Source organism: Salmo trutta, chromosome 31 (genome assembly GCF_901001165.1).
Source record: "Salmo trutta chromosome 31, fSalTru1.1, whole genome shotgun sequence".
NCBI classification, from domain to species: Eukaryota; Metazoa; Chordata; class Actinopteri; order Salmoniformes; family Salmonidae; genus Salmo; species Salmo trutta.
The window spans coordinates 31,280,432-31,568,789 of NC_042987.1; the positions used below are offsets into that span (position 1 = coordinate 31,280,432).

Here is a 288,358-nt window from a genome sequence, read left to right on the forward strand (position 1 = left end):
AAATAAAAAACACAACCAGAATCTCAAACTGAGAATACACGTTCATGTCAAAATCAAAATAATTGCCACCATGATCTGAAATAAAGGAAAATAAAAAGGTGCTTTCCCCATCCTATGGACAAAGCAGATCTGTATAGGAAACTATTTTCTGCTCAAAAAAACTATCTTATGATCTTAAAAATATACAGGCTGTAGTCTAGATAGCAGCTAGTCCCAGTGTTGATCAGCTCTGTTGTCACTGCCCTTGGTAGGATAGCAACAATGGAGCTTTGCTGAAAGACACTGGTGTCAAGGCTACTGATAATCTCGACTCAGACTTGATACAAACACATATGTGTGAGTTGGTTAAATGGGGCCAAGGTTGACCAATCAGTATGATATCATCATGGACAACTAGATTGAGAGCTGCATTTTAAACATAGATGAGCCTCCCTCCTCTTCATTATAATTATTATGGGTCAATTAAAATCAATAGAACCACAATCAAAAAAGAAGGAAAGCTTGCTGTTGATTATGATAAAGCTCAGTTTCTGGAAACTAGAAATCACTTGGCCCACTGATGAAATGCTGCTGTGGCACGTCAATAGACATGTTACCATATAAGCTCTGATTAAGTTAGCTTCTGTTTCTGATCCGTTTACAGCATAATTAAATCAGAATTATATAACCCAAAACAATATGTCAAGATATATTTCAATATATTTCTTCCAAATATGCTTCAAACCTAAATATTCATCAAACGTAATAAATGTTAATTACTTGTATTCAGTAAATGATATGGTAGAAGTATGATACCTTATTACAGGTATTTTGGACCAGAGATAAGCAATAATGGGTAATTCATCTGATCATTTTGGAGGGTGCTCGGACACATGCTGTTTCACGATAACAGGGTAAAGGACAATTCAAAGCAACTTCTGCTCCAAGAAAAAGCACAACAATGGTCAACTCACCCTGATCCCTCTTCCGCAAACCAATCTCATTGGGCACAACCACTGAAACACGATCACTGCACAAATGTTAACATTAATGTTAATGCAAGTGACGTTAATGTGACTCCATGACATTCATATAGCATTAGAGAGCTGAGGACCGACCAATTATACCGATTGCATATTAGCTAGCTTCCCTTTCATTTGGTTTGAAACGGGTCACCCATTTTCAAATGGGAAATGGGTAGGCCTGACACAATCAAAACCAGACACGGAACACAGTTTTATAGTATATACAGTTAAACAATTGAATCATGAAAAACAGCAATAATGGACATTAGTCCCTCTTGCCTCAATGTCAATTTCAAAACAGGTTCAGAATACAGGCTACTATTTCAACGTTTGTCATGCCTCCACCCTATGTATTGTGTAAGGGGACACCAAAGTTTTTTTCACTTTGATTCACAAAGAAAGTCAGATAAAACATCCCTGACATGGGACGCTTAATAAAAAAACACTATCATGGCTTACTGAGCTTCACTGACATGGTTTAGGATTAATTCATACTTTTTTAGACCTAGACACACTCAATTAAGGAGTGTGGAACAGGAAAAAGCACATTCACAAAATGATGGTCCGACGGACTGTAGATAAATACGTCAGTAGCTGGGTAAACTGGATCTGAATTCACAGGGTATTGATGTGAAAACACAGAAATACTGCATGCATTCAATTGAGTGCTTATGGAATGAGATTCGGCTTATTAAACAAAACGCGGTGTTGGGCTACGACTGTGTATTCACATTTCTATCCACTCTAGGTTTGATTCAATAAACTATACAACAAACCCCAAAGGAAACTGCCTCGCTCACTGAAGAGCACCAAGCAATAGCCACAAAAAAAGAACAAAAGAGAAGCATAACTAAACAAACAACCTCCATAACTCGCACCACACACACACACACACACACACACACACACACACACACACACACACACACACACACACACACACACGCATACACACACACACACACTAAAGGAAAGACGATAACTATGCTCATTTGCCAGTTCTCTTCGAGGGTTGACATTAGTTGCCTGGCTACTCAGACTCCTTTCTCCAGCCAAACGCTATGCCACACCCCCGGACGTTAGTTTCTTACGCAATACCCCCCCGACCCGTCACCGAATGCAAATATATTCGGGGCCACCTGATTGGTCCAGAAACCGATGGGTTGGGCCAGAGCCAGAACACAAGTGGGTAAAGCGGCGGTTTGAAAATTCGTCATTGGCTTTGACACTAATTGGTTAGAGATGATCCAATCGCTGATTACTTTATTTTGCACAACGCCCCTCCTCACCACAAATGACTTCAATGATGGTAGTCTCGGACTAAAGTATGTAGCGAACGACAGAGAAGCGGAAGAATTTAGTGCGGGTCGTCAGGCTATGACATTGGCAAATGCTTTTTAAACAAAGACTACAGTACACTGTGGCTCTGTCTACAGGAGAGAAGCTCTTCTGACAAAAAGACAAGAGCTAAGTAACACAGACAGAGAAGGCACTTCTTAACTTTGTGATTCATACTCTTTTATATCCCTCTCAAGGCACCCAACTAATGTCACTCTGAGTTTAATTCTTGTCTAGTCTTTTGGCCAAGAACTGTGCAAAGCACCATTAAACCGTACCAATGTATTTATCCTTAACATCATTTTTTGTCTCCAACCAACATTTGTACCATCTAATTTCCCATAACTAATTAACCAATCCACTTGCATGACTGTTCAATTGCAGTATTTACGCATCATACTTAATCTGTATTACCAAAAGAGCGAAAATAAATCACACTTTGAGCAAATTATCATGTTTAGAACTGCCCAAAAAGGAGTGGCCATCATTCTACAAATGTTCCCTCTTTCTCAACGAATCTAAATGCAGCACTTAAATCAAGTCACCAAATTTAAATCCTCGATATCCTCAGTTTCATTACATGATGTTTCTTTAAAGGGAAAATCCATTCAATAAAATTGTTTCGATTTTTTTCTGTTGATACAGTCCTAAAAAATACCAAAGATAGTTTGAGTGGATTTTCCCTTTAAGTCAAGAATCAACCTTCAAATTTTGGCTGAAGTGTATTCATACAAACAAAGTCTATGCTATGGAAAAGGAATAGAAGCATTGGCAAAGTAAGTCCCTGAAGCCACATAACAAAAGTACTGCTCAGTACCCGTGGAGGGATTCACTAAACAGTGAGTGTGTCTGTAAATCTCCATGTATTCTTATTCACTTACTATTGTTTGTGCAATATACTGGTCTACGACATGAGACGTACACACTTAAAACAGCACGAGTACTAGGGCTAGTGTCTAGGTACTATCCAAAAGAAGGATTTACATGCATTCCGTACTTATAGAAAATCTCTCGAACCTCCGTGGTCATGCTCAAAACGGATCAGATATTTTTTTGCTACATGAAAGACATCCTTCATTTGGCTCAAGTTTAGCTGGATACTGTGCATCCTCCAGCAGTTTCCCCTGCGGGGGGACACAGTTGGAAAGGAAAGCATTCAATACTTTCTGTTTGCATGTTTACGTACAGCAAATACAGCTTTTAGACTGACAGTCACACTGCCTGTTACTGTCTGTAGATATATGGGTCATATAACAGCTTTCTACAATAATCTGTTTGTTTCTTATGTACAACAATGTTCTACAGCTCTGTGAATCAAGCTTGTGTCAAATAAAAACAACAGTCAAGCTCAAAGAGGAAGTACTGTGAGTAGTAGTAACGCTGTGACAAAAGCAAATGCTTGTGAGAATAACATTGTACTAGACAGGCTTCCTAGAGACTAAGCCATACAGTACCGAGAGTTAAGATCCAATAGATTGATGCTCTGTGAGTATATTCATGTAGAAAACACCAAGAATACTAACAGTAATACCATAGTCAATTATGGCTACAGGCTATAGTATAAAAGAAAGCACTAGAAGCAGAGTTGGGGTCAATTCCATTTGAATTCCACTCAATTCAGAAAGTATATTAAATTCCAATGTAAAATGTTCCTCATTGAAAAGCATTAAAGATCATTGGAATTGGAATTTCAGTGTACTTCCTGAAATGACTGGAATATAAATGGAATTGACCCCAACCCTGACGAGAACAGAAATGTAGAAACGAGCATGGAGAGATTTCTCCACTAGCCATGATTAAACGAAAAAGGGAAACTTGAATCCCTTTAGAAACTGTATTCATCAATACACTATATATTTGATCTATTGTGAATATCATCTATATATTCACAATACACCAAATATATCACATCTCTTTTCATAAAGAATTTATATCTTACAACAAACTGGAGGAGAGCCCACGGCAGTTTCATGGAAATTGGACTTAAAAAACAATATCTATATATATATATATTTCTAAAGCTGTAGTTTGCTCTCCCTCCCACCACCCACCCACCCACCCACCCCACAGTCCCCTTCTTTCCCAACACAGGCTTGTGGTCAATCAAGGCTCTCTATGGCACTTAAGCAAGCTTTTTATAGAATCTAATAGTTTGACCCTCCACCCCAGCCCTCCTTTTCAGCACCATGCATCTGAAAGCTGGCATCAACTTCCCTTTCCCCCAAAATCTATTCTACATCCAGTATCTTTACCCTCCAGCTTCCCGACTCTCTCCTTTCCTCTCTCACTCCCTCTTGCTCTTCTAACTATGGTCTGAAAGCTTATATCATAACTGTGTGCTTATGTTGTTTTTCGTCTACGAACACGTCTATGTTTTTTGTCTCATGTTTACTGTGGCTGGTACTGTAGTACGTAGTGTGCTTGATTTGCCATGCTTTAGAAGCTCTGGTCTCCATTGGGGGTTGTCATGCCACGCTGCCCCTCATCTGGGGTGCTGCTGCTAGGTCTGGGTGAGGACCGGGTAGGCCAGGGTTACATTCAGCTGGTCGTTGTGTTGGACCAGGGACTCGTGCTTGTAGTGGAGCACCAGGTCCTTCAGGGAGCCGTAAAGGTTGTAGGGCTCGGCGAAGCCATAGCCTTTGTCCGTCTTGTAGATGACGCAGTGCTTGGCATCGCCATCCACACTGGGGGAGACACAGTGATTACAATTTTATGCAAACAAACAAACATAAAGATTTCCTTAGTAATTAAAAACCAAAACAACATTTTAGTTATACATTAGGGTTGGTCTGAAGCCAAAAAATAAAGGAAATTCACAATCATCACAAGCCCCAACTTTACCCATGCGCTACCAAGGTTTTTCAGGGCACAGCTTTGACCTACTCCACACTGTAAAAAACATCCTGTTGTTTTTACGGTAACTTACTGGTAGCCAGTTACCTGTAAGTTACTGTAAAAAAGGTACAATATATTATGTAAAATTCCAAAGCAACTGTAAAGTTTACAATGTACTGTTAAACCAAAGTTTCAATGGAATTTAAGGTTGAATACTGTACTTTATTTTTACAATAACTTACAGGTAACTGGCTGACAATAAGTTACAGTACAAACGACAGGATTGTTTTTACAGTGCAGTAGCTATATGGGTCTCCCCTTTGTTGTCTACTGGTGTCCGCTTCAAATCAATGGCACAGTGTACAAATGTCATTTGAGGGGATGCCAACAACATCTATTTAAAATTGGCAAGTAAGAATAGGGATATATAGTATGTGGTTTTAGTTACAACCACATACTATATTCCTACTTGCCAATTTTAAATAGATCAACCCATCAATGAATAATCTTAGCTCTTTCAACTGACACAAAAGGACATGTAACACATTGAAATAAACACTCACACTACAGAGCAGGCATAGGAGCCCTTCTGCGTCTGGCTCTCTCGGATGAGGAAGGTGCCGTCACACTTGTCCCTCAGCAGCTCCTCTGCCTGGGTGCGCTTGATGTCACCCATGTACCAGGTGCCGTCGTCGTGGTGGGGCGAGCCTTCGTCCTCCTCCACCAGCCAGTAGGAGCTGTAGGAGGGAGATAAAAAAAGAAAACATATTTAACCTTTATTTAATTAGGCAAGTTAGTTAAGAACAAATTCTTATTTACAACGACGGCCTGCCCGGGCCAAACCCGGACGGCGCTGGGCCAATTGTGCACCGCCCTTTTATTTTTTTACATTTTATTTCACCTTTATTTAACCAGGTCGGCTAGTTGAGAACAAGTTCTCATTTACAACTGCGACCTGGCTAAGATAAAGCAAAGCAGTGCGACACAAACAACAACACAGAGTTACACATGGAAAAAACAAGTGTACAGTCAATAACACAATAGAAAAAAAGAAAGTCTATATACAGTGTGTGCAAATGGCATAAGGAGGTAGGCAATAAATAGGCCATAGTAGCGAAGTTATTCACAATTTAGCAGATTAACACTGGAGTGATAAATGAGCAGATGATGATGTGCAAGTAGAGATACTGGTGTGCAAAAGAGCAGAAAAGTAAATAAAAACAATATGGGGATGAGGTAGGTAGATTGGGTGGGCTATTTACAGATGGGCTATGTACAGCTGCAGCGATCGGTTAGCTGCTCAGATAGCTGATGTTTAAAGTTAGTGAGGGAAATATAAGTCTCCAGCTTCAGCAATTTTTGCAATTCATTCCAGTCACTGGCAGCAGAGAACTGAAAGGAAAGGCGGCCAACGGAGGCGTTGGCCCTATGGGACTCCCAATCATGGCCGGATGTGATGCAGCCTGGATTCGAACCAGGGAATGCAGTGACGCCTCTTTCACTGAGATGCAGTGCCTTAGACCGCTGCGCCACTCGGGAGCCCAAAGATGGGGCGGTTAATGACTTATCGTCTTACCGGATGTCTTTCTAAATCCTTTATAACAGTTTTAGGTTTATTATTAGATGTATTTTGGTGCTGCAGACGTTTGGGGAGATGGTGCAGAGTTTAAAAGCCTTGGGGCCTTTTAGGGAAAGACAACATGATCATTGTCAGTGGGCAGAATTGGTTGCAATGATGTAACTATGTCATCTTATAAAATGTATTTTTACAACCAGAATATGACATACATTTGACGTCAATACAGAATAAGGCAATAGTTTCAAATTCAACATTTACAGATGGCCAGATGTGTAAATGCCAGATGGGCTGGTTAATATTTTGCCTATTTCGGCCTGTCCAACAACTTTTTTTAAGCAAAATTATAATGGGGGTAAAATGGGCAGGTGTATTAGAAATGCCAGAGCCGATTTCTGGTTCCAGTCCGCTCCTGCCCATGTACGTAGCTCTTAACAAGCGATCTAATCACTTGTCAAACATTCCTTCTTCATCACTTACTCTTCTGCCTCGTTCTTTATGCCCAGCCATTCATTAATCTTCTTCTGCCTCGTCCCCTTCTGTGTCAACCACCTGCAAGACCAAAGAAAGAGAATTTGACTCCATTCCTCTTCAATTAAGTTCACAAATACTCATAGAAAAGAATAAGAAGCATAACATAGCATCATATAGCCTAGCATTGTATAGCCTAGCATTGTATAGCCTAGCATTGTATAGCCACCCAACCAACATGTCCAGGTGGGGAGCAAAGGCTCTACATGGTTATCTTAGCTGGTACACATTTGGGTTGACCTTTTGGGCAAGACATGGAAAAACCGAGTGAATATGGTCAGGGTCTGTCTATGGGACCCAGTTGGGCCTACTACCAGGGTCGCACATGGGAAAACCCATGTGGACTATAACATGGGTCCTAAATGGGCGCTGAATCATTTTTCACATTGGCAATCTGGGTGTTCGTTTTTCAGGAATTATGATTGGGACCCAATCGGGTTAACCATTTAAGTCACACACAGGCAAACCCCATAGGTCCCAAATGGGCCCTTTACCATTTATAAAGGGGCTATCTGGTGTGAATATGGCCAGGGATTGTCTCTGGGACCCCGTTGGGCATAGCACCTGGGTCATGCATTAGAAAACCTGTCCATGGAGAAAACCCCTGTGGGTTATAGTGTGGGTCCAAAATGGGCCCGGAATACTTTTTTAATGCGCTGTAAAAACGCCATCTAATGAAATGTAGAGAAGTTAAATTAACAAAGTTGTGTCAACATTTTCATGTTCGTGCGGGTTTAATTGTGACGTATTATATCATGCTGGTGAAATTCCTGTCAACATAATGTTTGCCTGAAAAGCCATTAGCTAGTGCGTGCTGTCACATTTTCTTTAAAGACTCGTGCACATTCAATATTTTGAGGAGCAAGGGCATATGACTGAATTTCAAATTCAGGCGCTAAACCAAAGACTGTACAGTAAACATTGGGGTTCTAACTCCATGTCAAGGCAAGACAACGGGAGCTGGGAATCTACCAAGTGATTTGATCGGTAAGTGTTATGGACTATATGTGATGTTTTTTGTGTGGTTAGCTAGCTAATCAGTTTCGGTATTTTCTGATGTTGCCTGGCTGCAGACTTGTTATAACGATGGCTAGCTAGCTAGCTAGCTAGCTAATGTTTGGCATTGTTTCTAGTAAGCTAGCTAACGCTATGTTTCTAACTCAAGACGAGCTGAAACAATGTGGCTAGCTAGCTCAAAAATCCTCCTTATTGTCGAGGTAGCTATCTAGGCGCGTCACGAACATACTAGGCTTTGGTTTATTGTTGAGCTAGTTCCTGTCAGTGTTGCCAACTCCTCAGTAAGGAAAGTAGCCATTGGCTGTCCTAAAAGTCGCTAAATGACGGCATCACCTAATTTGCATAACTGGCCATGTGCATGTAATTGTTATGGACGCTGTAGGAGAGGAATAACGTCGTGGGAGAGACAAAACGTGAGTAAATAACACCCTAAATATGTTTAGAAGTACAAATGAGCAAGCTGCAGAGAGTGGCACACACAGTGAATAAGAACCAGATATTTGAGGCCATACTCCTCCTTCAGCACTTTATGGACCCCATTGTTAATCCCCGTCATAACAGAGGCATTGTGAGTCCCTATCCCCAGGAGTTTCTCTTTTTTAAGACAACACTTCTCGAGGAAAGCCTCAACAGCACGGGCTATAGATTTGGCATCTCCTCCCTCCAACTCAACAAGCCCCAGAAAAGTTGATACAATTGTCTGCTTGGTGTCACTTAAGTACCTTATCACAACCCCCAGGTACTTAGAAACACTTACATCCGTGGGCTCATCGAGGAGGAGGCTGAAACGCTGGTCACCCACATCTGCGATCAACTTTTTCTGACAGTATGGTGCTAGAACACCATTCATCATTTCTGTGCACTTTGAAGTAAGTGGGTAGCAGCAGTGGAGTCCGAGAAAGCAGCTCTACATGCTTCTCCAATGTGATCACATGCCAGCATGGAACAGTGTTCAGTAGACTGAGACATGATGAGCTAGCCAGCTAGATGTTTAGCTTATGACACAGAGAGGCACACACACTGTGGATAAGGTGAGTAAGTGACTGAGGCTGTGTGAGTCAAATGCAGTGATTTATTTTTGTGCAGGGATTTATTTTAGACAAAGAACATTTTACATTTACATCCCGCCCTGAATGTAAGCCAGGGCGGGATCAGCCAGTGGCGGCTTCCCGCATGCGCGATTAATTTGCAGTCTGGACGTGGAGGTGTGAACATCTCCTGCTCTGACTGCAGCTGGGAGGGACTGCTGCGCGAGGACTGGGCCGCCTGTGACTTCTATGGGACGGGGATGGGGCCCACGAACGATACGTGCTTTCCCGTCAGAGTCTCCAATAACACCAGAAAAAGTCACTAGATTTGTCGCTAGTCGATTTATTTTGAAAATGTGTCGCTAGAGGGGTCTGAATAGTTGCTAAATATAGTGACAAAGTCGCTAAGTTGGCAACACTGGTTACTGTTAGCTAGCTCGTTTTGCATGGGAGCCAACAAAAATGGCTTGCTTGCTGAACAAGCTTGCGTTAGTAGTAAAGGAAACACTCATGACATGTTTGAACCACTTAGTTAACTATGTCGTTCTTTGTGAGTGTACATTTCTCAGTAGCTAATTATACGGCCCTCGCTGTATTTATCGGCTGTTGACTTACTCGGGCCAAGTTTCAAGCCATGTTAATTGCTACCCAGGCAAGTACAATCTGAATCAGAATGACGGCTGCCATTTTTCAGAATGCTGATGAATTGTTCAGGAATCGCTTGGCAAATGATTTGCGATTCACATGCTGTAATGTATTTTTTTTAAGTATTTTTTTGAGCGGAATCAATTTAAGGACTCAGTGTTGTTTGTGGAATTTGTAGTAAAATGAAACTGAAATTAGAAAGTTGGCCTCCTACACTAACTGAACTATGAACTAAAATTAATACCATGTTCAATTATTGAGCTAGCTAAAATTGGCTTGTTAGAACAGACTGTCCAGAAAACTGATTCTGAATGGTCCAAAATATTAAAGTATTTCAAATGAAAAACAAATAAGGTTACTGTAGCCCTATAAAAATGGTAAGGGGTCCACATGGCTGCGTTTACACAAGCAGTCCAATTCTGATCTTGCCCAATTATTGGCAAAAGAGCTGATCTGATTGGTCAAAAGACAAATTAGTGGAAAAAAGAAACAGAATTGGACTGCCTGTGTAAATGCAGCCATAAGGACCCATGTTGTAGCCCACGTGGGTTTTTTCCATGTCTATCCCAAAAGGTTAACCCAACTAGGTTCTAGCTAAGAGTCCTTGGATAAAGACCGAATATAAATGTAAGGGCTGGGATAGTATAGCATCGTACAGCATAGCGTTTTCTTACACCAGGTACTGGTCCCTGATCTTCCTTAGCTGCATGAGGTCTGGTTTCAGGCTGTTCATCCTCTTGTCGATCTCTCTGTTGTCGGTTGCCTGCTGTTTCAGGTCCTGCTCCAGCTTCCTCTTGCTGTCGTGGATCTCTGTCACCCGAGACTTCAGACGCTCCGAGTTGCTCTGGATCCTGAAGTGAGTGGGAAGAAAGCTCCATAACAGTTTTTGCTCTGAGGTTCATTTGTAGTGGTCTGGTTTGGTTTGACTGTTCTTTACAATACATTGACTGAATGTTGTTTTAAAATTGGCTTAAAATACATGCTACATAGGTACTAGTTTGATACAGGCTGTGGTATAAATACCCTTGTCACTATGAATAGGCAAAATGCTTACTTCTGGATCTCTTTGTCGTTGCCTTCACGTCGGAACTTCTCGATGGTCTCTTTGCTGTAGCGCTCCTGAGTCTCACACTGCTCTTCGAAGATCTTGATGGTCTCGTTGAAGGCCTCGATGGCCGTGCGCTTCATCTGGAGCTCCTGACAGAGACACAAAGGGGATCACCTCATGACAATTAGGAGGCATGTGATTTTCCATCATGCCGTTTTCACCAGTTCCTTCACATCATTGATTACAGAGGAAGGATACAAAAAAGACAAATACAAGACAAATCGTTTTGTGACAGAGCTTGAGAGTGGTGGTCCAGAAGTCAGTAGTGTGGACTAATAGTCTCTATACAGTATAGTATGCCTACAGTATAGTAAAGCAATAAGGCCCGAGGGGGTGTGGTATATGGCCAATATATCTCAGCTAAGGGCTGTTTTTAAGCACGATGCAATGCAGAGTGCCAGGATACAGCCCTTAGCTGTGGTATATTGCCAATATGCCACGAACCCCCGAGGTGCCTTATTGCTATTATAAACTGGTTACCAACGTAATTAGAGCAGTAAAATAAATGTTTTGTCATACCCGCCAATCAGCATTCAGGGCTCGAACCACCCAGTTTATAATAAGCAATATAGGACCTGTGAGGTACGTGTGTACTCCTCGTAGAGCATGTCGTACTCCCAGCTCTTCTCCTGGTACTGCTCGTGGTACACCTTCAGCTGCTCGCCCACCGCCTCAGTGCTGTCCTCCTTCACCAGCTGCTCCTGAGGAGAAATGTTAGCCAGGGCCATATATTTAGAGAGTTGGGGCAACTTTTAAAACAGGACGTCATGTTAGCGCCTTTGAGCATTCCATTTATCCATTCATGACGAGAATCTTGAGCATAGCATTGTTAAAAATTCTGAAAATTCAGTGAACTGCTATTGGTCAACATTGCCCATGGGGAGCAAACATGGCTGCCATGGAATGTAATGTCATGTAAATGGATCATAATGCAGAAACCTCAATGTCCTAACTCTCTAAATATATGGTTCTCACGTCAGCCAACAGTCAGTGAGAATACTCACCAAGCAGCCACTCAGGATGCAATACAAATTCCAATACAGCAATACAAATTCAGCAGGAACTGTTTTCTCCATTTTGGCATCAAAAGTTCAATGAAAAGGCCATTCCAACTTGCATTCTAACTTAAATGCATTATCCAGGAACTTCAGATGCCTAAATGGCAACCCCTCAGATATTTCACAAATATCACCATAGTATCAATTACAGGAGGGTTTTGTGTAGCCTCAAGAGAGGTGGGCCAGCAAAAATACTTTTTCATTTTCAATTGTATGTTGTTCAGTTGTTGTTCATGTAGTGTAGGTACCTGCTGGAATTTGGAGACAGGGTAGAGGAGCCGGGTGTCCAGCTTGGCGTTGTACTGGGCCAGGGACTCATGGCGGTAGTGGTTGATGAGCTCCACCACCGTGATAAAGGTGAGAGGCTCTGAGAAGCCATAGCGACCTTCCCGGTGGCAGACCTTGATCAGCTTATTGTTTCCGCCTTTCCTGTGGAACGGTTGAGAAATCAGTCTTAAGTCCTTTAGAAAGTAGTTGTAGTTCTTTCCTTAACTTTTTTTTTACTCTGCTCTTTTTCAAATGTGAACCCAAGACATTTGACATTTTTGGTAATTTAACAGACGCTCTTATCCAGAACGAATTACAGTAACGAGTGCATACATTTTACTACTGGTCCCCCCATGGGAATCAAACCCACAACCCTGGCGATGCAAGCGCCATGCTCTACCAACTGAGCTACAAGGGTCCCAAGTATCGCAATAGCAAACATTCCACATTCAAAAAGGAGATAGAAAATGATACACAGAATCAAGTATTCACAGAGGTTCAGGAATGGTAATGTTAATGGTCCTGTTGACATAACATGTATATATAATCTACTGGGGGCTGCCTCTCACCTGAGGGTCAGTGTGTACTCTCCCTCCAGTTTGCTGGAGGCGTCGCGGACCATGAACGTCCCGTCAGGGGTGTCTCTCATCTTCTCATTCACTTCCTCCCTGGGAACACAACGGCACAGTTAGAGGCAATTGGGAATTCATGAAAGCACCACATCCTTCACAATACAACTTAATCACTTGCACGCAATTATAATAGGCTGTTCAATGTGTGCAGAGTATCCTATACTACAATCCACAATAATGTTTACTATAATCCTGTTTTAATCCACCCAAAAATGCAGTACATTGGATAGATAAGTACTATAATCCTAAGTACTAAACTATAGGCCTACTATTTTGTTGATGTATTAAATTATTTCATTGATTTAGAAATGCTATTGTTACATGAATGGCTCTTTACCTGGAGATTTCACCCCAGTACCACTCCGAATCACTCAGTATGCTGCTCTCAGTCATGGCTGGAGTTGTAGCTTTGACCTTTACTGGCATGGCAGGTAAAGCTACACATAAACAGAGACGCCCATTAGTTAGGAAAGGTTTTGACAAGCATCACAGTTGATTAATAGAATAAATGTAATTCAAACAAACAGATCCTGACACACGAAACAAACAACTTTTTGCCGGGAACATTTCATCAGTCTGTACTAATCAGCACTAACTCATTCAAATACCAAACAATTGCAAACTACCATTGCAAAACAATTGCAAACAAGTTGAGCCAACAGTAAATAAATTCCATTCTAAAAACAGTATTTCCATCCATTCTAGCTTCTATATTAATTTCTATGGAGCCCTCCATTTTGAAGCACTGCATCTATCCATCTATACCTGGGTGCGGGACTTCCTGTCCCATGGCCATCTCCATCAGAAGCCTTTCCAGTGCCAGTGCAGGGAACTCCTCCCCCACCTCCCACCTGTCAATCAACAACGGCAGGGAGTCAGACACATGGTCATAAGATGTTCAGTCAACGGCAGGTCATTCAAACACATGGTGCTGTGCAGGGAGAGGAAAAGCACTCGACTGCAATCTGTAGTAACAGCACTTGGCCTTGTGGATTTCATCTGGAGTCGCACGAGGGAGCGAGACGGTCACATCCTTTCACTCACCCAGTGACGTTGGAGCTCTCTTGTCTGTCTCAAGAGGATATCGCTGTTATGTGGTAACTCAGCAATCTGACACAAAATGGCTGCTGTATATTACCAAGTTAGGTGCAAATACACAATGGTGGGGTTTGATGTTACAGTAGTTACCCAATACAATGTAAAGTGCTTTGAGACCTAGTGAAAAGCAACTAAAAATAAGCAATCTATTAAACTGCTTGCACACCGCACACACCACCAAACGCTGATTGAAAATGCGAAATTGGACAACAAACACCAACCAACACAGACGAGCGGCGTACACTGACCCAACTCTGTTTGTTGGTGTTTGTCTGGGTGATGTGAAAGTGGCTTTAGAACATTGTAAAAACAACCAACTTAAGAATGTTGAAGTGTGTTGGGCCTCGTTTACAGTGTGCAACCTCCTTCATTCTTATGTTAGATTAGGGATTCTCCTACTCACCCAGTGGCGGAGCTGGGCCGGATCAGCAGCGGCCCAAAGACCAGACCAAGGGTGTGAAGGTCCAGGCCATTAAGATGGGAGGTCTGAATCACCTTACCCAGGTGTGTGAGCAGGTAGTGCAGGGTGAGGTGGTGATGCAGGGGCATGCTGGTGGCCCTCTCCAGGACCAGGCTCAGCTCCCTGCCTCCACTGCTGCTCGCCGCCACAGCCTTGGACCAGTCTGTGGGAGGACGGACACCACATGTTACGGCAGCCCGTTACGCACACACAACCGCAAGTGCACACACAAACAGGAGCTCTCTCAACACACACACACACAACACCCCCTTCTCTTTCTCTCATATGCAGACAGGCATGCAGGCACGCACACCGTCCCTGACATCACCAGGGACCAGGGTAGCAATATAAGTTACAATATTTCTGGGATGCCTGTGAATGGCTCATCCCCAGCACTCCACACTGGGCCTATTCCCTCAGGCAGGAGGGGGGCACGTGATTGACTCGCCATACAATTTATCTGTTTGCTCGTTCGGCTTCATGTGATTCTGTTACTTTCTATTGCCTGGGTCTGTTTCGTCGGGGCTGGGGATGGGTTGGTGGGGGGCACTGGTTGCGCACAAGCAGGGGTGAGTGAAATGTGGCATGTACCCGCGGTGCCCTGCTGCAGCACAGCCTGCAGGTCTGGGTAAACACCGGGGGGGATGACAGGGGACGGCAGCTCCCGCAGGTAGCGGAGTAAACACTCCGACACGGCGCCCACGTCACTACCAGGCCCCGACTCCACCTCTGGGGAAAGAGGTGAGAGAGAGAAACAGTCAGCGGGTCTGACCAAACGGATTTAATTCAATCAGATTTGTCACATGGAAATTCCCTAGAAAGCATTGGGAGCATTTTGACACGCATTGCATGATATTCATACATTTATATAGGATACTAGCAAGTTGTATCCAGTCATACACTGGGTGTGAGAAAAGTATGAACATGCATTATTTATACAAGTAGTACAAAGAAAATGTTGTCACTGCAAATACCCTCACAAATGTAAGTCAGTCAAAGCTCTTCATTTCAAGGACTAATGACACATCACTACTAATTCTAACAGAACAAATACATCTGAAGAGTGATAATAATAACTTGCCTTCTCTCTGGCTCTGTGTTTGGCCATCTGAGGCAGATGCGAGACGTGTCCTGTACAGTGTCTTGCAGTCCAGACCTGCAGAAAAATCAAGATGATTTGAGACGTTAGCTCATCGTCCTTCTAAAAGAAATCCTCTACAGTGTGCATGGCAGACAGACAGGTCACATTAAATGTAAAGACCCTAGGGATGTGATTATGAATACACTCCGGGGAGCTAAGATGGAGGAAAGTGGAAGAGAGACATCTGTGTGGAAGAAACAGTCGAAAGACGTTTCAGTTTGAGGAACTGTTTTAGTCTACATCTCAAATGACACCCTATTCCCTTTATAGTGCTCTACTAGTAATGCACTATGTAGGGAATAGGGTGTCGTTTGGTACACAGCTAGGTGATTCTTGCTAACTTGGTATTACTCTTGGTCAATACAAAAATAATTTATTTTGTAATGGATAAAATCTCAAATGATTGACTGTTAAATTAATCATCAGATTAATTTTTACATATTTCCCAAAACCTCGCAAAAAATACATCTCATTACCGTAACGCTTGTAAAGTAAGAAGGAAAAAAACATTGGATGGTGAAAATGTTGCAAATTGGCTAGATAGAGAAGTTATTAGGGTGGCAGGTAGATAACATGTTGTGTCGCATGTTCATAACCTTGATTTTTTTATTTTCTGTTTTAAACTATTATAAATATTTAAAGTACATAAATATAGAGCAAATTACATTTTATGCACAGCTCAAATAATATGGATTCTGTAATATTATTCTAGGAATATTTTATCATTGATGCATTTTGGTAATGAGAGCCATGTTACGGTAGATGAGACCGCATTAAGGTAATGAGCAAATGGTACTACATTAAGAGCAAAAATATCATTTTTAACCATTTTAACCATCTGAAGAATTAACAACAAATGAATAATGAACCCCACATCCCACCCCCCTCCCAGTACTTCATGTTTTTTGTGTTCTTTAGGAGTTAACTCTGCCAGAGACTTAAGTCAATTTCTGTTTCGTTTTTTTGGTACATGTGAAATATGGAAATGATACCAAATTCAATTTCATGAGTCACTTACATACAGTCCCTACCTATTTATCTAATTACATAAACAGCTAATTTCCATTAGTATGCAATTACAATGCAATAGCATGATTACTGTGTTACTAGTGTAGGCTAACTAGTGTTACACCAGTGCCTACAATAATGCTAATCACTAATGCTAATCGCTAACTAAATGCCACTTAGATAAATAGCTACTAGCTAGGGCAAAGCAAACGTTAGCTCGAATACAGGTTGCTACCCATGTTGTTGATCAGCATGTTTGTGCAACGGCATGTTCTGAATCAGATAGTCAATTCTAAAAATGTTGTCTAAATGTTATTCAAATATGATTAGGGTCCCCTGGGAAACACCGACCAACACGTTGGTTCCCACCCTTTCATAACTCCTACCTGGCTTTTTCATTTGTTGTCATGCTAAACACCAACCATAGGATTAGAATAATCATTCTATCTCTATGATTCCAACAGTTCACTCAAATGTTTTGATATATAATCGCAAGTCAAATCGCGATCTTTGATTTAAAAATTGCCCATATCATGCAGCCCTACTAATAGCCTGGTAACTTTACCAGTTTATGCAAACATTTTGTGGCACAGAAAGGAAAATGTATATCTTCTTCAGGAGATGCACGTTAAAAGTAAGTAGGTAGGCTATATACCTTAAAAATGCATTTTTTTGCTGCTTTTAAAATGTTGGCGGTGCTTCTAACTTTTCTACCAATGAAAAACAGTGCTACCAATGACATTTTGTTATTTAGAGCCCAGGTTACAATACAGGTAAAAAAACAATGTCATGTGCTTTGTTACCAAACCTTTCTGTAAGGGCATAGGAGTCATCAATAACAATCACCCAACACACAGCTGGGTGATTCTTGCTAACTTGGTATTACTCTTGGTACATTTTGAAAAGACCCCACATTTTGGGGGGGAAATGGATAAACTACCATCTCAAAATCAGATAATGATTTTTTTTTTACACATTTTCTAAGACCACACAAAATAAAATCTAATTACCATAATGCTTGTAAAGTTAGAAGAAAAAAAAAGATTGCACGGTGAAAATGTTACAAATAGTTTTAATTGCCTAAAGATACAGGAGAGTTATTACAAAACATTTTAATAAAAAAATATGACATTTTGATTAAGTATATTTTCATTTTAGCCATTTCTCATTACCGTAACATAATGAGAACTGTACTCCTCAAGCAGCTCTGGATTTCTGTACAGTTGCTCTTTATGCTTCTCCACCGTATCTTTTGATGCAGTCCTTTTTCTTTCCTTACCTGCCAATCTTAATAACAAGATGTTTAGATTAAATCAGATTATGTTTATTAGACTACATTATTAAAACAACCCCTAAAAGGAGAATTACACAAAAAAAAATGGAGTTGGTCAGATGTTTCCATACCTCAAATGTAGTCGTAATTCACCCAAATTACATTGGCACATTGGTTTCCTTACCCTGTAAGCAGTTGATGGACAAGATAGCAATCCATGCTTTGATTTTGTTTAGCATTTATAGCACAAAACCAATGCAAGTGGATATCCCTGATAAGCAATTTCAAGTTCCATGTCCAAATTGTCCAAATCATCCCAAAGTGTAAAATGGATTGTATAGCTCAATAAAGTTATTTCAAGATGATTTGGAAATTAAATGCGAAAAATGCTAATTTCAAGGATATTCACTTACATTGGTTTTGTGCTATAAATGCAAGGAGACAGTGACCAGGTAAACAAAACCAAAGCATGGATTGCAGTCTTATCTCGTTCATAGACTGCTTACAGGGTAAGAAAACCAATGTCAGTTGTGTGAACTATCCCTTTAAGTCCACATGCCAGGCCATTCATTGTGTAGCTACATCTATATGCATGGTGTTGAGGCATACAGCTGGTTCTACACAAATCACTGGCATGGGGTGTGTATTTATCTTGTGAAAAGCATGAGCTGGCATACACCCAAAACAGTTAGTAGAGATGCTGACTAATGGTGAGTAAACTGTAGGTTATACAAATAAATAGAGTCTCACACTTTATATAAGCTCCCAGTAATGTATTGGGTAAACCACCAACATTTAGGCATCAATGTTCCCTCTAAGCTAGCCCGAGACCGCCGCACAGATCCCCCGGGAGAGAACTTCACTCAACTTTCTTGTACTGCATTCCTAGTCGATCGCCAAACATTTCTGTAAAAAAAAAACGATGATAAAGCCTTGTGTTCCAATTGAAAAAAGAAAATCATTTAATCTCGGGCTGTTGCCAGTAGGTGCACCCGATTCAGCTGCCTGAATCGGGTAATCAAACTGACATTTTGAACCATTTCATTTGTCTGAAGGCATAAACTCTGCCTTTCCGGCAGGCCCAGAGAGCAAATCATGTATAGTATAGGTTTACCACTGGCCAATCGGATGGCTCAGATGACCGTGTCTGCAGTAACGTAGCAGGCATAAAAGAAAGCTACAACAAAGCTGTAAGATTTCAAAACGTTTAAAACCATGGCTAGAGAGAGACTGTCAACAAAAACAGCAAAGAGAAGCTGTTTTTATGAGTGCGTTGATGTTTAAAGTTCTTACTCAGCACTGTCAACAAGCCATAAAATACGCATTCTTCCTATTTCCACTCAGCGCTAAAACAAGCACGGCAACAGTAACGAATGAGTAGGAAAGTATCTATAGGCTTGAGGTTGATGTCATTATTAGCGGCTTGGGCCTTTTTTAATATTGAGGAATATTTCACTTTCTCTGTTCATAGGAGTAACAACATGAATTTGTTCATGAGGCAGAAATAATACGGTGCGACTCGAGTTTTGCCATCAGCTGGAAGATGGTGTCACCTTTTGTCAGCGGAGTAAAGGGAGAGCAGAGGGATAGTAAGAAGCGAACCCTCAGTCTGCTGCTCTCTCCGTCCGCTGAGAGTGACCATCAGATGCAGGCACCGTCAGTAAAATAAAAAGCAAATGATTTAAATGCACAGTAACATTCAAAAGTTTGGACACACCTATTCATTCAAGGGTTTTTCTTTATTTGTACTATTTCCTACATTGTAGAATAATAGTGAAGACATAAAACTATGAAATTAGCACATATGGAATCAAGTAACCAAAAAGGGTGCAAAGCTGTCAAGGCAAAGCGTGGCTCCTTTGAAGAATCTCAAATATAAAATATATATTTTTTGGGTTACTGCATGATTCCATGTGTTATTTCATAGTTTTGATGTCTTTACTATTATTCTATAATGTAGAAAATAGTACAAATAAAGAAAAACCCTGGAATGAGTAGGTGTGTCCAAACTTTAGACTGGTACTGTATGTAAATAAGATATTTCGGTTTTTAAGTTTTAATACATTTGTAGAATGTGAAATGTCAGAATAATAGTACAGAGAATAATTTATTTCAGCTTTTATTTCTTTCATCACATTCCCAGTGGGTCAGAAGTTTACATACACTCAATTAGTATTTGGTAGCATTGCCTTTAAATTGTTTAACTTGGGTCAAACGTGTCGGGTAGCCTTCCACAAGCTTTCCACAATAAGTTGGGTGAATTTTGGCCCATTCCTCCTGACAGAGCTGGTGTAACTGAGTCAGGTTTGTAGGCCTCCTTGCTCGCACACTCTTTTTCAGTTCTGCCCACAAATTTTCAATAGGATTGAGATCAGGGCTTTGTGATGGCCACTCTAATACCTTGACTTTGTTGTCCTTAAGTTATTTGGCCACAATTTTGGAAGTATGCTTTTTGGGGTCATTGTCCATTTGGAAGACCCATTTGCGACCAAGCTTTAACTTCCTGACTGATGTCTTGAGATGTTGCTTCAATACATCCACATAATTTTCCTACCTCATGATGCCATCTATTTTGTGAAGTGCACCAGTCCCTCTTGCAGCAAAGCACCCCCACAACATGATGCTGCCAACCCCGTGCTTCACGGTTGGGATGGTGTTCTTCGGCTTGCAAGCCTCCCCCTTTTTCCTCCAAACATAATGATGGTCATTATGGCCAAACAGTTCTATTTTTGTTTCATCAGACCAGAGGCCATTTCTCCAAAAAGTATGATCTTTGTCCCCATGTGCAGTTGCAAACCGTAGTCTGGCTTTTTTATGCCGGTTTTGGAGCAGTGGTTTCTTCCTTGCTGAGCGGCCATTCGGGTTATGTCGATATAGGACTCCACTTACTGTGGATATAGATACTTTTGTACCCGTTTCCTCAAGCATCTTCACAAGGTCCTTTGCTGTTGTTCTGGGATTGATTTGCACTTTTCGCACCAAAGTATGTTCATCTCCAGGAGACAGAACGCGTCTCCTTCCTGAGCGGTATGACGGCTGCGTGGTCCCATGGTGTTTATACTTGTGTTTGTACAGATGAACATGGTACCTTCAGGCGTTTAGAAATTGCTCCCAAGGAGACTTGTGGAGGTCTACAATTTTTTTTCTGAGGTCTTGGCTAATTTCCTTTTTATTTTCCCATGATGTCAAGTAAAGAAGCACTGAGTTTGAAGGTAGGCCTTGAAATACATCCACAGGTACACCTCCAATTGACTCAAATGATATCAATTAGCCTATCAGAAGCTTCTAAAGCCATGACATAATTTTCTGGAATGTTCCAAGCTGTTTAAAGGCACAGTCAACTTAGTGTAAGATTTTTTAAAAGTTTAATGTGCCTTTAAATTATAAAATGGTAACTCAGTTTTTCCCTATCATTTGTTTTTTGCAGTGGTGGGACGTCAAAGGTTTATGGAAGCGGGAGGGGTGGTGGTTGTTAAAAAATTCTTCAGGTTTTCAAAAACATAAATAAATAATTAATAGAAAAACACAATTGGATGTGCGAACATTGCATACACCACATCAGGAGACAATTTTTTAGGCCCAAAAATCTTTTATAAAATAAATCATTTTTTGTGTAGTTATTCTTTAATTCAAGTGTGCATGCACCTAGCACTGTTGTTTGGTTAGCAGTGTATCTGTTGCTCACATTGTGTGATGGAGTTACATTTTACATGCATCAGAAACAGTTATCATTACCCAACTTCGAATTACCATAAGACAACCATATGGCATGGTAATGAGAATTGGTCATTATGGTCATGAGAAGCAAATTTAGCTAACAATGGCAGAAGCCACTATGACTCAGCAAAAACATTTACATCATCAATTCATGCTATATTATACTGTAAATAGTTTATTCAATGTTTTTGCTCAAACATCAAGTATTATACAGTTGGGCCTCCCGAGTGGCGCAGTGGTCTAAGGCACTGCATCGCAGTTGCTAGCTGTGTCACTAGAGATCCTGGTTCGAGTCCAGGCTCTGTCACAGCCGACCGGGAGACCCATAGGGCGGCGCACAATTGGCCCAGCGTCGTCCGGGTTAGGGGAGGGTTTGGCCGGCAGGGATGTCCTTGTCCCATCGCGCTCTAGTGACTCCTGTGGCGGGCCGGGCACATGCACGCTGACACGGTCGCCAGGTGTGCGGTGTTTCCTCCGACACATTGGTGTGGTTGGCTTCCGGGTTAAGCGGGCATTGTGTCAAAAAGCAGTGCGGCTTGGTTGGGTCGTGTTTCGGAGGACGCATGGCTCTCCGAAAGACAAGACTGTAACTAACAATTGGAAACTGTGGAGAAAAAGGGGTAAAAAAAATATTGTTAAGTATCACACAGTTACGGTAATGATAATATTAAAAAAATGGGTCAATGGGGTGTACGAGGACTATTATCAAATTTAAACATAATAATAGAGAAAAGACTAGCTTACCTTGTAGCCATCTTTGATCTTCTCTTCTTGGTAATGCGTGGGCCGAATATGGGCCGAATGTTATTAATGAAAAAAACTGTACTTTGTAAAGGAACTTGAAGAAATGCGAAACGCTTGATAATTTTTTGGTCTAAAATATAACTAATTTGTAATGTGAATACCCAGAAACGATAACGGTCTTTGAATATGTATCACTTTAAACAACATTTCATTGATTTTAATTAAATATGCTAGTTATTTAAAAAAATGAAATGCATGTAAAGTCCTACAAAATGTACATTACAGTACATTACAGTAATGAGATTGAGTAATTTCTTTAATAAAAAAAAAAACTAAAATAAGATTTTAGCCTAAAACAAGTTAAAGAGCCAGAAACCAAGCATAGTGAGCATTAATATGTGAAATTGACACATCTGTCCAACACGTATATATTGTACTTTATACAATTTTGTGGTATTGGGTAGAGTGGGACGAAAGGTGTGTGTGCCCCACCTTTGTGCCTGTGCACGGCTGTGTGTGCACGGCTGTGTGTGCACGGCTGTGTGTGCACGGCTGTGTGTGCACGGCTGTGTGTGCACGGTTATTTGTTTGTGTGCACGGTTATTTGTTTGTGTGCACGTCTCTGTGTGTGTCCGTGTATGTATGTAGGGGAAAACTGGGACAAAAGGAACACGTTTTTCCCCCTAATTACTCAGATCTATGCAGTTAGTGATACCATATCTTATGACAAACAACATATAGGTCCTCTACCATTAGCAACTGTAATTTTGAGGTAGTTTCGCGAGCCAATGCTAACTAGCATTAGCACAATGAAGAAGTCGAGTAGATACGCGAAACTCTAACTTCCTTCATACTGAGCATAGACAAATAAAAATGGTATCCACAAGTTCATCTGACTCTGGGGAAGTACTGTAGATAAAGGGCCTCATTGCAAAATCCCGAAGTATCCCTTTAAATGGGAATGTAGAGTATGTTTTTCACCATTTTCAATGATTATGCAGGTGCGCTCCAGCTGTCCTTGGCGCCCTCCTCGTGTCTTGATAGAATTGTAAAACATTATTCTCTTCACAAACGGCAAACTCATCATGCTTATCACATTTCCATGGCTTGACACATGTTATTCAACCCCAGAATCATAAACATATATATATTTTTTACCATTAACCTGTCGACAAAAGCTTATGCGAGAAGCTGATCGATCAAGGCAATTAATTAAGGCATCATTCTAATGATGTCATAATTTTCAAACATTCTGTCATTTGTTGAGATTGTGCTAACATTTTAAAAGCAATATGAACTAGAGGAGACAATGGCCTGTGATTAAACGTTTATTTTATTTCAGGTCCCTCAGTTAACATTGTGTTACTTTCGTCCCACCCGTCTCTCCTGTAATTTCTCCCAGGCTAAGACCCAAGACTAGCTGGCATGATACTTGAAACCTATGATGGGTTAAGAAAATTACATTGTTGCAACCTTAAACTAAACACCTCTACAACCAAAAAACCTTTCCAGGTCCGTTTTTTTTACTTACAGAAACATGTTTTGTAGATAACTGGGCAAAACATTGTCAGCATTGGGCTGTTTTTTTTTTTTGCAGGGAGCTCGTCCTCCGCATTAGGAACGGGCCGACTTCACTACATCATTCTAGCTTCAGTGTCATCTGAGAAAATGGGCGTGTTATTTCGCCCTTTGTTACTTTAGTCCCGGCTCTCCCCTACGCGCACTGAAACTGTGAATGAAGACCTCGTCCTGAGTGGTGTTAGTTGGTAATACAGTGTGAATGAAGACAGTCCACCCGAGTGGTGTTAGTTGGTAATACAGTGTGAATGAAGACATTCCTCCTGAGTGGTGTTAACCTCTCTAGCGTAGGGGGCAGTATTTTCACATCCGGATGAAAAGCGTGCCCAAAGTAAACTGCCTGCTACTCAGGCCCAGAAACTAGGATATGTATATTATTCGTAGATTTGGATAGAAAACACTCTGAAGTTTCTAAAACTGTTTGAATGATGTCTGTGAGTATAACAGAACCTATTTGGCAGGTGAAACCCCGAGGACAAACCATCCAGGGGCAAAAGAATTTGAGGTCACTCTTTTCAATGACTTTTCTATGGGGATCTAGATTTCTAAAGCTCTTGCTTGCAGTTCCTATCGCTTCCACTGGATTCCAACAGTCTTTAGAAATTGGTTGAATGTTTTTCCTTTGTGTAATGAAGAAGTAGGGCAGTTCAGAACGAGGGTCAAGTGAAGTGTACTGTTTGTTAGAGGTGCATGACCTGAAAGCACGCTCCACTTTGTTTTTGTCCGGTATTGAACGCAGTTTATCCGGTCTTAAATTTGATCAATTATTTACGTAAAAAAATACCTAAAGTTGTATTAGGAAAGTTGTTTGAAATCTTTGGACAAAGATTACAGGTAACTTATTAGATATTTTGTAGTCATGTTGCACGAGTTGGAACCGGTGTTTTTCTTGATCAAACACGCCAAATAAATGGATATTTTGGATATATAACGACAGAATTAATCAAACAAAAGGACCATTTGTGATGTTTATGGGACATATTGGAGTGCCAACAGAAGAGGCTCTTCAAAGGGAAGGCATGAATTATATTGTTATTTCTGAGTTTTGTGTCGCGCCTGGCGGGATGAAATATGATTGTCTGTGTTTGTTTGATGGGGTGCTGTCCACAGATAATCGCATGGTTTGCTTTCGCCGTGAAGCCTTTTTGAAAACTGACACCGTGGCTGGAGTAACAAGAAGTCAAGCTTAAATTTGACATATTGCATGTGTATTTTCAAGAATGTTAAATATTTACAATTCTGTAGTTTGAATTTGGCGCCCTGCACTTTTACTGGATGTTGGTCATGTGGGACGGTAGCATCCCATCTAGCCTAGAGAGGTTAATTGGTAATACAGTGTGAATGAAGACCACTGTCCTGCATGACACCATGAGCACACAGGTGAGAATAAATATCAGGGACAAATAAACACTACAGTATAGGCTGTATAGTGCAGTCTGAGGGATATGAGACAGGTTTTGGACTAACGGAATACTACCTGAATAATATCATGTATTCCCATTGTGCCTCTCCTCTGAAAGGTGACTACTACGATACCGCTGTATATTTCTATTTACTGTGTATGTATGTTAATGTTTGCGTTGTGTTGCATTGCCTTGTGTGTGAGTGCGTACCTTTCTTCTCAATGGCATCCACTAGGTTCACCAGGGTAGGGGGAGCAGTTTCTGGTGGTGTGAACTGCTCGGTCAAATCCAGAAGAGAAACAGCTGAAACAACAACACAAACCATGGTTATATTTTCTGGAAAAACCTTAAAAACTAGATTCCAGAAGGCCTCCATTGACAGAGAGCTGCACTACCGGACTATCGCTTGTCCTTTAAAATGTGAATGCATGTGCTTTTCATTTCATATTTGCTCAAGGAAGACCACATATCCCATAAACAGCAGTTGGAGGCAGCCAAAAACACTATTGTCTAGACTCCAGAGACTGAGTCCCTTATACATTACATTTACATTGTCCAAAAATAGAAATAATCCCAGACAAGCAATGTACCATTGAGAAAGGAAAGGGGCTTAGTGAACAGAAAGACGATACACAACCAGAGCCAGCCGGTCTGTTGAGGGACAAAAAACTTTTCACCTCACCACAACTACCCCATACAGTAAATCAAACATCTTTTCAGTCACAGAGGGAGAGCGAGGTAGAGAGCGAGGGAGGGGTAACAGAGAGAAAAAGAGATCCCATTTCCCTTCACTCTCCTCGCTCTCCTTTTCCACCCCTCCAGTCATTTCTCTGCGTTTGTTTCGCCTTGGCCCTTTGCCTGAGTGGAGCACAATAAAGGATTTAATCAAAAGCCCTGTGTCCGGCTGCCAGGGCCTCCTTTTCGGGCCCACCGCACCCGAGGCCAGTGCTTTGCAGCCTCCTTCTCCTGGCAGTGCATGGCTGAACCGCGGCTGATTATTGATTTGGGGAGTTCAGACGAAAGCGCAGCGTCAGCACATTCTGCACCTCTCTAGCTCTCTCCCTCTATCCGTTGCACGTTAAACATGGGAACTCCTTTTCCGGAGTGATGAGCGGTAATAGCCTGTGCTAGCATGCAGCAGCAGTGTCCATTTTTGGTGGGTTGATTTTCGCAGGGGCAGACTTAGCAATTTCAAAATGCCGTTGACGGGACCCTCCCCCGCACAATTGAAAATGTTTATTTCATCTATGTTTTTAATTTCAGTAACTATAAAAAAATATATAGGCCATGTAAACAACTTTACATGGGGGGAGGGCAGCTGGGGCTTAATTTCAATTGACTCCTTTCAAAAGTCCACCCATGCATGGTTGGTCTCTAGCAGCAGTTGCTCAGTTGTCATAATGTTCTTCCCACCAATAGGTATTCTCGTATCTGGTAAGGAAATAGTTAAATAAAAACCTGTCTGCTGTTTAATAAATTAAAATAAAGGAAATAAATACCTATGCAAGTCATACTAAAATCAAGTAGTTATTCTTTTAACAGCATAGTACAGTGAATATTCAATTCAACAGGACTGAAGGCAATCCACAGACATGCAGTCTAGCATGGATCTAATATGCACTTGGGGTTGGGGTGGGCCGCAGCCAATAAAATAGGGAAATCAAATCCAATAGGCAAAAATATAGACTATAAAAACCACAAAACAAATGTATTCCAATACTTTGGAGGTGGGTGGCAGGAGAATCAAATGCCATATACTCCTCCAGAAGAATAACTCTACCATCCCTCGCTCTGTCACACACACGCTCAGAGTAGCTTGGGTTTTTGTGCAAATGAGGGGGCGGGTGGGGTGGGGGGACAGCTGTGGCCCTGGAGTCATCTTTGGGTTTTTGGAGAGAGCACCAACTCATCATTACTCAATTAGAACCACCTCGGCGGTCTGTGTGCTGGCAGGCAGGCCTGCGACTCAACATGTCATGGAGAGAGAGGCAAATGGAGAGAGAGCAGAGAGAGAACACAGACAGACAGAGACAGAGAGAGAACAGATGGAGAGAGGGAGAGAGCAGTATAATCATGTGATAACCGTAACCAGCTTTATTCACGCTGGGATGGGCGTCTGTGTGGAAGTTTAATGGTCTGTTTTGGTTAGGGCTGTTGCGGTCATGACATTTTGTCAACCGGTGATTGTCACGCAAATAACTACCGGCCTCACAGTAATTGACCGTTAATTAACATAACATTTAGCATCTCCTGGCTTCAACGCATAGTTTACAAGCCACTAATGCAGACATTTGGAACATCCACATCTGAAAATGTCTAAGAAATCCATGTAATAGCCTACACCATCACAATGAATCCATGATTAATTTTAGACAGGTCTAAAGAAACATGCTATGAAGAACAGAACAGATAGCATACTGTGAGTTGTCCTCATGTTAGGCCCTGATCTGGCTACACTAGTTCATTTAGACAAGATTTTCTTAGAATTACGTGGCATTCTTTTATATTGTTTTATAGTATGAAGAACACAATTGAACATAGCTGAATAAAATAGAAATTATATTTTCTCCAAACGATTTGAGGGAGTGGGCACATCGGCTATTCTGTGTTCAGCAGTTACCAAAGAAACAGGTCCTCCTATATGCTTAATTTAGAGTTATTTATGTAACATTAGTTGTGATACAAATGTTGGGCTATATGGTGCTGCATGATGCCACTCTAATGATGATTTGAAAAAAAAAGTCAGATGAAAGGCATGAGCTTTGGTTTGCTTTTTGCGCAGGCTGTACACACTTCATCAGTCTCTCATTCACAATTTGAGAAGAACTTGATACTGTCTCAAATTTCCCGGCTGCATCCACTTTGTGTGGTCGTAATGCCCCCCCCCCTCCCAGAAATCCATGCCTTTTGCGACCAGTGGCCGTCGTGCTCTTGGGCTGAATACACAATCATCAAGTTTGCAGACGACAACAGTAGTAGGCCTGATTACCAACAATGATGAGAAAGCCTACAGGGAGGAGGTAAGGGTCCTGGCAGAGTCGTGCCAGGAAAATAATCTCTCCCTCAACAAAACAAAGGAGCTGATCATGGACTTCAGGAAACAGCAGAGGGAGCACCACCCACCCACATCGACGGGACCGCAGTGGAGAAGGTAGAAAGCTTCAAGTTCCTTGGCGTACACATCAATGACAATCTGAAATGGTCCACCCACACAGACAGTGTGGTGAAGAAGGCTCAACAGCGCCTCTTCAACCTCAGGAGGCTGAAGAAATTTGGCTTGGCGCCTAAGACCCTCACAAACTTTTACAGATGCACAATTGAGAGCATCCTGTCATGCTGTAGCACTGTCCGGTGCGGCAACTGCACTGCCCGCAAATGCAGGAATCTCCAGAGGGTGGTGCAGTCTGCCCAACACATCACCGGGGGCAGACTGCCTGCCCTCCAGGAAACCTGCAGCACCTGATGTCACAGGAAGGCCAAAAAGATCATCAAAGACATCAACCACCCGAGCCACAGCCTGTTCACCCCTCTATCATCCAGAAGGCAAGGTCAGTACAGGTGCATCAAAGCTGGGACGAGAGACTGAAAAACAGATTCTATCGCAAGACCATCAGACTGTTAAATAGCCATCACTAGCCGGCTTCCACCCAGTTACGCAACCCTGCACCTTAGAGGCTGCTGCCCTATATACATAGGCATGGAATCAGTAGTCACTTTAATAATGTATACATACTGCTTTACTCATCTCATATGTACAGTTGAAGTCGGAATTTTACATACACTTAGGTTGGAGTCATTAACTTGTTTTTCAACCACGCCACACATTTCTTGTTAACAAACTATAGTTTTGGCAAGTCGGTTAGGACATCTACTCTGTGCATGACAAGTAATTTTCCAACAATTGTTTACAGACAGATTATTTCACTGTATCACAATTCCAGTGGGTCAGAAGTTAACATACACTAAGTTGACTGTGCCTTTAAACAGCTTGGAAAATTCCAGAAAATTAGGTCATGGTTTAGAAGCTTCTGATAGGCTTATTGACATCATTTCAGTCAATTGGAGGTGTACCTGTGGATGCATTTCAAGGCCTACCTTCAAACTCAGTGCCTCTTTCCTTGACATCATGGGAATATCAAAAGAAGTCAGCAGAGACCTCCACAAGTCTGGTTCATCGTTGGGAGCAATTTCCAAACGCCTGAAGGTACCACATTCATCTGTACAAACAATAGTACGCAAGTATAAACACCATGGGATCACGCAGCCATCATACCGCTCAGGAAGGAGACACGTTCTGTCTCCTAGAGATGAACGCACTTTGGTGCAAAAAGTGCAAATCAATCCCAGAACAACAGCAAAAGTATCTATATCCACAGTAAGTGGAGTCCTATATCGACATAACCTGAAAGGCCACTCAGCAAGGAAGAAGCCACTGCTCCAAAACTACCATAAAAAAAGCCAGACTATGGTTTGCAACTGCACATATGGGGACAAAAATCATACTTTTTGGAGAAATGTCCTCTGGTCTGATGAAACAAAAATATAACTGTTTGGCCATAATGACCATCGTTATGTTTGGAGGAAAAAGGGGAGGCTTGCAAGCCGAAGAACATCATCCCAACCGTGAAGCACGGGGGTGGCAGCATCATGTTGTAGGGGTGCTTTGCTGCAGGAGGGACTGGTGCACTTCACACAATAGATGGCATCATGAGGTAAGACAATTATGTGGATATATTGAAGCAACATCAAGCCCTTATCACAGCTTCCCTGTGGCTCAGTTGATAGAGCATGGTGTTTGCAACGCCAGCATGGTGTGTGCAACGCCAGCATGGTGTGTGCAACGCTAGGGTTGTGGGTTCGATTCCCACGGGGGGCCAGTACAAAAATAAATAAATAAATAAAGTGCCTGAAATTAAATGAAATGTATGCATTCACTACTGTAAGTCGCTCTGGATAAGAGCGTCTGCTAAATTACTAAAATTAAAAAAAATGTAAGATGTCAGGAAGTTAAAGCTTGGTCGCAAATGGGTCTTCCAAATGGACAATGACCCCAAGCATACTTCCAAAGTTGTAGCAAAATGGCTTAAGGACAACAAAGTCAAGGTATTGGAGTGGACATCACAAAGCCCTGACCTCAATCCTATAGAACATTTGTGGGCAGAACTGAAAAAGCGTGTGCGATTAAGGAGGCCTACTAACCTGACTCAGTTACACCAGCTCTGTCAGGGGGAATGGGCCAAAATTCATCCAACTTATTGTGGAAGGCTACCCAAAATGTTTGATCCAAGTTAAACAATTTAAAGGCAATGCTACCAAATACTAATTGAGTGTATGTAAACTTCTGACCCACTGGGAATGTGATGAAAGAAATAAAAGCTGAAATAAATCATTCTCTCCACTACTATTCTGACATTTCACATTCTTAAAATAAAGTGGTGATCTAACTGGCCTAAGACAGGGAATTTTTACTAGGATTAAATGTCAGGAATTGTGGAAAACTGAGTTTAAATATATTTGGCTAAGGTGTATGTGTTACGTTCGTTGTTGGAAGGATTAGACCAAGGTGCAGCGTGGTAGGCGTACATCTTTCTTTATTAAATGAACACCGAAAACAAAACAAAAACAAATACAAACAAAACGTAACGTTCAGAAGGGCTACACAGCACAGTACCAAAAACAAGATCCCACAAACAACAGGTGGGAAAAGGCTGCCTAAATATGATCCCCAATCAGAGACAACGATAGACAGCTGCCTCTGATTGGGAACCATATCAGGCCAACATAAAAATACAAAAACTAGAGTACCCACCCTAGTCACACCCTGACCTAACCAAAATAGAGAATAAAAAGGATCTCTAAGGTCAGGGCGTGACAGTATGTAAACTTCGGACTTCAACTGTATATACCGTATTCTATTCTACTGTATTTTAGTCAATGCTACTCTGACATTGCTCGTCCTAATATTTATATATTTCTTAATTCCATTATTTTAGATGTGTATTGTTGTGAATTGTTAGATACTACTATGTGTGACCAATCAAATTTGATTTGAATTGAATATAATAATTATAAACAATCTACCGGCTGCGTGCCAAAGAACCTCTCACTCACATGGCTCTCTGTCATGTGATAAGGTCTTTCTCACAGGCTACAAGTGAAGACAGACACATCGGGGACGCAACTGTGCAAGTCCTTTTCCAATTCCGAGGCGCATATTGAAAATATTGGAAGAACTGTCCACATTTACTTTTCGTCAGCCAACAAGATGAATAGGACTAACAAACAACAAAAGCACTAGCCTGTAAATCTACTATCCCCCACAGCACAAATGTTAACCTATTCTATTCTGTGCGAGATATACATATTCCAAACATAGTCTGGGACAGTTGTGGGATGCAATAGATCCCAAATAAACACAACCAAAAACCTGTTTTAATCAATGAGCCTGACGCAACAGATGAGAACATTTAGCTTAAAATGTTGATAAACTATTAGGCTATTTCTTCACATTAAAAGTGCTGCAATGCAAACGGCAGTAGGCTATAAGTGCAAATGTTCCATTAGCAGGAAAACACCCTTCTCAAAAGTGTCCACAAATGTGATTATGCATGTAATGTTTTTATTATAAAAAGGTGCACTTATATGGTGAAAATGATCTTCCACAAACTTGAACCTCACCTGCGCTGTTTCTTGCTAAGTTAATATTGTCACCCATCACACTATCCTTGATTTAATTGTGTCTTTACATATACTAAATTATATATAATTTAGTATATAGAGATTATATAGAGATTTTCATGTCAACCAGGTGGGCTATACTCCTGTTGTAAAGATAAACAATGTGCTTAATGTTCGGAAAGTTGAGAAATAAATATAGTAGGCCTAGCCTATAGAAAGCTGATGGGACCTCCTCTTTTTAATAGAGGCCATCACTCTGTTTTCTCACACAATTGCATAGCCTATAGAAATGTTGGGCAACATGAGCTCATGGGAACTCATGAAGTGTTTGATTACATTTCTGATCACATTTGCATTGATGACAGCATGATTAGAGGGACAATAGAGTGCTGAGTACCAGGTAGTTAGCAAGTTGATAAGCTACTAATGACCATTACCGTGACTAAACGGTCACTTGGAATTTGGCTGCCATCATGACTCGTGACCGCCGGTGTGGCGGTAATATGGTCACCGAAACATTCCCAAGCTCTGGTTAATGCCTGTTTCCAGACTTCTACAGTGAGAGAAGCTCTGACATTTAGCCATGTTCACCTAATTGGGAAATTATTGAGCAACAACTAACATTTGCTTACAATCTTCTCACAGTGGTTTGTGAAAAGCGGATGGTAGCACAGGCGAAGCAGATTGGGGCCTTGCTATTTGAAGCTAAAATATTTACACTGCCTCGCCATCAGTCGGTGGAAGACAAGTCTAGTTCTCCCACATTCTGTTCTCCTCCCGACCACTCTTTTGGTCTCCCTCTCACAGTCTCAACTCATGAGGGCTTTCAAGCCAGTCAGCGGAGGATATTTCATGCAGTGAAATGGAGATTCATTCATAAGATAGCATTGATCGGATTTAACCTTTGAGAATTTCTTCACATCATGACTGATGGAGATGCAGTGCAAATATTTTAGCTTCAGATAGCAAGGCCTTATCCAATCTGCTTCGGCTGTGCTACCACACAAAAGGACTGATTATTTGGTTCAAACATTTCTTGCTAACCTATGGCTATGAATTCGCTAATGCCTTCAAAACATTGTGCAATGTAATATGTAAGACACAAATGTGAGAGTCTGGTAATCATGTCAATTATTTAGAAAAGTTTAGAGTTTGTATTTATTTTGTTCTGTCGCCAAACAAAATTTTGACTTCTGTTTGTTTGGGTCTTTGGTAGTAAACATTTTTGGGACACCATTTTTGTGTTGTTGATGCAATTCGAAGTTTGGTAGCCGAAGTCTACACCCCTTTGTTGGTGATTGGTCAACAATAATTGGGGGGGGGGGGGGCTAGGCCCTTCTGTCTGCAGTGCACTACTAGTTTTCATGCACATTGTTACACTTGAGAAGTACTGCACCAAACATCTTAGCTAGATGTTAAATTGCGTGACTAAACTGATGCAAAAACCTTTATATTCATGACAGATTTCTTGATTTATCTTCAATTAATTCTGACTTTATAGGCACAGGCTGTGCCCTTCTTTGTATTTGGTCTCCGTTAAGGGGTGTCTCATTGTTTATCGAAAACGTGCATTTCTATGCTAATTAAGTTATTAACAATTTTAGCATTGGCCATTGTAATGTGAATTGTGCAACCAAATCACCATTCAAGTTGTACATTTCTGACAGCTATTTTTCCTCACTTGTATATTTTGTACATACAACCTCTGGATTCAGTCTTCGCATCACCTGCACTGTAAAATAAGTTCCACCTATTTTTGCACCCGAAACCTCAGTCAACTCAAATTAACTTCACACCAATTCCTATAGAGAAATCTACATGTGTTTATCGAACATTATTTTCTCTGGATCCTCCTTATAAAACTTTTCATAGTTGATAAAATAATGTGCCACGTGTATAAAACATATGGATTGTCTTTTAAAAGTTACGTCAGAATTATGCACCTAAAAATGTATCCTATTCCTCATTCCAGCCATCAAAGAATGCATCTGTTATCTGCACAATACATTATGCAATGTAGAACAAGGCAGGAGATTCTGCTAATGATGCGTCAACAGCTCTGTGATGTTACGCAGTAGTGCTGCTCATATTGCATGGGCTACAGTACATCTGTAGTTCTGAACACTGCATCCCAGCAATGTAGACAGGCCGTGTATTAAGTACCATATCACTTCTTGAGTCAAAATGTGCTTCAGACCCAGATTACATTGATGCGGCCCAGTCTGAGGGGGCCAGGCCACTACGAAGTTATAAAGCTCAGTATTTACATTGCATTGGTTTGCTTAACCACTCTGTGTTTTGATTTGTTTTATTTTACCCCCAAAATCTGTGCTTTTTACTGGGGCATGTAAAAACGAGCCCGAGCAGAAACGAATCCACAAGTGGCTGCCCACAGTTCTCCAGTCACAAAGAAACGTATGGCCCCAACAAAACAAATATATTGTCCTAAAAGCAAGCGCAGTTCCAGCTGGTTCCTACATATCTGCTGCCTGAGACTGGGAAGGCCTCACTCCCCTTCCCTTCATTGGATTCTTTGAAAACTGGTTCCTGGTAAGGGGCAGGGAGCAGAGAGAAAAGGCCTCTCCTTTCTGAGAACTGGGGCGGGTGGATAGTTTATAGCTGCCTGGAGACAGTATCAGAAGAGTATGTGAAACAGGGGGATGAGGAGGAGGCGGAGGAGTTTGCAAAAATGCCAAGCCATGGTTCACTTCAGCAGGCAGTAAAAGTGAGGCCAGGGAGAGGAAGGAGAAAAAAAAGCCTCCCTCCTCACGAGCATTGCTTAGTTTTAATGTCAAAGGAGAACTGTTGGGACTTTAGCCTGATTTTGATTTAAAATCTGGTGTAATTCCCCCAAATTCCTGGGTTTCTCTGGCAAATAACACAGATTGATGGGAATGGAAGCATCTGTAAAAGCTATCTGAAAAGATTATACCTACTTGTCTCTTTTCAAACTGGCAGGACCAAAGTTTAGAGCGAATCTGAACGAAAACATGTACTCATGGGATTCTTCCAATAAGCCATTTTATTCTAAGATAAGTTTCCCTGTGAACATGTAAGAAAGAAACTAGTGTACTCATTACATTATGCCTCCACTGAGCATTCTAGAATACTTATACAAAATCAAGACAAAGCCATGTTCAATTGCATGAACAAATCAGCCCATTGGATAAAGTTAGGTTTGCCGTTTTAACATACAATGCATATCAATTCAACTAAATATTAAGGCCAAATGCTAAATCTGTAAAAAAAAATACAAATAGTAGGCTACACTCACACAACAACAACTAGGGCCTCAATTTCTTGAGGGAGATAGAAAGATGATATCTGTAAAAATCTGGGCCTACCCATTCCTAATCTACAATGCACTATTGGTGCTGGGCCAAATCAACTCCCTGCTCCCTCCCTCCCCTCTCCACTGTCTCTCTTGGCAAAGCATTTGGCACGTCTCCCCTGCTCTATCCAAATCAGAGAGACCTCTGCTGCCCAACTGGTTTCTCTAGCCAAACATCAACTCTGAGGAGCCCCCCTAGTCTGGCCTAGGCCTATACGTTCACTTCAGCTTACCATTAAACTCTACCACTGGTTCTTCCAGGTAAAATATTCATCATGTTCCTATCCAGGTAGCATAATCAAGACTTGCAGAATTCCAGTTAGCTGTAATGAGTTTGGAGCAGGCCTGTGCTTGGGCTTAATAGGCCTGCACTGGAGTGCTTACCAAATGAGTCAACATGAATTACAACGAGCCACTGTATAAGTGATGAACTAGAGGTAATTCAAAGTTTAGCTTACCTGTCACTAAAGGGCAGAATGGAGCGTTGGGGAACATTACCTTAGACAGAGGAGGAATGTGCATTTTCAACCCAATACAAATCACATAAGTAACTAGATAAATAATTTTTTATCCATTTTGGCCCAATGAACCACTGGCCTTCCAAAAGAAGAAAGCCATAAATGAGATCTTAGGGCTAAATGCGAGGGAGTGAGAGCGAGGAAGAGAGAGAGAGAGAACTAGGAGTACAGAAGAAGGCAAAAGCCAAGGGTATATTTGAGTTGGAGAGCGCCACAGTAAAAATACTTCATGAATTAATCATCCATATATTTATGCAGTTATATAGTAGTTCAGAGATTAAAAGATTGGACAGGTTATCGCTTGGTGAAACAATGTGATAGTGTTTCCTGACAATCTGACTTATTCATAATAAATAAACTGGAACATTTCTCTACTCTGGGGTAACCCGTTAGAAATGCAGTAAACCAAATCCACAATTTACCTCTCACAAGTTCAGTTGCTAAGTTCCTTAATAACCTCTCATATGTGTACAGGGAGTTTAGCAATACATGTGTAATAGGTATGTAAAAAGATTGCAGCACATCTAATGTGTAGCACTCACTAATGAACTCTTGGACACAACCTTGTACAACACGATTGAATGCAACTCACCCCGATACTTTGCAGGAGAGTTGAATGGAGGGTCAAGGCAATAATATAGGAGACATTGAAGAAAACCTGACCAAGAGTCAGGTCAGTAACTGGATTAGGTTCAAATGAGAAATTGCTTAGTTGCGTTTGGAATGAGAGAGGTTTATGACAGCTCTTTAGTCTTTACGGAAGATTACAAGGGTCAGTCTGCGGTCGGAGCAAACCGTGAAAGCCTTGGACAAAACAATAAGCCAAGAGCAGCTCAATTAAGACACATTATTAGTAGTCAATATACTAAAACTTTCTAGCAAATAAGGACTTCGCATTCAAGGATTTATGTTCTCTTCAAACACAACACCGCTGGAGTTGGTTTTTCCTAACATTTTTTACAATGTCATCACTATTTTGAGAGGAATGCACAACTCTCCTCAACGTTGAAGGGCAACTTCATTGGAGTATTAATAAACATCTCAAATTGTATTTTTTTTAAAAGGAAGTAGTAAAACAAACTATAATGCTGGTGACTTATCTCTGCAGAGACAATCAATCAACAGAATATACATATCTATAGTGAAATACACTGAGTATACTAAACATTAAGAACACCTGCTCTTTCCATGACAGACTGACCAGGTGAAAGCTACATTATGATCCCTTAATGATGTCACTTATTAAATCCACTTCAAAATCGGTGTAGATGAAGTGGAGACAGGTTAACCTCGACGGTCGCCTAGGATAGGGGGCGCTACAGCGATTTTTGAAAAACAATTGTGCCCATTTTAAAACGGCCTCCTACTCAAACTCAGAAGCTAGGATATGCATATAATTAATACTTGTGGATAGAAAACACCCTAAAGTTTCTAAAACTGTTTGAATGGTGTCTGTGAGTATAACAGAACTCATATGGCAGTCAAAACCCCGAGACCGATCGTAACAGGATGTGGAATTCTGAATTGCGGACTCAACTTCATCACTATTAATCACACCGTGAGCAATGGTTCATTGAGCACTTCCTATTGCTTCCACTAGATGTCCCCAGTCTTTACAAAGTGATTTGAGTCTCCTACTGTGAAAACTGACTGAATGAGACGCTGTGGAAAGTGGTCACATGAGGAGGGCCATCACCATTATGACGCCGGCGCCCCTGGCTACCCTCCCCTTTCGAAACGTTTTGAAAGACAATGCAATCGTCCCCCTTGAATCTTATTGGAGCTCTGGTTGAAAAAGGCCCTAAAGATTTATGTTATACAACGTTTGACATGTTTGAACGAACCTACATTTAAAAAAAAATGCATTTTATTGAAAGAGGAGTCCCGCAGCCGACGGAAGTTTTGGAGCAGCCTTCAGAACGCGCTAACAAGAACAAGCTATTGGGACGTAAAGGATTAACTTTTTCGAACGAAAATACATTTGTTGTGGACCTGGGATGCCTGGAAGTGCTTTCTGAGGAAGATAATCAAAGGTAAGGGATTATTGACAATAGTATACAAGAGTAGATTTGATATGCGATTGTTCCAAGATGGCGCTGACCTGTGACGGTAGCCTATTTTTCTGAGTATCGCATCCCCTTTTATCGCAAAGTGTGATTACCCAGTAAAGTTATTTTTAAATCTGGCATTACAGGTGCTTTCAAGAGATATTCATCTATAAATCTTAGAATGACAATATTACATTTTAAAAATGTTTTCGAATAGTAATTTAGTAAATTGTAGCGCTGTTTCACCGGATGCATTTGAGGGAAAATAGTTAGTCAACGTCACGCGCCGATGTAAAATGCTGTTTTTATATATAAATATGAACTTTATCGAACAAAAGAATGCATGTATTGTGTAACATGATGTCCTAGGAGTGTCATCTGATGAAGATTGTCAAAGGTTAGTGCTGCATTTAGCTGTTTTTTAGTTATTTGTGATGCATGTGGTTGGTCGGAAAATGGCTATGTGGCTACTTTTACGATATACTCCTCTAACATAATCTAATGTTTTGCTTTTGCTGTAAAGCCTTTTTGAAATCGGACAACGTGGTTCGATTCAGGAGAGGTGTATCTATAAAACGATATAACATAGTCCTATATTTGAAAAAAAACAATATTCAATTTTGTTCTGCTAATGGCGATAGGATTTTTCGCTGGATGTCGCCCGACCAGGGGTTAAAGAAGGATTGAGACATGGATTATGTATGTGTGCCATTCAGAGGGTAAACGGGCAAAACAAAATATGTAAGTGCCTTTGAACAGGGTATGGTAGTCGGTGCCAGGCGCACCGGTTTGTGTCAAGAACTGCAACGCTCTTGGGTTTTTCACGCTCAACTGTTTCCCTTTTGTATCAAGAATGGTCCACCACCCAAAGGACATCCAGCCAACCTGACACAACTGTGGGAAGCCTTGGAGTCAACATTGGCCAGCATCCCTGTGGAATGCTTTCGGGGGGGGGGGGGGGGGGGGGGGCAACTCAACATTAGGAAGGTGTTCCTAATGTTGGATATACTCAGGTCTTACCTTGCTGTGACAGCTCATGCCCTGGGGCTGCTGGGAGGATTCTTTGGGAGCGAGGCTGACTGGATGGCGGTGACATCCTCACGTGGCCCACAAACTGAACGTATGTCCCTGGGAAGTCCCCCCTCTGCTTGGTGCGCTCGTTGAAGCCCAGCAGCCAGCCTAGGACCTCGGGACGCTCCTCGTCCCCCTCCTTGAAATTCAGGGAGAGCAGGGAGGCCTTGCTGACGGTCAGAATGTCCCCGGGCTGCAGATCAACATCTTCCTCCAAGTCCTTGGTGTACACGTAGAGGGCACGGTACTTGAAACCCTCAACCGCCATTTTTGGAAACCGAGAAAAGCTGCCGAAGACGCTGAGAGGATGCGAATGTCGGCCCGATGCTACGGCAACCCAGAAATGTACAGGCAGTAGAGGGTGATGAGTAGTGGCCGTTTAGAACTTTCAACCGAAGCTAAGAAGCATTGCTAAAATGGCCGAGTCTATGGAGGAAGGTAGGTAGGGTGCTGCTGCCTCAGAGCAGGCCGGTGTTGGCACTGTGGAGCACTTTCCTCAGCTTGATACCACGGTTTAACCAAATAATGGAACAGAGGGACAGGGTTGGCAACATGCTCCTTCAAGTGAGAAAAACTAGCTGGACAGGCTCTAAACCTAACTAACCGAGACGTTGGTCTCTTCAGTCTACCTGTGTTGTCTGTGGGGGTGGATGGGGGGGGGGGCAGAATAGGACACTATAATAGTACTTGGTTCTTTCAGGCTCCTCACGATCTGGACGGTGACAACCTACAGAACACAGAGGAAAAACAAGTGGGTTTAAGGGAAAAATACATAGACAATGTAAAAATAATCATTTAGAATATACACTACCGTTCAAAAGTCTGGGGTCACTTAGAAATGTCCTTGTTTTTTAAAGAAAATCTATTTTTTTGTTAATATAACATCAAATTGATCAGAAATATAGTGTAGACATTGTTAATGTTGTAAATGACTATTGTAGCTGGAAATGGCAGATTTATGGAATATCTACATAGGCCCATTATCAGCAGCAACCATCACTCCTATGTTCCAATGGCACGTTGTGCGCTAATCCAAGTTTATCATTTGAAAAGGCTAATTGAGCATTAGAAAACCCTTTTGCAATTATGTTAGCACAGCTAAAAACTGTGCTGATTAAAAAAACAAAAATAAAAATAAAACTGTCCTTCTTTAGACTAGTTGAGTATCTGGAGCATCAGGATTTGTGGGTTCGATTACAGGCTCAAAATGACCAGAAACAAATAACTTTCTTCTGAAACTCGTCAGTCTATTCTTGTTCTGAGAAATGCAATTATGTTAGCACAGCTGAAAACTGTTGTGCTGATTAAAAGCGGCCAGCATCACAGAGTCGCCTCTTCACTGTTGACGTTGAGATTGGGGTTTTGCTGGAACTATTTAATGAAGCTGCCAGTTGAGGACTTGTGAAGCATCCATTTCTCAAACTAGACACATTAATGTACTTGTTCCTTTGCTCAGATGTGCACCAGGGCCTCCCACTCTTTCTATTCTGGTTAGAGACAGTTTGCGCTGTTCTGTGAAGGGAGTAGTACACAGCTTTGTACGAGATCTTCAGTTTCTTGGCAATTTCTCGCATGGAATAGCCTTCATTTCTCAGGACAAGAATAGACTGACGAGTTTCAGAAGAAAGTTATTTGTTTCTGGCCCTTTTGAGCCTGGAATCGAACCCACAAATGCTGATGCTCCAGATACTCAACTAGTATAAAGAAGGCCAGTTTTATTGATTCTTTAAATCAGCACAAAGGTTTTCAGCTGTGCTAACATAATTGCAAAAGGGTTTTCTAATGATCAATTAGCCTTTTAAAATTATAAACTTTGATTAGCTAACACAACGTGCCATTGGAACACAGGATGCCCATGTAGATATTACATAAAAAAATCTGCAGTTTCCAGCTACAAGAGTCATTTACAACATTAACAATGTCTACACTGTATTTCTGATCAATTTGATGTTATTTTAATGGATCAAAAAAAGTGTTTTTCTTTCAAAACAAGGACATTTCTAAGTGACCCCAAACTTTTGCACGGTAGTGTATATACAGTACCAGTCAAAAGTTTGGACACACCTACTCATTCAAGGGTTTTTTCTTTATTATTACTATTTTCTACATTGTAGAATAATAGTGAATACATCCGAATTATGAAATAACACATATGGAATCATGTAGTAACCAAAAAAAGTGTTTTATATATTTTATATTTGACATTCTTCAAAGTTGCCACCCTTTGCCTTGATAACAGCTTTGCACACTCTTGACATTCTCTCAGCTTCATGAGGTAGTCACCTGGAATGAATTTCAATTAACTGGTGTGCCTTGTTAAAAGTTCATTTGTGTTGTGACAAGGTAGGGGTGGTATACAGAGGATAGCCCTATTTGGTAAAAGACCAAGTCCATATTATGGCACGAACAGCTCAAATAAGCAAAGAGAAACAACAGTCCATCATTACTTTGACTGACCTTCATGTCTTAATCTGGAAAATGTCAAGAACTTTTAAAGTTTCTTCAAGAGCAGTCGCAAAAACCATCAAGCTCTATGAAGAAACTGGCTCTCACGAGGACCGCCACAGGAAAAGAAGACCCAGAGTTACCTCTGCTGTAGAGGATGAGTTCATTAGAGTTAACTGCACCTCAGATTGCAGCCCAAATAAATGCTTCAGAGTTCCAGTAACAGACACATCTCAACATCAACTGTTCAGAGGAGACTGCGTGAATCAGGCCTTCATGGTCGAATTGCTGCAAAGAAACCACTACTAAAAGGACACCAATAAAAATAAAAAAAAGACTTGCTTGGGCCAAGAATTACAAGCAATGGACATTAGACCAGCTGTCCTTTGGTCTTATGAATCTCCGCATGTGTGGTTCCCGTGAAGCATAGAGGAGGTGGTGTGATGGTGCTTTGCTGGTGACACTGTCAGTGATTTATTTTGAATTCAAGGCACACTTAACCAGCATGCTACCACAGCATTCTGCAGTGATTTGTACTTCCACCTGGTTTGTGCTTAGTGGGACTACCATTTGTTCTTCAACAGGACAATGACCGAAAGCACACCTCCAGGCTGTGAAAGGGCTATTTGATCAAGAAGGAGAGTGATGGAGTGCTGCATCAGATGACCTGGCCTCCACATTCACCCAACCTCAACACAGTTGAGATGTTTTGGGATGGGTTGGACTGCAGAGTGAAGGAAAAGCATCTAACAAGTGCTCAGAATATGTGGGAACTCCTTCAAGACTGTTGGAAAAGCATTTCTTATGAAGTTGTCATCAATGAAAAGGGTGGCTACTTTGAAGAATCTAAAATCTAAATATATTTTGATTTGTTTAACACTTTTGTGGTTACTACATGATTCCATATGTGTTATTTCAGTTTTGATGTCTTCACTATTATTCTACAATGTAGAAAATAGTAAAAATTAAGAAAAACCCTTGAATGAGTAGGTGTGTCCAAACTTTTGACTGGTACTGTGTGTGTATGAGATATATATATATATATATATATAAGTAGTCGCCTACAATAATCGAAGCATCCCTGTGTCACGGCCACAAAGCATGAAAATGGCGAACTGTGGCAGTGCTATGCGTTTGTGCAATCTTGGTTGGGATGATGCTACTGCGTCATAACGTACCACAGACTCCCCAAGTCATACTGCATCACATTTTCAAATCTCTATTTTGATTAAAAGTCACATATACTATACTACAGTTCTCAACCATTCCCTGATGCTCTGAATTGGATAATACAGATAAATACACGCAATAGCAATGTTTGAAACACAGAAAAATATGACCAGGCTTACAGTTCTAAAGCATCCAAATTAAAGAATGCGGATTCATTTAAGACCATTTCCTATGAAGGGAAATTGGGGTATTATGTCCGACGTAAGACTGTTCTGTTGCTCCAGAAATATTTCGGCAGGCTTCTCCAAAAGTAGCCTAATCATGCCAAAACCCTTCAATGCAACAACATTGAAAGAAAGTCCTTTCGATGCAAAACGCTCCTTGCTCTTATAATCGAACATGATTCATTGCAGAAAAACATCTCTCCCATGAAATCATTCACATTCATACAAGCTTGCTTTATAAATGTTAGTCAAAAAAGTCCTCAATGGCAATGTAGACCCATTACATCATTGTTTTTGAGATGTCATCTAGGCCTAATAAACTATTCAAGACCAGTTCAGTGACAAAATCATAATCTGACAGTTTTGAAAGGTTACTTTTCATTAATAGGACTGTCTCTTCTCAATCGATTTTGTCGATTAAGTCAGAGCCACAGTAGGAAAATTGGAAAACACGAAGACTACTGTATGCACGGTCAAAGACATTACCTTTGTTTTTACTGTAGCTTCAGCAAGAGGAGTGAAGCGACAAAATAAAAAAGCCAGTAAGTTAACCATCAAAATGGCAACTGCGCCTCAGAGAGAGATTAGGCTTTCAAACTAGTGTTTGGTCCCACAAAGTAAGGCGAGATGAAGTCTCCTTTTCCCCCTCTGTGGGTGAAGTGATGACCAAAAGAAAATCAGAGATAGAGATGTAATGGAGGGGTTGGGCTTGTGACTCGGGACATAAGAGCTTAGAAGCCCCAAGAGTTTTTTGGAGCATCTCTTGAAACATCCAAATCACTACTCTTTGTGATGTCGCTTACGACATGCTCGTCCATTAGGTTTGTTTTTGACTGGATATGATAAGTTGCTGCTAAAATCTAAATAAGCCAAAATTCGAACTGTACACTTCTCAGTGGCGCATCTTCAAATCTGGGTGTACGTGCACTCGAACCTCAGACAACCCCCCATTCAAAAAGCAAGCAAACATTCTCGTGATCATCTCTGTTCTAATATCACCGCTATAAAACCTTAAATAATTATCATGATTACAGGCCGAACCATTGGGCAACACTACTCACCCCACTTCTGAGGAGAGAGGAACTGCACAGACTCACCAAGGCTCTCTGTCCGACATCCTCCGTGTCGAGAAAAGAGGTGCCAGGGTAGACACGTGGCACTGGCATACCCAACCACAGCCCGCAATCCTCACACCACCAAACCCCCCCCACCCCTCTCTCCGCCCTCCCCCCCGCCCTCACCCACCAAAAAAGTCCATTCCACTTTGCCATTTTTTGTTTGTTTATATTCACAACCTTACAGAAGAAAGCTGCAATCGTCCCGCACTCTTTGGTTGTCCCAATTCAGCACCCCCCCCCCCCCCCCCCCCACACAGCAATATAAATGCTGCAACTAATACGAGTTGAAAGGAGAATCATCTCTGTTACAGTCCTGCACATTGAAAAAAAAAGCCTCCATTTCAAGGCAGCAGCTTGCAGGCTCGTCGTTACTGGAGCCATCCTTTTTTCCTCACTTTTATTCAGTCAAGAAACGGCACACTTATCAGGAGAGCCCAAGCGGCTGAGGGAGACCACAAAAAAATTATTAATGAATAAAAGGCAAGAAACTCACTGTTGCTAGAGAGAGGGAAACTAAGCCTGGCCTCCCATTGGCTGCTGTTTGGCCATGTGCTCCGGAGTCACCAGAGAAGCTTGGGCAAATCAAGGAAATGTTCTAATATTAGAAAATGTATCTAGGCAGTGATCAAGCTCCTGACCCAAACAACTCCACCTTTTTTACATTGCACTTTGCATCCTCAAAGACTGACTCGGTTTTTTGAGGAGGACACTGAAATGTATGCAGTATGATAATAAAACAAATATATTTATGAAAAAATGGATTATACAGATACAATTAATGTCTGGTGCTGCAATATTAGGTAAGATATATTTTACAATTACTAGGAATGGACCATTAAAATTAACAAATAACTGATTTATCAAAATCTGGATGAAAAATCTATTAAATTCAAAACAGAAGGTTCCTTTACAGCATCAGAGGCACCAGCCACTCAAACAGCGAGATCTTGATTTCTTGTCTTTTATTATTATTTTTTTTACATTTTTTGCCACACTGTTAGGAGCTAGTGACAAGCATTTTGCCACACTGTTAGGAGCTAGTGACAAGCATTTTGTCACACTGTTAGGAGCTAGTGACAAGCATTTTGCCACACTGTTAGGAGCTAGTGACAAGCATTTTGTCACACTGTTAGGAGCTAGTGACAAGCATTTTGCCACACTGTTAGGAGCTAGTGACAAGCATTTTGCCACACTGTTAGGAGCTAGTGACAAGCATTTTGCCACACTGTTAGGAGCTAGTGACAAGCATTTTGCCACACTGTTAGGAGCTAGTGACAAGCATTTTGCCGCACTGTTAGGAGCTAGTGACAAGCATTTTGCCGCACTGTTAGGAGCTAGTGACAAGCATTTTGCCGCACTGTTAGGAGCTAGTGACAAGCATTTTGCCGCACTGTTAGGAGCTAGTGACAAGCATTTTGCCGCACTGTTAGGAGCTAGTGACAAGCATTTTGCCGCACTGTTAGGAGCTAGTGACAAGCATTTTGCCGCACTGTTAGGAGCTAGTGACAAGCATTTTGCCGCACTGTTAGGAGCTAGTGACAAGCATTTTGCCGCACTGTTAGGAGCTAGTGACAAGCATTTTGCCGCACTGTTAGGAGCTAGTGACAAGCATTTTGCCGCACTGTTAGGAGCTAGTGGCAAGCATTTTGCCACACTGTTAGAACTAGTGGCAAGCATTTTGCCACACTGTTAGAACTAGTGGCAAGCATTTTGCCACACTGTTAGGAGCTAGTGACAAGCATTTTGCCACACTGTTAGGAGCTAGTGACAAGCATTTTGCCACACTGTTTAGAGCTAGTGACAAGCATTTTGCCACACTGTTTAGAGCTAGTGACAAGCATTTTGCCACACTGTTTAGAGCTAGTGACAAGCATTTTGCCACACTGTTTAGAGCTAGTGACAAGCATTTTGCCACACTGTTTAGAGCTAGTGACAAGCATTTTGCCACACTGTTTAGAGCTAGTGACAAGCATTTTGCCACACTGTTTAGAGCTAGTGACAAGCATTTTGCCACACTGTTTAGAGCTAGTGACAAGCATTTTGCCACACTGTTTAGAGCTAGTGACAAGCATTTTGCCACACTGTTTAGAGCTAGTGACAAGCATTTTGCCACACTGTTTAGAGCTAGTGACAAGCATTTTGCCACACTGTTTAAAGCTATTGACAAGCATTTAGCTGCACTGTTTAGAGCTAGTGACAAGCATTTAGCTGCACTGTTTAGAGCTAGTGACAAGCATTTAGCTGCACTGTTTAGAGCTAGTGACAAGCATTTAGCTGCACTGTTTAGAGCTAGTGACAAGCATTTTGCTGCACCCGCTATAACAACTGCTTAACTGTGTACGCAACCAATAAACTTAGATTTTCTTCATTTTAAATCAAGATTAATATAACTAGAAACTCAAATAGACCTTTGTATTCTTTGTGGGGTCACCAGTTATACACATACTGTTCATTTGTATGAGGTTGTATCAACAGGAATAAGCTGTAGGGTTGTTAAGAGTATCTGCAAGCCAAGATATTTTGGTATATAATCATTGCAACTTTCGAACAATTTTGCAATAGCTTTATGTCGTAAGTAAGTAAAGTAGTGAAACATAACTCCACCTTAAGTGGTCCTGAACTTCTCAAATATGGGTTGCTTTGTTTGGCTGAAGCTGGAGCTAGCTAGCTTAAGGTCGATACAGCAAAATCTCTGTAAAACACTTGCTACAGATATTGTAAATTTGGCACATTGTGTTAATGCGCTCAATGTGTTTTTACTGTAACCACGATATAGCCTAGAGGAAATTACACATAGGCCCACTTAACAGTTTTACAAATACCTCATATTTTATGAAATAAAGAAATATAAAATGAGCAATTCCACGGTAATGGAGTGACACTGAGACACAGATTTTTCACTTTAAAAAGTATGTCAAACAAAAAACCAATACATTTTCAGCGAAATTGTTAAAAGCTAATGACGAAAAGTTAAACTGAATAAATATTGGCATGCCCTACCACCTCAGCACAACTCAAGGTGTTCCTATGTTTTGCAAAAGAGATACAGACGTTCGAGGATGTCCTAAGTAGAAGTCTTTTCAACGTAAGTGTTCATATGTAGGCTAGTTGCTTCTATTTTATTTCTAAGTTGGAGAAAAAAAAGTTATACAGTGTAATAGTTAGTCATTGCTAATGTAATAAATATATTCTTTATGTCTCTTAATACTAATGCGATATTGCCTAAACACTGCCAGTAACCTTACACAATCATTATACCAAGCTAACATCTTGCAGAACAGTTAGTCCTAACTACCCACACACACACACACAATGCCTGGTTGTGGGGCCGCTCAAGGACAGGTGTTCGGGAGGGGCTGGTAGCAGAAACTGTCCTAACTGTAGCATAAAAACAGGCACTGTCCTTGGGTGTCTGACTCTCGGGTACACACATGAAGATAAGCTAGAAGTGGTGTAGGCTGAGTAGACTCGTGACACACACACACACACACACACACACATCCCTGAGGGCTGGGTTTCAAGAACAAAGAACACTGTCAAGAGCCAATGAGAAGTCGACATTAGTCGGGGACGGGACCGCCCTCAACACTCATCGACCAGTCAGGAGAGCGAATCTACCAGACTCAACCTACGTCATTACATTATTGTTACACTGTATAAAATGTAAACACAATATGTTCTCGGGGCTTTTTTCTGCTGTCTCCTTAAGAGGTGACAGAACGAGTCCGTGCACGCTATGCCAAATATCTTTGTATCTTAATAAAGATGCCTTACGATAATTGAATCCACCCTGTCCGGCGTCTTGACTTGGTCTCCTTCTCAAGTAACTGATCATCAACAAAACTTGGTAGCAGAGGATGGTTTCACACTTCTGAATTCGGTCCATGAAAGGTTGATGAGAGAGGGGACAAGTCAAGGGCAATCTCGAGGGAACGGGTGACCTGTCCGCAGGAGTCATCGGCGATTCTGCTTGCCCCGGGAAACTGATCAACGAGCTCGACTAAATAAGGTAAGCAGAGCCTGTTAAAACAAAAATCTGCATATTGTACTATAGTCTTATCCAAATTTTTGATCAGTAGTACTGGGCGTGAGTATGAATTGTTGTTAAATTTTATACTAAATTGTATTATGTTGACAAGGCTGATTACAAAGATATTTGACTGGATAGAGCGATCCTGTGTGGATCTGTGAGCCTGTGTGGCATAAGAGTGAAGATAGAGAGCCTGTGTGGCGATCCTGTGTGGGTCAAAGAGTCTGTGTGACTCTTCCCGGTTAAAACTGATAGCCTGTGTGGCACAACATTGATAGTGACGACTGCTAACTAGAGAAGGCCTCCTGAACTGGCTGACCAGGAGGGAACACTCAGCATAAGCGGGTCGGTTAAAGTAGATATAACTCAAACAATAATAATCCAGTTAAAATTATTTAGTTTCGTCCCGGATCTCCGGAATTTATTCTGGTTTCGGTTTAAGACTTCATTTAGGGAATGATTGGAGTAGCAAGTAGCTAGATAAGCCGATTTTGGTCGGAAGTCCCGAAACTTTATTGTGATAACGTGTTTAGTTTCGTCCCGGACATCTAGAAATAGTTCCGGTTTAAGACTTTGTTTAGGGAGGGATTCGTGCGCCTCCAGGGCGCCTGGAATCTGTTTCCGGCCCTGTTTTGAGAGCGTTTTGTTTGTACGTACCCCGAAGGCGCGAAGCGATACCAATAGTTTGGGTTTCAGCCCGGGTGTGCGATCTGTCTGTCTATAGAACTGAGTAAGGGTTTGATGTGTAAGTAGCGAGGAGGACCTAAATAACATTGAACACCAAATTGAGGTAATCACCGGGGAGTTGGTATTGACCGGGTTAATGTTTTAGCCTATTCAGAATATTAGTCCTAATATTTTAAAATAACTTTGTTTACGAGGGTGGGGCACCAGAGGTAAGACAAGACTGTGCCGGCACCGTGAATACATCGTTGGTCTTGACCAACGACGGGCTAAGTATACAAAGGATAGTGGGTAATTCATAAATAAATATGGCGTCTATTCCGCCGACTAAACTTAAATTCAGTGAATATTTGGAACAAAAAATAAGAGAGAGGGCAGGAGGAGAGGAACAGTATAAAGCAATTAGAAAAGTGTGGGAGGAAGTGAAACTGACATGGACACAGGCGGGCTATTTTAGCGGGGGAGCCCCCACTAAAAGCCAGCTGTTAGTGATGGAAGATGGGTTGAAGGAGGTAGTGCAGAAAGGAATAGCAGGGGAAGTGGAAGACAACAGAAGGCATATGTTTAAGAAACAAGGAACTAAAAACAGAGAAAAGGCTGAAGCAGAATTGAGAATAGGAGTTTGGGCCATAGAGGAGACTAGAAGGGCGCTTCCATATAAAAAACCAGATACCAGACGCCCATGGGATCTTACCCAGTACCCAATGCCTGTTTCCAAGACATTAGTATAGATTACACAGACATGGGAGAAGATAACGTGGTGGGAGGAAAAAGGTACCTGTTAGTAATGGTAGACAGGTTCTCTAGGTGGGTAGAGGCAATACCAACGGCACGGGAAGATGCCAAATCAGTCATCAAATGGCTGCAAAGAGACCTCATACCTAGGTATGGGGTTCCGAGACAAATCCGTTCCGGTAACGGATCCCATTTCAGCAATAAACACCTGAGACAGGTGGAGGAAAGGTTTGGAATTGTGCACAAATTCGGGTCAGTGTACAGGCCACAATCTCAGGGCCTAGCGGAACATGCAAATCAAACTCTTAAGGCTAAGATTGCTAAGGTATGTGCAGGTTCGAAGCTAACCTGGGTGGAAGCCCTACCACTGGCACTGATGGCCATGACTGGCGGGGACCCATCTCTCTCTCCCCATGAGATAATGACGGGGAGAGTCATGCCTGGCCCACCAAGGGAGGGAGGTCATATGCCCCCTCTTGATGTGCTGAGAATAGGAATGTCTGACTATGTGAGAAAACTGACGGAACTTTCTGTAGCTCTCTCTGCGCAGGTACGGAAGGCCCAAGAGGGGGAGCTGCCGGAGGACCAGTCACCTAAGGTAAAAGTTGGGGACTGGGTGAGGGTCCGGGTCCACAAGAGAAAGTGGTCCGAACCCAGGTGGACTGGACCGTACGAAGTGAAGGAAGTTACTTCACACTCTGTCCAGGTCAAAGGTAAATCAGGCGCACCTTGGCACCACCTGACACATTGCACACCAGCCCCAACTCCTTCACGTACTCTTGCAGAAGTACGGAACGATTTGCGTTCCTCCAATTAGGACTCCAAAATGCCGCCTTTGAGGTGGACCTTGATGAAGGAGGAGGCCCAGGTGGAAGGGCGTAGGAGGCTAATATATCCCTGGGAGAGGTTGGGAATATCCACCAGGGCGTTTATTATTTGTATGGTAATTATGGGGCTTACTATTGGGACTATGTTGTGGCACCACCTTACACACTGCACTCCGGCCCCAACCCCTTCCAGAACTTTGACTGAAACCAGGGCCGATTTGCGCGCCCTAAAATTCGATTCCAACCACTGAAACCTTAGTTGTGGAAAATGGGACCACAGCTCCCGTTTCCACGACCTAAGGCGCCACGCCCAGGGTCGGGTTATCTCCCTCCCTGGGAGAGGCTGGGGATATCAGCTCCCCTGTTTGTTATTTTCATAATCATTGCCGGAGTATCCTTAGGAACTCTCACTGGTGGGGATTTGAACATTGCATGGAAAAATATTAAGTTAGTAAAGTGAATTGCAGGTGGAGTTAATTTTATTTTTACAGGGACGGTGCACATTAAACACAGTTGTGTATAATGGCAGGGTATTCCTAGCAAACAGAATGGGCCGGTTTGCAGACAAACTGAAGGGGTTTAAGGTTTTAAGCAATCTTGGGTTAAATTAGTCAAGCAGTATGTTAAAGTAGGGGAGTTTAATAGGTTTGAAGTACAGTATTGTATCCAAGGGTAGCGCATGTTCAAATAAGTTTAAAACTAATGACCGGGGGGAGTATAATGGAATTATAAAGTATTTTTAGGTTTTGTTTGTAGTTAACTTTTGGGTTTTTGAATCGGTGTAGTATGAGGAAATGCTGACCAAGTGGTTATTTTATGGAAAATGGAGCGCTTAGCTGTCTTTGGAAAAATCCTAGGGACAGGATATCTTAAAGGGGTATACACACATGGCATTTTGGAAGTTTTGTTTTCTGAGTTTTAATAAACACACGAAATTCTTTTGATAAGGGATGTTCTGGGAACCTGGGATACAAATGTAGATAAAGTTCTTAGCTTTAATTTGTTTAATGTAGTAAGAAACACGGTTCTGAAAGGGTGGTATGACTTTTTAACCCCTCTGGTGACTTTTCCTGTGTGGTCTGATCAGCCACATTGAAAAGCCATTTGGATGGTGAATTTAAGGGCATTGGTGATATTGATTTTAAGGGAATTTGTAGAACTGATAATTATGATGGAGTTAAAGCTCTTAGACACAATTGATAATTTGAACCAATGATAGGACTAAAAGGGCAAAGCCTTAGACTAAGGGTAGGCTTCCTTAAGTCTATTTTCCTAGAACAATAAGGGTAAAATATTTTTCCTGGGTGGAGTAAATCAGATGAGTCATTTTGATCTGATTATGTGATTTTAAAATATTTTGGCCAGTAGCAGGGGTATTTTTTTTACATGATCTAGATACGTTTATTTTCCCTTAGGAAGTCAGCTGTTGTTGAATTCAGTGTAAGAGATTTAACACAACAAGGCTGTGGAATTGATATACTAGTATTATTATATTTTGTTGTGAATAAGTTTAATAATGGTGGACTTATGTCAACAGGACAGGGATACATGACATCTGTAGGTGATCCAGAATTATTGAGGGTATCGAGATAAATTTAAGTAGATATGCAATATCTAGACAGGTTGATTTTTCTAAAGTTCAGGAGTGCAACCAAGGAGACAATGAGACATTTAGTCAATATTTGGAAACAACCCAGATTTGATGCTTTCTGTTATGAGAAAAAGCTGGAGACAGATAGAAGGGCAGACAGAGAGATCCTCCCCTGCACTGCTGTAACCTTGAGGGTTGGGGAGTAGCGGGAAGAAAGAAGGGGGGCAAGCAGGAGTAGATAGGAAGAGAATTTGGTTCACTTAGCTTTAGGATATTAATTCATGGAGAGACTATCGGCTCCATTGGCAGGCATGTATTTTAGTTTTGATTTTAAGTTTTTGTTTGGTAAATTCGCTAGGAGGAGATATGAAAGCTTAGTTGGTTTCAGGTGTTAGACTCTGAACCATTGCTCAGACACTATTCTGCACAGTAGGCCGAAATAGTAGCATTGACTAGAACCGGTGAAATAAGAAAGGAGAGAAAAGTTACTATTTACATAGACAAGCACATAGACATTTAAAACCATACAAAACAGCACAGATACATCTTAAAGAAGATAAAACACTTGACAGAGAATTGTTACAGAATAGCCGAGGATGAAGGCCCCAGGGAGAATTGGACATGTGGGAAATAAAAGGGGGCAATCCTACAAGAGAAGGGCTGACATAAGGATAATTTGTTTAGATATGCAGCAATATTGATACATGGCTTGAGCCATGTATAAATAGGGGGAGTATGGTAGAGCAGGTGATAGAACAGGTTAGGATAATTATTTAAACAAAAAACATTTTTTGTAGAATATCCATTCCAAACATTTGGAAATTGACTTATTGAACTATTCCGGATTGAGGGGAAGAAGGGGTGTTTAACAATAACAGATAAGTATAGCAAATGGGTAGAAGCGTTCCCAACTTACTTGGTGGACATGATTATGGTAGCTAGAATATTAGGTCAAGACATTATCCCTAGAGTTGGTTTACTAGGATCTATCTCTTTAAATGATGGATGACAGTTTAGCTAATCAGGTAGAGCCTATAGAAGGCCAGAGTTAGAGATGCCAGAACAGGTAGACATAGAAATTAAAGATATACTAGCAGAGCACATGAGAAGACTGTTTGTTAACCAAACCCGTATGTCCAAGAATTTGTGTCCAACAGGTGAATTACAGGAGAAGGTGATTCACTCAATCCAACCAGGAGACTGGGTGTGGATCCAGTCCCTGAGGAGAAAAAACTGGAAGCAACACCATTGGGAAGGCCCATACCAGGTTCTGTTAAACCACTGCCTTTGCCATTAGAAAAGCTGAGAGAGTCACTTGGGTCCACGTTACCCACTGCAAGGAGGTGTGTACACATATGAACACTGTTGATCACACACAGAGTTAGGAGAAGAACCGATACCAACAGGGTCCGGGGGTTACCTCCTTAACGAAGATTTCCTATCCCGACCGTTCATCACTGTGTGTGCTCCTAGAGGTGTGAGTATGGGGTGATACCTAGCAGAGAGACTAAGGCCAGGAGAGGGTTGGCGGTTTTTGGGAAGAGTAGAGACTCTGAGCTGCATCATAGTCTAATCTGACTGATACATTCAGATCCACCACCTTCTGGCACTAATCATACGATACCGTTGTCATTGAGAAGAAGTAGAAGATAAACTATATAATACACTGATGAGTGACATGCAGAATAAGGAATCAAAGAAGATCAAGATGTAGAATTTAAGGTAAACATTAAACAATTTCCTGGGGAAGCAGACAACTGTACAGGAATTGGGGTTGGCCAGATTGAAGTACTCAGCCAACCCACCTCGGGTTCACCTAAATTCCTGATGAGCACCAGTGTTATAGATACAAGAATGGCACCGAGAACTTAGATGACTTTAATGGCTGAAAGTAATCGTGAATGTGACTGACTTAGGTTTGAAAGATGAATAGAAAATGTTTAACCTCACAGCACCTATAACTGATGAAGGGTGGGCTAGTACCAGAAAAGGACGCATGCGACAGAAATTACCACGAAGGGTGGTTAGCTTGCGCCCTGGGGTTATTGGTCCAGTTCGAGTTAGTCATCAGAGGCCAGTTATAGGAGGCTAAAGTAGGGACAGGAGGAGTTTTGACCAGGATGGGAGTAGCTTTGTCTAGATGGATGCTATTGGAATCCTCAGGAAAGTTCCAGATGAATACAAAGCTATGAATCAAATATGTGAAGTTTTTAACCCTACATTATTTTGGTGGTTGACAACAAATAAAAATGTGGATGGGATTAATGACATATTTTATAATCAACAGAGATTCATGAATGAAAACAGGGATGCAGTAAAGAGGTTCTCTGACCAATTATCCGCCACCCCCCTCATGACCTGGTAAAATAGACTGACTCTCGATATGTTATTGGCAAAGGAGGATGGTGTGGGTAGAATGATTAGGTTCATTGCTGTACGTACATTCCTGATAACACAGCCCATGTTTGGTAAATGGAAAAGTGTTGTAAGAACTGTATTATGGGCTGCTTTCACCGGTATGAGTGTTTGTGTTGTGTGGTTGTTGTTTGGTCCCGTGTGCGAGAGGTCTCATTTCCAGGATTCTGGAGAGATTGATAACGGAGCAGATGGGCAACCGGAATGATGCCTTTGATGGAAGTGACCCCAGAGGACACTGAATCCAGCTCTGGGCAATGATCATTGGTTTACTGTTGAGGAAGCAGAACCCACTTACATATTTCAAGACTAGATGTGTCACGTCTCTTGTGAGACGTGAAGAGGGGGACTTAAAATTTGTCTTTCGACAAATTTCATCTATAACTATGACTTTTGCTTATACATTGTCACGTCTCTTGTGAGACGTGAAGAGGGGGACTCACAAAATTTGTCTTCGACAAATTTGTGTTTTACTCCAGCCTTGTGTAATCAGTTCGTGTAATGGTATTCTTCCGGGTGTGAAGGTTTTAAGTTCCTGGGTGACTGGTAGTCAACCCAGCACATGTTAGGAGTAGACGGAAGTTGTCACGTCTCTTTGGAGACGTGAAGAGGGGGATTTGTAATAAATATATTCTTTATGTCTCTTAATACTAATGCGATATTGCCTAAACACTGCCAGTAACCTTACACAATCATTATACCAAGCTAACATCTTGCAGAACAGTTAGTCCTAACTACCCACACACACACACACAATGCCTGGTTGTGGGGCCGCTCAAGGACAGGTGTTCGGGAGGGGCTGGTAGCAGAAACTGTCCTAACTGTAGCATAAAAACAGGCACTGTCCTTGGGTGTCTGACTCTCGGGTACACACATGAAGATAAGCTAGAAGTGGTGTAGGCTGAGTAGACTCGTGACACACACACACACACACACACACACATCCCTGAGGGCTGGGTTTCAAGAACAAAGAACACTGTCAAGAGCCAATGAGAAGTCGACATTAGTCGGGGACGGGACCGCCCTCAACACTCATCGACCAGTCAGGAGAGCGAATCTACCAGACTCAACCTACGTCATTACATTATTGTTACACTGTATAAAATGTAAACACAATATGTTCTCGGGGCTTTTTTCTGCTGTCTCCTTAAGAGGTGACAGAACGAGTCCGTGCACGCTATGCCAAATATCTTTGTATCTTAATAAAGATGCCTTACGATAATTGAATCCACCCTGTCCGGCGTCTTGACTTGGTCTCCTTCTCAAGTAACTGATCATCAACACTAACCTTTACATAAGCAACCCTACATTACCCTAACCCTAAGTACAATGCACAAAGTAGCTAACGAGTTAATACAACAACAAGAAGAAACTTACACTGAATTGACATAAATTATTACACAGCAATAGCGACTGAACAGACATGTGAACAGGCATTGTTGCCACAGACATTGGTGATCCTGCATGTTTTGGAATCAATCCAAGAGAAATCTGGAAATATAACTTTGGCCGTGTCCTAAACCAATGCACATGTGCAGAATACGCGTAACGTTTAAACAACAAAGCGCACTAAATGTGTAATAACAATATTAGAATGGTCCAAAATATAGGGTTGCTGTCAACTACAGCTAAGTTGCCCATGTTGCAACAATGTAGCAAGTAAAACTCGCACATAAACTTGCAGATGACGTGTTCGAGAAATTCGCTACCTTTGCCATTATTTTGTCTGTGTTAAGCACAATGTTGCTACACTGAGTAAAAATGTAGCCCACAAAATAGTGCAACATTGACGTGCTGTATGGGAACTCTGGAAAATATGGTTACAGTAGCTAGCTAGCTCGACTTGGTCGATTTTTAGATGTCAATAGAGAGGCGCACGTTAGTACTGCAAGTGGCAGACATTATGCAACTAACTAGGTATTATGTTAACATTTAGCTTACTTTAAAGAAAACGACTTGTTGCAGTGTCCTCGACAAGTTTATAGACCTGTGAAAGTTCGTACTGCCTTGTGTGCGTAGGGCACCTAGTTGAAGATCTTCCACCATTTTTCCGTTCAGAGACTATAGCACTGGAAATGTGCACCAACTTAGGAAAAACTCACCCGCAGACGCAGATACTTCTTCCAAATATCTCGCTGCAGCGGCACTTTAACACGTCGAAATGCAGACAGCGAGTTTCATTATCTTTCATCTGTTCTTTCCCTCAATGCTTTAAAATCGTCCGCCTCCTTTGATTACTTCTAGTCCGGTTTCTTTCTTTCTCCCTTTCTTTCTTTTGCTGCACATGACTCTCAGCTCCCTACACAGCCATTTTCCAGCACAGCACGGCGCAGAAAAGGAGAGTGCGTGGGAACTAATATGAACAGCACGGGAAAAAACGAACCCAGTCGGAAAACCACGAATCATTGCAGGACGGGAAGCATATGGCCATTTCCATGTAAAATAACCCATGAGCGCCAACCTGTGAAGTTTATAGGATCATGTCAAATTGGGTGTCAAATGAAAGCCAAGAGTCTATATATTTTTTAATTAAGGCATATATCCATTTATCAACCATTTTTCATCCCAAAAAAGTAAGAATAAAAGAAGGCTTAGATTTTTGGTCAGTTGGAAAAGGGTTCTTAGAAAACATATTTTTCTAATTTCCATCCCTCATGAGGAGGGAGGATAATGAAAGTTCACATAAGTAACAAGTAGGTCGGGTTTTTACTGATATCAATTTGGTTTAATAATTATTAAGTGATTAAATCCAAATCATTAACAGAATTTCAGTAAAATCTGTAACAGAATGTCTGCAATTGAATTGGCTTCAATGGGAAATCATAGTAGGCACAGACCACAAGTTTGGACAGCACAGTACAGTAAAGCAAAGTAAAGTATAGTTTACTACAGTAGAGTACACTAGAGTTAAGTACGGTATAATGTATTGTACTGTATTGTATTGAAATATACTCTACTGTACTCTACTGTACTGTGCTGTACTGTACTCCACTGTACTCTACTGAGCTCTACTGTGCTGTACTTTGATGTCTAAACTTGTGAAATATAGATGTCTATGACTGGTTCAGATTTGGTCCTGACCAACTAAATGTTGTGTTGTTTGAGGGCAGAGCTCATTAAAATAATAGCCAGTGTTTAGAATAATACCCAAATATGCAAATTAGGATATTGCATATCTATGCCTTTGTGTACCTATTCAAGATACATCACCATGAAGAGAATGACATTCATATCCATGCATTTCTGTGCAATACAGATCAGGGACCCATGATGAAATTCCATTACCGTAATTCCGTTACTGGGTATAAATCCACTTCACTTACTGTTGTTCAATAACCAAAATAGATTTCTTCAAAGTCAATGTGTCCTGTCATAGCTGTCACCCCATTCTTTCTGTAATCGTTAAATCTTAATTTGGAGCATATATTTAACAGTTTTGGTAAAACGTGGACACAAAAAACAGTGGGAGATTTTACCTAAATTATGTTACCAAACTTTGCATCTGCACAGTTCTTCCAGTAAATGTTTTTGTAAAATGTTCAGTGTAAATATTTAAAAGTAGTCCTTGTGCATAGTTGTATGGTTTGTTAAATTTTTAAATCAATAGTTTTTTGTTTGGCATACATTTCAAAGTGAAAAATCAGAGTCTCGGCGCAATTCCGTTATCGTGCAATTGCCCATATAACCATGATAAATATTTCCTCTCCTGAATTGAAGCATTTCAATCATCCTAAAAAAAAGTACTTTGACAATACAACTATTTCATGCCTTTTCATAACAGCATTTTATAAAAATGTATTGATTATACCATAACCTTGTTCAGAATGCTGATGAAGGATAGTCTGTGCTGTATCAGGAAGAGCTAATAACTAGGCTACTCCATCTTTTTTGTTGTTGTTGTTGTTGTTGCCAATTAGCTACCAGGTTGAACAAAGAATATTCAAATTTAGGAAAAAAATTGGGCTCCCGAGTGGCACAGTAGTCTAAAGCACTGCATCTCAGTGCTAGAGGCGTCATTACAGACCCTGGTTCGATTCTGGGCTGTATCACACCTGGCCATGATCAGGAGTCCCATAGGGGCGGCGCACAATTGTCCCAGCGTCGTCCGGTTTAGGGGAGGGTTTGGCCAGGGTAGGCCATTATTGTAAATAAGAATTTGTTCTTAACTGACTTGCCTAGTTAAATAATGGATAAATAAAATAATGTACCTGGCCTTCAGATGTGAAGACTTATTGTTACAGACGATATATGTTTTGAATAGAGAAATACGCATTTGATCACAATAAGCCTCTATAGTTGTTAGTGTTGTGAATGTGCTTCTCCAAAATGTTGTAAGATGTAAGTCCCAAAAAGAACTGTACACTTCATATTATTCTTCTGCCATTCATTTATTTCAAACACTGTTAGACAATTGAGAGAAAATGAATTTCACACCAACTTTCACCAGAAACCAGTTTGGGAAATATACAATGAAGTTTGAGGGCCACCAAGGTAAGACAAAACAAACATTAATTATGTTTATGGATTACAATTGACCATTACAGATATCCCATTTATCAAACATCAGGAAAAATATGAGAAGGTAGTTGTAATCAGTTGGTTATAATCTGCGTGCACCTCAGGCTTTCACCCCGTTTTATTATTGAAGTTGAATCGAAGACCACTAAATGAATACATTTCAGTTATGTAAAACTACACACTAATTTGGGTGCATTCAGAACAAGTCTTTTTTCTTGTGTTACATTAAACAATGTAAAAGTGCAGAATGGGTAATATATTTGCAATCAAAGAATCAGATAAATTCTCTAGCAAGCAAGACCATGAAAACAACATCTGACTAATATAACAAATAGTTATTCAGTTCAGTGAAAAATGTCTAGCATGAGGACACAGTATTATTTCCAATAAATGGACCACACTTTGACAACATCAAGATCTGGGAAATCCATTTTGAATTGAATTACCTATTTTATTATACCCTCACAAAAATCACACTTACTTGTTTCAAGTACTAATAAAGTATATATAAAAAAAAAGTAGATATGTTTTAGATTTCTGACCTTCTGTTATCCTATCTCGTTCCAGTTGTTCAAGTATTAGTTGGTGACAAATTATTATTTGTATTTTAACTTGGTCAATATTCCCATATCCCCAGCCAACTGTGAAACACGTGTTCCTAACATCATCTGACATACAGTAAGACAGTTCATCCTAATATGACAGTTTATCTGAAATAACCACGAGTGGAAGAATTTTTGTTGTTCATTCTATAGTTGCAGAAGAAAACAATGACAGTATACAGTGTTGACAGCCAAACCATTGCCTACATCTTCAAATCTCTCACCATTCTATCAAGTCTGTTGTTCTTGATTGCCAACTTCCGTTTAGGTTAGTTATGGTGTTTGTAAACAGCATAGGCATATCAGCAATGCAACAAGACTGCTTCCATATCCAAATATACAAAACACAGTTACATTTCTTTGTCCTTCAGGGCTTCTGTTGGAATCCTGCTGATCCCTGTCATTCGTTGTTCCGAATAATTTAAAGGGGGCCTCCCGAGTGGCGCAGCGGTCTAAGGCACTGCATCACAGTGCTTGAGGCGTCACTACAGACCCAGGTTCGATCCCAGGCTGTGTCACAACCGGCTGTGAGACAAGATCGAAATTGGGGAGGGAAAAAGGGGGTACATTTTTTACAAATAATTTAAAGGGCCAATCAGCAGTTGAAACAATAACAAAGCGTACTCTTCTCCCCGCCACTGTTTCAGTAAAAAGCTGAGGAATGGGCTGGAGAAATGCAACCACTAAAATTCATGATATCAAAAAAATATATAGTTTTAACCATGTATTGAGGCTTTACAGGGTTTGTTTACATTTACTTTGTTTACAACCACTGGAGAAAAACAAGTTTATATTTTGGGTTCTGATGGGGAACGACAGTTGAACCAAGCTCATGAGGCTTTTATAAATTATAATATTCTAGAATCAATGGGTACATATCATTAATTTATAAGTCCAAAAATGGATGGAGCAACTGCAGATTTCCCCCTTCAACAGTGAAGATGGAAAAAGTTCACATACAGGACACATCTGACCCTAAAATGTAAACATTCATTCAGATAACATGGTTTTAAAAAAACAGCACAGGGAGCCAGTTTCTACATACACTGCACAATTCTTAAAATGCAAAAGGAAAACAAGAGTTCTGAAAAATAATGAGAACAGTGTTAGGGGATAACGCCTAACCTGTGCAAATACACTCTTCCGCTAGATTACATTGTAGGGTAGCTTGCTTCAACAAGCAGGTCAGTATGGCATTGCAGGATCACCAACAATCTAGTATCAAAAAGGTAGCAATGGCAGAACAAAGCGTCCTTTATTTTGTGTCCCGTCAATCATTTTGTGATTTAAACCAATGGAAGAATCGGTGGAGTTTATCCATTTGATGACATCACTGGAATGATTGACAGGGCTTGGCAGCAGGACTCAATCCTGAAGCTTCCTATGTACAGTACCTCTTATTTAGAAGGGTTCTTATGAGAAATCCATGCTTTGGCACGGGAGCACTATTTCACTATCCCTGTGACCATGAATCATTACTACCACATTATTGTTCTAGTGTGTTAAAGACGGCACTGAATTAAAGGGCTTGGACACACTAAGTACATAAACATTCATCGTATGTTTGAAAGGCCTATTTTGATCAGACAAAATCAGCAGCCATATTTCATGTCATGAAACACTTTTGGAACACTAATAGAATTTTAAACAATTTAACAGATATTGGAGAAAACATTTTATTCATCGTCTGTCTGCATCTATAAGCCACATCCAAATCTTTGTTCTTAATTTAGTTCATTAACTTGGAGTTTCCTCATGTCTCTATCCATTCACACAACATAATGGGCGCATCAAATTTGTGACATTGTCACAAATAAGGGCCAATAAATGAAGTCATATTCAGCCCGAAACAAATAAAACGAACATAAAAAGTAATAAATAGGTTATTTCATAAAAAAAAGGTATTTACAAAGTACAAAAATGTTACAGGTGCTACAGTGAACCTAAAACCAAAGGTGGGAGGGATTAACCAATTTTGTCTCAACAGTTTCGAGTGTGGTACGATGCATACTGTAACTCAACCGTGTGAAGTCTTTTTGTTGTTGTTGTACTCTCCCTCCAGTTGCCTCAATTGGCTCAGGCTTGAGTATATTCTCGCGGATAAACATGCAAGCCCTTCATATACGGTACAGTAGCCGGTCAGAGAGTATGTAACCTTAGTCTAGGGTGTGACTCTACCTAGACCTTTCACCTTATTGGAGCAACACTAGACTAATACCCCTCCTTCTCCTTTGGCTTGGATTTCTGCGCTGCTGTACCCTGTGCTCCTCGCCCTGCCACCTCCAGGCTCCAGTCGGACTGAGCTGAGTTGATCCACGACGCCTTGAAACGCGGCTGCCTGATGGGAAGCGCAGGGCTTTGGGCCTCCTTTTCCTCCGGGTCGTCAAAGCTCACCTCCTGCACCGCCTCCTGCTTCTTAAAGGAGTCCCTCCTCTCAGACAGGGCCAGTTTCCTCATCACCACCACCTCATTGGAGCGGTGGTCGCTGCTGGCCGACTCCCTGTGGCTTCTCTGACCGCCCAGATAAAGGCCCTGACGGCCATGTTGTTCTCCCACACAGACAAACCCTGTGGCGGTATCCTCCAGGTCCTCAAGCCCCTCCCCCTCCGACAGGGGCATCTCCATGGTGTGTCGGCGGGTGGCGTAGGCCTTCTTGTCGCCGTGGTACACCCCTGAGAGCTTCTCAGCCGACTGCACCCTCTTGAGGAGTGGAGAGCGGGGCGGCTCGGCGCTGCGCGGGCGGACAGAATGGCGGGCGATGGTGGGAGGGGACAGGGTCTTGCCGTGGAAGCCGTGGAGGCCCTTTGAAAGGCTGGGGAGGGAGGATGGAGAGCACTGGGGGGAGAGGGTCTGCGGAGGGGGGATACAGGCCAGCGGGGAGGGGGGGATGCTGCTTGTAGACTTGCAGCGACCTGCCTTGGTGTAGCGGCCCAGGACGTGAAGGGAGCTGGGACGGGCCTGGGGGACGGGGGAGTTGGGAGAGCTGGAGCAGGGAGAGGAGCTCTGGGGGGAGTTGGAGTCTGAGAGAGAACAGAAGAACATGATGTAGATAAGCCTTTGCTTTGTAATTGCAGAAATCAAACAAACATTCTCACTTTAGTGCTGATAACTGTTTGATAATAGCTAGAATAAACGTTATCCTAAACTTTTTCTGTATGACATACAGTGCCAGTCAAAAGTTTGGACACAAACTCATTCAAGGGTTTTTCTTTATTTTGACTATTTTCTACATTGTAGAATAATAGTGAAGACATAAAACTATGAAATAACATATATGGAATCATATAGTAACCAAAAAGTGTTACATCTAAATATATTTTATATTTGAGCAACCCTTTGCCAGCTTTGTACACTCTTGGCATTCCCTCAACCAGCGTCATCTGGAATGCTTTTCCAACAGTCTTGAAGGAGTTCCCACATATGCTGAGCACTTGTTGGTAGGGCTGGGTGATATGACCAAAATATATCATGGTATTTTTCACATTTTTGACAGTATTTTATGTTCTTGAATAATAAAACTTCCACATTTGCTTTATGAGTAGTGTGTGACCCTAAGGTGGCAACACATACACTACCGTTCAAAAGTTCGGGGTCACTTAGAAATGTCCTTGTTTTTGAAAGAAAAGCACATTTTTTGGTCCATTAAAATAACATCAAATTGATCAGAAATACAGTGTAGACATTGTTAATGTTGTAAATGACTGTTGTAGCTGGAAACGGCAGATTTTTTATGGAATGACTACATAGGCGTACAGAGGCCCATTATCAACCAATGGCACGGTGTTAGCTAATCCAAGTTCATCATTTTTTAAAGGCTAATTGATCATTAGAAAATGTTAGCACAGCTGAAAACTGTTCTTCTGATTAAAGAAGCAATACAACTGGCCTTCTTTAGGCTAGTTGAGTATCTGGAGCATCAGCATTTGTGGGTTCCATTCCAGGCTCAAAATGGCCAGAAACAAAGACCTTTCTTCTGAGAAATGAAGGCTATTCCATGCAAGAAATTGCCAAGAAACTGAAGATCTTGTACAATGCTGTGTACTGCTCCCTTCACAGAACAGTGCAAACTGGCTCTAACCAGAATAAAAAGAGGAGTGGGAGGCCCCGGTGCACAACTGAGCAAGAGGACAAGTACATTAATGTGTCTAGTTTGAGAAACAGACACCTCACAAGACCTCAACTGGCAGCTTCATTAAATAGTACCCGAAAAATACCAGTCTCAACGTCAACAGTGAAGAGGCAACTCCGGGATGCTGGCTTCTAGGCAGAGTTCCTCTGTCCAGTGTCTGTGTTCTTTTGCCCATCTTAAGCTTTTCTTTTTATTGGCCAGTCTGAGATATGGCTTTTTCTTTGCAACTCTGCCTTGCTTTTCTTTCAAAAACAAGGACATTTCTAAGTGACCCCAAACTTTTGAACGGTAGTGTATATTCTAAATTATTTCAATGGGTCTTTCTCCAGTCGGATTGTTTTATACTATTCAATTCAACTTCAACCAAAAATAATTTCCTGCACTTCCTGCACTCATTTGAGATTATTTCCACACTGCTACGATATGGGGAAAAATACTAGGCCTTATTTTAAACCAAATGTTGCAATTGTGATTTAGATCAAAACACTTGGGTGAATTTTCAGAATCATGGAAATAGATTGTTTATTATAATTCTATAGTTAGAATATAAATAATAGTGGGCACTTTGCATTGTGTTGTTTGACATGACAACGAATGAAAATGCCATGGACGAGTTATTGTAACAGGGTAGGAACCAAAGTGATATTCAGTGTTTCCTAGGGGACCCTATAATCTTTGGCTACATTACATCTTTATTCATATAGCCAACATATTCATGCTTCGCCTATTCCTCTTTGATTTAGAAGATACTATTTCCTCCACCAGTATTGGTATCAGGCTGTATTAGCTAGCTACGTTTGCTCTGACTCAGTACTTTTATTAGCTAGGCAGCTAAATAGCGATTAGCATTAGAGGCTAACACGATTTAGCTTAACTTGCTAAGAAAATACAAACTATCTGTTTGCAGATGTAAGAAACACGAACTAATATTGTAATTATAGAACGCTTGTGGGCTTATATTAAGATCAAAGTGAAAAACAACATCGTTGTCATCAACATTGACCATGCAGACTGAACGAAAGTGTCTCGTGGTCAAACAATAACAAATGCGCTCCTTGAGTGACAGGGGGTGGGACTAGGTCTGTGGAAAGCGAGAGAGAGCAGAGGGATGACTCAAGTAGCGCAGTAAACTATAAAAATTGACGTTATACACGGCGTATCACATTTAACAAACCAAACATTCAAATACCGTTATAGAAGGTCAAGTAAAAACCCAAACCGGTCCGTGCATAAATACCGGTATATAGTAAAATACAGTATTCCGCCCAGCCCTACTTGTTGGCTGCTTTTCAGTCACGCTGCAGTCCAACTCATCCCAAACCATCTCAATTGGGTTGAGGTCAGGTGTTTGTGGATGCCAGGTCATCTGATGCAGCACTCCATCACTCTCCTTGGTCAAATAGCCCTTACACAGCCTGGAGGTGTGTTCGGTCATTGTCCTGTTCAAAAACAAATGATAGTCCCACTAAGCGCAAACCAGACACCTCCTCCTCCATGCTTCACAGTGGGAACCACACATGCAGAGATCATCCATTCACCTACTCTGCGTCTCACAAAGACACGGCGGTTGGAACCAAAAATCTCAAATTTGGACTCATCAGACCAAAGGACAGATTTCCATCGGTCTAATGTCCATTGCTCGTGTTTCTTGGCCCAAGCAAGTCTCTTCTTCTTATTGGTGTCCTTTATTAGTGGTTTCTTTGCAGCAGTTCGACCATGAAGGCCTGATTCACGCAGTCTCCTTTGAACAGTTGATGTTGAGATGTGTCTGTTACTTGAACTCCGGGAAGCATTTATTTGGGCAAACATTTCTGATGATGGTAACTTTAATGAACTTATCCTCTGCAGCAGAGGTAACTCTGTGTCTTCCTTTCCTGTGGCGGTCCTCATGAGAGCCAGTTTCATCATAGCGCTTGATAGTTTTTACGACTGCACTTGAAGAAAGTTGCAAAGTTATTGAAATGTTCCAGATCGACTGATCTTCATGTCTTAAAGTAATGATGGACGGTCGTTTCTCTTTGCTTATTCGAGCTGTTCTTTCCATAAAATGGACTTGGTCTTTTACCAAATAAGTGCATCTTCTGTATACCACCCCGAACTGATTGGCTCAAACCCACAAATTAACTTTTAACAAGGCACATCTGTTAATTTAAATGCATTCCGGGTGCCTACCTCAGGAAGCTGGTTGAGAGAATGCCAAGAGTGTGCAAAGCTGTCATCCAGGCAAAGGGTGGCTGCCTTGAAGAATCGCAAATATAAAATATACTTTGATTTGTTATAGTTTTGATGTCTTCACTATTATTCTACAATGTAGAAAATAGTAAAAAAAAATAAAGAAAAACCCTTGAATGAGTAGTTGTGTCCAAACATTTGACTGGTACTGTATGCCATTAAATCCAAAGCTTTGGCATAACACACGTTTCCTCAAATACAAATTTACTTGGTCTACCACAAGGGTTGAAACATTGTCAAACGCCCACTTACCAACACAAAACTATGCACGGCACAAAATGGTGGCCCAGTTTCGATCCAATAAAGAGGCAAGCTAGCAACTCACCTCCAGACTGGTCGGGGGCGGGGGAGCGGCAGGGTGTGGATGGCCCAGGCGAGAGGCTCTGGGTGGGGGAGCCAGACAGGCTGTCACTGGAGGAGACCGAATGTTGGAAGCCAGAGGAGAAACTGCGACTGCTCTGCATGGGAGGAGGGGTGTGCTTGGACAGCTTCTTCCAGATGCTACGTCGTCTACTACAGGAGAGAAATGGGATTCAATGTAAAGCTGTGGGTATACAGGCTTTCAGAAATCAGTTATTAGGCCGATTGGGTATTAGATGATTTTTATAATACTCTGATATATGATTATGTGAACGCAAAACATGACAATGTTTGCATTCTGTGGCACAGAATTAATATTTCTTACAAATGGCACCCAATAGAGGAGGGCTTTTTGTCTTATCTACCATGACACCCAGATAGCAGGCACTACAGTAGTGGTGACTGGAGTAACTGTTCCTCATATAATGGAGAGCCCTGTAATGTTCTGTCTTTCCTGTGGCTCAGTTGGTAGAGCATGGTGTTTGCAATGCCAGCATGGTGTGTGCAATGCCAGGGTTGTGGGTTCGATTCCCACGGGGGGCCAGTACAAAAAAAAATAATGCATGAAATGTATGCATTCACTTCTGTAAGTCGCTCTGGATAAGAGTGTCTGCTAAATGACAAAAATGCAAATGTAAAATGTTCTGCTCTTACCCGTCCTGGCCGTCCTTCCTCTTGCTCTTCTTGCTGCGTCGAGCCATCTTGCTCTTGTAGCTGGTCTTCCTGGCTGGGCCCACCTTGATGGAGGTGTTCTCCAGGGCCGTGGTCTGCAGCGTCACCTTGCTGCCACTCTGGGAATAGAACGGCGATTGTTTTACTGGGCACCAAATGTTCTATGTGGGATAGAGATTGCATATGGAATATATATTTCCTGCTTATAGAACAGTGATCACTGATTTGTAACAGGATTGCACAGGTGAAAGTAACAGGGTCTAATATGGCCACCTGTCACAGTGGTTGGACGACAGGGACAGGGACAACTGCAGTGGGGTTAATATTGACATGGGCAATATAAGGACTGAGGAATTTCTTGGGGTTTCTTTTTAGGGAGAATGTTCTTGAGAAAGGCCTTGTGCTGAAACGTTAACCGGCTATATCCTCCGGTCTTGTTTCCTTTGTCATTTTTGGGGACAAAATGTAGTCATACTGTTTTTATCAGAAGGTAGCAAGGAATGAAGGAAGGTAGGAAAATAGGAAAGACAGAGAGAGACAGAGAGAGAGACAGAGACCAAACAAAGAGAGGAAGAAGGAGTATCAGGAAAGCGTGATGGTCCTCTTCCAGTGGGTCTCACCTTGAGAAGCAGCTCCACCACCTCAGTGTGCACCAGCCCCTGGACTGACTCCCCGTTCACGTGGGTGATGAGGTCACCAGCCCTCAGGCCCGCCTCGTGGGCCGGAGTGCCCTCCTCCACACACTACAGGAACACATGAAGAATAACCAACCAGAATGTAACCCTGACTGCTTTGGCATTTATCAATGCTTTCAGAAACAAAATGTAAAACAAGACGAAATAATATGTTGGCTAAAGAAGAAACCGTAACAGACTGGCACGCGAGCTAACAATAATACCAGTAGATTAAAACCAGCCAGACATTTGGTATTTGAAAGAACAAGTGTTGTTATAAACAAATATTACACATAATGAAATAACTAAACAACACAAACCAATACCAGACCACACAGATAGTTCAACCAGACAGTAAAACCAAGTCCCAATACTGCAGCAGTACTAGGAACCATAGAGATACATACTTGAGTGGCCTGTTCCATAAAAATGTCCCTGACCAAGATGGCCACCCTGTAGTCACGTTGTCTAGTGATCTATTTAATTCTGTGGCAGGAACACTTACCCAGACCATGTGGTGCACGGTGTAGACGTCCAAGTCCCCCATGTAGACGCGGATGGCGCGCAGGGCGAAGCCGAACCTCTTCCCAGAGCTGTGGATGACCACGGGGGGGCGCAGGCTGGTGATGCTGAGGGACAGGTCTCCCCGGCTTGGGGACGAGTCCCGGGACGAGGGGTTGGAGGATAGGGACAGTGACGACTTGGGGCTGCTGGGGAGACCGTCCGTGGTGTCTGGGGGTATGGAGAGAGAACACGTTAGGATTGAGGAATTTCTTGGGGAATTTAACAAAGTTTAAGTCAGTACAAGCATATCAATCATATAGGTTACAGGGCATTGTAGGCTACATACACAATACAGTGGTGTTGTTAGCATTATGCTAACCTCTGAATAGAGTCAGTGGCTGCATCTCAAATGCTTGGCCCGTATAAACGGCAATCTACAGAAATGTATGTTACCAGGAATACGGTACCGTTTGAGACTTGACCTTTCTTAACGTCTGAGTATACTGGTACAAGCTAGCTAGCCCTGGTGGTTTAATTTACCTGGGGTGATGATGAGGGACAGGCCTGAGATGGAAGCTGACTTGGGGACCTTGCAGGCCGCCGGGGGCCTGGGCTTCTCGGGGGTGTCCAGCTGGTGCCCGATGCGGCGGGACGCCCCACGCCTGTAGGAGGGCCGCGTGCCTGTGCTGTTACTACGGAGACGGATACGCCGCAAGTTGGACACTACCCCGTCTGAGAGAGGAGGGAGAGAGAAAGAGAGAGGGGTGGGGGGATAAGTGAATGTCTAACAGTGCACGCTAGAGTGTGGGCATTCTTCTCTTTTAGTAATGTAAGCCCAGTACAAATCACACAAAATCTGTATGGGTGTTTACTTTACGCATATGACTGTGTCTGTGTGTATAGGCCTAAACACATTTGTGTGTGTTAACCAGTGCAATCTAAACTCACCCTCTTCCTCAGCTGCGATGGCGAAGCGTGGCATGGTGTCCAGGCTCTGGGTGCTGTTCATCACCAGCGGACTGGCACTCCTCTCTGACTGGGACGAACTGGAGGAGGCCCTGGGACGCAGGCTAGAGGACAGGAGGGAAAGAGAACAGAATGAAGTTAACAAGGACAGGACAAGGCACACTTACAGAGAAAGGGTAGTTGTGATCTGGTAATGTTACAAGGGATTCAAGAACGACACTTTCTACCCACTAACTCATATTTAACTGAAATGTGTGCATGTATTCAATAGATGGACTTCAGTGTGATTTCTCCCTTATAACCACACACTATTAGAAAAAAAGGTGCTTATCTAGAACCTAAAAGGGTTCTTCGGCTGTCCTCATGGGAGAACCCTTTTTGGTTCCAGGTAGAACCCTTTTGGGTTCCATGAAGAACCCTTTACACAGAAGGTTCTATATGGAACCCAAAAGGGTTCTACCTGGAACTAAAAATGATTCTGCCTGGAACCAAAAAAAGATTATCCTATGGGGACAGCCAAAGAACCCTTTTGGAACCCTTTTTTCTAGGTGTATAAAAGGCAAATGTAGCAGAATTCTGTCGATGTTTTAGCTAGAGCTAAACCTGTCTCACAAGTACACACCAAACATAGTGTAGTCTGAGGCCCTTTCTGTCTCTCACCTTCCTCTGTGGCCCTCCGTCCTCCGGTCCCCGCTGGCCACATGTTTGTGTCCCTCTCCTGGGGAGAGGACACCCCTTCCATCCCACCTCTCCTCCTTCTCCTCACTGTGGCTGCGGTCCGACGACGACAGGCTCTGATTGGATGGCGTTGACGTGGACAGGTGCTCTGTGCTGCTGTACACCTGGGGGGCACAAAGAGGTCAGGGGTCAGAGAAAAGGTCACAAAAAAGCCCAGTGAAATGACAAGCATGCTTTTTAAGGATGCAATATGCAGAAATCACTCCGGCATATTCTGGTTGCTAAAACTATTATAGTTAGCCTAATTTCACTTATTTGACAAAACAACCAATGTATAGTGTAGAGCAGGGCTCTCCAACCCTGTTCTTGGAGAGCTACCCTCCTGTAGGTATTCACTCCAACCCTGTTCCTGGAGAGCTACCCTCCTGTAGGTTTTCACTCCAACCCTGTTCCTGGAGAGCTACCCTCCTGTAGGTTTTCACTCCAACCCTGTTCCCGGAGAGCTACCCTCCTGTAGGTTTTCACTCCAACCCTGTTCCTGGAGAGCTACCCTCCTGTAGGTTTTCACTCCAACCCTGTTCCTGGAGAGCTACCACCCTGTAGGTTTTCACTACAACCCTGTTCCTGGAGAGCTACCCTCCTGTAGGTTTTCACTCCAACCCTGTTCTTGGAGAGCTACCCTCCTGTAGGTTTTCACTCCAACCCTGTTCCTGGAGAGCTACCGTCCTGTAGGTTTTCACTCCAACCCTGTTCCTGGAGAGCTACCCTCCTGTAGGTTTTCACTCCAACCCTGTTCCTGGAGAGCTACTGTCCTGTAGGGTTTCACTCCAACCCTGTTCCTGGAGAGCTACTGTCCTGTAGGTTTTCACGCCAACCCTGTTCCTGGAGAGCTACCCTCCTGTAGGTTTTCACTCCAACCCTGTTCCTGGAGAGCTACTGTCCTGTAGGTTTTCACGCCAACCCTGTTCCTGGAGAGCTACCCTCCTGTAGGTTTTCACTCCAACCCTGTTCCTGGAGAGCTACCACCCTGTAGGTTTTCACTCCAACCCTGTTCCTGGAGAGCTACCCTCCTGTAGGTTTTCACTCCAACCCTGTTCCTGGAGAGCTACCCTCCTGTAGGTTTTCACTCCAACCCTGTTCCTGGAGAGCTACCCTCCTGTAGGTTTTCACTCCAACCCTGTTCCTGGAGAGCTACCACCCTGTAGGTTTTCACTCCAACCCTGTTCCTGGAGAGCTACCCTCCTGTAGGTTTTCACTCCAACCCTGTTCCTGGAGAGCTACCCTCCTGTAGGTTTTCACTCCAACCCTGTTCCTGGAGAGCTACCCTCCTGTAGGTTTTCACTCCAACCCTGTTCCTGGAGAGCTACCACCCTGTAGGTTTTCACTCCAACCCTGTTCCTGGAGAGCTACCCTCCTGTAGGTTTTCACTCCAACCCTGTTCCTGGAGAGCTACCCTCCTGTAGGTTTTCACTCCAACCCTGTTCCTGGAGAGCTACCACCCTGTAGGTTTTCACTCCAACCCTGTTCCTGGAGAGCTACCCTCCTGTAGGTTTTCACTCCAACCCTGTTCCTGGAGAGCTACCCTCCTGTAGGTTTTCACTCCAACCCTGTTCCTGGAGAGCTACCACCCTGTAGGTTTTCACTCCAACCCTAATCTATTGCAGCTGATTATAATAGTTAGCTTGTTGATAAGATTAACCATTTTAGTTACAACTGGGGTTGGAGTGAAAACCTAGCTCTCCAGGAACAGGGTTGGAGTGAAAACCTACATGAGAAAATATAGAAATAACGCACATAGAACAGGGCTTTTCACACACGAAGATAGTAACTTTGCAGAACGGCATCTCGGAACGCACAACTCGTTGATCCTTGTTGTGTCATGCTGATGGCAGTCAGGATTTGGGGTAAGCAGCATGAGTCCATCCTGCCTGGTGTCAACAGTACAGGCTGGTGGCGGTGGTGTTGTGGGGAATGTTATCCTGGCACACGTTAAGTCCCTTGATACCAATTGAGCAACGATTGAACACCACGCCCGAAAAATTCTGGCTGTTCTGGAGGCAACAGGTCCGACCCGGTACTAGATGGGTGTACCTAATAAACTGAAGAGAATACATCGGAACGATATAAATAGTTGTTAGGTCATTACCCACCTTGCTAAAACGATGTGCCACGGAGGAGAACTGCTTGAGCTCCAGGGACGTATCTTCGTCACAGGTCTCATCATCATCATCATCATCTTCCGAATCCAGGTGGCTGTACCGCTCAGACCGGGCTGAAGAGCAACAGAGACACATTAGTACAAGTAGGGTTGGAAAACTACCAGTAATTTACAAAAGTTACTAGAATTCTTTGTAACTTTGGTAATTAACTGGTACTCTATGGCAATCTATGGTAACTTCGGTAATTTATACTTTAAAAATGTATTCATATAAAATAAAAATCTTAATCTGTGTCCATATCGTCCATGAGTTTCAAGATCATATATCATGGTTCAAGAGAAAATAGCCTAAAATAAAAAATGACATTTTCAATTAACTCCGCAACTCTTCCAACAATTGACTATTTTCACGTCTGCCACCAGTTTGGCGCCAAAACATTTACAACAAAGACATATTGACATGGTAAAATAAATAAAAGCATGTAAAAAATATGAAGGATATTTAATGCTAAAACTCTCATATTAAACACAAACGATATTCACTAAGTTGATGGGTTATATTTAGGGTACTGTTTTACAGCTTAGTCATTCTATTTTAAAATCATCATATTTTATTGTTTCAAATCTTAATTTACATATTTTATTATGTTATGAAAATTCCATAACGTTTGTAAATATTCCAGTAGTTTAAACTATGAAAAGGTACCAGTAATATACCCTAAATACAAGTCAAGAAAGGAGCAGCAGCATACTACACAGATTAGGTTAAATTGGCCCTAACCCCTGACCCTGGGTCAGATATTTTATCACCCCATATGATTAAGATTAGGCTGGTGGGTAAGGAATTCTGACCCTAGATCTGAGGTTAAGACCAACTTATAACTTCAGTACACAACCACATTTAAAATACTCCCAATGAGAATGGTAAAGCTCGCCACCTACTGTCAAAGTAACTGGTGTCATCCTCAGTCTCCAGTTGGGGGATAAACTCAGCTTTCTGTCGTAGCAGTCCGTTCCAGTCCAGACCCACAAAGAACATGTGCATCTTGACCTCTAGTGTTCCCCCTGGGAGTAACATGGGGATGCATGATTGTATCATCGATTTGATCAAACTATTCATCAATATCATCAACTGAATACACTAAACATTTAGAACATCTTTCTCATATTGAGTTGCACCCCCCTCTTTTGCCCTCAGAACAGCCTCAATTTGTCAGGGCATGGACTCTACAAGGTGTCAAAAGTGTTCCACAGAGATGCTGGTCCATGTACCATACCCCATTTAAAGGCACTTCACTGAAGTGGATTTAACAAGTGACATCAGTAAGGGATCATAGCCTTTACCTGGATTCACCTGGTCAGTCTATGTTATGAATAGAGCAGGTGTTCATAATGTTTTGTACACTCAGTGTAGTCAAACCCACATCACTTTAGGTGGTGCATATTTGGTTAATCTCATCAAACCAACTTGGTGATTAAAACAACTATTATGACATTGAACCATTTCAGCAATCTGAAGGGGCTCCCGAGTGGCGCAGCGGTATAAGGCACTACATCTCAGTGCAAGAGGCGTCACTACAGTCCCTGGTTTGAATCCAGGTTGAATCACATCCGGCCGTGATTGGGAGTCCCATAGGGCGGCACACAATTGGCCCAGTGTCTTCCGGGTTTGTAGGTAGGCAGTCCATTGTAAATAAGAATTTGTTCTTAACTGACTTGCCTAGTTAAATAAATAAACATGTAAAATTGTATTGTGTGTATTTATTGATCTGTGGCAATGATATTGGTCATGTCCCTAAATAGAACTATCTTGTGATAACTTCTTCAAAAGTCTCAAAAAAGTATCCAAGAAGTGACTTGTTCAATCAGATACTTCTGAAGTGTCCTAACATAATACTGTACTGACATCATACCCAAAATAAATACATGTATTTTTATAAATGCAATAAAGTAGCCACCCACCAGTCCCGAGGCGGTCTAGGGGGCTTTGTCTCAGCAGCCTGGTGATCAGGTCCTGGGCATCAGCAGGCAGGGTGTCCTCCCCCTCAGGCCAGATAATGTCATCTGTGAAATACACGTTTTGGAATACAATTTCATCTGAATTACACACAATACAACATGAAACATTTGGCAATAGTTCAAACAGACTGGTAGTTGTGAATTGTGACATTGGTGACGAGACGTTCTTCTTGACATTGGTGACTAGACGTTCTTCTTGACATTGGTGACGAGACGTTCTTCTTGACATTGGTGACTAGAAGTTCTTCTTGACATTGGTGACGAGATGTTCTTCTTGACATTGGTGACTAGAAGTTCTTCTTGACATTGGTGACTAGAAGTTCTTCTTGACATTGGTGACGAGATGTTCTTCTTGACATTGGTGACAAGACGTTCTTCTTGACATTGGTGACAAGACGTTCTTCTTGACATTGGTGACAAGACGTTCTTCTTGACATTGGTGAATATAAGTTCTTCTTGACATTGGTGAATATAAGTTCTTCTTGACATTGGTGACAAGACGTTCTTCTTGACATTGGTGAATATAAGTTCTTCTTGACATTGGTGACTAGAAGTTCTTCTTGACATTGGTGACTAGACGTTTGAAAGACACCTGGGAATGTGTGCCTATCACAGAGTCAGACAAGGTAGAGGGGGTGCTTGAATCAAAAAGACAGAGAGCACCATGCAAAAGTGGCAATCAATGGCCAAATATAAGGGATGCACCCTCTAGCTTTTCTAACTCTGTAATGCATATTTACTGGATCTATTTGACCAGTCAGAGCCACGTTTACCCAAGCCTGGATAAACCAAAGTGAATGATTAAAACAATAATAAACATAGCATTTAGTCTAATTTAACCAGGCTAACGTATCCCATTAATGAGATGACTCTCACCATTGACCACTTGTCCGAAGAGCTGTTCGGGCGTGTCCCCGAAGAAAGGCACGCAGCCCACCAGGAACTCATAGAGGATGATGCCCATAGCCCACCAGTCCACCGGCTTCCCATAGCCCTGCCTCAGGATCACCTCTGGGGCGATGTACTCTGGAGTACCACACACCTGGGACAGAGAACCAGAAGAAGGGAGGATTTAAGAATGGACATTGGATGATAAAATGAGTATAGGGCAGGTAGGTAAACAGAATGAGAAGGTATAAGAGAGAGACAAATAGAGAGCGAGAGAGAGAGAAAGAGAGATGGAAAAAATCTGATCAAGGAGAGAGAATAAGAAACAACAGTGAGTGAAATTTAAAAACGGCAAAAATTGAGAGAAAGAGGACAGAGAGAGAGATGGAGAGAGAGAAGAGAGAGAGATGGAGAGAGATGAAGAGAAAGAGAAGAGAGATGGAGAGAAAGAGAACAGAGATAGAGAGATGGAGAGAAAGAGAACAGAGATAGAGCGATGGAGAGAAAGAGAACAGAGTGAGAGAGATGGAGAGAAAGAGAAGAGAGAGATGGAGAGAAAGAGAACAGATAGAGAGATGGAGAGAAAGAGAACAGAGAGAGAGATGGAGAGAGAGGACAGAGAGAGAGGACAGAGAGAGAGAGGACAGAGAGAGATGGAGAGAGATGGAGAGAAAGGAGATGGAGAGAAAGAGAACAGAGAGAGAGATGGAGAGAAAGAGAACAGAGATAGAGATGGAGAGAAAGAGAACAGAGAGAGATGGAGAGAAAGAGAAGAGAGATGGAGAGAAAGAGAACAGAGAGAGAGATGGAGAGAAAGAGAACAGAGAGAGAGATGGAGAGAAAGAGAACAGAGAGAGAGGACAGAGAGAGAGGACAGAGAGATGGAGAGAGATGGAGAGAAAGAGAAGAGAGATGGAGAGAAAGAGAACAGAGATAGAGAGATGGACAGAAAGAGAACAGAGAGAGATGGAGAGAAAGAGAACAGAGAGAGATGGAGAGAAAGAGAAGAGAGATGGAGAGAAAGAGAACAGAGAGATGGAGAGAAAGAGAACAGATAGAGAGATGGAGAGAAAGAGAACAGAGAGAGAGATGGAGAGAGGACAGAGAGAGAGGACGGAGAGAGAGAGGACAGAGAGAGAGGACAGAGAGAGAGGACAGAGAGAGAGGACAGAGAGAGATGGAGAGAGGACAGAGAGAGATAGAGATAAAACAGAGAGAGATAGAGAGCTCACCTGTTTGTCTATAAACTCCCTTGTGTCCTTCTCCATGTGTCCCTCATACAGGTTGGTGGTCATGTTCATCAGGCCGATCTTGGACAGGCCAAAGTCAGTCAGCTTGATGTGGCCCATGGACGTGATCAGCAAACTACGCAGGAAGAAAAATACATTAGAAATAATTGACCGTCGAACAAACAGAAAGCTGGATAGTGAACAATGCCGAAAAGCCTTTGTGCAAAGAACGTCCAGAATGTATGGAATACGCTATATATACACCTATAACCAGCCGCTCCTCTTCAAATGGCCACTTTGAAAAAATATATAAGCCTAGTACTGAAAAAGAATCCATCAACTCTATAGCGGTAGGCCAGTGGAGGCTGCTGCTGAGGGGAGGACGGCTCATAATAATGGCTGGAACGGAGTGAATGGAATGGCATCAAACACCTGGAAACCATGTTTGATGTATTTGATACCATTCCACTCATTCCTCTCCAGACATTACCACAAGCCCCTCCTCCACAATTAAGGTGCCACCAGCCTCCTGTGCGGTAGTTAGGTTTCACACTGACTTGTCAGGTTTGAGGTCTCTGTGTACGATGCCGTAGTTGTGGAGGTACTCCAGTGCCAAGACTGTCTCCGCAAAGTACATCCGGGTCATGTCCACTGGCAGCGGGCCAATGTTCTTCAACAGGTTGGCACAGTCCCCACCTGAGGAAGATAGCCAATAGAATGGAAAAGGCTGACATCAACAAGCATGAGAGCCTACTTTGATTTGTGTGCTACTGCGACTTGATGCACCTGAGCTCAATTTTGAGCCTCATAGCAAAGGGTCTGAATACTTATGTAAATTAGGTATTTCATTTTTATATACATTTGAAATCACTTCTAAAAACCTGTTTTTGCTTTGTCATTATGGGGTACTGTATGTAGATTGATGAGGGGAAAAAAATATTGTATACATTTTAGAATAAGGCTGTAACGTAACAAAACGTGGAAAAGGGGAAGGGGGCTGAATACTTTCCGAACTGTATATCTTAAGTAAGAACCTACCTTCTACATACTCCATGACCATGCAGAGGTGGCGTCTCGTCTCGAAGGAGCAGAACATGGAGACCACAAAGGGGTTCTCAGCGAAGGTCAGGATGTCCCGCTCCACAAACACCTGCTGGATCTGGTTCCTCAGCATCAGATTCTGCCGGTTGATCTTCTTCATGGCAAAACGCTGCCGGGTCTCCCTGTGCCTCACCAGGAACACAGCACTGGGACCATGGAAAATGAGAGAGAGAGCCAGAGAGAGAGACAGAGCCAGAGAGAGCCAGAGAGAGAGCGAGAGAGCGAGCCAAAGCGAGAGCAAGAGAGAGCCAGAGTGAGAGAGAGCCAGAGAGAGCCAGAGTGAGAGAGAGCCAGAGAGAAATCGAGAGAGAGCGAGCGAGAGAGCCAGAGAAAGAGCCAGAGAGAGCCAGAGAGAGAGCGAGAGAGCGAGCCAGAGCGAGAGCAAGAGAGAGCCAGAGAGAGAGCGAGAGAGAGCCAGAGAGAAATCGAGAGAGAGCGAGCCAGAGAGAAATCGAGAGAGAGCCAGAGAGAAATCGAGAGAGAGCGAGCCAGAGAGAGAGCGAGAGAGCCAGAGAAAGAGCCAGAGAGAGCCAGAGAGAGCCAGAGAGAGAGAGAGTGAGAGCCAGAGAGCGAGCGAGAGAGAGCCAGAGAGCAAGAGAGAGCGAGCGAGAGCCAGAGAGTGAGCGAGAGAGAGCCAGAGAGCGAGCGAGCGAGAGCCAGAGAGCGAGAGCCAGAGAGCGAGCGAGAGCCAGAGAGCGAGCGAGCGAGCGAGAGCCAGAGAGCGAGCGAGAGAGAGCCAGAGAGCGAGCGAGCCAGAGCCAGAGAGCGAGCGAGAGCCAGAGAGCGAGCGAGAGCCAGAGAGCGAGCGAGCGAGAGCCAGAGAGCGAGCGAGAGAGAGCCAGAGAGAGAGCGAGAGAGAGCCAGAGAGAGAGCGAGAGAGAGCCAGAGAGAAATCGAGAGAGAGCGAGCCAGAGAGAAATCGAGAGAGAGCCAGAGAGAAATCAAGAGAGAGCGAGCCAGAGAGAGAGCGAGAGAGCCAGAGAAAGAGCCAGAGAAAGAGCCAGAGAGAGCCAGAGCGAGAGCAAGAGAGAGCCAGAGAGAAATCGAGAGAGAGCGAGCGAGAGAGCCAGAGAAAGAGGCAGAGAGAGCCAGAGAGAGAGCGAGAGAGCGAGCCAGAGCGAGAGCAAGAGAGAGCCAGAGAGAGAGCGAGAGAGAGCCAGAGAGAAATCGAGAGAGAGCGAGCCAGAGAGAAATCGAGAGAGAGCCAGAGAGAAATCAAGAGAGAGCGAGCCAGAGAGAGAGCGAGAGAGCCAGAGCAAGAGCCAGAGAAAGAGCCAGAGAGAGCCAGAGCGAGAGCAAGAGAGAGCCAGAGAGAGCCAGAGAGCGAGCGAGAGAGAGCCAGAGAGCAAGAGAGAGCGAGCGAGAGCCAGAGAGCGAGCGAGAGAGAGCCAGAGAGCGAGAGACAGAGAGAGCGAGACAGAGAGCGAGACAGAGAGCGAGAGACAGAGAGAGCGAGAGACAGAGAGAGAGACAGGTTGCTTCTTAATTACAGTATTAAGTTAACTCTTCTGCACTGATGTGAGAGAGCATGATCAGTAAGCATGTATCATATTGCTTTTGCCATATTTTGTTTCCAGATCAGTGCAAATGAAAGAGAGGAATCAGTCTTCACGAAGACTAGTAAAACACAATCTCTGTCCAGAAACAACCTCTAGTCCCTACCCCCTAGGCACTGTGGAGATCTCAGACGATTGGACCGATGTACGTAATATGTCGCAATTTGTCCTCACAGCACTAACAATATTTGGACAGGCATTTGGGCAGTGTGTCATAAACATTGGCGTGACATTTGTTGAAGAAATGTTAAACTGCCATTTTAGCCAACTGTATGGCACCACACATTCACTTTCAGTTTCACTTCCCCGTTGAGCACTCTCACATTTCCTCAAAGACAGAGACCGCTCTAAAATAAGAGCTCTTCCTCACCCATAGGCCCCGTTGCTGATGAGCTTGATGGTCTCAAAGTCGCTCTCTAGTGGTTTCCTGCGAGAAGGAGTGCAGGCTGCCCGGTTCTGAGACACAAAATGAATGAACAAAGCTATTTGACCCGAACACAAACAAATTTGCCAGGCCGGAATGGCTAAACAAGCTGTGTAACTGTCGCAGTTATGTTTACGTTTAAAAGAGCTTTCATGAGCTTTGTTCTATGCATCTCATCCAAAGCCAAGCCAACTCAATTCTGGAACATGCTAGTAATAGGCCTACACAGTACTTGCTACACTATGCTAATACAATGCTTTCCATCACTATGATCTAACCATCCTGGCTGAACTTGTAACTGTTTCTGGTTGCCTTACCTCAGTGTCGTCGGTGTCTCTGCAGGCCGCTCCGTTCCCAGGACTGGTCTGCTCCAGATGGACCATGTCTACAGTACAACAGCGGTAGAGAGACCATGGTCAGGCACCAAACAGAAGGAAACACACAAACAAACTGCCTGGATAATACAAGACACTCATTTTCTGTAGTAAAAAAAACATTCAAATGTTTATGTTGCGTGCCTTGATGAACATGACCCTTGCACTGTCACCCTCTTCAACTCAGTGTGATCCCAAGTTGATCTACTGCATACTATAGTCAGAGACAATATGGGAGAATCACTAAGCACAGCATCTTTTCAACAAGTAGCCGCTTGGCCAGGTTTCCAACTAAACCTATAGTGCTTCAAATTAAGAGATAGTGGTTGGTTTGGAACTGAGCCTGGAAACTTAAGGGGAAGACAACCCTGGTATGTACCAGGAAGAGCAACAGAAATAGCCCGGCAGATGACGATATTGATCTGGTATTGACCGGTTTGTGCCTAAAGATTCTCCATTCAGGCTTCACATGCGTCGATTTCCCCCATAACTAGATTTAATGGCGAGAAGGGGGAAAAAACGGGGAAAATATGCATACTTTCTTAACTTCTTATGGCTGGAATCCCGGTAACAGGATCGATAGACAACAGCCAGTGAAAGTGCAGGGCGCCAAATTCAAACTACAGAAATCTCATAATTAAAATTCCTTAAACATACAAGTATTTTACACCATTTTAAAGATAAACTTGTTGTTAATCCCACCACAGTGTCCGATTTAAAAAAGGCTTTACAGCGAAAGCACACCAAACGATTATGTTAGGTCAGCAACTAATCACAGAAAAACAGCCATTTCTCCAGCCAAAGAGAGGAGTCACAAAAAGCAGAAATAGAACTAAAATGAATCACTAACCTTTGATGATCTTCATCAGATGACACTCATAGGACTTCATGTTACACAATACATGTATGTTTTGTAGAGGTCGACCGATTAATCGGAATGGCCGGTTAATTAGGGCCAATTTCAAGTTTTCATAACAATCGGTAATCGGTATTTTTGGACACCAATTTGCCGATTTAAACCTTTTTTTTTTACACATTTATTTAACTAGGCAAGTCAGTTAAGAACACATTCTTATTGTCAATGACGGCCTAGGAACGGTGGGTTAACTGCCTTGTTCAGGGGCAGAACGACAGATTTGTACCTTGTCAGCTCAGGGATTCAATCTTGCAACCTTACGGTTAACTAGTCCAACGCTCTAACCACTTGCTTTACATTGCACTCCATGAGGAGCCTGCCTGTTACGTGAATGCAGTAAGAAGACAAGGTAAGTTGCTAGCTAGCATTAAACTTATCTTATAAAAAACAACCAATCAATCAATCAATCATAATCACTAGTTAACTACACATGGTTGATGATATTACTAGTTATTCTAGCCTGCCCTGCGTTGCATATAATCGATGCGGTGCGCATTCGCGAAAAAGGACTGTCATTGCTCCAACGTGTGCCTAACCATAAACATCAATGTCTTTCTTAAAATCAATACACAAGTATATATTTTTAAACCTGCATATTTAGCTAAAAGAAATCCAGGTTAGCAGGCAATATTAACCAGATGAAATTGTGTCACTTCACTTGCGTTCATTGCACGCAGAGTCAGAGTATATGCAACAGTTTGGGCCGCCTGGCTTTTTGCGAACTAATTTGCCAGAATTTTATGTAATTATGACATAACATTGAAGGTTGTGCAATGCAACAGGAATATTTAGACTTAGGGATGCCACCCGTTACATAAAATACGGAACGGTTCTGTATTTCACTGAAAGAAAAAATGTTTTGTTTTCGAGATGATAGTTTCCGGATTCGACCATATTAATGACCTAAGGCTCGTATTTCTGTGTGTTTATTATATTATAATTAAGTCTATGATTTGATAGAGCAGTCTGACTGAGTGGTGGTAGGCACCAGCAGGCTCGTAAGCATTCATTCAAACAGCACATTGGTGCGTTTTGCCAGCAGCTCTTCGCATTGCTTCAAGCATTGCGCTGTTTATGACTTCAAGCCTATCAACTCCCAAGATTAGGCTGGTGTAACCGATGTGAAATGGCTAGCTAGTTAGCTGGATGCGCTAATAGCATTTCAAACGTCACTCGCTCTGAGACTTGGAGTAGTTGTTCTCCTTGCTCTGCATGGGTAACGCTGCTTCGAGGGTGGCTGTTGTCGATGTGTTCCTGGTTCGAGCCCAGGTAGGAGCGAGGAGACGGACGGAAGCTATACTGTTACACTGGCAATACTAAAGTGCCTATAAGAACATCCAATAGTCAAAGGTATATGAAATACAAATCGTATAGAGAGAAATAGTCCTATAATTCATATAATAACTACAACCTAAAACTTCTTACCTGGGAATATTGAAGACTCATGTTAAAAGGAACCACCAGCTTTCATATGTTCACATGTTCTGTGCAAGGCACTTAAACGTTAGCTTTCTTACATGGCACATATTGCACTTTTACTTTCTTCTCCCAACACTTTGTTTTTGCATTATTTAAACCAAATTGAACATGTTTCATTATTTATTTGAGGCTAAATAGATTTTATTGATGTATTATATTAAGTTAAAATAAGTGTTCATTCAGTATTGTTGTAATTGTCATTATTACAAATAAATAAAAAAAGAACCGGCCGATTAATCGGTATCGTTTTTTTTTTGGTCCTCCAATAATCAGTATCGATGTTGAAAAATCATAATCGGTCGACCTCTAATGTTTTGTTCGATAAAGTTCATATTTATAGCCAAAAATCTCAGTTTACATTGGCGCGTTATGTTCAGTAATGTTTTGCTTCCAAAACACCCGGTGATTTTGCAGAGAGCCACATCAATTTACAGAAACACTCATCATAAATGTTGATGAAAATACAAGTGTTATGCATGGAACTTTAGATAAACTTCTCCTTAATGCAACCGCTGTGTCAGATTTCAAAAAAGCTTTACCGAAAAAGCACACCATACAATAATCTAAGTACGGCGCTCAGACACAAAAACAAGCCATACATATATCCGCCATGTTGAAGTCAACAGAAGTCAGAAATAGCTTTATAAATATTCACTTACCTTTGATGATCTTCATCAGAATGCACTCCCAGGCATCCCAGTTCCACAATAAATGTTTGTTTTGTTCAATAAAGTCCATCCTTTATGTCCAAATACCTCCTTTTTGTTAGCGCCTTCAGTTCACAAATCCAAATTCACAACGCGCAGGCCAGACGAAAACAAAAAAAAAATCGTAGAAACATGTCAAACAATGTATAGAATCAATCTTTAGGATGTTTTTATCATAAATCTTCAGTAAGGTTTCAACTGGAGAATTCCTTTGTCTTTAGAAATGCAATGGAACTCAGCTACCTCTCACGGACACACGCATGACTGAAGCTCATGCCCTTCTCGCAGACCTCTCACTCAATCAGCTCTTATTCTCCCCCATTTCACAGTAGAAGCCTCAAACAAGGTTCTAAAGACTGTTGACATCTAGTGGAAGCCTTAGGAAGTGCAATATGACCCCACAGACACTCTATATTGGATAGGCCAAGACTTGAAAAACTACTAACCTCAGATTTCCCACTTCCTGGTTGGATTTTTTCTCAGGTTTTTGCCTGCCATATGAGTTCTGTTATACTCACAGACATCATTCAAACAGTTTTAGAAACTTCAGAGTGTTTTCCATCCAAATCTACCAATTATATGCATATCTTAGCTTCTGGGCCTGAGTAGCAGGCAGTTTACTCTGGGCACCTTATTCATCCAAGCTACTCAATACTGCCACCCAGCCATAAGAAGTTAATGAAACACCATTTTCCACCACCATGCTAGTGGTTAATGCTACTTCCTGTTGTTGTACCCTACGAAACATACAGGACTAGCATTCCTAAATGGAACATTGTGTTTTATAAAGAAAGTATGCATATTTTCGCCGTTTTTTCTCCCTTCTTGCCTTTAAATCTAGTTAAGGAGGAAATCGACGCCTTTGAAGCCTGAATGGAGAATGTTTTTGGTATGAACCGGTCCACGGGGTTGCGAGGGTAAGACGGAAACATCTCAGGAAACCCTACAGATACCTTCCAATGGCTGCTCATGCTTTAGCCAATGTATAGATTAGATAAATCTGTGAGGCCCATCCTTCTTTTTACCACTGTGGGATTCGAATAGGATGACAAGCCCTGTGGTACTGTACCTTCCAGAGGGTCTCTGGTGAGGCCCAGCTGGCTGATGATGTAGCGCGGGATGTCTGTCTTGATGACCTGGCCCACCTTGGCGTGGCCCTCGGCTGCCTCCAGACGATGAAGGAACTCCTCTGGGTCAAACTCCTATTGGGGTGAAAAGCCAAAAGGAATATGGGTTATTATTATCATCATTTACATTAAATAGATAAGTATATATAAACCAGGGTTATTACAGTTGTATAACCCTGTAACAAGCTATCAAGTACACTCAGTGGTGGAGTACTTTACACTACCTCAATGTACTTAACCTATGAAAAATAATTAACATCATAGAGACTGGGCAAAATGTATCATGGTCGTTCTGTATCATATTAGTTGTGTTGGTTGGCAATTGCTTTAGGGAGCAAAACTTCCTGAAAGAGTCTGTGAATCTTACCAGACATTCCAGTAACCTGGCTGGCCTGGAGATGATGATAAGAATCTTCTTCACCAGCTTAATGATGACGGTCACCTCCTCGCTCTCGGATCTCTCGTACGCCTGATGACCAAGATAAAACAATACAGATAGAGACAGGTTATATGCCTGACATATGCCATAGTTACTCATGACAGGGCAGTGATTTGTATGAAACACTGGCTTCAAAACATTACCTTGTGATACTTTGGCTCTTCCGTAACAAAATAATGAGTGACTGTTCTCACTTATGCAAAGATTAGGGTCAAAGAGAGTTCTTTGAACGGCTTCTCATTAGTAATATGTTAGTACTTGGTTTGTCTATAATAGTGCCTTCTACTGCTGCAATCGTGTAAGCGTAACTTACTCAATTTCACTTACAATTACATTGCAGCATTTTTAAGCCTGAGTATCCAGGCGTGAGAATTAACTTTTTGAAAAGTCCAATTTACAATGTTCTACTAACTCGATGCTTTGACAAAGTGATTGTGATAGGGGATCAGGGAGTACTGAGGATCCTGCAACACAGTCTAATGTGAGGGCACAACAAAGTGTACATTCAATGACAAGGTTGCATAACACTGTAATTCTGTCCAGGCTGTGGTGCTTTTTTAGGAAAGAGCACATCTTCGGCCTTGGGACAAAAACTGACCCATTATAAGATGACTCAATGTTCTTAAAAACTCTGAGATGCATCCTATATTTAAAAAAACGAATGACCATACTTTCCTAGTTTACATTAACTACGGGGAAAAACTCAGCCAAAAAGCTCTAACAAAGCAGAACATAAAGGTAAGCCATTGTATGTAGAGCAATGGTCAAGCATTGGAAAGTGACTTAATAAGCCCTAGTTACGCAATCACAAGCAAGACTGGAGAGATCCATCTAATCTAAAATGGAAATTGCACCGGCGCCGACTAATAGTCTAGATTAGAATCCTAGTGTCACGCCCTGACCATAGTGAGCCTTTTATTCTCTATGTTGGTTAGGTCGAGGTGTGACTAGGGTGGGTAATCTAGGTTGTCTATTTCTTTGTTGGCCTGGTATGGTTCCCAATCAGAGGCAGCTGTTTTTCGTTGTCTCTGATTGGGGATCATATTTAGGCAGCCATTTCCCCCCTGTGTTTTGGGGGTTTTGTTTTTTGTGTAGTTGCCTGTGAGCACTCCAGAACGTCACGTTTCGTTTGTTCTTTATTGTTTTGTTTGTGCTGAAGTTTCACTTTATAATAAAGATGTGGTACACTGTGCCTTGGTCCAGTTCTTACGACGACCGTGACACCTAGCACTTTGAGAACCTATCAAACGTCAAAGCCCAATACAATACAAAAATACAACACTGAGGACATTGGAGGCTTTCCAAAGTGCGATCAACGCAAAAACATTTATCTAAAAAAAGAAGACAAATACTGCAGGAAACAATGCAGAAAACATTTGGTTTGAAGGGCCATTTATTTTGTGTCTCACATGTCATGTGACGTGATCCAGTGAACCTTGGCTAATAACACATTCACAAATTGGGGGTGGGATACCAGTGACATCTCAGTAACCTGTCAGTGAAAATACACCAAAAGCAGCAGTGATTTAGCAAGATGCAGTATCTTGGGGGAAAAAACTTTAAACACAAAATTTGACTCAGTCGGGGTATCTCGACACGCAGCAATAATTTCCTCTACAAACCTATCATGGAGGAGGGAAAACACCCTCAATCTGACCGCAGGCCAAGTCCCTCCCTGTTGCAATTTTCATTGAACATTCATACACACTGAATCAGACTTTTAGCTGACTCATTCAGTAGAGAGCCAATAGAAATGGCAGAGCTCCTCAGACCACAGCAATTTGACAGTGCCTAAAAGTTCCATCTCTGAGTACACTCGAGTAAATCTATGAGAGCCTACCTTGTGCATACAGTTGAAGTGGGAAGTTTACATACACCTTAGCCAAATACACTTAAACTCAGTTTTTCACAATTCCTGACATTTAATCCTAGTAAAAATTCCCTGTCTTAGGTCAGTTAGGATCACCACTTTATTGAAGAATGTGAAATGTCAGAATAATAGAGAATGAGAGAATGATTTATTTAAGCTTTTATTTATTTCATCACATTCCCAGTGGGTCAGAAGTTTACATACACTCAATTAGTATTTGGTAGCATTGCCTTTAAATTGTTTAACTTGGGTCAAACGTTTTGGGTAGCCTTCCACAAGCTTCCCACAATAAGTTAGGTGAATTTTGGCCCATTCCTCCTGACAGAGCTGGTTTAACTGAGTCAGGTTTGTAGGCCTCCTAGCTCGCACCCAATTTTTCAGTTCTGCCCACAAACGTTCTTTAGGATTGAGGTCAGGGCTTTGTGATGGCCACTCCAATACCTTGACTTTGTTGTCCTTAAGCTATTTTGCCAGAACTTTGGAAGTATGCTTGGGGTCATTGTCCATTTGGAATACCCATTTGCGACTTAGTATTAACTTCCTGACTGATGTCTTGAGATGTTGCTTCAATATATCCACATATACACATTTTCTTACCTCATGATGCCATCTATTTTGTGAAGTGCACCAGTCCCTCCCTCAGCAAAGCACCCCCACAACATGATGCTGCCACCCCCGTGCTTCACGGTTGGGATGGTGTTCTTCGGCTTGCAAGCCTCCCTCTTTTCCTCTAAACATAACGATGGTCATTATGGTCAAACAGTTCTATTTTTGTTTCATCAGACCAAAGGACATTTCTCCAAAAAGTATGATCTTTGTCCCCATGTGCAGTTGCAAACCGTAGTCTGGCTTTTTTATGGCGGTTTTGGAGCAGTGACTTCTTCCTTGCTGAGCGGCCTTTCAGGTTATGTCGATATAGGACTCGTTTTTACTGTGGATATAGATACTTTTGTACTTGTTTCCTCCAGCATCTTCACAAGGTCCTTTGCTGTTGTTCTGGGATTGATTTGCACTTTTCGCACCAAAGTATGTTCATCTCTAGGAGACAGAACGCGTCTCCTTCCTGAGCGGTATGACGGCTGCGTGGTCCCATGGTGTTTATACTTGCGTACTATTGTTTGTACAGACGAACGTGGTACCTTCAGGTGTTTGGAAATTGCTCCCAAGGATGAACCAGACTTGTGGAGGTTTACCATGTTTTTCTGAGGTTCTTGGCTGATTTCTTTGGATTTTCCCATAATGTCAAGCAAAGACGCACCGAGTTTGAAGGTAGGCCTTGAAATACATCCACATGTACACCTCAAATTGACTCACATTATGTCAATTAGCCTATCAGAAGCCTCTAAAGCCATGAAATACATTTCTGGAATTTTCCAAGCTGTTTAAAGGCACATTCAACTTAGTGTATGTAAACTTCTGACCCACTGGAATTGTGATACAGTGAATTATAAGTGAAATAATCTGTCTGTAAACAATTGCTGGAAAAATGACTTGTGTCATGCACAAAGTAGATGTCCTAACCGACTTGCCAAAACTATAGTTTGTTAACAATAAATTTGTGGAGTGGTTGAAAAACGAGTTTTAATGACTCCAACCTAAGTGTATGTAAACTTCCAACTTCAACTGTATATTGCATTATACTTTAGCTTAGTCATCCCAAAAACATTCAGCCTACCTCATGCAGTAGCTTCTCCAGGTTCTCCTGTAGCTCTATGAAGTAGCGTGAGGTGACCAGGCCCATCTGGGACTTGTCTAGGCAGTCTCTGGCCAGCTCCACTAGCTGGTGCTGGATGAAGCCCAGCACGCCGTCGGCCAGGGGCAGGTTGCTGTCTGGGGAGCAGTCGGCGAGGATGTCCAGCAGACGGCCCTCCATCTGGGCTGTGGCCTGGAAAATCACATTACATTTTATGATAAAATTTATCTAAAGTGCATTTCACAAATACAGTGAATTCGGAAAGTATTCAGAACCCTTCCCCTTTTCCACATTTTGTTACGTTACAGCCTTGGGTGAAATTAGATTTGTATCTGTCCCGTCGATGTGGATAGGGGGGTGCTCCCTCTGCTGTTTCCTGAAGTCCGCGATCATCTCCTTTGTTTTGTTGACGTTGAGTGAGAGGTTGTTTTCCTGACACCACACTCTGAGGGCCCTCACCTCCTCCCTGTAGGATGTCTCGTCGTTGTTGGTAATCAAGCCTACCACTGCAGTGTCGTCTGAAAACTTGATGATTGAGTTGGAGGCGTGCATGGCCACTCAGTCGTGGGTGAACAGGGAGTACAGAAGAGGGCTGAGAACGCACCCTTGTGGGGCCCCTGTGTTGAGGATCAGCGGGTGGAGATGTTGTTTCCTACCCTCACCACCTGGGGCAGCCCGTCAGAAAGTCCAGGACCCAGTTGCACAGGGAGGGGTCGAGACCCAGGGTCTCAAGCTTAATGACGAGTTTGGAGTGTACTATGGTGTTAAATGCTGAGCAGTAAATCGATGAACAGCATTCTTACATAGGTATTCCTTTTGTCCAGATGGGTTAGGGCAGTGTGCAATGTGATTACGTTGTCTGTGGACCTATTTGGGCGGTAAGCAAATTGGAGTGGGTCTAAAGTGTCAGGCAGGGTGGAGGTGATATGATCCTTGACTAGTCTCTCAAAGCACTTCATGATGACGGAAGTGAGTGCTACAGGGCGATAGTCGTTTAGCTCAGTTACCTTAGCTTTTTTGGTGGTGGCAGCATCATGCTGTGGGGATGTTTATCAGCGGCAGGGACTGGGAGACTAGTCAGGATCAACGTAAACAATTAACGGAGCAAAGTACAGAGAGATCCTTGATGAAAACATGCTCCAGAGTGCTCAGGACAGAGTGTTCCAACTGGGGTGAAGGTTCACCTTCCAACAGGACAATGACCCTAAGCACAAAGCCAAGACAAAACAGGGGTGGTTACTGGACAAGTCCCTGAATGTCCTTGAGTGGCGCAGCCAGAGCACAGACTTGAACCCGATCAAACATCTCTGGAGAGACCTGCCAAGCTTGTAGCGTCATACCCAAAAAGAGTCGAGGCTGTAATCGCTGCCAAAGGTGCTTCAACAAAGTACTGAGTAAAGGGTCTGAATACTTATGTAAATAGTTTATTTCCTTTTATACATTTTTTTTTTTCAAAACATTTCTAAAAACCTGTTTTTGCTTTGTCATTATGGAGTAGCGTGTGTAGATTGATGAGGGAAAAAAACAATTGAATCCATTTCAGAATAAGGCTGTAACGTAAGAAAATGTGGAGAAGCAGATCAAAGTGAAATATAAAAGTAAACAAGACGAACGTATTTAGATCAGACGTGTACATGATGAATCTATTGATGTGCTAGGAAAAGCAGTGTGGCAAGTCAGGAAATAACACCTACCTTGGGAAAGCGCTCTTTGTAAACGTGATTCATCATTACAATCTCATTATCAAAGGTGCCACATGTCCGACCAGGGCTAGAAGAAGAGAAGACAATTACAGTCCAGTTCTTCATTAGAGTATGAATAATCTTAGCGTTAGAACTTTCAAACAGAGTAGAAATTCAAAAGTAAGCACAAAAAAACATATCAAATGCAACTTATGGCGAAGTTTAGTTCAACAGTTATGTAGTCATGACCACACTTGTTGTCTTCAGTTGGGTTTGATTACATGGGTGCCCAGGAGAGTAGGGCTCACCCTTAATAAATCAGGGCAGTCTCATCAGGATCCCCTTAATCGTTAAAAGGTGCAATATGCAGAAATCCCTCCGTCATTTCCTGGTTGCTAACATTCTAAAAGTTCATGTAACAAAACAAGCAGTCATTGTTTAGAGAATCATTGTACCATCTAAACCGCTGTGAAATATATTTTCCATGACCCAAAATATTGCATTTTCAGCAGTTTGAAGCTGGTGTACAAAACCAAAAGTGAAAGACACAAAAACTAAACTTAACGGGAAGCATAGAAATAGCACACATAGAACAGACCTACCGCTTCTTATACTTGCTTTCAATGACAATGACAGATCTATAACTCAAATCTCTATGTGCATTTGGACGGGTCGCCCAATAAGATATATACTGCAGCTTTAAAAAATATCAACATTTGTCCAGACAGTTATTTCTAGGTCACGCCAAAGAACACCTGTGTAATATAACCCTTTGCCTTGTTTGAAATGAATCTGAACGGCATTAAAAAAAATATTCATTTTGTTACATAATGTATTAAAATAATAAGGATAAAGATTTGACCATCATAATCTCCCTTTGGCCTTTCTCTCTGGGCATTTCGGACTTCAAAACAATTGTTGAAAGAGGAGCCGGAAAACTGCAGGATACACGTTTTGCTTTTTCCTATTTTAAACTAAGTTAGCAAACTTGCCCACCACAATTGCAACCTCAAACAGCTGGCCAAGTCCTGGTATTCAAACTCCAACAAACAGAGTTTAAGAATAACATTTGGTGTCAACAAAATATACAGTTGAAGTCGGAAGTTTACATACACTTAGGTTGGAGTCATTAAAACTCGTTTTTCAACCATGCCACAAATGTATTGTTAACAAACTATAGTTTTGGCAAGTCGGTTAGGACATCTACTTTGTGCATGTGTCACGTCCTGACCAGCAGATGGAGCTAGTGTTTTAGTTTTGGGGTCAGGATGTGGCAGGTTTGTGTTTGTTAAATGTTGGGTTGATGATTGGGACTTCCAATTGAAGGCAGGTGTGTATAGTTGCCTTTAATTGGAAGTCCTATATAGGTGTGTGTGTTTGTCTTTGGGGTTGTGGGGAATTGTTTTGCACTGTGTTTTTGAAGCCTGCAAACTGTTGCTGTCGTTGGTAGAAATGGACCAAGGCGCAGCGGAAGTGTGGATACTCATATTTATTTCCCCAACAAAAGGAGTAAAGCATCCACCGGAAAACAAAAAACCCACGACAGCAGCAGCAACAGTTTGCAGGCTTAAAAAACGCAGTGCAAAACAATTCCCCACAACCCCAAAGACAAACACACACACCTATATAGGACTTCCAATCAAAGGCAACTATACACACCTGCCTTCAATTGGAAGTCCCAATCATCAAGCCAACATTTAACAAACACAAACCTGCCACGTCCTGACCCCAAAATTAAAACACTAGCTCCATCTGCTGGTCAGGACGTGACAGCATGACACAAGTCATTTTTCCAACAATTGTTTACAGACAGATTATTTCACTGTATCACAATTCCAGTGGGTCAGAAGTTTATACACTAAGTTGACTGTGCCTTTAAACAGCTTGGCAAATTCCAGAATATTATGTCATGACTTTAGAAGCTTCTGATAGGCTAATTGACATCATTTGAGTCAATTGGAGGTGTACCTGTGAATGTATTTCAAGGCCTACCTTCAAACTCAGTGCCTCTTTGATTGACATCATGGGAAAATCCAAAGAAATCAGCCAAGAACCTCAGAAAAACATGGTAAACCTCCACAAGTCTGGTTCATCCTTGGGAGCAATTTCCAAACGCCTGAAGGTACCACATTCATCTGTACAAACAATAGTACGCAAGTATAAACACCATGGGACCACGCAGCCGTCATACCGCTCAAGAAGGAGACGCGTTCTGTCTCCTAGAGATGAACGTACTTTGGTGCGAAAAGTGCAAATCAATCCCAGAACAACAGCAACGGACCTTGTGAAGATGCTGGAGGAAACAGGTACAAAAGTATCTATATCCACAGTAAATCGAGTCATATATCAACATAACCTGAAAGGCCGCTCAGCAAGGAAGAAGCCACTGCTCCAAAACCTCCATAAAAAAGCCAGAATATGGTTTGCAACTGCACATGGGGACAAAGATCGTACTTTTTGGAGAAATGTCCTCTGATCTGATGAAACAAAAATAGAACTGTTTGGCCATAATGACCATCGTTATGTTTGGAGGAAAAAGGGGGAGGCTTGCAAGCCGAAGAACAACATCCCAACCGTGAAGCACGGCAGTGGCAGCATCATGTTGTGGGGGTGCTTTGCTGCAGGAGGGACTGGTGCACTTTACAAAATAGATGGCATCATGCGGGAGGAAAATTATGTGGATATATTGAAGCAACATCAAGACATCAGTCAGGAAGTTAAAGCTTGGTCGCAAATGGGTATTCCAAATGAACAATGACCCCAAGCATTCTTTCAAAGTTGTGGCAAAATGGCTTAAGGACAACAAAGTCAAGGTCTTGGAGTGGCTATCACAAGGCCCTGACCTCAATCCTATAGAAAATGTGTGGGCAGAACTGAAAAAGTGCGTGCGAGCTAGGAAGCCTACAAACCTGACTCAGTAACAACAGCTCTGTCAGGAGGAATGGGCCAAAATTCACCCAACTTATTGTGGGAAGTTTGTGGAAGGCTACCCAAAACATTTGATCCAAGTTAAACAATTTAAAGGCAATCCTACCAAATACTAATTGAGTGTATGTAAACTTCTGACCCACTGGGAATGTGATGAAATAAATAAAAGCTGAAATAAATCAATTCTCTCTACTATTATTCTGACATTTCACATTATTCAAATAAAGTGGTGATCCTAACTGACCTAAGACAGGGAATTTTTACTAGGATTAAATGTCAGGAATTGTGAAAAACTGAGTTTAAATCTATTTGGCTAAGGTGTATGTAAACTTCTGACTTCAACTGTATATTTACAAATGCAACAGCGGGCTCCGTTGTATGTACATTTGTTGTCATATTATCGTGTTTGTGAGAAACTGGTTGCTCTCAGCACTGTCTAGTTAAAATACTACATCTAATGGCCACAAAATGTTGGTGCCAACATGGAGGCCTGTTGACTAAAATCTGCCCTATATATATATCTGTGTCACTAGCAAGCACGGGCCAGTCTTAGCAGCTCGGTGCTGGCTGGTTCACGCAGTACACGTCACAGGAAATCTGACCACATCAAAGCACAGCAGAACTCACAGACAGTCCTAACGCCTGTACAACAGCCTCTTTCTAACCACCACGAGAACCAGATGGGTCAGAGACATGTCTGTGTTTTAATGAGGGGTGACTAACGGACTAGGAGACACCGTGATGTAAGAACATAAACACTATTATGCAAACAGAGCCTGGATGAAGTCAACAATCTTGGTATTGTAAAGTTGATGGAAAAGTCTTCAGCTCTATGCACAGATAAGAATCCACACAAATGTTTGTCAAAGGAAGTACTGTGATTGAGATAAAGCCACTAAGTAAGAAGTTACTGTACTTCATAAAAAAGTAGTCAAAGCAATTTCAGCAAAGTACATTTTCCCAATGAAAATACGTCTTGTCCGAACATTAGGAAAAATGTGTTGACCTCATTCCGAAATAGGACTGCTTGATATGTGATTACCTTCGAGGTGTGAAAACATCCTATAAATGTTTTATTTTGGGGTGAACTGTCCCTTTTAAGGGTGTTGGTGATCTGATTGGTGAGTGTGCCTACCTGAGACTGCGGGAGCGGAGCCTCACGGGGGGTGAGGGCTGCCCCTCCTCGTCCGCTACACTCTCTGTGCTCCGGAAGTGTTTAAACAGGAAATGAAGCTCATCTGCCGTGGGCTGGAAGGGCAGCTGGTGCAAGAGCTCCTGGGAGGAGGAGGAGGACTGGGGGAGGAAAAGAGAGAGAGAGAGAGAGAGAAGAGAGAGAGAGAAAGGAGGGGTAGGGAGAGAGAGAGAGGAGGGGCAGGGAGACAGAGTGAGGGGGGATAGCGAGAGAGAGAGAGAGAGAGATTGAGAGATCAGTATGTGTCCCAACATATTACATGGCCCCTGAGGCCTTGATACATCAACAAGCCAGAGCTCGGTAAATACACTACCATTCAAAAGTTCGGGGTCACTTAGAAATGTCCTTGTTTTGAAAGAAAAATAAATAAAATAATTGTCCATTATAATAACATAAAATTTATCAGAAATACAGTGTAGACATTGTTAATGTTGTAAATGACTATTGTAGCTGGAAATGGCAGATTATTTATGGAATGACTACATAGGTGTACAGAGGCCCATTATCAGCAACCATCACTCCTGTGTTCCAATGGCACGTTGTGTTAGCTAATCCAAGTTTATCCTTTTAAAAGGATAATTGATCATTAGAAAACCCTTTTGCAATTATGTTAGCACAGCTGAAAACTGTTGTGCTAATTAAAGAAGCAATAAAACTGACCTTCTTTAGACTTGTTGATTATCTGGAGCATCAGCATTTGTGGGTTTGATTACAGGCTCAAAATGGCCAGAAACAAAGACCTTTCCTCTGAAACTCGTCAGTCTATTCTTGTTCTGAGAAATGAAGGCTATTCCATGCGAGAAATTTCCAAGAAACTGAAGATCTCGTACAACGCTGTGTACTGCTCCCTTCACAGAACAGCGCAAACTGGCTCTAACCAGAATAGAAAGAGGAGGGGGAGGCGCCGGTGCACAACTGAGCAAGAGGACAAGTACATTAATGTGTCTAGTTTGAGAAACAGACGCCTCACAAGTCCTCAACTGGCAGCTTCATTAAATAGTACCTACAAAACACCAGTCTCAGCGTCAACAGTAAAGAGGCGACTCCGGGATGCTGACCTTCTAGGCAGAGTTGCAAAGAAAAAGCCATATCTCAGACTGACCAATAAAAATAAAAGATTAAGATGGGCAAAAGAACACAGACACTGGACAGAGGAAGATTGGAAAAAAGTGTTATGGACAGACTAATCTAAGTTTGAGGAGTTCGGATCACAAAGAAGAACATTTGTGAGATACAAAAAAAATGAAAAGATGCTGGAGGATTGCTTGACGCCATCTGTCAAGCATGGTGGAGGCAATGTGATGGTCTGGGGGTGCTTTGGTGGTGGCAAATTGGGAGATTTGTACAGGGTAAAAGGGATCTTGAAGAAGGAAGTCTATCACTCCATTTTGTAACGCAATGCCATAGCCTGTGGACGGCGCTTAATTGGAGCCAATTTCCTCCTACAACAGGACAATGACCCAAAGCACAGCTCCAAACTATTCAAGAACTATTTAGGGAAGAAGCAGTCAGCTGGTATTCTGTCTATAATAGAGTGGCCAGCACAGTCACCAGATCTCAACCCTATTGAGCTGTTGTGGGAGCAGCTTGACCGTCAAGTCAATCCAACTTGTGGGAGGTGCTTCAGGAAGCATGGGGTGAAATCTCTTCAGATTACCTCAAGAAATTGACAACTAGAATGCCAAAGGTCTGCAAGGCTATAATTGCTGCAAATGCAGGATTCTTTGACAAAAGCAAAGTTTGAAGGACACAATTATTATTTCAAATAAAAATCATTATTTATAACCTCGTCGACGTCTTGACTATATTTCTTATTCATTTTGCAACTAATTTCATGCATGTTTTTATGGAAAACAAGGACATTTCTAAGTGACCCCAAACTTTTGAACGGTAGTGTATGTGCATGATGCAATCAAAGACACACCCTTCGTAAACTCAATATCTGTTCATTTTAAAAGTGCTGACAAAACAAACTGTGTTGCATAGACTTCAGGTTAGCTCAGGTCTGAAAATAAAGGAGATTATGGCTGAAAAGATTTCCCTTAGGAAATGTAGACCATCACACTGCTTTACTATGTATTATACTGTGAGACAAATGCTAATGCTTAGTAGATAAACTGTCTTTGATGTTTCTACAGAGTGAACTATATTTCTCAGTTAAATTGGATTTTGTGGGAATGTGCAATAAGGGCACAACATCCTACATCCAGTTGGGTCTAAAAAAGGATTCTGTGAGCTTTCAGTGTGTCACCAGAACCTGTATTTCTATCCACGACAGACCAAGGCGCTGTTGGCTGTGTGTATTTTTCATTTCAAACCAAATGCACGACACGCAGACAGAGTGGAAATTATGAGCTCAAAATTATAAGCTCGTGTTTCACAGGAGGCGAGGATCCGAGGCTCATCTGACCGGAGGAACGCTCCCGAGGAGGAAACCGTAGAGGCACCCGTACCTAGTTCTACATAAAGAGGTTACTGACACTGGGCACTGAATGGGGTATTGTGTGGGAGGGACTGACCTCACTGCCGTGCATTTAGCCGTAGAAAATCACGGTCCAGACATAGGGCCCTGGTTAGAACGGGCCCTGGTTAGAACGGGCACTAGTTAGGACGGGCCCTGATTAGAATGGGCCCTGGTTAGGACGGGCCCTGATTAGAATGGGCCTTGTTTGGATGCCCTGGGTTTGACTTCCTGTATACTGTGCAGTATGAGGAAAGGTGCAACGTCATCGAGTACTTTTCTCTGGCTGGTGATGTACAGTTTTTCCACAAGTCTAGGGTTAATTATTAACCTGGGTTTCCCTACATTTCCTGGGCTTCCAACACCCAAACTTTCCATTCAAACCAATAGGTGACTAATTATCTTGGGCTGGGGAAAATAATTATAGCTAGGAAAAAGGGCCCGCAACACTGAAATGGTGCTGGGAGAAACACAAGCAGTGCAAAGGCACCAGCCAATGCCCTGACACTTTGTAAAAAGATCAGAGATAATTTCACTTCAAATTAGGTCATTAATGGCTTTTAATCATGAGGGTAAATGAATAAATCATTGTGCAAAACGTTTAAAAACAGTGTAGTCATCTTCCGAAGTTCCTGTCTTAAGTCAGCTCTACCATAACTCCCTCAAGCCAAAACACTGATGAAAAGCTTAAAATGGATGAGGAGGGCTTGCGAGGTGTTTCATCAGTATTACTGTTCTCCCATGAGGTGACTCATGTTCCCTGTTCTTTGACTCGGTCACACAGCTGGCTTACATAATTCACAGACATGCTGAAAGGAAACCACGGACACTCAACCTTTTCTAGGGGACACAGCCAGTGGACAATATAGAGATGAACATAAACCCATCCTTTGGTGAATCATAAATGGCCATGTGAAGGCCAGGAGACTTAAATCCAGGAACAAGGACAAGCAACACACACAGAATATCCCAAACGAGCGCCCAAAAAGACAGAATATCCCAAACGAGCACCCAAAAAGACAGAATAATCCAAACGAGCACCCAAACGAGCGCCCAGAATAACCCAAATGAGCGTCCTGTGTTCCAACGGCACGTTGTGTTAGCTAATCCAAGTTTATAATTTTAAAAGGCTAACACAAAGTGCCATTGGAACACAGGAGTGATGGTTGCTGATAATGGGCCTCTGTACGCCTATGTAGATATTTCATAAAAAAATCTGTTGTTTCCAGCTGCAAGAACAGCTCAAATACTCAAGAGAAACGACAGTCCATCATTACTTTAAGACAGGTATTCCAAAATTGGGGTACACACAATGTCGTCTGAGTAGCCTCATTTCACTGCCAAAAATACAATTAAACCATCCAGTGTTCAGCGAAATAACAACAACGTCAAATACAAGTATCCTAGTCAAATAATTAAACATCCAATCACATTAACGGTTACTCTCTCGCGGGAATTCCACTAACGGTCCGTATGTAGCCAAACGTAGCTGCTGCTCATGTTGGTATCTGTACTGATGGCACAAAAGCCATAACAGGGAGACATAGTGGAGTGGTAATGCGCGAGCAAGCAGTTGCTCCCGACGCCACTTGGGTACACTGCAGCATCCACCAAGAGGCTCTTGCTGCCAAGGGAATGCCTGACAGCTTGAAAGACATTTCGGACACTACAGTGAAAATGGTTAACTTTGTTAAAGCAAGGCCCCTGAACTCTCGTGTATTTTCTGCACTATGCAATGATATGGGTAGCACCCATGTAACGCTTTTACAACATACAGAAGTGCGCTGGTTATCAAGGGGCAAAGTATTGACACATTTTTTACATGTAAAGACGAGCTTAAAGTTCTTTGCTGACCATCATTTCCACTTGTCTGACCGCTTGACCGATGACGAGTTCCTCACACGACTGGCCTATCCGGGTGATGTTTTTTTCTCGCCTGAATGATCTGAATATTGGGATTACAGTGACTCTCCGCAACTATATTCAATGTGCGGGACAAAATTGAAGCTATGAATAAGAAGTTGGAGCTCTTCTCTGTCTGCATTAACAAGGACAACACACGGGTCTTTCCATCATTGTATGACTTTGTGTGCAAATGAACTCAAGCTTACGGACAATGTCAAATGTGATATAGCGGAGCACCTGAGTGAGTTGAGTGCACAATTACGCAGGTACTTTCCCAAACCGGATGACCCAAACAACTGGATTCGTTATCCCTTTCATGCCCTGCCTCCAGTCCACTTACAGATATCTGAACAAGAGAGCCTCATCGAAATTGCAACATGCGGTTCTGTGAAAATGTAATTTAAATCAGAAGCCACTGACAGATTTCTGGATTGGGCTGCACTCAGAGTATCCTGCCTTGGCAAATCATGCTGTTAAGACACTGATGGCCATTGCAACCACATACCTATGTGAGAGTGGATTCTCGGCCCTCACTAGCATGAAAACTAAATAGAGGCACCGACTGTGTGTGGAAAATGATTTAAGACTGAGACTCTCTCCAATACAACCCAACATTGCAGAGTTATGTGCATCCTTTCAAGCAGACCCTTCTCATTAACCTGTGGTGAGTTATTCACAATTTTCAATGAACAAATAAGGTTTTATATGTAAGATGGTTAGATAAATATCAAAATGATTGATTATTATTATTATTATTTGTGCCCTGGTCCTATAAGAGCTCTTTGTCACTTCCCACAAGCCAGGTTGTGACTAAAACTCACACTCATTCTTATGTTTAATAAAATGTATCGTATAGTGTGTGTGGCAGGCTTACAAAGATGGCAAAAAAACAACATTTGAGAGTGCGCTGACCCTGGTGCTAGAGGGGGTACGCAGCTGGATGTTGAATATTTGAAGGGGTACGGGACTATAAAAAGTTTGGGAACCACTGCTTTAAGACTCGAAGGTTTGTCAATACGGAACATTTCAAGAACTTTGAAAGTTTCTTCAAGTGCAGTCGCAAAAACCATCAAGCTCCATGATGAAAATGGCTCTCATCCGCCACAGGAAAGGAAGATCCAGAGCTACGTCTGCTGCAGAGGATAAGTTCATTAGAGATACCAGCCTCAAAAAAATAATAATAATAAATTCGGCATTTAACTGCACACCAAATAGATGCTTCACAGAGTTCAAGCAACAGACACATCCAAACATCAATTGTTCAGAGGAGACTGCGTAAATCATAAGGTAGGCCACTTGATTTGAACAGTGGACAGGCTAACATGCATACCGTTGGGGATGGACAAAAGGGTGTGTTCATAACAATTCAACTGTTCAACCTTGTTAACCAGCAAATAAATCCAAGTTTAGCTGGTTACTAGTACGTGAGAGATTGTTTATGAGACCTAGCTGTGTTAATTTTCTATAATGCCTGCTACAAGATGTTGGTCATGATTAGTGAACGTGCATTATGCATGGTTCATTATGCATGGATCTGTTAAAAAGCCATCACTAGCCGGCCTCCACCCAGTACCCTGCCCGGAACTTAGTCACGGTCACTAGCCGGCTACCACCCGGTTACTCAACCCTGCACCTTAGAGGCTGCTGCCCTATATACATAGGCATGGAACAGCGGAGGCTCCTCAGAGGAGGAAGGGGAGGACCATCCTCCTTATGGAATTTAATAAAAATAGTGAATCATGAAAAGTTATCCTTTTAGATAAAACTATACTAAATATATTCACGTCACCAAATAATTGATTAAAACACACTGTTTTGCAATGAAGGTCTAAAGTTACCTCAACAGCACTCTGTGGGGTAGCACCATGTAGCCAGAGGAGAGCTAAACTCAGCAAAAAAAGAAACGTCCTCTCACTGTCAACTGCGTTTATTTTCAGCAAACTTAACATGTGTAAATATTTGTATGAACAGAACAAGATTCAACAACTGAGGCATAAACTGAACAAGTTCCACAGACATGTGACTAACAGAAATGGAATAATGTGTCCCTGAACAAAAGGGGGGTCAAAATCAGAAGTAACAGTCAGTATGTGGTGTGGCCACCAGCTGCATTAAGTACTGTAGTGCATCTCCTCCTCATGGACTGCACCAGATTTGCCAGTTCTTGCTGTGAGATGTTATTCCACTCTTCCACCAAGGTACCTGCAAGTTCCCGGACATTTCTGGGGGGAATGGCCCTAGCCCTCACCCTCCGATCCAACAGGTCCCAGACGTGCTCAATGGGATTGAGATCCGGGCTCTTCGCTGGCCATGCCAGAACACTGACATTCCTGTCTTGCAGGAAATCACGCACAGACCGAGCAGTATGGCTGGTGGCATTGTCATGCTGGAGGGTCATGTCAGGATGAGCCTGCAGGAAGGGTACCACATGAGGGAGGAGGATGTCTTCCCTGTAACGCACAGCGTTGAGATTGCCTGCAATGACAATAAGCTCTGTTCGATGATGCTGTGACACACCGCCCCAGACCATGACGGACCCTCCACCTCCAAATAGATCCCGCTCCAGAGTACAGACCTCGGTATAATGCTCATTTCTTCGACGATAAACACAAGTCCGACCATCACCCCTGGTGAAACAAAACCGCGACTCGTCAGTGAAGAGCACTTTTTGCCAGTCCTGTCTGGTCCAGCAACGGTGGGTTTGTGCCCTTAGGCGACGTTGTTTCCGGTGATGTCTGGTGAGGACCTGCCTTTACAACAGGCCTACAAGCCCTCAGTCCAGCCTCTCTCAGCCTATTGCGGACAGTCTGAGCACTGATGGAGTGATTGTGCGTTACTGGTGTAACTCGGGCAGTTGTTGTTGCCATCCTGTACCTGTCCCGCAGGTGTGATGTTTGGATGTACTGATCCTGTGCAGGTGTTGTTACACGTGGTCCTGTCTCCCTGTAGCGCTGTCTTAGGCATCTCACAGTACAGACATTGGAATTTATTGCCCTGGCCACATCTGCAGTCCTCATGCCTCCTTGCAGCATGCCTAAGGCACGTTCACGCAGATGAGCAGGGACCCTGGGCATCTTTCTTTTGGTATTTTTCAGAGTCCGTAGAAAGGCCTCTTTAGTGTCCTAAGTTTTCATCACTGTGACCTTAATTGCCTACCATCTGTAAGCTGTTAGTGTCTTAACAACCGTTCCACAGGTGCATGTTCATTAATTGTTTATGGTTCATTGAACAAGCATGGGAAACAGTGTTTAACTTCATTGGGATAGGGGGCAGCATTGGGAAGTTTGGATGAAAAGCGTGCCCAGAGTAAATTGCCTGTTACTCAGAAGCTAGGATATGCGTATAACTGGTAGATTTGGATAGAAAACACTCTAAAGTTTCCAAAACTGTTAAAATAATGTATGTGGGTATAACAGAACTCATATGGCAGGCAAAAACCTGAGACAAATCCAACCAGGAAGTGGGAAATCTGAGGTTTGTAGTTTTTTTAAGTGATTGCCTATCCAATATCCTCTGTCTGTGTGGTCAGATTGCACTTTCTAAGGGTTCCAGTAGATGTCAACAGTCTTTAGAAGTTGTTTCAGGCTTGTATTGTGAAAGGGGATCGAATAAGAGCTGTTTCAACAAGTGGTCTCGCGCGTGGCCGTGAGCGACGCTCGTTCTCTTTCCTTTCTGATGACAACGGAATTGTCCGGTTGGAATATTATTGAAGATTTATGATAAAAAAACATCCTAAAGATTGATTACATACATCGTTTGACATGTTTCTACGAACTTTAATGGAACTTTTTTGACTTTTCGTCTGGACTTTGTACCCGCGCTTTGTGCATTTGGATTACTTGACTAAACACGCGAACAAAAAGCCTTTTTGAAATCGGACACAGCGGCTGGATTAACAAGAAGTTTATCTTTAATCCTATGTATAACACTTGTATCTTTCATCAATGTTTATGATGAGTATTTCTGTAATTTGATGTGGCTCTCTGCAATTTCACCGGATGTTTGTTTGAGACAATGCATTTCTGAACATAACGCGCCAATTTCAAATGAGGTTTTTGGACATAAAGATGAACTTTATCGAACAAAACACACATTTATTGTCTAACATGGAGTCCTAGGCGTGCCATCCGGTGAAGATCATCAAAGGTTAGTGATTAATTTTAACGCTATTTCTGACTTTTGTGACACCTCTCCTTCTTTGGAAAATGGCTGTATGGTTTTCTATGGCTAGGCGCTGACCTAACATAATTGCATGGTGTGCTTTCGCCATAAAGCCTTTTTGAAATCGGACACTGTGACTGGATTAACAAGAAGTTTATCTTTAAAATGGTGTATAATACTTGTATGTATGAGGAATTTTAATTATGAGATTTCTGTTGTTTGAATTTGGTGCCCTGCAATTTCACTGGATGTTGGCGAGGTGGGACGCTCATGTCCCGAACGATCCCAGAGAGGTGAAGATCTGTGAAGTTATTTGGATTTTTACGAATTATCTTTGAAAGACAGGGTCCTGAAAAAGAGACGTTTATTTTTTTGCTGAGTTTATTTTCCGTCCTCCTCTGGGTACATTGACTTCAATACAAAACCTCGGAGACTCATGGTAATTATGAGAACTTCCGGAGTGCATAAAATGTGGTGAGTAGTTCACTCGAAGACAGAGAAAGACAAGAGTTGAACAGTTAACAAATTCATTTGTTTCAAAATTAAGAAGAAGCAAGAGAGAGCTAGCGATAGTCTGTTGTATTTTTTTAAACTATCACTTTCACTTAGCTCGCAATTTTTAAAATTTTATTTCACCTTTATTTAACCAGGTAGGCCAGTTGAGAACAAGTTCTCATTTATAACTGCGACCTGGCCAAGATAAAGCAAAGCAGTTTGACACATACAACAACACAGAGTTACACATGGAATAAACAAACATACACTCAATAATACAGCAGAAAGAAAGTATATATACAGTGTGTTCAAATGAAGTAAGATAAGGGAGGTAAGGCAATAACATAGGCCATAGTGGCGAGGTAATTACGATATAGCAATTAAACACCGGAGTGATAGATGTGCAGAAGAAGAATGTGCAAGTAGAGATACTGGGGTGAAAAGGAGCAAAATAAATAAATAAATACAGTATGGGGATGAGGTAGTTGGATGGGCTATTTACAGATAGGCTATGTACAGGTGCAGTGATCTTTGAGCTGCTCTGACAGCTGGTGCTTGAAGTTAGTGAGGGAGATAAGAGTCTCCAGCTTCAGTGATTTTTACAGTTCGTTCCAGTCATTGGCAGCAGAGAACTGTAAGGAAAGGCGGCCAAAAGAGGAATTGGCTTTGGGGGTGACCAGTGCATACCTGCTGGAGCGCGTGCTGCGGGTGGGTGCTGCTATGGTGACCAGTAAACTGAGATAAGGCGGGGCTTTACTTGTAGATGACCTGGAGCCAGTGGGTCTGGCGACGAGTATGAAGCGAGGGCCAGCCAACGAGAGCGTACAGGTCGCAGTGGTGGGTAGTATATGGGGCTTTGGTGACAAAACGGATGGCACTGTGATAGACTGTATCCAATTTGTTGAGTAGAGTGTTGGAGGCTATTTTGTAAATGACATCGCCGAAGTCGAGGATCGGTAGGATAGTCAGATTTACGAGGGTATGTTTGGCAGCATGAGTGAAGGATGCTTTGTTGCGAAATAGGAAGCTGATTCTAGATTTAATTTTGGATTGGAGATGCTTAATGTGGGTCTGGAAGGAGAGTTTACAGTCTAGCCAGACACCTAGGTATTTGTAGTTGTCCACATATTCTAGGTCAGAACTGTCCAGAGTAGTGATGCTGGACGGGCGGGCAGGTGCGGGCAGCAATCGGTTGAAGAGCATGCATTTAGTTTTACTTGCATTTAAGAGCAGTTGGAGGCCACGGAAGGAGAGTTGTATGGCATTGAAGCTCGTCTGGAGGTTAGTTAACACAGTGTCCAAAGAAGGGCCAGAAGTATACAGAATGTTGTCGTCTGCGTTGAGGTGGATCAGAGAATCACCAGCAGCAAGAGCGACATCATTGATGTATACAGAGAAGAGAGTCGGCCCGAGAATTGAACCCTGTGGCACCCCCATAGAGACTGCCAGAGGTCTGGACAACAGGCCCTCCGATTTGACACACTGAACTCTATCTGAGAAGAGGTTGGTGAACCAGGCGAGTCATTTGAGAAACCAAGGCTGTTGAGTCTGCTGATAAGAATGTGGTGATTGACAGAGTCGAAAGCCTTGGCCAGGTCGATAAATATGGCTGCACAGTAATGTCTCATAGCGATGGCGGTTATGATATCGTTTAGGACCTTGAGCGTGGCTGAGGTGTACCCATGAGCAGCTCTGAAACCAGATTGCATAGTGGAGAAGGTACGGTGGGATTCGAAATGGTCGGTGATCTGTTTGTTAACTTGGCTTTCGAAGACCTTAGAAAGGCAGGGTAGGATAGATATAGGTCTGTAGCAGTGTGGGTCTAGAGTGTCTCCCCCTTTGAAGAGGGGGGTGACCGCGGCAGCGTTCCAATCTTTGGGGATCTCAGACAATATGAAAGCGAGGTTGAACAGGCTAGTAATGGGGGTTGCAACAATTTCGGCAGATCATTTTAGAAAGAGAGGGTCCAGATTGTCTAGCCCAGCTGATTTGAAGGGGTCCAGATTTTGCAGCTCTTTCAGAACATCAGCTATCTGGATTTGGGTAAAGGATAAATGGGGGAGGCTTGAGCAAATTGCTGTGGGGGGTGCAGGGCAGTTGACCGGGGTAGGGGTAGCCAGGTGTAAAGTATGGCCAGCCGTAGAAAAATGCTTATTAAAATTCTCCATTATCGTGGATTTATCGGTGGTGACAGTGTTTCCTAGTCTCAGTGCAGTGGGCAGCTGAGAGGAGGTGCTCTTATTCTCCATGGACTTTACAGTGTCCCAGAACTTTTTTGAGTTTGTGCTACAGGATGCAAATTTCTGTTTGAAAAAGCTAGCCTTAGCTTTCCTAAATGCTTGTGTATATTGGTTCCTAACTTCCCTGAAAAGTTGCATATCACGGGGGCTATTTGATGCTAATGCAGTACGCCACAGGATGTTGTTGTGCTGGTCAAGGGCAGTCAGGTCTGGAGTGAACCAAGGGCTACAGTGGGGCAAAAAAGTATTTAGTCAGCCACCAATTGTGCAAGTTCTCCCACTTAAAAAGATGAGAGAGGCCTGTAATTTTCATCATAGGTACACGTCAACTATGACAGACAAAATGAGAAAAAAAATCCAGAAAATCACATTGTAGGATTTTTAATGAATTTATTTGCAAATTATGGTGGAAAATAAGTATTTGGTCACCTACAAACAAGCAAGATTTCTGGCTATCACAGACCTGTAACTTCTTCTTTAAGGGGCTCCTCTGTCCTCCACTCGTTACCTGTATTAATGGCACCTGTTTGAACTTGTTATCAGTATAAAAGACACCTGTCCACAACCTCAAACAGTCACACTCCAAACTCCACTATGGCCAAGACCAAAGAGCTGTCAAAGGACACCAGAAACAAAATTGTAGACCTGCACCAGGCTGGGAAGACTGAATCTGCAATAGGTAAGCAGCTTGGTTTGAAGAAATAAACTGTGGGAGCAATTATTAGGAAATGGAAGACATACAAGACCACTGATAATCTCCCTGGATCTGGGGCTCCACGCAAGATCTCACCCCGTGGGGTCAAAATGATCACAAGAACGGTGAGCAAAAATCCCAGAACCACACGGGGGGACCTAGTGAATGACCTGCAGAGAGCTGGGACCAAAGTAACAAAGCCTACCATCAGTAACACACTACGCCGCCAGGGACTCAAATCCTGCAGTGCCAGACGTGTCCCCCTGCTTAAGCCAGTACATGTCCAGGCCCGTCTGAAGTTTGCTAGAGAGCATTTGGATGATCCAGAAGAGGATTGGGAGAATGTCATATGGTCAGATGAAACCAAAATATAACTTTTTGGTAAAAACTCAACTCGTCGTGTTTGGAGGACAAAGAATGCTGAGTTGCATCCAAAGAACACCATACCTACTGTGAAGCATGGGGGTGGAAACATCATGCTTTGGGGCTGTTTTTCTGCAAAGGGACCAGGACGACTGATCCGTGTAAAGGAAAGAATGAATGGGGCCATGTATCGTGAGATTTTGAGTGAAAACCTCCTTCCATCAGCAAGGGCATTGAAGATGAAACGTGGCTGGGTCTTTCAGCATGACAATGATCCCAAACACACCGCCCGGGCAACGAAGGACTGGCTTCGTAAGAAGCATTTCAAGGTCCTGGAGTGGCCTAGCCAGTCTCCAGATCTCAACCCCAAAGAAAATCTTTGGAGGGATTTGAAAGTCCTTGTTGCCCAGCGACAGCCCCAAAACATCACTGCTCTAGAGGAGATCTGCATGGAGGAATGGGCCAAAATACCAGCAACAGTGTGTGAAAACCTTGTGAAGACTTACAGAAAACGTTTGACCTGTGTCATTGCCAACAAAGGGTATGTAACAAAGTATTGAGATAAACTTTTGTTATTGACCAAATACTTATTTTCCACCATAATTTGCAAATAAATTCATTAAAAATCCTACAATGAGATTTTCTGGATTTTTTTTCTTCTCATTTTGTCTGTCATAGTTGAAGTGTACCTATGATGAAAATGACAGGCCTCTCATCTTTTTAAGTGGGAGAACTTGCACAATTGGTGGCTGACTAAATACTTTTTTGCCCCACTGTATATCTGTTCCTGGTTCTATTTTTTTGAATGGGGCATGCTTATTTAAGATGGTGAGGAAGGCACTTTTAAAGAATAACCAGGCATCCTCTACTGACGGGAAGGATATTTAGGAAGCATTTTAGGGAGAGCGTTTTACGGAGCGTTTGACAGTGATGAGGGGTGGTCATTTGACCGCAGACCCATTACTGATGCAGGCAATGAGGCAGTGATCGCTGAGATCTTGGTTGAAGACAGCAGAGGTGTATTTGAAGGGCAAGTTGGTTAGGATGATATCTATGAAGGTGCCCGTGTTTACAGATTTGGGGTTGTACCTGGTAGGTTCATTGATAATTTGTGTGAGATTGAGGGCATCAAGCTTAGATTGTAGGATGGCCGGGGTGTTAAGCATATCCCAGTTTAGGTCACCTAGCAGCACGAGCTCTGAAGATAGATGGGGGGCAATCAATTCACATATGGTGTCCAGGGCACAGCTGGGGGCAGAGGGTGGTCTATAGCAAGCGGCAACGGTGAGAGACTTGTTTCTGGAAAGGTGGATTTTTAGAAGTAGAGGCTTGAATTGTTTGGGCACAGACCTGGATAGTATGACACTCTGCAGGCTCTCTCTGCAGTAGATAGAACTGCCAAAGGGGGTGGAGTGGCTATCTTGTCGGAGAATGTTATAGTTAGAGATGGAAATTTCAGAGTTTTTGGTGGTCTTCCTAAGCCAGCATTCAGAAAAGGCTAGGACATCCGGGTTGGCAGAGTGTGCGAAGGCAGTGAATTAAAATATACTTGGGGAGGAGGCTTCTAATGTTAACATGCATGAAACCAAGGCTTTTACGGTTACAGAAGTCAACAAATGAGAGTGCCTGGGGAATGGGAGGAGTTAGGCACTGCTGGGCCTGGATTAACCTCTACATCACCAGAGGAGGAGTAGGATAAGGGTACGGCTAAAGGCTATGAGAACTGGTTGTCTAGTACGTTCGGAAGAGAGTAAAAGGAGCAGGTTTCTGGGCACGGTAGAATAGATTCAAGGCATAATGTACAGACAAAGGTATGATAGGATGTGGATACAGTGGAGGTAAACCTAGGCATAGAGTGACGATGAGAGAGATATTGTCTCTAGAGACATCATTCAAACCAGGTGATGTCACCGCATGTGTGGGAGGTGGAACTGAAGGGTTAGCTAAGGCATATTGAGCAGGGCTGGAGGCTCTACAGTGAAATAAGACAATAATCACTAACCAGATGCAACTAGCTAGTTTAGCCTACTCACACACTCTGCTCAAACAGAGGGATGCTATGTTAGCTAGCTGGCTATGACTATCCAACACAACACTGGAACTCTTCCAAGTCAAGGTAAGCTTTTGGTTTTATTAATTTATTGCCATCGGGGCCCAGCAGTGTAACTGCTAAACTGCTTTCTTACTACAATCTACTGCATGACCGTAGCGGATTTACTAACACGTTAGTTCTTGTAGTTCTAGTTGACTATGACGTGACAACAATGTAGGCAATGTGTAGCGGTTGGTCATGATATGGTTTGGCTTGGAAAGTTTTATTTTGCCTGATCACAGACAGCTGATGTGTTGTGCACTGAAGTCCACAAGCAAAGGGAAAAGGTGAGAGGAGGAAAGCATGTAGATAGTTGCGAAGAGGAATTACAACGAGCAAAGTGATCATGCGGTTTTTATGTGGCTGCTATGAAAGTGAATTGTTTGCGTGTGATCAGGGATGTATTCATTCTGGCGATTCTGTTGAAAAACGTTTCTTAAACGAAAGCAAACGGAACGAAACTGAGAAACATAGCTGAATTTGTCCAATAGAAACTCACATTTGCAACTGTTGGACTAATGATTACACTCTAGATCAGCTAGATGCAGGAAAAAGTGTTTAAGGCAGTATTGAATGTGTCATTGTCGGTCACCTTGATTACTCAATTCTCTTGACCTGTGTACCTACGTTCATACGCTAGGTTGTAGCAACCTCATGATGGGTATAGGGAAAATTAGAGTATAATGTAGTTGCCTAAACCTATCGATGTTACATTGAGCTGGGTGAATGGAATATGAAAAAGTCATCCAATATGCTGTAATAGAAATAAGGCCATGCTCATAAAAAATAAATAATTCTCCCTCCTCTTAAACAGAACCAACCGCCACTGACGTGCAACACTGGTCACTTTAATAATGTTTACATACTGTTGTTACATTTCATATGTACAGTACCTTTGGAAAGTATTAAGACGCCTTGACTTTTTCCACATTTTGTTATGTTACAGCATCATTGTAAAATTTATTAAATTATCTTTTTTCCTCATCAATGTACACACAATACCCCCTACTGACAAAGCAAAAACAGGTTTAGAAATCTTTGCTCATTTAAAAAAAATTAAAACTGAAATATTACATTTACATAAGTATTCAGACCCTTTACTCAGTACTTTGTTGAAGCACCTTTGGCAGCAATTACAGCATTGAGTCTTCTTGGGTATGACTCTACAAGCTTGGCACACTTGTATATATGGGGAGTTTCCCCCATTCTTCTCTGCACATCCTCTCAAGCTCTGTCAGGTTGAATGGGGAGCGTTGCTGCACAGCTATTTTCAGATCTCTCCAGAGATGTTAGATCGGGTTCAAGTCCAGGCTCTGGGTGGGCCACTCAAGGACATTCAGAGACTTGTCCCGAAGCCACTCCTCCATTGTCTTGGCTATGTGCTTAGGGTCGTTGTCCTGTTGGAAGGTGAACCTTCGCCCCAGTTGGAGGTCCTGAGCAGGTTTTTATCAAGGATCTCTCTGTACTTTGCTCCGTTCATCTTTGCCTCGATCCTGACTAGTCTCCCAGTCCCTGCTGTTGAAAACCATCCCCACAGCATGATGCTGCCACCACCATTCTTCACCGTAGGGATGGTGCTAGGTTTCCTCCCGACGTGACGCTTGGCATTCAGGCCAAAAAGTTCAATCTTGGTTTCATCAGACCAGAGAATCTTGTTTCTCATGGTCTGCAAGTCTTTAGGTGCCTTTTGGCAAACTCCAAGCGGCCTGTCATGTGCCTTTTACTGAGGAGTGGCTTCCGTCTAGCCACTCTACCATAAAGACCTGATTGGTGGAGTGCTGCAGAGATGGTTGTCCTTCTGGAAGGTTCTCCCATCTCTGGAAAGGAACTCTAGATCTCTGTCAGAGTGACCATCAGGTTCTTGGTCACTTCCCTGACCAAGGCCCTTCTCCCCCGATTGCTCAGTTTGGCCTGGCAGCCAGCTCTAGAAAGAGTCATGGTGGTTCCAAATTTCTTCCGTTTAAGAATGGTGGAGGCAGCCTCCCGAGTGGCGCACTGATCAGTGCTAGTGGCGTCACTACGGATCCGGGTTCGATCCCGGGCTGAGACAGCGCACAATTGGCCCAGTGTCGTCCTGGAGTGACTCTTTGTGGCCGCCAGGCATATGCACGCTAGCTTCGGTCGCCAGCTTTGAGGTGTTTCCCCCATGGTGCAGCTGGCTTCTGGGTTAAGCAAGCAATGTGTCAAGAAGCAGTGCGTCTTGGCAGGGTCGTGTTTCGAAGGATGCATGGCTCTCGACCTTTGCCTCGCCGAGTCCGCACGGGAGTTACAGCGATGGGACAATTGGATATCACAAAAATGTGGAGAAAAAGGGGTTAAAAAGTACAAAAAATACAATCAAAAATGAAAATAGATGGAGGTCACTGTGTTCTTGGGAACTTTCAATACTGCAGACAGTTTTTGGTACCCTTCCCCTGATCTGTGCCTTGACGCAATCCTGTCTCGGAGCTCTATGGACAATTCCTTCGACCTCATGGCTTGGTTTTTGCTCTGACATACACTGTCAACTGTGGGACCTTATATAGACAAGGGTGTGCCTTCCAAATCATGTCCAATCAATTGAATTTACCACAGGTGGACTCCAATCAAGTTGTCGAAACATCTCAAGGATGATCATTGAAAACAGGATGCACCTGAGCTCAATTCCGAGTCTCATAGCAAAGGGGCTGAATACTTATGTGAATTAGGTATTGTCGTTATTTATTTTTAATACATGTGTAAAATGTCTAAAAACCTGTTTTCGGCTTTGTCATTATGGGGTATTGTGTGTAGATTGCTGAGGATTTTTTTTTAAATTCATTTTAGAATAAGGCTGTAATGTATTCTAGTCAATGCCATTCTATTAAACTATTGCTGTACTATTTTATCCTAATATTCTTCAGTGATACTACATATTCTATCCAAATACTGTCCTATAATGTCTATACATCCCATCACATATATACACTATATATATATTTACACTCTGGTCAGACATTGCTCATCCTAATATTTCTATATTTCTTAATTCCCTTCTTTTACTTATAGATGTGTTAGATATTACTGCACTGTTGGAGCTAGGAACGTAAGCATTTTGCTACACCCGCAATAACATCTGCTAAATATGTGTATGCAAACAATAACATTTGATTACATTTGTAACAAAAAGGCCATTTTCATGGAAGGCCTTGAAAGCCAGATCAGTGATTATTACAAAAACGCAGGTTAAACTATTTTGATAAAATTTGTGGGTCTTATGATTGTGGAAGGCTTATATTTAGCCTAGGTATAATTTCACAAGCTCTTAACTCATTAGATTATTGCTAACTGTTTGAAATGCAGTATATTTGACCTTTAAATTGTACAACAAATCGTACTGTATATATTGTGAATCGTGCATAAGTTTGAAAAAAATCGAGATATAATGTCTTACCTGGACTTCCTGTTAGCAACCTTAAATACTAAACATAAACAGCTACATTTCCTATGAGTTTACTGTACAAGATGGTATTGCTCAATAAACATTTAATTGGTAGTTATATTGAGTATTGACGACAATGCCAAACACTCCCTTGTTGGTCTTTGAGGAAGAAGGGCTTACATATTTAATGAGGAAGAGAGGGACGACTTACTGACACTGAAGAGCTGGGGGGGTTGGTGCCATAGCCGGACGAGGGGACGGAGGCAACAGACCATCTTCGCCCATCCGCTCTGGAAGAACCAGGAAACAACAAAGAACCTTATGAGCTTTTAAATCCCATACATATCCTCAAGATTTAATCATGAAGCACTACCAAAGGCTGTTTAATATGATTAAAGGAGATATAATTTAAAAATCGACAAAAACAGGAAAAAAGGATCAAATGTTTTCCTACCTTTCAGTGCGGGCCAGGTGGCTGGTTTATCACATTATGAGAAAGAGCCAGAGAAAAAGAAAGGAAAAAATTAGGACACAAACACATTCATTGACACAGTGAAGCTGTCAGAAGCTCACGACCTGGCGTCAATGTGCTGAACACCTGACAAGATGCCATGAACCCAATGGTACCTGCTTAATGAGTCATTTCTCACACACACACACACACACACACACACACACACACACACACACACACACACACACACACACGCACACACACACACACACGTTTCACCACCCTTCAGCTCAACCACTTTTGTAGTAGAAAACAAATAATTCAGTCATTGTCTATATGAATCGTCTACATGAATGCTGCTGCCACTGTATTGAAGCCATTGGATGCAGTTTATCATAGCACAAAGGTTCAGTACACATCATTGCATTTTGTATCAAAGTACAAAGTAGGCTGGTCATTCTTGAAGTCTCGTAGATCATGCATTACGCTCTTTTTGTCTATAAAGCCCTCTTGCATAAACTTCCGCCATGCCTTACTTAATTGTTAACCTTCAGACGTATCAATTACCAGATCCAGACCCATTCAATCTCCGCCGAGTTAGGTAAATCTTCCAAGAGTGTGCAAAGCTGTCATCAAGGCAAAGGGTGGCTACTTTGAAGAATGTCAAATATAACATATTTTTATTTGTTTAACACTTTTTTGGTTACTACATGATTCCATATGTGTTATTTCATAGTTTGTGTCTTCACTATTATTCTACAATGTAGAAAATAGTAAAAATAATGAAAAACCCTGGAATGAGCAGGTGTCCAAACTTTTGACTGCTACTGTATATGTATAATATGTATAACATATATGTGTATAACATATATATAATGTAATGTTTATTGACGTGTTCATGAAGGACTCGTCTGCGAAAGAGACCATGGTCTCAGCATGACGCCCTGCTTAGATAAAGGTTAAATCATTTTTTGGGGGGGGGCCACAATATTCCTCATGTGTCAGGTTAGAGCCCTGAAAAACCAGTTTATGGCTGACAAATCAGGTCTGACTTAATGAGATTGGGGTTTCTGTACGTATCAGAGCCAGGATTAGCCAACTGATATAGGATGTCTCTTCGGCTTCATATCCCAGATATATTATTATGAATAATAGTAATATTATTTAATATTAAAGTTCTTATACAGCTGAAGAGGAAGAGAAAGGGAGGCTGTTTTGATGTGCTCATAATCATTCAATTCCGATGTGCAGCAGTTTCCAGATAAGCCAGAACAATTATATTTGAGAAGTACTGTGCAGTTAAGTCTCTTTTTACTCACACAGGCAAACGTTGCTTAAGTACATTTATCAAAACAAACTTTCTTGCAGCATCTGGAAAATATTTAGACATACCCCTGGAATATCCCATACAAAGAAAGTTCTTATAACAGCTTTGATTGTATGTCAGTATTTCAAGCACGTCGCCACATGGGATTGTTTACATGGCCAAATAATTGCACACAGAGGACTGCAGTCTGAGTACCATCCAAGCACAACACCTGACATACTGCAGCCATAGCATCTACAGCACATTCGGAAAGTATTCAGACCCCTTGACTTTTTCCACATATTGTCACATTACAGCCTTATTCTAAAATTGATTAAATAGTTTTTTTCCCCCCTCATCAATCTACACACAATTCCCATAATGACAAAGCAAAAACAGGTTCTTAGAAATGTAAGCAAATGTATTAAAAATAAAAAAAACAATACTTTATTTACATATATATATATATATATATATTATATATATATATATATATATATATATTCAGACCCATAGCATCTATGTCCACTTTGGCATCCCCGAACCCTCAGTAAATGTAGCTGTGTCATGTAAGCTGATGCAACCGTGTGCATGGCCAAAATGTTTCATGTGATTTCCCCCACTTATCTCTATAGCTTATGGTGTGGTACACTTACTCCTGTACCATAAAAGGCATTGCCTCACTGTCCTCAAGCCTGACTGGGTTGCAACTGTTTAACACTGAAGGTGATGCTTGTAGCTCACTAGTGGGCTGGCTCACAGTATATGTGACGCGTGACAGGCTCAGGATAAGGCTGTCTGTATCGCATCATCACGGCAGCCCAGAGTAATGAGTGTGCGTGCTGCACACCGACTCTCCCTTTAATTGCGCGGACAAATGCCAAGTCCTATGTCCCACGAGTGGCCCTAGAGCCATTCAGCTGGTTTCACTCTAAAGCACCGTCCTCATTTCTAATAGAGGTATTTGATGCATTGCCGTTGTCATGGAAGAGCGACGAAGGTTCCCTACAGTACCATCCCTTTTCTATGTATTTCTGGGGGGGGTTTGTGAACTAGATCTTTTGGCTACCTATTGTGTGCTAAAGTGAAGGTGCCTTTTGACAGTTCTGAGATGAATTCTGAGATGAATTGCATACCTGCTTTTTATTAGTAGGACTCCTTCAATAATACAGCCAAATTAAAACGTGAATTCCTTCTACTAAACTGAAATAACTGAAAGGAGGATTGGACTTTTCCTTACCTGCGTGCAAACTGGAAGTTGGCGGAGGCACTCGCTGAGACATTTCGGGGGCTTTCTTGGGGACTACTTCCAGCTGAAACACAACAATTAGGCTCTGTTGGTATTTTATCACTGGAACATGTTTTATTAATGAGGAAATAGGCCATGTTGTTATAACTGCAGTCTGCTGTCATTCTTGGGAGCTGATGATGCACAAGTAAAGGACAAGCTTCCCTAAATCCAAAGCAATCAGTCTCTGGTGGAACTGAATTCAATTAACTCAACGCGTATTTACAACCAAGGGGTCTGGAAAGGACAGGGTTTTGTGATAGGCCTAACGCACGCTCACTTGATAACTCTCAATTCCGTCCGTAGCATTACACGTTTATAAACTGTCTGGACAACCTGATTTGTTATGACGAAGTTAAGCGTATCGGTATGCTTTTTACTATGGCTGAGGATAGCAAGTATCACATTTCCTAAGTCTTTCACTGGGCTCACAATCAATAGCCATGAATGAAAACTGTATTTCTTTCATGTGAAATGTATTTCATCAGTTATTCCCCTAAAGTGATACAAAAGCTAAAGCAATATGTACATACGCTTCTTTGGAAACTTGAGCTTCAAAACAGAAGCCAAAGAGCGATTTGAGCTTCGTCAGCTCAGCTGCTTCATTTGAATTTGCCTGAGATAACTCTGAACACACAGTCTAGCATCATGTGGTTAGCTGGTATACTGCACTGGAAAGGTCTGATTGGTCTGCTCTCTCTTTAATGCCACATGCTGATTGGCCTGCTATACATTTATCACATACTGATTGGTCTGCACTCTCTTTATCACATGCTGAGTGCAGTGCAGAGACATCTGACAACAACACCTACCTGTGGCGAGGGGGAGAGGTGAAAGTGGTCGCGAGAGCGTGGGCGAGGGGGTCCCGACTGCCAGACTCCTTCTCTTGTTGTTACGGCAACTGTGTGGAAAAGGGAGAGAATTGTTTTGTGTGATACATTAGAGTAGTGGAATGTAAACCGAGTTGTGATATTGAGGCTTGGTTGTAACATGCAGGTGTTCTGATTATATAGCCTGTATGATACACTATGTACATTTCACCACCAAGTACTGAAAAAAGTATTGGACAACTTTGTTTAACACAAATTAGTCAGCTTAGCAGTCCATTGATAAGAACACCGTCTCTGTTATTGGAGGGCTACGGTGCTTGCAGGGCGTGTCCCCACCAGGCTCCATGTCTCCATGGCCAAGGGTAGATTTACAGAATGGAAGGAACTCATTTTCAGTTTGTTTGTTTCGTAGATGACTGATCCCCAGCCCCATTGTTGACGTTGCGCTGCCACAGGGCCACTGTAATATCAATGCCATCTCGTTGGCAGTGACCTAAAGTAATTGAGAAGCTCAGACGACAACTGAGCCTGACATTTCTGGGTCGGCATGGAGATGAGATTCATGCCCCTCAAACCAAAGGCATTAACTGGGAGAAATGTTTGTTTAATAGCAGAACTCAACTGAGAATAAAAAAGATCCCCTTGTAATAAAATGAATTTAATTCATATTTACATTTATCAAACGTTGATCTGTCCATGTCAATTGTTTCACAACCAATTTTCATTTGCAAAAACAACCTGCCAAGATTAAATCAAAATCCTAAGCAAAACCCTGAGGCAATAGAAAGTACTTCTGTGTCGGTCTCAGTCAAACAACAAGCTGTATTGCTCTGCAGAGACTTGCACAGTACCATGCTTTAGGAAGCTAAGCGCAAATAGTAGACTGACAGATGTACTACGAACCAACAGAGATTGTGGTGAATGCTTGGCGCTTGACACAGCCGGTGTTAGCTGTCAGACGCACCATGAGATCTTCCACATCCACCAGGATTCAAAAAAAAAACTGTAGTAGGCTATGGGCAGACCTGTACGCCACATACACGGAGTACACAAAACATTCAGAACTGGCTCCCAAACTCGGTTCTCGGGGACCCCAAGGGGTGAACATTTGGGGTTTTGCCCTAGCACTACACAGCTGATTGAAATAAACAACTAACTATCAAACTTGAATGATTTGGAGGAGCTGCGTAGTGCTAGGGCTAGACTTTGGGATCCAGAGGACCGTGTTTGGGAAACACTGACACAGTGACCAGCTGAATCCAGGTGAATCCAGGTGAAAGCTATGATTCTTTATTGCTGCCACCTGTTAAATCCACTTCAATCAGTGTAGATGAAGGAGAGGAGACTGGTTAAAAGAAGGATTTTTAAGCCTTGAGACATGGATTGTGTATGTGTGCCATTCAGAGGGTGAATGTGTAAAACAAAGTATTAAAGTGCCTTTGAACAGGAGTATCATAGTACTGGTTTGAGAGTGTCAAGAACTTCAACACTGTATCAAGAGTGGTCCACCACCCAAAGGACATCCAGCCAACTTCACAACTGTGGGAGGCATTGGAGTGAACATGGGCCAGCATCCCTGTGGAACACTTTCAACACCTTGTAGAGGCTGTGCCCCGACGAATTGAGGCTGTTCTGAGGGCAAATGGGGGTGCAACTCAATATTAGGAAGGTGTTCCTAATGTTTAGTATATTCAGTGTATATTTACTGGCTTGCCAATGTATGCTACTGTAGTGAAATATATTTTCTTTGTGATTTCACAAGGATGAAAAATGTTTATGGGAATTTAGAGACCCAAGAAATATTCAACGTTTACACAGATTCTTCTATAAAGTTAATATAACTAAATATTCATGTGAATAAGTTACAGTTTTACTTATATACTTTTGCTAGACTATAGCCTATACTGTAACGAGGAAGTTGTGAGCCTTCGGCATGAACAACACTGTGTCCCTCCTTATACAGCTGCGGCTTCTGTAAGTCAAAACATTATAGGAAACAATAACGGCATAGCCTACAATGGCCACGTTTCTCTATCGGAAACAAAACTATGGCGGATGTAATCCGACACATTGTAGTAGAGCAGAGAAATCACAACACAAAAACAGACTGAACATCAACATGAAAAGAAAGGCCAATTTGTGCCATTGTTGTGAATGAAAAGGTACGCTGTTATTGAAGAAAATCTTAAAACAAAAAAAGCATAGCCTTATAGTTATTAAATGCGACGTCATTTTCCTGAATAGTTGTCCCTGTGGTCTAAAGCTTTGACTCAGACAACCAAAATGCTAAATGCAATAGGCTGCACGGGCTCATCCATAAGAGACTTGCATGATCACTGATTAAAATAGTTCGACAAGTCGGCTGTTAGAAGAAAATCAGGTTACCTTTTTGATCTTTTCATCATGGCCCCAGTCACAAAACTTGTTTTGTAGCTGGGCAAAACGGTCCAATAGTAATTCTGATCAGACATGATGAATTACAGCGATGCAAAGGGGTACTTTGAATCGAGTTTGGTAAATGTCCACTATCTCTTGAATAACACAATTGTTATTTCCTCGAAATGTTTCGGAGAATACTCGGTGTCCGAAACCAGAAACTCCGACAAGGGTTGGTACGATCTGACTCCATACCCGTGGCAGTTCAGGCAAGTAGGCGCTAAGCAAGCGTTGATGATGCAGTCATCTCCTTATTTCTTCCATGTGAATTTTAGGAAAGGCATCTTTCGCGCACTACACTCTGGAATCTTTCTCAATCACCAAAACATGTTAACTCCAGAAACAGCTAACACCGCGCAGATACATGTGTCAGTCCATCAATTGGAGGAGGAGGGATTGCCGCCGAAGGAAGGAAGTTGTCATTTAGACTGGGGGATGTAGCATAATGGCGCGTTTATGTAAAATAATTATAACGGATTTCACCGTCACTGTATGTTGTTCGCACGACTATTTAAAAAGCCTCGGGCAAATGGATAAAATATTAACAAGTGTAACTATTATGCTGCTATTCGACTGTAACACGAGTGTTACACAGTACACTAGTGTATAATACACCCTTATGTTATAGGGAATTCTGACATGCACCAGCATCTATGCATTAGAGATGTCGACGATGAGTTGGCCTCTGACGTTTCTCCTCTCCAACGCCCAGGATGCTTCGATTCAAACTCCCATTAGACAGCTCTGCAAGCTTGTCTGTCTGATTTTTACTATGGCTGAGGATAACAAGTATCACATCTCCTAAGTCCTCCACCGGGCTCACAATCAATAACAGACAAACTAAACACCTTTACCTGCTTTGAGGATAACACAGTGCCACAGTTGCAGCCCGCTACCAAGGACTGCGGCCTCTCCTTCTCTGGTGGCCGACGTTTAAACGTGTTAACCCTCGCAAGGCTGCGGGCCCAGAAGGCATCCCTAGCTGGTCCTCAGAGCATGCGCAAACCAGCTAGCTGGTGTGTTTACTGACATATTCAAGATGGTCAACATTGTTATTGTACCCAAGAAGGCAAAGATAACTGAAGTAAATGACTAATCACCAGTAGCACTCACTTCTGTCAACATTTTTTATTTTTTTTTATTTTACCGTTATTTAACCAGGTAAGTTGACTGAGAACACATTCTCATTTACAGCAACGACCTGGGGAATAGTTTCAGGGGAGAGGAGGGGGATGAATGAGCCAATTGTAAGCTGGGGATGATTAGACAGCCGTGATGGTATGAGGGCCAGATTGGGAATGTAGCCAGGACACCGGGGTTAACACCACTACTCTTACAATAAGTGCAATGGGATCTTTAATGACCACAGAGAGTCAGGACACCCATTTAACGTCCCATCTGAAAGACAGCACCCTACACAGGGCAGTGTCCCCAATCACTGCCCTGGGGCATTGGGATATTTTTTAGACCAGAGGAAAGAGTGCCTCCTACTGGCCCTCCAATACCACTTCCAGCAGCATCTGGTCTCCCATCCAGGGACTGACCAGGACCAACCCTGCTTAGCATCAGAAGCAACATGAAGTGCTTTGCGTGACTAGTCAAGGATCATATCACCTCCACCTTACCTGGCACCCTAGACCCACTTCAATTTGCATACCACCCAAATAGGTCCACAGATGATGCAATCGCCATCACACTGCCTTGCCCTTGGGGCTCCCGAGTGGCGCAGTGGTCTAAGACACTGCATCCCAGTGCAAGAGGCATCACTGCAGTACCTGGTTTGAATCCAGGCTGCATCACATCCAGCCGTGATTGGGAGTCCCATACGGTGGCGCACAATTGGTCCAGCCTCATCCGGGTTTAGCCGGGGTAGGCCGTCATTGTAAATAAGAATTTGTTCTTAACTGCCTAGTAAAATAAAGGTTGAATAAAAATCCCATCTGGACAAGAGGAATACCTATGTAAGAACGCTGTTCATTGACTACAGCTCAGCATTCAACACCAAGGTACCATCCAAGCTCATCATTAAGCTTGAGGCCCTGGGCCTCAACCCCACCCTGTGCAGTTGGGTTCTGGACTTTCTGATGGGCTGCCCACAGGTGGTGAAGGTAGGAAACAACATCTCCACTTTGCTGATCCTGAACACTGGGGCCCCACAAGGTTGTGTGCTCAGCCCCCTCCTGTACTCCCTATTCACCCATGACTGTGTGGCCATGCACGCCTCCAACTCAATCATCAAGTTTGCAGATGACACAACAGTGGGCTTGATTACCAACAATGAGACAGCCTACAGGGAGGAGGTGAGAGCACTCGGAATGTGGTTTCAGGAAAACAACCTCTCACTCAACGTCAACAAAACAAAGGAGATGATCGTGGACTTCAGGAAACAGCAGAGGGAGCACCCCCCTATCCACATGGACGGGACAGTGGTGGAAGGTTTTAAGTTCTTCAGCGTACACATCACAAACAAACTGATATGGTCCACCCACACAGACAGTGTTGTGAAGAAGGCGCAACAGCGCCTCTTCAACCTCAGGAGGCTGAAGAAATGTGTATTGTCACCTAAAACCCTCCAAACCTTTACAGATGCACAATTGAGAGCATCCTGTCGGGTGGTATCACCGCCTGGTACGACAACTGCACCGCCCGCAGACGCAAGTCTCTCCAGATGTCACGTATACTCCCTCTCCGGTCTCTAGGTCATCGGGCTGCTGATTATCCTGCACACCTGTCACCATCGTCTCGTGTGCCTCATGACTCACCTGGACTCCATCACCTCCTTGATTATCTTCCCTATATCTGTCATTCCCCTTGGTTCTTTCCTCAGGTGTTATTGACTCTGTTTTCATGTCGGTGCATTGTTTGTGTTACGTGTTTATTGTCTCATTTATTTATTAAAACACTCACTCCCTGAACTTGCTTCCCGACTCTCAGCGCATTCGTTACACCACAACGCATCACCGGGGGCAAACTACCTGCCCTCCAGGACACCTACAGCACCCGATGTCACAGGAAGGCCAAAAAGATCATCAAGGACAACAACCACCCGAGCCACTGCCTGTTCAGCCCGCTACCATCCAGGAGGCAAGGTCAGTGCAGGTGCATAAAGCTGGGACCCGAGAGACTGAAAAACAGCTTATATCTCAAGGCCATCAGGCTGTTAAACAGCCATCACTAACAGAGAGGCTGCTGCCTACATAGACTCAAAATCATTGGCCACTTTAATAAATGGATCACTAGTCACTTTAATAATGTTTACATATCTTGCATTACTCATCTCAAATGTATATACTGTGTTCTATACCATCTATTGCATCTTGCCTATGCTGCTCGGTCATCGCTCATCCATATATTTATATTTTCTTATTCCTTTACTGAAATTTGCATGTATTAGGTAGTTGTTGTGGCATTGTTAGATATTACTGTAATGTTGTCGAAACTAGAAAAAAGCATTTCGCTACACTCGTATTAACATCTGCTAACCATGTGTATGTGACCAATAACATTTGATTTTAATTAAATCTTTTTCTTTCATGTGAAGTGTATTTCATCAGTTATTCCCCTAAAGTGACACAAAACCCTCTAGTTTTGGCAGTAGGGCGCTAAAGCAATATGTAAATAAGCTTCTTCGGAAAACTTGAGCTTCAAAAGAGAAGCCAACGAGTCATTTGAGATTTGGCAGCTCAGCTGCTTCATTTTAATTTGTCTGAGAACTCTGAACATGGGGTAAGATGCCGCTGCCGCCCCCCCCCCCCCTCGTCCAAGATTAATGTTTAATTGCTGACACCACAAAGCAAAGTATTGAAAAAATATTGTAGGTGGATGATGGCCATACTTAGTTTGGGTAACAAACTGAAGGAAAATAAATGGATAGATGTAGTTACTTAATAAAATGTATTTTTTTAGGAAAGGGGATTTTGCCCAGCTACCGGGCTAAGATTCAAGAGCAAACGGTTTTCAATGGTTTGTAATATACAGTTGAAGTTGGAAGTTTACATTTAAACTCAGTTTTTCACAATTACTGTCATTCATCCTAGTAAAAATTGTCCCTGTCCTAGGTCAGTTAGGATCACCACTTTATTTTAAGAATGTCAAATGTCAGAATAATAGGAGAGAAATATTTATTTCAGCTTTTATTTATTTCATCACATTCCCAGTGGGTCAGAAGTTTACATACACTCAATTAGTATTTGTTAGCATTGCCTTAAATTGTTTTACTTGGGTCAAACGTTTTGGGTAGCCTTCCACAAGCTTCCCACAATAAGTTGGGTGAATTTAGGCCCATACCTCCTGACAGAGCTGGTGTAACTGAGTCAGGTTTGTAAGCCTCCTTGCTCGCACACACTTTTTCAGTTCTGCCCACAAATTTTTTATAGGATTGAGGTCAGGGCTTTGTGATGGCCACTCCAATACCTTGACTTTGTTGTCCTTAAGCCATTTTGCCACAACTTTGGAAGTATGCTTGGGGTAATTGTCCATTTGGAAGACCCATTTGCGACCAAGCTTTAACTTCCTGACTGTCTTGAGATGTCGCTTCAATATATCCACATAATTTTCTTACCTCATGATGCCATCTATTTTGTGAAGTGCACCAGTCCCTCCTGCAGCAAAGCACCCCCACATGATGCTGCCACCCCCGTGCTTCACGGTCGGGATGGTGTTCTTCGGCTTGCAAGCCTCCCCATTTTTCCTCCAAACATAACGATGGTCATTATTGCCAAATGGTTATATTTTTGTTTCATCAGAACATTAGACATTTCTCCAAAAAGTACGATCTTTGTCCCCATGTGCAGTTGCAAACCATAGTCTGGATTTTTTATGGTGGTTTTGGAGCAGTGGCTTCTTCCTTGCTGAGCGGCCTTTCAGGTTATGTCAGTATAGGACTCGTTTTACTGTGGATATAGATACTTTTTTACCTGTTTCCTCCAGCATTTTCACAAGGTCCTTTGCTGTTGTTCTGGGATTGATTTGCACTTTTTGCACCAAAGTACATTCATCTCTAGGAGACAGAACGCGTCTCCTTCCTGAGCGGTATGACGACTGCGTGGTCCCATGGTGTTTATACTTGCGTAATCTTGTTTGTACAGATGAATGTGGTACCTTCAGGCGTTTGGAAATTGCTCCCAAGGATGAACCAGACTTGTGGAGGTCTACAATGTTTTTTCTGATGTCATTGGAAAAATGACTTGTGTCATGCACAAAGTAGATGTCCTAACCGACTTGCCAAAACTATAGTTTGTTAACAAGAAATGTGTGGAGTGGTTAAAAAAACAACCTAAGTGTATGTGAACCTCAGACTGTAACTGATTAAATATTGATTAAACACACACTAAACATTTCATAACAATGACTAACTTAACACAATGGCATTTTCCCACAATTTTTTTATTGACATAGAGCTCAAATTAATCCCACCCCAGTTCAATTTGAGCATAGCTCGTGAGCCCACCTCTGACACTGCTCGCACAGTATCCAGTCCCCACCGGTAACAGAAGAGCTCGTTACAGAACAAGCATTCTGCATCCCCTTCTTTTAGTGTGTTTGTTGTGGTTTTGGAATCTGGAACAACCTTTTTCAGTGGCATCACAGCTTTCTTCAGTGTCACTGGTTTCTTTCTCCCTTTGTTTTATTCCTTCTCTCTTAGTTTATTGCCTTGTTCTCCAGGAACCTCTTGTGTGGTGAGGCCGTCAGGACTGTAGCCGACTCAACCTTTCTTTTCCTACGCCTCGCCTCCTGTATCCTTGGCCTGTCGGACAACTCCAATATGACCTCTGCCGCTGTTTGTTGTAGAACTGGTACTTTTAACAAAGACACAAAAATAAACAACAAGAACTCATGAGTATTGATTCAATAAACAATTATTTCTAATCACTCTATGCTTCTATATACAGTATGTGTTTTTTCTTGATAACATTCAGAGCAAGGTCACTGGAGACCTGTGGGTGCTGGGTGGGTTGCAGGTTGTGGCGGTTGTGGCGGAGGTTGATGTTGTGGCAGGGGTAGAGGTCATGGTGAGGGTGAAGCCAACAGCTCGAGCCAGACTGGTTGCTTGTGGGATACGGATGGATAATTTTGGGTGCAGCTTCATAAAACTGTGAAACCAGTCTGCCTGCCAACCAGCTTTCTTTATTGAATGTGTTTTGGATTTCCATCCTCTCCGCAAGGTCAAAGGCCAGTTTTCAGACATCCCATGATGTAAGTCCGAAAAGGGCTCTTTCCATGTTTGGGATATGACTCACCAGGTCACATTTGAAAGAGCCAGTGAAGACTGGTAACCCACCCAAATGGCTGTGGCCTGGGGATTTGGCCTGCTTGTCTCAGTGCCTCAGGGTTTTGGGTGGCACATTAAAAGCACGGGCATCCACCTTAATGCCATGCCCATTTTCAATAGCATTCAGGGCACAACGAAGCACATCTTTGCCATAGCCACCACAATCATATTTTCTTGTAAACTCTCATCTAAAATATATATTTTTTAAGTTTTTTTGAGAGCTGATCCCTAATCTGACCCTAACCATAAACCCTAACCCCTATTCTAACCTTGGCCCCTATTCTAACTGACCCCTGCTAACTGGGGGCTAGCTAGCAATGCTAGCAGACATTAGCTCATGCTAACTAGCTGGCAAGTATTTATTTCACTCAGACTTTCTGCAAGTGAGGCTGCTAGCTAGCTAAAGGGGCAAGCCAGTGTCTAAATTACAGCTAAAAACAAATGATCAACCATAAAGGGGCGAGATCTCACCCCATTAGTGGGGGGGGGGGGGCATCTTTTCCCCAACATAGTAACCTAACATATTACTACTTTACTACAAAACAATCAACATTTTTAACTCTAAACAAGTGGATTTTTTATGTTAAGGCTTCCCTACATGTACAGTGACTTGCGAAAGTATTCACCCCCTTGGCATTTTTCTTATTTTGTTGCTTTATAACCTGGAATTAAAATGGATTTTTGGGGGGTTTGTATCATTTGATTTACACAACATGCCTACCACTTTGAAGATGCAAAATATTTTTTCTTCTGAAACAAACAAGAAATAAGACAAAACAGAACTTAAGCGTGCATTACTATTCACCCCCAAAGTCAATACTTTGTTGAGCCACCTTTAGCAGAAATTACAGCTGCAAGTCTCTTGGGGTATGTCTCTATAAGCTTGGCACATCTAGCCAGTGGGATTTTGCCCATTCATCAAGGCAAAACTGCTCTAGCTCCTTCAAGTTGGATGGGTTCCGCTGGTGTACAGCAATCTTTAAGTCATACCACAGATTCTCAATTGGATTGAGGTCTGTGCTTTGACTAAGCCATTCCCAGACATTTAAATGTTTCCCCTTAAACCACTCAAATTGCTTTAGCAGTTTGCTTAGGGTCACTGTCCTGCTGTGAAGGTGAACCTCCGTCCCAGTCTCAAATCTCCGGAAGACTGAAACAGGTTTCCCTCAAGAATTTCCCTGTATTTGGCGCCATCCATCATTCCTTAAATTCTGACCAGTTTCCCAGTCCCTGCCAATGAAAAACATCCCCACAGCATGATGCTGACACCACCATGCTTCACTGTGGGGATAGTGTTCTCGGGGTGATGAGAGGTGTTTGGTTTGCGCCAGACATTTTCCTTGATGGCCAAAAAGCTACATTTTAGTCTCATCTGACCAGATTACCTTCTTTCATATGTTTGGGGAGTCTCCCACATGCCTTTTGGCGAACACCAAACGTGTTTGCTTATTTTTTTCTTTAAGCAATGGCTTTTTTATGTCCACTCTTCCATAAAGCCCAGCTCTGTGGAGTGTACGGCTTAAAGTGGTCCTATGGACAGATACTCCAAAGTGGAGCTTTGCAACTCCTTCAGGGTTATCTTTGGTCTCTTTGTTGCCTCTCTGATTAATGCCCTCCTTGCCTGGTCTGAGTTTTGGTGGGTGGCCCTCTCTTGGCAGGTTTGTTGTGGTGCCATATTCTTTCCATTTTTAATAATCAATTTAATGGTGCTCTGTGGGATGTTCAAAGTTTCTGATATTTTTTTATAACCCAACCCTGATCTGTACTTCTCCACAACATTGTCCCTGACCTGTTTGGAGAGCTCCTTGGTCTTAATGGTGCCACTTGCTTGGTGGTGCCCCTTGCTTAGTGGTGTTGCAAACTCTGGGGCCTTTAAGAACAAGTGTGTGTGTATATATGCTGAGATCATGTGACAGATCATGTAACACTTAAATAAAGTCCATCTGTGTGCAATCTAACTAATGTCACTTCTGAAGGTAATTGGTTGCACCAGATCTTATTTAGGGGCTTCATAGCAAAGGGGGTGAATACAGTTCTTTATTTTTTAGAATTTTTTGAAGTTATTGTTTTCACTTCACCAATTTGGACTATTTTGTATGTCCGTTACATGAAATCCAAATAAAAATCAATTTCAATTACAGGTTGAAATGGAACAAAATAGGAAAAACACCAAGGGGGATGAATACTTTTGCAAGGTACTGTGTATACAGTTAGTCATAAGTTTACATGCACCTTAGCCAAATACATTTAAACTCAGTTTTTCACAATTCCTGACATTTAATCCTAATAAAAATATCCTGTCTTAAGTCAGTTAGGATCACCACTTTATTTTAAGAAATTGAAATATCAGAAATAGTAGAATTATTTCAGCTTTATTTTATCACATTACCATTGGGTCAGAAGTTTACATACACTCAATTAGTATTTGGTAGCATTGCCTTTAAATTGTTTAACTTGGATCAAACGTTTTGGGTAGCCTTCCACAAGCTTCCCACAATAAGTTGGGTGAATTTTGTCCCATTCCTCCTTACAGAGCTGGTGTAACGGAGTCAGGTTTGTAGGCCTCCTTGCTCGCACACTTTTTCAGTTCTGCCCACAAATGTTCTATGGGATTGAGGTCAGGGCTTTGTGATGGCCACTCCAATACCTTGACTTTGTTGTCCTTAAGCCATTTTGCCACAATTTTGGAAGTATACTTGGCGTCATTGTCCATTTGGAAGACCCATTTGCAACCAAGCTTTAACTTCCTGACTGATGTCTTGAGATGTTGCTTCAGTATATCCACAATTTTTCTTACCTCATGATGCCATCTATTTTGTGAAGTGCACCAGTCCCTCCTGCAGCAAAGCACCCCGACAACATGATGCTGCCACCCCCGTGCTTCACGGTTGGGATGGTGTTCTTCGGCTTGCAAGCGTCCCCCTTTTTCCTCCAAACATAAATGGTCATTATGGCCAAACAGTTTATATTTTTCTTTCATCAGACCAAAGGACATTTCTCCAAAAAGTACAATCTTTGTCCCCATGTGCAGTTGCAAACCGTAGTTTGGATTTTTTTATGGCGGTTTGGAGCAGCGGCTTCTTCCTTGCTGAGCGGCCTTTCAGGTTATGTCGATATAGGACTCGTTTTACTGTGGAAATAGAAACTTTTGTACCAGTTTCCTCCAGCATCTTCAAGGTCCTTTGCTGTTGTTCTGGGATTGATATGCACTTTTCGCACCAAAGTACGTTCCTCTCTAGGAGACAGAACGCGTCTCCTGAGCGGTATGACGGCTGTGTGATCCCATGGTGTTTATACTTGCGTACTATTGTTTGTACAGATGAACGTGGTACCTTCAGGCATTTGGAAATTGCTCCCAAGGATGAACCAGACTTGTGGAGGTCTACCATTTGTTCTGAGAACTTGGCTGATTTCTTTTGATTTTCCCATGATGTCAAGCAAATAGGCACTGAGTTTGAAGGTAGGCCTTGAAATACATCCACAGGTACACCTCCAATTGACTCAACTGATGTCAATTAGCCTATGAGACGCTTCTAAAGCCATGATATTATCTGGAATTTTCCGAGCTGTATAAATGCACAGTCAACTTAGTGTATGTAAACTTCTGACCCACTGGAATTGTGATACAGTGAATTATAAGTGAAATAATCTGTCTGTAAACAATTGTTGGAAAAATGACTTGTGTCATGCACAAAGTAGATTCCTAACCGACTTGCCAAAACTATAGTTTGTTAAACAATACATTTGTGGAGTGGTTGAAAAACAAGTTTTAATGACTCCAACCTAAGTGTATGTATACTTCCGACTTCAACTGTATGTATAAAACAAAAGAATGGCTCTAACTTCATTGGATTATATCTTTAACTTTTTCTAAATGACAAAACAGTTGATCAACTAACCTTAAAATCATTTTGATGGAATGACTTCAAAAACGTTGATGAAACAGAACATTTGTAGTTGATCAAGACTACTAGCGGCCAGAGGAACTGTTAAAAAGAATGTCACAACTTGGGTCTTACCCCAGGTGGCGTCTCACCCCATAGTACCCTATAATGTGAAAATACTCACCAAATATGGAGTTTCGCTGACAACTATCTTCATTTACTCCCGTTAGGACTGGTATGTACTTCCAGATAAGGTCAAAAAAGCAACCGAAAAGAAAAAGCCTATTTGGCACCTTCAATGCATTGAGCTGTTGTAGACTTTCGACCTGTGCGTGGTAGTAATGAGTGATTGGAGGTGCCAAATAGGATCTTTTGCGGTTTATCATACATTTTAATTTGACCTTTTTTGGAAGTACATAAGATTAAAATCTTTAGTTGCTCAGCAAAACTCTGTATTTTGAATCAAACTCCCATTAGACAGCTTGCAGAGCTGTCTAATGGGAGTTTGAATCTTGGAGCTTTCTGGGCGTTAGAGAGGAGACACATACTCATTGTCTACATCTCAAAACAATTGCTTTGTGAGGTGTTAAATTTCTTTATGGAAATGCGAGCTGAAAAGTAGGCCACCAGTGGCCTGGCTTTGGCCCCAAGTGAGAGCAGGTGTGCCGGAGCCATGGCCCAGTGAGACATGTGTTCCGGCCCGCGTCGATGGAAAAATAAAACACTGGGTTAAATCCTGTGGAAATGTACCATAAAAGTATATTTTATCATTACATAATAAATAATGATTTATCTTCTAATAAAAACATAGAGAAATGTACAGCATGTTCAATACCAACTAGGCCTTTATAAGCCTATCCAAAAAGAGACTTAAGTTTAACTTTTCACCTCATTCAATAGAAAAAAAATGTAGAGAAAGTTCCCCGGTCAATAAACAATCAAAATAAATTTTACAGGACTTTATTTTACAATACTTCGCATTATAAGCCAGTGTACAAAACATTAAGAACACCTTCCTAATATTTAGTTATTAGGAAGGACGTCTACCATAGATCGCTAAAATAATGATTATGATCACACTTCATCAATTTAAATATTATGGGGAGACATTTGACAGCCAAGCCCTAGTTATCAGTGTAGCCCATTATCTTCTAGACATGACGTTGAAATATCTTCAAGCCTACATTAAAAACCTCCAGGCTTTTGTCATAAGGGGGCGGCAGGTAGCCTTGTGGTTAGTGTTGGGCCAGTAACCGAAAGGTTGCTGGACCGAATCCCCGAGCTGAGGTAAAAAGGCAGTTAACCCACTGTTCCCCGGTAGGCCGTCATTGTAAATAAGAATTTGTTCTTAACTGACTTGTGTCACGGTTGTTGTCGGTTAAGGAGGACCAAAACGCAGCAGGTTCATCTTGATGTTTATTTATTTTCAAAATGAACGTACAAAAATAACAAAAACACGAACGATCAACAAAAACAGTCTGGTAAGGCACAAGGCGAAACACAGAACAAGCTCCCACAAAAGACAAACACAAACGCACCCACATATATGGGACTCTCAATCAAAGGCAAATAGACAACACCTGCCTTCAATTGAGAGTCCCAACCCCAATGAATCCAAACATAGAAACAGACACACTAGACTCAACATAGAATTCATGAAACTCACCCAGTGCCCAAAACCCAGGAATACTAAATCAAATGCCCTCCTAACTCATACAACACCCAGAACCACATAAAACAAATACCCCCTGCCACGTCCTGACCAAACTACAATACTAATTAACCCTTATACTGGCCAGGACGTGACAGTACCCCCCCCTTAAAGGTGCTAACCCCGAAAGCACCTTAAAAAAAAAAAAAAAAAAAAACAACAACCCCAAACAAAAAAAACAAAAATTCCCCCTTACTAAAGGGAGGGAAGGGAGGGTGGCTGCCGTCAACGACGGCACTGTGCTACACCCCCCCTCCCCAACCCACCTATATCAGGAGGTGGCTCCGGTTCTGGCCGTTCCAGGCAGTCGGGCCACTCTGGCAGTTTGGTGCAGTCTGGCCAGTCTGGCCGCTCGGGGCAGTCTGGCCGCTCGGGACAGTCTGGCCGCTCGGGACAGTCTGGCAGCTCGGGACAGTCTGGGCAGTCTGGCAGCTCGGGACAGTCGGGGCAGTCTGGCCGCTCGGGACAGTCGGGGCAGTCTGGCCACTCGGGACAGTCGGGGCAGTCTGGCCACTCGGGACAGTCGGGGCAGTCTGGCCACTCCGGCAGTTCGGGGCAGTCTGGCCACTCCGGCAGTTCGGGGCAGTCTGGCCACTCCGGCAGTTCGGGGCAGTCTGGCCAGTCTGGCCGCTCGGGGCAGTCTGGCAGCTCGGTGCAGTCTGGCAGCTCGGGGCAGTCTGGGCAGTCTGGCAGCTCGGAGCAGTCTGGCAGCTCGGGACAGTCTGGGCAGTCTGGCCGCTCCGGAAGTTCAGGGCAGTCTGGCCGGCAGCTCCGGCAGTTCAGGGCAGTCTGGCCGGCAGCTCCGGCAGTTCAGGGCAGTCTGGCCGGCAGCTCCGGCAGTTCAGCGCAGTCTGGCCGGCAGCTCCGACGACTGTTGACTGGCGGGCAGCTCCGACGACTGTTGACTGGCGGGCAGCTCCGACGACTGTTGACTGGCGGGCAGCTCCGACGACTGTTGACAGGCGGGGCTGGGTTAACGCACTTGAAGGCTAGTGCGGGGAGCGAGAACAGGACGAGTCGGACTGGGTTGATGCACTTCCGGGTCCGCACGAGAGACAGGAGCTGGAAACCCAGGGCTATGGAGGCGCACAGCCGGTCTAGATCTTACCCCCTGCACAACCCGCCTTGGCTGGATGGAACTAGTAGCCCTGCACGAGCGGGGTGCTCGTACAGGGCAGACTGGGCTGTGCAGGGGCCTGATGGTAGCCGTGCGTAGAGCGGGAGTTGGGTAGCCTGGTCCTCGGAGGCGTACCGGCGACCAGATGCGCTGCGCAGGCATCCTCCTACCAGGTTGGATGCCCGCTCTAGCACGGCACCTGCGAGGGGCTGGAATAACTCGCACCGGACTGTGCGTGCGTATGGGTGAGAGTGCGCTCCTCAGCGAAACATAGCGCTCTCCACCCCATACGCTCCTCCATATAACCACGGGTAGCTGGCTTCCGGCTCTTCCTACGCCTAGCCAAACTACCCGTGTGCCCCCCCAAAAAAAATTATTGGGGGTGCCTCTCGCGTTTCAACGCTAGTCGTGTACCTCGGAAACGTTCCATACCAGCCTTTCGCCTTTCCTCTCCCTCTCTTACCACCTGTCCCCATGGAAGGCGATCTTTTCCGGCTTGGATCTCCTCCCAAGTGTAGGAGCCTTCTCCCTTCAAGATCTCCTCCCAAGTCCATCTCTCACCATAGTCCAACTCAAAATCCCACTGCTCCTTCTTCTGCTGCTTGGTCCTGGTTTGGTGGGAGATTCTGTCACGGTTGTCGTCGGTTAAGGAGGACCAAAACGCAGCAGGTATGTGCAGGTTCATCTTGATGTTTATTTATTTTCAAAATGAACGTACAAAAGTAACAAAAACACGAACGATCAACAAAAACAGTCTGGTAAGGCACAAGGCGAAACACAGAACAAGCTCCCACAAAAGACAAACACAAACGCACCCACATATATGGGACTCTCAATCAAAGGCAAATAGACAACACCTGCCTTCAATTGAGAGTCCCAACCCCAATGAATCCAAACATAGAAACAGACACACTAGACTCAACATAGAATTCATGAAACTCACCCAGTGCCCAAAACCCCGGAATACTAAATCAAATGCCCTCCTAACTCATACAACACCCAGAACCACATAAAACAAATACCCCCTGCTACGTCCTGACCAAACTACAATACTAATTAACCCTTATACTGGCCAGGACGTGACAACTTGCCTGCTTACATAAAAATAAGAATCAATTCATTTTGAAAAAATTAAGATTTACTGGGGCAGTATGGAAAAAATGGATCCTGTGTGAATCGTCCTCTGGAATAGCACACGCTAGGAATACCTGTCCAAATAGGGCTATAACATGGCAAAGAATAGGCTTATCAGCGTAGGGAGCCGCATCATGGGATGATTCAAGGCTGCAGATATACAGTGCATTCGGAAAGTATTCAGACGAATAGGCTTATCAGGAAATGTATTAAATAAAACATTTCTCATCAATCTACACACAATACCCCATAATGACAAAGCGTGAACTGTTTTTTAAAAATGTTTTCAATTTATTGAAAATGGATTATAGATATCTAATTTACATAAGTATTCACACCTATTGAGTCAATACTTTGTAGAAGCACCATTGGCAGCGATTACAGCTGTGACTCTTTCTGGGTAAGTCTCTAAGAGCTTTCCACACCTGGATTGTACAACATTTGCCCATTATTCTTTTAAAAATTCTTCAAATTTGCCTGTGCTTAGCTCCATTTTCCTTTTTATCCTGAAAAACTCCCCGGTCCTTAACGATTACAAGCATAACCATAACATGATGCAGCCACCACCATGCTTAAAAATATGGAGAGTGGTACTCAGTAATGTGTTGTATTGGATTTGTCCTGAACACAACATTTTGTATTCAGGACAAAAAGTTCATGACTTTGCCACATTTTTTTCAGTATTACTTTAGATGCATGTTTTGGAATATTTTTTTATTCTCAAAATGGTACAGTAAAAATGCTTACAGTCCATAACATACATAGTGGAGTATTTGTGCTAAATTCATCCATTGAGTTTGCTGACAAAGTATTTTAAACATGTATTTAATATGTAATGAATGCCATTAATGCCAGTAGTTTGGAGGGGTGCATTTTCTAAATTGTGCATTATTTCTGTACCCCACACATACAGATAATTATAAGGTCCCTCAGTAGTGAATTTCAAACAGATTCAACTACAAAGACCAGGGAGGTTTTCCAATGTCTTGCAAAGAAGGGCACCTATTGGTAGATGGGTAAAAATAAACCACTCAGGGATTTCACTATGCCACTTATGGTGACTATAAAACAGTTAGTTTAATGGCTGTGATAGGAGAAAACTGAGGATGGATCAACAACATTGTAGTTACTCCACAATACTAACCTAAATGACAGAGTGAAAAGAAGGAAGCCTGTGCAGAATAAAAATATTCCAAAACATGCATCCGATTTTGCAAAAAGGCACTTAAGTAATACTGCAAAACATTTGGCAAAGAAATATAAAAAAATGTCCTGAATACAAAGCATTATTTTTGGGGCAAATCCAACACATCACTGACTACCACTCCTCATATTTTCAAGTATGGTCGTGGCTGCTTCATGTTATGGGTACGCTTGTCATTGGTAAGGACCAGGTGAAACAATACTGCTAGTACGAACTCGAACCCAGGCGCAGAGTAACACAGCAAGCAGAGGTAAGGGTAAATCCAGAACTTTTACTTAGTCTAAACAGAAACAAGGCAACCACACAAGAGCACACTAAATAAAACATGATACCTAAGCAAGGATACAGGCCAAATGAGAAACCTAAATAACAAGGCAACCAGATGAACAGAGAAAGTAATTGAACACAGGTGAATCCAATAAGAAATAAATCAGGGTAATCTGGAAAGTAGGAAACAGGGTAAGTGTGCCCTCCAGTGGTAACCTAAGGAAACAACAATCAAAAAACAGAAACTGTGACAGGACAACTTCCTTGATTCCATGCGCAGAGGCAGAACCCTAGTAGGCAACCAGACCATCTGGCCCGGATGCAGAAGAGGACTCAAACGGCGATGACCGTTGGCCTGGCGTTGAAACCGAGCTGAAAACCTCAGGAGCGCTGACCAAGCCCTCTTCCAGGTCCGGCAGCAACGAGAGATGAGATGTTGAGCAGATGGAACCACCACTTCAATCTCCTGATCTGGAAACAGAGAAGGCTGGTATCTGTACAAAACCTGGAATGGTGACAGGCCGGTGGAGGAACACTGGAGAGTGTTGTATGCGTTCTCCACCCAGGGAAGATGCTGAAGATTCCAAGTGGCGGGGTTAGCGGACACAGCACCGTAAGGCGGTTTCCAGATCCTGGTTCACCTGCTCTGTTTGACCGTTGGACAAACTGGCTATCACCCTCAGTCCTCAGGTTCATGAACCCAGAAGAGTACAGAATGCCCTCCAGAATCTGGTGGCAAACTGGGGGCCCCGGTCGGAGACGATGTCCAGAGGAAATCTTGGAAGATGGAAAACATGCTGAATAACTAGCTGAGCAGTCTCACTAGCTGAGCAGTCTCACGGGCAGATGGAAGCTTAGGCAGCGGAATGAAATGTGCCGCCTTGGAAAAGCAGTCCACAATGACAGTGTGGCCCTCTGAGGATGGAAGACCCGTGATGAAATTCATAGAGAGATGAGACCAGGGTCGAGAAGGTGTTGGCAGCGGATGAAGAAGCCCAAGAGGCTGCTGACGAGGAGTCTTGTTCCCGGGCGCATGTCAGACAGGCAGCCACAAGGGTCCGAGTGTCCGCCCCCACCTGAGGGCCACCAAAACCACCTCCTCAGAAACTCTAGCGTTCGCTGCCCTTCTGAATGAGAGGTAAGATGCGATGAGTGAGCCCACTGAAATACCATGGACCGTGCCTCAAGAGGAACAAAAAGTCTGTTAGATGGACAGCTGTCAGGAACTGCCTCCCTACCTTGGGCCTCCCTCACAACAGTCTCTATACCCCAGGACACCGGTGCGAGGATAAGCGACCTGGGGATGATGGATCCAAGCGACCGATCCTCACTGGAGCTGGGGAACTGGCGAGAAAGGGCATCCGGCCTCACGTTCTTAGACCCTGGACGGTAAGATAACGTGAATCTGAACCGAGTGAAGAAAAGAGCCCAACGAGCCTGTCGGGGACTGAGGCATTTAGCCTCCTGGATGTAGGCCAGGATCTTGTGGTCAGTCCAAACCGTGAAGGGATGTTCCAAACTCTCCAACCAGTGCTGCCACTCCTCCAAAGCCAGTTTGACTGCAAGAAGCTCCCAATTGCCGACGTCATAGTTCCTCTCTGCTGGAGTGAGACGCCTGGAGAAGAAGGCACAGGGATGAAGCTTTTGGTCTTTAGCTGAGCGCTGAGACAGAAACGCACCCACGCCAACGTCAGAGGCATCCACCTCTACCACAAAGGGAAGAGAAGGATCCGCATGAACTAGAATGGGTGCAAAAGAAAACCGTCATTTCAGGTCCTGGAACGCCTTCTCAGCAGCAGGGGTCCAGCTTACATGCCCAGCCGAGACCTTGGTGAGCGCTGTCAATGGCACAACCACCGAACTAAAGTCTCTCACAAACCTCCGGTAGAAATGAACAAAAACACTGGACTTGCTTGACTGTGCTGGGCCACGGTCAGTTGACCACCGCTTCTACCTTTTTGGGAGTCCATCCATACACAGCCCTGAGACACAATGTACCCCAGGAAGGAGATCTGAGGAACGTAAAACTCACACTTTCCGGCCTTCACGAACAAGTGGTGAGAGGAGTCTTTGAAGAACCTGGCGAGCATGTTGGCTGTGTTCAACCATGGACCTGGAGAAGATGAGGATGTCATCCAGGTACACAAACATGAACTGGTGAAGGAAGTCGCGCAGCACATCATTCACCAAGTCCTGGAAAACGGATGGAGCATTAAGTCCAAATGGCATGACACGGTACTCATAATGTCCATTTGGGGTGTTGACTGCCATCTTCCACTCGTCTCCCTGTCTGATGCACACCAGATTGTACGCGTTCCGTAAGTCCAACTTTGAGAAAACCGTAGCTCCCTGGAGTCTCTCAAAGGCTGACGACATAAGGGTAACGGTTCTTGATGGTAATGCTATTTAAACCCCGGTAATCGATACAGGGACGTAATCTCCCATCCCTCTTTCCAACAAAGAAAAAACCCACTCCTGCAGGTGAAGTGGATGGCCGAATAAAATCAGCCACCAGTGCCTCCTTAATATAACTGTTCATGGCTGCAGTCTCTGGACCTGAGAGAGAATACAGCCCTCCTCTCAGAGGACTGGTGCCGGGCAGGAGGTCGATGGCACAATCGTAGGACCTGCGGGGAGGCAGTTTGCTGGCCCTTCGTTTGCTGAAGACCTGACCCAGATCCCAGTAATCCCGAGGTACGCGGGAAAGATCAGGCTTGTCATCCCCAGCTGGGAAACAGGAGAATCGGAAGCCTCCAGATGAGCAGGGCCGGAAAGATGTGGGGAGTTGCTGGCAGGTGGACTGGCATGAAGAATTCCATCCCAGAACACTTCCCGAGGGCCAGTCAATTTGAGGATTATGGATAGAAAGCCATGGATGTCCAAGAATCAGGGGAAGCTCAGGAGAGTCCACCAAATGTAACTGGATAAACTCCACATGATAATCCAGGACTCGTAGCTGAATAGGCATGGCGAGCTGCTTCACCTTCCCAGACCCTAGGGATTGACCATCTAGCGCAGTGACCGACAACGGAATGTCCAGCTTAGTGAGAGGCAGCCCCTGTTGGCGAGCTAATGTGCGAACCAGAAAACAGCAAGTAGCCCCAGGGTCTATGAAAGCAGGAATGTCCAACTGCCCATTGTCCCACCTCAGGTTGGCCAGAAACAAGGTGTGTACCATGTCAGCAGCTGGAGACTGTATCTGACTCGCCAGTATTCTCCCTTCTACTGATGAGTCATCCCGTTTCTCTTTCAGCTCGGGACAGGAGGCACGGAAATGTCCAGACTGTCCACAGTAAAGACAACGTTGCTCGTTAATCTTGCGACTTTTCTCCAGAGCGGAAAGTCTGGTGCATCCCAATTGCATCGGCTCCTCTGGAAGGTATGATGGAGAAATAAAGCCGAATTGAGAACTCTGACGGGGTGCAGGACAAGCAGACGCAGCATAAGGCAGTGGAACAAACAAAGAATCGACTTCCTCAGCGGAACCCAAAACACTGGAAACTCGGAACCCCTCCGTCCTCTCACGACGGCGTTCCTGAAGCCGGTTGTCAATCTGGATGGCCAGGACGATAAGCTCCTCCCAGGGTTGTCCCGGGGAGCCAGTTCATCCTTGAGAACCTAGCTGAGTCCATTCAGAAAGGTTGAGTGAACTACCTCTGTATTTCGGCGAGCGTCCGAAAGTCAATGGCGTAATCCGCTACGCTCCGGCTGCCCTGCCGAAGCTCAATGAGTCTTTGAGCAGCGTTCCTGCCACTGATGGGGTGATCAAAAACCCTCTTCATCTCCTGGGTGAAGCTTTGCCAATTAAAACAAATGTCTGATTGCTGCTCCCATATGGCCGTGGCCCAGGCCAGAGCCCGTCCTGAGAGCAAGGAGATGACGTATGCCACTCTGGAATGCTCGGTGGGAAACGTTGATGCCTGCACCTCGAAGACCAGCGAGCATTGGAGCAGGAACCCACGACACCTCCCAGGATGCCCCTCATAGCGCTCCGGTGCCGGGAGATGAGGCTCCTGAAGGGAAGAAGACACTGAGCTGGTAGGGAGTAGAGGGTTAGGAACAGCCACGGGTGCAGCAGCTGTTGCTCCCATCTGTCCTGTCTGCAGAGTGGACGCAAGAGTTCTTAAATCATCCGACTATGTCTGCAGCCGCACCTCATGGCGACCAATCACAGTTCCATGGTGGGTGAGAGCCAACTGTAAATGGTGAAGTTCGGAATGTTCCTCGGATGACGGTCCATGGATCCATGGTTGGTTTAGGTCTACTGAAACAATACTGCTAGTACGAACTCTAAACCAGGCGCAGAGAAACACAGCAAGCAGAGGTAAGGGTAAATCCAGAACTTTTACTTAGTCTAAACAGAAACAAGGCAACCGCACAAGAACACACTAAATAAACATGAGACCTAAGTAAGAATACAGGCCAACTGCACAACTATCAAATTTAATTGCTATATTGTAATTATTTCGCCACTATGGCCTATTTATTGCCTTTACCTCCCTTATCCTACCTCATTTGCACTATTTATTATTATTATTGACAAATTATTATTGACTCATTATTATTGACTGTTTGTTTGTTTATTCCATGTGTAACTCTGTGTTGTTTGTGTTGCACTGCTTTGCTTTATCTTGGCCAGGTCGCAGTTGTAAATGACAACTCGTTCTCAACTAGCCTACCTGGTTAAATAAAGGTGAAATAAAAAACTAAAAAACTGAGGAACCTAAATAACAAGGCAACCAGATGAACAGAGAAGGTAATTGAACACAGGTGAATCCAATAAGAAATAATCAACGTAACCTGGAGACTGGAAAGCGGTAAGGGTGCCGCCCTCCAGCGGTAACCTAAGGAAGCAACAATCAAAAAACACAGAAACTGTGACACCAGGGAGATGTTTTGGCTTAAAAGAAATGGAATATAGCTAAGCACAGGCAAAATCCTAGAGGAAAACCTGGTTCAGTCTTCTTTCCAACAGACACTGGGAGACTAATTCAGAACAATAACCTAAAACACAAGGCCAAATCTACACTGGAGTTGCTTACCAAGACAACATTGAATGTTCCCGTGTGGCCTAGTTACAGTTTTGACTAGATTTGGCTTGAATCTATGGCAAGACTTGAAAATAGCTGTCTAGCAGTGGAGGCTGGTGGAGGACGGGCTCATTGTAATGTCTGGAATGGAATCAAACATCAAACCACGCTTGACTCCGTTCCATAAACTCCATTCCAGCCTTTACAATGAGCAATTCCTCCTATAGCTCCTCTCACTGCCTCCACTGCTGTCTAGCAATGATCAACAATGAACTTGACAGAGCTTGAAGAGTTTTTTAAAGAATAATGGGCAAATATTGTACAATCCAGGTGTGCAAAGCTCTTAGAAATGTACTCAAAAAAGACTGGTGTTTCTAACATGTATTGTCTCAGGGGACTGAATACTTACATAATCAAGATATATTTGTGTTTTTTGTCATGAATTTTTGATAAATGTTAGAATATTTCTACCACCTTTGACATTTCAGTATTTTGTGTAGATTGTTGATCAAAAATGATAATGAAATCAATTGTAATCCAACTTTGTAACACAACATGTGAGAAAAGCCAATGGATGTGAATACTTTCTGAATGCACTTTACATCAACAACTGAAACAAATATCAAAAGCTCGTGTTTGGGTGGACTTTTCCTTTATGCTACTTAACGTGCTGGCAAAATGTTGTGATCAGTGCTAATGTATGAGCCAACTAGACAAGATGATCACGAGCAGCACTCACCTCAACTTTCCACAGCCTAATGGTAGACGTAGACTAACCAATATCCACATGGAAATTCAGTGAAAAGAAAAATCTGACATTGATTTATCAAGACGTGAGTGAGTCTAAGCAGCGCAAAATGGTGCTGAAATAGTTGAACACACGCGGGTAGGCTATTGCTTCTGTTTTATAACAATTGGATAACTTTGGGAGTTTCAGTAAGAAACAATTTGATTCCTTCAATTGCATTAGCCTACTTTATTCCAATATTTTCGTCTTTCAGTGATATATTGCCACAGTAATACTTCACGGATCCATCCAGTTATGGTTAAGAAAAAAGTGCATGTATTGGGCTATGCGAAGAGATGGGTGAAGTGACATGCCTTACAAAGTTTAGAACAGGCAGATGGATACTAGTAACGGGCGCTGCCTAACAACCATCTAGAGGTTAAGAGCGTTTTGCGTGCCAATGCCATGACGTCGGTTGGCGGAAATAAAAAAGTAGAGGCTTTGTTGCCGGCAATACCTTTCATATATTAAGAAAAGTCGTCAAAGTTGGTGGGATGCTAAAGTTGGTGGGAAAAGAATTGGTTTGAATGGTGTGTTAGACTCATTGCAAGTCTGTAGGCCTACTGTTTAACCACATTACTTCACTCCACTAAAGTGGCTAAGGACCAAATATGGGTCTGCCCACTCATTTCTGTTTTCCATTCAGTCTACTCACCAAGCCAACTCTTGTCCTTGTCCTTTGCCTTGACTGACATGTCATTATGAAACATGAGTAAAATCCAGTGCATGATGTGTGAAATTATTTATATTGAATTGCGTATACAAATGTGTATTTCCAGACTAGTCGACAAGGCCTTACAGCGCATGGAAGTGCATGCCTCAGGACTATACACAATACATATAGTATTTTCATACAATGTGTGGAGGTACACTTTATCTTTTAAAAAAAATCACATTTACTGTTAGGTAAAATATATTTCACCCCACCAGTAATGTTCCCTCTAGAATGCGCCCTTGCGCGGCAGCGCACATTCTCCAGGTCTGCCGCGCAGAGGAAATGCCATGCCGCAGAGACGCAAGAGATTGAACTTCACTGAGTTCGCCCCATTAGTTTGCACTATATAGATCAACGTTTTTTTTCCCGTGATCGAATAAACATTGTCAGCCCCTTTTTCAATGCAACAAACCAAAAAAAATCTCACTTTGCAAGAATGAGTCTCTGATTTTGTTGTAGGCAGCAACACAATGTTGTAGGCAGAGCCAGAGCGCAACAGAGTAGAATTATATTGGCGGGGTAGCCCATGAGCGGTGAGAGCGCAGAGCTGCGCATGTGCACTTTTGTTGATATTCTTTGCTAGTTAGCGAGTTATTCGCCCAGTTATATATAAGTATAGGTCAGCAATGGGGAGTTACTGCTTCCTACAAGAGCACAAAATGTGTAGTCTACATTTCAAGCTGTCTTTGAAAATCCAGTCAGGTAAAAAGCGTATGTCTTAATTAAAAGGGGCAGTGTTTTATTTCAAGATAGGCTTGAATATGCAGAGGAGTAGCCTACATTGTCTAATTCTCTGTATGGGCATAATTCATTTTATTTTGTAAAGTGGTTTCTTGCATCATACAAGTCAATTTACAGTCACCTATTTGGCCCATGGTGTTACAGACCAAGTATCCCCTCCTCTCAGACCCTATCCCCTCCTCTCTTCTCCAGACCATTTCCGGAGACCTTCTCCCCTACCTCACCTCGCTCATCAACTCATCCTTGACCGCTGGCTACGTCCCTTCCGTCTTCAAGAGAGCGAGAGTTGCACCCCTTCTGAAAAAACCTACACTCGATCCCTCCGATGTCAACAACTACAGACCAGTATCCCTTCTTTCTTTTCTCTCCAAAACTCTTGAACGTGCCGTCCTTGGCCAGCTCTCCTGCTATCTCTCTCAGAACGACCTTCTTGATCCTAATCAGTCAGGTTTCAAGACTGGGCATTCAACTGAGACTGCTCTTCTCTGTGTCACGGAGGCTCTCCGCACTGCTAAAGCTAACTCTCTCTCCTCTGCTCTCATCCTTCTAGACCTATCTGCTGCCTTTGATACTGTGAACCATCAGATCCTCCTCTCCACCCTCTCCGAGCTGGGCATCTCCGGCGCGGCCCACGCTTGGATTGCGTCCTACCTGACAGGTCGCTCCTACCAGGTGGCGTGTCGAGAATCTGTCTCCGCACCACGTGCTCTCACCACTGGTGTCCCCCAGGGCTCTGTTCTAGGCCCTCTCCTATTCTCGCTATACACCAAGTCACTTGGCTCTGTCATATCCTCACACGGTCTCTCCTATCATTGCTATGCAGACGACACACAATTAATCTTCTCCTTTCCCCCTTCTGACAACCAGGTGGCGAATCGCATCTTTGCATGTCTGGCAGACATATCAGTGTGGATGACGGATCACCACCTCAACCTGAACCTCGGCAAGACGGAGCTGCTCTTCCTCCCGGGGAAGGACTGCCCGTTCCATGATCTCGCCATCACGGTTGACAACTCCCTTGTGTCCTCCTCCCAGAGTGCTAAGAACCTTGGCGTGATCCTGGACAACACCCTGTCGTTCTCCGCTAACATCAAGGCGGTGACCCGATCCTGTAGGTTCATGCTCTACAACATTCGCAGAGTACGACCCTGCCTCACACAGGAAGCGGCGCAGGTCCTAATCCAGGCACTTGTCATCTCCCGTCTGGATTACTGCAACTCGCTGTTGGCTGGGCTCCCTGCCTGTGCCATCAAACCCCTACAACTCATCCAGAACGCCGCAGCCCGTCTGGTGTTCAACCTTCCCAAGTTCTCTCACGTCACCCCGCTCCTCCGCTCTCTCCACTGGCTTCCAGTTGAAGCTCGCATCCGCTACAAGACCATGGTGCTTGCCTACGGAGCTGTGAGGGGAACGGCACCTCCGTACCTTCAGGCTCTGATCAGGCCCTACACCCAAACAAGGGCACTGCGTTCATCCACCTCTGGCCTGCTCGCCTCCCTACCTCTGAGGAAGCACAGTTCCCGCTCAGCCCAGTCAAAACTGTTCGCCGCTCTGGCACCCCAATGGTGGAACAAGCTCCCTCACGATGCCAGGACAGCGGAGTCAATCACCACCTTCCGGAGACACCTGAAACCCCACCTCTTTAAGGAATACCTGGGATAGGATAAAGTAATCCTTCTAACCCCCCCCCCCCCCCCCCTTTAAAAGATTTAGATGCACTATTGTAAAGTGGTTGTTCTACTGGATATTATAGGTGAATGCACCAATTTGTAAGTCGCTCTGGATAAGAGCGTCTGCTAAATGACTTAAATGTAAAATGTAAAAAAGTAAAAAGATCATTAATGAATGTCAAGCCCTTCATAATGTAAAAACGTTTTAAAAGTCTCATGCAATGTAGACCTGCACTTAACACCACATATATGCTACTGTAGGTTATATCATGGAAATGAAAATCTATTTCCAAGTGAAAATGTATGGGATTTTCTCCCTTGGTTTTGTTGTTAGGCCACATTATGCTCAGATAGCCACAATAGCTACTGTCACACACTGTAAAGGTACAGCCTCAACTGTAAACGTGCGCCGGAAGTTGCACAACATTCTCACAATGTTCAAGTTTCTGTTCAAAAGGCCTACAATTTGCGCAATGTCTCAAAGAATTAGAGGGAACATTGCTTACTAGTATCTGCAGCCTCTGTTTTACCACTAGGCACTAGCGCTCACTGTGAAACCACATACGCAGCTTTTTAAGAGGTGTTGCCTCTCATGGAAGTGCCAAGTAAAATGTCTGCTACTATGATAAATTGTTGACATATAAAAACACCTTGTAACACACTGTGGTTTTGTATCAAATAGTGTAACAAGAGCAGCGATAACCAGTGATGTTCTTTAGTGATACTTACATGTTTCCCCTTCGTGGAAGGCTCAGCTCTTTCTGGAATTGAGAAAGAAAGATACATTAAAATGGTGACAATGGCAGTAAAGCCTTGCTTGATATCAGAGGCTGCTGAGGCACATAATAATGGCCGAAACGGAGCAAATGGAATGGCATCAAACACCTAGAAACCATGTGTTTGAACCATTCCACTAATTCCTCTCCCGTCATTACCACGCGCCCATTCTCCCCAATTAAGGTGCCACCAACCTCCTGGACTTGATATACATTCCAAACACACCCGTTACATCCCCGAGGCATGGAACCAAAGGGTTAATGATTCTTAGAAACAAAATGAAAACAACCATTAATGGAGGTTTTGATTAGTCTTTCAAAGCCCCTCCACATCGAAGATGATTCATACACAATCTGTGGCCAACGGTACAGACGGAACGACTGGCTGATTATTTATGCACACCGTATGACAGCTATGTCCCCTGCTGCTCGTTCCCCTCCTTTATGGAAATATCTCATAGCTCTGGCCTAATTGTGGATGTCTTAAGTAGGTCTTCTCATTCATAGCTGCACATTATGTATGTTGTTCTTTTTGCTTTGGTCCTGAAGCCCTTGCATATAGGCAGGCCTATGTTCATAATAATGTACACGACATGTATGCCAAAAATGCTGTGTCACAGTGTACTCTATTTTCAAAGATAAACGCAGGTTGTTTTGTTAACCAAAAGTACATCCTCAATTTGGATTTTTCACGATGCAAATCAGCAATCAAATTAAAATTGCAGGTCCATGTAAGGTGGATGAACCAATCAATGTAATATAATGAAAATAGGCATTTTGAATATGTGGACAAGCACATTTCCACCAACATCTCTTTCATAATGGATTTAGAGCAAACAATGGTCAACGGATTTAAATAGCTAAGCCTCTACCCGAGTAATTGGTTGGAATGAAAAACAACAAAACGCGTTAGGCCGTCGGGAGGGCTAGGATTGACTCAGTTACAACATACTGGCTATAAGACACATATAAGTGAACATAAAGGGATGTTTCTCTACCAATCATCCATCCCTGAATCCAATTGAGCCCAACGCCCATATCACCACAGCAACCTAGTGATGGCAATACAGCTGCGTTCCTTGAGTCACAATCATTATGGAAACGCTCTTTGTTTTTTTTGAAGGAGAATAAGACATCTATAAAACATCATGTCTGTCTGTAGAAAACAACTGTCTGTGGTTAAATGTATGTATTAACTACACTTGCGCATCCACAAGCTCGCCCTTCAGTGCCACCGCCTACTCAAACGAAGGGGCATCATTCATTCATATGTGTACAGAATGGGTCGATATTGTAGCCTATTCATGACCATTTCAAAACAATGTGGCAGTGGGACAATGCATTCGATGCGAATTTGTTTTGAGATATCCATCATTTGTGGTCACAACTGGATAGAACTACCCTTGAGGAGACCTAAAAGTGCGCCCAATGTAAACCGTTTAGTAAACAGCAATTGACAATCATTAAATATCCCTTGAAATAGAGAAAGAAGAGAAACGCATGTGTGCCCTAATGCGGGTCAATACCTGTTTGTGTAGACTATCATTAATTGTCGAATGCAACAACACAAATGCAAAGCCTGAGTGTATTATTTTAATCTTCAGTAGCTATGCTGATGTTTTATTATTATGGGGGTTCTTACCTGCAGCCCACGACGTCTCAAAATGTTTGGCTCGTCCATTGTAGAAAAATAAATTATTACAATACCGCTGACTCCCTTTTTCCAATTTCATTCAACCCATACTGCGTCCTCCTGTATCCTGCTCATCATCAATGCGACTGGATGAGAGCTGAACAAAACCGAAAATTTCGTTTAATTGTCAGGTGACCGGGCAGCGGTGAGAATTGAGAATGAATGTGCAGGGAGGGACTTCTGACAAATCGCCTATGGGTGGCAGTGGGCTGATTCATTCAGTTCGGTAACCCTAGCCTATATCATTGAGCCAATGCAACCTTTTTTCAACCCTGGCTAACTTGTTGAAAGTTTACATGGGGATTTTTCATCAGGTAAGTATATGCACTAATGACCTATTTGCAGTACATCCATTCTAATATATATATATATATATATATATATATATATATATATATATATATATATAGCCCTGTTCTGTTTTTGTGTGAACACAAGAAGCAGCCTATTGCTTATAATCCCATTCAGATGTTGTCTATCATGTTGATATATACTGAACAAAAATATAAACACAACATGCAACAAGTTACAGTTCATATAAGGAAATCAGTAGTTTGAAATAAATAAATTAGGCCCTTATCTATGGATTTCACATTACTGGGCAGGGGCACAGTCATGGGTGGGCCTGGCTCCCAAGTGGGTGGGCCTTTGCCCGTCCACTGAATGGGGAGCAAGGCCCAGTCAATCAGAATGAGTTTTTCCCCACAAAAGGGCTTCATTATAGACACAAATACTCCTCAGCTTCATCAGCTGTCCGTGTGGCTGGTCTCAGATGATCCCACAGGTGAAGAAGCCAGATGTGGAGGTCCTGGGCTAGCGTGGTTACACGTGGTCTGTGGTTGTGAGGCCGGTTGGACTTACTGCCAAATTCTCTAAAACAACATTGGAGGCTTGATTCCCCTATAACCAAATAATTGTCAGTTATAAGTTAGAGAGACCCACTAGGAAAAAAATGAACCAGCCCATCTGGCATTTGCCCGAAATGCCAGATGGCCAGTCCGTCCCTGCCTTCAGATGACCAAGAACAATGGTGCAACTCTGACAGTCAGATGGAGAAAGGGCTTGATGATCTATGGTGCCAGTCTCCAAGTGGCACCACAATGTTTTCATACAACAATGGCTGTGTCTTGTCATGCGGTGTCACACATTCATTGATGTGAACCGGTAAAATGAATCATTCCTTGTTCTCATTTTGGGCATTGTCTCTAATCCTGAGTTTAACCCAAGGTCATCTTCCTAAGTAAGCATTAATATCCCCAAAATGTTGAGCAGGAAATAATGTAGGCCTAGTATGTCTGTCATCTATAGAGGTTTCATGTCATCACAGTCATCCCTTTTCCATATCCCTTTTCATTTAACATGTATTTTTATATCTCATATCCACTTATCTTCTCTTACCATGAAATTGTTGAAATTATTTTCAGTCAAGGGGGGATTGAAAAACTATGCATCCAACTTTATCATTATGATGGTTTTGCTCGAGGCACAATATAGAATGTTTACAGCCCACTTTTTTTGTCCTCTTTTTGCTATATGCCCTTTGCATTGGGATGCGAGGCAGGTCAATTGTAAATGATCAATGATAGTTAGGAGAACTATTCAGCCATGAAAATGTGATAGAAAAATCTCTCTTTCTCTCTCCTCCTCCTACGGTTCCTCGTCCACAACAAGCCATAGCAATAGAGCAAATTGAAAGTACACCCGGTTGCCCAAAAGGATTCAACCAGATGCATGTACTGTTCTGTGATGTGGGGAGTCAACAAGGACATGTAGTACAAAAATGAAACTTGCTACAGATCTGCTAAGTTTAAATCATTCCTAAGCACAATTAAATACTTTTGATTCCAAATGAATGTAGCCCAGCTATAGTCTGTCTTAAAAATATCCACATTTTTCTTTCTATTCATCTGTAGAGGACACATTAGACCTTATACACTATCATGATTCCTATGGAGAAAGGGCTTGATGATCTATCAATAGCAACTCCAAAATGAATTCAGCCCCAGGATTCAGATGTAGAATGAAAATGCCCCTAAACACTGATCCAAGCCCAGATTGGTATTTTCTCCGCTAATGGTTCTAGTTAGGACTTGTGCCAGATCCTAGATCTGTGTGTAGGACAATTTTTACCCAGAGCATATCTACTTAAAGGGGCAATCAGCAGTTTCTACATTTTTTTTACTAATTAATGCTACTGTATGATGTACCCATTGACACTTAAAGAATATAACTTATAGATAATGCCTCATGCTTAGTTCAACGGTCGTACTCCATCAGAACCCGAAATATAATCTTGTTTTACTCCAATGTTTGTTAAAGTAAATGCAAACAAACACTATATACCCTCAAATCATGGTTAAAACTATATCCATGAATTTGAGTGGTTACATTTCTCCAGACCCATCCCTCAGCTTTTTAATGAAACGGTCAGGGATGACAGTTTGTTATTGTTTCTTCTGCCGATCGCCACTTTAAAACGCATTATATTCTCAGTGCCACTAGAGGGAGACATGCAGCCATTCTACAGTATGTCCTGTTAGGCTCCCTCACTGGAGGCTCCATCCTCACCCTGCCTCCTTGACAATCTGCCCTGAAGATCCTTTCACAGTGTGTGTGTGTGTGTGTGTGTGTGTGTGTGTGTGTGTGTGTGTGTGTGTGTGTGTGTGTGTGTGTGTGTGTGTGTGTGTGTGTGTGTGTGTGTGTGTGTGTGTGTGTGTGTGTGTGTGTGTGTGTGTGAGGATCGATGTTTACGCTCTGTCTCCTGATGGGACACCGCACAGCGTACACACGCAAACATGAGACTTGTTTGTGAATGGAGCGTGAAGCAAACCATGCAGTCCTACAGAAATACATTTCACATCTTCATAGGAAATGAATAACTCGTTTAAACGAAAGATGCCATGGGGTCAATTTATACAAATGTAGGATCTTAATTTGAGCCAGTTTGCTACATCAGGCAAATATTCGTGCAGCAACAGGAAATGTGAATTATTATGTGGATTATAATTATAATTCATTTTTGTAGGGGTTGATACAACACTCCTTCCGTGGCTTCCAACTGCTCTTAAACGCTAGTAAAACCAAATGCATGCTTTCAACCGTTCGCTGCCCGCACCCGCCCGCCCAACTAGCATCATTACAATGGATTGTTCTGACCTAGAATATGTGGACAACTACAAATACCTAGGTGTCTGGCTAAACTGTAAACTCTCGTTCCAGAATCATATTAAACATCTCCAAAATCAAATCTAGAATCAGCTTCCTACTTCGCAATAAAGCCTTCTTCACTCACGCCGCCAAACTTACCCTAGTAAAACTGACTATCCTACCGATCCTCAACTTCGGCGATGTCATCTACAAAATAGCTTCCAATACTCTACTCAGCAAACTGGATGCAGTCTATCATCACAGTGCCATCCGTTTTGTCACCAAAGCTCCATATACTACCCACCACTGCGACCTGTATGCTCTCGTTGGCTGGCCCTCGCTACATATTCGTCTCCAAACCCACTGGCTCCAGGTCATCTATAAGTCTATGCTAGGTAAAGCTCCGCCTTCTCTCAGCTCACTGGTCACGATAACAACACCCACCCGTAGCACGCGCTCCAGCAGGTATATCTCACTGGTCATCCCCAAAGCCAACACCGCGTTTCCTTCCAGTTCTCTGCTGCCAGAGAACTGAAACGAATTGCAAAAATCGCTGAAGCTGGAGACTTATATTTCCCTCACTAACTTTAAACATCAGCTATCTGAGCAGCTAACCGATCGCTGCAGCTGTACATGGTCCATTGGTAAATAGCCCAACCAATCTACCTACCTCATCCCCATATTGTTTGTATTTACTTTTCTGCTCTTTTGCACACCAGTATCTCTACTTGCACATCATCATCTGCTCATTTATCACTCCAGTGTTAATCTGCTAAATTGTAATTACTTCGCTACTATGGCCTATTTATTGCCTACCTCCTCACACCATTTGCTCACACTGTATATAGTCTTTCTTTTTTTCTGTTGTTTGTGTCGCACTGCTTTGTTTTATCTTGGCCAGGTCGCAGTTGTAAATGAGAACTTGTTCTCAACAAGCTTACCTGGTTAAATAAAGGTGAAATATATATATATATATATATAAAAAAAAAAAATTCGTAAGTAAAAATTAAGTATGAAATTTATAAGTGGAAATTACACATTTCAGAAGCCTTTTTAAATGTCAAATACACTACAAGTCTTACATTTCCTGCATTGTGGTAAAGTTTTCCTGCAACAGGATGATCAAATTAAGATCCTACATCTGTATGAAGTTGAATGTTATCTAAGTAGGGCTTAGAGTTTTTCCAGGTAAGGTCACATTGTCAGCAAAATTCAGGTCCTTCCTAATGAAACACATTTCAGGGGCAATTGGGTGAGATATTTGGGAAGAGAATGCTCACTAGCGCTTATGTTTCTTATGAATGACTATGGTTCAAACCTATTCAGATTGTAGATATTCAAGAAATGTAATAATTCATGAATTGAAAACTTAATTGAAAGCTCAATTAAATAGAATTGACCCAAAGTGACATCTTTGCTTGTGAGACCTGCATTGACATTGCTACATTGTATAAAATAATTGCTATAAAATGATAGTTATGCCATGAGCAAAAAATGTAAAATACTGATACGTTCTTATAAAACGATTCAAGCTACTCAACAATACACCTTCTAAATACATATACCAACTCTTGAAAAGAGCATGCCCAAATGTCCACCCATTCCGTAAATTAGATGGCATTGAAAATTAAGTGAAGAATGAGTGGTCACCCATATAGGCGACAGGGTTGGGATCAATGCCAATTGAAGGCAGTCAATTGAGGAAGTAAACAAAAATTACAATTAAATCATCTGAAAAAGGGCATTTATTTTCAATGACTTCTCAATAAACTGAAAAGTAGCTATTTATTTTAAAAGTTTTACATTTCTGAATTTTTAATTCAAATCACTTCCTGAATTGACTGCCCCTAATTCGAATTAAGTCCAACCCTGATAGGCTATACAACACTGTCACTTCAAACATGCTATTGCCCTTGTGGAATCCAGAATGTGATGGGAGAGGCAGTGCTCTATCATCAGTTCACAGGTGATGAAATTGTTGCAGTTTGCCATCCAGTCTCAAAAATAGAACATTTCCTTTGTAATGCTGGCAGTTGGCTTAAGGCTGATTACTCAATAGCCTGTCATGAGAAATGTTATGTCACTGTCGGTCTGCCGATGATTCATACTTGGTCACCTTTCACACACTTTTAGCCCCAAGGTGGAATTCACAGAGCACATGATTATTTCATCATGTCAGTGACTGTTAGAAAAAAAGGTGCTATCTAGAACTTAAAAGGGTTATTCGGCTATCCCCATAGGAGAACCCTTTGAAGAACCCTTTTGGTTCCAGGTAGAACCCTTTTGGCTTCCAGGTAGAACCCTCTCCACAGATCCATCCACTATAATGAATGATTACAGGATATACAGTAGTGTACGTCATTTACTTGACAAATGATGCGTCAGTATAAGCTAAATAAATATACACCACTAAAGGACACCAATAAGAAGAAGAGACTTTCTTCAGGTAGCCTGTTGGTTAGAGCATTGTGCCAGATTGAATCCCCGAGCTGACAAGGTAAAAGTCTGTCGTTCTGCCCCTGAACAAGGCAGTTAACCCACTGTTCCCCGGTAACCCGTCATTGTAAATAAGCATTTGTTCTTAACTGACTTGCCTAGTTAAATAAAGGTTACATTTAAAAAAAATAAAACAACATTTGGCCAAGAAACACGAGTAATGGACATTAGACCGATGGAAATCTGTACTTTGGTCTGATGAGTCCAAATTTGGGATTTTTGGTTCCAACCGCCGTGTCTTTGTGAGGAGGAGGTGTGATGGTGTGGGGGTGCTTTGCTTTGTGATTTATTTAGAATTCAAGGCCCACTTAACCAGCATGGCTACCACAGCATTCTGCAGCGATACGCCATCCCATCTGGTTTGCGATCAGTGGGACTATCATTTGTTTTTCAACAGGACAATAACACAAAATACACCTCCAGGCTGTGTAAGGGCTATTTGACCAAGAAGGAGAGTGATGGAGTGCTGCATCAGATGACCTGGCCTCCACAATCACCCGACCTCAAACCAATTGAGATGGTTTGGGATGAGTAGGAACGCAGAGTGAAGGAAAAGCAGCCAACAAGTGCTCAGCATATGTGGGAACTCCTTCAAGACTGTTGGAAAAGCATTCCTTATGATGCTGGTTGAGAGAATGCCAAGAGTGTGCAAAGCTGTCATCAAGGAAAAGGGTGGCTACTTTGAAGAATTTAAAATATATTTCTATTTTATTCTAAAATGGATCGAATTGTTTTTTTCCTCTTCAATCTACAGACAATACCCCATAATTACAAAGCAAAAACAGATAAAAAATAATAATAATAAAATATCACATTTACATAAGTATTCAGACCCTTTACTCAGTACTTTGCTGAAGCACTGTTAGCAGTGATTAAAGCCTCGAGTCTTCTCTGGAATGACGCTACAAGGTTGGCACACCTGTATTTGGGGAGTTTCTCCCTTCTCTGCACATCCTCTCAAGCTTTGCCGGTTTGGATGGGGAACATCACTGCACAGTTATTTTCAGGTCTCTCCAGAGATGTTCGATCTGGTTCAAGTCCGGGCTCTGACTGGGCCACTCAAGGACATTCAGAGACTTGCCCCAAAGCCACTTCTGTGTTGTCTTGGCTGTGTGCTTAGGGTCGTTGTCCTGTTGGAAGGTAAACCTTCGCCCCAGTCTGAGGTCCTGAGAGCTCTGGAGCAGGTTTTCATCAAGGATCTCTGTACTTTGCTCCGTTCATCTTTCCCTCGATCCTGACTAGTCACCCAGTCCCTGCCTCCGAAAAACATCCCCACAGCATGATGCTGCCACCACCATGCTTCACCGTAGGAATGGTGGCAGGTTTCCTCCTGACGTGAAGCTTGGCATTCATGCCAAAGAGTTCAATCCAGAGAATCTTGTTTCTCATGGTCTGAGAATCCTTTAGGTGCCTTTTCGCAGCTCCAATTGGGCTGTCATGTGGTTTTTACCGATTGCTCAGTTTGGCCAGCCACTGTTCTTGGGGACCTTCAATGCTGCAGACATTTTTTGGTACCCTTCACCAGATCTGTGCCTTGACACAATCCTGTCTCGGAGCTCTACGGACAATTCCTTCGACCTCATGGCTTAGTTTTTGCTCTAACCTGCACTGTCAACTGTGGGACCTTATAGACAGGTGTGTGCCATTCCAAATCATGTCCAATCAATTTAATTTACCACAGGTGATTTACCAATCAAGTTGTAGAAACATCTCAAGGATGATCAATGGAAACAGGATGCACCTGAGCTCAATTTCGAGTCTCATAGCAAAGGGTCTGAATACTTATGTAAATAAGGTATTTCTGTTTTTTTATTTTTAATAAATTTGCAAAAAATATCTACAAACCCATTTTCACTTTGTCATTATGGGGTATTGTATGTAGATTGATGAGGGGGAAAAAAATATTTAATCATTTTTAGAATAAGGCTGTAACCTAACAAAATGTGGAGAAAGGGAAAGGGTCTGAATACTTTCCGAATGCACTGTATATACAAATACATATACATTTAAATCCTTTACATAATGATGACAATACATACAGTATAATGCGGAAGGAGTGCTCACCTGACAGCGGAGAGGTGTGGCCATGCAGGAGCTGTATATATGAAAGCATGTCTGGAATTTCATTCATAACATTGACATCTCCTCTGAGAACAAACCTACCATGCCTAGCTCAGTCACACAGTGCTTTCTCTTCTCTCGGGTGGTCCTCCTCTTCAGCCTCTGTCAGGGGGAGGGCCGGCCCCGCCTCACCCAAGAAGGTACACCCCACCTGGGGCAGGAGGAGAACCAGAGGGCCTTGGTCTTGGAGGCAGTGAAGACAGGGATCCTGAGCTCCATGGGGATGGAGAGGGAGGCCAGGCCCAGGGAAATGGCTTCAGAAGAGGAGCTGATGAGGATGCATAGGCTCTACAGGGAAACACTGAGGCAGCTGAGAAGGAGCTCCAGTCAGGAGGGGGAAACCCAGCATTCCCCAAGGAGGGCATCCACTGTGCTTCATCCAGCCATTGGTGGGTCCTTACTTAAAGACACATCGCTACTGTACTGGTTTCTACCACAATACAGGACCTGACTGTTGACATTCAAGCTTTAGATAGTGATTTGACTGCATGGAATTTTGCCTTTATGCAAAGTGTATAAATAACTTATAGAAAAGGTCTGAGCTTTGTAAAAGGTGTGTACCTGTGTACCGAAACATTCTCCCACGTTTGTGATTTCAAGAAGAATTCAAATTCGCTTTTATGACAAAACTAACGAAAAGCCTTCAAACACATTTTTTAAATTAATCTTAATGTACCTGTGAGTGTTTTCTGAAACCATATGTTGTGAGAATGAGTGAGTCATGCTCTGAGGAGCAATTTTGTCTTAAAGGGCTTCATTTTTGTGTGCACTCCCGACAAAAGCCTACCATTAACATTTGGTCTTAGCAAAGGCTTGATAGTAACACAGTACCTCTTCTCCAAAGCTTTGTTTTAAATCGTTTGACGTCACTTTCTTTTTTTGACAAGACACATCTGTTACAACTCTTAAAAGCACAACCTATTCAAACCATGACAGTAATTCTAAGAACTTGAGCATTTGTGTAACAACCCTCTTTTCACCTCTTTCAGTGGAGCCTCTCAAAGTGCTTTGGCGTGATGAGGAACATCCATCAGATGTGCTTTGGTACAGAGCTGTATTCCACAAGAACCCAAACATCAGGAAGGAGCTCACTTTGGCCCGGGCTGAGCTGAAGCTCTACAGACAGCTGTTGGATGGTTCTAAAGCTGCCGAGCCCACGATTAGGGATGAGGTTCATGTGAAGATCTATGAGACGAAACCGCTGAACTCTTCTCTATTGATTCACCCAGAGAGCCTTGTTCAGACGGTCGCTGCAAGAACTGGTGATTTGACTTTGGACATCAGAACTGTGGTTGGTAAGTGGAGTGGGAGGTCGAACGGCCACTCTCTGGTTGTGGAAGTAGAACTGGCCTTAGAAGAGGGAACTGATCCCAAGAGGACCCCTCAGATGGTCCTGGAGGTAGACCTTGTAGAACCTAGATCAGCAGGCAGAAGAAGACGGACTCGGTCCAACAAAGAGGACAACTGTGACGAAGACGGTCGATGCTGCCGAAAATCCATTAATGTGTCCTTCAAGGAGATTGGCTGGTCAGACTGGGTCGTGGCCCCCGCTGGTTACAACATGCATTTCTGCGACGGCTCCTGTCCACACAACTACAAGCCAGCCAGCATGCACGCGCAGGCAAAGTCTCGTCTTCACCACATCAACAAGGGAGCAACACCTCACCCCTGTTGCGTGCCGGCAGCCTACGAGCCTGTGATCCTCATGCACTATGACAGTTGGGGAAAGTTGAAGCTCACACCCTACAATGACTTGATTGTCAGCAAATGCCACTGTGCTTGAGTCCTTCGGGGCAAGCCCAGGCAAGGATAAAAAAGAGTCAGAACAAACCTTTTCCTTTAGTGCTACATACTGAAATAGAATGGATAATGTTTTCAAAGGACGTAAGAAAATAACATATGTCATGCTCAATTAGTGACATTACTAGTGTTCTTTTCAACAGCTAAGCAAACAAAAATACCCAACATTATCCATCACCTATGGATTTTGAGAGAAGTTACTGTGGAGCGATGACTGAAATGTACTATTTTATTTGGAAGATAAACTTTGTTAATCTCATGTGGCCCATAATATCATATTCTTCCAAGACTATGTAACAAATTATATTATTTATTGTAATTTATTTAACAGGGTCTAAAACTTATTTGTATTGTTTGTAGTGTAGTTTTCAATGTTACACTATTTAGCTTGATCCTTACATCACTGTAAATATGTATTCAATTGAATGTAATGCTATGTATCGTATTATTTCAAAACATTTTGGAAGTTTGTCTGGAAAAAAACGTATTTTTAAAATGTCAGTTACTGTAGTGTGGATATTACACCTACTGTTTGGTGGATTGTTGTGCCTGAATGCATATGTGCACAGACTTTACAACAAATATTTTTTACTCACAAATTATGTTTACCCCATGTGTTTAATTCCTTAGCAACAGTAAAAGAACTTGAAATTATTGTGCTTTACAGAAAACCATCTAGATAATATTTCAAAGTTAGGGTGTGCTGTAAAAGATATGATAGCCAATATCTTGCAGCTGTAGCTTTAAACCATTTATACAGTGGCTTTGACCAAAGACTGAATGACCTACGGGACAAATGAACTAAGTATTTGATTTTGCATAACAGTAAGAATAGCACACAGAACACATTACGACATGAATTGTAAACTCAGCACCATGAACAGATATCATATCTCTAAACAATAAATACAATTTATTTTAATGTAATTTAATGTGAAAGGAATGTGAAAGGCAATACTGTATCTCGATAACCACAATGAAATATTATACAGATAAGTTTGGATAAATAAAGAGAACAAATAATGCTAAAGATACTGTTTGATAATTATAAGCATCATATCTCATTTTTTATCAACGACAAAGATAACAAACAATAAACAGGTAGCGGGCAACTTAACCTGATGGTTTTTCTATCAAACAACTTAATAAACAACAATCATTCAACAAAACAACTCAATATATAACACAATTGTTTTGGGATATAACCCAACATTTTGGTGTGTAGAAGGCCTATTTTGTAAATTGTGAGAGAGATTTTAATATGAAAGTCAGAGGATAGCCCATTTGAAAATACATTTTACAGTGTATATATACACAGATTTGAATATAAACATATAAATATAAACATTTACAAATACAGTACAAATGTGTATTTGCATATGTTTATTAAAATATTTTATATACTGATATAATTGCAAATTGTGTATTCTAAAGCGTTAACACATTTTGGGAAGCATACATCATTGGAGGCTCCTCAGAGGAGGGAGGGGAGGGCCATCCTCCTCAGTGAATTTCATAAAAATAAAATGGCGAAACATGAAAAAAGTTCGCTTTTTTAGATAAAACTATACTAAATATTCACGTCACCAAATAATTGATGAAGGTCTACAGTAGCCTCAACAGCACTCTGTAGGGCAGCACCATGGTGAAGCCAGAGGACAGCTCGTTTCCGTCCTCTGGGTACATTGACTTCAATACAAAACCTAGGAGGCTCATGGTTCCATAGACTCACACAGTAATTATGACAACTTCCCGGAGGACGTCCTCCAACCTATCAGAGCTCTAATCTAGTACTGAAAGCATAAGCTGTAGCTAGCTAGCACTAAAGTGCATAAAATGTGATGAGTAGTTGACTCAAAGAGAGAGAAATACAATATATGAACAGTTTAACATTTTTTTATTTATTTATAAATGAAGGAGAAGCAAGTGAGAGAGGGAGAGAGAGAGAACTAGCTAGCTATATTTCATATTTTGTTTTCACTTTCACTTTCTCTTGGCTAGAGAATGTAGCTAGCTAGTTTAGCCTACTCAAACATCTGTCTCAAACAGAAAGGGATGCTATGTTAGCTAGCTGGCTATGGCTATCCAACACTGTAACTCTTCCAAGTCAAGGTAAACTTTTGATTTTATACATTTATTGCCACCAGTGTAACTGTGTACTGCATGATTGTAGCAGGTTTACTAACACGTTAGTTCTAGTAGCTATGTTGAATAGCTATGACGTTAGATAACATGGTGACATTAATGATGTAGGCTGTGTGTAGCGATTAGTGGTTATGATATGAAGGTTTGACTTGGAAAGGTTTTTCCACCTGGTTACAGACAGCTGATGTGTTGTGCACTGAAATCCACAAGCGAAGGGAAAAGGTGAGAGGAGGAAAGCATGTAGATGCGAGAAGGAATTATACAACAAGCAAAATGATCATGCTGTGATCAGGGGTGTATTCATTCCGCCGATTCTGTTGAAAAACGTTTCACAAATGGAAGCAAACGGAATTAAATGGGGATAAACATACCTGAATTTGTACAATCGAGACTCTCATTTGCAACTGTTGGATTAATGATTACACTCTAGATCAGCTAGATGCAGGTAAGAGTGCACAAGGTGGTATTGAATATGTCACTGTCTGTCACCTTTTCTCTCGACCTGTGCTCCTACGTTATGAACTATCATTCTTAGGCTAAGTTTTAGCAACCTCATGATAGGTATATGGAAAATGTGAGAATCATATAGTAGCCTAAACCTATCAATGTAATATTGAGCTGGGTGAATGGACTATCAATGACACTCATCCAATATGCTATAATAGAAATAAGGCAATGCTCATTAAAAAAAAGTGACCTCCCTCATCTTAAACGTCACTGACCGCCAATGGCATAGAGTACTATGTACTGAGTTCACATGTCCAGTACTTCAGTAGATTGATGAGGGGTGTGACATAAGTGTCCGGGAAGTTGAATATAAGTAAGTCATCAATCTCCGGACATATACAAATATTGACAAATATTGCCGTCTTCATTTGGTAAAAGTACAGCTAATGTACACCAGGAAATTCCCCAAGTTCTTTGTTCATGCTTACTAAAAGTCCATCCTCTATTTCACCACAGCCAAGACCTGATATTAACACCCTCAATCTTACGTTTTGAAAGGTCTTGTTACCACCCAATGTATACAATTTGCAGGGAATGAAAATCTGAATCAGTCTTCATCATTGTGCAAACTTGGGTGGGTGGCGTTGGATGTTGAGTGTGGTTAGTCAGGAGGCAGTGTTATAACGGGCTTTGAAATTAAGCTGTTTTTAACATTCACTCTCTTTCAGATGTACTCACTGTGGCGTGATAAATCTGAAAGGTATCCCATTACAAACTACAGTACCAGTCAAAAGTTTGGACACACCTATTTATTCAATGGTTTTTCTTTATTTGTAGTATTTTCTACATTGTAGAATAGTAATTTTCTACATTGTAGAATAATAGTAGACATCAAAACTATGAAAAAACACATATCGAATCATGTAGTAACAAAAGTGTTAAACAAATCAAAATATATTTTATATTTGAGATTCTTCAAAGTAGCCTCCATTTGCCTTGATGACAGCTTGCACACTCTTGGCATCCTCTCAACCAGCTTCATGAGGTTGTCACCTGGAATGCATTTCAATTAGCAGGTGTGCCTTGTTAAAAGTTAATTTGTGGACATTTCTTTCCTTCTTAATGCGTTTGAGCCAATCAGTTGTGTTGTGACAAGGTAGGGTGGGTATAAAAAGGATAGCCCTATTAGGTAAAAGATAAAGTCCATATTATGGCAAGAACAGGTCAAACAAGCAAAGAGAAACAACAGTCCATTATTACTTTAAGACATGAAGGTCAGTCAATCCAGAACATTTCAAGAACCTTGAAAGTTTCTTCAAGTGCAATCGCAAAAACCATCAAGCGCTATGATGAAACTGGCTCTCATGAGGACCGCCACAGGAATGGAAGACCCAGAGTTCCTTCTGCTGCAGAGGATAAGTTCATTAGAATAACTGCAGCTCAGATTGCAGCCCAAATAAATGCTTCACAGAGTTCAAGTAACAGACACATCTAAACATCAACTGTTCAGAGGAGACTACGTGAATCAGGCCTTCATGGTCGAATTGCTGCAAAGAAACCACTACTAAAGGACACCAATAGAAAGAAGAGAAACACAAGGAATGGATATTAGACTGGTGGAAATCTGTCCTTTGGTCTGATGAGTCGAAATTTGAGATTTTTGGTTCCAACCGCTGTGTCTTTGTGAGACTCAGAGTAGGTGAACGGATGCTCTCCATGTGTGGTTCCCACTGTGAAGCATGGAGGAGGTGTCTGGTTTGCGATCAGTGGGACTATCATTTCTTTTTCAACAGGACAATGAGCCAACACACCTCCAGGCTTTGTAAGGGCTATTTGACCAAGAAGGAGAGTGATGGAGTGCTGCATCAGATGACCTGGCCTCCACAATCCCCCGACCTCAACCAAATTGAGATTGTTTGGGATGAGTTGGAATGCAGAGTGAAGGAAAAGCAGCCAACAGTGCTCAGCATATGTGGGAACTCCTTCAAGACTGTTGGAAAAGCATTCCAGGTGAAGCTGGTTGAGAGAATGCCAAGAGTGTGCAAAGCTGTCATTAAGGCAAAGGGTGGCTACTTCGAAGAATCTCAAATATATTTTGGGGTTACTACATGATTCCATATGTGTTATTTCATAGTTTTGATGTCTTCACTATTATTCTACAATGTAGAAAATAGTAAAAATAAAGAAAAACACTTGAATGAATAGGTGTGTCCAAACTTTTGACTGGTACTGTAGGTCAAAGTGATTTTTGCTTCCTTTCTACGTGTCTCCTTTAAAACATTAATGAAACACTATACTACTCACACAAAGTTCACTGCTGGAACTTTTCCAACACACAGGGAGACTCAATCTTAAATGTTTTTGGGCCATTTCTTCAGTTTGAGCATCGCTTCCTCATTTTCAATGCTTTTGCTATTCCTCAGCATTTGACTACCTAAAGTTTTAGATCCTCATTAAAACCTATCATGGTTGAAACACTGCCGAAGATACTTTTGGGGTCCCCCAGGGGTATTTTCTTGATTAGTCTACATTAATGTCTGTTGCATGAACCAGCGTTGAAAAACAGACGTTTCCTGATAATACTGTGCATATAAAAGACAGCAGATAACAACGAGCAGACATTAACTTTGCATTGCTATTTATTTTTCTGGTTAGCTCCTGTCTTTTCTATCCTGAGTTCACAATTCTACTAATTCAGCTCTTATCAGCTTGGTCCCTCTTCAACCTTCCTGAACTTTGGTTGGTTTTGCTATCAGTCAGCTGAGCATTTAGACATAATGTAGCTGGGCCCTATCCTATCAGAACCTGTTACTGGGTCAACGGGTAAAACAAATAACATTTCCCTTGCGTTGCGAGACATCATGTTTGAACAATCACACTGACTAGCTTCTCTTCATCCCCAATGACCAAACGTCATTTCATTAATCAAGCATGTAAATATGCATTCTCTCAGTGCAGGAGGAATGTTATTTATTGCTCGTCCCCAGACAACCAGTCCGCTCAACAGATGACTTCACTTCACACTATTTGATAACCTATGGTCAGATTCAAAAAGGGCATCCCCCTGTCTTCTACTGACTGTTTCTATTTTATGAGAAAGGAGACGCTGAAATCAAAGCCATCAGCAACTCTCTAAGTGACTGTAAGTTAATTATGATGAGGGATACCTGGAGAAAATCTGACCTCTCTGAAAGGAAAATGGATGGCCCTCCCTTCAGTAATATATATTTTTACCTGACCCTCCCTGAACACTTGGAAAAAAACAAGTGATCCTTCCCTATACCCAGAATAATAATTCAAACATAAAGTGGATAGCAGAGAGCCTGTCTACCGTTTAACCTCACTCCTAGGACAGAGCAGAGCCTTAGATATGCAGTTTTAGAAGCTGTTTTAGAATCTGATAAGATAAATTAACAAACCAGGCATGCTTAGCTCACTGCATGATACTCAAAACCAAAGACTGGCCAAACTCGTATTTAAAAAGAAATGACTAAGGCATTTTTCGTTTCATTTATACAACCTCAATGCAAACTGTATAGGCATGTTGTTGAAATGCTGAGCGCTCCTGCCAGCCTGTAGCGTGTCACAAATGCTTCACAATGAATTTTTTAAATGGCGGGCTATACAACAGTGTTGTGTTTGAGACAACCTAAAGCGAGACTGATTCAAGACCAAGACCAGAGCAAATCGAGTCCGAGTCAAGACCAAGACGGGGGTGGGGGTGGGGGGCGAGACAGAGTCAAGACCGAGACCAGAAAAATGCGAGTCCAATTCAAGACCATGATGTAATTTTATCAAATCACTCCCACAATAAGAGTTCTAAATGTCCAGTATTTCTGTGTTCATATTTCAGAACAACATATGGATTCTTTAGACATTCAGAACAGAAAAAAATGCATGCTGAGGGAAAATAGAGCCACTCTACAAAATATTACTAACCCAAACACAGTGGGGAACAATGGGCCTTTACGCATTCATAGAAGGGCTTGGGATTTATAAAATAATAATTATAATTATAATAATATTATTTTCAATGATGTTCTGATTTAATCTCTTCTGTTTTTGTTGGAAAGGAAAGGGTTAACACTGAAGAGAAAAAAAATCCAATCAGGATTTTTCTTTGCTGGTCTCTGCGGAGATAAATCGAGTTAGCTAATTCAGCCATTGGCTAGGCCATCAGAAGCTAAATAAAGGCATCTGCCATTCAACTGTATCAGGGCAACATTTTGGGGCGACAGTGGAATCATCCAATCATATTTTGACTTAAAGAGAAGGGACAGTTTTTACAAAAACGTATGGGAACTTCTTCCTTCTTGAAGGCCAACAGGTCACTCAGCAATAGCGAGCAGTAGGTTTCCTATGATCTAACTAGCTGGCTTTTGTTGTCGGCTAGATTGCAGCGGCTGCAGCAGGTGTTATCAAAGAGGATATTGGTTCTAATTTGTTAGCTTCTCCCTTTTGAAGAATAACTTTCAACAAGAAGTTCAGTTTCAAATTATCATCATGGGTGTTTTATTGCAGTGCGCTAGCTGTTGTTAACCATCTCTTCAAAAATAACTTGTATGTGAAACATTGTTGCATTTAAAGTGCAACTGACAGCATTTTAGCAACATTAAATCTTATTCAAATCTGTTCATTTACACCCCCAGGAGGAATATGGCACTTTAAAAAATATATATTCTGACAAGCAACCACTTAGATACAGTAGTGGAAAGAATATCCAATTGTCATACTTGATTAAAAGTACAGATACCTTAATAGAAAATGACTCAAATAGAAGGGAAAGTCAACCAGTAAAATAGTACTTGTGTAAAAGTCTAAAAGTATTTGGTTTTAAATATACTTCTGAATCAAAAGTACATTTAATTGCTAAAATGTACTTAAGTATCAAAAGTAAAATTAAAAGTATAAATCATTTCAAATTCCTTATATTAAGCAAACCAGACGGCACAATTCTCTTGTGTTTTTTATTGACAGATAGCCAGGGGCACACTCCAACACTCAGACATAATTTACAAACAAAGCATGTTGTGTTTAGTGAATCCGCCAGATCAGGCAGTAGGGATGACCAGGGATGTTCTCTTGATTAGTGCGTGAATTGGACCAACTTCCTGTCCTGCTAAGCATTTAAAATGTAACGAGTACTTTTGGGTGTCAGGGAAAATGTATGGAGTAAAAAGTACATCATTTTCTTTAGGAATGTAGTGAAGTAAAAGTTGTCAAAAATATAAATAGCAAAGTAATGTACAGATACCCCAAAAACTACTTAAGTAGTACTTTAAAGTATTTTTACTTAAGTACTTTACACCACTGCTTAGATCTGGTCATTTCCACTTTTTCAAAAATTCTTAGAATGTTTGGGAATTACTAAGGCATTTGTGAAAATTCTCTAGCAAAGCGGCCGTTACACTGCAGTAAATAGAACAGAATAAAAACATCTGTCTTGTCCAGGAACGGAGTCTTCACAGACCGGTGCGGTATAGCCGATCAGAGCTACAGTAGGCCTTTATACAAACAAGCCATTTGTCACACGGGCCTGTCATCATTCACTTTGAACTGGACTGTGTGTTTACAGGCAGTTGCAACAGTGTGACTTTAGATCATTAGAACACATTCACCAAAAGCCACAAAATACACCTGAATGGATTTTTGATAATATGTAAACACCACGGAAGTCCTCTTACATATGGGAACTTTACAGTCTTATTGATGTAACAACCATGAAAAGGTAGACTCCCTCGGTTATGCACATCAACAAGATGGGGAATTGTAGCCTCCTCGTCCTTTGAGTTTTCCTATAGATTTTTCAGATTTTCACTCTCAAAATATCACTTTTTAAAAATAAAACAAATACAAAAATGTGATGGTCTAAGTCCACAACAATGCTTAAACCACATCAATCTGATTGGGTGGGCCTGTCAGGGCCCGGCTCCCCAGTGGGTGGGCCTCTGTCCAACCAGGCCCATCCATGTCTACGCCCCTGATGCAAACAGTACATGATGACAATTGAGCATCACAAATAGCCAACTAACCAACACTGTGGACTAAACTTTTTCAAGACCTGGTTTGCATACCCGTTGTTGCCTTAGTTAGCATTTACTGGCTGATATCATAAGTTGAAATGTTTTTCCTACCCTACCGCTACCGATGTCATTCTTCTGTGAGCTGCTCCATGCCAAAACCAGCTGAGAGCTGCACACTCTTGCTGCCTGCAGATGATATTCAGCTGAAACTAGGTTATGTGTGTGGCTGCTTTGTGCATGGTTTCCCTATTGTACTACATAATTGATAAGTCGTATACCTCCACTACACTACTTCGATACGCATCAGTAGGGATTAAGAAGTGAGTATACTGTACGCAATGCCCACTGAAAAAACAATCATATACCTTCATCGATACCACAAAACAAAAACAGACAAATAAAGCTTTTTACTCCAATTTGGCGACCCTCATAAAATCCGACATAGCACAAGTATTCCAAAGTATTATGTGAAAACAAGCATAAAAAACAGCATTGGCATTAATAAAAAAAACAAAACAACAAGGCTACTATTATATTGTAATTATTTAGGTGACAACCTGGTTGATTAACAAGATTGGGTTGTTAACACATTTGTTTTTAAATTAAGAAATGTGGGACACAAAAAAAGGCAGTGTAGAACAACAACCCCATCATGCATTGCTCCAATAACTTTCAAAAGATTGTTCCTAAGTTTGTCCCCCAAAAATGTATTTTCCTATGAATGAAGTCGCACAAAAATGTGTGTATTTTCCTATTAATTAAGTCGCACAAAAAACGTGTGTCTTTTCACACAAATTAAGCCACACAATAACACACAAAATCTGCTGAAATACTATTTGTACATATTTGCATGAATTGAGTGTGAGATTGTGTTGGGTTTATACCTGAGTATACCCTCCACTACACTACTGGACCTTTGTGTTTTTACAAAAGTTCATTGGTATTACGGTTGCTGTCCTTTCAGAATCACAAACCTGTCACAAACTGAAGGCCTATAGGTTCACCAGTGTGCAAACATGTCTATAATAGATAAGGCTGTTAAGATATTAATGTTCCGAGAAAGGAGTGTATATATTTGGCCTATGGAAGTGGTTTTGTGCCCTGACTGAATCAGGGTTGCCAGGTACAAGGCCTGAAAACTAGCCCAAATAATTTTTTGCAGCAAAAGAGGACTTGCCACATTTATCCAATAAACACTTTTTCCATAACGTTATCGAGTGAATTAAGAAGGAATATTGACTTAATTTTTTACGACGTAGACTAAGAAGCAACATTTGGTTTTCCATTAAAATAATAATTATTGCGAGTTTAAGAATATATCGCAAGAGAAAAGATAAATCGCCCTTATTAAACTCTCCAGATAATTTTCCCTCAATGGATGTCGATTTAACTTGTTTTGACTGCTATGATTAAGCAAGAAAGCCCAATCTGGTGTGGGCCATGGCCAATTTACCACGGCTAATGACTGTTCTTAGGACATATCCCTTAGTCGTTGTATATTGACCATATACCACAAAGAACAGCCCTTAGCCATGGTATATTGGCCATACCTCCTTGGGCTTTATTGCTTAATCATAGCAGTCAAAACAAGTTTTTTGTCATTCCTGTGGTACACATCTGATATACCATGGCTTTCAACCAATCAACATTCAGGGCTCAAACCACCCAGTTTATAATTGTAGCATGTGCATAACTATAGATAAATCCGAAAGGAGAGTTTGAGTGATGAAAGTTGGACAGAGGATCTTCAAATCTCTGCGCAAGAAACACTTGGATGAACTTTAAAAAAAAAAATGTTAGGCTATTTTCTGTCAATTGTGCCTTCATTGTGTGCCAGATGTTAAGACTACAAACCATTATAAATGGTCTATTTGCGAGATTGACTTGTTATTTCAATAGGCATAGGCTAATGACTAAAATCTGGGTTTATAATTGCAATTAAACTTTGCCGTGGCTTACTGAGATAGATGCAGGTAGTCTATAGCCCCTGATAGGCCAACATGCCAACATATCATTTCAGGGAAAAGTCCACAATGAAACTGACATTAAATGTGGAGAATGATACATTTGCTCCAGGTAGGCTACATAAGTGACACAAATAGGTTTGCAATGACACCAGTAATATACTCATTTCAACATATTTATTGTTTCAAATGGAAGGCCACAGTAGCCTAAAATGGAATAGAACTGAATAGCCCACTGGATGGCCAACAGATGCAGATGTAGCCTATCATTCTCCACATTTAATGTCATTTTCACTGTGGACTTTTTCCCATAACAGAAGCACGCGAGGGAGTTCCATAACTTCCATTTCAAATTTCAACTCGCACAGCGCTCCAGACCCTGGAACTGAGCATGAGTAAAACCCTTCGCTTGATATGGTTAACCATGAGAAAAGTTGACATTAGAATGCAGTTTACTTTAAACCACCTCTGATCAAACTTATCTAAACAGCGCTAGTGGCCTAAAGTCCTTTTCCAATGCTTTGTTGCTGTTCTGGCGCGTTAATATATGTTTTATGGAAAAAGTGTGCCTCCATAATGACCAATCTAAATAGCCTACCTACAACTTGTAAAAAGTGGTCACAAAGTGCACTGGTGCTGCTCTGTCTCTGTGACTCAGCTTCCTCTGCTGCAGCACTCTGTCAACCAGTACTCTCAACGCACACACGCACCCCTCCGGCCCTCTCCCTCTCCCCCATTCATATGCTCACTCACTGACTCACTCACTCAGTTACAGCCTGCTCACTGCCTGAAAGTCAGAGGCAGCAGGTCACAGTGAAATAAATGTATATATTTTTAAGAGAAATGCCATGGCGGTCACGTGTGGCTCAGTTGGTAGAGCATGGTGTTTGCAACGCCAGGGTTGTGGGTTCAATTCCCACGGGGGACCAGTACGGGGGGGGAATGTATGAAATGTATGCATTCAGTACTGTAAGTTGCTCTGGATAAGAGTGTCTGCTAAATGACTAAAATGTAAAAAAAAAAAAAAAATGTAATGTAAAATGGTGCAGTTTAGAAGTACCGCCAAAAATCTGCCACCCATGACCAATACATTTTCCCCCGCAACATTGTTTTCAAAGTTTCCAAATTTGGCAAGAAAACCACAAAATTGCAACACTGGACTGAATGGAAGCTGATAATTAGGAGTTTTTTACTCCGTTGGTCTAGGCAAGAAATGATGAGTCCTCACTGTCCGAGACCGAGTCAAGACCGAGTCCAAATGTATCAGATACCGAGACAACACGAGACACTCAATATGTGGTCTCGAGACCGTACTCGAGACCGGTCAACAAGACTGCTATACAGGGCCTTCAGAAAGTCTTCACACCCCTTGACTTTTTCCACATTTACTTTTTCCACATTACAGCCTGAATTTAAAATGGATGAAGACTTTTTGTCACTACACACAATACCCCATAATGGGGGGAAGAAGCCTTGGACTCGCCTCCTGAAGTGGCAGTGTACACAGCACAGCCAATCTTTTAGGCAACACGCCCCTCCGGGTAACAATTGGGAAAATGTCGACTTCTCCCTAACTACAGAGTGAAAAAGTTCACTGTAAAAATGTTTTACATTTTGGCCTAAACTGCTACGTATATTTAAATTTTCCCAAAACAGTTGTTGCCCTGTACTGAACCTAGCAGGCACTTACTAAAATATGTACAATAACATAACATACTTTTTAGTCTGTAAAACAAAGCAAAAGATTCTAATTAAGACAAATGTTTTTGTCAATATGGCCAAGTTCCTTCAGAGGTGGATAAAGCATAAAAGCCACCAGAACATATTGGCTCCTTTGATTCCTCTTCCTGTCCTACAAAAATATGACTCCGTTTGGATTTGAATAGGGTCATCTTTATGGCTGTAACTATAAAACGTCTGGCATTATATAAATATCTTCCTCCTCAGTGTCAGGAGGCAGTATGGCCAGGCTACAGGACATGTCGTTGCTGTAAATTGCGTCATCGGGTAAATCACACTGCAGATATACGTCCTCAGGTTCAACGGGTGACCTGGAGAGACAGGTAGACATGGGCCAACATCAGAACATGCTTCCCCGCACAGTTATGCCACAACAAACATGGCCTATGTGTGCTCACTGTTGTGTGGTCAACATTTGTCAACTCTGTTAAAAGTCCATTGTTGAGTCATTGATACACAGTAGGATTTATACAATTCAATTGTGAAAATTAAAGAATTAAATCTTGGAAATGAACAGTTTGCAAAAGGCAAAGACAAACTCAGATTTTCCTCAATATAATGACCTAATTAACTTCCAGTGCACTTTGTTTGAACATTTCAACCCAAACTAATCATCATCATGTAGCCTACCTGTTCATGTTGATGGTTGTTTTGTTGGAGTCAGTGAAGTTCTCGTAGATAGGGCTAGGATCAGCGGGTGGTGGTCTGACCATGGCCGAGTATTGGGAACCCTCAAGCTGACATGTGTTGACCTCTGTGCTCTTGAGTTGATCTAACTGCCCCATATTCCTCAATTTACTGCGCTTGGTATAGATCAGTGCAATCACTACTCCCAGAACTATGAAGAACAGAGGAAGACCCACAGCATATCCCACAGAAGAACTTAAAGAAGCTGAGTCTAGGTAGTTTGTGGTAGAGTATGCAGGGAGAAGAGTTGTACTAGACAACATGACCTGTGAACGAAAAAATTCATTATTGGATGACAGCAGTTTGGCGTGTTGAAAAGAAGGGTAGCCTACTATGCATTAACAGTCTGGTATTTAAGGCATTCAATAAATTATGTCATTAACTAAACTAACCAAACCCAGGTCATCATTGCAAAATAATCTCAATAACCTATGAGCTAAATAAACGATTCATTAAAATTGAAATCAACAACAAATTAATTAATAAGAAATATATTAATACAATGCATATCCTAAGAACATTTTCCAGATTCCAGTATTGTTTGAATAGCCCCCAGATAGCACCCATAAGTCGCTCTGGATAAGAGCGTCTGCTAAATGACTTAAATGTAAATGTAAATGTAAATACAGAAGATCAGTAGGTCAGAACCAATAAAAATGTGTTTTACCAGGCCTTGGTGAGAAGAACAGAGTTGTCTAGTTGGTCTATGAGCGAGAGATGATGAAGTTGTTGACTGAACTTTGAAGTTCCCTTTTTTCTATTGTGAAAAAGTGGAACTTAGCAAAAATGAAAGTCACATCAAGATTTCCTGTGAAAGCCTCATTACCTCATAGAAAAAATAGAACACACTGCGCGGAAGACACAAGTTTGGGACTTTCATTTCTTTACTGTACATGATTGCTGAATTGTTCACTGTTCAAATAGCAATTGTTTTATAGTATAGTTTAACTCACTCATATGAACTGATAAGCAGTGAGTCAGTGTGCAATTATGTTTTGAATCACTCCTATCCAGAACACATTTGACATATGTTTTTATGTCCATAGCCTACACAATTTGATGTAATTTCCACCAGCAAATTATTTCTGTGAAATTATATTATAGCTGCTAGGCTTACTTCAACTTCATGTGACTGCTGCACGATCATCCTATTTTTCCAACTTAATTGAGGAAAATAAGAACAATCCGAAATTTCTTTTTGACACTGTCGCAAAGCTAACTAAAAAGCAGCATTCGCAAATGGAGGATGGCTTTCACTTCAGCAGTAATACATTTATGAACTTTTTTGAGGAAAAGATCATGATCATTAGAAAGCAAATTACGGACTCCTCTTTAAATCTGGGTATTCCTCCAGGGCTTCATTGTCCAGAGTCTGCACAACTCTGCCAGGACCTTGGCTCAAGGGAGATACTAAAGTGTTTTAGTACTATATCTCTTGACACAATGATGAAAATAATCATGGCCTCCAAACCCTCAAGCTGCATACTGGACCCTATTCCAACTAAACTACTGAAAGAGCTGCTTCCTGTGCTTGGCCCTCCTATGTTGAACATAATAAACGGCTCTCTATCCACCGGATGTGTACCAAGCTCACTAAAAGTGGCAGTAATAAAGCCTCTCTTGAAAAAGCCGAATCTTGACCCAGAAATTATAAAAAACTATCGGCCTATATCGAATCTTCCATTCCTCTCAAAAATTTTAGAAAAAGTTGTTGCGCAGCAACTCACTGCCTTCCTGAAGACAAACAATGTATACGAAACGCTTCAGTCTGGTTTTAGACCCCATCATAGCACTGAGACTGCACTTGTGAAGGTGGTAAATGACCTTTTAATGACGTCAGACCGAGGCTCTGCATCTGTCCTCATGCTCCTAGATCTTAGTGCCGCTTTTGATACCATCGATCACCACATTCTTTTGGAGAGATTGGAAACCCAAATTGGTCTACATGGACAAGTTCTGGCCTGGTTTAGATCTTATCTGTCGGAAAGATATCAGTTTGTCTCTGTGAATGGTTCGTCCTCTGACAAATCAATTGTAAATTTCGGTGTTCCTCAAGGTTCCGTTCTAGGACCACTATTGTTTTCACTATATATTTTACCTCTTGGGGATGTCATTCGAAAACATAATGTTAAATTTCACTGCTATGCGGACGACACACAGCTGTACATTTCAATGAAACATGGTGAAGCCCCAAAATTGCCCTCGCTAGAAGCCTGTGTTTCAGACATAAGGAAGTGGATGGCTGCAAATTTTCTACTTTTAAACTCGGACAAAACAGAGATGCTTGTCCTAGGTCCCAAGAAACAAAGAGATCTTCTGTTGAATCTGACAATTAATCTGGATGGTTGTACAGTCGTCTCAAATAAAACTGTGAAGGACCTCGGCGTTACTCTGGACCCTGATCTCTCTTTTGAAGAACATATCAAGACTGCTTCAAGGACAGCTTTTTTCCATCTACGTAACATTGCAAAAATCAGAAACTTTCTGTCCAAAAATGACGCAGAAAAATTAATCCATGCTTTTGTTACTTCTAGGCTCGACTACTGCAATGCTCTACTTTCCGGCTACCCGGATAAAGCACTAAACAAACTTCAGTTAGTGCTAAATACGGCTGCTAGAATCCTGACTAGAACCAAAAAATTTGATCATATTACTCCAGTGCTAGCTTCCCTACACTGGCTTCCTGTTAAGGCAAGGGCTGATTTCAAGGTTTTACTGCTAACCTACAAAGCATTACATGGGCTTGCTCCTACCTATCTTTCCGATTTGGTCCTGCCGTACATACCTACACGTACGCTACGGTCACAAGACGCAGGCCTCCTAATTGTCCCTAGAATTTCTAAGCAAACGGCTGGAGGTAGGGCTTTCTCCTATAGAGCTCCATTTTTATGGAATGGTCTGCCTACCCATGTGAGAGACGCAGACTCAGTCTCAACCTTTAAGTCTTTACTGAAGACTTATCTCTTCAGTAGGTCCTATGATTAAGTATAGTCTGGCCAAGGAGTGTGAAGGTGAACGGAAAGGCTGGAGCAACGAACCGCCCTTGCTGTCTCTGCCTTGTCGGTTCCCCTCTTCCCACTGGGATTCTCTGCCTCTAACCCTTTTACAGGGGCTGAGTCACTGACTTACTGGTGTTCTTCCATGCCGTCCATGGGAGGGGTGCGTCACTTGAGTAGGTTGAGCCACTGACGTGGTCTTCCTGTCTGGGTTGGCGCCCCCCCCTTGGGTTGTGCCGTGGCGGACATCTTTGTGGGCTATACTCGGCCTTGTCTTCGGACGGTAAGTTGGTGGTTGTAGATATCCCTCTAGTGGTGTGGGGTCTGTGCTTTGGCAAAGTGGGTGGGGTTATATCCTGCCTGTTTGGCCCTGTCCGGGGGTATCATCGGATGGGGCCACAGTGTCTTCTGATCCCTCCTGTCTCAGCCTCCAGTATTTATGCTGCAGTAGTTTATGTGTCGGGGGGCTAGGGTCAGTCTGTTACATCTGGAGTATTCTCTTGTCTTATCCGGTGTCCTGTGTGAATGTAAATATGCTCTCTCTAATTCTCTCTTTCTTTCTTTCTTTCTCTCGGAGGACCTGAGCCCTAGGACTACCTGGCATGATGACTCCTTGCTGTCCCCAGTCCACCTGGCCATGCTGCTGCTCCAGTTTCAACTGTTCTGCCTGCGGCTACGGAACCCTGACCTGTTCACCGGACGTGCTTGTTGCACCCTCGACAATTACTATGATTATTATTATTTGACCATGCTGGTCATTTACGAACATTTTAACATCTTGACCATGTTCTGTTATAATATCCACCCGGCACAGCCAGAAGAGGACTGGCCACCCCTCATAGCCTGGTTCCTCTCTAGGTTTCTTCCTAGGTTTTTGGCCTTTCTCAGGAGTTTTTCCTAGGGAGTTTTTCCCAGCCACCGTGCTTCTTTCACATGCATTGCTTGCTGTTTGGGGTTTTAGGCTGGGTTTCTGTACAGCACTTTGAGATTTCAGCTGATGTACGAAGGGCTATATAAATAAATTTGATTTGATTTGATGTGATACATTTTAATGTATCTTCTTTTCACAATGAGAACTGTCTGCATACTGCAGTGGTAGGCTACCACATCTCAATAGATTTAGGAATAAAATGCTTGGCTGTTCAAATGAACCTAACTATAATGTGTATTGGCAGAGAGGTTTTATAATGTGAATTTGAAAAAATATTGTTTATCACAAACAAAGTTTCTTTTCCTGCTAAAAACCAGTTTTTGCTTTGTCATTATGGGTTATTGTGTGTAGATTTATGAGTTTATCAATTTTAGAATAAGGCTGTATCGTAACAAAATGTGGAAAAAGTCAAGGGGTCTGAATACTTTCCAAATGCACTGTATTTCCTGCTGACCATGACAAGTGGCTTTGGAGAAGCCTTGCAAAGGAAGTATACACCACAAAGACAACTTCATCAGTTTTCAAAAACATATTTCCAGTAAGGCTGTGTGACATGCAAATTCAGTATTTTAGCAGGTGTCTGACATACACAAAACAGAAATGACAGAAATATCAATCTGGAAGAACAAACTGGTCTCTCGCCAGATTCATAACAATTGAAGACAACAGGGTTTTCTACCACATGCTGTTATCTATACCCAATTTAACATGTTTACCACAGAAATCATTAAATAGCAACAATGTGAAAGCAAATCTGGGCACCACATTAGACGGACTGTGCATACAACTAAGACAACAGAAGCACAACAGAGTAGTGAAAACAATTTGCTCTTTAGATATACCTCCCCCTGCTGTCAGTAACTGCCTTGAGCATGAGTTACCATGAATATCTCAATCCCACAAAACGTTAAATACCTTATCCATCCACCATGAATATATCCATCTACCTATCTAAAGATATTACACCTTTTATCACATATTTATACATCCATTTGTCAGAAATGCTTCTCTTTTTTGGGGGCATAGCATTGGCACGGGTTTGTGTTTTAGCTGGATATTCATTTTCACAGCAAATATTGGCTGCCATCACCAATGTTTTGAGGGAAGGGGCTGGGGGGGATCTAAAGTGAAGTGGAGATGAAGTCGGGGTCAGGGGAAAAGTTCTCTCTATTTAAATTAAATTGATAAACTATGGAACCATTTTAGTTATTTTTGTGATTACATGTCTCTATGTACAGGGAAGCCTGCTGTAGCTGTTTATGTAACTAGATTAAACAATATCCGAGGAGCAGGACACAGAAATCGGCTAAGATGTCATTTTATCCATGCTACCTATAGCCTTTTCACTGAGGCTCAACTTCAAGGTTTTTTTCAGGGTTTAGCTGGCAATAACAACATAATCCCACACACCCATTGCCCTGGTATACCCTCTTCAATGGTTTCCTTGGTTACTTTACAGCCAATTTATTTCCACTACTCTGAATAGTGGGTGAAACAGCATATTGTTTCATTGTGCTTGGACTGCGCCTGTAGCTCTTTAGCCTTGTGTGTCTGTGGGAAAAATAAAACCATTTGATTTTTTTTGCCAGTATTGGTACTTTCAGCATGTTAGTGACTGATGTGGTTGACAGTGGTTTATGCATTTGATTCCCAGTGAGAATTCTAAAAGCACACTCATTTGAGTGGGGACATCTGGCCAGTGGCTACTAAAGACTACAAAAAATGGAAAGTAACAGACACACAACTGCTTTTCTCTATAGGCTATAGCTTTCATCAGAGGAAAATAATGGGAACAGGATAGAGTATTGTTATACCATGTACAGTACAGTGGGTTTAATAGCTAAACAAGGCATTCAAAATAAGAATAACCTTACCAACATGTTCAATAGAGGATCATTTATAAAAGTTATCATTTATTTTAGATTATCCGCAAGTGGACAGTGGATAAAATGTTTAAACGACAGTGAGGGGGAAATGACCTATCACTTTTTGCATTTTATCCATCCCTGGTGAAAAATGTGGGAAACGCGGGCGCTCCAGATGTGCGCCTTAACTACGCCCACGCGCAAGGACGTGGGCACGCAACGTCTCCTGAGGGAAAGCGGAGCAGAAGAGCGAAACATGGCGACATCGAACAATCCGCGGAAATTTAGCGAGAAAATCGCTTTACATAATCAGAAGCAGGCAGAAGAGACAGCAGCATTCGAGGAAGTGATGAAAGATTTGAGTATTACCCGAGCAGCGAGGGTAAGCGTGTCTGTTTTTAGCTATTTGCTGTGATTGCTCGCGACCTGTCAAATGCAGTAATATGTGCGGCGGCACGTAGTTTGGCCACAGAGGTAAACAATAACAAACAGCCCCGTATGCCAGCAAATATTATTTGCATGAATGGAAACCAGTCTCCTTACTATCATATTCGTGTAGTTAGTTATTCTCAAATGGAGAGGAATCCCGAGGCCAATCGTCTTCAAAAGTTGCACAGTATTATAGCTGCTCCAGTGCAAATATGGGGCGTGCATGCGTGTTTGACAGCGCGCATCAAAATAGAGCTTTGGTTATTCTGCCTGCACTCCAGGCGAGGAAGAAGCGTGAGATGAACAGCAATTTCTATGCATTGAAGCATTTGGGACAGCAGTAGTTTTAGTATATAGATCAACAAAGACATTTAGCCTAATAATCAGGTGGAAAACCCAGTCGTGAGACTGAACAGACAAGTAGAGTACATTTGATTGACAGCGTCATTTTAAAGACGAGTCAACCCCGCACAGATTATGTTGACGGTAAAGCGCATGCCGCAGCAAAATATTGGTATCTGCATCAATGTCATGTCAGTGGTCTCGGCTGTAGTTAAATTTCCCGACAAACTAGCATGGTTGCATTTGAGAAACGTTGCCAGCAGAACCCGCGCATTTTAAATAGTTTCAAATGGACTGGTATGGGAAAATAATGACAGAAGTTTGTATTTTGAATTTTGTGGTCGCAGATTGAGATTCGTGGTTGCAAGTACGATTTGCAAATGTGTAATTTAATTAGGCAAGCTTGTATCATCAGGATGTGTGAATTTTTTTAACAATTTGTAATTTGAATACATTCAAAAAGATTTGCAAGCATAATATATTTTCTGAATTATTACCAGAGGTGAGACCAAGTCACTATTATTCAAGTCACAAGAAAGTCTCAAATCACAAGGTCCAAGTCTCAAGTCAAATCCAAGTCTTGCATTCTAAGAGCAAGTTAAGTCCAGTAGTCAAATGTCAAGTAAAACAAAATCTATACAGGCAATGACTACAAATCTTTATCTATTTATTGAGGCTAAAACAGCCCTTTTCATTATTTTGTCGACAACACATTTGGATTATATTGCCTAAATTAATTTGAACAAATTCAAGCTTCATAATTAAGTTATCAACTTCAAGCAATTTTGAAATCCCCCCAAAAAACTGTAGGCCTATGCTAGTAATTGACCCCCTTGTGGCCCCCCTAAATGTGGAGTATGAAATAATTTTTACATAACTAATTTTTGCTATGTTCTTTATTAGACAGAAAATGCAAATAAATTGTTGAATGATTATGAACATGGTCTTTTGCCTGCTAATGCCGGCAATGCAGTGAAGAAAACGATATGACAACAATAACGTCTAATGTAACTGGCCCCTCTAACAGTACAACTGGCCCCAGCTTGGCCCCCCCAGTTTAAATGGTCTAGAACCGCCACTGTCCTCTCTACCTACAAGTTTACGTTTGCGCTGCACCCGATCTTATAGCTGTACAGTCAATCAACAATTTGTTCGCTATCTCTGTGGTTTTCACATTTTGACCTGCGACCCTAAAAATATGTGGTTCAAAGCTTGCGACACAGGGCGAACACACACAATCTCTGTGCAAATGTAGCCTGTCATTGCAGCCATAAATGATAATGCAGTTTCAAAACGCAACATAAAGAAATAAAGTTAATTTCTTAAAATAATAATATGGGGGGATGCATGCCAGCAAAGCCACTACACAACACTAAACAATACATTATACATACATTGCACTATAAGGGGAAAAACGGTGCCCACAAACTGTTAGGGTCAACATAAAGCTGTCCCAACACCTTACCACTGCCACACCTGGCTAACAGTTCATTCAGCCTAATTTAAAAAAAACATAGCTGATATGGCTGACTTGCTTAAACAAATGTGGTTTCTACTGACAATTGAGGTTTACAAACTATAGCATAAGGGGACGACAAGCGGATAAGAGGCAATCCATCATTTGATTGAGACATTAATGAGCGAGCTAGGAAAGACGTAGAAAATATAACTTTTTAAATTTGTTCAGAACATTGGCCGTTCTTACAGTGTTCTCCCTGTACACCAAGTCAGAACAGTAGGATAAATGAAGGGGGCATATAAGCAGACAATGAAAGCTCTTAAAAGATTGATTACATTTCTCTAAGACAGGTTATAGGCTACATGTGCACCACCAAGTCAGAACAGTAGGCAAAATTTAAGGGGAGAAAATAGACCAAACTATTAGGGTGAGGCACATGGACAACTAACAGCTTGGACTATTAACACAACATACACTTAGTATTACTTTCTTAGCTACAGTATACAAATCTCCCTGGCATATTACATAATTTATGCAGCAGCATACAAGACATTTTTGGATTCACCTTGTTGTGCTGTGCTCTCTTGAACAGGAAGGTGGTGCGGCAGTCCTTCGTGGGAAAATGTTGTCTTCAAAGTCAGGCATTCTCTGGATTTATGGTGCTTTCGGGGGGGGGATTGACAGCATGGCCAATGTTGAATATTTATAATTTGAAGTTTGGAAAAGAGACCCTTAAACCCAGACTTGGGACCACACAGCCACTCCACTGAATAGCAGGCTAGTGATTTCTATGCAATGCTTGCAGTTAGCGACCAATTCCATCAAAACCACTCATTGTTGAATTTGCGATTTCCAACTTGTTGTGTAATGTTTATGGCCGATGAGCACCGATAAGTTTTATCTATAATTTCTCTTCGTTATTTCTCTTCATATGACAAGGATTAAAAAGGATTTCTAATCAAATTGTATTTTTCACATGTGCTGCTTACTTACAAGCCCTTAACCAACAATGCAGTTAAGGAAAAAGTATTAAGTAAAAATATTGATATAAAAAATAACAAATAATTAAAGAGCAGCAGTAAAATAACAATAGCGAGGCTATATACAGGGGGTACCGGTACAGAGTCAATGTGCGGGGGCACCGGTTAGTCGAGGTAAGAGGTAATATGTACATGTAGGTAGAGTTAAAGTGACTATACATAGATAATAAACAAAGAGTAGCAGCAGCGTAAAAAGACTCCAGCCACCCTAACCATAGACTGTTCTCTCTGCTTCTGCCCAGCAAGCGGTACGGAGTGCGAAGTCTAGGACCAAAAGACTTCGTAACAGCTTCTACCCCCAAAGTATGATGTTGAAACGATCAGTCCAATCAAAGCTACTGTAGATCTAACGTGAATTGACGTAATTTTATCTGTGGCCAATGACCTTGAGCCTTCTTGGATGGGCACTTCTAATGTAACTATGGCAGCACCCAAGGGGCTTTAATTTTTTAGCTCTACCCTTAGATTTGGCTCTCCCGTTGTGACGTTCCCCTGAGGCCCATCTGCTAGCCTGCTGCTAGCCCCGGCCTGCTAGCTGTCTGAACTGCCGTGCGTCCAGCTCGCCTAGCAACTCAATGGACCCTATGATCACTCGGCTACACATGCCTCTCTCTAATTTCAATATGCCTTGTCTACTGCTGTTTTGGTTAGTAGTTTTTGTCTTAATTCACTGTAGAGCCTCCAGCCCTGCTCAATATTCCTTAGCTAGCCCTTATGTTCCACCCCCCACACATGCAGTGACCGCACCTGGCTTAAATGGTGCCTCTAGAGACAAAACCTCTCTCATCGTCCCTCAATGCCTAGTCTTACCTCCACTGTACTCACATCCTACCATACCCGTGTCTGTACATTGCCTTGAATCTATTCTTCCGTCCAGAAACCTGCTCCTTTTACTCTCTGTTCCAAACGTACTAGACGACCAGTTCTTATAGCCTTTAGCTGTACCCTTATCCTACTCCCCCTCTGTTCCTCTGGTGATGTAGAGGTTAACCCAGGCCCTGCAGCCCCCAGCATCACTCCCATTACCCAGGCGCGCTCATTTGTTGACTTCTGTAACCGTAAAAGCATTGGTTTCATGCATGTTTAACATTAGAAGCCTCCCTAAGTTTGTTTTATTCACAGCTTTAGCACACTCCGCCAACCCGGATGTCCTAGCCGTGTCTGAATCCTGGCTTAGGAAGGCCACCAAAAATCTTGACTATCCCTAACTATAACATTTTCCGCCAAGATAGAACTGCCAAAGGGGGCGGAGTTAGCCTGCAGCGTTCTGTCTTACTATCCATGTCTGTGCCCAAACAATTCAAACTTCTACTTTTAAAAATCCACCTTTCCAGAAACAAGTCTCTCACCGTTGCCGCTTGATATAGAACCCCCTCGGCCCCCAGTTGTGCCCTGGACACCATATGTGAATTGATCGCCCCCCATCCATCTTCATGCTTAACACCCCGGCCGTCCTACAATCTGAGCTAGATGCCCTCAATCTCACACAAATCATCAAGGAACCTACCAGGTACTCTTGATCTTAATCTGTAACCATGGGCACCCTCTTAGATATCCTGACCAACCTGCCCTCTAAATACACCTCTGCTGTCTTCAACCAGGATCTCAGCGATCATTGCCTTTGTGCGTACTGGGTCCGCGGTCAAACGACCACCCCTCATCACTGTCAAACGCTCCCTAAAACGCTTCAGCGAGCAGGCCTTTCTAATCGACCTGGCCCGGGTATCCTGGAAGGAGATTGACCTCATCCCGTCAGTAGAGGACACCTGGTTGCTCTTCAAAAGTGCTTTCCTCTCCATCTTAAATAAGCATGCCCCATTCAAAAAATGTAGAACTAAGAACAGATATAGCCCTTGGTTCACCCCAGACTTGACTGCCCTTGACCAGCACAAAACATCCTGTGGCGTTCTGCATTAGCATCGAATAGCCCCTGCGATATGCAACTTTTCAGGGAAGTCAGGAACCAATATACACAGGCAGTTAGGAAAGCTAAGGCTAGCTTTTTCAAACATAAATTTTCATCCTGTAGCACTAATTCCAAAAGGTTTTGGGACACTGTAAAGTCCATGGAGAATAAGAGCACCTCCTCCCATAGGAAACACTGTCACCACCGATAAATCAACAATAATCGATCATTTTAATAAGCATTTTTCCACGGCTGGCCATGCTTTCCACCTGGCTACCACTACCCTGGCCAACATCTTAGCACCCCCTACAGCAACTTGCTCCCCCCGCTTCTCCTTCACCCAAATCCAGACAGCTGATGTAATGAAAGAGCTGCAAAATCTGGATCCCTACAAATCAGCTGGGTTAGACAATCTGGACCCTCTCTTTCAAAAATTATCCTCCGAAACTCTTGCAACCCCTATTACTAGCCGATTCAACCTCTCTTTCGTATCGTCTGAGATCCCCAAAGATTGGAAAGCTGCCGCGGTCATCCCCCTCTTCAAAGGGGGAGACACTCTAGACCCAAACTGTTATAGACCTATATCCATTCTGCCCTGCCTTTCTAAAATCTTCAAAAGCCAAGTTAACAAACAGATCACCGACCATTTCGAATCCCACCGTACCTTCTCCACTATGCAATCTTGTTTCGGAGCTGGTCATGGGTGCATCTCAGCCACGCTCAAGGTCCTAAACGATATCATAACTGCCATCGGTAAAAGACATTACTGTGCATTCGTCTTCATCGACCTGGCCAAGGCTTTCGACTCTGTCAATCACCACATTCTTATCGACAGACTCAATAGCCTTGGCTTCTCAAATGACTGCCTCGCCTGGTTCACCAACTACTTCTCACACAGGGTTCAATTCTCGGGCCGACTCTTTTCTCTGTATATATCAACAATGTCACTCTTGCTGCGGGTGATTCTCTGATCCACCTCTACGCAGACGACACCATTCTGTATACATCTGGCCCTTTGGACACTGTGCTAACAAACCTCCAAACGAGTTTCGACGCCATACAACACTCCTTCCGTGGCCTCCAACTGCTTTTAAATGCTAGTTAAACTAAATGCATGCTCTTCAACCGATTGCTGCCCGCACCCTCCCGCCCGACTAGCATCACTACTCTGGACGGTTCTGACCAAGAATATGTGGATAACTACAAATACCTAGGTGTCTGGCTAGACTGTAAACTCTCCTTCCAGACTCACATTAAGCATCTCCAATCCAAAATTAAATCTAGAATTGGCTTCCTATTTCGCAACAAAGCATCCTTCACTCATGCCGCCAAACATACCCTTGTAAAACTGACTATCCTACCGATCCTTGACTTCGGTGATGTCATTTACAAAATAGCCTCCAACACTCTACTCAGCAAACTGATGTAGTCTATCACAGTGACATCCGTTTTATCACCAAAGCCCCATATACTACCCACCACTGCGACCTGTATGCTGTCGTTGTCTGGCCCTCACTACATAACTGTCGCCAAACCCACTGGCTCCATGTCATCTATAAGTCTTTGCTAGGTAAAGCCCCGCCTTATATCACCTAACTGGTCACCATAGCAACACCCACCCGTAGCACTCGCTCCAGCAGGTATATTGCACTGGTCATCCCCAAAACCAACACTTCCTTTGGCCGCCTTTCCTTCCAGTTCTCTGCTGCCAATGACTGGAACGAATTGCAAAAATCTCTGAAACTGGAGTCTTATATCTCCCTCTCTAACTTTAAGCATCAGCTGTCTGAGCATCTTACCGATCACTGTACCTGTACACAGCCAATCTGTAAATAGCACACCCGACTAACTCATCCCCATATTATTACTTACCCTCTTGCTTTTTTGCACCCCAGTATCTCTACTTGCACATCATCAGTCCATTTACCACTATAAATATTCTGATGTGAATCAAAAATATGCATTCTCAGAGTTCTGTCACTGTTGTCACATTACCAAGTGATTCGTACATTTGTAGAAAGACATTCGCCAGTTAAATGGTTTGAGCAGATCTGGGGGCAGGACCTTTTTACTCCTGGCCAATCAGCTAAAACCACAGCCGCCTATTGCTCCAACCATTGGCTGGATTGTTCCATCAATCAAATCTCAGGAATTAGCTTGAAGAGGAAAAGAGAAGTCATTTCTACAAAGTAACGTTACTTAATCCTCGACCTGAAGTACTAGAATAAAACAATCTACTTGAAGGTAATCATCTATTTCATATGTGTACATCGATTTATTTTTTTGTGAAAAGGTGTGTTTAACGTGAAATATAATGGTACATGTCAGACAATTGACAGCAGCTAATGTTAGCTAGCTAGCTAAATTTAAACTTGTTTTTGGAGTTTATTCACAAGGTTAGACAGAGAATAACATGTGTGGATATATTTCTATCATGCAGAATTGTAAGCTTGTAACTTGAAGTTCATTCAATAATACAGACGTGGGTGATTTCTGTCCCAGCAGACTGAACTGCGTGCAAGTTTTTGTAAAATTTAGATCAGTTAGTTGAATGAGGTGTTGGTGAAGCGCTGGAACAAAAACCTATACACTCCAATGTAAAAAAAAATATTGACTTGACTAAATAGAGGTACCATTTTATTTAGTTCATCTATGCAGGTTTCTCGTCTGATTTCCAGGAGCCTGGTGGAGATACAGTAGATACAACCATACTCCAAGGCAGGAGTCCTGCAGGCCATTTCCCTGCATCCAGGTTGAGACCTGCTACCAGCAGGAACATGGAGCACTCCATGTCAGTGTCAGTAAGTAATACATCATTTAAAAAAAAATATATACAATTCCTATGGAAAGTATTCAGACCTTGACTTTCCACATTTTGTTACGTTACAGCCTCAGTAATACACACACAATACCCCATAATATCCCACAAAGCGAAAACAGATTTTTTGAAATTTTAGCAAGCGTATTAATAAAAAATAACATTATTTCTCAATTCTGTATACTTCTGGCCTTTCTTTGGACACTGTGTTAACTAACCTCCAGACGAGCTTCAATGCCATACAACTCTCCTTCCGTGGCCTCCAACTGCTCTTAAATGCAAGTAAAACTAAATGCATGCTCTTCAACCGATCGCTACCAGCACCTATATTTCACTGTTCACCCCCAAAGCCAATTCCTCCTTTGACCGCCTTTCCTTACAGTTCTCTGCTGCCAATGACTGGAACGAATTGCAAAAATCACTGAAGCTGGAGACTCATATCTCCCTCACTAACTTTAAGCACCAGCTGTCAGAGCAGCTCACAGATCACTGCACCTGTACATAGCCCATCCGTAAATAGTCCATCCAACTACCTCATCCCCATACTGTTATTTTTCTTTTTGCTCCTTTGCATCCCAGTATCTCTACTTGCACATTCATCATCCTGTTTCCATCTACAACTTGATTGCAGTCCACCTGTGGTAAATTCAATTCATTGGACATGATTTGGAAAGGCACACACCTGTCTATATAAGGTTCCACAGTTGACAGTGCATGTCAGAGCAAAAACCAGGCCATGAGGTCGAAGGAATTGTCCGTAGAGCTCCGAGACAGGATTGTGTCGAGGCACAGATCTGGGGAAGGGTACCAAAAAATGTATGCAGCATTGAAGGTCCCCAAGAACACAGTGGCCTCCATCATTTTTAAATGGAAGAAGTTTGGAACCACCAAGACTCTTCCTAGAGTTGGCCGCCCAGCCAAACTGAGCAATCGGGGGAGAATGGCCTTGGTCAGGGAGGTGGCCAAGAACCCGATGGTCACTCTGACAGAGCTCTAGAGATACTCTGTGGAGATGGGAGAACCTTCCAGAAGGACAACCATCTCTGCAGCACTCCACCAATCAGGCCTTTATGGTAGAGTGGCTAGACGGAAGCCACTCCTGAGTTTGCCAAAAGGCACCTGAAGACTCTCAGACCATGAGAAACAAGATTCTCTGGTCTGATGAAACCACGATTGAACTCTTTGGTCTGAATGCCAAGTGTCACGTCTGGAAGAAACCTGGCACCATCCCTATGGTGAAGCATGGTGGTGGCAGCATCATGCTGTGGGGATGTTTTTCAGCAGCAGGGACTGGGAGACTAAGGTGCTTCAACAAAGTACTGAGTAAAGGGTCTGAATACTTAGGTAAGTGTGATTTCAGTTTTTGTATTTTTTATAAATTAGCAAAAATTGGGTATTGTGTGTAGATTGATGGGGATTTTTTTAAATAAGGTTGTAACCTAACAAAATGTGGAATAACTCAAGGGGTCTGAATATTTTCAGAAGGCATTGTGTATATAATACTCATATGAGGAGTCTAGAAGCCCTATGCACCATAAATCTGTCTACACCTGGAGTAACTCCATGTCAAAGAGACTCAGAGGGTTTGGCAGGAGGCCTTGGGCTAATGGGGGGTCAAGGGTGAGGGCTTAGGGGCAGGGTTCGTACGGTCATGAAAATACTGGAAAAGTTATAGAATTTTGAAATTGTGTTTTCCAGGCCTGGAAAAGTATCAAATCCCAAAAGTTTTGGAAAAGCCATGGAAATTACTTTAATAATATGTTAATATAATTTATTTAGAGGCGAAAGAAACGCACACCTATTTAGGCGAGGTGCTGGCTAGCGGAGTGGAACACTTAAAAAAATAATAAAGGAGTGCCACACACTCTAGGAGCTCAGATGCAAAAATATTTATGTCCAACGTTTCGACAGACAAGCTGTCTTCATATCAGCATCACCTGCATTTGTGCGAGATGAGTGGGTTGTTGCTCAAGGAGAGAGAGACTGTCAGACAATGCAGCAGCAGGTAGGCCTACACCAGGCCTGGGCAATTATTTTCCATGGAGGGCCACATTAGAATATATTTTTGCCATCGTGGGAAAGAATCATATTACAGGATTATACATCATGTGTATGACTGTGTTGACATATCTACTGTAAATCACATCTAGATATGCTACTTATTTTACTTTTTTAACATGCACAGAAATAAACCCCATCCATGTTTTCCTTTTGGTAGGTATTTTCATTATTAAACATGCAATGAACTACATGGAGGGAAAAGTACATTCAGCACCACGAACAGAACTCTTGTTAACGGGTATGCACAAAAACACGAGAGAGCTCAACATTACATTTAAACTACTCAATCAGTGTGAGGAGTGAAGTCTCTGATGGGTGTTGACTAGAGCAGTGAAGTCAGGTATAGTTTCTGACGTCGTTATGCACAGGATTGCTTAGAGGTGAGAGTCAGTAAGAGATGATCTGACTTGTTATATTTCATTACTGAAAATGTCTGTTCACATTAGAGGTCGACCGATTAATCGGAATGGCCGATTTAATTAGGGCCGATTTCAAGTTTTCATAACAATCGGAAATCGGTATTTTTGGACAGCGATTAAAAAACAAAAATATGTATTTATTATATATATATCTTTTAAGACCTTTTATTTAACTAGGCAAGTCAGTTAAGAACACATTCTTATTTTCAATGACGGCCTAGGAACGGTGGGTTAACTGCCTTGTTCAGGGGCAGAACGACAGATTTTTACCTTGTCAGCTCAGGGATTCAATCTTGCAACCTTACATTAACTAGTCCAACGCTCTAACTACCTGCTTTACATTGCACTCCCGAGGAGCCTGCCTGTTATGCGAATGCAGTTAGAAGCCAAGGTAAGTTGCTAGCTAGCATTAAACTTATCTTAAAAAAAACAATCACTCAATCATAATCACTAGTTAACTACACATGGTTGATGATATTACTAGTTTATCTAGCCTGTCCTGCGTTGCATATAATCGCTTAGGCACACGTTGCTCCAACCATAAACATCAATGCCTTTCTTAAAATCAATACACAAGTATATATTTTTAAACCTGCATATTTAGTTAAAAGAAATTCATGTTAGCAGGCAATATTAACTAGGGAAAATGTGTCACTTCTCTTGCAAACAGAGTCAGGGTATATGCAGGGGTTTGGGCCGCCTGGCTCGTTGCGAACTGTGAAGACTATTTCTTCCTAACAAAGACAGCCGACTTGGCCAAACGGGGGATGATTTAACAAAAGCGCATTTGCGAAAAAAGCACAATCGTTGCACGACTGTACCTAACCATAAACATCAATGTCTTTCTTAAAATCAATACACAGAAGTATATATTTTTAAACCTGCATATTTAGCTAAAAGAAATCCAGGTTAGCAGGCAATATTAACCAGGTGAAATTGTGTCATTTTGCGTTCATTGCATGCAGTCAGGGTATATGCAACAGTTTGGGCCGCCTGGCTCGTTGCGAACTAATTTTCCAGAATTTTACATAATTATGACATAACATTGAAGGTTGTGCAATGTAACAGGAATAACATTTTGTTTTCGAGATGATCGTTTCTGGATTCGACCATATTAATGACCTAAGGCTCGTATTTCTGTGTTATTATGTGATAATTAAGTCTATGATTTGATAGAGCAGTCTGACTGAGCGATGGTAGGCAGCAGCACGCTCGTAAGCAAGCATTCATTCAAACAGCCCTTCGCAATGCATTGCGCTGTTTATGACTTCAAGCCTATCAACTCCCAAGTTGAGGCTGGTGTGACCGATGTGAAATGGCTAGCTAGTTAGCCGGGTGCGCGCTAATAGCGTTTCAAACGTCACTCGCTCTGAGACTTGGAGTAGTTGTTTCCACATGGGTAATGCTGCTTCGAATGTGGCTGTTGTCGATGTGTTCCTGGTTCGTGCCCAGGAAGGAGCGAGGAGGGGGACGGAAGCTATACTGTTACACTGGCAATACTAAAGTGCCTAGAAGAACATCCAATAGTCAAAGGTATATGAAATACAAATCATATAGAGAGAAATAGTCCTATAATTCATATAATAACTACAACCTAAAACATCTTACCTGGGAATATTGAAGACTCATGTTTAAAGGAACCACCAGCTTTCATATGTTCTCATGTTCTGAGCCAGGAACTTAAACGTTAGCTTTCTTACATGGCACATATTGCACTTTTACTTTCTTCTCCCAACACTTTGTTTTTGCATTATTTAAACCAAATTGAACATGTTTCAGTATTTATTTGAGGCTAAATCGATTTTATTGATGTATTATATTAAGTTAACATAAGTGTTCATTCAGTATTGTTGTAATTGTCATTATTACAAATAAATACCTTTTTTAATCGGCCGAGTAATCGGTATCGGCTTTTTTGTTCCGCCAATAATCGGTATCGGCATTGAAAAATCATAATCGGTCGACCTCTAGTTCACATATAGGTTGACCCAAACTATCTTTAAAATGCCGTATAATACTTGAATTTTAATTTTGAGATTTTTGTGTTTTGAATTTCGCGCCGTGCTATTTCACTGGTTGTTGTCCAACCAATCCCGTTAACGGGATTTTATCTCGAAAAACGACAGTCATTCATTACTTTAAAAAGGTCAGTCAATGTGGAAATTTAAGAACTTTGAAAGTTTAAGTGCAGTCGCAAAAAACGTCAAGCGCTATGATGAAACTGGCTCTCATGAGGACTGCCACAGGAAAGGAAAACCCAGAGTTACCTCTGCTGGAGAGGATAAGTTAATTAGATTTACCAGCCTCAGAAATTGAAGCCCAAATAAATACTTCAGAGTTCAAGTAACAGACACATCTCAACATCAACTGTTCAGAGGAGACTGCGTGAATCAGGCCTTCATGGTTGAATTGCTGCAAAGAAACCACTACTAAAGGACACCAATAAGAGACCTGCTTCCAAGAAACAGGAGCAATGGACATTAGACCGGAGGAAATCTGTCCTTTTGTCTGAGTACAAATTAGAGATTTTTGGTTTCAACCGCCATGTCTTTGTGAGACAGAGTAGGTGAACTTCATGATCTCTGTATGTGTGGTTCCCACCGTGAAGCATGGAAGAGGTGTGATGGTGTTTTGCTGGTGACACTGATTTATTTAGAATTCAAGGCACACTTAACTAGCATGGCTACCACAGCATTCTGCAGCAATATGCCATCACATCTGGTTTTCACTTAGTACCACTATCATTTGTTTCTCAACAGGACAATGACCCAACACACCTCCAGGCTGGGTAAGGGCTAATTGACCAATAAGGAGAGTGATGGAGTGCTGCATCAGAGGACCTGGCCTCCACAATCACCTGACCTTAACCCAATTGAGATGGTTTGGGATGAGTTGGACCGCAGAGTGAAGGAAAAGCAGCCAACAAGTGCTCAGCATATGTGGGAACTCCTTCAAGACTGTTGGAAAAACATTCCAGGTGACGCTGTTTGAGAGAATGCCAAGAGTGTGCAAAGCTGTCAAAGGCAGCTTCATTAAATAGTACCCACAAAACACCAGTATCAACGTCAACAGTGAAGAGGCGACTGAAGAACAGACACTGGACAGAGATATAGCTTTTTCTTTGCAACTCTGCCTAGAAGGCCAGCATCCCGGAGTCGCGCCTTCACTGTTGATGTTGAGACTGGTGTTTTGTGGGTGCTATTTAATGAAGCTGCCAGTTGAGGACTTGTGAGGTGTCTGTTTCTCAAACTAGACACTCTAATGTACTTGTCCTTTTGCTCAGTTGTGCACCGGGGCCTCCCACTCCTTTCTATTCTGGTTAGAGACAGTTTGCACTGTTCTGTGAAGGGAGTTGTACACAGCATTGTACGAGATCTTCAGTTTCTTGGCAATTTCTTGCATGGAATAGCCTTTATTTCTCAGATCAAGAATAGAGTGACGAGTTTCAGAAGAAAGGTATTTGTTTCTGGCCATTTTGAGCCTGTAATCGAACCCACAAATGCCGATGCTCCAGATACTCAACTAGTCTAAAGAAGGCCCGTTTTATTGCTTCTTTAAATCAGAACAACAGTTTTTAGCTGTGCTAACATAATTTCAAAAGGGTTTTCTAATGATCAATTATCCTTAAAAAATTATAAACTGGGATTAGCTAATACAACGTGCCATTGGAACACAGGAGTGATGGTTGCTGATAATGGGCCTCTGTACGCCTATGTAGATATTCTATTAAAACAAAATCTGCCGTTTCCAGCTAGAATAGTCATTTACAACATTAACAATGTCTACACTGTATTTCTGATCAATTTTATGTGATTTTAATGGACAAAAGTGCTTTTCTTTCAAAAACAAGGACATTTCTAAGTGACCCCGAACTTTTGAACGGTAGTAGTGTATTTTGATTTAACACATTTTTTGGTTACTACATGATTCCATGTGTGTTATTTCATAGTGTTGATGTCTTCACTATTATTGTACAATGTAGAAAATAGTAAAAATAAATAACCCTTTGAATGAGTAGGTGTGTCTAAACTTTTGACTGGTACTGTACATCAAGGGTGGTCAACCATCCTCTAGGAGAGCTAATGGTGTGCAAGCTTTTATTCCAGTCACCCTCTAACAAAGCACATTTTAGAAATTAGCTGCTCAACCGGACCTGGATAAACTGGCTGTTTGAGCAGGGCTTGATCAAAAGCCTGCACACCCAGTAGCTCTCCAGCCTTAGGTTTGAACACGTATTTTATTCAGTTGCCTAACAGGTATTCTACTTTTTGGGGGGTTAATTGCCTTGCATAACACGAGATGGTACATGGGATCAGAGAGCAGCCTCGCAGTGCCCATACCACATTACGCTGATTTTTTTTTTTTTATACGGACATAGAGACACCGCTAATTGTTGGTCATGGAAATTTGGTTAAAAGACATGAAATTCTACCTAAAATGTGTATTAACCCTGTAGGGGGAGTGAGTGAAGTTATAGACATGAAATTCTACCTAAAATGTGTATTAACCCTGTAGGGGGAGTGAGTGAAGTTATAGACATGAAGATACCACTTCAACCACAGAGTAAGACTGCCTTCAAACCAAAATGCATTAAACGCATGTCCAACACAGATGTTTGGTCAGGAAAATGCTGTTCTATGTTTTTAATTAGTTGAAGGATAGTCTTTGCTACTTTTCTGACGGACAACACAAGCCTCACCCCCAACACACTCCTCCTTTGGAAAACCATTGAGTTGCTGTGTTTCATGCATCCATTTGTCTGATTGGAAGGCACCCTTTATATTCCTCAATATTTAACAATGTAAATGTTAACTCTTGCTCTCTCATTCAATTGCATTCTGTACCTCTATCCATTTCTCAACAGGTGCTACAGAGAGAATATTCCAAGGACCACCAAAGCCTTCTGACCAACAATCTGCAATCTCTCCAGAGTAGAAGTAAGCGCTGCTGGTGGTAATATACTTTACGCACTATGTAAACCTCCTTAACTATGGCTGTCTGTGTGATGACATATAGCATATTATCCACGGCCACTGGTTGGATTGGATTTACTGTACTCACTCCAATTCGTGCTCTCTCCTCCCTCTAAAAGTCTCCCAGACAAACTAACGTGTCCATCCCCCTATCCCTAGGTGAGTCTGCTGGGCGATGGAACTCTTGAGCAGCACGTGTAAAAACCTGCCACCCTGTTGTTAGCCATCAGCAGACAGTTAGTTCCCTGAGGAAGGATGCAACTGTCAAGGCTTTTCAATGGCCAAATGTAGGGGGGGAGGGGGTCGATCACCAAACGCAATAAAGTTTTGTAGTTGTCTACTCATGTTCATTTAAAAAAAAAAAAAACGTTGTTTAATCCATATAATTGTATTTTTAAATGTTGCGATATGCCTGGCTGGGCCTCTTGCTTTTCACTGACAGTCACAACTCAACTGTTTTGGTATTTGCAGCGCACGCTGCCCAAATTGCGGGCCCTTCCGACTGTAAGCTATGTGATTTTAAAACTATTTTTTTATTTTTTATTTAAGAAGCAATTGATCCTCTGTGGCTAAATCATCCTTTCTTGTGTAGTAGCCTATTTTGAATGATTATGTATTTCTGTATAGACAGGAGTAAACTAATTAGGCTATATAATTCAATTTACTTCAGGGAAAGCTTAGCTTCCCCTAGCCATATGGACATGCCCCCTGTTCCTTTTTAATGTGGCATGAACACAACCAGTCATGATGTTTTCATCTGATTGTCAAACAATCACTGCTCCTGTAAGATACCTGTACACATTTGTCCACTCACAAAATAATTTCAGCATCCAAACCCCCACGGTGCACTATGCATCTGCAATTTGATGAGTGGAAAGAGACATCTGTTACAAAACACCTACATGTATTGTACTGACATTCTGTGATTGTCATTAGGTCTACACTTGTAGCCTGAATTGATGCCTCCACTGTTGTCCACACGCGCCTCTGTCTCAGCCACTCATCTCCGCCTTGTTTACAAGTATCTCGGCCACTCATCTCTACCTTGACAAAATGTAAGTGTTCTCCTCAAACCACAATGCAATTTGGCTCATAAACCACCCGGTTTCCAGTCAATTCGCAAATGTTGGGGCATGTTGTATTAATTGTGATAGGCTCATGTTTTACTGGTACGGTGTACCCACACTATTTATCTTTGCGTACTGGACTGTGCCACCTTACTTTCACCCCCTGTGTATATAAGACAACACACAGGTGTGCCTACGAAATACATATCCCAGACAAGCCTGAAGAATAGGACAAATAGACAAGTGAATGTCAGTTCTTTCATTTGACTCAGTTTGACATTTCACTACTGGACACGCCCTCTTGCGGTCATAGTTTGGCCAATCAGAGCTTTGTGGGTGTACGCCATAAATGTCTATAACACCCGGCACCGCTCTGGTTTCCTAATTCTTAGCCTCTTCATAAGTCTATTTGGTTACTTGCCTGTTAAGCAGCTTTCTTCAGAAAACTAGCTCTCAATTTAACTGTTTCTTTTAGTGAGGATTAACACCCCAGCACAGCATTCAGTGGCTAATTTTCAGGAATTCTGCTAACTTCACTGAGTGAAATTCAGAGTTAAATAGCTAAACTTTTAAAGTGTCTTGGCTAGTTAGTGGGTTAACTGCACCACTGGTGTTTTAGCGAGCATCCTCTGGGCTAAACCGCCATTAGATTTGTTTGGCTAGCATGAGCAGTGCTGTTTCTTCAGTGTGTTACCCCACCATTGAAGCACCACCCCTTTCACATTCCCCTGTGAAAGATAACCCACCCATTTGTTCTACCTCGAGTTACTTAGTTTACACACCGAGTCAACACTTGGCGCTGCAGAGGGTAGTGCGAACGGCCCAGTACATCACTGGGGCCAAGCTTCCTGCCATCCAGGACCTATATAATAGGCGGTGTCAGAGGAAAACCCATAAAATTGTCAGAGACTCCAGTCACCCAACTTATAGACTTTTCTCTGCTACCGCACGGCAAGCGGTACCAGAGTGCCAAGTCTAGGACAGTAAGGCTTCTACCCCCAAGCCATAAGACTGCTGAACAGTTCATAAAATTGCCACTGGACAATTTACATTGATTTCCCCTCCCCTTTTGTACACTGCTGCTACTCGCTGTTTGTTTGTTACCTATGCATAGTCACTTCGCCCCCACCTACATGTACAGATTACCTCAACTAGCCTGTACCCCCGCACACTGACTCGGTACCGGTGTACTCTGTATATAGCCTTGTTATGTTATTCTTATTGTGTTCATTTTTATTTTAGTCTACTTGGTAAATATTTTCTTATTGAACTGCACTGTTGGTTAAGGGCTTGTAAGTAAGAATTTCAAGGTAAAGTCTACACTTGTTGTATTCGGTGCATGTGACAGTTTGATTTGATCTCTCACGCGATGGCTCAGCTAGCTGGCTATCATCACTCAGGTGCAGTTCTTGTGTCTGTAGCAGTTTTCATGAATGAGTGGATACATAATACATGTTAAATGACTGAGATAGAGATAAGGAGACTCTTGCTGTGATGTAAGGTACAACTGAAGGCCCCAATATTCAGTCAGGCAGCTGGAAGCAGGTGTTTCACCATCCAGGCCCATGTCACAGCATGCAGAGGCCTGATGGGGAGACGACAAATACGTGATGTACCTTAATCACCAAAGCCGTGTTAGCATTTACTGCACATGTTGCTAAACAATCCAACCATTTTGTAAGTGTCAATGATATGAATGGATAATTCACATACAATATCCACTTCATAAGCATTGGCTGTAATACCTCTAGGGTCCTTTGGTTGTCTTGCGGTTTTCTGCTTTCTAGTGATCTTACTCCCTCCACCTGAAATGCAATAACAAAAACATGAATAACAATAATCCTAGTCAGTCAGTTTGGCTAACTGTGTTAATTAAAAACACTCAAGTAAATGTGTACAAGCCTATACAGCCAAATTATACAAAAACAATACAGCCGGTTTACAGGAGGGGCATATCTTGCCAACTTTCAGTACCCAATTAAATCAACAAACAGGCAGTGTAGCAAAGTAGTTTGACAGTGTTCAAAAGTCAGTAACAAGTCTAAAATATAGCTAGAAAATATCTTTTTTATTTTCTAGAAAGCTAACATTTAGGTAGTGATGATTGTGGGAGTTTTTCTCCCAGCAGTTCTAATTTAGCTAACGTAGTTTGACATAAACTTTATCAGATGGTTAACTAGAAAATATATTTGTTTTCCCTCGCATCTAAAGCTGCCTGCTAAAACTACCGTTAGCCAGTTGATAGTAAAACTAGGATGGACGTCTGAAGCCAGCTTGCTAAAGTTAACTTAGCTGCTGTCAATGGAGTTTGTCTGAAATGTACCATTTTATATTTCACATGATAAACAAACTACTGTCATGCCTTTACACACAAAAAAAGAATCGATGTACACAAAAGGTTACCTTTATTCTAATACTTCAGGCCAAGTAACATTAATGTTACTTTGTAGAAATGACATCTTCAAATTACTTCCTGAGATGTGATTGATAGAACAATCCAGCCAATAGTTGCAGCAATAGGCGGCTCTGGTTTTGGCTGATTGCGAATCTCTTTCTACAAATGTACAAAACATACAAGTTCACGAGTCTCTTGGTAACGTGACAGAACCCCCGAGCAGATATCTGCAAGTGTATTTTTGATGCACAGCAGAATATTCAGTCGTAAATTGACTTGTAATAATTAAAATAAATGATGCTTGCAAATCTTATTGAATGTATTCAAATGTCAAGTTACACATTTGCGACCATTGTTACATTTCTCACACGATACAAGCTTCCGAAATTACACATTGCGATTCGTACTTGCAACAACTAATCTCAATGTGCGACCGTGAAATAGAAACTCCCAGGGCTCTTTCTGTCATCCTTATTACCACATATGCGGGTAGAGCTAGCGACATTGGCATAGTGCACTGACTGAAGTACCCCTTGGTTTATGGAACAAGCACCGCTGACTGCAGTGTGCAATTCGGGGCGGGTCTCAATGTGTTTGTTTTTGTCTGACGTTTGACAGTCACATTGAATACAAACGCACACGTTTGCGCAAGTCACACGTTGAATACAAACGTATTTCATTTTAAGATCGTAAGAAATATATAAAGTACCAGCAGATGTGTTGTAACACGTTTTGCTTCATGCTATATTTGAGACAAGCTACTGATATTGTTGCAGTGAACAGACTTGTCATGTACTGTTAAAATTGTGTTGATAAATGTTAACTTTATATTATTTCAATTAACACAGCAGACAAAAACAAGGTTTGCCACTCCTCAAAAATGGTTTCACTCCTGCTCCTCAAGAGGCAAAGACAGTCATTTTCTTGTTGTCAACTGCCTCCACATTGAACATCTCATAATCTCTCTGGAACTGGAACATGAATGGTTCCTTGAGGAGAATCCCAATTACACTAGGGAGGGAAACAGTGCCTTTAAATGTTTGTAGTTCACACCACATTGCTGCCTCCAGGCTGTCCCTTTTCCTTGAAGAAAAAGGAAGAATAAATATTAAGAGTAGTGCCTCATTGTGTCATCAATTCAAATTACACCCTACTTTCACAATACCACCATGCAAACAAAAGCCACAATTACTAAAGGGGTTTTCAGTGATATCTAGAACTACTCAAGTCATCACAACTATTATATCTTGCCATGCATCAAGCCTTCAGCATTACACAGTAGACTACATACCCAGTTCACAGCTCCCAGTTCACCATGCATCAAGCCTTCAGCATTACACAGTAGACTACATACCCAGTTCACAGCTCCCAGTTCGTCGTGCATTTTGTTTTCAGTATCGTCTAGAAAGAAAACAGATTGTGGTCATTAAGTAATGTAAGGGAACCTCTAGGGATGTGTGTGTGTATAAGAATGCACCTTACTTTAGCTAATAGCCTATGCAGTACCTGATCCTGCAGAGCTGGATGCTGATGTGACATGCTTTGACTTCTTGGGGGGGGGGGGGGGGGGGGGGGGCGCATCTTCTACATCATCCTGAATATATTGGAGAGGGGGAAGGGGTTAAGTCTTTAAACATTGGTTTAAGACTATCACTCATCATATGAGAAAGGGGGGTTTAAGACTATACCACTTATACGACACCGACATGTAGTGTGCTTTGTTTTCGCCTCCTTTTTCAATCATTCAACTTCTCTTCTTCAGACCTTAGTGAGTGAATGACATACATTCAATATGAAAATATATTCAGGTCAGTCTGTCTACAGTGAAACAAGTGATTTTAAGGACGCAAATGAAAAGTTTTTATAATGTTCAAGACTTACGGCATTGGAAAGTTCGCAGAACTAGGCACCACCATCGCTTAATTTGCTGCATGTTTTCCTTTGAAAAAGAAAATCAGCCAATCGGATGGGAGTCCCAACTACAACAATAATGATAATAGTTAATACTTTTTTGAACACAGTTGGAACTGAATTAGCCTAAGTATTTTTCACAACATGTATGGATTTTGCTGGACCAGAAAATGTTTTTTCGACTGCAAACACACCATTTCTCGCATCAATGTACTCACATGCCAAAAATCTATCATTGGATCCTGTTTCAAAGCAATGTGTATGCTTTCTTCGTAAATGTGTTTACGTTTTTCTTATTTAACTTCAGTTTGCAGTGTGGACAAGTTACAATTACTTTTCTTGACTTGCCATGTATGTTGGGACCTGGTGATTTCATTATTGTATATACTATGTGTAGGCTGTGTAGACTCGCTGTGTGTAACTAAGGGAATGGGATCAACGATACACATTTAGAGCCAGCCAAACACAACAAGGCATACATTAAAGAAACACAGAAAAATCAACAATCAAATCGATTACATAACTGTACATATAAACCTAGGCTTACTGCTCAAGTAGGCAAATTTGTCCAAATAACATTCCCTCATTGTGAGCAATTAGCTAGCTCATGTGCAAATGAACGGTATGCTAACATCGGTGCGGTAGTTGGTCATATAAACACATACCACTGCACTGGTATAACATGAATATTACAAAGTACATTATGCATAATGACAGTCTCACTCACTTCCATGGTTTATATTTTTATCCATGTAGGTTAGGTTCGATTAAGTTTCCTTTCGTTGACGTTAATACCATCGACGTTTACCTCAACTTGGGTGACCTTGAAGGGTTCGGTTAAACACATTGATCCCGGCCCCCGAACTGCACACTGCAGTCAGGGGCTTCTCTTATGGAATGGTGTAGTATTGGCTATGGGCGGGGTCGACCCGGGCTGGGCCTGCCCACCACACATTTTCATTGGTTGAGACCTATTCAAATTCCACCACGTAGCCTGGGTATTGAAACGTCAGCACGTACATGCAACAGATAAGCTAGCTAGAGTGGCTAGTTAGCTGGATAACATTCTAGCAAATATGGTCCAGTATGAAGATGGGCAGAAACTGCTTCTCCAATAGAAATTCCAAATCACACTTGTAAACGTTGTCATGGAAACTTTGGCTAGCTACGCTCATGCGCAGAGACTCGTCATAGGGTTTAACGGTCGTCTCGCACTGAGCTGCGCAGGTACATGCCGTCAAATCAAAGGCACTTTTTATATATGAAGTTGTTTTTGACACATTAAAACATGTCAGTTCGAGAACATTTTGGATCTAAGTAAGAATTGTTCACTTCTCTCATTGACGTATCAAGCTCCAAACCCCGGCCTGGTCTGCTTCGCAAGTGTTTCCATAAGTCTTGGGATGTTGCGCCTCTGGGTTTAGAAACTGATTTTGACCAATGGGTAAAATAATGTTAATTCTATAGATAATCCCATTAAGAAAACCAACGGTCCAAACCTCACGTCTCTATCATAATCCACTCAAAAGCATGGCCATGAGACTACAGTACATATGAGGACACCGAGGTCCAGACCTATGTCATTTTTTCTAATTTGAAATATATATATTTTTGTTCACAAAAAATCTATATATAAAGTATTTTGTACACAAAGGAAATAAATTATGGGTCAACATGTAAATATTGCTTCCAACGTTGATCAAAGTTTTGGCTCCCGGACTTGTGTTTTTAGCAGCACATTCACCACTCTCTCAAACGGCTAACTCCGCCCTCTCACCATAATGAACCATTTCTTTTGTCTGAAAAGACAAACTCTGTGTTCTCGGCGGACGGGAACTCTTAGGCTAAATTAGTGCAGCTACTGAGATGGTCAATCAGATAGCTCAAATCACCATGCCTACAGTGCTTCCACGTGCCCGGCCACAGCGAAGTTCGATACTAGCCTACATAAGATTTAATAACTTTTAAAACCATGACCACAGAGAGACTGTCAAAGAATACAGCTACGAGCTTCTGTTTTTAGGAGTGATTTCATGTTGAATTTTTCATTCATCACTGTCAACACTTTTTAGTCAACACTACTAGAAAACATAATGCGCTTCTCCCTACTTTCACTCACGCTGCAACTGCAATGAATGAGTAGCCTAGTGTATCGATAGCCCTGCGTTTTTATTATTATTATCAGCTCGTACACCCACTATTTTAATAGTGAAGAATATTTCACTTTCTCTGGTCATAGGAACAACATACATTTCTGCATGAGGCAGATGCGGTGCAACTTGAGATTTGCAATCAGGTGGAAGACTGTGTCCCCTCTCTCTAGTCAGTTCCACCGGAGGAAAGGAAGGAGAGAGCAGGGACCATGAGAGGCGGACCCTCTGCTGCTCTCTCCCGCCGCTGAGACTAATGCCGTGTTAAAAACAACTGGGAACTCGGAAATGTACGACTTCCGACTTCAGTGCGTTCAAAGACAACTGGGAACTCAGGAAAAAACGAGATCCGACTGGGAAAAATATTTTTGAACGGTCATCCAACTCGGAATTCCAAGTCAGAAACTATTTCACTGACATCATGATTTGACCCGAGTTCCCAGTTGTTTTGAAAGCACCATTACCCTCAGATGCAGGTACCATCAGTCCAGTAAAATAAAAAAAGTGAATAATTTGCAAATTATTTACATTTATGCTCAGCTGTGCCTTGCAAGTGCTACACCAACTGATGATCTATTTTGTAATCAAATCTCGAGTTTTGGAATATAATATGTCTGAGAATAACAATATCGGTAGGCCAGGCATATAGGCAAAATGCTGTGATAATGTATTAGGCCTACTGCCCAAATCGCATTCTTACAGAACTGTTTTTATTAGGTCAATGTTAAAACATTTTAAGTCATGTTTTGAAAGAATCTGAGCAGTAGATCTCAACTTGCTTTTTGACTGCGAAAGTGATCACTGGTGTAGACCATGTATCTGATGCTGTCTGGACCAAAAGAGTATGGCATGTCATACTATTTCTGTCCAGACAGCATCAGATACATGGGCTACATATAGATGGGTACTGTTTCGCTCGCTTGGATGCTCTCTTTGGTGATATATACTGAACATAAATATAAACGCAATATGTAAATTGTTGTTCCCATGTTTCATGAGCTGAAATAAAAGATCCCAGAAATGTTCCATATGCACTAAAAGCTTATTTCTCTCAAATTTGGTGCACAAATGTGTTTACATCCCTCTTATTGAGCATTTCTCCTTTGCCAAGATAATCCAGCCACCTGACATGTGGCTTTTCAAGAAGCTGATTAAACAGCATGATCATTACACAAGTGCCAAAAGGCTACTCTAAAATGTGAAATTCTGTCACACAACACAATGCCACAGATGTCTCAAGTTTTGAGGGAGGGTGCAATTGGCATGCTGACTGCAAGAATGTCCACCAGAGCTGTGGCCATAGAATTAAATGTAATTTCTCTACCAGAAAAACTTAGTTTAGAGAATTTGGCAGTACGTCCAACAAGCCTCAACCGCAGACCAAGTGTATGGCATTGTGTGGGCGAGCAGTTTGCCGATGTCAACATTGTGAACAGAGTGCCCCATGGTGGTGTTGGGGTTATGGTATGGGCAGGCATAAGCTACTGTCGTCGAACACAATTGCATTTTATCGATGGCAATTTGAATGCACACAGATACCGTGACGAGTGCATCGATGACGGTGTCCCCACAGTGACAGTACGTAACCCAACCAGAAGCCATGGATTACAGGCAACATCCACACTGAGCTAAAGGGACAGGTAAAGCGTCAAGACAGGACTAAGATTGAATCCTAGTACACCGGCTCCGACGCTCGTCAGATGTGGCATGGCTTGCAAACTATTACAGACTACACAGGGAAGCACAGCCGCGAGCTGCCCAGTGACACGAGCCTACTAGACGAGCTAAATTACTTCTATGCGCGGTTCGAGGCAAGCAACACTGAAGCATGCATGAGAGCACCAGCTGTTCCGGACGACTGTGTGATCACGCTCTCCGTAGCCGATGTGAGTAAGGCCTTTAAACAGGTCAACATACACAAGGCTGCAGGGCCAGAGGGATTATACGCCGAGCATGCTCTAGCAAGTGTCTTCACTGACATTCAACCTGTACCTGACTGAGTCTGTAATACCAACATGTTTCAAGCAGACCACCATAGTCCCTATGCCCAAGAACACCTAAATGACTATTGACCCATAGCACTCACGTCTGTAGCCATGAAGTGCTTTGAAAGGCTGGTCATGGCTCTCATCAACACTATTATCCCAAAACCCTAGACCCACTCCAATTTGCATACTGTCCCAACAGATCCACAGATGATGCAATCTCTATTGCACTCCACACTGCCCTTTCCCACCTAGACAAAAGGAACACTTACGTGAGAATGCTATTCATTGACTACAGCTCAGCATTCAACACCATAGTGCCCTTAAAGCTCATTACTATGCTAAGGACCCTGGGACTTAACACCTCCCTCTGTAACTGTATCCTGGACTTCCTGACGGGCCGCCCCCAGGTGGTAAGGGTAGGTAACAGCACATCTGCCACGCTGATCCTCAACACTGGCCCCTCAGGGGTGCGTGCTCAGTCCCCTCATGTACTCCCTGTTCACCCATGACTGCATGGCCAAGCACGACTCCAACACCATCATTAAGTTTGCCAATGACACAACAGTGGTAGGCCTGATCGCCGACAACGATGAGACAGCCTATAGGGAGGAGGTCAGAGACCTGGCAGTGTGGTGCCAGGACAACAACCTCTCCCTCAACGTGATCAAGACAAGGAGATGATTGTGGACTACAGGAAAAGGAGGACCGAGCACGACCCCATTCTTATCGACAGGGCTCTAGTGGAGCAGGTTGAGAGATTCAAGTTCATTGGTGTCCACATCACCAACAATCTGTCATGGTCCAAACACACCAAGACAGTCGTGAAGGGGGCACGACAACTCCTATACCATGCGGTGTCAGAGGAAGGCCCAAAGAATTGCCAAGACTCCTTGCCCATTTGGCAATGTCTGATTTCTGATTGTCATAACACACCACGTACACCACCAATAAGCTGAGCTTCTCAATCACTTTTTCTTTACCTCACATAAGGCAACGAAGTCTTTTTTTTTACATTTTATTTCCTCAGTATTTGAAAAATCTTTCCAACACTCTTGGCCTTGATGTGAAAGAGCAAAATATCATGATCTGATGATCCCATATATGCAATGGAAGCGTTATAAAAATCAGCTGTCTGTCCCGAGCTCACTGGCTCAGGAAACTCTGAGGGCCCGGAATAGGCTAGTTCAGTGGTGACCAACACTTTCTGAGTGAAGATCACTCAAAATGCAAGCCGAGATCTACGGCTCAGATTTGTTTTATTTTTACATGACTTAAACGTAAGCCTATGCAACATTAACCTATTAAAAACAGTACTGTAGCAATGAGGTTTGTGCAGTAGGCTATATGCCAAATACATTATCACCGCATATTGGCTTTGCTTGAATTGCCCTGCCATTGCATTGTTGTTCTGACCATTTAAAAAATATATACATTTCAAAATTTGAGGTAGGCTATATGATCATACTCGTAATAGATCAGTTGTTGTTTTACTCGTGAGGCACAGCTGAGCGAGCATACATTTAAATATTTTACTGGGCTGATGGTGCCTGCATCTGATGGTCAGTCTTAGTGCAACCTGGTCTCAGAGCATAACTTTAACCCTTTTAGCTAACTCTTCCCCTAACCCAAACCTTAACCCTTTAACTTAACTCCTAAACTTAACTCAAACCTTAACCCTAACCCCTAGTAAACGTTATCGAGCTAGCTAACATTAGACATCTAGCTAGAATTTGTAACATATCATACGTTTTGCAAATTCGCAATATATTGTCCATTTAGAAAATTCGTAACATTGTACATTTTGCAAATCGTAACATATCGTACGATATGGTGTGTCTCGAACATCCACAAATTAATACATAACATATCATCTTAAATAATGTTGCAGATTTACATACAGAATAATACGAAATGCTCGGAGACCAGGTTGCTCAGCAGAGGGAGAGAGCAAGAGGAGACAGGGGTCCGCCTCTCAACATCCCTCCGCTCTCCCTTTCCTCCATTGACACTGACCAAAAAGGGACACCGTCTTCCAGCTGATGGTGAAACTCGAGTAGTACCACATTATTCCTGCATCATGCACAAATTCATGTTGTTACTCCTATGAACAAAGAAAGTGAAATATTTCTCGATTTAAAAAAAAGACCCAATCTGCTAATAATAATGCAAGCCTATCAATACACTTTCCTAGTCATTCATTACAGCGGCAGTGTTGGTTGTAGCGTGAGTGGAAGGTTGAAGAGTGTGCATTCTAATAGCCTCTAAAAGTGTTGAATAAAAGGTGTTGACAGTGCTGAGTAAGAACTTAAACATGAACTCTCTTAAAAACAGCATCTCTTTGCTGTATTCTTTGACATTCTCTCTGGTCATGGTTTTAAACGTTTTGAAATATCACAGTATCAACATTGCTGTGGACTTTTTTTAAGCCTGCTACTTTACTGCAGACACGGTAATCTGACCCATCCGATTGACCAGGGCTAGGCCTATAGTGCACTTGATTTGCTCTCCGGACCCGCCATGAAGGCAGAGTTTGTAGCTTCAGACACATGAAATGGTTCAAAATGGGAACACTTCAAGGAATTTAGCTCTCTTCTTGGCGAAACTTGAGCTGAGGTCAGGAAAGATGAACACCTTGCAACCGCAGAAGTGTAGTTGGTCTCTGCCCTGCCTCTGGAGGATGCGCTCCTTGTCACGGTAATAATGAAAACGGATGATAAACACTCTAGGCTTGGAGTTGTCGTCTCCGCCCGCTGGGGAAGTGTCAATGCGGTGGGCTCTGTCCAGCTTCGGGGTAGATGGAACGATGGCCGGACCTAGCACCTCCGCGAAGAAGTCTGACATGAACTTAACTGAGTTCCCTCCAAGTTTCTCTGGTATACCAACAACCTGAAGATTGCAACGATGAGAATGGGATTCCAGGTCATCGGTCTTGTTAATCAGTTTTTGGTTTTCGGGGCTCAGACGGGCAACCGTTTTCTCATTCTCATTTTCTCACTATGCGGTTACTGTAGTCACACAGGTCATGTTCAAAGCCGTTAAGTTGGTGGCCTTGTTCATCCACAGCGGCTCGGACACCATTCAGGACGGCGGAGAAAGTGGCCAGAGCAGCATCGATGACAGTTTTGAGCTGAGTGGCAATGGTAGCTGTAATATCCGAGATCAGAACTATACAGAAGTTCTGAAGATCTGTGGGGAGTGTGACCGCATGCGTAACGGTTGGACTGGAGTCTGCGCCAGTACCATTCACGTTTGCCATCGCGGTTGAAACGTTAGTTACAGGTCTTCTGCTCCTCAGATTGTGTGACATTTGAATCAAAAAGGTAACTTAAGAACTCATCAATCAAATCTGCTATGTAAGAAAGTGGAATGCAAAGTAAAAATTTGCCAAAATTAACTACCGTAAATTCCGGACTATAAGCCGCAACTTTTTTCCCAGCTTTGAACCTCGCGGCTTAAACAATGACGTGGCTAATATATGGATTTTTCCTGCTTTCAATTTATTTATTTTTTTAAACACATTCTGTGACGTGCTCAGTTTTTTGGCGGCATGAAGTTTTCATTAGACCAATGAAATTGCCGAACGGGTTAAGGTCAAACAACTTTTTTGTTTACTGTTTTGATTAAATCGAGCACTCTCAAACTTCCCATCATTCTGATTACGGTAGTCATTTTGTCACCCTCATCATGGCAAAGACACGGAGAAGTGCATATGATGCAGCTTTCAAGTTGAAGGCGATTGATCTGGCTGTTGGAAAAGGAAATAGAGCTGCTGCACGGGAGCTTGGTCTTAATGAGTCGATGATAAGACGTTGGAAACAGCTTACTGCTAATTTTTTATTTTTTGTTACAAGCCGTGTTTCGTTAAAGCCTATTTATTTTTGTTACAAGCCGTGTTTCGTTAAAGCCTATTTATTTTTGTTACAAGCCGTGTTTCGTTAAAGCCTGTGTAAAGTTCATTTGTTTCAATGTACCGGTAGGCACCTGCGGTTTATAGACATGTGCGGCTTATTTATGTTCAAAATAATATTTTTTTTAAAATTCAGTGGGTGCGGCTTATATTCAGGTGCGGTTAATAGTCCGGAAATTACGGTAATGCGTAAGAGCCTCATCCACAAGCCTCTTCTCCATTCACATGCTGAATCGGAAGCCCCTCCATTTTGTTTTTTAATTATTTGTTCTATTGCCTTTTGAATATTTCATAGCTAACATTATCTGACTCCATGTTTGCTTATTGTTTTGTTTCTTCACTCTCTTTCTTCAGTTACAGAAGACCCAGTATTTACAGCTGGGACAAAACCGTGGGCAGTACTATGGCGGATCATTGCCAAATGTCAATCAGATTGGAAATGGCACCATTGACATGCTTTTTCAGGTAAGTGTGTTTGTAGGACTCTGATTTGAAATATTTGTGGTCTTACCCAAAATTGAACACGTTTACTCTTTTGTTGACATATATTTGGCGATCATTTACAGTTCAAGTTTACATACACCTTAGCCAAATACATTTAAACTCAGTTTTTCACAATTCCTGACATTTAATTCTCGTAAAAATTCCCTGTCTTAGGTCAGTTAGGATCACCACTTTATTTTAAGAATGTGAAATGTCAGAATAATAGTAGAGTGAATGATTTATTTCAGCTTTTATTTCTTTCATCACATTCCCAGTGGGTCAGAAGTTTACATACACTCAATTAGTATTTGGTAGCATTGCCTTTAAATTGTTTAACTTGGATCAAACGTTTCGGGTAGCCTTCCAAAAGCTTCCCACAATAAGTTTGGTGAATTTCGGCCCATTCCTCCTGACAGAGCTGGTGTAACTGAGTCAGGTTTGTAGGCCTCCTTGCTCGCACACGCTGTTTCAATTCTGCCCACAAATTTTCTATAGGATTGAGGTCAGGGCTTTGTGATGGCCACTCCAATACCTTGACGTTGTTGTCCTTAAGCCATTTTGCCACAACTTTGGAAGTATGCTTGGGGTCATTGTCCATTTGGAAGACCTATTTGCGACTAAGCTTTAACTTCCTGACTGATGTCTTGAGATGTTGCTTCAATATATCCACATAATTTTCCTCCCTCTTGATGCCATATATTTTGTGACGTGCACCAGTCCCTCCTGCAGCAAAGCACCCCCACAACATGATGCTGCCATCCCCGTGCGTCACGGTTGTGATGGTGTTCTTCGGCTTGCAAGCCTCCCCCTTTTTCCTCCAAACATAACGATGGTCATTATGGCCAAACTGTTCTATTTTTGTTTCATCAGACCAGAGGACATTTCTCCAAAAAGTATGATCTTTGTCCCCATGTGCAGTTGCAAACTGTAGTCTGGCTTTTTTATGGTGGTTTTGGAGCAGTGGCTTCTTCCTTGCTGAACGGCCTTTCAGGTTATGTTGATGTAGGACTTGTTTTACTGTGGATATAGATACTTTTTTACCTGTTTCCTCTAGCATCTTCACAAGGTCCTTTGCTGTTGTTCTGGGATTGATTTGCACTTTTTGCACCAAAGTGCGTTCATCTCTTGGAGACAGAACGCCTCTCCTTCCTGAGCGGTATGATGGCTGCGTGGTCCCATGGTGTTTATACTTGCGTACTATTGTTTGTACAGATGAACATGGTACCTTCAGGCGTTTGGAAATTGCTCCCAAAGATGAACCAGACTTGTGGAGGTCTACAATTTCTTTTCTGAGGTCTTGACTGATTTATTTTGATTTTCCCATGATGTCAAGCAAAGAGGCACTGAGTTTGAAGGTAGTCCTTGAAATACATCCACAGGTAAACCTCCAGTTGACTCAAATGATGTCAATTAGCCTATCAGAAGCTTCTAAAGCCATGACATAATTTTCTGGAATTTTCCAAGCTGTTTAAAGGCACAGTCAACTAAGTGTATGTAAACTTCTGACCCACTGGAATTGTGATACAGTGAATTATAAGTGAAATATTCTGTCTGTAAACAACTGTTAAAAAAATTACTTGTGTAATCACAAAGTAGATGTCCTAACCGACTTACCAAAACTATAGTTTGTTAACAAGAAATTTGTGGAGTGGTTGAAAAACGAGTTTTAATGACTCCAACCTAAGTGTATGTAAACTTCCGACTTCAACTGTATCTATGTAGCTTGTGACTGGTTTGTTTTGTTGGTGTCTGCAGACTCCCTTTCAAGGTTCAGGTGACACCAGCAGGACAACACGGCATCATGGATTGGTTGACAGAGTTTACCGGGACAGAAACCGCATCACGTCCCCACACGGAAGGCCCCTCGACAAACATGGACGCCAAATATCCTTCACTGTCGATTTACGTAACTGTATTTTTAATACACTTAATTTTACAGTCTCTTATGCAATGGAAATTTGATTACGAATGACATGGTAATATGGTAATTACATTAATAATATAGACTGTACTCTATGGCGCCATGGTGTTTTACATCGTTGACTTCAGTTGTGAGATGCTACAGATTTGTATTGTCCTTAACCAGGGGTCTCACATTGATAGCTGTCCATATGGCTCGGTGTATCTGTCACCCCCACCCGACACCAGTTGGAGGAGGTAAGATAATCCAACTATGTTGTGGCATGTGATACTGTTTGGATTTCGTTGTGAAACGTCCCTTGACTTTTCACAACTGATACATTTAGTCACCCCTAAGTGGTGTAAGTCTCTTTCCCTGTGCTATAGGACAAACTAGGTGGTGTATGTCTCTTTCCCTGTGCTATAGGACAAACTAGGTGGTGTAAGTCTCTTTCCCTGTGCTATAGGACAAACTAGGTGGTGTATGTCTCTTTCCCTGTGCTATAGGACAAACTAGGTGGTGTATGTCTCTTTCCCTGTGCTATAGGACAAACTAGGTGGTGTATGTCTCTTTCCCTGTGCTATAGGACAAACTAGGTGGTGTATGTCTCTTTCCCTGTGCTATAGGACAAACTAGGTGGTGTAAGTCTCTTTCCCTGTGCTATAGGACGAACTAGGTGGTGTATGTCTCTTTCCCTGTGCTATAGGACAAACTAGGTGGTGTATGTCTCTTTCCCTGTGCTATAGGACAAACTAGGTGGTGTATGTCTCTTTCCCTGTGCTATAGGACAAACTAGGTGGTGTATGTCTCTTTCCCTGTGCTATAGGACAAACTAGGTGGTGTAAGTCTCTTTCCCTGTGCTATAGGACAAACTAGGTGGTGTATGTCTCTTTCCCTGTGCTATAGGACAAACTAGGTGGTGTATGTCTCTTTCCCTGTGCTATAGGACAAACTAGGTGGTGTATGTCTCTTTCCCTGTGCTATAGGACAAACTAGGTGGTGTATGTCTCTTTCCCTGTGCTATAGGACAAACTAGGTGGTGTAAGTCTCTTTCCCTGTGCTATAGGACAAACTAGGTGGTGTATGTCTCTTTCCCTGTGCTATAGGACAAACTAGGTGGTGTATGTCTCTTTCCCTGTGCTATAGGACAAACTAGGTGGTGTATGTCTCTTTCCCTGTGCTATAGGACAAACTAGGTGGTGTATGTCTCTTTCCCTGTGCTATAGGACAAACTAGGTGGTGTATGTCTCTTTCCCTGTGCTATAGGACAAACTAGGTGGTGTAAGTCTCTTTCCCTGTGCTATAGGACAAACTCGGACTCTGCGCTGCATCAGAGCACTTTGAACCCACAGGATATTTTTGCAGGAGGCTCACAGGACTTGCAGCTTAAACGAGGTGCGTCGGATTTGAACTTGATATACTTAATATATAAGAGTTTTATAAACTGAACAAAAATATAAAACGCAACATGCAACAATTTAAAATATTTTACTGAGTTCATGGAAGGAAATCAGTCAATTCAAATAAATAAATTAGGCCCTAATCTATGAATTTCACATGACTGGGAACACAGATATGCATCTGTTGGTCACAGATACCTTTAAAAAAAAAAAGGTAGGGGCTTGGATCAGAAAACCAGTTGGTATCTGGTGTGACCATCATTTGCCTTATGCAGTGTGACATCTCCTCCACATAGAATTGATCAGGCTGTTGATTGTGGCCTGTGGAATGTTGTCTCACTCCTCTTCAATGGCTGTGCGAAGTTGCTGGATATTAGCGGGAACTGGAACACGTCGATCCAGAGCATCCCAAACATACTCAATCAGTGACATGTCTAGTGAGTATGCAGGCCATGGAAGAACTGGGACATTTTTAGCTTCCAGGAATTGTGTACAGATCCTCTCGATATGGGGCCGTGCATAGTCATGCTGAAATATGAGGTGATGGCGGTGGATGAATGGCACGACAATGGGCCTCAGGATCTCGTCACGGTATCTCTGTGCATTCAAATCGCCATCGATAAAATGCAATTGTGTTCGTTGTCCGTAGTTTATGCCTGCCCATACCATGATCCCACCGCCACCATGGGGCACTCTGTTCACAACGTTGACATCAGCAAACCGCTCGCTCACACAACGCCATACATGAGGTCTGCGGTTGTGAGGCCTGTTGGATGTACTGCCAAACTCTCTAAGAAATGAGCATTCAATTCTCAGGCAACAGCTCTGGTGGACATTCCTGCAGTCAGCATGCCAATTGCACACTCCCTCAAAACTTGAGACATCTGTGGCATTGTGTGACAAAACTGCACATTCTTTTGTGGCCTTTTATTGTCCCCAGAACAAGATGCACCTGTGTAATTATCATGCTGTTTAATCAGCTCATTGATATGCCTAAAGCCACATCTGTCAGGAGGATGGATTATCTTAGCAAATGAGAAATGCTCACTAACAGGGATGTAAACAAATTTGTGCACCACATTTTTGAGAAATAAGCTTTCTGTGCGTATGGAACATTTCTGGGATCTTTTATTTCAGCTCATGAAAGATTGGACCAACACTTTACATGTTGCCTTTGTACTTTTGTTCAGTGTAACATTACCATTAGTTCATCATTAGATTTTGTTTTTTTTTCTGGTCAGGTGGTTAACAAAAAGTCTTGGCCCTACAATGCCCCAATGCTCCGTTTCCAGTTTGTAGGTTCATTTTTTAATTCAGCGCAAATTAATTAACTCTGTCATTATGAGGAAGGTGATATACGATGTATTGATGATTAAATATTTCTTAATGGCTTTGCCAGCTACCCTTTATTGTACTATTGAATACTCTGGTGTACATGATAAAAGGCTGTCTTTAAAGGCTGTAGACATTACTCATAGGATGAATATGAATATCCAAGTGATTCTCAATGTGACATACTAATGGCTGTCTGAAGCGTATTCCTTTTATTGAGAAACTTGTTTGAAAAATGATATCAAATCATGTATTGATTTAATTTTCCTTTCACTGTTATGGCAAGATGAAAATAAGGGTAATTCAATATGTATTTTTTTGCTTTTTAAAATTCTAGATTAGTGACAATTAGATGAATCGAACTCATTTTCCTCTCTCTTTCTCCCTCTCGTCCTTTCTTTTCCTCTCCAGTGCTTCTGCTTCATGTACCAGGGCCAGAAGACACAGAATCAGATATGGACAAAGACGAACAAAAACAGAACTGGGATGGCAAAAAGGTGAAGTGCACTCAGATCTGGTGATATATCTTAACGCCATTGTTCTACAGCTCTGGGTTCTATTGTATTGTTCTACAGCTCTGGGTTCTATTGTATTGTTCTACAGCTCTGGGTTCTATTGTATTGTTCTACAGCTCTGAGTTCTATTGTATTGTTCTACAGCTCTGAGTTATATTGTATTGTTCTACAGCTCTGAGTTCTATTTTATTGTTACTGAGTTGTCATTTTTATTTTTCCCTCAGAATGTTTCATCAAGGTCCAAGGTCCCAGGAATCAAGTGAGTACTTCCACAGACTAAAATCTAACCATCCTGACTTCAGTATAGCTTTGTGAAAGGCGAATTATGACAGCCCATGACAGTTGGCGGTTTAGTGATGATTTGATGTTTTTCCAACTGATGTTTTGGGACATCATTGACATACTTCAAGAAGTGTTGTGGAGCTAGTGAGTTCTGGCTGTGTAGGATGTTATGTTATTGTTATTTTGAGAATGTGAACAGGGTCCCTTGCAGAAATCTTAGTACTGGGCTTAATAGGAGAGAAAACAATTGGAGGCAATTTCCCTTCCTTTCCTTTGGGGTCATGTTGAAAACATGAAGAGAAGTATATGTCTGGAAAGCATTTGCTGGTAATGCTTTATGCACAACTTCCTGTCCAGCTCGAAGGACCATGTGAAAACCGACAGTGGAAATATTGCTGAAGTCGGGGAGGGGGGTATTCTCATTTATCTTCCTATGCTATTTTACATACACTGCAGCAGCCTGTGAAATCTGCTGACTGTGCATATAATACCTCTACTGTCATTATGGGGATACCAATCATATGTTTTTTCTATTTTCAGCATATTCCCGTCTCCAGATCAGGAACTGACCGCGTCACTGATGCCTTCAGCCCAAAACACGGGCGGCGGCTCCCTGCCTGATCTGACCAACATCCAGTTCCCCCCTCCGCTGCCCACCCCCCTGGACCCTGAGGACTCTACCGTCAGCGCCTACAATAGCACGGGAAACCTGGCCACCAGCCACTCATACAGCTTCAGCTCCACCAGCCAAGGTGACCTCTCAGTCCTCCACCTTCCAGAACCATAGATGTATAGAGTTTGGAAACACAGTCAGAAATTCTGAATTTTCATGTTGGCACCAGAAGTTGGGAGATCATGGTGCCAACATGGCAGACAGTTTGCCGAAATGTATTTTATATATGTCTCTCTGTCTCTAGCTTTCTATGACAGTTGGGATTTTGAAAGATATGTTTGCTGTTTTGTGTCCCAGCAGGACAGACCACCGCCCAGCAGGGCAGGCAGGACAACAACATGGTCAACCAGGACTCCCACCAGCACCAGTCCCTACAGCTCTCCCCCACCCTGTCGCCACCCCTCACCCTCGCCCAGGTAGTACGTACCGTACTCTTCCCTTCTAGCATTGCGATTGTTACATTTCTGAATTACTTTTCTAGTGTATTTACAATGTTTGTACTCTGTAGTTGTTTCCCCCCTGTTTGAATGTACTTAAAGTAAGTTGCTATGGATAATTGGAGAACCTGTCAAATGATTAAAAGGTAATATACCAGGAGCCTTCAGATTCTGAACATCCAAGAGTGTTTCTGAAATTGGGGATTGTACTAAGTTTAGTCATCGCTCTACTTTCGATCACACTCTCTATCACATTTCTGTGGACATCATATTCCGTTTTCCCCCACTGACTAATTTAGAACTCCTATGTCCATCTGTCTCAGGCAGAGACCATAGACGCCATGACACTGGAGGCACAGTTGTCCCAGTACACGTTCTTCAGCCAGCCCTCTTCTCAACAGCAGCAGCAGACCACTCAAGGACTGACCAGGCTGGTCCAGCTCCCCTCCCCTCCGAACACCTCTTCCAGCCAGACACAGAACTCCATGGATATGAACTCGGTAAGCTTACCTTCTCAAACCCTTCCCTCTTCAAAACTTTCCTTATCCTACACTCCTGTCCATAGGAAAAGATAGTGCTGAAACCGACTTAGTGTTCCTACACTATTTAACAAAATGTAGTTTTTCCTGTTCGGCTATCTTTGGTTTGATCTTGAAGTCAAATGAACTAGTCTTCTTTAAGGAAGATGGCTCTGTGCAGGCCAGTCAAGTTCTTCCACACCGATCTCGACAAACCATTTCTGTATGAACCTCGCTAAGTGCACGGGGGCACTGTCATGCTGAAACAGGAAAGGGCCTTCCCCAAACTGTTGCAACAAAATTGGAAGCACAGAATCATCTGGAATGTCTTTGAATGCTGTAACGTTAAGATTTCTCTTCACTGGAACTAAGAGGCATGGACCTTGAAAAACAGCTCCAGACCATTATTCCTCCTCCAACAAACTTTACAGTTGGCACTATACATATGGGCAGGTAGCGTTCTCCTGGCATCCGCCAAACCAAGAGTCGTCCATTGGACTGCCAGATGTTGAAGCGTGATTCATCACAGAGAACGTTTCCACTGCTCCAGAGTCCAATGGTGGCAAGCTTTACACTACTCCAGCCGATGCTTGGCGTTGCGAATGGTGATCGTAGGCTTGTGTGCAGCTGCTCGGCCATGGAAATCCATTTTATGGAGCTCCTGATGAACAGTTCTTGAACTGACTTTGCTTCCAGAGGCAGTTTGGAACTCAGTAGTGAGTGTTGCAACCGAGGACAGACAATTTTTACGCGATACGCTCTTCAGCACTCGGCAGTCCCATTCTGTGTGCTTGTGTGGCCTACCACTTCGTGGCTGAGACATTGTTGCTCCTAGCCGTTTCCACTTCACAATAACCGCACTTACAGTTGACTGGGGCAGCTCTAGCAGGGCAGAAATTTTACGAACTGACTTGTTGGAAAGGTGGCATTCTATGACAGTGCCACATTGAAAGTCACTGAGCTCTTCAGTACAGGCCATTCTACTGCCAATGTTTGTCTATGGATATTGCATGGCTGTGTGCTCGATTTTATACACCTGTCAGCGACGGGTGTGGCTGAAATACCCGAATCAACTAATTTGAAGGGGTGTCCACATACTGCTGTTAATATAGTGGAGCATACCTTTTCAGAAAGGAGCCAGTCAGTCAGCCAGCCAGTAACCCAGCAGGTCAGCCAGCCAGTAACCCAGCAGGTCAGCCAGCCATTCATTCAGCCAGCCAGTAACCTAGCCAGTAACCCAGCGGGTCAGCCAGCCAGTAACCCAGCAGGTCAGCCAGCCAGTCAGACAATTAGCCCGTCAGTGAGTCTAACTAAAATATGATCCTGTATTAGGGCTCTTTCCCCCAACAGTACCGCAGTAGGGCTGGGTCTTCGGCCAATCAGTCTCCAACATCTCCAGTCTCCAATCAAGGCTTCTCACCTGGAGGCTCGCCTCAAGTAAGGGCGTGTGAGCAAAACCCACTGACTGTATACACTGTTCTTCCATCGTAGTTCTGTTTTCGTCGCCGGCTGGGCCCCTTGGCTGCCCCTTTCGGCTGCTCTTGTGCCACCAACCCCCTGCCACCCCCATCGTCGTGTCTCACAGTGTCACTGATCCCGTTCTCCTTGCTGCTTCTCTGTGTCTGCATCCTAAGTGGCCTCGTAGCATAGTCACTAAAATGACACACTTTAGTCAGTTGGTTGAGTTAGGAAAATGTACTTGGTAGTTAACATTTAGCTACCAGAGATGACTTTTAGCCTTGCTAGAGTTTTGAATCCCTTGTGCCTCCACAAGTCCCTGTAGTCTAGATGTAAGCTGTAAGTTCTATGTAAGTTTATAATATAAACTAACTAATTGAACATAACATTGAACGACTAAGTCATCCCTTTTTAGAGGAATCATAAAAGATTTCACTCAGTATCTAGGCTACTAGCTAAATGCTTCGGTTGGCTTTGCCCATCGATTCTTTCTGTCACCTAGACGGCTAACCTACAGTGTTGTGAGTTACATGCGGTGCGGCAGACAGTCCATGTGCTGTTATCATGCCCTTGCCCGCTGTTCTTTTGGCAGGGCACAGATAATGTGGTTCTGAACTGAAAGGGGCATGGCGAAGGCTGCCTTACTGAGTCTGCCTGTGAATATAATCCAATTATTTATACATTAAGGCAGACGATGAAAGCGGAAACATTTTCAGCTTTTATAAGAATATGTAATTAAAACTTCAAGAGCATTACTGGATGATTTGAATGTTTTTGATATTCTAGCTTTACCCACGAAAGGGATTTCCATATGATTTCATTCTATTTCATGGTTTTATTTTATCTAAGTTATTAAGAATTCTTAGTACAAGACATGCATGGTAACCAACTCCATACAACATTGTTGGTTGTGGGTTGATGACATTTATGAAGTTCTTTTGAGTAGTATTCAGTGCATGTTGACATTGGCTGGTTGGGCACTTAACAGCAACATCTGTCGAACCATCTTTAAAGGTGAGATGGGCAGGTTACTATGATGACTTAATTAATCAACTAATGGATGAGATTGAGGTTGATTGCACAGCAAATTAATTGATGGGCTTGCGAAACATGATTCCTGCTGTTTTTGTACTTTGTCATGCTTTATCTATTGTCTAGGCAGCAGTATGTTATTGTTTGTTTTCAGGATTGCAGATGTGTGCGGTGATTTCGGTGTTGCCTGAACCCAATGGTTTGATGTGAATGTCTTGTGAATTGTGACAATTCAGTTGTGGTGTGATTGTGCTCTCTATCGGCTCTTCCTTTCCTGTGTTTTATCCCTGTACATTATCATCATGGTATTGTTTTTAACAAGGGGATATGCTTGTGTTCTAGCACCACTCCATATTGGGTAGTGTATTTGCTGACTTCTATGACCAGCAACTCACATCCAGACAGACCAGTGCTCTCTCCCAACAGGTAAGGTTTAACATCCTACCTCAGAACTAATTATGCAAGCTAATATTAGTTACTTTTGATATGGCATTATATGCCAATATCTTGGTATCAAAGCACAGTATATTAATACAGGGTTACCCAAACTCGGTCCGCAGGACCCCAAGGGGTGCACGTTTTGTTTTTTGCCCTAACACTACACAGGTGATTTAAATCAACTAATCATCAAGCTTTGATCATTTGAACAAGCTGTGTAATCATAGGGCAAAAACCAAAACGTTCACCCCTTGGGGTCCCCAGGACCAAGTTTAGGAAACACTGGATTAATAGTTTCAATTTTTTCCCATTGTACTGAATCTTTATATTGACCATTTGGCACCTGTTAATAGCAGAGAAATGAGCCCTTGTTGTTGAGTGTTGGCTAACCTCATGTTCTGTTTTCTCTGTTCCTCGAACAGCTGGAGCAGTTCAACATGACAGACAACAACAGTCTGTACGGCCAGTGCTCCACCCTCAACTACTCCCAAGCAGCCATGATAGGTTTGATGGGTAGCCACAGCAACCTGCAAGACTCCCAGCAGCTGGGCTACAGTAGCCATGGCAACATCCCCAACATCATTCTCACAGGTACTATTCTGCCACACCAGGTAGCTCACTCAAGCCTCTGCAAGGCTAGGTAGTGGAATAGAGCTCACTTAATGTAAACACTCTCTCAATACAAAGCTCTAACCTTTGTTATGTCTAGGGGTCCAATGCACACCTTGCTCTACCATAAGCTGTCTGAATGTTTGCATTTAGCATGAAAGGGAGTGTAAGCAGACTGGCTCAAACCAGAATAGAAGGAGGAGTGGGAGGCCCCGGTGCACAACTGAGCAAGAGGACAAGTACATTAAGAGTGTCTAGTTTCCTCAACTGGCAGCTTTATTAAATAGTCCCGGCAAAACACCAGTCTCAACATCAACAGTGAAGAGGCGACTCAGGGATGCTGGCCTTCTAGGCAGAGTTCCTCTGTCCAGTGTCTGTGTTATTTTGCCCATCTTAATCTTTTCTTTTTATTGGCCAGTCTGAGATATGGCTTTTTCTTTGCAAATCTGCCTAGAAGGCCAGCATCCCAGAGTCGCCTCTTCACTGTTGACGTTGAGACTGGTGTTTTGTGGGTACTATTTAATGAAGCTGCCAGTTGAGGACTTGTGAGGCGTCTGTTTCTCAAACTTGACACTCTAATGTACTTGTCCTCTTGCTCAGTTGTGCACCGGGGCCTCCCCCTCCTCTTTCTATTCTGGTTAGGGACAGTTTGCGCTGTTCTGTGGAGGGAGTAAGACACAGCTTTGTACAAGATCTTCAGTTTCTTGGCAATTTCTCGCATGGAATAGCCTTCATTTCTCAGAACAAGAATAAACTGACGAGTTTCAGAAGAAAGTACTTTGTTTCTGGCCATTTTGATCCTGTAATCGAACCCACAAATGCTGATGCTCCGGATCCTCAACGAGTCTAAAGGTCCGTTTTATTGATTCTTTAATCAGAACAACAGTTTTCAGCTGTGCTAACATAATTGCAAAAGGGTTTTCTAATGATCAATTAGCCTTTTAAAATTATAAACTTGGATTAGCTAACACAACGTGCCATTGGAACACAGGAGTGATGGTTGCTGATAATGGGTCTCTGTACGCCTATGTAGATATTCCATAAAAAAACATTAACAGCTACAATAGTCATTTACAACATTAACAATGTCTATTTCTGATCAATTTGATGTTATTTTAATGGACAAAAAATGTGCTTTTCTTTTCAAAAACAAGGACATTTCTAAGTGACCGAAACTTTTGAACGGTAGTGTATGTATGTACAGTACCAGTCAAAGGTTTGGACACACCTACTCATTATTTGTACTATTTTCTACATTGAAGAATAATAGTCAAGACATCAAAACTGTGAAATAACACATGGAGTCATATAGTAACCAAAAAAGTGTTAAACAAATCAAAATATATTTTATATTTGAGATTCTTCAAAGTAGCCACCCTTTCCCTTGATGACATTTTTGCACACTCTAGGCATTCTCTCAACCAGCTTCATGAGCTAGTCACCTGGAATGCATTTCAATTAACAGGTGTGCCTTGTTAAAACTTCATTTGTGGAATTTGTTTCCTTCTTAATGTGTTTAAGCCAGTCAATTGTGTTGTGACAAGGCAGGGGTGGTATACAGAAGACAGCCCTATTTGGTAAAAGACCAAGTCCCTATTATGGACAAGAACAGCTCAAATAAGTAAAAAACACACGAAGGTCAGTCAATCTGGAACATTTCAAGAATTTTGAACGTGCAGTCGCAAAAACCATCAAGCGCTATGATGAAACTGGCTCTCATGAAGACTGCCACAGGACAGGAAGACCCAGAGTTACCTCTGCTGCAGATGATAAGTTCATTAGAGTTAACTGCACCTCATATTGCAGACCAAATAAATACTTCACAGAGTTCAAGTAACAGACACATCTCAACATCAACTGTTCAGAGGAGACTGCGTGAATCAGGCCTTTATGGTCGAATTGCTGCAAAGAAACCAGTACTAAAGGACACCAATAAGAAGAAGAGACTTGCTTGGGCCATGAAGCACAAGGAATGGACATTAGACCGGTGGAAATCTGTTCTTTGGTCTGATGAGTCCAAATTGGAGATTTTTGGTTCCAACCGCCGTGTCTTTGTGAGACGCATAGTAGGTGAACGGATGATCTCCACATGTGTGGTTCCCACCATGAAGCATGGAGGAGGTGGTGTGATGGTGTGGGGGTGCTTTTCTGGTGACACTGTCAGTGATTTATTTAGAATTCAAGGCACACTTAACCAGCATGGCTGCAACAGCATTCTGCAGCGATACGCTATCCCATCTGGTTTGCGCTTAGTGGAAATATAATTTGTTTTTCAACAAGACAATGACCCAAAACACCTCCAGGCTGTGTAAGGGCTATTTGACCAAGAAGGAGAGTGATGAGTGCTGCATCAGATTACCTGGCCTCCACAATCACCCGCCCTCAACCCAATTAAGATGGTTTGGGATGAGTTGGACCGCAGAGTGTAGGAAAAGCAACCAACAAGTGCTCAGCATATGTGGGAACTCCTTCAAGACTGTTGGAAAAGCATTCCTCATGAAGTTGGTTGAGGGAATGCCAAGAGTGTCAAAGGCAAAGGTGGCTACTTTGAAGAATCTAAAATCTAAACTATATTTAGATTTTTTTTTTTTTAATTGGTCACTACATGATTCCTTATGTGTTATTTCATAGTTTTGATGTCTTCACTATTATTCTACAATGTAGAAAAGAGTAAAAATAAAGAAAAACTCTTGAACGAGTAGGTGTGTCCAAACTTTGACTGGTACTGTATATATGTATATTATTATTACATATATATATATGTATATATTTTTCCTTACATTTTTTCACTCTTTATGTGATGCACAATGCAGAGAATACCGGAAGAAGAATTATCATTGAATTACCATAGTGAATTATTGTAATGTTTGTTTATGTGTCAATTAATCCCATAAGGGATGGGATGCCAATTGGCGTTTTGACACGAAAATAAAATGTAATTTTTTCATTTCATTCATACAGAGCATTTGGAAAGTATTCAGATCCCTTGACTTTTTCCACATTTTGTTACATTACAGCCTTATTCTAAAATTGATTCAATTGTTTTTTTCCCTCATTAATCTACACACCATACCACATAATGAAAAACCAAAAACAGGTTTTTAGAAATTTTACATAGTTATTCAGACCCTTTACTCTGAATACTTTGTTGAAGCACCTTTGGCAGCGATTACAGCCTCAAGACTTCTTGGGTATGACGCTACAAGCTTGGCACACCTGTATTTGGGGAACTTCTCCCATTCTTCTCTGCAGATCCTCTCAAGCTCTGTCAGTTTGGATGGGGAGTGATGCTGCACAGCTATTTTCAGGTCTCTCCAGAGATGTTCGATCGGGTTCAAGTCCGGGCTCTGCCTGGGCAACTCAAGGACATTCAGAGACTTGTCCTGCAGTTACTCCTGCGTTGTCTTGGCTGTGTGCTTAGGGTCATTGTCCTGTTGGAAGATAACCTTTCAGTCTGAGGTCCTGAGCACTCTTGAGCAGGTTTTCATCAAGGATCTCTCTGTACTTTGCTCCATTCATCTTTGCCTTGATCCTGACTAGTCTCCCAGTCCCTGCCACTGAAAAACATCCCCACAGCATGATGCTGCCACCACCATTCTTCACCGTAGGGATAGTGCCAGGTTTCCTCCAGAAGTGACGCTTGGCATTCAGGCCAAAGAGTCCAATATTGATTTCATCAGACCTGAGAATCTTGTTTCTCATGGTCTGAGAGTCTTTTGGTGCTTTTTGGCAAACTCCAAGCGGGCTGTCATGTGCCTTTTACTGAGGAGTAGTGGCTTCCGTCTGGCCACTCTGCCATAAAGGCCTGATTGGTGGAGTGCTGCAGAGATGGTTGTCCTTCTGGAAGGTTCTCCCATCTCCACAGAGGATCTCTGGAGTTCTATCAGAGTGACCATTGGGTTCTTGGTCAACTCCCTGTCCAAGGCCGTTCTCCCCTGATTGCTCAGTTTGCCCGAAAGGCCAGCTCTTGGAAGAGTCTTGGTGGTTCCAATGTTCCTCCATTTAAGAATGACCTTGGGGACCTTCAATGCTGCCGACATTTTTCTTTACCCTTCTCCAGATCTGTGCCTCGACAGAATCCTGTCTCGGAGCTGTATGGACAATTCCTTGAACTTCATGGCTTTGTTTTTGCTCTGACATACACTGTCAACTGTGGGACCTTATATAGACAGGTGTGTGCCTTTCCAAATCATGTCCAATCAATTGAATTTACCCCAGGTGGACTCCAATCAATTTGTAGAAACATCTCAAGGATGATCAATGGAAACAGAATGCACCTGAGCTCAATTTCGATTCTCATAGCAAAGGGTCTGAATACTTATGCTAAATAAGGTATTTCTGTTTTTTGTATTTTATACATTTGAAAACATTTCTATAAACCTGTTTTCACTTTGGCATTATGGGGTATTGATGAGGTGCAAAAAATAATTTAGCAATTTTATAACAAAATGTGAAAAAAGCCAAGGGGTCTGACTGCATTGTATGTGCGGTGTGTTCTTTGATATTATTGCAGTCCGCAAACAAATACTATAGGTTCATGCCGCCACCTACTGTTTTGGATGTATATCTGCCAAAATAAATAACAAAATATAACTAAACAAAATAAACAAAAGAAAACTCAAATGTCCTCCTTTATTCAGATTGAACTGCCAACGCCAATCCTCACAGGCTCTGGAGCATCTTCTGACAGTATTCTTTGCAATGTTTCGGCAGTGAAGTCCTGGAAACCCAAAAACCTTTCAGCAGCAGATAAATCAAATCAAATGTATTTATTTATAAAGCCCTTCTTACATCAGCTGATGTCACAAAGTGCTGTACAGATACTATTATGTCCAGTTTCTTGGACTTTTCGTTCCTTTGTGCAGTACAATTAATCACATGCACAATAAACACCATAAAATTCACCTTCTTCACAATTAGCATTTCAGTTTCCCTCAACTGTTTAACAACACTCTGAATCTAAAGATTCAGTGGAGCATCCACCGCCATATCTAAAGCTCCCCACTCTCCTTCAACTATTTCACTTGCCTCCGTGTAGGAGACCTGCTGTATAGCTCTGACCCTTCGTGTAGGAGATCTGCTGTATAGCCCTGACCCTCCATGTAGGAGACCTGCTGTATAGCCCTGACCCTCCGTGTAGGAGACCTGCTGTATAGCCCTGACCCTCCGTGTAAGAGACCTGGTGTATAGCCCTTATTCTCCGTGTAGGAGACCTGCTGTATAGCCCTGACCCTCCGTGTAAGAGACCTGCTGTATAGCACCTGTGAGCAATAACTTATCAATCCACCTGCTCTTTCAGCACCTGGCCCGGTTTCTGATGCCCCCTAGAGGTGGGAAGTGGAAGTGTAATGTTTACCTGTGCGCCAAAGCACTTCATTCCGAACACTAGCTAAATTAATTAAGTTGAGGTTTTCTGTATTTATTTTCATTTTACTTTACTTGACACTCAATTGTAGTTTAATCTAGTACAGGCTTAACTGAATGAACAACAAAAACGGAATTCAATATGACATTTTATTAAATAGTTTGGGGAATGGTCCTGTCTCCGAGGGAAGATCCTCGGAGCCAGATGATGTGATGGCAGGTAGCCCAATGCGGGACTGTTGGCATCAAAACCCTCCGCTGGGGGAAAGGAGTTCCAATGGACAGGGCTTAAGTTTATTATAGCTGGTGGTGTTGGGGAGGTGGATGATTGTCGAAAACTGTTGCTGAGAAACAGCAAGTGAGAGTGCATGGGTAAATTGACATACATCCCAAGATTTATGGCCATTGGTTGAGAGAGAGGAAGGTGATAATTGCAAGAGTGAGCCCATAGGTTGAACAGCAAATGTGAGGAATGTGCATTATTGTGCCATGCTGATGATAATGTGTTTGTATTCATTCCCACAATGCCCGTAGAATAGGAAACTAAGTGAATTATGTTATGCTTACTGGATAATGTTAAACAAGCATTCAGACCAGCCTTCCTGTTTTGAACATTTGTAAACTACATTTATTGGCTGCTCCTTGAAATATTTAATGAGATGCTATTCTTTGGAGTAAACACAACAGAAAGACCCTGACCTCTCCTCATCTCTCTTTACTCATTTATGTTTTAGCCACCGGAGAGTCACCACCCAGACTGTCCAAGGGGTTGTCTTACAGCTCTCTGTCGGCTGACATCAGCTTCGACGCAGACTCTCAGTTTCCCTTGGACGAGCTGAAGATCGACCCTCTGACCCTGGATGGGCTGTACATGCTCAACGATCCTGACATGGTCCTCACTGACCCCGCCACGGAAGACGCCTTTCGGATGGACCGGCTGTAGAGCCGATGCCAAGTTGACCGACTGTCTCGGAGGAACCCGGCCTGAGGGGAGAGGGATATTTTGGGAGTGTGGTAGCTTGTGGCTAGGCCCCAGCTGTGCAGTGTATTCATCCCACACTGCCACCTCCCTTCACCAGCCACCCCTTTCTAAGAGCCATGGTAAGATGAGCTAGTAGGGAAATGGTCGACAGAGTTTGCTTTCTCCCTTCCGGATGGAAAAGATGGAAGGGCGACATTGTCATGTTTTGTGGATATTTGGCTTAAGGTTCTGCCTGTGACCAGTCTGTGCTAACCACAAACTTAACTTGTTTGTTTATTTATTTATTTTATTATATGCCTCCTGCCTGCCTTTCTGTTGGATGCTTTGGTTTTTGTAAAGGAAAACAAAGTAGGATACAAACTACATTGGTCTGACCTTCCATTTGAAGACATGAATTGATTAAAATCATGTCTGTAGTGGAAACTGTTTATCTTTCTCTCACCTGCCATACTAGATTAGCATGTCTCATTATCACCCATCTGCTTTTTCACAACCGCCCCTCTATTGGCTAATCTTGCCAGTCTCACATTTTCATCAGTGCACTTAACCGCCCGCGCTGTCATTAATTCACACTATACAGTGCCTTCAGAAAGTATTCACACCCCTTTACTTTTTCCACATTTTGTTGTGTTGCGAGGTGGGATTAAAATGTCCTTTTTTGTCAATGATATACACAAAATGCTCTAATGTCAAAGTGGAAGAAAAATTCTAACATTTTAAAAAAACTTTATGGAAAATTAAACACTATCTTGATTAGATAAGCATTCAACCCCCTGAGTCAATACAGGTTAGAATCACCTTTGGCAGCGATTACAGCTGTGAGTTTTTCTGAGTAAGTCTAAGAGATTTGCACACCTGGATAGTACAATATTTGCCCATTATTCTTTCAAAAAGTATTCAAACTCTGTCAAATTGGTTGTTGATCATTGCTATACAGCCATTTTCAAGTCTTGCCATAGATTTTCAAGCCGATTTTAAGTAAAAACTGTAACTAAGCCATTCTATGTCATCATTGTAAGCAACTCCAGTGTATATGGCCTTGTGTTTTAGGCTATTGTCCTGCTGAAAGCTGAATTTGTCTGCCAGTGTCTGTTGGAAAGCAGACTGAACCAAGTTTTCATCTAGGATTTTGCCTGTGCTTAGCTCTATTCCATTTTATTAGATTTTTTTTTTTTAAATCTCCCTAGTCCTTGCTTATGATAAGCATACCCATAACATGATGCAACCACCACCATGCTTGAGTGGTACTCAGTGATGTGTTGTGTTGGATTTGCCCCAAACATAACGCTTTGTATTTAGGACTAAAAGTTAATTGTTTGCAGTATTACTTTAGTTTCTTATTGCAAACAGGATGCATGTTTTGGAATATTTTTATTCTGTACAGGCTTCCTTCTTTTCACTCTGTCATTTAGGTTAGTATTGTGGAGTAACTACAATGTTGTTGATCCATCTTCAGTTTTCTCCTATCACAGCCATTAAACTCTGTAACTGTTTTAAAGTTTTAATTGGCCTCATGGTGAAATCCCTGAGCGGTTTCCTTCCTCTCCGGCAACTGAGTTAGGAAGGACGCATGTATCTTTTTAGACTGGGAGTATTGACACACCATCCAAAGTGTAAATAATAACTACACCATACTCAAAGGGATATTCAATGGCTGCTTTCATTTTTTTTTACCCATCTACCAATAGGTGCCCTTATTTGGGAATCATTGGAAAAACTCCCTGGTCTTTGTGGTTGAATCTGTGCTTGAAATTCAGTGCTTGACTGAGAGACCTTAAAGATAAACTACAGTGGCTTGCGAAAGTATTCACCCCCCTTGGCATTTTTCCTATTTTGTTGCCTTACAACCTGGAATGAAAATTGATTTTTGGGGGGCTTGTATCATTTGATTTACACAACATACCTACCACTTTGAAGATGCAAAATATTTTTTCTTGTGACACAAACAAGAAATAACTTTGTAGAGTCAGCTTTTGCAGCAATTACAGCTGCAAGTCTCTTGGGGTATGTCTCTATAACCTTGGCACATCTAGCCACTGGGATTTTGCCCATTCTTCAAGGCAAAACTGCTCCAGCTCCTTCAAGTTGGATAGGTTCTGCTGGTGTACAGCAATCTTTAAGTCATACCACAGATTCTTAATTGGATTGAGGTCTGCGCTTTGACTAGGCCATTCCAAGACATTTAAATGTTTCCACTTAAACCACTGAAATGTTGCTTTAGCAGTATGCTTAGGGTCATTGTCCTGCTGGAAGGTGAACCTCCGTCCCAGTCTCAAATCTCTGGAAGACTGAAACAGGTTTCCCTAAAGAATTTCCCTATATTTAGCGCCATCCATCATTCCTTCAATTCTGACCAGTTTCCCAGTCCCTGCCGATGGAAAAACATCCCCACAGCATGATGCTGCCACCACCATGCTTCACTGTGGGGATGTTCGTCTCGGGGTGATGAGAGGTGTTGGGTTTGTGCAAGACATAGCGCTTTCCTTGATGGCCAAAAAGCTTAATTTTAGTCTCATCTGATCAGAGTACCTTCTTCCATATGTTTGGGAAGTCACCCACCTTTTGATATGTGGACACCTGCTCGTCGAACATCTCATTCCAAAATCATGGGCATTAATACGGAGTTGGTCCCCGCTTTGCTGCTATAACAGCCTCCACTCTCTGGGAAGGCTTTCCACTAGATGTTGGAACATTGCTGCCAGGACTTGCTTCCATTCAGCCACAAGAGCATTAGTGATGTCGGGCATTGATGTTGGGCGATTCGGCCTGGCTTGCAGTCTGTGTTTCAATTCATGCACGGGGGAATTTTCATGCTGAAACAGGAAAGGGCCTTCCCCAAACTGTTGCCACAAATTTGGAAGCACAGAATTTTCTACAATGTCATGCTGTAGCATTAAGATTTCCCTTAATTTAAACTAAGGGGCCTACCCCGAACCATGAAAAACAGACCCAGACCATTATTCCTCTTCTACCAAACTTTACAGTTGGTCCTATGCATTGGGGCAGGTAGCGTCTCCTGGCATCCGCCAAACCCAGATTCATCCATCGGCCTGCCAGATAGTGAAGCGTGATTCCTCACTCCAGAGACCGTGTTTCCACGGCTCCAGAGCCCAATGGCGGCAAGCTTTACACCACTCCAGCCGACACTTGGCATTGTGCATGGTGACCTTAGGCTTGTGTGAGGCTGCTCGGCCATGGAAACCCATTTCATGAAGCTCCCGACAAACAGTTAATGTGCTGACGTTGCTTCCAGAAGCAGTTTGGAACTCGGTAGTGAGTGTTGCAACCGAGGAGAGATGATTTTTACGCGCTGTGCGCTTCAACACTCGGTGGTCCTGTCTGTGAGATTGTGTGGCCTACCACTTCGTGGCTGAGCCGTTGTTGCTCGTAGACGTTTCAATTTCACAATAACAGCATTTACAGTTGACTGGGGCAGCTCTAGCAGGGCAGAAATTTGACAAATTGACTTGTTGGAAAGGTGGCATCCTATGACGGTACCACGTTGAAAGTCACTGAGCTCTTCAGTACAGGCCATTCTACTGCCAATGGTTGTCTATGGATATTGCATGGCTGTGTGCTCGATTTTATACACCTGTCAGCGACGGGTGTGGCTGAAATACCCGTATCCACTCATTTGATGGCGTGTCCACATTATTTTATATATATAGTGCAATTGTATGTGTGGGGTACAGAGATGGGGTAGTCATTTAAAAATAATGTTAAACACTATGATTGCACACAGAGTGAGTCCATGCAACTTATTATGTGGCTTGTTAAGCACATTTTTACTCCTGAACTTATTTAGGCTTGCCGTAACAAAAGAGTTAAATACTTATTGACTCAAGACATTTCAGCTTTACCTTTTTATTTCATTTGTAAGCATTTCTAAAAACATAATTCCACTTTGACATTATGGGGTATTGTGTGTAGGTCAGTGACACAAAATCTAAATGTAATCCATTTTAAATTGAGACTGTAACACAACAAAATGTGGAAAAAGTCAAGGGGTGTGAATAATTTCTGAAGGCACGGTAGTTGTATTTATTGGTGCAGTTTTTTTCTCTGAATTTGACCAGTATTTTATTTTGGTTTCTTTCCAAACTTGACGTTGTACTTTCAGTCCATAAATTCTGTCAGCGTTTCAGGGTTGCACAACATGATTTAGTGCTGAAGGGTATACTACAAAGCGGGTTCAATGCGTTAGCCAGCTAACTTGCCTAAATATTCAGAAGTAACCTGTAATTTTTTGTCAAGATAAACTTGAAATGGGCAAGGTCTAATTGACTCAACGACCAAAAACGCATATCTAAGTTTAACTTTCTTCAGGACCCAGAAAATCAATAGTTATTTCTGGTTGTTTATCAAAGTTAGCTGGCTAACTCATTGATCCTGCTTTGTAGTATACCCCTCAGGTAAACAGTTAAGCGGTTTCCTTTGTTGAACAACTAGGAGTGCTAACCCTCATCTTTAGCTTGTGATTGGCCACGGCAACCAAAGTAAGGCCTAAATTCAAGTTAAACAATCCTTAAAAATCACTTACAACTCTGTTTGTAGAGTTTTCAAAAAAAGAGCTGTCATAGGGTCATTTTGGCACTTAATTCCTGAAATGACATTTAATCTCTACTATGGTAGCTGATTTGGAAATGCAAACAAGATAGACATGAAATCTGAATGAATCACTGTGATAACAAGATTCTGCCTTATAAGATTACATGATATGGAAAGCTATGGTCGCCAATCTCTCCATTAAAAAATGTTGGTAATTGTGCAACTTGTTGAGACTCTTAAGCAGTGAAGTTTAAACCTTTATCAAGCATCCCCCATTGCTTTCCAATGCCTAGGCCTGACTCAGATTGGCACTAGTATGAGAATATGAGGTAGGCCTCATTCAAATGCCACTAGTGTGAAAATATGACCAACGCCGGACTGAAATTTGCTCTAGCGAGAATATGACCAAATTGAACACAACTAAGGGAGGTGTATCACTGCTTATGTTGTTATCCACTGCTTTTCACTAGTTACCATTTTGCTTTTCATATTTACATTCACACATTTTGTGAAGTGGTACTGTATTTCCCATCTCAGCCTAATTGGTCTAATTGGCCCATGTTAGCCTAATTGAGCTGAGGTATCACATTCTGGTGCCCTTAATTGTGATTTAGATGCTTTGCTTCCATTAGTTGTCATTTCTAAATTGGATCTTGCTTATGATGTCTATGCAAAACAAATGGAATTGGTTGATTGAGGACTGAGCGTTATTAGCGATCTAATAGACATAAAAGTACCTAAACTAAATGACCTTGTTGAATTGTACAGTACCATTTTGATTGCCTTTTCTCAGCAAAGAAATGAGCATGTTGGCATGTTTCATTTGCTACATTTTAATTTACATTTTACTTCGTTTTTTACACTTCACAGGGGAGAATTCAAATGATATATTCTGCACTTTGGCTTTGGCAGAAAAAGTATAAAAGCATGACAAAAGACAAACGCTGCATATATTAGAAAATTGACCCCTTCATGTGATTCTCATGGATGTGTCAGAGGTAGATTTTACTGATAAAATATTATTATTTTCTGACAAGAAGATTCAACTGCCTCTATATTAGAACAGCATTGCTGCAACCAGAATGTATTTAATCGCATCTTCATACAGTATTATCATAATCTTGACACCTTCATTTGTCTCGTGTGTGTATGTGTGTATGTGTGTATGTCACATGTTTTCCCCTCATTGTCATCAGCTCTTCAGTCTTTTCTGGATGTATAGTGTCAGAATTTCAGTATTGTTGCGGCTGTAGGCTTTACAGTTTACCTGTTAATAGTTAATGTTAAGTGATTTTGCTTTTTGTGAGTAATTTCCTTGGATGTACCCATGACATTATCCTGCATTTTACTTTGCACTTTACTCACAACATTAAAGCATTGATCCCTGGGACTTTTTCACCCCCCTCTGAGCGACTGTTATGTGCACTGGACCTGTTTCCCCATGTGTTTGGTCAAACTTGACTTCTTGTTAAAAAAAGAAAGTGTATTTTTTAAAAGCATATGTTTATAGTCTATATAAAAACATTTTTTTTTTTTTTTTTTTACTTAATCAGCTAGTATTTTTTGTGAGGCGTCTGATATTGTGACTTTGAAATGCTCCAATTTTGGAAGCCGATATTATAAACTTTGTATTTTTGGATAGAAGATTTCTCACTGCAGAACAGATACGGCTGGTCATGCTCCTGTTGTGCTTCAAGCGTAGCTACAAGTACAATACAAGCAGGGTGAAGTAATCATGTAATTGGGAAGCAATTATATGTAACACAATTGATGCATCAAAGAGTGCTGTGGGAAGCCACTTTAATGGTTAATATTAAAATATGTACTAAAGATGTCATAGACAGGAGTGAGAAGTCGTCTTGTTGTGCATAGAATCTATATAAACAAAACCCACTATGATCATATAATATGCACTATTTAACTGTGTCATTCACTATCTATACTTCAGTGCTGTGTGAGTAAATCCACCTTGAAGAAATACCACTAGTTATGTGATTTTTATCAGTCAGATATGTGCTCAATTCAGAATTTTAGAATTGACTCCCATTCAATTCATGAGTTCAAATTTGAATTGGCCACACCTCACAGGATGTAGAATTTGAGTTTGATTGACAGGAAGTAGAATTAAATTCTGTGCAATTCAAAGAAATTCCACTCAGACATAGAGCATGAGTTTTTCACTGAATCTGACAGGTCACACATCCAGATACCAAATAATATATGACTTTTCTCTGGAAACAATGTTCAAATTCTATTTCAGTGCGTAGAATAGCCAATTATATTTCCACCAACTATTTCATTTGTTTGGCATATTTTGAAGGCTTTAGGGCCAACTTGAACTAATGCATTATGGGAAATGTAGTATTTTCCCTATATTTGACTAAATTTAAGAGATTAATGAAATATAATATCTTAGAATTTTCGCATTCAGGTTTTGTTTTCCTTGATCATTGATTTTTAAGAGTTTGTCCTGAAATCAATATTTTATATGCATGTATATAATGACATGTTTTATGTACAAGATGTATATTTGTATAGACTACACCTAATATAGAATAGGCATTTTAATTTCACTGAATTCAATTTTATTTCCTTTTCATTCAAATTCAAATTCTGTATCCTGTTTACTACTTCAATTCAAATTCATGTATTGAATTGAGGCATTTTCATTTCTGAATTGGTCATTTGTAGAGAAATATGAGGGAATCTTTTCAAACCCTGGTGTTGGTCTTCATTTCTTTTAGTTGACCTTTGAATGTGTTTGGCTTCCACCTGTCATTTTCCTTTTCAGTAGTGTTACAGACTTTATTTGTCTTTTGATACGCTTGCGAGAAAAAAAAACTTTAGTGTGTGGAGAAGGCATATGGTACATTCCTTAATGTGCAGCTACTGTAATGCAATAGCAGAAAGCATAATGCATTGTGATCTTACACAAATGATGAGCTGTCTTTGTGCTATCTTGGATTTTGTGTTATTTGAAAGGTTAATCTAAATTCTGGTCTCATGTATGTTAGTGTATTTTTCGCCATGTTCACAGTAAATACATGCAGATCACCATTTACCATAGATACAAGGGACACCTTCCTTCTTACATGTTTTTTTTTGTATTAATAAATTCCTTGAATCTGTTGGTTCAGTGTGAGCTGGCCAAGCATGCAAAACATTACTGGTTACAGATCTGAATGTCAGAACAGTTTTGGCTGCCAGAGTGGTTCTGAAATCAGAAGCAGTCCGGATTTCTAATCTTTAGCGCTCGACTTTTACTTTTTGTGTGTGGAAATGTTTTCTAGTCTTTTTTTCTGATTACTTTGCATGAGTTTCAAGACAAACTTTTTTCTTATTTTTAGCTTGATTTTATTTTGTATGTTCTTTTTTTTTCTATCAAGCACAATGTCATGCAAAATATTATATTGGAAGAAAGGTGGAATAGACTTTGTTTAAATGTGGTTTAATGTTCGGTTACGTTTTCCTCGTATGGTCAATAGTCTGTCTTCGATTCGAACAGTGGCAAGGCCTCACACAAACTGAACTGCTATGTCCAAAAGCAACATTTTATCAGCATTTTATTCACATGGAGATGCAATTATTTGGTGTACTACCTATACCTTTGATCTTGTATGTGTTTATGCGCTAGATGCCCACTGAAGTGTATTCTGTTTGCCAAGTGTATAGATTAACTGTGTATATTGCTTTTAGGTAGAAATGTTTTTGTGCTTTATGTGATATGTCAAAAGTGAAAATGTGTGTTACATGCAGTGATAATTCATGTGCTGCAGTATGTCATTGTTCTTCTGTTCTGTTTTTCTGACTTAAAAGTATAAGTTTACCCAAAACATTTCAGACTGATCCAAACATCCAGACTGATGTTTTTACAATCAGTTGTCTTTTCTTTAAAAAAAAAAAACATTAAAAAAAAAATCGGTGTTTATGTAGTAAATCTTACTGATTTGATAGATCTATTATTACTGCCACAATTTTTGCACCAATATTCGGGTGTCCAACGGTTTATACTCAAAACGTTTACAGAAGCAAACGTTTACAAAGAATGGAGCCGGTTCGGATGTTTTGTGTGTGTACGTTCATATATCTTATCATGGATAGAAATTGATAAACCAAATGAACTACAGGTAGATATCAGTTCGGTTATAAAGGACTGTTTTGGAATTGTAATAGTATATCAGTCATACAAATCAACTGTGTGCAAAAGGAAATGGCCAAACACAAAGGTCCTTCTCTAAATAAGGGGAAAGATGTTGTTTTAATATGAAATGGACCCTTGCCATCCACACAAGATACTGTAAACCAGGAGTCTGTAAACCCCCATCATAAGTTAGCAAAAATACATGGTTTCACGTCTTGTCTTATCATTAGGTGACTGATAAGAGCAAGAAGTAATCAACAATTTAAAATAAATAGATTTGGTAGATATTTTTCACCACCCCACATTTTAATTGGAAGAGGAAGTATAAACTCTAATATAGCCTATTCGCTAGAAACCCATTTTCTCTAAGAGCAGCTGTTTAGCTGGTTAAACAAAGTTTAGTTGTGTTTTGGCAAAAATGTATCTCCAAGTCAAGAAAGCTAACCAGCAGTTGTATTATATTTTATACTGTAGGTATGTAATTTAAAATCAGTTTATTCTGTTGCTAGTGATGTAAATAAATATATATTTTTGCGGACCCCCGCCCGGTTGAATAACCCTGCTGTAAACCCATCAAATTCCCCGTGACACCAGACAGGTAATCAGCCAAACATGGCCATCTCAACGTTTTAACATATGCCAACTAGCCTGGTTGCCTGGCTGAATCAGCAGTTGACAGCTTCCCTTAATGTCATAACTGTGACAATGGAGCTGTCCAATGCTGAAACCGACAGATCCAGGCTGTATAGCTGCTAAATAAATAACTGTATTTACAACGTATTACGTTCAGAAATTGTCCCTTTAACTCTTATTTATAGTTCCAGTAATGCACTTATTTTGGAGCACATTGTTATCTGTCCTTCACTAAAATGTGTTTCTGTCAATGTTGAAATACTCTTCAAATACTCTAATTTCCCACTGCATCTCAAAAGTTACATTTTCGTTTTTGTTAGACTGAGAATTACATAAACTTAAAACTGTACACTTGTCTATGAATTGTTTACATTTAGAAAAGGAAAATATTTGAGGAAAATATAAATCGGCTTTATCTTAAGTTTATTTCTCACTGCATAACCTACTGCATTAAGACTGACATGTGACTGACATTTTCAGCTTGATACCTTGAGGTAACTCTTTCTACATGGTACCACATTTGTAAATATCTCCTTATGATGTAAAAAAGTCTTGATGTGATATTTTTTGCTTTTAGCAAGTATTTATCTCTGACTAGGTTAGGTTAACCATGTGCAAACACACTCTGTGTGACTAAAACCTGCTCACCCAAAGCATCTCCAGGAGGATAAAATGCAGATGTCAATATAAATCTGTAAATGTTTTATTTATTATAGTGGCAATACATGTAAAAAGGGAAAATCAACCAGACAGATGAAATGGAGATAATCATTGTTTGATCATTCAGGATAGTTACCACAACAACAAAAAAACTAGAAATCCTCTGATATGTGCATTTAATGGGGGATGGCCCACTCTAGTGGTCCCTTTCTCATACAACGGCAGCTAAATTGTAATATAATGTATTTTCTTTTCAGTACTATTACTCAAATGTTGCAAATGTATTTAACTGCAATGTCTGGATACTACACCTACTGTACTCACAGCAACAGGACAGTTATGCTCATCGAATATGCAAATCCTAGCATTCAGCAGAACAGCTTGGCAATCCTGTACTTTTGTTGAGCTGACCCTTTAAAATTAATGGATCAAATCTTGTTCTTTTAAATTGTGCTTTTATATAAAATGGGAAAAAACAGACCAAAAAATCCAAGTGGGCTGTATTAAATGTGTGCTAAATAACTGAAAACGAATGTTAAGCTTCTATTCGAATCATACCTAATGTATTTCTCTTGTGTGAAGGCTTCAGTCTTTGTATCTTTTGCATTACTATTTGTAAATGAAATTAGATTAAATAAAATCTAAATAAGCATATCAATGTGACTGACCCCACTGAATGTTGTTGGCCCATGGTTTTATTGTTGTACAATGTCTCCATCTGGTGATCATGAGAGGTAGAATGGCTGTAGAGAGCACAAATATTATGTTCACACACTAAGATGATGATAATAATAATAATAATAATATTTGTAGAGCCATTGTACCTGAAGTGGTCACATTCAAGTCTTACTTCAGCTAAAATATAATAACTACTTATCAACTTTTCAGAAAGAGAATGCATTTAGTTCGCATCAATTGCCAATTTTTTTCCACATCTTTGGGAGTTTCCCAGGTGAGTCGCTGGAAAGAACCTTATTCACCTGGTTCCCCTGGCCCCTCTAGTCACATCTTGTATAGGCCCAGCAAATGAACATTTCAGCAACAGTTTGGAGGAAAGCAAATGCTGACAATAACTATTTTAACTGCTTGGGCCAGTAAATAGTCCACACTATTAGACTACAAATAATCATTGACCTAATCAAGTCCAGTGAGGTTTCCATAGGACCATATGTTCACCTAATTTAGCTTTTCATTGCATAAAAACAATACAATGCAGGGTCATACACAAAAGGCACCATCAGTAGGAATAACTTCCTATTGAAAATGACATGCCACAACTGTGTCAACTCTGAACACTTACATTTTTACATTTTAGTCATTTAGCAGACGCTCTTATCCAGAGCGACTTACAGTAGTGAATGCATAAATTTCATTTCATACATTTTTTTTTCTTCTGTGCTGGCCCCCCGTGGGAATCGAACCCACAACCCTGGCGTTGAAAACACCATGCTCTACCAACTGAGCTACAGGGATGGCTGTAGTGTTTAATATAAGCTACAATTAATTTCACAGTAGGTTATTGTAAGCAAATGTTATTGAAAACACAGTAGTTGGGCCTTCACACTAGGCCTTCACTTACCCTAGGTGTGTTTAGGTTTAGCTACGTGCGCGGGTCAAGTGTGCGTCCATTGCATCCCATAATGCAATAGGCCGCTGTGAACGATCCAGCAGTCAGCAGCTGGTGGTGAGTTTCCAGAGCGCCGAAGAGGCAGAAGCAGGCGATAACCGTCTCCGAATCAATGTGACATTATACGAACGTTTAAGCGTACAGGCATTAGATAAATATGCGGCTCAAGTATCTAGCATATCTCCATAAAGGCCCGTGAGTGTCGGCAAGTACCAAAGTATTCGTTTTGGAGGATTCCTCCCCCGTCCGCCGGATCGCACCAAACAGGCAATGACAACGGCCTCAGCAACTCCGCAGCAGATGAGAGACCGGCTGCTGCAGGCCATCGATAGTCACAGCAATGTGAGTAGCTAGCAACACGATGTGGCTATCTGGACGAATACTTGCCGTCATATTTATTTTAAAATAATATGCCAAATATCCACTGATAAATTATAGCTTATAATACAAGCTTGTGAGTTGACACCTTGCTTGCTAGCTTAAGTTAGCTACTGACTTATCTACTGTAGGTAGTTAAAGCTAGCCAGCTTGCTACGCTAACGTAGCTAACTTAGTTGCTAGCCTGGCCAACAGGGTAATGTTTAGCCAGCTATGTTGAAAACAAGTTAGCTTAACTCTTGATACACTAAATGGATATCAGACAAAATAGCGTTAGCCTAACGTTAGTTAGCTAACAATCTAGCCCACTTGACTTTTCTCCCATTCCTCGCCCGCGTCGTCATACACGTTGTTGCGTAGCTAACAGTACATAGCAAGCTAATAGCTACCAAGTACCTAACTTAGCTAGCCAACCAACTAACGTTAGTTAACTTGTAAAAATGAGTGAGGTCGAACTTGTTTTTGTTATTTATTGGCAAGCTTATTTTCTAATTCCTTCACCGAACTAGTTAGCTAACTGTGGCTAGTTAGCCAATGAGCCAGCGAATGAAACCTCTGTTTCAAACAAGTGTTTATCTGTTAAATTCTAAGTAGTTAACAGTAGTTGGCTAGCTAATCACATGACATGTGTTATCCAATACTTATCTAAACACCAGTAGTGATTTTGTTGGCTAAGGTTTAGGTAGCTTAGTTAACTTAACTAGTAGAAAGCTACCTAGCTACAGTACTAGCTACATTACTTAGCTGCAATGGCTATACAGTTGACTCCTCATTGCAAACTAGTTAGCTAGCTAAGATTATAAATAGCATACGGTCAGGTTAACATGGCTAGCCTCATGTCACGTAACGTTACCTAGTTGTCAGGCTATCTTATTCAGTGTTTCCTGCTATGGATAAGATAATTTAGCTATCGGTAGCTAGTTATGTGCAACAAGCTACTGTATCATGCTTTAAATAATTGTAGTAAAAATAATTTTCACGATTTCAGTTGTAATCATCAAAATCAATACATCAAAGCACGTTTTGGGCTCATTCAGTAGTTTTTACGTGATTAAGTAGAATCCTGTTGATATTCCTAAAACGTCAATTGAAAATGGTACTGTTGGTGCTTCCTGTTATCGATTTCTGATTTGTAGTCCAGTGTCAAAATATCAATTTTAAATGTCCAAATTCATAACATGCAGAAATAGGTTGTGATATTTTGAAGATAAAACAAAAATTACTCTGTACACATACATGTGTTGAGAACTTATATTTTGCTAAATTACTACCTTATAAACTACTCACACCAACATTTACCAAGTGGCTTGTACTGTAATCAGTAGTGCGCACAAATTATTTGTTCACATTGATATTGTATATTAATCAATGGATCTTGGAAAATAACCACGGCAACATGTACTATTTGCGCTTTTCTAAAGGACAAACCATAACGATCTTGGGTATACTACATATAGTCTACCTGTCGATAGATGAGAACCTGTAGTAGCCATTTATTAGCTCATCTTGTGCCACAATGTTTTTACAGTAGATAGCCAAAGGAAACCCAGCACTTTTGTTTGACTGCATCATTTTATTGAATCATTACCTCCGCTAGTTCTACAAACCAAAAATATGAATCTGTTTAAAGCAATCGATTTAGTGTCATTGAGGGGGGAAAATGTCCTTACGACAGTGATATGTGGTTGTCTCACTTAGCTGTCTTTAAATGAATGCTATCTGTAAATCTCCCTGGATAAGAGCGTCTTGTAAATGTAATCTTGATGACTAACTTTTATATTACCAATCACCAATCTGAGGTATCATCAATTTGTGGTGAAAATACAAGCTTGTGTAACACAAACTGTCCACGTTAGGGAAATTAGCACACTACAAAATAATTCAACATGTAAATTTAGGATGATAGTATATGCTGCCCACTCACCAAGCTATTGCACAAGTTGCTTGACACCAACTTTTTAAGTGACTTGACTGTTGAGCAATATTGTGATAAATTCTGTGTTCTGATCACCACTTTTGCTCCTTCCAGCAGATTTGCAATATGGTGGCAGTATTAGAAGTTATCACATATTTGGAGAAGTTCCCTATCACCAAAGAAGCTCTTGAGGTAAGACCCAAAGCTTTGTAATTTTTTTTATTTTTTATTTTATTGTTGATTCTGGTGTTCTTAACCACTTTTTATAATTTTTTTATTACCAACTTAGGAAACTCGCTTGGGGAAACTGATCAATGATGTGAGGAAGCAGACCAAGGATGAAGACCTTGCCAAGCGTGCCAAGAAGCTTTTGCGGAGCTGGCAGAAATTGATCGAGCCGGGGCAAAATGAGACTCCATCGCGGGGGGCCGTGTGTGTCCCGGGCTCTGCCAATGGCAGTGCCCACCCCTGTCGGACTGACATTCCACCCCCTGATGTCTCAATGGCAAGCAAGGGTGTCCCAGAGGTGAAAACTAGAAATGACGTCCACAACATCCACTCGCCAAAAGCAGAGAAGTCAAGCAGCAGAAAGCGTAGAGGGGAGCAAAGGGACAGTGTGCACTTAGCGGCCAAAATCTCCAACTTGTCCCCCTACGAGCAGATGTACAACACCCCACCACCCACAAATGGGATTGCAGGTAGCCCTGAGGCTCCCCCATCGCCGGACAGGGCCCGGACAGAGCACCTAGAGAATGACAAACATTCTAGAATCCCTGTCAATGCTGTCAAGCCTCACCCAAGCTCCCCGGGCCTCACCAAACTACCTAGCACTTCTTCTTTACTCAAGACTGCTGTGTTGCAGCAGCAGGCAAGGCTGGACGAAGGAGGCGGTGGGCAGTATCAGGCCAAAAGCCCCCACTGTCTCTCATCAAGTCTGCGGAGTCCGCGAACTATGAAGCAAGAGACGATGTCCAAGCGCTCTTCAACATATGCACCAAAAGGGAATATCCCAAGCCCAGCTCGGAGCCCTCGCTTGCTGTCGTCCCAGTCTTTAAAGTCCCCATCTTTAAAGTCCCTAGCCGAAGTGTCTCATGTGGATGGGCTGCCACCCCCTGCCCATAGGGCCTCACTGCACTGGCCCGGCTCCTCAGAGGTCACCACCCATCCCCCACGCGACGCTGCAACACTGGAACCCCTGCCGGTGTTCCCTCCAACCTCCCAGCCTGCCCCAACCAACTCTGAGAGCTCAGAACTACAGAGACCCACCCCCTCCTCCTCTGTAGTGGTGGTCAAGGCTGAGGCAGAAGTCGCTGCCTCCAGCTCGGACCGCAAAAAGAGGAAGAAGTACAGGTCCAGGGACTACTCTGTCAACCTGCAGGGGCAGGACACAGAGGACCAAACGAGGCCTGTGCGGTTAAAAGAGCGCAGGCTAACGTTTGACCCTGTGACGGGGCAGATCAAGTCCATGGTACATAAAGAACCCTCTCAGGTGGAAGGACCCCCAAGGCCACCTTCCCCTGAGCCCCAGCAGAGGACTCACCTGCCCCTGCAGCAGCATCCCGCTCCCACCCCCAGCCCCTTCCAACAGACTAACTGGAAAGAACTGTCCCGAAACGACATCATCCAGTCCTACCTAAACCTTCAGAGCAACGTGCTCACATCCTCGGGGGTCCAGGCCCCCGGTGCACACTTTTTCATGTCAGAATACCTGAAACGGGAGGAGAGCGATGTTAGGGAGGCGAGGCGAGGAGTCCACGTCTTGCAGCTGGACAGCTCGGTAACGGACACACCGGGGGCGAGCCGGGAGGTGACTGACGAGGACCTCCACAGAGTACATATGGAGCACTGGCAAGGGGTAAACGGTTGTTGCGACACCAAGGGCACTTGGTACGACTGGACGGAGTGCATATCTTTGGATCCGCACGGGGATGAGAGCAAACTTAACATCCTGCCATATGTCTGCCTAGACTGAGTAGATGGAGTGTCTCTGTCACTTGACAGAGGAAGGAAAACTATTTTTTTAGCCACTGTGAGTTGTGGAAAGCCAGAACTGCAAAACTCCCTCCGTGCCTCCCTCTCAGAGATAATCGAATGAGGTTTTGGTAAAAAATAAATAAAAAAAAGTTGGTTGGTTGGTTGGTCAAAGGGCTGCTGTTTCAGTTCTTTTTTTCTTTTTTTTTCAAAGATAAAAAATAAAAAGAAAGTTGCAGAAAAGATGTGCCCCTGTTTGCAGTGCTGCTACTAACAAGGAATTGCAAACTAAGGTTCTAGTTGAGGGTTGACTGGGGTTTAGGTGTCCAGTCGAGGCACAGTTATGCTCAGAAGGGGTTGAAAGAGTTCATCTAGCACAAGTAAAGCCGAATGTGTCCAGCAAGTGGAATACTGGCACAATTTGGCAGTTACAAGAAGCTTTATGTGACACATATATATATATATATATAAAAAATAAATTATAAAATGTCTTATCATGTATGCATCTATTTATTTGACCTTTTCTGTTTTTTGGGGAGGTTTATCGAAACAGATGTACTAAACCTGTAGAGCTTTTCTGTTTGCATCACATAATGTTGACGTGTTCTGCAATGCAAACGAGGCATACCATTGTTTTGCACAGTCTTTTATTTTTATTGGCCGATGCGCGTTAGTTATCCAACATTCCATACTCCTCACATCTCTCTCCTCACTCTGTTGTAATGTACCCATGCCATCATACACTTATTCCCGGGAGGAAATACTTGAAAACTAATTTTGCCTGTTTTTGAATGTGTTCAATCCAAAAAGTATATATATTTTTTAATCTGTTTACTTTTTCAATTAATTATTTGTTAAATGTACATTTTGTATTTCCTCCCATATCCCCTAGCAATCCTCACCCAGGCAGAACTGTGAGCAAAAATGTCAAAACAGAGGGCGCTAATGCATTAAAACTGTAAACAATTGTGAGGACAAGAAAATACAGAAATGTTTGTATGCGCGAACTATACTTCTCACCATTCCTTTAGCTATCATTTTGCCTTATGGAATTTCATCACAAGATTTTTAAAGTTGAACAGCCTTAGTGAATGTACAGAAATGAGACCTTTTGTATTTAGTTATACATTGGTAGATAACTTTTGTAATTCCATAATTGACACAAAGTTACGTGTAGATAAAAATACACAACACCTGCAAGTTCAAATTTTTGTACATAGTTTTGACATCCATGTCAAAATTCCCTCAGATCTTTTAAGTTTGTTTTGCAGAAATGTTCTACTCATTGAGAAGCATGCATGATGGTGAATGAACGAGCATAGTTTCTTTAGCTTTTTTTTGTTAACTACATAAACCTAGAGTGCTGTAGTACCATCACACATTCTAAACTTTTTCCATGTGACAAACATGATATTTCAGAGAAGTCGTTTTTTTTTCCTTTTCTCATCTTGCATTGCTACTGTTCTCCACATATAACATGACTTTAGATAGGCGAAGATCAGACTGTGTGCCGCTAAATCCATCCCTACCAATGTGCCTTTGAATCTGTATTTGTTCCGCATAATACTCCTGTCCTTGGTTTATGTGTGGGACAATTCCAAATTCTATGTCCGATAATGCTGGAATATGCACCGTTTTTTTGAAGCAATGGTCCTTAGTGAACACTGGTCCAGTATGGGTAAATTGCAGACTGCGATATCACTCAAACACAGCTCGCAATAAAGAAATGTTAAAGATGATTAATGTGGATCTGGTCAGTTTTGACTGGGACATCTTTATTTGTTCAGTGTTTAACATCTCTCAATAGTTTGAAAAATAAAGTGACATTCTAAACCCTCTGCTCTATTTTCCTATTTGCGATAAGACTTAATTCTGACACAATATAAACCCAACCTGTAGTCAGGATGGGGTTAACTGTTTAATGTTGGCATTAATATGGTACGTTCAATGAAGTAAATGCAAATGTTCAATGAAGTAAATGCGTATGTCTATGGGTACATAACTACTTTGTTTTTCATTGTGTATTGTGTCCTCATGGGGGAGCACTTTGGTTGGTTTTAAGCATGGAGTTGAATGGGCAATGACAAGTTCTATGGTTAAACAGAAATGTATATCATAGCTTTATGTCTTAGAATTAGGTTCTGTGGCTGTCCTCATCATTGTTATGATAAACCGCAACAACTCAACTCCCTTTCTTCCTCCTGATCGCATAACCGAGTCTCTACATGCATTTCAGAACACCTCCGTGCTGAATCCCTCCAATCAACCCGTGACTAAGCTGCTCAGTGCACTTTTACCTCAGATGAGTTGTAGTCAGTGAACTGCTGCTCCTTCTAGATGATGACTCCTCTTTAGACTTGTGAATTATCATTACACATCCATGGCGTCACCTCTCTGACAACCAGCTGCACTCCTGTGACTGTCTGGAAACATGTCACTGAGGACCAGATCAGAGCTCTGTTGCCTGTTGGGTCTTTGGGCCCTCTAAGTTCTCACTTGTGACCTCGCTTCTCTTCATTCTCTGGTGGTTGGTGGCTGTTCATATCAGATTCATGGCCCTGTTGCTTCCCTACCCCTTGCCTTCAGGCAATGATCAAATGATATACAGTTGAAGTCAGAAGTTTACATACACTTAGATTGGAGTCATTAAAACTTGTTTTTTCAACCACTCCACAAATTTCTTGTTAACGAACTATAGTTTTGGCAAGTCGGTTAGGACATCTACTTTGTCCTAACCAACAATTGTTTACAGACAAATTATTTTGCTTATAATTCACTGTATAACAATTCCAGTGGGTCAGAAGTTTAAATACACTAAGTTGACTGTGCCTTTAAACAGCTTGTAAAGTTCCAGAAAATGTCATGGCTTTAGAAGCTTCTGATAGGCTAATTGACATAATTTGAGTCAATTGGAGGTGTACCTGTGGATATATTTCAAGGCCTACCTTCAAACTCAGTGCCTCTTTGCTTGACATCATGGGAAAATCAAAATAAATCAAGACAAGACCTCAGAATATTTTTTTTAGACCTCCACAAGTCTGGTTCATCCTTGGGAGCAATTTCCAAACGCCTGAAGGTACCACGTTCATCTGTACAAAAAATAGTACGCAAGTATAAACACCATGGGACCACGTAGCCGTCATACCACTCAGGAAGGAGACGCGTTCTGTCTCCTAGAGATGAACGTACTTTGCTACGAAAAGTGCAAATCAATCCCAGAACAACAGCAAAGGACCTTGTGAAGATGCTGGAGGAAACAGGTACAAAAGTATCTATATCCACAGTAAAAACGAGTCCTATATCGACATAACCTGAAAGGCCACTCGGCAAGGAAGAAGCCACCACTCCAAAACTGCCATACAAGAGCCAGACTACGGTTTGCAACTGCACATGGGGACAAAGATCGTACTTTTTGGAGAAATGTCCTCTGTTCTGATGAAACAAAAATAGAACTGTTTGGCCATAATGACCATTGTTATGTTTGGAGGAAAAATGGGGAGGCTTACAAGCCGAAGAACACCATCCCAACCGTGAAGCACGGAGGTGGCAGCATCATATTGTGGGGGTGCATTGCTGCAGGAGGGACTGGTGCACTTCACAAAATAGATGGCATGAGGATATATTGACGCAACATCTCAAGACATCAGTCAGGAAGTTAAAGCTTGGTTGCAAATGGGTTTTCCAAATGGACAATGACCCCAAGCATACTTCCAAAGTTGTGGCAAAATGGCTTAAGGACAACAAAGTCAAGGTATTGGAGTGGCCATCACAAAGCCCTGACCTCAATCCTATAGAAAATTTGTGGGCAGAACTGAAAAAGTGTGTGCGAGCATGGAGGCCTACAAACCTGGCTCAGTTACACCAGCTCTGTCAGGAGGAATGGGCGAAAATTCACCAAACTTATTGTGGGAAGCTTGTGGAAGGCTACCTGAAATGTTTGACCCAAGTTAAACAATTTAAAGGCAATGCTACCAAATACTATGAGTGTATGTAAACTTCTGACCCACTGGGAATGTGATGAAAGAAATAAAAGCTGAAATAAATCATTCTCTCTACTATTATCCTGACATTTCACATTCTTAAAATAAAGTGGTGATCCTAACTGACCTAAGACATGGAATTTTTTCTAGGATTAAATGTCAGGAATTGTGAAAAACTGAGTTGAAATGTATTTGGCTAAGGTGTATGTAAAGTTCTGACTTCAACTGTGCCTCTGCCAGACACCCACACCACCCTGCAAGGATACAGCAGCAGCCAAACTCCCAGCCTGGTCTCATAGACTCGACGTAACATAGTGAATGTAAATCCGACACACTCAAATTAGTATGATACTGTATGTTAGGTTTGGCATGGTTACATAAGACAGATGGTTACTTAAGGCAAAATCAAAAGTATGATGGTTTGTTGTGCATATAACGCAAATGTCTAGCAGCTGAAAGGTTGCGAGTTCGAATCTCATCAGGGACAAATTTACCATTTTAGCTAATTAGCAACATGTCAACTACTTACAACTTTTTAGCTACTTTGCAACCAATGTTCACTCTAATTTTTTTAAGCACTGAGCAAATGTCAGGTCTGCTGAGTGCAAACTTGAACTTTGTGAAAATTCTGTGCAACTTCCAGCGCGCATTGACTGTGAACACTGAGGCTGTACCCGCTTTAAGTTACAGTTTTAATTGTGGCCATGTAGACTACTGTGGCAATTTAATCATAATGTAGGTCTACCAGAGTGGTCTACCATCTAAAATGGAGAAAATGCATCCCATAACATTTTAACATTGAAATAGCTGTTCTATCATTCTGCCTACAGTAGAAGCCAGTGTGTGGTGTTCAATGTAGGCCTACATTCCATGAGACTTAAAAAAAAAAAACATGCAGGGCTTGACATTAACCTGTTTATCCACTTGTCCTTCAGACAAGGAGGTGACTAAAAATGTTGTGTTTAATGCAAGAAACCAAAATGACAAAAATGTAAACCACTTTACAAAATAAAAAGCATTATTATTCCCACACCATTATTACAGAGAATGAGACAAATTATGCTTCCCTGTGCCTATTGGCTACTTAGCTTATTCAAGCCTGTCTCAAAATACAACACTGCCCTTTTAAGACAAAAAAAGCTCTTTACCCGACTCGCCTTTCAAAGATGTCTAGAAATGTACACGTTTTGTGCTCTTGTTGGAAGCAATCATCCCTTATTGCTGACTACGAATGATATATAACTGGACTAATAACTCACTAACAAAGTATATGAACACAATGTGCACACATTGTAACGGTTTTGACTTGAGGTTATCGTTTATAGGGGTGCCAGGTAGGTTGCACCTACCAGAGAAAATATTGGTTTCTCCTTTTGGTTTGGGAGGGAATGAGTCCCATCTGGTCCGTCAAGTCTACCCCAATACAAAGGACTAATGTAAAAGTCAGGATGGAAATACACTTTTCATAAACCCTTAAAACATTGGAAAGAACTTCAAAAAACAACTGTATTCTTTTGCGTGGGTTGTATTACCAACATAAATCATCACACACACAACAATATAACAAATAATGAGCTCTGGTTCCTCCAGAAATGTCCTGTACCTCGGGCCTAAAAAGAGTCCAGCCCGGTAAACAAGTTCCGGGAACTCAAGTGACCTTAGTCACGCAGTGTTTGTCCGTTCATACCAGTGTAGCGTAAACCCAGTGTCAATCATACAATCAAAATAACATATTTTACCACACAACTATAAAGCGTATCACATCTTAATAAGTCCTCTACTACAACTAACTACATAAATCATCACGGTATACATCACACTAAAACAAATGAAATGCCGTATACAAAAAGGTTGTGGTCAGTCAGACAAGCCAATCCGCCTACAGATCTCCAGCGGAGAAAGGCCACGAATAACAACGGAGAGGTGTAGTCCACGGACGTAAAGAGTGGATCCGGTCCTGGGTAAACTTGCTATTAGGCTACAAAGCACACTTTTATAGGCAACAAAATAAACGGAAGAGAGAAGCTTCAGAACTGAGGGTTGAACACATCCTCATTCACGTCTCCATCACAAGCGCCCTATTGGAAGGAGAAGCACTATTTAATTGAGAATTAAAGGGAAAGCGCCCTATTGGAAGGAGAAGCACTGAGACGGTTCAGAAAAATGCAGGGCCGTCAAAACATGGCTACATGCAGCTCTCGCTTTGATCTAAAAACAAGCGCATCTACTCACGACCACTCATGCTGTAAACACAGTCCAGTTCAAAGTAAATGGCACAGATCCCATAGGGCGGCACACAATTGGTCCAGCATCGTTAGGGTTAGGGTTTGGCCCGCGTAGGCCGTCATTGTAAATAAGAATTTGTTCTTAACTGACTTGCCTAGTTAAATAATGGTTACATTTTAATAAATCAATATATGGCAATGGTCTATTTGCATATAGGCCTACTGCAGCTCTGATTGGTTATGCCGCACCAGTCTGTGTAGATTACGGGCTGAGTAGCGCTTGTCAATGCAATAGAATCCTACTCTGATGCATTCTGCCTAGAACAAAGTTTGCATAGTTTGTTTTGTTTCAGTATGTTGCATTGAAAGTGGCTAATATTTAATTGATTCGATCACAATTGGCACAGTAAAGGGAAATGTTGATAGTGTTAATAGGACAAACTCCAGAACAGTGGTCACCAACCTTTTCTGAGTCAAGATCACTTTGAGTCAAAATGCAACATTTTTCTAATATGACTTAAAAAAAAGTAAGCCTATGCAACATTAACCAATTAAAAACAGTTCTGTAGCAATGAGGTTTGTTCAGTAGGCTATAGGCCCAATACATTATCACTGCATATTGGCTATGCTTGAATTGCCGTGCCATTGCAATGTTGTTCGGGCCATTTTTTAAATGTGAGGTAGGCTATATGATCACACCGGTAATATATCCATTGTGCTGTATTCTCACTCAGCACAGCTGAGAATACATTGCTTTTTATGTTTATTTTACTGGGCTAATAGTGCCTGCATCTGATGGTCAGTCTCAGCAGAGGGAGAGAGCAAGAGACTGAGGCTCTGCCTATCAGCATCCCTCCGCTCTCCCTTTCCTCCACTGACACTCACCAAAAAGTGACACCGTCTTCCAGCTGATGGCGAAACTTAAATTGCACCGTATTATTTCTGCCTCATGCAAAAATGTATGTTGTTACTCCGATGAACAGAGAAAGTGAAATATTCCTCAATATTAAAAAAGACCCAAGCCGCTAATAATAACATCAACGCAAGCCTATAGACACTTTCCTACTCATTCATTACTGCTGCAGAGTTTGTACCTTCAGACATATAAAATTGTTAAAAATAGCAACAGTTTGCCTACCCGGCCACTGGGCAGCTGAATTGGTGCACCTACTGACAACACCCCAAGACTAATAAAAACAAAGTGTAACCTATAAATGTTTGTGTTTTTTTTTACCCCCTTTTCTCCCCAATTTCATGGTATCCAATTGGTAGTTACAGTCTTGTCTCATCGGTGGAACTTTCGTACGGACTTGGAGAGGCGAAGGTCGAGAGCCGTGCGTCCTCCGAAACACAACCCAACCAAGGCGCACTGCTTCTTGACACAAGCCCGCTTAACCCGGAAGCCAGCCGCACCAATGTGTCGGAGGAAACACAGTAGACCCGGCGACCGTGTTAGCGTGCATTGCGCCCGGCTCGCCACAGGAGTCGCTAGAGCGAGAAATCATTGGGTTTTTTACAGAAATGTTTGGCGATCGACTAGAAATGCCGGTTGGTGACCACTGCTCTAGAAAGTTGAGTGAAGTCCAATTTCGTGCTTCTCTCTGTGGGCTGATATTTCTGCATGGCAGGCTGCGTGGCAGTCTCGGGGCTATGCAGTTTAGAGGGAACGTTGTTTGCAACTACTTAGCATGCTAGCTAACCCTAACCTTAACCCTTTTAGCTAACCCTAACCTTAACTACACTGCTCAAAAATATAAAGGGAACGCTTAAACAACACAATGTAACTCCAAGTCAATCACACTTCTGTGAAATCAAACTGTCCACTTAGGAAGCAACACTGATTGACAATACATTTCACATGCTGTTGTGCAAATGGAATAGACAACAGGTGGAAATTATAGGCAATTAGCAAGACACCCCCAATAAAGGAGTGGTTCTGCAGGTGGGGACCACAGACCACTTCTCAGTTCCTATGCTTCCTGGCTGATGTTTTGGTCACTTTTGAATGCTGGCGGTGCTTTCACTCTAGTGGTAGCATGAGACGGAGTCTACAACCCACACAAGTGGCTCAGGTAGTGCAGCTCATCCAGGATGGCACATCAATGCGAGCTGTGGCAAGAAGGTTTGCTGTGTCTGTCAGTGTAGTGTCCAGAGCATGGAGGCGCTACCAGGAGACAGGCCAGTACATCAGGAGATGTGGAGGAGGCCGTAGGAGGGCAACAACCCAGCAGCAAGACCACTACCTCCGCCTTTGTGCAAGGAGGAGCAGGAGAAGCACTGCCAGAGCCCTGCAAAATGACCTCCAGCAGGCCACAAATGTGCATGTGTCTGCTCAAACGGTCAGAAACAGACTCCATGAGGGTGGTAATGAGGGCCCGACGTCCACAGGTGGGGGTTGTGCTTACAGCCCAACACCGTGCAGGACGTTTGGCATTTGCCAGAGAACACCAAGATTGGCAAATTCGCCACTGGCGCCATGTGCTCTTCACAGATGAAAGCAGGTTCACACTGAGCACATGTGACAGACGTGACAGAGTCTGGAGACGCCGTGGAGAACGTTCTGCTGCCTGCAACATCCTCCAGCATGACCGGTTTGGTGGTGGGTCAGTCAAGGTGTGGGGTGGTATTTCTTTGGGGGGCCGCACAGCCCTCCATGTGCTCGCCAGAGGTAGCCTGACTGCCATTAGGTACCGAGATGAGATCTTCAGACCCCTTGTGAGACCATATGCTGGTGCGGTTGGCCCTGGGTTCCTCCTAATGCGTGACAATGCTAGACCTCATGTGGCTGGAGTGTGTCAGCAGTTCCTGCAAGAGGAAGGCATTGATGCTATGGACTGGCAAAGACCTGAATCCAATTGAGCACATCTGGGACATCATGTCTCGCTCCATCCACCAACGCCAAGTTGCACCACAGACTGTCCAGGAGTTGGCGGATGCTTTAGTCCAGGTCTGGGAGGAGATCCCTCAGGAGACCATCCGCCACCTCATCAGGAGCATGCCCAGGCGTTGTAGGGAGGTCATACAGGCACGTGGAGGCCACACACACTACTGAGCCTCATTTTGACTTGTTTTAAGGACATTACATCAAAGTTGGATCAGCCTGTAGTGTGGTTTTCCACTTTAATTTTGAGTGTGACTCCAAATCTAGACCTCCACGGGTTGATAAATTGGATTTCCATTGATTATTTTTGTGTGATTTTGTTGTCAGCACATTCAACTATTTAAAGAAAAAAGTATTTAATAAGATTATTTCTTTCATTCAAATCTAGGATGTGTTGTTTAAGTGTTCCCTTTATTTTTTTTTGCAGTATATTTTAGCTAACCCTCCCCTAACCTTAATCCTTTTAGCTAACCCAAACCCTTTAACCTAACTCCTCAATTTAACTCTAACTCATAGCCTAACTAACGTTAGCCAACTAGCTAGAATTTGCAACATAGCATACATTTAGCAAATTTGTAACATATAGTTCGTTTTGCATATTCGTAATATATTGTGCGTTTTGTAAATTCCTAGCAAATAATACGAATTGTAATTCGTAACATATCATACAAAATGGGTGATGGACATCCACAAATGAATACCATAAGAAACATAATATATCGTACTAAATGGAGTGTCTCGGATTTACTTACAGAATAATAGGAAATTGCTTATGATACTGAATTGGGCTAAGGATGTTGGATAACGTTGTTGGTAGGTATCCAAATGAGTTCAGTATGCCATTTTCATTTGAGACTAAGTGTAATGTCATGGATTATCAAGATAATATTCCACAGACTCGAATTGAATTGACAACGACACTAAGGCTGCGTTTAGACAGCCAGCACAATTATGATTTTTTTCCCCCCACTAATCAAATCAGCTCTGAAAAAGAGCTGATGTGAAAAGATCTGATGTGATTGGTCAAAAGACTAATTAGTGGAAAAAAGTCATCAGAATTGATCTGCCTTTCTGTCACTGAAGTGATATAAATGGACACTGAATTGACTTTACTTTTTTTATCAGTGTTTTATGTTATTGTAGACAAAACTAACTGTGCTTTATAACAATGTAATAACACATGAATCATGATAATTTGTCTTATGTAGGCTAAACTAAAATAGTCGGATAATTGCTTAATGCCGAAATGAAGATTTTTTTAACTATGTTCTCGTTTGGATGTAGCCTACTAGTGATATTAACATTCTCAGAATTCCAAAATGGATCAAAACCCTTGAACGAGCAAAGGGGGGTCATTTACAAAAAAATGTGTCTCAAGAGTAGTATCATTACGTCATTCAGTAGCTCGTTTTGGTATTCTTCTACTCGAACTTTTCCCGACCCGACTGCTGATTGGACCATAGGATACTCCCATCATTCAGGAATGTGGGACTTTCCTTCCATATAAGGACTTTTTGATATCAATCACGAGTCACGACCTAGACTCAGAAAGGGAAAGGTGGAGCCTAAAATCGATTAACGAAGCGTACACGTTCGTGTAAGCATTTTTATTGGTTGCAAGAAAAAAGAAAGGAAGTGTTGAGTTCACTCCGGAGTTTAACTGGAAGAGAAACGAAAATAAAAGTATTTGCACAAAGAAATTGATACAAAGTATCTATACGAAAAACAAAGTAACTCGTTTATAATAATGTCTGGCTCATCATTTAACCGAGGTCCTGCTTATGGGTTTTCTGCAGAAGTCAAAAGCAAGGTAAGTGTTCACGGAAGGGAGTAAAGTGCGAAAGAATCATTTGCCTTATGGTAGTAGCCTATAGCGTTAGTGAGGTTTATTGCCTACGTCTTTTAGGCTACATAGGCTATGATGTTCTGCTGAGTGTAAAGATAATTACGTGGAACGGGCGAAGCTTCTATACTTTTGGAATGACCTAAATTAAGCGGAAAACTGATCAAATTACACGTTTTACCGGCTGTGCACCAAGGCATATATGTTTGATAACACTGTTCATTAATATGACAAAATGCTAATTTAAAAAAAACTTTCGTCTGGTTTAAGTTGTTGGTTTACTTTTGGGAAGCGCTTAAAAGGGCATGGGCGTTGCCCGTGTTGGCAATGTATATTTTCTTGTGGCAAGTTAAAATCCCTATACGGTCCCATTACATAGAGAAACTAGTCAGTACAACACTAGGTCTTTCATGCATCCATCCATGTCCCTGAGTTTGTCACCCATCCAGAGGTCACACAGTCCTATCACGAGAACAACTGCTGCATCCTGCGCTGGGGTGGATTGGGTGAATGGCTGTTGTAGTGAGCAGTGCGCCAACGTGCGTACTTTCACAATTGGCACCACAAAACAATCCAAATAGAAATATGTGCACTTTCAAAAGTAAACGTTGACAGGAGACCGTGCCAGTGTTTTCTGGTGGCAGGTAGCATAGCTGTTAGAGAGGCGAGCCAGCAAACAGATGGTTGCCAGTTCGAATCCCGGTCCGACTGGCTTCTATCAAATAGGTTGGACCTTGTGTGTAATTGACCAATTAAGTGATATTAAACTTAATCTATCTGCAAATGTCCTTCATTCTCCATGATCTAAATTGCGCCGCGGAATGAATTCCTTGAGTTCACCATGCCTCTCTAAATTACATCTTTCAAATGTCCTGTGGGCAATTAAGGCAGTCAATGTTGTTTTAATTTGGGGATAATCAAATGAAGCAAATATATAATGAGAGGACCGGTTTGCCCAGGAAGTCCTTTATTCAGTTGTACTTAAAGTTCCGCTTCACATTTTAAGTCTTGGAGGGAAATTTGTAGAGAATATTTTGACCCTATTCCTCAGTCTTTGGTATGTATTTGTAACTTCAACCTCAAAATGCATTATTTAGAGATGCTATAGAGTCCTTTTAAAAAAAATAACTTTCTGCACGAACATTGCAGTGTTTTTGCATTTCTATTTGTAGTAGCATTTTCATAGTAAGATCGACACTACAGATATATGACGTTTTCTAAACGTTGCTTTTAGAGCCAGTTTCCATCTTCACACTTATTTCTTTTGAATATTTACTCAACCAAAGTATTTACAAATCAGGATAACACTTTAAACACCCTCTCAACAAGGAATGCAGTGTCAAATTGCATAAAGTTTAACTCGCCCCTATACCATGCAGCTGCCTTCCTGTGCTTCAAGGAGATTTAAGTGGTTTACCAAACAGGATGTGTGCGCGTTTTGTGTTTGAGCTAATGTCAGTGTCGGCTCTGAAAGGGCTGTTAAACAGCAAGAATAACACACAAAGTTATCCCAATTGTTTGACACCGTGAATCATGGTTTTGGGGCTGCCCATAATAAACTCTTGAGAGAGAATTTCAACACGCACAAACGCATATTGTTTATTTTTTGCTGTGGTTCTGGAAATGAAAACCGCCCACTACCAAGTCGTCAATTGATAAGTATTTCCAAAAAAACGTTAGTAGCACTTTGTTTATACGGGAAGTACCTGGTAAAATAGTAATTACACTGTAATAATCTATGAATTACTTGTTTCTTTGGGATTCATTCAAACAAGCAGCAATGGCCACCATTAGGTACCAGATAATTCTACACAATTGGTAACTATTTGAAGTACCCATTGGAAAGTTCTCCTAAGTACCAGTGGAAACATTACTGTAAAATAAAGTGTAACCTACATGTTGTGCAACTTTTTTCAAGATGTAAAGGTCTCCTATAATGAACTTTTGATCTTCCCCAGATTGCCGGAAAGTACGACCCTCAGAGAGAGGAGGAGCTAAAGGTCTGGATCGAGGATACGACAGGCTGTGACATCGGGGAAGACTTCCAGAAAGGCCTGAAAAATGGCGTTATCTTGTGCAAGTATGTTTCTGAATGGGGCCAAGATCCGTCATCATGTCCCTATGTATAATGTGTACAATGTGGCTTTATTGACCCATTAAGCTACACATTTTATGGCACCAGCCAATGCATTCAACCAAAGACATCACTCATAAACGTTCTGCTAGCTACAACATTATACATCAAATCATACAATCCTTTGCATATGTCCTGTCTGTCCTCCTTACTGTAATATAGACCATTTTCTCCTCTGATTCCTTCTGTTGCCTATGAGGTGCTGCAGTCTAAGTAAGCAAACTCTCTTCCTCCCCTAGACTGATCAACAAACTTCAACCTGGCTCTGTGAAAAAGATCAACTCATCCACCATGAACTGGCATCAGGTGAGCTGCTTGGATTGTTCTCTCTACATGAACAGACTTGAACTGTACTTTACCAGCTGGTTTTACAGTTAGAGAATATATCTGAGCTGTTGTGCTGACCAAGCCTGTGTTTTTACTAGCTTAAAAGCAGAGTTAAATTATTATTATTAGAGGTGCAACTCTCTCGACCAGTGAGTTTACTGAAATATAATTTGGGTTAGAATATGAAATATAGTGAGACCTCGGTGTGCCAGAGATATCCTTTTAACTCAATGGCTTAATTATTTGTGATGATAGCCTCGTTATAGGTGTGACTTCCTAAAATCTACCTTCATGCAATTATTGAGAAGCTCTTTACTCATCTTATTTTCATATGCACTTGTCTGGTTCTAGCTGGAGAACATCACCAACTTCATCAAATCTATACAAATGTACGGCCTGAAGCCCCATGATATCTTTGAGGCCAACGACCTGTTTGAGAGTGGGAACATGACCCAGGTCCAGAGCACACTGCTGTCTCTCGCTGGCACGGTAACTTTTTAAACTCATTTTTATGGTTGCATCCCTCATGAGAATCTTCTGTATTTGAACTGTGTAATTTCCACTTGCATGAATCGCTTGACCTTGCATTAATGCTTTGTTCAACATGTCAGGTTTTGTCTTCGTAAAGATGTTCCAGAAGCTAAAATAATGGTGTCTCGTCTTCATCAACATATGGTGTCAGACGCGGGATGTAAGCTCCTAGAATTGTCCAGTAAAATCTTGAGGCATCCAACAGTGACTGGATTTCTGTACACTTTCCCCTGCAGGCCAAGACCAAGGGCTGCCAGTCCCGAGTGGACATTGGGGTGAAGTACGCAGACAAACAGGAGAGGCTATTCGACGAGGAGAAGATGAAGGCCGGACAGTGTGTCATCGGACTGCAGGCAAGAGGGAATGTGTTGACAGTGATACCACTGAGGAGCATGTTGTTCTTTTTGCTGTTGCCAGCTCTGTTGCCGTCTTGCCAAACAAAACATCAGTAGCAGAGCTGACCAAGACATATTGCTAACAGCCTTTATAACAGGCTAAGGCAGAGACAGACTGGCATCCATGCTATTATTCTTATAAAACTCATATTTCATTCAATCTTTTCATAACTTCTATTTGTTTTGGATATTTCTTATTGAAGGGTTGCATGTAGGGTTACATCAATGATTCCTAACTTTTACAAGCCCTTTGGCATGACTTCTATTTCAACCAAGAACAATATTGTTGATTTGATGATATCTACTCAGGCATTCTCGGTCTGTCTGAAGGTCTCCATCTAACTGGGGGTTGTAATTTTCCACTCATCCTTTGCTGTTTTCCTTTTATAACTGATAACTGTCTCTCTCCGCAGATGGGGACGAATAAGTGTGCCAGCCAGGCGGGCATGAATGCATACGGCACCAGGAGGCACCTCTACGATCCCAAGGCTCACATCCTGCCCCCCATGGACAACTCCACCATCAGTCTGCAAATGGGCACCAACAAGGGGGCCAGTCAGGTAAAAGTGTAGAAAAGCAAATGCAAGTTCTCATTAATTTCACCATGTGTTAAAACTCAATCAAGTTATCAATATTGTCAATGGGGGACATAACTGCACTAGTAGACTTTGGCTTTTACTAATGGATTCTTGCTTATTTTAATTCACTGCTACATATGAATTAGTTATCTTCCTCTACTCAGGCTGGCATGACAGCTCCAGGAACCCGCCGTGCCATCTACGACCAGAAGCTGGGCACAGACAAATGTGACAACAGCACCATGTCACTGCAGATGGGCTCCAACGCAGGTGCCAATCAGAGCGGGCAGAACTTTGGCCTGGGTCGTCAAATCTACAACGCTAAGTACTGCCCCAAGAACGAGGAGGGCGAGGAGGAGCAGAATGGGGCCGGAGCCGAATATGTCCCTGACTACCAAGACGAGGGTTACCAAGAATACAAAGATGAAGCGGTGCCGGTGTACCAACAAGAGGGGACGGATTATTAAGAGGGGACGGATTATTAAGAGGGGACGGATTATTAAGAGGGGACGGATTATTAAGAGGGGACGGATTATTAAAAGGGGACGGATTATTAAAAAGGGAGTTGTGCTGGTTGAAAACAGAAGAAACATCAAGGAAGGCTTTTTCAAAGTTATTTGTTACATAGGATTTTCTGCCTTTTGGTTGATCTCCTTTTGGTATTGGACAATAGTGCCCTCTTGCCCTCATTTAAGTGCTGGTTAGGACCAATGTTAGACATATCTCACATGTACTATGCATTAGTAGGTTTTTATATTCCTGTTGAAATGGCTATGCTTATGTGTTTTTAAAGTGTAACCACTAAAGCCAGTACTGGTGTCTGGGCTGTGATTAGCTTTTATATCCCAGTGATTAGCTTTTAGTACAGTACCAAAGCCCTCTTGCCAGTTTCCCACTCGACAACTGTTTGCCAACTAATGTAAATTGGTACATTTAAACGTTTATGCCAATAATTTTTTTTATCTTCAGGCAAATATTGCCTGGAATCCATCTTCGAAAGGATCCAATAGAATTCAATTATTAAAAATGGACTGTTCCATAGTTGTAATTTACCTATCCTTGTACCAAAGGTCATATTGTTAATGTAACCTATATACATTTGTATTACCTTAATTGATGTGAATAAGAATGTGAATTTGTGGTAATTGTTTGTACCCATTCAGTATTTTTACTTGGTAGTATAAAAGACAACAAGATGTATCTGTTTGGACCACGGAAACGAACCACCATCCACTTTTTTATGTATGCCAACTTTCTTTGGAGGAAATATTTCCTTTGTTTGCCTTACCAGAACAACTGGAGCCAAGGTTGTTTTCTTTGGCTTAGAGTATCTTGAAAAAAAAAAAAAACATTCAGGCTTTCAACATTCGGAGCTGGATACTGGATTCATTTTGTCAATTTTCTTCATTGTATAATGTTTTAATGGATTCACTGATGACTGATAAGAGGACCAAACATATTTTTGATTTTGAACTCTGTCATTCAAAGTGATTATTTATATATATTTTTGTTAAGTGTTTTGTACTGACTCTGAAGGGAAATTTGCTCTTACTACCTTTTTGGTTTTATATATATTCCTTGGGCTTTCCTTTCGATCCATATTTTCATTATGAATAGAAACGTTTGTGGAAGTTGGGAAATGTGTGAATAAAGTGTAATAAAGACGTACATTGTATACAAACCAGCCTGATGTGTCAATTAGTTACAATTATAGGGTGTCTCATTAGTTACATGGTTATCATAACTTAGGTTACGATCATTGGTACGTGTGGCTTTAATTAGAACATAAACAATGTCTGCATTCCATAGCCTAACATAATAATTGCATGGTATGTTAAATGCAGTGTTGTAGGCATGCAGTTTTGTAGGCATGGGGTTTTGAGTCATTTGGGTCACTGATGGAATAGAGAAGTACACTAAATTACCAAAAGTATGTGGACACCTGTTCGAACATCTCATTCCAAAATCATGGGCATTAATATGGTGTTTGTCCCACCTTTGTTGCTATAACAGCCTCCATTCTTCTGGGAAGGCTTTCCACTAGATGTTGGAACATTGCTGCAGGGACTTGCTTCCATTCAGCCACGAGCATGCTTCCAATTCATCCCAATGGTGTTTGATGGGGTTGAGGTCAGGGCTCTGTGCTGGTCAGTCAAGTTCTTCCACACCAATCTCAACAAACCATTTCTGTATGGACCTCGCTTTGTGCCCTAGGGGCATTGTCATGCTGAAACAGGAAAGGTCCTTCCCCAAACTGTTGCCACAAAGTTGGAAGCACAGAATCGTCTAGATTCCAGCCATTACAATGAGCCCATCCTCCTATAGCTCCTCCCACCAGCCTCCTCTGGTACCAGGTAAGGTGAGTTGATATCATATAGAATTTCTTAGCATTTTTCATACAGCCATACGGGTATTACATGTCTTGTTCTTGCACATGTTTGTTTCTAGGTTGTCCACCCACAGCAGAAGCTCTGTTGTACGGCACTTTGCCGTTTCAGAAGGCGATCACGTGGAGAAGAAAATTAAGATCTGGTACCGAAATCAGGACCTCTTTGTACATTATGTATTTATAGCTGGTGATTGACTTTATACGGCACATAATCAGGATAACATTGTACTGGGTATGAACATTATCAGGTGTGGTGGGCTGGGTGTCTTTAATAAAATGTGTTTTCTCTTACCACCTGCCTTTGTGTTATTCCATGCTAGATATATTTTTGTGTGACAGCTGTAATAAAAGATTACACAAATTGTTTAGCTGTTTGTTTTCATTTGGATATCTATAGAAGTATCCCGACTATGGTGAGTGATTTCAACTTGAATGGAAGTTGCACTGTTAGACGTTTGAGACTGAAAAGATAAAAGTTAATTTTCTTGTACAATACCTCCACCTACTGGTCCAGTGAAATATACAAATATTTTGTCTGGCCGGAAATAGCCGGATGTCCCTGCGAGTCACGCGATATTAGCACAAACGAGACTTCGGAACATTCTTTTCAACGGAACATCAGGCAAAATGGTAGGTGCCCAATTTTACAAGAATCCGAATTTGACCATCTATGTCCATCTCAGCTAAGTTATAATACCTTTTAATTATTAAACCATACAGTGCACTGTATCACTACGTATCAATCGATACATTGGTGAATTTTAGGATGAAACATTATTGACGCTACCACAAAGCTTGTGATGCATGTTAAGCTCATACGGTTGCCTGCAGTGCTAATGCTAGCTTGCTGTTTATTTACCCAGTCAGGTCTTGTCTTTTAGAGACATTTTTGTAAATGTTTTATTTATTTAACCAGGTAGGCTAGTTGAGAACAAGTTCTCATTTACAACTGCGACCTGGCCAAGATAAAGCACAACAGTTCGACACACAACAACACAGAGTTACACATTGAATAAATAAACATACAGTCCATAATACAGAAAAAGTCTATATACAGTGTGTGCAAGGAAGGTAAGGCAATAAATAGGCCATGGTGGCGAAGTAATTACAATATACCAATTAAACACTGGAGTGATAGATGTGCAGAAGATGAATGTGCAAGTAGAGATACTGGGGTGAAAAGGAGCAAGATGCATAAATAAATACAGTATGGGATGAGGTAGTTGGATGGGCTATTCACAGATGGGCTATGTGCAGTGATCTGTGAGCTGCTCTGACAGCTGGTGCTTAAAGCTAGTGAGGGAGATGGGAGGCTCCAGCTTCAGAGATTTTTGCAGTTCGTTCCAGTTATTGGCAGCAGAGAACTGTAAGGAAAGGCGGCCAAAGGAGGAATTGGCTTTGGGGGTGACCAGTGAGATATACTTGCTGGAGCGCGTGCTACAGGTGGGTGCTGCTATGGTGACCAGTGAGCTGAGATAAGGCGGGGCTTTACCTAGCAAAGACTTGTAGATGACCTGGAGCCAAAGGGTTAGGCGATGAGTATGAAGCGAGGGCCAGACAACAAGAGCATACAGGTCGCAGTGGTGGATAGTATATGGGGTTTTGGTGACAAAACGGATGGCACTGTGATGGACTGCATCCAATTTGTTGAGTAGAGTGTTGGAGGCTATTTTGTAAATGACATTGCCGAAGTCAAGGATCGGTAGGATGGTCAGTTTTACGAGGGTATGTTATAGAGGTCGACCAATTAATCGGAATGGCCGATTTAATTAGGGCCGATTTCAAGTTTTCATAACAATTGGACATCGGTATATTTGGACAGCGATTTGGCCGATTTTATTATTTACATTTTTACACCTTTATTTAACTAGGCAGTTTATTTATTTAACTGTTATTTAACTAGGCAAGTCAGTTAAGAACACATTCTTATTTTCAATGACGGCCTAGGAACGGTGGGTTAACTGCCTTGTTCAGGGGCAGAACGACAGATTTTTACCTTGTCAGCTCAGGGATTCAATCTTGCAACCTTACGGTTAACTAGTCCAACGCTCTAACCACCTGCCTTACATTGCACTCCACTAGGAGCCTGCCTGTTATGCGAATGCAGTAAGAAGCCATGGTAAGTTGCTAGCTAGCATTAAACTTATCTTATAAAAATCAATCAATCATAATCACTAGTGAACTCACATGGTTGATGATATTACTAGTTTATCTAGCGTGTCCTTCATTGCATATAATCGATGCGGTACTGAACGGTTCCGTATTTCACTGAAAGAATAAACGTTTTGTTTTCGAGATGATAGTTTCCGGATTCGACCATATTAATGACCTAAGGCTCGTATTTCTGTGTGTTATTATGTTATACTTAAGTCTATGATTTGATAGAGCAGTCTGACTGAGCGATGGTAGGCACCAGCATGCTCGTAAGCATTCATTCAAACAGCACTTTTGTGAGTTTTGCTCTTCGCAATGCTTCAAACATTGCGCTGTTTATGACTTCAAGCCTATCAACCCCCGAGATTAGGCTTATGTAACCGATGTGAAATGGCTAGCTAGTTAGCGGGGTGCGCGCTAATAGCATTTCAAACGTCACTCGCTCTGAGACTTGGAGTAGTTGTTCCCCTTGCTCTGCATGGGTAACGCTGCTTCGAGGGTGGCTGTTGTCGATGTGTTCCTGGTTCGAGCCCAGGTAGGAGCGAGGAGAGGGACGGAAGCTATACTGTTACACTGGCAATAGTAAAGTGCCTATAAGAACATCCAACAGTCAAAAGGTATATGAAATACAAATCGTATAGAGAGAAATAGTCCTATAATAACTACAACCTAAAACGTCTTACCTGGGAATATTGAAGACTCATGTTAAAAGGAACCACCAGCTTTCATATGTTCTCATGTACTGAGCAAGGAACTTAAACGTTAGCTTTCTTACAAGAAACATATTGCACTTTTACTTTCTTCTCCAACACTTTGTTTTTGCATTATTTAAACCAAATTGAACATGTTTCATTATTTGAGGCTAAATTGATTTTATTGATTATTATGTTAAAATAAGTGTTCATTCAGTATTGTTGTAATTGTCATTACAAATAAATAAATCGACCGATTAATCGGTATCGGCTTTTATGGCCCTCCAATAATCGGCATCGGCGTTGAAAAATCATAATCGGTCGACCTCTATTATTTTTGGCAGCGTGAGTGAAGGATGCTTTGTTGCGAAATAGGAAGCCGATTCTAGATGTAATTTTGGATTGGAGATGCTTAATGTGAGTCTGGAAGGAGAGTTTACAGTCTAGCCAGACACCTTGGTATTTGTAGTTGTCCACATATTCTAAGTCAGAACCATCCAGAGTAGTGATGCTGGACGGTCGGGCAGGTGCGGGCAGCGATCGGTTGAAGAGCATGCATTTAGTTTAACTTGCATTTTAAGAGTAGTTGGAGGCCACGGAAGGAGAGTTGTATGGCATTGAAGCTCGTCTGGAGGTTAGTTAACACAGTGTCCAAAGAAGGGCCAGAGGTATACAGAATGTTGTTGTCTGCGTAGAGGTGGATCAGAGAATCACAAGCAGCAAGAGCGACGTCATTGATGTATACAGAGAAGAGAGTCGGCCCGAGAATTGAACCCTGTGGCACCCCCATAAAGACTGCCAGAGGTCTGGACAACAGGCCCTCCGATTTGACACACTGAACTCTATCTGAGAAGAGGTTGGTGAACCAGGCGAGTCATTTGAGAAACCAAGGCTGTTGAGTCTGCTGATAAGAATGTGGTGATTGACAGAGTCGAAAGCCTTGGCCAGGTCGATAAATATGGCTGCACAGTAATGTCTCATAGCGATGGCGGTTATGATATTGTTTAGGACCATGAGCTTGGCTGAGGTGTACCCATGAGCAGCTCTGAAACCAGATTGCATAGCGGAGAAGGTACGGTGGGATTCGAAATGTTCGGTAATCTGTTTAACTTGGCTTTCGAAGACCTTAGAAAGTCGGGTAGGATAGATATAGGTCTGTAGCAGTTTGGGTCTAGAGTGTCTCCCCCTTTTGAAGAGGGGGATGATCGCGGCAGTGGCAGTGGTGACAGTGTTTCCTAGCCTCAGTGCAGTGGGCAGCTGGGGGGAGGTGCTCTTATTCTCCATGGACTTTACAGTGTCCCAGAACTTTTTGGAGTTTATGCTACAGGATGCAAATTTCTGTTTGAAAAAGCTAGCCTTAGCTTTCCTAACTGCCTGTGTATATTGGTTCCTAACTTCCCTGAAAAGTTGCATATCACAGGGATTCCGAAGTAAGCACGACAGCACTCTAACACATAGTGGCTATAACTGTTATTATGTTACTAATGAACGTCTCATTTTAACACTCGCTTTCGTTGGCCCTCAATATCCACTGTGTTAAAGTAGTTTGCGTGATTTCCCTAGGCGGATGTCGAGATCAAGAAGAAGCGTACCTTCAGGAAGTTCACCTACAGAGGTGTGGACCTGGACCAGCTTCTGGACATGTCCTAGTGAGTAAATCAATTCATCCAGTAAATGCGCCACTACATTTGTCAATATTGCTGTTTGCATTGTGGTATGTCGGTGAAAGCTCAGCACTTTCTCTGAGTGTAACCATCATACCAATGCTAGATGAACCCCATCTTGCAGAAGGGTGAGGTCTGACAGTGGCGTTCTCTCTTTCGAAAGTTGGGTACATTATTATGGCAACTGGTATGCTGTGTTCCATTTTCATTCGTTTTCTCAATTTTGCATGTAATACAATACATATCCTTACATAATTAGTTGGACTATGACTAAATATGTAAAACTCTAAAGGCCATTTTGGTACATTCTGGATTCATTTAAATGTTTAATTAACTTCCCTGTAGAAGTCTCCAGTCTACTATTTGGACCTGATGCTGAATGTTAATCTGAAAGTATGCCTGACTGCATCATGCCTCCTCTCCTCCAGTGAACAGCTGATGCAGCTGTACTGCGCCCGCCAGAGGAGGAGACTTAACCGTGGCCTTCGCCGCAAGCAGCAGTCCCTCCTGAAGCGCCTGCGTAAGGCCAAGAAGGAGGCTCCCCCGATGGAGAAGCCCGAGGTGGTGAAGACTCACCTTAGGGACATGGTCATCCTGCCTGAGATGGTCGGCTCCATGGTCGGAGTGTACAACGGCAAGACCTTCAACCAGGTTGAAATCAAGGTGAGGTTTTGGGAAAGATCTGTGGGTAGGCTTGGGCGGTTTCCAGATTGTCATACCTTCATACCAACCTTGTGCTCCCCTGGGATATTTGGTAATACTGACACTGAACACAAGGGGTGCTATTTTGGGGCCCCCGGGTGGAGCAGCGGTCTGGCGGCGCACAATTTGGCCCAGCGTTGTCCGGATTTGGTCTGGCATTGTAATTAAGAATTTGTTCTTAACTTCTTGGGGCTATGTGGGACGTTAGCGTGCCCCCCGTGGCGCACCCTATCAACAGCAGGTGCATTTCAAGAGCGGCAAATTTGAAACCAAATAAATGTCCAAATTCAAATTTCTCAAACATACAACTAACTTACAGCCTTTGAAAGATAAACATCTTCTTAATCTAACCACGTTTACCGATTTCAAAAAGGTTTTACGGGGAAAGCATAAAGTTAGGTTATGTTAGGAGAGTACATTGACAATAGCTGTGTGTAGTGTATTGTCGATTCAAAGACAGGCGTCACCAAAACCATAAAATCAGCTAAAATTATGCACTAACCTTTTACAATCTCCATCAGATGACACTCCTAGGACATTATGTTAGACAATGCATGCATTTTTAGTTCTATCAAGTTCGTATTTATAGCTAAAAACAGCGTTTTACTATGGCGTTGATGTTCAGGAAACCGTTTCCCTCCAATACCGGCAGTCAAGTCATGACAACAAAATAATTAATTAATATTAGAAAACATTGGTAAAATATTATATTGTCATTCAAAGAATTATAGATTTACATCTCTTGAACGCAATGGACTTGCCAGATTTAAAATTAACCTTACTGGGAAATCACACTTTGCAATAATCTGAGCACTGCGCCAGAAAAATACGCATTGCGATACAGACTAACCGCCATGTTGGAGAGATCTAAAATCGAAAATACTATGTAAATAATCCATTACCTTTGATTCTCTTCATCAGATGTCACTTCCAAAGAATCCCAGGTCCATAACGAATGTAGTTTTGTTCAAAAAAGCTCATCATTTATGTCCAAAAACCTCCGTGTTGTAGCACATGATCTAAGCCAGCCGGACTTCACTTCAAGAACGGAAAAAATATATTTACGTTCGTTCAAACATGTCAAACGTTGTATCGCATAAATCATTAGGGCCTTTTTTAACCAGAACATTAATAAAATTCAAGGCGGACCATTGGGTTCTCTTTTAAAACGTTTCGGAATGAGAGTACCCACCATCAAATCGCGCGCCAGGTGTCTAATGGGCCATCGCCGTTCCAAAGCTCTTCTTCAGTCAGATCTCACTGCAGAAGATTCAAAACACTTTGTAAAGGCTGGGGACATCTTGTGGAAGCAATAGGAAGTGCCAAAATATTCCTCCTTCCCTTTGTTTTTCAATGGTATAGGCTTAAAGTCAATTCAACACATCAGGTATCCACTTCCTGTCAGAATCTGTCTCAGGGTTTTGCCTGCCAAATGAGTTCTGTTATACTCACAGACACCATTCAAACAGTTTTAGAAACTTCAGGGTGTTTTCTATCCAAACCTGAACAATAATATGCATATTCTAGCTTCTGAGTTGGTGTAATAGGCAGTTAAAAATGGGCACATATTTTTTCCAAAAATTCTCAATACTGCCCCCTATACCCTAACAGGTTAACTGACTTGCCTAGTAAAAAAATATATATAACTTTTTTTCTAACCTCACTGAGCCTCTAATCCAAAAGTTAGCAATGCTAATAGGATCATGTAAAATTCCATATTGAATGCTAGCTAAATGCTAAAGAGCGCATTGTGAACATTTTATAGTCTCTGACATTAACTATTTACAGTACAGACATCCCAGCTCATAGTTATACAGGGAAGGCTTTTGATCCAAAAGGAGATTCTCTGCTGTTACCAAGAGAAGTTTGGTTTTGCGAGAAGCTAACCAGGTAGCACGATACCAAATGCACAACTGCATAGCAGTTAGTACATTTCAGACAGTTAATGTAATAATAATAAGATACACTACATGGCCAAAAGTATGTGGACACCCCTTCAAGTTGTTGTATTCAACTATTTCAGCCACACCCGTTGCTGACAGGTGTTTAACCTCTGTGGGGTATGTGGGACGCTATTCAACAGCCAGTGAAATAGCAGGGCGGAAAATTCAAAACAACAAAAATCTCATAATTCAAATTTCTCAAACATACAACTATTATATCCCATTTTAAAGATACACTTCTCATTAATCCAACCACATTGTCCGATTTCAAAAAGGCTTTACGGCGAAAGCATAACATTAGATTATGTTAGGACAGCGCTGAGACAAGAAAAACCACACAGCCATTTTCCAAGCAAGGAGAGGCGTCACAAAAACCAGAAATACAGCTAAAATTAATCACTAACCTTTGACGATCTTCATCAGATGACACTCCCAGGACTCAATGTTACACAATACATCTATGTTTTGTTCGATAAAGTTTATATTTATATCCAAAAACCCCATTTTACATTGGCGCGTGATGTTCAGAAAATGTTTTGCCTCCAAACCTCCGGTGAATGAGCACATCAATTTACAAAAATACTCATCATAAACATTGATAAAATTTACAACAGTTATTGAAAGAGTTATACACTTCTTAATGCAACCGCTATGTCAGATTTCAAAATAGCTTTACAGCGAAAGCACATTGTTCAATATTCTGAGTACAGAGCTCAGCCATCAAAGCAAGCTATACAGTTACCCGCCAAGTTCTGAAGTCAACAAAACTCAGAAATAGTATTATAAATCTTCACTTACCTTTGCTGATCTTCGTCGGAATGCACTCCCAGGACTCCCACTTCCACAAGAAATGTTAGTTTTGTTCGATAAACTCCATATTTATGTCCAAATACCTCCGTTTTGTTCGCGCGTTCAGATCACTATTCCAAAGGCACAATGCGCGAGCGCAAAACCCTAGATGAAAAGTCAAAAAGTTCCATTACCGTTCGTAGAAACATGTCGAACGATGTTTACAATCAATCCTTAGTCTTTTTATCATAAATATTCGATAATATTCCAACTGGACAATAGCGTATTCATTACAGGAGAAAAAGAAGGAACGGTGCTCCTGCGTGACAGCGCAATAAACAACTCATTCGCCTCAGGCAGTCCACTTGTTGAGTCGGCTCTTATTCTCTCCCCTATAACAGTAGAAGCATGAAACAAGGTTCTAAAGACTGTTGACATCTAGTGGAAGCCTTAGGAAGTGCCAAATGAACCCTAAGTCACTGTGTACTGTATAGGCAATCACTTGAAAAACTACAAACCTCAGATTTCCACACTTCCTGGTTGGATTTTTCTCAGGTTTTTGCCTGCCATAGGAGTTCTGTTATACTCACAGACATCATTCAAACAGTTTTAGAAACTCGGAGTGTTTTCTATCCAAATCTACTAATAATATGCATATCCTACCTTCTGAGCCTGAGTAGCAGGCAGTTTACTACGGGAACGCCTTACATCCGGACGTCAAAATACTGCCCCCTACCCTAGAGAAGTTCAAATCAAGCACACAGCCATGCAATCTCCATAGACAAACATTGGCAGTAGATTAGCCCGAACTGAAGAGCTCAGTGACTCAACTTGGCACCGTCAGGATGCCACCTTTCCAACAAGTCAGTTTGTCTATTTTCTCCCCTGCTAGAGCTGCCCCGGTCAACTGTAAGTGCTGTTATTATGAAGTGGAAACGTCTAGGAGCAATAACGGCTCAGCTGCGACGTGGTAGGCCACAGAAGTTTATTTATTTAACTGTTATTTAACTAGGCGAGTCAGTTAAGAACAAATTCTTATTTTCAATGATGGCCTAGGAACAGTGGGTTAACTGCCTTGTTCAGGGGCAGAAGGACAGATTTTTACCATGTCAACTCAGGGATTTGATCTTGCAACCTTTCGGTTAATAGTCCAACACTCTAACCACTAGGCTACCTGCCCCCACAAGCTCACAGAACAGGACCGCCGAGTGCTGAAACATGTAGCGCATAAATATTGTCTGTCCTCGGTTGCAACACTCACTACCAAGTTTCAAACTGCCTCTGGAAGCAACTTCAGCACAATAACCGTTTGTTGGGAGCTTCATGAAATGGGTTTCCATGGCCGAGCAGCCGCACACAAGCCTAAGTTCACCATGCGCAATGTCAAGACTCTACTGGAGTAGTGTAAAGCTCGCTGCCATTGGACTCTAGAGCAGTGGAACCGTGTTCTCTGGGGTGATGAATCACGCTTCGCCATCTGGCAGTCCGATAGACGAATCTGGGTTTGGCAGGTGCCAGGAGAACACTACCTGCCCAAATGCATAGTACCGACTGTGAAGTTTGGTGGAGAATGAATAATGATCTGTGGCTGTTTTTCATGGTTTGGGCTAAGCCCCTTAGTTCCAATGAAGGGAAGTGACCTTTTAGATTCTGTACTTCTAACTTTGTGGCAATGGTTTGGGGAAGGCCCTTTCCTGTTTCAGCATGACAATACCCCTGTGCACAAAGCGAGGTCCATACAGAAATGGTTTGTTGAGATTGGTGTGGAAGAACTTGACTGGCCTGCACAGAGCCCTGACCTCAACCCCATCGAACAATTTTGGGGTGAATTGGAACACAGACTGCAAGCCAGGCCTAATCGCCCAACATCAGTGCCCGGCCTCACTAATGCTCATGTGGCTCAATGGAAGCAAGTCCCTGCAGCAATGTTCTTCCTAGTGGAAAGCCTTTCCAGAAGAGTGAAGGCTGTTATATCAGCAAAGGGGGGACCATTTACAGCAAAGGAACTCCATTTTTTTTTTTTTTTATTAGATTTATTTATACAGGTTTTTCTCATTGAGATAACATCTGTTTTCCAGGAGAGACCTGGTCCGTATCAATGCCCATGATTTTGGAATGAGATTTTTGACACATGTCCACATACTTTTGGCATTGTAGTGTATCTAGCTGGCAAACATTTAGTTGTGAATTCCATACTATAACTAGATCACCTGGTGCGTGCTGCACAACAGTGAGTGACTGAAGGCTCCGGTCTCGTCACTGTGCTTGTAAACAAACACCGTGTTACTGGGGACTACCAGTATGCTTCATAATGAATATGTGACGGGTGAAATGACGAACTCAATCTGCTTTATCGCCTAGTTAAAAAGTAACAACAAATATTCACATTCATTAAACTTCAAATATAGTTTTAATTGGTATGGAAAAACCTTCCCGTGGCTGTTTCCAAATTCCCCGGTATACCGCCCAAGCCTGCTAGACACAACAATGGCCCCTCCCAAGATTACGATTGTAAATAACTTTTTGCTAGGGATTTCGCATCCATTGACCTGCATGTCACTTGGCTATTACTTTATTTGCCTCACTGTATTTTTGAAGCCTTTGGTAACAATCAGATTTTTGTGTGGTCCCTAAATGTTTTGGTCCTGCATCAGTCTTGGCCTTAAAAGTTTTATGTCTAAATCTGCATGCAGAGGTTGTCGGTGCACAATGTACTGTGGTAGTTGTGGAACAGGTGTATTCTAGTGACAGGATTGTCCTGCTCTGTACTAACAATTTTACTTCTCTCTCCAGCCTGAGATGTGCGGCCACTACCTGGGGGAGTTCTCTATCACCTACAAGCCAGTCAAGCACGGTCGCCCCGGTATCGGAGCTACACATTCTTCTCGTTTCATCCCACTGAAATAGAAGGGCTGCTCTCTTTGTATAAATAAAAATGAGGTCCCCACACTTTTCTGTTGGCTTTTAATTTAAACATGTTTTGTTCTGTTTGCCTGAATTTGTATCCATTGACAAGAGGTCTAATGACACTGAATTAATTTCGTTTTCAAGGTGTGGGTGCATATGTGCCAACTTTTTTGGGGGGGGTATTTAAAAGAAATAATAATCCGTTTACTGGCAGTATGCTATGTTGCATGTGTCTCAACACGTTGGCTAAATTTGCATATACATGGCTACTACAAGGGTAAAATCATTATGCGAGGTCATCTATCACCTTTATTCAGAGAAAATTACTGCCAAACAGTCACGTGTAATAAACGAACAAACACCCTATATTGCTTCGCCACCTGGTGAATCGTGAATGTCTACTAAACTGGGACATTATATTAAAGCAATTAAGACTTGACAGTCATTGATATTGTTGTTAATTGAACATCGCATCTACTGTAAAAAAAATAATAATAAGCTAATGGACGGACTGCATATTTTCCAATGCAATAATCTTGAATCATTTACAGTTTTGGCAACCTTTCCTGTCAGTACATGTTTACAGTAGAATGTGTACAGTTCTTTATATTCATAAATTATTGCCTCGTATCAAACACAAATTTCTAGTTGGGATTAATGACTGCGCAGCCGCTAGCGCAGCATCATCCTTGCGAACACAGCCGAAGAGGAGCGGTGCGGCCCTGTAAAAGCGCCGAAGCATTATCCCCGGGTTAGAAGGTTCCTGGGTGTTCTCCTTCGTGATCTACGTTAACGTCTGCCTACATTCTGGGCCATGGACACAACCTTTAGCAGTAATATTCGTTTTTTAATACCTACCTAGTAAAGCCAAGGATCGTTTGGAAAATAAGAAGTGGCTGGATTGGTAAGTATACGTTTCTGAACTCGATTGTGATAGTCGACTCCAGTGACAGCCTTAACCCGCTAGCTCATAGTTGCCAAGCTGGTATACCGGACAACTGTCACGAGAGAGCTGTCATGTTACAATGTATCCTAGCTGGCAATCGTTGCGGTAATATGCAGTTAGATTGCGGCAATGTAACACTTACGCTATATTAGATATACAATGTAGCTAATCACGACACTGTTGCCAACTTGTACTGTTAGCTAGCTAAACCATATCCAGCTACAGTTCTGACCCCTTGATGAGAACAAAGATAGCTATGTCGTACGTACCGGTCATTCAATTATTTCCCCTATCCCTGGTTTCCTTTCCCAATTCTAGCTACCAACCTATCTGATATTTATAATGGTAGAATATCAGTTCATCTTATCTTCAAAGGTTATGAATGGAAGAGAAAATGTCTATGACTTAGATTAGTCTATAGTCAATGCAGGCAATGTGTGGATGACAAAAACGAGTTTGTCAGCTATCACTTCCTGCTTTCCAGATGCAGAAGTGATAGTTCTTCATACCTTTTTTGTATGGTGCAGCTTAGGCCTTCCACCCCACCCCCAGCCAGCCAGCCCATATTTCCCCTTGTACACTGAACAAAAATAGAAATGCAACATGTAATCTGTTGGTTTCATGAGCTGAATTAAAAGATGTGAAGTGTTCCATACACACAAAAAGCTTATTTCTCTCAAATTTGGTCTACAAATTTGCTTACATCCTCTGTTTTTAGTGAATATTCCCCTGACAGGTGTGGCATATCAAGAAGCTGATTAAACAGTGTGATCATTACACAGATGGATCTTGTGCTGGGGACAAAATCAGCTGTTTTATAACACAACACAATACCACAGATGTCTCAAGTTTTGAGGGAGTGTGCAATTGGCATGCTGACTGCAGGAATGTCCACCAGAGCTGTGGCCAGAGAATTTAATGTTAATTTCTCTACCAAAGTCGTTTTAGAGAATTTGGCAGTACGTCCAACCGGCCTCACAACCGCCAACCACATGTATGGCATCGTTTGGGTGAGCGGTTTGCTAATGTCAACATTGGGAACAGAGTGCCCATGGTGGAGGTGGAGTTATGGTATAGGCAGGCATAAGCTACAGACAACAAACACAATTGCATTTTATCGTTGGCAATTTCAATGCACAGAGATACCGTGACAAGATCCAGAGGCCCATTTCTTTTAAAGTATCTGTGACCAACAGATGCATATCTGTATTCCCAGTCATGGGAAATCCATAGATGAGGGCCTAATTAATATTTTTAAATTGACAGATTTTCTCATATAAACTGTAACTCAGTAAAATATTTGAAATTGTTGCTTTTATATTTTTGTTAAGTATAGAGCTATGACCAGCTTGCATCTTCACCCTAGTCTCCCAGAGGGCTGTTTTGGAGCTATTGTCATGTTTACACACACATCCACTCCTTCTGGAGCTTCAGTGTGACATTGTAAAGGCCAGGTTGAGGGGTCACGGCCCATAGGTTTGTTTGGACAATGGGCACCGAGCAGGCTATTGGTGATCAGATTCCTTTTAAATCCAATGCTTGAATGTTTTCTTCACATCATCTGAAAGCAAATGAGTTCTCTGAAATTCCATCAACACAAAGAACATCAATGGGGTCCTTGGCAACCGCCTTTACGCCTGCCCACTCCATACAGAGGGCAAACTTTGTTTTTACTATCACTATGTTGGCTAAGTTTTCATGCATTCCTGTAACATCATACTATACAAGCAATGGTATATGGACAATTCCTTATGCCTTTGCTATCTACTAACACACCTTAGATACATTTGAGTCATTTAGCAGACGCTCTTATCCAGAGTGACTAAGGTTAAGTGCCTTGCTCAAAGGTACATCAACAGATTTTTCTCCTAGTTGGCTCAGGGATTCAAACCAGCGAACCTTCGGTTACTGGACCAACACCCTTAACCACTAGGCTACCTGCCGACCTAAATACCAAACCTTTACTGCATGCAGGATTGAATGAGAGAGGTTTTATATGTAGGTGTTTTATTCAATGTCTATAAGATTGATTAACCCTTTTATTTGAATGTTTAACTTTAGATTGCAGACTCTGGTTGAGGCTTGTTGGCCAGTGAATGCATAGAGTGAAGAAGGTCAAACTTGGAGACAAAACAGAAGGTTACTGGAAAAGGTATGGTGTCCATGTGCGTTCAAATGACCTGTGTGTACCTTCTCTGTGGATAAGAGTGCTAGATAACCCATTGTATAGGCCAATACATGTGTGTCTGTCTATCTGTCTGTGTGCGTTTCCATACTAGATGCAAGTGCCATTGTTCATGAGCATGTAGATGACCAGTGGTTTTTTTTCTGTTCTCCCTCTCAGTTGTTTAGAAGGGAATATGACGGCGGTGGACGGGCTAACAGACAGCACAGAGGTGGTGGAGATGGAGGACGTTCCGTCTCAGTTCTATGTGGAGAAGCACTCGTGGGGCGGCCTGCGTGACATCATCCACAGCAGCAGGAAGTACTCAGGAATGATCGCCAACAAAGCACCCCATGACTTCCAGTTTGTGCAGAAAAACGATGAGTCAGGCCCCCACTCCCATCGACTGTACTACCTCGGTGAGCCAAGGCCATCTGCCACTGATGATCGTCACACTTTGGCTCACTCAGTGCTTCATTGAGTTACTCAAGTTGCAACACTGTTTTGCAAGTTGTACCTTGGCCACTTAACTAATTCTCACTTCCGACCGTCTCTCTTTATCGATCAGGAATGCCTTACGGAAGTAGAGAGAACTCACTGCTCTACTCGGAAATCCCCAAGAAGATCCGGAAAGAGGCCCTCTTGGTGTTGTCGTGGAAACAGATGCTAGATCACTTCCAGGTGAATACCCCTTGAATCCTCTGTGCGTCACTGAAACCTAATGACATCCAAACCTGGTGCCAAGGAAATCCTAATAAAATATATTATAGTTATTATCCTCATAAGATAAAGATCTCAAGCTCTCTAACATTTTTTTTACCGTGGTTTGTCAAAAAAATGTATTTGCTAATTCACTGGAAACGTTCATAACATAACCTGAAGCCAGGAGACGCGTAATAGGAAAGTGGAACCATAATTTCTCACATATTCACAGACATTCATTCAGAGATACCCACAAAGTCTCCAGACAGCGACAATTAAATAACAGTTGAATAATCATTAAAGGTAGACTCAGCGAAAAGACGCTGCCGCGATCATCACCGCAGATATTGCGACGAGGGAGATGCAAGACTTCGCTCGCACACAGTCACACACAGTATCTTCGCATGTGCATGGGTTTGCTTCACGCTCTCAGATAACAGGCAAACACATGCATACTGACGCCACACATTTTAAATAATTTATTTGAATCCACCAATGAAATGTACAAAAAAATGATCCAAACATTTCAAAGGGCTTTTTGCATGGCCCTCAAGGAAAACACCTCCTTCTCCAAACAGCTAGGCTGCCCACGACAGCTGAAACAGAGCAGTACCTAGCCAACTGGTCTCCTTCTCCAAACAGCTAGGCTGCCCACGACAGCTGAAACAGAGCAGTACCTAGCCAACGGGTCTCCTTCTCCAAACAGCTAGGCTGCCCACGACAGCTGAAACAGAGCAGTATCTAGCCAACTGGTCTCCTTCTCCAAACAGCTAGGCTGCCCACGACAGCTGAAACAGAGCAGTATCTAGTCAATTGCTTTGCCCTAGTTTTTGTCAGGCCCGCAATCTGGAGGCCACACACTGCAAGTCTGTGTATGGAGCCGCGACTGCCAAATATCAGCGCTACCAGCTTGCACCTCCACCCAAGGCTGTCCCAGCATGCCACTAGGGGCTGGTATTTAAAAAGCTTCTCAGCAAAGGTTTGCTCCATGTAGCCGTCCACTGAGCAGCCTACTTCCAAAATGAGAGCCTCCCACACAACAACAATATCTGGTGTATTTGGCCAACAGGAAATCACATCATCATCAACATCAAACCAGCTTCCTGTTACACAACAATGTTTGTGCATGTATGCTGTTGGTGAGACCACTTGTCTCACCTCTCTGGCTATCAGATCAACAAGGCAGTCATGACTAGCAATGTACAAATCCTTGTATGAACAGCACCCATTCACAACGTGGGCAATGGACTCCATTACATTTCACTCATGTAGAATACAAAATGGGTCATGGTTTGTTGGGTACCCGAGTGCTATATTATATTTTGTTGGTACAACTTGCAGCCCTGCCTTAACAGTAAAGGTGGGAATGTCCTCGCCAATGGCAGCATGGAATGGGAGACAGCGTGGTCAGCACAGTCCAGAGCAGAGAGTTTCTCCTGCAGTCTCAGGCCAGTGCAGCGTTGCAATAGCTACATCCGTCTGATACCAAGGAGTGTCGTCCTGGATGTAGGATGAGATGTTTCATCATGGGTGACAAAAGCCTCCACAACAACACTGCGATCTGCCACAACTGCATCAGAGGCAGTCACTGGCTTAGTTTGCATATTAGTCCGTGTCCACCTGAGCTCCAGTCTGGTTGCTCAGGTCGTTGAGGTCCGGCCAGTCTTACCAGTCTCCAAAGCCTGCAGCACGAGTGTCCAATTTTCCATAGGCCTTCCTCCTGAAGCCCAAGAAGTTGTCCTCGGTGTCCCTAGCCAGTGGAACCTTCCTCCTCCATAGGTCCAGAAGGCTGGAGGCTCTGGCTAACTGCCTAACTGTCACATCGTCACTGTTGAACATGTTCAACAGGTGAGTCAGTCTGGTAGCAGTGTAAATGGACCAGTAAATAATCGTTTCACTGTTGGTCTACACCTGTTGTCTACGAAACATGTGACAAATAAAACTTCATTTGATTTGATTTCAGGTACGGGACCAAAACAGCTGTGAAGTTTAGCCTCGCGCTTCAATGTTCTTAGTTGTTGCTGAAATTGACCCACTATGCTGTTTACTTTGTGCACCTACGTCATATCGCTGAGTCTACCTTTAAATAATTATGATGACAGCAAAATGACTTCCCCCCTCACTACCAGGCCACGCCGCACCAGGGGGCCTATTCCCGGGAAGAGGAGCTCCTTAGGGAGCGGAAGCGCCTGGGAGCGTTTGGGATCACTTCCTATGACTACCACGCCCAGACCGGCCTGTTCCTCTTCCAGGCCAGCAACAGCCTCTTCTATTGCCAGGACGGGGGCAGCAATGGCTTCATCGTGAGTCTTACCCCCCTTTATTACTTAAATGATCTTAGAAAGCCTTTTCTACATCTGCAATTGCCACTAAGTGATTTACAGTAACTTTGATTAGTGTCATTGAATGTCATTTTAACATCCAATAGTTGATATGAGCATTGGTGCATGAACTGCACAGCACCCAACGCCACAGCAATGAATGGCTGTTGCTGTGTGTATGGTTGTGTCTTCAGGGTTGTATTCATTAAGGCACACTGGCAAAAAAACTTTTTTCAATGGAAAACAAAAACAAGCCATTTTATTGGACAAGTTGAGTTTGTCCCTGTTTCAGTCTGTTTTGTTCAGTTTGGTGCCTAATGAATACGACCCTGTACACTAAGAGTGTGTTTCCTGGTTTAAAAGCAGTCTGCGCCCATTAAGCCGGTGGAGATTAAGACACAGTGCTCAGGGACCCGCATGGACCCCAAGATCTCCCCAGGAGAGCCCAACTTCATTGCTTTCATCAACAACAACGACCTGTGGCTGGCTAACCTCAAGTCTGGGGAGGAGAGGAGACTCACCTTCTGTCACAAAGGTCAGAAGGGTCAGGGACTTTTGGAAGTTTGTGTACTGTAGTTGTATGGAATTGTTTACACTCTATGGCCTGTTGCTGACACCGCATGGATTTAATGAATGAATGAATCCCCTCTCCCTGGGTCAGGTCTGGATAATGTGAAGGAGGACCCCAAGTCTGCGGGCGTGGCCACGTTTGTGATCCAGGAGGAGTTTGACCGCTTCACTGGCTACTGGTGGAGTCCCTCTGCCGTAGAGGGTGAGTAGGCACCTTCTGTCACTCCTTCCTTATGACTAGAGAAGGAACCATTTTCATGTGAGAAATTGGGCTCTTCCTTAATCAAACAGTCAGTCAGTCATGCTTTGATGAACGTCGTACAGGCTTTAACTTGCCCCAGACACTGTCATCATGAAGCTGTGTCTGTCATGAATGCTAGCTGTTTCTGTATGCATTTTATCAGAGCATGTTATCAGTTCCGTCTGTCTAACCTGCTCTTCTCCTCTGTTAGACTCAGATGGGGGCAAAACTCTGTACCTGCTGTATGAAGAGGTGGATGAGACAGAGGTAGAGATCATTCATGTTCCCTCTCCAGCCCTGGAGGAGCGGAAGGCCGACGCCTACAGATACCCCCGCACAGGTGAGCCCCCCTGACCAATCAGAATGTCAGGAATGTGTTTGCGTTCTAGAAATCGTTGGGGAGGTACTCAGATCCAGACTCATTGTGGAGAAGAAACTAACATCCATGGTGGTGGCGTAGCGTTTGGCCGGAGCATGGAGTCTGGGTAGCCTGGCAAACATACAGTATTAGCAGTGACCTAATAAATTCATTTCAGGAGTAGACCACTAGAATTAACAAAAATAATTATGTTTTTGTAGGCAGTAAAAATCCTCAAACCACCCTGAAACTGGCTCAGATCAAGACTGACATACAAGGAAAAGTAAGTGGCAGCTGCTTTTGACTGCTCTTAATTTATTCCCTTATTTTGCTCTCGCTGCTCACTGTAGTGTTTACAAGGAGACTAATGTGTGTGTGTCTCCAGATCGTGAGCGTACAAGACAAGGAGCTAGTTCTCCCCTTCACCTCCCTGTTCCCTGGGACGGAGTACATCTCCCGCGCAGGATGGACGACTGATGGCAAATAGTGAGTTTTACGACATAATGTTTCCCCAGGAAGCACTGCTTTTGACCTCTCTCTGATGCTATGTGGCTTACATTGGTGATGGTTAGGGCTGGGGGACGGGAAAAGTCATCCTACAATTCCGCAGAAATCTTGGTTTGTTAGTTGATTAATTGATCAGTTGTGCCAGTGTTGAGCTCCAACACAGGCCTGCATACTCTGTAGCGCTCTAGGACCAGGGTTGGTGTCCTCTGAGCTTGTGGAAAGGACAAGGCATTAGTGATGTTGGACCAGTCATTATTGTACTGTACGTATGATCCAGTCAGTGAGGGAATGTGTGTTTCTGTCTCCCCCAAGTGGTTGGGCAGTGCTGCTGGACCGCAGTCAGAGGAGGCTCCAGCTGGTGCTGCTGCCCCCGGCCCTCTTCATCCCCGTCACAGGCAACCTGGCCCAAAGGCAGAAGAACCTGGAGGCCGTGCCCCATGACGTCCAGCCCTACATCGTCTACGAGGAGACCACCGACATCTGGATCAATGTGAGATGGGGGGGGCAGGGTGGGGATAATATGGAAAATGACTACGGGTTAGGGAAAGGAGGGGCACTGACTTGTCATTCCTCATTTTAAGCTCCGAAGCCTCGGTCTTTCATCCATCTGTACTATATGAGAGAATTGTAGTTACCAGATATGTGCTTAGTATTATGTAGAATTAGTCTTCAGACTGTAGATTTGGCTATCAGTGCCCTCTCAAAAATAGAAGATTTAATGCTTCTTGGGAATTACTCTTGGAATATTTAACTGCATGTACAGTTTGATTGTTGAATTCACACTCATCTGACAGTCACTGTAGTGTAATAGTGATTTGAAGGGCTATATGTGTGAGTATGTATGTATGTTGACATATGTATTTGCATGGAAGAATCCGGCCACAACAAACTAACAACCACCATGTTTTTCTGTTGTCCACAGGTTCATGATATTTTCTATCCATTCGTTCAAACGTCAGAGGACGAGTTCTCTTTCATATGGGTGAATGAATCCAAAACGGGCTTCAGCCATCTGTACAAAATCACATCAACATTACGACCAGGCTGCTACCAGTGGGCAGGAAGCTACGAATACACAGAGGGTAATTCCGTTGCTGTCATTAACCAGGTTGTGCATAATAAAACACACGTCAGGCCTGATGGAAAAAGCAAGTTTGCGAAATCTTGGTCCCTCAAATAATACGCTTCACAAGGCGGGATAAGTTTATTGGTTAAATAGATTGTGACAATTGCGGTTGAGACACAGTTATGAGCAATTTTTGATCTAATAACCAGTAAGAGTCACGTGATGATATGCCTACTACCACCACCATAGACACATGAAAGCAGTTATGATGAACTTTATGCAAATGTTCAATAAATATAGAGCAGAGGTACTCAAATCTTAACCTATGAGGTCCGGAGCCTGATGGTTTTCTGTTCTACCTGATAATTAATTGCACATATCTGGTGTCTCATGTCTAAATCAGCCCCTGATTAGAGGGGAACAATGAAACAAAGCAGTGGATCTGGCTTCCAGGTCCAGAGTTGCGTTTGAGGGATATAGAGGGTATTATTTGAATTCTGGTGACATGCCATTATCAAATAAAAATGATCTTGCTGTTATCTATAATCTCATATAACCTACCCTGTCCACTTCATCAGTGAACTGTTGTCTAGAGCACATGCGCCAAAACCAGATGGAGAAAGTTTGCTATTTATCGCAACAGTTTTAGTGAAAAAAACATCGTTAGACTTGAAAATGCGATGGAAACCCATTGAACTTTATTTATGCTTTTTTGTGTGTAATTTTTACCCCCTTTTTCTCCCCAATTTCTTGATTACGATCTTGTCTCATCGCTGCAACTTCCGTACGGACTCGGGAAAGGCGAAGTTCGAGAGCTGTGCGTCCTCTGAAACACACCCCAACCAAGTCGCACTGCTTCTTGACACAATGCCCACTCAACCCAGAAGCCAGCCGCACCAATGTGTTGGAGGAAATACCGTACACCTGGCGACCGTGTCAGTGTGCACTGCGCCCGGCCCGCCACAGGAGTCGCTAGTGCACGATGGGACAAGGACATCCCTGCCGGCCAAACCCTCCCCTAACCCGGATGACACCGGGCCAATTGTGCACCGCCCCATGGGTCTCCCGGTCGCGTCCGGCTGCGACAGAGCCTGGACTCGAACCTAGAATCTCGAGTGACACAGCTAGCACTGCGATGCCTTAGACCACTGCACCACCCGGGAGGCCCAAGCCGCGCTTCTTAACACTCTCTCGATTAACCCGGAAGCCAGCTGCACCAATGTGTCGGAGGAAACACCGTTCAACTGACGACCGAAATCAGCCTTCAGGCGCCCGGCCCGTCGCAAGCAGTCGCCCTATGGGACTCCTGGTCACGGCCGGTTATGGGGATCTTTAGAATATTCACATGAAATTCTGTCGCAAATTGGATGGAAACCTGGCTATCGTCATGTTTTGTGTGACGGCACAAACAGATCTGGGACTCAGGCTTTGTCCTTCCTTCCTTGAGCTAATCACTGATCTGTATGTCATGATTTAATGAAGGTGAGATATTGATTGCATTATTGATTTAACTTTGAACAATCTGTGGTCGGCATCCGGGAGTCACATTACTGCACTGTAAGTCTGGCCAATGTAATAAAAGTTGTCAAAATATCATCTCTAATCTCTATGGTGTTTTACTCTGCAGGAGACTTTAAATGTGCAATCAAGGAGGAGGTGACTCTGACCAGTGGGGAGTGGGAGGTTTTGGCCAGGCATGGCTCCAAGGTAGGTCAGTCAGATTAAAACCCTTATTGTCACAGTGCATTATAAAATATCTTTATAATAGACTTTTGTGTGTGCTCACGCTATTGTACGTTTATAAAGCACGTTCTGTCATCAATATAAATATCATCTGTGATTCTCTCTGTAGATCTGGGTGAATGAGGCCTCTAAGCTGGTGTACTTCCAGGGCACTAGAGACACTCCCCTGGAGCACCACCTCTATGTGGTCAGTTATCAGTCCCCTGGCGACGTGGTCAGACTCAGCAAGCCTGGCTTCTCCCACAGCTGTTCCGTAAGCAAGGTATGGACTCACTCAACCAATAGGATTGAACTAACCTTAAACAGGGTAGGAAGTATATTGACTCTTTGGGATGTCCTAACAGTAGTTGGCTAGATCAGCATTTTGATTTTGTAACACTTATGGGGGGGTGCCTGGCTGCCAAGCCCCCCCTCTGGCACCCCTGTAATACCAACTCTTACCCAAAAAATGTATTCTTGTAGTCGGGCTACAGGGATTGATTGAATATAGCCCTCTGTCACCTGTCATTGCATTCACAAGCTCTTCTGTGGCCATCTTGCCAAACAACATGACTGCAGTAGGTAGTACCAACGAACACTGTAACATCCTGGTACTCTGATCTGTTAGACACACCGCACTCAATCATCCTCTCCCCATGAGACCACACCACAGAAGTACCTTAGTACAGCTGATCTCTTCCCTATGAGAAGCCTGGTTACATCAGGCAGCGTTGTGGAACTCTGCCCATGTCATGCTGTGTAACCATCTGGTCATTCAGCGTCACTGTGTGCCTGTGTGAGAGGATATTGATGGATGTTACTACAATGTTACAGGGATTTGCCTTAGCTGTTAACAGATTGGGCAGCGTAGACATGGCCTGTTGTGTGGGCATCTGGGCCCTCTGTGATGTGGAGTTATCCAGGGAGGTGGTTCTAAACCTGATGGTCTCAGATCTGTTGTGATCTTTCAGGTATACCTCTAACATTGTAAGGTGAGAGACAAAGCTGGCTTGAAATCAGGGCCCATTGACATTCTGTCTCCCATGTGAAGATTAATTCACAGCCGTTCATCTCTCACTCCTTATCATTGTATCTCCCCTTTCTATCCCTCTTTCTCTCTCTCTATTCTTTACTCTCCCTCTTTTTCTCTCTCCACAGAACTTTGATATGTTTGTCAGCCACTACAGTAATGTGAGCATTCCCCCCTGTCTCCACATCTACAAGCTGACGGGCCCAGAGGGAGACCCTCTCCACATGGTGCCTGAGTTCTGGGCCAGCATGATGGAAGCCCCAGGTAAGGAAGAGAGGAGGGTTTATATCATTACTTTAAAAGTCCCAAAAATGTATTTGGCAATCACAGATTACCCTTTTAAAGATGTATCCTTTCTTCCTTGAGGCAATCGCTGTATAGGTGTAAACTGTACCATGGGACTCTCAATTACTCATTCCAGGGCCGGGTTTCCTGATAGCAATGGGATTTAGGCTTCCGAGTGTTTTAACCGTGCGTCTTTCCTACAACGGCTGAAGATGTAACATGTTTTTCCAGTGGTGTAAAATACTTTAAAGTACTACTAAAGTAGTTTTGTTTATTAATTATTTAACCTTTATTTAACTAGGCAAGTCAGTTAAGAACAAATTCTTATTTGCAATGACAGCCTACCAAAAGGCTAAAGGCCTCCTGCGGGGACGGGGGCTGGGATTACAAATAAGGACAAAACACACATCACGACAAGAGAGACACTACATAAAGAGAGACCTAAGACAACAACATAGCATGACAGCAACACATGAAAACACAGCATGATGGCAACACAAGATGGCAGCAGCACAACATGGTAGAAGCACAAAACATGGTACAAAAATTATTGGGCACAGACCAGTGTCTTTAACAGAATGTGACTTGCAGAACGGGTGTTGTATGTGGAGGATGAGGGCTGCAGTAGATATCTCAGATAGGGGGGAGTGAGGCCTAAGAGGGTTTTCTAAATAAGCATCAACCAGTAGGTCTGCGACAGGTATACAGAGATGACCAGTTTACAGAGGAGTATAGAGTGCAGTGATGTGTCCTATAAGGAGCATTGGTGGAAAATCTGATGTCTGAATGGTAAAGAACATCTAGCCGCTCTAGAGCACCCTTACCTGCCAATCTATAAATTACGTCTCCGTAGTCTAGCATGGGTCATCTGAATCAGGGTTAGTTTGGCAGCTTGGTATCTGTACTGGGTTTCCACTTTACTATTTATATTTTTGACATCATTTACTTCACTACATTCCTAAAAGAAATGATGTACTTTTGACTCCATACTTTTTCCCTGACACCCAAAAGTACTTGTTACATTTTGAATGCTTAGCAGGACAAGGAAATTGTCCAATTCAAGCACTTATCAAGAGAACAACCCTGGTAATTCCTACTGGCTCTGGCAGACTCACTAAACACAAATGCTTCGTTTGTAAATTATGTCTGAGTGTTGGAGGGGCACAACTTTCACTGGGGATGGGGGACTTGCAACATTTTTAAATTGCATTTTTGCACTACAGACCCTGGTTCGATTTCAGACTGTATCTCAACCGGCCGTGATTGGGAGTCCCATAGGGCGGCGCACCATTGGCCCAGCGTCGTTAGGGTTTGGCCGGGGTATAAGAATTTGTTCTTAACTGACTTGCCTGGTTAAATAAAAAGTCATTGCGGACGTTACACATCAGGAAATATATTGAGGCAAAAATTACAGACAGTAGCGTACAAATAGCTAATTAAAACCCAATTGAATTAAATAACGTGAAATGTATTTCAATTTCATTCAGATATATAGGTCTATGTAGCCTGTACTGTATATGTATCTTTTTAATACATTTTTCATTGGAAGCGTCTTTATATCCTTCGCTTGTTATGCAAAGAAAAGAGCAAGTTTGTAGTCACTGTTAATATCGACGCCACAGAAAATACAGATAATTCATCTTGATTTTGTGTTTAGCAGAGATCTTCTGTGTATAAATTGATGCTGGAGGGCAAAAAAGCAGCTAACGACGTACTTAGCTGTTCTACGAGTGGTCTGAGACCGTCGTTAAATAACAAACAACTACGCTCCTATGAAGATTCTAATGATGAACGTAGCCTTGAGGTGCTTTTGAGAATCTGGTCCCTGTTGTGTAAGATCCAGGATTACTTCCGAGGAGGAATGGAGTAAATCAATGCTGCCGTAAAAACACACAGTTAGACAATATAATGCTTTGATTTTAGACTGCCCTTTACTTAGTCACTTCTCTGAGTTACCCATCCCAAATGACTCACTATTGAATTGCTTTATAAGCCAGATATCTAACAACACCAGGTCATTGGCCAGTGTGTTTCATAGTGATTGTTGCACCGTAGGTAAACCAAGCTAAATCCAGAACTTATTAAATAATCACATTGATCTCTTTTGGAGTACGATTTTGTACATGTTGCATAGTTAATTAAGAGATTTGTTTTGGCTAAGTGAAAAGTCACGGCAAATGTGAAGGCCGGCTATCTTTTGTATTTTATGAACAAAACGATCAATCTAGAGAGCTACCGTCCTGTAGGTTTTCACTCCAACCCTGTTCCTGGAGAGCTACCCTCCTGTAGGTTTTCACTCCAACCCTGTTCCTGGAGAGCTACCCTCCTGTAGGTTTTCACTCCAACCCTGTTCCTGGAGAGCTACTGTCCTGTAGGTTTTCAATCCAACCCTGTTCCTGGAGAGATACCCTCCTGTAGCTTTTAACTCCAACCCTGTTCCTGGAGAGCTACCGTCCTGTAGGTTTTCACTCCAACCCTGTTCCTGGAGAGCTACTGTCCTGTAGGTTTTCAATCCAACCCTGTTCCTGGAGAGATACCCTCCTGTAGCTTTTAACTCCAACCCTGTTCCTGGAGAGCTACCGTCCTGTAGGTTTTCACTCCAACCCTGTTCCTGGAGAGCTACCCTCCTGTAGGTGTTCACTCCAACCCTATTCCTGGAGAGCTACCCTCCTGTAGGGTTTCACTCCAACCCTGTTCCTGGAGAGCTACCCCCCTGTAGGTTTTCACTCCAACCCTGTTCCTGGAGAGCTACCCTCCTGTAGGTTTTCACTCCAACCCTGTTCCTGGAGAGCTACCCTCCTGTAGGTTTTCACTCCAACCCTGTTCCTGGAGAGCTACCCCCCTGTAGGTGTTCACTCCAACCCTGTTCCTGGAGAGCTACCCTCCTGTAGGTTTTCACTCCAACCCTGTTCCTGGAGAGCTACCCCCCTGTAGGTGTTCACTCCAACCCTGTTCCTGGAGAGCTACCGTCCTGTAGGTTTTCACTCCAACCCTGTTCCTGGAGAGCTACCCTCCTGTAGGTGTTCACTCCAACCCTGTTCCTGGAGAGCTACCCCCCTGTAGGTGTTCACTCCAACCCTATTCCTGGAGAGCTACCCTCCTGTAGGTTTTCACTCCAACCCTGTTCCTGGAGAGCTACCCTCCTGTAGGTTTTCACTCCAACCCTGTTCCTGGAGAGCTACCCCCCTGTAGGTTTTCACTCCAACCCTGTTCCTGGAGAGCTACCCTCCTGTAGGTTTTCACTCCAACCCTGTTCCTGGAGAGCTACTGTCCTGTAGGTTTTCAATCCAACCCTGTTCCTGGAGAGATACCCTCCTGTAGCTTTTAACTCCAACCCTGTTCCTGGAGAGATACCCTCCTGTAGGTTTTCACTCCAACCCTGTTCCTGGAGAGCTACCCTCCTGTAGGTGTTCACTCCAACCCTATTCCTGGAGAGCTACCCTCCTGTAGGGTTTCACTCCAACCCTGTTCCTGGAGAGCTACCCCCCTGTAGGTTTTCACTCCAACCCTGTTCCTGGAGAGCTACCCTCCTGTAGGTTTTCACTCCAACCCTGTTCCTGGAGAGCTACCCTCCTGTAGGTTTTCACTCCAACCCTGTTCCTGGAGAGCTACCCCCCTGTAGGTATTCACTCCAACCCTGTTCCTGGAGAGCTACTCCCCTGTAGGTATTCACTCCAACCCTGTTCCTGGAGAGCTACCCCCCTGTAGGTTTTCACTCCAACCCTGTTCCTGGAGAGCTACCGTCCTGTAGGTTTTCACTCCAACCCTGTTCCTGGAGAGCTACCCTCCTGTAGGTTTTCACTCCAACCCTGTTCCTGGAGAGCTACCCCCCTGTAGGTTTTCACTCCAACCCTGTTCCTGGAGAGCTACCGTCCTGTAGGTTTTCACTCCAACCCTGTTCCTGGAGAGCTACCCCCCTGTAGGTTTTCACTCCAACCCTGTTCCTGGAGAGCTACCCTCCTGTAGGTTTTCACTCCAACCCTGTTCCTGGAGAGCTACCCCCCTGTAGGTATTCACTCCAACCCTCATGTAGTGCACTGGACTGTAATAATTAGCTGGTTGTTAAGCTGAATAAGGTCAGTTACATCTGGGGTTAGAGGTAAAAGATACGGGGCGATAGCTCAACAGGAACACGGTTGGAGAGCCCTGATCTTGTTTTTCTGTGTTTATCTTTGTGTGTACTCCAGGTTGCCCAGGAGACTACAAATCTCCGGAGATCTTTGACTTCCCGGGAAAGTCAGGCTTCCAGCTCTATGGAATGGTGTACAAGCCTCACAACCTCCAGCCTGGCAGGAAGCATCCCACAGTCCTCTTTGTCTATGGTGGCCCGCAGGTTTGTGGCTTCTCTCAGACATTACAATTTAGTTATTCGATCGGGAATTCTTTATAGAAATCCAATCAGATCTGTGAGCACCAAAGGGGTAGGAACTAAGGGGGAGGAGTCTGGGTTTTGTCTTTAAGGGATACAGCATTTGTCAAAATTGACTTTTCATAGCAGGTTAGGAGAACCTATGCTGCAGGTTATGATAACCTAATGCTCTTAACTTGCTACTTTAATTAAGGTTAGGAAAAGGGTTAGGGTTAGCTAAAATGTAGACGTGACCAGGAGCCAGGGGCTGAAATGGAATTGGTCCTGTATGACCTGTTTCTAACTAGCAATCATAGCCAATACTTTCCCTAGAAATAGCCATACCAAGTTCTGTCACCTTGTTGTTTTTCACGTACAGTAGCAAGATGTGTACAATGCTGAAGTCCTGTAGTCTCTATTGGGCTGACCCAAACCGTACTGTGATGTTCTTTCCAGGATTGTTCCAACAACTGTGGTGTATGCGTAATCAGGCTAGCCCAGTACAGCTCGGCCAGGTCCTGCCCTGCCCTGCTCGGCTCGGCCCTGTCCTGCTCGGCCCTGCCCTGCTCGGCTCGGCCCTGCCCTGCCCTGCTCTGCTCGGCCCTGCCCTGCTCGGCTCGGCTCTGTCCTGCTCGGCCCTGCTCGGCTCGGCCCTGCTCGGCCCTGCTAGGCTCGGCCCTGCCCTGCTAGGCTCGGCTCGGCTCGGCGGTGTGAAAAGGGTATGTGTCTCCCCACAGGTCCAGTTGGTGAATAACACCTTCAAGGGGATGAAGTACCTGCGTCTCAACACCCTGGCCTCTCTGGGATACGCTGTGGTGGTCATCGACGGGAGGGGCTCCTGTCAGAGGGGCCTGAAGTTTGAAGGGGCTCTGAAAAACAAAATGGTAGGATTGGTCGAAAGCCACTATTTCCCTTGTAACCCATATCTTTATTTTTTAAATGGTTCCGATACACATTGTTCCATCTTTTTGTGTATAAGCATTAAAGCTGTAATCCTTAATGGTGAAACTGCAACGTACTTTTATGATATTACAGCAACAAAAAAGTTAGTGTCAACAACCATCGGATGTCATTGCACACATGATAGAGAGCACAATATGTACTGCCGTTTTTTTTTACCCTGCTGCACGACGCTCCTCAGCTCGGCAACAAAAACAATAAGGATGGTAGGGTGGCCAGTGGCGCTGTTTCCCCATGCTGCGGATTCAATCTCTAAGGTACCCGTGTTCTACTGTACACACAGACATGGCAAATTGTACTGTGCAGGTTCATTAAAACACATTGGATCACCATATACCGTGTGCAGGCACCCTTTTACCCGTTAATAATACTTTCTGGTATTTATTCATGGTACAGCACCTGTGTGACTCTCACACATCTTTCATCTAGACCAGGTGTTCTTCAACTTTTTCAGCTTGAGACCCAAATGAGAAATTGATCGTCCTCCCGTGCCCCAAATTAAGAAGAAAATGTCACTGTGACTAATGTCCTCCTCTCTCTGTGTGTGTTACCAGGGCCAGGTGGAGACTAATGTCCTCCTCTCTCTGTGTGTGTTACCAGGGCCAGGTGGAGACTAATGTCCTCCTCTCTCTCTGTGTGTTACCAGGGCCAGGTGGAGACTAATGTCCTCCTCTCTCTGTGTGTGTTACCAGGGCCAGGTGGAGACTAATGCCCTCCTCTCTCTGTGTGTGTTACCAGGGCCAGGTGGAGACTAATGTCCTCCTCTCTCTGTGTGTGTTACCAGGGCCAGGTGGAGACTAATGTCCTCCTCTCTCTGTGTGTGTTACCAGGGCCAGGTGGAGACTAATGCCCTCCTCTCTCTGTGTGTGTTACCAGGGCCAGGTGGAGACTAATGCCCTCCTCTCTCTCTGTGTGTTACCAGGGCCAGGTGGAGACTAATGCCCTCCTCTCTCTCTGTGTGTGTGTGTGTGTGTGTGTGTGTGTGTGTGTGTGTGTGTGTGTGTGTGTGTGTGTGTGTGTGTGTGTGTGTGTGTGTGTGTGTGTGTGTGTGTGTGTGTGTGTGTGTGTGTGTGTTACCAGGGCCAGGTGGAGATCGAGGACCAGGTGGAGGGGCTTCAGTATGTGTCAGAGAGGTTCAACTTTGTGGACCTGAGTCGCGTGGCCATCCACGGCTGGTCCTACGGAGGCTTCCTCTCCCTCATGGGCATCATCCAGAGACCCAACGTCTTCAAGGTGAGAGGCACTACACTAAAATACACAATTCCAATCCCAAATCACTTGATGATCTGGGTAGATTAGATACCACATTGCCCTCTGATTGGCTAGGGGAGATTTTCCCTTATTGCTTAGACCTATTTAAACACTTTAGATCTCCAGGAGTGGGTAGGGATCTGAAGAGACTTCATTGGACTAGAACTATCTTGGATTGTGTTTTATTCTAGAAAGTGTAATCACATCTAATTTACAATGCAGATTAGACTGAATTTAGTTGATTATAGATTGGCCTATTGGTGAGGATAGGTTTGATTTATGTGAAGCTCATCAAATATGACATTCTGTGTGGATGTAGTTTTCCCATTAGGCCTCATGGTGTTGATGTTGGGTCACATGTCATTCCACACTGCAGTTCTCATAGTGCCTGTCCTTAGTTGTATCTCTCACCATCATATATACCAGTATATCTCTCACCATCATATCTCTCACCATCATACACTGCTCAAAAAAATAAAGGGAACACTTAAACAACAATGTAACTCCAAGTCAATCACACTTCTGTGAAATCAAACTGTCCACTTAGGAAGCAACACTGATTGACAATAAATGTCACATGCTGTTGTGCAAATGGAATAAACAACAGGTGGAAATTATAGGCAATTAGCAAGACACCCCCAATAAAGGAGTGGTTCTGCAGGTGGGGACCACAGACCACTTCTCAGTTCCTATGCTTCCTGGCTGATGTTTTGGTCACTTGAATGCTGGTGGTGCTTTCACTCTAGTGGTAGCATGAGACGGAGTCTACAACCCACACAAGTGGCTCAGGTAGTGCAGCTCATCCAGGATGGCACATCAATGCGAGCTGTGGCAAGAAGGTTTGCTGTGTGTGTCAGCGTAGTGTCCAGAGCATGGAGGCGCTACCAGGAGACAGGCCAGTACATCAGGAGACGTGGAGGAGGCCGTAGGAGGGCAACAACCCAGCAGCAGGACCGCTACCTCCGCCTTTGTGCAAGGAGGAGCAGGAGGAGCACTGCCAGAGCCCTGCAAAATGACCTCCAGCAGGCCACAAATGTGCATGTGTCTGCTCAAACGGTCAGAAAGAGACTCCATGAGGGTGGTATGAGGGCCCGACGTCCACAGGTGGGGGTTGTGCTTACAGCCCAACACCGTGCAGGACGTTTGGCATTTGCCAGAGAACACCAAGATTGGCAAATTCGCCACTGGCGCCCTGTGCTCTTCACAGATGAAAGCAGGTTCACACTGAGCACGTGACAGACGTGACAGAGTCTGGAGACACCGTGGAGAACGTTCTGCTGCCTGCAACATCCTCCAGCATGACCGGTTTGGCGGTGGGTCAGTCATGGTGTGGGGTGGCATTTCTTTGGGGGGCCGCACAGCCCTCCATGTGCTCGCCAGAGGTAGCCTGACTGCCATTAGGTACCGAGATGAGATCCTCAGACCCCTTGTGAGACCATATGCTGGTGCGGTTGGCCCTGGGTTCCTCCTAATGCAAGACAATGCTAGACCTCATGTGGCTTGAGTGTGTCAGCAGTTCCTGCAAGAGGAAGGCATTGATGCTATGGACTGGCCCGCCCGTTCCCCAGACCTGAATCCAATTGAGCACATCTGGGACATCATGTCTCGCTCCATCCACCAACGCCACGTTGCACCACAGACTGTCCAGGAGTTGGCGGATGCTTTAGTCCAGGTCTGGGTTAGGGTTAGGGTTAGATCCCTCAGGAGACCATCTGCCACCTCATCAGGAGCATGCCCAGGCGTTGTAGGGAGGTCATACAGGCACGTGGAGGCCACACACACTACTGAGCCTCATTTTGACTTGTTTTAAGGACATTACATCAAAGTTGGATCAGCCTGTAGTGTGGTTTTCCACTTTAATTTTGAGTGTGACTCCAAATCCAGACCTCCATGGGTTGATGAATTGGATTTCCATTGATTATTTTTGTGTGATTTTGTTGTCAGCACATTCAACTATGTAAAGAAAAAAGTATTTAATAAGATTATTTCTTTCATTCAGATCTAGGATGTGTTGTTTAAGTGTTCCCTTTATTTTTTTGAGCAGTGTATATATACCAGCGTATATCTCACCATCATATATACCAGTGTATCTCTCATCATCGTATGTATGTATGTATGTATGTATGTATGTATGTATGTATGTATGTATGTGTGTGTGTGTGTGTGTGTGTGTGTGTGTGTGTGTGTGTGTGTGTGTGTGTGTGTGTACCAGTGTATCTCTCACCAGCAGCAGAGGTACCGGGGGCGTATTCAGACTCTTGTCAATATGTACAGTACTGCTCGGCAGATAGGGCTTCATTGAACCATTAAATAGCAGAAGTCTAGACATGTCACACAATCACTGTGTGCCACCACCATGCTATACTGAACTAATTCCCACAGGCTTCTGAAAAGCAGTTTGACCTGTCATGTTGAGCTAAAATGTAGAAAATGAACACCAGCTGAAGTGTGATGGTACAATGCATCTGAAATGTCTTAGTTGTCTGTCCCAGTGGAGGCTGGTGGAGGGACAAATGGCAGGACAGGCTGATTTTAATGCTATCCTTACTGAAAAAATAAATAAATTGCCCCTCCCCCCCAAAAAATAGCAATGTTGTTCCTTTTCAGGTGGCCATAGCAGGCGCTCCCGTGACGGTGTGGATGGCGTACGACACGGGTTACACAGAGCGCTACATGGATACGCCTGATAACAACCAACAGGGCTACGAGGAGGGCTCCGTGGCACTGCATGTGGACAAGCTGCCCAGCGAGTCAGTCCCATACTGTTTACTGCACTCTATACACTTGAACCAATCTAACAAATAAGAATGGCCAACTTCTATATTTCTATATTGTACTGTAGATTAAGGTAACAATGTTGTGGTCAGTTCTATTCCATTTTATTGATCATTGTTGAATAAAAACAGGCATTGGTTTTGAGCAACAAAAATACTACTTATTTGTATTTTGGATGTTTCTCAGCTCAAATTTCAAGGACAGATGGAATGTTATTGAGTTTCACCATAAACATTTCTGTGTATAATAAATAAACAGGATATACTTACTGTTGTGTGTGTGTGTGTGTGTGTGTGTGTGTGTGTGTGTGTGTGTGTGTGTGTGTGTGTGTGTGTGTAAAAAAAAAAAAAGGAAGAACATGAAAATTGAACCTGTTTTATTTTCATGTGGTTTCTGTCTGTTTCCATCCCTTTGAAACCCTCTCCTCCCAGGCCAAACCGTTTGCTGATTTTACATGGATTCCTTGATGAGAATGTTCACTTTTTCCACACCAACTTCCTGGTGTCACAAATAATCCGTGCTGGGAAGCCATATCAGCTACAGGCTAGTATTATTGTGTTGTTGACATTTCTAAATCTGTGTTAAAGGCATGTTATGGCTAACATAGTCCCACCTATTGATATACGTTTCCCCAACATGGACAATGTTGCACAGAGAGAAGTACTGCTACAGTCTGTCCCATGTGCTGTCTGTGGGACCCAGAAGGGGGCTGCTATCTTAGCCAAGACTTTAATAGACAACTCTTTCATTTTAATGGGTTTCAGGGAATATTGCGTTTACAGAAAATTGCAAATTGTAGTCACATGTACCATATAGTGTATACTGAAGCAGGAATTAGTGTTTGATTTTCCTCTGTTGTTTTGCAGGTCTACCCCAACGAGCGACACAGTATTCGCTGCCCAGAGTCAGGAGAACACTATGAGATCATGCTGCTGCACTTTCTACAACAATACCTCTGAAAGTCTCCCCCCTCCCCCTCTACCCCATACTGAAACCAACTGTACACCTCCCCCGAAACCTCCTCAACCCAAGCTTCAAGACCTCTCTGCAGCCACACCCAACTACTCCACATTTTACCATCAACTGGTGATCTCACTCAGTTATACCTCCACCTGTCTCGGTCGCTTGCAATCTCTCTCTCTGTGTTCTATTCTTCCGTTCTCTCGTCCCTGCACCTAAGGAGATCCAAGGCAGGGTTGTCAAGTTTCACCTCGGACTGTGGAATGAAAGGGGGATATACGTTATCTGGAGGCTGTCACAATCCCTCTCTAATTGTCTTCCCTTTCTCTGGATTGTTTTGCCAAATGTTTTTGTTTTTCCTCCATTTTATTCAGTCAAGTCAGTGGTAGGATTGGGGTTCCTCGAATAGGAAATGGAAGCTATACACACACACAGACACACACACGCAGCGTATTGGAGTTGGTGTAATGGCTAGAGGAAGAAACCCTGCCTTTACTTGCATTCATTAACTATTTTAAGTGTGTATTGTTAAAAAAAAGAAAATATTTTTATGGATTCTTATTCTTTTATAATGAGTGTCAAATGAAGTCGCTCATTGACATAATACAGTCACTTTCTCTCCTCACATTGCAGTGCTCAAGGTGTCGGCTTGCCTTCTGAAGACATACCATGTATGCCAAAGTACTTCTTGACTTGATCGTGCTGGTATTTCCTTTTTTACGGCAATTACGATACGAGTATGAGCAGCCAAGTCTTAAACAGCTTTGTACCACCTGAATAAAATGTATACATGATGAAGAATAAATACATGTATGATAATCTCTTTAATTTTATAATTTATCACAGAATACCATGAACAAGGATGGATGGATCTATGCATATATGGATAGACCATAATGATGAACCAAGATGTTGAGACTGTTTCTATGTCTTAAATTGTACATGATGTACAAGATCAGTGTCATGGTCAACTACAATGTGATTCATATGTTAACACAGGGAATATCCTATGTGTGTAATCTCAGGGCTAGTAATCTTTCCATGTGAATTGATATTCTTCTATGACCCTCTGGGTTCTTTGGAGATGGGGAGACATCTCCTGTCCCTTTTGACCAATCACATCAGATCTTTTCACATCAGATATTTTTCAAAGCTGATCTGACCAATTTGTGAGAAGAAAAAGATCAGAATTGGCTACCTGTCTAAACGAGGCCTCTGTGCCTCTAATCATTGAGTCCTTCAGCAGGTGCAGAGGGTTGATATGTTATCCACCATAGAATTGAATAGGGTCTTTGCCAGAGCCATATGTTAAGATATGATGTCAATACATTACTCTACTCTATGCTATCCACCTTCCCTTTGGGGGAACAGTTGCCATGGATACCAACGATGTGATGCTGCCATTTCATAGACGAGCTCGCTGGAGGTAAGGGTGCTTGGAAGTGATTGATGTTACAGATGCCTTGATGTTACTGAGTGGCCTCTGTAGGCTCTGCTGCATGAAGCTTTAGTGGCCATTTTGAGCACATGTTGGTGATGCAGCTGGAAATGGGAACTCAACCTTTATTAGTGAAGTTGAATTGTATTATTATTTTAATATCAAATTGTGACGACCCTCCCACTCTGTCTGCTGTATTTTCTCTCTTTGCTCTTGTTCCTTATTAGGATGCCAGTGGGCGGAGTTGGAAGGGTCGTCAGCTAGATGGGAAACACCTGGGCTCGGGTGTGACCCAGGATAAAGACACCTCTTCCACAGTCATTAAGAGACTCTCTCCACGCAGACACTTGGTTGATTTTGGTTGTGTAGTTTTGTGGTTTTTTGGTTATTTGCTTTGGCACCTTTCAACACCATGCATTATTACATTCAGGTATGCAAAACACTCACTTACATTACTGATTACACACACCATTGTTAATTATTTAGTTACTTTATTTAATAAATATATATTTTGATACTCGTCTCCACGTTGTCTCCCTTTTGTTGCGAACTCTGAGCCGGTTCGTAACAAGTGGGGGCTCATCCGGGATCTTGAACGGATTGTGTTTGGGAGAAAACGTGGAGGTATGTTAAATTCCGTAGGTACTTTGTTTGTAGATTTTGTTGGTTTGGGTTTGGTGCTCAGTACTGGTTGCTTTTGTTTGTGTGCTGTGTTGGAGAGTACCTTGGTTAGTTTCCAGGCCCTGCCCACCCTGGAAACGCTTGTTCTACTTGCTGTTGGGACATTGGTCTGAGGACGTGAGTGCAATCAGCTGTGTACCTCAGTGTGAGATTTGGTTAGGGTAGTGAACCTTACCACCAGGAGCTATAGCCTTTTTCCCCTGATAGGCTTAGCGACGTATTTCATTTTTGGAATATGTTGGGCATTGTTAATGTTTGTTATTTTTGTGTGGTGTCTGTGGACTGAGCAGTTGTCTCGGGGGCACATCCGTGGCTTGGTGGAATCTACCAGCGTGCTGGGGGGTTACTTCCTCGCCAGTGGGCTACAGTGCATAATTACCCACCGCAAATCTGCATGAAGACTAGGGTTGAGTTATTGTAGGTTTTGGGGAAGCTCCATATCTCATCTCTTTTCTGTGGTGCCAGTGTGATTGTTATTTCTCTTGTTGTGGTTTGGGGTGCTCAGAGGGGTTGAGTGAGATTTTTTATTTTTTTTTCTCTCTCTCTCTGACTATGGCGTCTAATGTAGACGAGTTCATTCGCTTTCCATCAGAGGAACTGTTAGACTTATGTACTAAAGAACAGTTGTTGAAGGTTGCTGAACACTACAAGGTTGAAATTAGTGATAAACGTCTAAAAAATTCTATTAGGTTAATATTGAAGGCCAATCTGATGGAGAGTGGTATTCTTGACGTTACCACTGGGGCAGCCTCTGCTGAGGACTCGCCGTCTCCCCGATATGTCACAAT

General features: G+C 42.3%; 8 protein-coding genes, 4 long non-coding RNA genes and 2 other non-coding genes across 24 annotated transcripts; 8 read left to right on the forward strand and 6 right to left on the reverse strand.

The window, feature by feature from the left end:
• Positions 1 to 4,626: 4,626 nt before the first annotated feature.
• Positions 4,627 to 56,735, reverse strand: LOC115169950 (phosphatidylinositol 3-kinase regulatory subunit gamma). 5 transcript variants are annotated; one of them, XM_029726111.1, is made up of 17 exons: positions 56,449 to 56,735; positions 44,558 to 44,636; positions 39,057 to 39,834; positions 25,672 to 25,764; positions 15,679 to 15,753; positions 15,189 to 15,326; positions 14,541 to 14,760; positions 13,805 to 13,890; positions 13,377 to 13,476; positions 12,977 to 13,075; positions 12,389 to 12,569; positions 11,658 to 11,783; positions 11,029 to 11,171; positions 10,649 to 10,825; positions 7,234 to 7,305; positions 5,741 to 5,914; positions 4,627 to 5,026 (listed from the first exon to the last, which is right to left on the reverse strand). In XM_029726111.1, exons 3-17 carry the CDS (start codon positions 39,373 to 39,375, stop codon positions 4,843 to 4,845), a joined length of 2,187 nt encoding a protein of 728 aa, XP_029581971.1. In that variant the 5' UTR covers positions 39,376 to 39,834; positions 44,558 to 44,636; positions 56,449 to 56,735; the 3' UTR covers positions 4,627 to 4,842. The 5 variants fall into 5 exon arrangements, with proteins under 5 accessions (XP_029581971.1, XP_029581967.1, XP_029581970.1 ...); XM_029726107.1 differs by lacking the exon at positions 44,558 to 44,636; XM_029726110.1 differs by lacking the exons at positions 44,558 to 44,636; positions 56,449 to 56,735 and adding an exon at positions 44,044 to 44,137.
• Positions 56,736 to 61,128: 4,393 nt separating this feature from the next.
• On the reverse strand, positions 61,129 to 144,732 carry LOC115169951 (microtubule-associated serine/threonine-protein kinase 3). 3 transcript variants are annotated; one of them, XM_029726115.1, is made up of 28 exons: positions 144,538 to 144,732; positions 142,849 to 142,880; positions 115,135 to 115,223; positions 114,275 to 114,347; positions 111,729 to 111,749; positions 111,486 to 111,564; positions 93,407 to 93,564; positions 89,356 to 89,431; positions 87,644 to 87,853; positions 84,027 to 84,128; positions 83,602 to 83,734; positions 79,374 to 79,441; positions 79,003 to 79,088; positions 77,014 to 77,222; positions 76,533 to 76,671; positions 75,979 to 76,111; positions 74,735 to 74,900; positions 73,802 to 73,903; positions 72,782 to 72,904; positions 71,832 to 71,953; positions 69,664 to 69,845; positions 68,986 to 69,107; positions 68,578 to 68,769; positions 68,039 to 68,265; positions 67,480 to 67,602; positions 66,842 to 66,978; positions 66,153 to 66,340; positions 61,129 to 62,486 (listed from the first exon to the last, which is right to left on the reverse strand). In XM_029726115.1, exons 1-28 carry the CDS (start codon positions 144,574 to 144,576, stop codon positions 61,678 to 61,680), a joined length of 4,140 nt encoding a protein of 1,379 aa, XP_029581975.1. In that variant the 5' UTR covers positions 144,577 to 144,732; the 3' UTR covers positions 61,129 to 61,677. The 3 variants fall into 3 exon arrangements, with proteins under 3 accessions (XP_029581975.1, XP_029581974.1, XP_029581973.1); XM_029726114.1 differs by lacking the exon at positions 144,538 to 144,732 and adding an exon at positions 143,091 to 143,232; XM_029726113.1 differs by lacking the exons at positions 142,849 to 142,880; positions 144,538 to 144,732 and adding an exon at positions 117,538 to 117,991.
• A 7,601-nt stretch (positions 144,733 to 152,333) lies between these two features.
• Positions 152,334 to 155,178, forward strand: LOC115169952 (growth/differentiation factor 3-like). Its single transcript, XM_029726116.1, has 2 exons — positions 152,334 to 152,741; positions 153,342 to 155,178. Exons 1-2 carry the CDS (start codon positions 152,396 to 152,398, stop codon positions 154,133 to 154,135), a joined length of 1,140 nt encoding a protein of 379 aa, XP_029581976.1. The 5' UTR covers positions 152,334 to 152,395; the 3' UTR covers positions 154,136 to 155,178.
• A 10,718-nt stretch (positions 155,179 to 165,896) lies between these two features.
• On the reverse strand, positions 165,897 to 167,928 carry LOC115169953 (uncharacterized). Its single transcript, XR_003870939.1, has 3 exons — positions 167,826 to 167,928; positions 167,102 to 167,424; positions 165,897 to 166,782 (listed from the first exon to the last, which is right to left on the reverse strand). It is a non-coding gene; the product is annotated as an uncharacterized LOC115169953 (long non-coding RNA).
• A 4,739-nt stretch (positions 167,929 to 172,667) lies between these two features.
• On the forward strand, positions 172,668 to 219,950 carry LOC115169956 (CREB-regulated transcription coactivator 1-like). Its single transcript, XM_029726119.1, has 14 exons — positions 172,668 to 173,332; positions 202,170 to 202,280; positions 204,054 to 204,182; positions 204,394 to 204,455; positions 205,505 to 205,593; positions 207,342 to 207,427; positions 207,670 to 207,704; positions 208,268 to 208,479; positions 208,698 to 208,819; positions 209,161 to 209,337; positions 210,688 to 210,792; positions 212,188 to 212,271; positions 212,706 to 212,874; positions 218,991 to 219,950. Exons 1-14 carry the CDS (start codon positions 173,102 to 173,104, stop codon positions 219,197 to 219,199), a joined length of 1,821 nt encoding a protein of 606 aa, XP_029581979.1. The 5' UTR covers positions 172,668 to 173,101; the 3' UTR covers positions 219,200 to 219,950.
• LOC115169957 (uncharacterized) lies at positions 188,132 to 188,771 on the forward strand. The gene is made up of 2 exons (XR_003870941.1): positions 188,132 to 188,361; positions 188,557 to 188,771. It is a non-coding gene; the product is annotated as an uncharacterized LOC115169957 (long non-coding RNA).
• On the reverse strand, positions 190,874 to 193,427 carry LOC115169959 (uncharacterized). Of its 2 annotated transcripts, XR_003870945.1 has the most exons (5): positions 193,366 to 193,427; positions 193,214 to 193,260; positions 191,868 to 192,942; positions 191,210 to 191,269; positions 190,874 to 191,049 (listed from the first exon to the last, which is right to left on the reverse strand). It is a non-coding gene; the product is annotated as an uncharacterized LOC115169959 (long non-coding RNA). The 2 variants fall into 2 exon arrangements; XR_003870944.1 differs by having other exon boundaries at positions 191,210 to 192,942.
• Positions 193,423 to 194,789, reverse strand: LOC115169958 (uncharacterized). 2 transcript variants are annotated; one of them, XR_003870943.1, is made up of 4 exons: positions 194,498 to 194,789; positions 193,741 to 193,838; positions 193,562 to 193,623; positions 193,423 to 193,453 (listed from the first exon to the last, which is right to left on the reverse strand). It is a non-coding gene; the product is annotated as an uncharacterized LOC115169958 (long non-coding RNA). The 2 variants fall into 2 exon arrangements; XR_003870942.1 differs by having other exon boundaries at positions 193,428 to 193,453; positions 193,566 to 193,623.
• Positions 219,951 to 230,620: 10,670 nt separating the features above from the next.
• Positions 230,621 to 230,693, reverse strand: trnae-uuc (transfer RNA glutamic acid (anticodon UUC)). The gene has a single exon. It is a non-coding gene; the product is annotated as a tRNA-Glu (tRNA).
• Positions 230,694 to 230,883: 190 nt separating this feature from the next.
• Positions 230,884 to 236,947, forward strand: LOC115169955 (mediator of RNA polymerase II transcription subunit 26). 2 transcript variants are annotated; one of them, XM_029726117.1, is made up of 3 exons: positions 230,884 to 231,189; positions 233,255 to 233,332; positions 233,430 to 236,947. In XM_029726117.1, exons 1-3 carry the CDS (start codon positions 231,118 to 231,120, stop codon positions 235,110 to 235,112), a joined length of 1,833 nt encoding a protein of 610 aa, XP_029581977.1. In that variant the 5' UTR covers positions 230,884 to 231,117; the 3' UTR covers positions 235,113 to 236,947. The 2 variants fall into 2 exon arrangements, with proteins under 2 accessions (XP_029581977.1, XP_029581978.1); XM_029726118.1 differs by having other exon boundaries at positions 233,258 to 233,332.
• Positions 236,948 to 245,709: 8,762 nt separating this feature from the next.
• LOC115169960 (calponin-2) lies at positions 245,710 to 251,686 on the forward strand. Its single transcript, XM_029726120.1, has 7 exons — positions 245,710 to 246,007; positions 247,999 to 248,120; positions 248,414 to 248,480; positions 248,853 to 248,990; positions 249,269 to 249,385; positions 249,841 to 249,987; positions 250,170 to 251,686. The coding sequence occupies exons 1-7, from the start codon at positions 245,945 to 245,947 to the stop codon at positions 250,470 to 250,472; spliced, it is 957 nt and encodes a 318-aa protein (XP_029581980.1). The 5' UTR covers positions 245,710 to 245,944; the 3' UTR covers positions 250,473 to 251,686.
• Positions 251,687 to 252,941: 1,255 nt separating this feature from the next.
• LOC115169963 (40S ribosomal protein S15) lies at positions 252,942 to 263,287 on the forward strand. Its single transcript, XM_029726123.1, has 4 exons — positions 252,942 to 253,024; positions 256,804 to 256,889; positions 257,333 to 257,567; positions 263,132 to 263,287. Exons 1-4 carry the CDS (start codon positions 253,022 to 253,024, stop codon positions 263,243 to 263,245), a joined length of 438 nt encoding a protein of 145 aa, XP_029581983.1. The 5' UTR covers positions 252,942 to 253,021; the 3' UTR covers positions 263,246 to 263,287.
• On the forward strand, positions 256,945 to 257,079 carry LOC115170298 (small nucleolar RNA SNORA35). The gene has a single exon (XR_003871041.1). It is a non-coding gene; the product is annotated as a small nucleolar RNA SNORA35 (small nucleolar RNA).
• A 622-nt stretch (positions 263,288 to 263,909) lies between the features above and the next one.
• On the forward strand, positions 263,910 to 286,270 carry LOC115169962 (dipeptidyl peptidase 9). Of its 2 annotated transcripts, none has more exons than XM_029726121.1 (21): positions 263,910 to 264,149; positions 266,253 to 266,343; positions 266,536 to 266,774; positions 266,924 to 267,036; positions 269,187 to 269,360; positions 269,742 to 269,913; positions 270,040 to 270,150; positions 270,401 to 270,529; positions 270,769 to 270,830; positions 270,933 to 271,033; positions 271,367 to 271,544; positions 271,977 to 272,136; positions 273,748 to 273,827; positions 273,973 to 274,125; positions 275,001 to 275,136; positions 279,345 to 279,490; positions 280,243 to 280,389; positions 281,546 to 281,698; positions 284,324 to 284,466; positions 284,923 to 285,034; positions 285,358 to 286,270. In XM_029726121.1, exons 2-21 carry the CDS (start codon positions 266,288 to 266,290, stop codon positions 285,448 to 285,450), a joined length of 2,658 nt encoding a protein of 885 aa, XP_029581981.1. In that variant the 5' UTR covers positions 263,910 to 264,149; positions 266,253 to 266,287; the 3' UTR covers positions 285,451 to 286,270. The 2 variants fall into 2 exon arrangements, with proteins under 2 accessions (XP_029581981.1, XP_029581982.1); XM_029726122.1 differs by having other exon boundaries at positions 263,911 to 264,149; positions 269,745 to 269,913.
• The last annotated feature ends 2,088 nt before the right edge of the window (positions 286,271 to 288,358 follow it).

Excerpts from the sequence above, each read along its gene's own strand:
- LOC115169950 (XM_029726107.1), bottom strand. The coding sequence starts at position 39,375 with ATGGCGGTTGAGGGTTTCAAGTACCGTGCCCTCTACGTGTACACCAAG. Across the intron at positions 10,826-11,028 it reads AACGACAAAGAGATCCAGAA|GATCCAGAGCAACTCGGAGC; the intron begins GTAAGCATTTTG and ends CACTCACTTCAG. Across the intron at positions 7,306-10,648 it reads ATCAGGGACCAGTACCTGGT|GTGGTTGACACAGAAGGGGA; the intron begins GTAAGAAAACGC and ends TTGGTCTTGCAG.
- LOC115169951 (XM_029726113.1), bottom strand. The coding sequence starts at position 117,623 with ATGTCTGATCAGAATTACTATTGGACCGTTTTGCCCAGCTACAAAACA. Across the intron at positions 93,565-111,485 it reads CCCCCAGCTCTTCAGTGTCA|TCCTCCTCCTCCTCCCAGGA; the intron begins GTAAGTCGTCCC and ends TTCCTCCCCCAG. Across the intron at positions 66,979-67,479 it reads TGGTGGAGCTGCTTCTCAAG|AGTGGCAGCAAGGTGACGCT; the intron begins GTGAGACCCACT and ends TTCTATTCCCAG.
- LOC115169952 (XM_029726116.1), top strand. The coding sequence starts at position 152,396 with ATGCCTAGCTCAGTCACACAGTGCTTTCTCTTCTCTCGGGTGGTCCTC. Across the intron at positions 152,742-153,341 it reads TGTGCTTCATCCAGCCATTG|TGGAGCCTCTCAAAGTGCTT; the intron begins GTGGGTCCTTAC and ends CACCTCTTTCAG.
- LOC115169956 (XM_029726119.1), top strand. The coding sequence starts at position 173,102 with ATGTGGGAAACGCGGGCGCTCCAGATGTGCGCCTTAACTACGCCCACG. Across the intron at positions 204,183-204,393 it reads TCGACAAACATGGACGCCAA|ATTGATAGCTGTCCATATGG; the intron begins ATATCCTTCACT and ends CAGGGGTCTCAC. Across the intron at positions 205,594-207,341 it reads GGACTTGCAGCTTAAACGAG|TGCTTCTGCTTCATGTACCA; the intron begins GTGCGTCGGATT and ends TTTCCTCTCCAG.
- LOC115169955 (XM_029726117.1), top strand. The coding sequence starts at position 231,118 with ATGACAACGGCCTCAGCAACTCCGCAGCAGATGAGAGACCGGCTGCTG. Across the intron at positions 231,190-233,254 it reads CCATCGATAGTCACAGCAAT|CAGATTTGCAATATGGTGGC; the intron begins GTGAGTAGCTAG and ends TGCTCCTTCCAG. Across the intron at positions 233,333-233,429 it reads TCACCAAAGAAGCTCTTGAG|GAAACTCGCTTGGGGAAACT; the intron begins GTAAGACCCAAA and ends TTACCAACTTAG.
- LOC115169960 (XM_029726120.1), top strand. The coding sequence starts at position 245,945 with ATGTCTGGCTCATCATTTAACCGAGGTCCTGCTTATGGGTTTTCTGCA. Across the intron at positions 246,008-247,998 it reads CTGCAGAAGTCAAAAGCAAG|ATTGCCGGAAAGTACGACCC; the intron begins GTAAGTGTTCAC and ends GATCTTCCCCAG. Across the intron at positions 248,991-249,268 it reads TGCTGTCTCTCGCTGGCACG|GCCAAGACCAAGGGCTGCCA; the intron begins GTAACTTTTTAA and ends TTTCCCCTGCAG.
- LOC115169963 (XM_029726123.1), top strand. Across the intron at positions 256,890-257,332 it reads CAGCTTCTGGACATGTCCTA|TGAACAGCTGATGCAGCTGT; the intron begins GTGAGTAAATCA and ends CCTCTCCTCCAG. Across the intron at positions 257,568-263,131 it reads TCAACCAGGTTGAAATCAAG|CCTGAGATGTGCGGCCACTA; the intron begins GTGAGGTTTTGG and ends TTCTCTCTCCAG.
- LOC115169962 (XM_029726121.1), top strand. The coding sequence starts at position 266,288 with ATGCATAGAGTGAAGAAGGTCAAACTTGGAGACAAAACAGAAGGTTAC. Across the intron at positions 275,137-279,344 it reads CAGCATGATGGAAGCCCCAG|GTTGCCCAGGAGACTACAAA; the intron begins GTAAGGAAGAGA and ends TGTGTACTCCAG. Across the intron at positions 281,699-284,323 it reads AGAGACCCAACGTCTTCAAG|GTGGCCATAGCAGGCGCTCC; the intron begins GTGAGAGGCACT and ends GTTCCTTTTCAG.